The sequence below is a fragment of the Drosophila ananassae genome (genome assembly GCF_017639315.1).
Source record: "Drosophila ananassae strain 14024-0371.13 chromosome 4 unlocalized genomic scaffold, ASM1763931v2 tig00000061, whole genome shotgun sequence".
NCBI classification, from domain to species: domain Eukaryota; kingdom Metazoa; phylum Arthropoda; class Insecta; order Diptera; family Drosophilidae; genus Drosophila; species Drosophila ananassae.
The window spans coordinates 1,056,943-1,345,300 of record NW_025319038.1 but is presented as its reverse complement, the minus strand read 5'-3'; the positions used below and the strand labels follow the sequence as shown (position 1 = coordinate 1,345,300).

The 288,358-nt window shown below is 40.5% G+C and overlaps 2 protein-coding genes and 1 pseudogene across 6 annotated transcripts; all 3 read right to left on the bottom strand.

Moving 5' to 3' along the window:
- Positions 1-1,972: 1,972 nt before the first annotated feature.
- Positions 1,973-2,956, bottom strand: LOC6504353 (annotated as a pseudogene).
- A 109,245-nt stretch (positions 2,957-112,201) lies between these two features.
- On the bottom strand, positions 112,202-283,918 carry LOC6504350 (zwei Ig domain protein zig-8). Of its 5 annotated transcripts, XM_044717766.1 has the most exons (9): positions 283,827-283,897; positions 283,479-283,665; positions 283,281-283,396; positions 235,448-235,658; positions 203,582-203,635; positions 203,428-203,530; positions 203,169-203,356; positions 152,556-152,722; positions 112,202-112,324 (listed from the first exon to the last, which is right to left on the bottom strand). In XM_044717766.1, exons 2-8 carry the CDS (start codon positions 283,600-283,602, stop codon positions 152,589-152,591), a joined length of 930 nt encoding a protein of 309 aa, XP_044573701.1. In that variant the 5' UTR covers positions 283,603-283,665; positions 283,827-283,897; the 3' UTR covers positions 112,202-112,324; positions 152,556-152,588. The 5 variants fall into 5 exon arrangements, with proteins under 5 accessions (XP_044573701.1, XP_014759411.1, XP_014759414.1 ...); XM_014903925.3 differs by having other exon boundaries at positions 283,479-283,918; XM_014903928.3 differs by having other exon boundaries at positions 112,203-112,324; positions 203,428-203,527; positions 283,479-283,918.
- Positions 153,737-156,277, bottom strand: LOC116656340. The gene is made up of 2 exons (XM_032455762.2): positions 155,937-156,277; positions 153,737-155,837 (listed from the first exon to the last, which is right to left on the bottom strand). Exon 2 carries the CDS (start codon positions 155,611-155,613, stop codon positions 153,763-153,765), a length of 1,851 nt encoding a protein of 616 aa, XP_032311653.1. The 5' UTR covers positions 155,614-155,837; positions 155,937-156,277; the 3' UTR covers positions 153,737-153,762.
- Positions 283,919-288,358: the final 4,440 nt, after the last annotated feature.

Genomic DNA, 288,358 nt, shown 5'->3' with positions numbered 1-288,358 from the left:
GGTAATGATAATCATAACTGTACTTATTATATCCTATGTAAGAAAATTAAAGTCGAAAAAACAATTGTTGGCTATAGAATTGCCAACCCCAATGCCTAATGTTTAAAAAAAATGTTTATATGTGTAATGTATAATGTAATGGTTTTATACATATAATTAAGTAATTAATCAAATAAAAAAGAAAAGCTACATATATCTAAAAATAATAAGAAACAAATATATATAATATTACAGTCCACTACAATATCGAATGAAAAAAGTTTTATTAAAATATTTAAAAAAACGTAATAGAATGATATAATTAACAACATATTGTCGAATCGAATTATAATAATAACAATTTTCTGATACTGAAGGAAAGAAATTTATAAAAGCAAAAGTACATATATACATATACAGTCCGCTATCTCGTGTTATCAAAGGACAATATAATGAATCTAAAAAATATATAAAATGTACACCTTTTTTGTGGCCCTTTGCAGAATGTTCAAGCATTGAACACGATAAAAATTCCAAACATAGAATGAAAGAGATCGGAACCATTGGAATAAGTAGTCAACAGCATGGTTTGAAAGATGATCTCCTGCAGTCTAACCAAATATTTATGTGGTGCACATGAAGCACTTAAGAAGGGTCACATAGCATGTCAGCGTGCAGTCCGTTGATAAGTAGTTTTAAATAGATTTAAGATTTTCATGTATGTTTCTTGTAAGAAAATTGTAAGAAATAAAAACAGTTTTTAAACGGAACTCATTGGAGTAACACGATTGTTTACGGGGCTCCTCTTAACACTTCACGTTTTGTTTTACATTTTATGAATTAATGGAATTGAAATATTTTATTTTTCTTTGGGATGTATGTCAATAATATATACATCTTTTTAAAGTTACCTTTTTTAGAACACTCACTTAAAAAAATTTATAATTATTTTTGAAATTAAAAATCTTTCAACGTTGCTGGTCTAGAGCACCAAATCTTAGTAAACAGAAAAAGTAAAATTGGAAAAGGAGCCACGGCAGCCAACCACGTATCCATAGAGGAGATATGTACGGCACCACCACCACAAACCACTACCACAAACAGAACCCCGGCGTCCATCACCCAATGAGCGGCAACCAGTGCAGCCAGGTTTTAATTGTGTAAATATACTATATGTGGATAACAGTGATATATGTGGTCAAAAGTGTGCAACGCAGTGAAGGAGAAATCCACGATACTATAAATCTGGATTAGGATCACCTCCTGAGTCGATATAAGCATGTCCGTCTGTCTGTCGGTTTCTATGCAAACTAGTCTATCAGTTTTAAAGATATCGAGCTGAAACTTTGCTCACATCCTTTTTTGTTTGCAGGTAGTATATAAGTCGGAACGGCCGGGATTGGTCGACTATATCCTCTAGCTGTCATATAATTTTGTTACGGACTTTATTATGGGAAACCTAATTGGATCTGCCGACTATATCCTATAGCAGCTGTTAAGTTACCGAGCGTTTTCAGGTAGCTGCAATTAATGTTCAGAATTTCGGTATTTAATATAATACAAATTCTGGTCGATTTAAATATAAACTTTATTTATTTGATCAGATTTGATTATGATTTGGGCGATATTCAAATTTGGATACGTCTGTAGGATTGAAGGTCCAACAAAGAAGTCAGAACGCGGGGACGCTGCTCAACGCATGATGCTGCGGAGCGACCGAGAAATACCACGAGAGAGCGAGACAACGATAGCGTATGCAAGCAGAAGCAGGTTGCCGATCGAATGCACAAATGGCGAGCGCAAGATCGAGCGCAAGTGGACTGAGAGTGACGTCAAGGGTGTTTCTTTCATCAAAATGACCTGACATTTTCTCCCCGTTGGAAGATGAGCTTTTAACCGAATCTTGAAGGGGCAACAAGAAGAATTTGTTGACTGCCCGCCTTGTAGCTTCAGACGCCGTCCTTACCAGCGCAACCCGACACACTCCGTCATTTCATTTCTGTACTCTCGCCAGGGGCCAATTCATTGGCGGCCACTTTTCGCCCCTCATGTTTCGGAGCCGCAGAGAGACATGGATAAAAGTTACCGAGATGGGCAGCTGAAGGGTGAAGGTGGTCAGCAGCATAGCGTAGATCAGATGCAGTTATGTATTACTTCTGCTGGGAGTTCAGCTCCGCGGAGTTCGCATTTTCTCCGTTCAAACGTCTAGCAATAAAGTTTGACTTGAACTTTCCACTGAAGAACTGCCAAAACACGGCGATGATCGAGGCCTGGACAATCACACCACTGATGATCTGGACCGGATTGCGGATAACCAAAAGGACGTAGATGGTCAGGAAGAGCAGAATGTAGTTGCTTCAGTAGTAGAGCTAATTCTTCACCCCTCGGTTTCCCCACTTGTCGAAGTCCTTGAGATTGGGCAGCTGGAAGCGTGCCGATCCCAGAATGAAGTCAAGGACATCCACAGCATCGCCCACGGATGAAGTTGAGGGTGCTGACATAGTCTTTGATCTTCTCTTCAACTTCCTTTGATCCTTCAAAATCGGATCGGTCAGTTTTCTATTTCCCAGAACTGAAAAAAGTTTTCTGGATTGAGGGCAAACCAGAATATAGATGAATTTGACCCAACCAATGCAGCTCGTAAATTAATCCTACTTCAACTCAAAATTGGGCTGAAGGTCAGAGATCGCAGCTAAGTGCGCCGAGTAGTGGGATTGCAAGAAAACCCATCTATAGAGAACCCTGCGACACCTATACCGAATACAGATAACGGAGACCTTATCTTTTGCAGCTGCATCTGGTTTGCCAATCTTCAAGTGACTAGGTGTACCTGCGAGTATCGTTCGCCGAAGAAGAGCTTCAGAATGGTTCCGGATTAGAATATTGGCAGTGGCTAGTGGGTACAGCGTCGCTGGATGAGGAATCCTCGGGAGAGGGCCTTGAATACCAGCTGGCGAGTTTCCACACGCACGGCAGCTTGAAGCATTGCAATGCCGAGATAGGTCAAATCAAAGGTACATTCGGCATAAATCTAGCCGTCTAACATCGCTTAAACGATCCTCAGGCGACAAACTTAAAAATATTCGGCTGGAGTAAGCAGAAAGTAGGGCAATGGCCATAACAGATCATGCAGCTAGCAATCCACTTCGTTGTGCCCATGTCCAAATTAAATTTATCGGAAAGCTCGCGAAGCCTCGTCGCCGATGCGCATTCTACTATATTTTAACTAATTATTTTCCCGAGTACAATCATGTCGCACAGTGGTTGCTCCCATCGTCCAAAAAAAAAAAAAGATTTACCAACAAAAAATTACGAAAAGTAAACAAATCGTGTCCAAAATGTCCAAGCTTCTTCATGGCAAACTAGATTTTTCTGGAAATCTTACGGTTCTTTGTAAAAATAGAATTGAAGTTATGGGAAGGTGCTCATTTGCACAGCGCAGCTTGTGCGCATCGCGAATATTTCACAATAAAGAGGTCAGTTTGTTATTTATGTTGGCACCTAGTGCCAAGACCTATTACCCAATCAAGATGCATCAGCAGGTCACGATATACAAGCATCAGACCTACTAGCCTATTAATAATGTATCGATAAGCATAAGCCAATATCCAACCTACTAACCAGGCACTAGTCGATGGCACCGGAAGCAGAATCAGCATTATTAGCGGGAAGAATGACCGACTGACCGAAGCAAGCAAAAACCAGCTAGCTAAGCCGAAATGCATGTACAAGCAATACATGAACGAACAATCTGAGTCAGCAGACTCAGAGGTGGGTGACCCTGGCATTAACATTAGTTTTAGCACGTCCATAACATTGACCTTCCTTAGATTTAATTATGTATAATTTAGCATCTTATTTAAGAATTGTTCTTATGAAATAAAAAAAATAGCGAAATCAGAGTGAATCGTCTCGTTACTCAGTGTCTGAACCACGGCACTTAAAATCAACCTACTTCATGTGATCCTGTGTAAAACGATTCACAAAGTAGGACTCTCTAAAAACTATCTACTTCGCGTGGCTCCAGTGTAAACGGACCACAAGTAGAATCCGCGGCATACCAGTCTACTTCAAGTGTTGCTCCCGTGAAACGGACCACAAGTAGACCCCGCATTACTTAACCACTTCGAGTGTTGCTCCCGGGAAACGGACCACGAGGAGATCCCGCGGCATACCAGTCTATTTCGAGTGTTGCTCCCGTGAAACGGACCACTAGTAGACCCCGCGTTACCTAACCTACTTTGAGTGTTGCTCCCGTGAAACGGACCGCCAGTAGGACCGGCCGATAAGGAATCAGCCGAACCACCATACCACCGGTACTTGAGGAAAACCAGCCCAGGGCTTCAAGCACCCCACATCAACTCCAGCCTGATCACAGCAAGCGCCTGGTCAACCCGAGCAGTTCCTTGCAGAATCCAGGTAAATTTAGTCAGACTATTTACGGTCTTTGACTACTACTCCGGGACCTACCGCTACTCCCGCGAGTTCAAGTTTGACGTAGTTGCCGCATAACGCTCTACGGACGAACATATTACGTATCAAAATTTAAAATATTTTTATAGATTTTGAAGTTGAAGGTATTTTTTAAAATTTGAGATATTATAAAAAAAGTATTTGGGTACTTTTGTAAGTAAAAAGTAAATTTGGGTAAGTATTCCACATGGAATTCTTTGTAATTTTTGGCGAAAGTTTCTGGATGTATCGCAGATGAGCCTTTTCTGCCTGTTGCAATTTGGTCTGCCAAACACGACGCATACGCTTCTTTTCCCGCATATCCCGTTAAATTTATTGATTCGATTATAGTTTGTTTGCTTATACTTCCTTCTCTTGGGTAGATATTTGAATGTCCATCGTGGATTGGACACGATGCTGAATGCATCCAATAACTCTGACCACACCAGTGGTATTGTTATTCGAAAAATGGCGTGAGTATTAGTTGTACTGTCTTGCGCATAGAATCTTTTGTATAGCTGAAGCAGATTAGTGATGGCGACTGACAATATCTGATCGGGTCGTAAATGATCCCAAATCACTCTCTTCCGTCACTTCATAGCGAACGGTCGTGATTATTTTTTGCGCTTGCGATAAATTCTATTTTTGCCAAACGCGGGTTTGAAATATAATATTGTGTCTAAATATTAAAGTTATACCCGTATCGCTACGCGCTTGTGCAGTGCTATATTTGGGTGAGCATTTAATAAAATTAAAAAGTCGCAATCCAAATATAGCTCTGCTTCTTTTTTACTCTCTGCCTTTTTAATTTTTGCAGTTAATTCTGCTCTTATCTTTTTGCGCGCATTTCTTTACACTTGCGCTCTCCCGTAGCTCTCTCTTTACTAACACTCTCCACTACCTACTCTTTTATTAACCTTAGTTGGTACAGTGGTTGAAGGCTTATTTGTTTAAAATAAAAAAAAAAAATAATAGAATATTTAAAAATTATAAATTAATTTTTGCTAATTTGCTAATTAATATTTTAAAATGGAATACAATGTTGTCTGCTCTTAAAAATCGTGCAATAAGCCGATATCTGCGTCCCAGGCCAGCATCTATTGTTGGCTATGCGAAAGTGTCTCACATGCCAAATGTGCTGGCCTTACTGCATCTGTCTCGGATGCCATATCCCGCCGTGTTGGCCTCCATTATTGCTGCAGTGGGTGCCGAGCTGTCCAAGATGAAATGAGATCATTCATGCGACAGACCAAGAGTGGGTTTAAAGATTTGATCGTTGGTTTCCGAAAAATCAACGATCAACTCAGTGCACTGGATGTTCAATTCAATAGCCTTAAGCTGTTGAATGAATCTCCTAAGCGGAAAAAATCTGCTACTAGGGAAGTTGCAGCTCCAGTAATCGCGGAACAGCTGGATCCTCCCGCAATAATGCAGCCGCTCATTTCCCTTGCTACTCCAAGAGCAGGGACGGTAAATGAAAAGTCAGCACCCGAATTTACCGTAGCAGAGCATAACTTGTCTGCTTTGTCCTCCATGGCATCACTCCAAGTGATTCCCAGGAATACCCTAGAATTAACCCCCGTAGACAAATATTTGTCTAACAGGTGGTATTACCTGTAATGGTTTTGGTGCCACGGTCGGTAATACCGCATTTCTAGTGGAAGCTATGGGGGTTAATTCTAGGGTATTCCTGGGAATCACTTGGAGTGATGCCATGGAGGACAAAGCAGACAAGTTATGCTCTGCTACGGTAAATTCGGGTGCTGACTTTTCATTTACCGTCCCTGCTCTTGGAGTAGCAAGGGAAATGAGCGGCTGCATTATTGCGGGAGGATCCAGCTGTTCCGCGATTACTGGAGCTGCAACTTCCCTAGTAGCAGATTTTTTCCGCTTAGGAGATTCATTCAACAGCTTAAGGCTATTGAATTGAACATCCAGTGCACTGAGTTGATCGTTGATTTTTCGGAAACCAACGATCAAATCTTTAAACCCACTCTTGGTCTGTCGCATGAATGATCTCATTTCATCTTGGACAGCTCGGCACCCACTGCAGCAATAATGGAGGCCAACAAGGCGGGATATGGCATCCGAGACAGATGCAGTAAGGCCAGCACATTTGGCATGTGAGACACTTTCGCATAGCCAACAATAGATGCTGGCCTGGGACGCAGATATCGGCTTATTGCACGATTTTTAAGAGCAGACAACATTGTATTCCATTTTAAAATATTAATTAGCAAATTAGCAAAATTTAATTTATAATTTTTAAATATTCTATTATTTTTTTTTTTTTATTTTAAACAAATAAGCCTTCAACCACTGTACCAACTAAGGTTAATAAAAGAGTAGGTAGTGGAGAGTGTTAGTAAAGAGAGAGCTACGGGAGAGCGCAAGTGTAAAGAAATGCGCGCAAAAAGATAAGAGCAGAATTAACTGCAAAAATTAAAAAGGCAGAGAGTAAAAAAGAAGCAGAGCTATATTTGGATTGCGACTTTTTAATTTTATTAAATGCTCACCCAAATATAGCACTGCACAAGCGCGTAGCGATACGGGTATAACTTTAATATTTAGACACAATATTATATTTCAAACCCGCGTTTGGCAAAAATAGAATTTATCGCAAGCGCAAAAAATAATCACGACCGTTCGCTATGAAGTGAAGGAAGAGAGTGATTTGGGATCATTTACGACCCGATCAGATATTGTCAGTCGCCATCACTAATCTGCTTCAGCTATACAAAAAATTCTATGCGCAAGACAGTACAACTAATACTCACGCCATTTTTCGAATAACAATACCACTGGTGTGGTCAGAGTTATTGGATGCATTCAGCATCGTGTCCAATCCACGATGGACATTCAAATATCTACCCAAGAGAAGGAAGTATAAGCAAACAAACTATAATCGAATCAATAAATTTAACGGGATATGCGGGAAAAGAAGCGTATGCGTCGTGTTTGGCAGACCAAATTGCAACAGGCAGAAAAGGCTCATCTGCGATACATCCAGAAACTTTCGCCAAAAATTACAAAGAATTCCATGTGGAATACTTACCCAAATTTACTTTTTACTTACAAAAGTACCCAAATACTTTTTTTATAATATCTCAAATTTTAAAAAATACCTTCAACTTCAAAATCTATAAAAATATTTTAAATTTTGATACGTAATATGTTCGTCCGTAGAGCGTTATGCGGCAACTACGTCAAACTTGAACTCGCGGGAGTAGCGGTAGGTCCCGGAGTAGTAGTCAAAGACCGTAAATAGTCTGACTAAATTTACCTGGATTCTGCAAGGAACTGCTCGGGTTGACCAGGCGCTTGCTGTGATCAGGCTGGAGTTGATGTGGGATGCTTGAAGTCCTGGGCTGGTTTTCCTCAAGTACCGGTGGTATGGTGGTTCGGCTGATTCCTTATCGGCCGGTCCTACTGGCGGTCCGTTTCACGGGAGCAACACTCAAAGTAGGTTAGGTAACGCGGGGTCTACTGGTGGTCGGTTTCACGGGAGCAACACTCGAAATAGACTGGTATGCCGCGGGATCTCCTCGTGGTCCGTTTCCCGGGAGCAACACTCGAAGTGGTTAAGTAATGCGGGGTCTACTTGTGGTCCGTTTCACGGGAGCAACCGGGACCCCCGGAACGGACTGATGCCGCGGTATTACCGATCGTGGCACCAAAACCATTACAGGTAATACCACCTGTTAGACAAATATTTGTCTCACGGCTAGCCCCCGATACCTCGGAGATTGATATCTCGGCTTATATCAAAGCCAAAACTAAGGCCGTTATTAGAGTGGAAGACATTAGGAAATTTAAATACTCCTACTCGAGGCGCATGTCATCCTTCATGATACGTGTGCCAGTGCCTATGTTTGTGACAATATGTTCGCCTGGCTTCTGGCCAGAGGACATATTTGTACAAGAGCATCAGCTGAGTAAGGTAAAGAAAAAAAATTCGGAGCCTGCTGGAGTCAAGCTCCCAACATCTGTCCAATCCGACTCTTCAAAAAACTAACATCTTCTATCAATCTTACCTATCAGAATTGTCGGGGTCTACGTAGCAAGCTCCCTAGACTCTATTCTGATAGTCTTTCCTTTGCGTCCAATATTATAGTCTTTACTGAAACCTGGTTAAAGCCGGAGATCTTTTGTTCCGAAGTACACCACTTTTAGACGTGACCGACCTCTGCGAAGAGGAGGAGGAGTCCTAATTTCTATTGACTCCAATTTCGTTTCTGAAGGGGTAAAGTTACGAGAGTTTTGTGATTTCGAATTCATTTGCGTTAAAGTCATATTGTCTGCTTAATCTTTGTTTATTACATGTTCTTACATCCCACCATCTTCCGAGCCGCCTACATACTGGTATCACTTGTCGGCTATACAGTCAGTTTCCAATCTTATGTCAGATTTTGACCTTCTGGTAGTTCTTGGCGACTTTAATTTACCAGAACTCAATTGGTCAATTACTGAAAATGTAACTTTCTTATCACTTTCCACCCATCATGATTTCACGGCGGGCATCATTGACTTGTCCCTAGGCCAGATCAACCATGTTAGAAATTCGTTAGGTCGGCTTCTTGACTTATGTTTTGTATCTGATCCAGATAGTACCACACTTTCCAGAGCGTTGCCCCTCTCAACCCCTGAAGATCCATACCACCCAACGCTTGAAGTTTCAATTGAAACCAATTCTGGTGTCAATCAAAAGCCTTCCTGCGTATCAAAGAAGATTCGTTGTTTTCGTAAGGCTGATTTTCGTAAACTTAATTTATTAATTGATACTTTTGACTGGTCCGATATTCTGGCATGCATTGATATAAATATCATCCTAGATAAATTTTATTTGACATTAAATACATTCTTTGACTTAAGTGATTTGACTTAAGATACTTAATAGCTCGGCTAAATTTCACCGTGCATAACGCCGAATGTTATAAAAATTATATTCGCCGCTGTCGGATTCAGTTCACTCAGAATCCAAAGCAGCTTTATAACTTTGAAAACACGAAGCGTAAACATGTATCTTTTCCTTCCCTACTTACGTATACAAATTTATCAGCGACTTCAGATCAGGCCATTGCTGATTTATTCTCAAAATTTTTCCAAATAACGTATTCACCTCCTAAAACTTCAGATCAGCCATACGCTTACAACATTCAACCAACTAATCGTATATTTGTTCCATATATTATTTGATCTTCAAAAGGTAAAGCCAGTTTATTAGCCAGGCTGTGTGCTAAAATACTGTGCTAGAGCTCTGTACAAACCTTTTTAAAAACTATTTAACTTATCTTTGGAATCTTCGATTTTCCCCTTTAAATGGAAGGAATCTTTCATAATTCCTCTGCACAAAGAGGGGAAAAAATCCGATGCTGCCAACTACAGAGGCATCTCAAAATTGTCATCGATTCCAAAGTTATTCGAAAAATTAATAACTCCTCATTTGCAACACCTATGCTCATCAATAATTTCTCCATGTCAGCATGGTTTCATTAAGCGTCGCTCTACCACCACTAATTTATTGGAGTTGACATACTTTGTTTTAGATGGCTTCCAAAAGGGACTTCAAACTGATGTTATTTACACAGACTTTAGTAAAGCATTTGATTCAGTTAATCACTCACTCTTGTTGAGTAAACTAAATCTTTTGGGATTCTCAACCGACCTCATTACGTGGATCTCCAGCTATTTAAATGGAAGAACACAGAGAGTCTTATTTAAAAATCAATACTCCCGCTTAGTCCGTGCCACATCTGGAGTCCCTCAAGGAAGCCATCTTGGCCCATTACTATTCACTCTTTTTATAAATGACTTGCCCCCATCCATAACGAACGCGCTGGTACTAATGTACGCAGACGATGTTAAGCTTTGTCTGCAATATAAGTTCCCGTCTGCCCAAAACAGACTCCAGTCGGATCTTGACAATTTTCAAAAATGGTGTTTAGCTAATGACTTAGTACTTAACGGATCAAAATACAAACTTATGTCTTTTTATCGTACTAGTCCTCACCAGGCTTCGTACAATCTCTCTGGGATTGCCTTAGAAAAATTAACTCAGGTTAATGATCTTGGTGTCCTCTTAGACATAAAACTTAAATTTTCCGACCATATTTCTTCAATGGTTAATAAGGCTAAAGGTGTTGTCGGTTTTATTAAAAGATGGGCTAAGGAATTAAACGACCCTTACATTACTAAAAGCTTATTTATATCCTTGGTCCGCCCGATACTGGAGTACGGTTCATGTGTCTGGTGTCCCCAATACGGTGTTCATCAAGACCGCATAGAATCCGTACAAAAAAACTTCTTATTATTTGCTCTTAGGGGACTTAACTGGGACGCAAATCTTCACCTACCTTCGTATAATAGTAGACTCCTACTAATAAACTTACCCTCCTTAAAAAATCGTAGAACAATGCTGGGTGTCGTTTTCCTACACAACCTTATTAATGGTGATGTAGATAGCCAGCACTTACTAACACGCTTACAGTTTAACGTTCCGAATAGAAGGACCAGAAACTTTAGTCCTTTATTCTTAAGCCATTGTAGATCGACATATGCACAGCATGATCCCCTTAGGATTTTATGTTCGAACTACAATGGTCTGTATAATATTATTTCTCTTTCTTCCCTGTCAAATTTGAAAACCTCCATTTTAAATTACCTACAAGAACATACTAATTCTTCCTCGTTTTCTTTATAATCCTTCTATTTAAACTTATATACTATACTCATTATACTAACTCGAATTTATTCCCGCGATTCGAGCCGTACGTTATGCGGCAGGCGCCCCTCGGTCGGTTAGGCGGGAGGTGGGCTGTACGTATGCAGTGGGAACCGCGCGAAAATAAATTTGGTTCGTGGTTCCCAGACGTTCGTAGAATTTTCATCATTAAAATAGAATAACTACTCTTATCTTCATTTATTTTATCACTATTGTTGGTCGCAAGCTGACTCGTCTCGGCATCTCGGCCACGACTGCTTTAGCATTAAGCTAGCGAGTTTTCGCTCAGCCTATTTTTACTCTCGCCACTCATCTCATTGCGTACACATCATATATTGGATCTCCTGAGCATCTCAGTTATTTCAGTTATGCCCATTGTTTAAACACATGTGTGTGTGCAAATTTTTGAATAAACTGCATAAAGTGCATCCATAAATCAGTTATAAATCGGAGAAATGGCTATCCGACTGGCGAATCAAAGTTAACGAACAAAAATGCAAACACGTAACGTTCACACTTAACAGGCAAGACTGCCCCCCACTTATTCTAAACAACACAGTGGTTCCGGTAGCAAATGAAGTGACATATCTTGGCGTACACCTCGATAGACGTCTTACTTGGCGCAGCCACATTGAAGCCAAAAGAACTCATTTAAAGCTCAAAGCCAGCAACCTCCACTGGCTTATAAATAGCCGCTCGACCCTTAGCCTGGACTATAAGGTACTCTTATACAACACAGTTCTGTAACCAATCTGGATGTACGGCTCTCAGTTGTGGGGGAATGCCAGTAACAGCAGTGTGGATATATTGCAAAGAACACAGTCAAAAATTCTCAGAACCATTACCGGGTTACCGTGGTACGTTCGGAATACAAACATTCACAGGGACTTTGACATACCACTCGTCAGAGAAGAGATAGCACAAATTACAACAAAGTACTACAACAGGCTAACAGTACATCCAAATCATCTCGCGAGAGCCCTCACGCGAATTTCTAGCAGTTCCCGCCTACACCGCAACGACCTTCCAATCCAGCGCTAATTATTAGGACCATGTAGTCTCTCTTCAGTTAAATTAAACTGTTAGATAACGTATTATTTTACGATTTGCAACCTTATTGTTAGACTCATAAAGAGAAGATCCAATAAATAAAATCAAGCTTCAAAAAAAAAAATCGGTTTCTTTACTAATATAAATAAATACATTAATTAAACAAACAATACGACCGTCAATTGTTTTTCGGTCCGCTAATGCTAATATACATACGAAGACTTGCAAGTGTATTCTCTTTGTTAACGAATTACGTAGTGTCGTAAGCTATGCTACTACACTTATGTATGCTGAAGATGTCAAGCTCTGATTTTCTTTCTATGACCACTTCCTTCATAGACATCTACAATTTGACCTTGATGAAGCCTTCTTCTGACCTCTCACTAAACTACTCAATGTGCAAGGTTATGACGTTTAATCGTAGCACGCCTCTTGTCATCTCGTACTCACTTGGGAATTACTTTTTAAATCGGGTTTCCTTAATGAAGGAGTTCTCTTGGAGTTCTTTTCGCTAGCTGTCGTTTAATGGACATGTTTCTGTATCAGTTAATAAACCCAGAGGAGTGCTTGCTTTTATGAAGCGTTGGTCAAAAGATTTTGATGATCTCTTCACCACTAAAACATTGTATTTTCTACCGATCCTGGAATACTGTTCATGCGTTTGGAGTCCGCAGAATATGGTTCATCAAAGAAGTTTTGAATCAGTGCAAAAGCAGTTTCTTTAATTTGCTTTAAAATCAGATGGTCTCCTTCCATCATATTGTTGTCGGCTAAAGTTATTAGACCTACCACCATTGTAGGTACGTCGTACTTGTGCTGGGATCATGATCACTCGAAACTTTTATTGGAAAAGATACTTTTTTCTGTTCCAAACAAGACAACCAGGTCCTTCCGACCCCTTTGGTTACCAATTTGCAGATATAATTTTGCGGATCATGATTCTTTTCGTGTTATCTATTGTCACATTTAGATTCCCCTGATTTAACCCTAGATGTAATAAAATTATCTGGATCAGAGTTTCTGGCTCGGCTAATGTTGGAGGTAGCTCAGTTGAAGGTTTACGCTGGGAAGTATTTCGGCTGGTGCGATTCTACTGTGGCGTTGTCCTGGATTGGGGAGGAGCCCGGTCGGTTTAATGTTTTCGTCGCCAAGGGGGTGGCGATATGTCCCTACCTCTTTAAATCTGCAGACAATCCTGTCGCGTGGTGCTCTTCCCAAGAAGTTAATTGATGATAGCATGTGGTTTCATGGTCCATGATCAGTAGCCAGCAGCTGCTAATCCAATCTCCAAGTATGCTTATTCATTTTTACCAATGCAGCGGGTATTTGCTTATGTGCACAAGCTTTTTTATTTCGTCACAAGGGTGTCACTAACAGCGACATCAAGTCTGGAACCCAGCGTGTGACTTTTTGGAATGACATAGAGGAGCTTCAGAATGGAAGGGAGATCTCGCCATCCAGCACACTTGCCTCATCCTTTTCTTTTTTGGATAAGTTTGGTCTTTTGCGTGAGGACGGTCGTTAAAAAAATTCGACGATGGATTTTCATAGTCGTCATCCAATTATACTGTCTAGAAGCCTTCCAGTCATTTTGGCTATATAATTGTCAATTTCCAGGTGTGAAATATACATATCTGACGCTGACGAACGCAGTGAACATATGTACCCGGTGCTTCCACACCAAGCTTTGGTTGCTAGAGAAAATTATGGAGTCAGTGGTTGCCAGGTCTTTGGAGTCACTGGTGTGGATTTTTGAGTTCTATTTTATTATAAGCCAGATCTAAGGCACCTGTAAAAGGTTACGTGAGTGTAGTTCTCTCGGCCGCTTGGCCACGACTCTTTATTTTTAGCATTAAGCTTTTGCTCAGCCTATGTTCTAAGGCGGGCTTTTACTTTCGCCTCTCATCTTATTGCGTACACATCATAAATTGGATCTTCTGTGCCTCTCTCCATTTTTATATGCCCGAAAAATAAAGAACATTATAACGTTTTATAATGTAACTTGTGTGTTATTATTTAGAACGGCATTAAAAAATATCAATGACCAAACAGTTCATTTCTTTTTTGTTGCAATGTTGAACTATGGTGTCCTTGGCAATGTTGAACTATGGTGTTTTTGGTTGGTGGCTTCGAGCTTTAATTTTTGGCTGGTAGATTTCCCTTAATTTGGCTCGTTAATTTGGGCTTGACTCTGCTACAGTTGATCTAGTATTGTTATCGAATATAGCAATAGCTTGGGCGCCGCAATGCATGTTGGTCTCATGTAATTCTCTTAGGATCATTTCTACATTTGTAGCATTGTAGGGTAACAAAACTAGATGTTTTGCATCATAGAACAGGTTGGAATATTCCAGTCTACTCAAAATCAACCCATCAAATCCAAAGATGGGGGCCAACGATACAAGGGAATTTGTCCGCTGTTTTGTAAATCGTGAAATAATGGTGCGTGCCTAGCTCAGTACACCTAAACATGGTGCCATTGTTGGCGCTCTTTTAGCCTTATAAAGAGAACATGCTATACGCAACAATCCGTTGCAATTTGTAAAAGGAATTGCAGTGCCTACAGATGTATACTGAAATAAGTTTGGTTTTGTTTTGTATTGAAATATGTTTGGTTTTATTTTGTATTGAAATGTGTTTGGAGTTTATTTTATTGGAGCAGCAATGGTGCCGCTCCAACGACCGAAAGGTCTCTGCTTTTTACAATATTCTTTAAGTCTAACTAAGGCTAAGTCTCATAGCTGCGCTGCTCGCAGGCAGCGGCAGAGAGACGGCTACGTATCTATATACTTATGTATATTGCTATGCGCTCTCAAGTGTAGGCGCGAGGGGTATGCAAGTTAACTAAGTCAACCGGGCGACGGCAACGACCGATCGTCCGACAGCTCGCTCCGGCCAAATTGCTGACCCAGCGTCTGGCCGGAAGCTCGTGCATAGCCGGCAAGCACTGCCCATTGGAGTGGCCGCTATGAGTCTCACTTTTGTTAGTTCTTAAGTTCAGTTCTGTTTTGACAATTATGAAATAAAGAGCCATCGCTCTCATACTGAAACTCCGACGATCCGTCGTAAAGCATTTATTATTACAAATCTGACTGAGTCTCTAGGCCAGCAGATAAAGAGGGACAGTCATCCCTCCAACCTAATCTTCCTAATTGGATATTCTACGGCCAGCCGGCTAGAAGACATCAAAGGGCCTGTTGCCCCAACCTTACATCTCCAGGAACAATCCGTGGCGGAATAAAATTTGTCGACGGCGAATCATCACCGCACAACATCTTATTAATTGGCGCCCAACCTCTTAAAGTACCCACTGTAGCAAATTGGGGAAACATGTAAGTGAGCACCTCCAATTACATATACTTTCCTATATCTGCATTAGTTTAGCTTCAAAATAAATAAAATAAATCGCTGCCGGAATAATTTCTGCAGCTCCACTTTAATATTTTTGTGTTAACTTTGTATTAAGTAAAAACTAATTAACTCATTATTTGATTGACAATTTAATGGTGAATTATATGTGCGATGATAATATTTGTTTTATGCTGTCTGTGTATTGTTTGCATTTTACTGCCAAAAATAAATACGGATATTAAATATCTCTAAAGCACTAGGCCGCCGCTAACGAACAAATTTGTCGTGAATTTATTTAAAATTATTTTTCACTTAATATCGGCGTTTAATTCTGCAGTTTGGATATTCATAAATTGTGAATTTGTTTATATAATTCGTTGTGCCTCTTTGCTTAGACCCTAAATTCTTAGTATTTGCCTCGCAATACATTTTTTTTTATTACCCCCACTCGGCCACTGCTGGAAATCCGATCCCGCTGCATATACATTTGTATGGCAAATTCTTGCTATTCATTTCTTTGTTTCTCATAGCGGAGGCTCAGTCCCCGCATACCCTTGACCCTATCGCTGCTTGGCAGGGCACCGGCTCGATTTGACGAGCTCATTTACTTGTCGCTAGAGCGGCGGCTCCGACCCCGCACACCCCTTGCCATGCCAACTGCCTTCATGGGCAGAATAGCTTGAGCAAACATTCCCCTACCGGTGCAATTTAACTTGGCCACATATGAGCTCTCCATTCCAGCGGTACAGGGAGAATAAACAATACGCTAGTGACTCAGAATCTGATAGCGAAGGGCCCCCGCGTACTAACCCCACAGTAGGAATTATGGACCCAGAACAGCTTAAAGTTGTAATTCAGGCCGCGGTTAACCATGCCTTGGCAGAAAGGGTCAACAAAGAGCAGGAATTGCGCCAAGCCGCAGCAGTTGGCCGCTCAGGTGGCAGCGGTGCATGTCGCACCCGCACAAGCAGAGGCTCCAAAAATCAAGGTTTATGAGCCCATTGACATCAAAGACAATGTTCATTGCAATGAGCCTTTAGATGCCGTTAAATGCCTGCCCGAATTTACGGGGCACAAGAAACGTACGTCTCTTGGCGGCAAGCGGCGGTAGCTGCGTATTACATTTTTAGGAATTATGTTAATAGCTCACGCCATTATCAGGCGGTAGTCATAATTAGGATTAAGATTAGGGGCCCTGCCGATGCAGTGCTATCCTCGTTTGGCACAATATTGAATTTTGATGCGATTATAGACCGCCTAGATTTCACATATAGTGACAAACGACAGATTCACGTCATCGAGCAGGAAATGGGCACCCTCAGACAGGGAAGCCTCACGCTTCTGCAATACTATGACGAGGTCGAGAAGAAACTCACCTTCCTCACTAATAAGGCAACTATGTCGTACGAAACATCGGCGGCAAGAATTTTATGCGAAAAGTTCCGGGATGATGCGCTCCGTATTTTTATTTCGGGCCTCAAGCGCAGCCTCTCCGATGTCCTTTTCTCGGCAAAGCCGAAGGTCATGCCAACTGCGCTGGCATTGGCGCAAGAAGTTGAATCAAACCCCGAGAGGTACACCTTCGCAGCATCGTTCGCGAAGAGCCTGGAAGATAGGGACAGGAAACAAGTTCCAAAGGCGCAAGATCGCCAACCACGGTTGTCATTTTTGGTACAAATGTACCAAAACTGGTCCATTTTTTATGCGTTGGTACATTGGATCACTTTTTTTCATTTTGGTACATTTTCAATATGCCTGGTCTAGTTTTTTTTTCAAAAAATTTTATGTTCACACATATTATTTTAACAAATGGTCCATTTTTTATGCGTTGGTACATTGGATCACTTTTTTTCATTTTGGTACATTTTCAATATGCCTGGTCTATTTTTTTTTTTTTAATTTTATGTTCACACATATTACCACCAAGCACAAATTTTGTATCAGTTAGAAATAGAACCATTACTAACACTGAAAAATATCGCATGCAGTCGATTTGCGATGTTCCATCTCAAATTGAGAAAATATGTATGCGCCAACGTAAGGTCCATCACTACGTAAACAGTTATAAAAATATAAGTAATAAGTAAAAAAACGGTCTTGACGAACCGCTGTTCAAAAGCTTGATAGAATTCATATATAACTTGATGTCGTTGCCACACAGCTCTGCAGCTGCAGAGAGAAAATTTTTTGAAATTTCTTTAATAAAAACTAAATTACGAAATAAATTAGAATTTAAGACACTAAATAATATTATGTATTGTAAAGAATTGATTTATTGTAAAGACCTTCACTATGTTTGGTCTCCAAAAGACTGTTCATTTTTAAAAATGAACTAAGTTTAAATTTAATTTATTATTGTTTAAGGAAAGTTCTGTTTTTTTTATACGCTATATACTATACTACTACTATAATTTGAAGTAAAAAATGAAACGTGAAATAATAAAAGATCATTTTAAAAAAACGTTAAGAAATTTTAGTTTTAAAAAATACCGAGGAAAATTTGTGGTACATTTTTACTCAAATTGGTACATTTTTTCAAAATTTTGGTACAAAAAATTTTTTTGGAATGGCAACCGTGTCGCCAACAAACATCATATCAAGGGCACTCCCAAGGGGGTGCGGGTAAAAGCCCGCACTTCACCAAACAACACAAGGCTCAGGTGCACTCCGCTCTGAGCGGTGACAGGCGTCACGAAAACACGCCAGAGCCCATGGATGTTGACCCTTCAATGTCTAGGTTGCTCAAGCCATCTCAAGCGCCGGCCTACCAAAATAGGAAGCCGGCCGGATCCGATCGGTCCGGCCCGCCCAAAAGGCAGAGGGTAAACCACATCACCCAAAGCCCAAATGGAACCGAGGATTATACCGCCGCAGCTTCAAGCGCGCACAAGAAGTCAGTGACGATGCTATCCTCGAATATGACTCAGACGCAATTAATTTTTTAGGGGAAAATCCCTGCTACCTGTCATCAGACGAAGAGTAGCGAGGGTAAACATGAGACTTTTAATAGATACGGGCGCGGCAAAAAATTTCATCCGTCCATACGAGGGATTGAAAGGTGTCCGTTCAGTAGAATCGCCATTTACGATACATTCGATCCATGGCGTCACCACTATCACTAAAAAGTGTTATGTTTCCCTATTTAACTTGAAGGCCACGTTCTTCATATTACCAGATTTGTCCTCCTTTGATGCCATAATTGGTCTTGACCTGTTAAAACAGGCAGGGGCATCGCTTTGTCTAGCTTCCGGCCACCTCAAATGGGGCTCCGAAGTAGAAAATTTAGAGTTCCAATCGTGCCCCGACGTCAATTTTACCAACATTGATTGCTCGGGCGCGCCACCTCTAGTTAAAGATGCCTTTATCAAAATGCTTGGCAAACGAAAGAAAGCCTTCGCAAACCCCAACGAGGCCCTGCCTTACAACACGTCGGTGGTAGCTACCATCAGGACGGTAAGCGAGGAGCCCATTTATGCAAAGCTTTACCCATACCCAATGGGGGCTGCAGATTTTGTCAACAGCGAAATCCAAGAGTTGCTAAAGAATGGCATAATACAAAAATCAAAGTCCCCCTACAATAACCCAATATGGGTAGTAGACAAAAAGGGCACTGACGAAGCAGGCAACCGAAAAATGCGACTCGTGTTGGACTTTCGCAAATTGAACGAGAGGACGATACCCGATCGCTATCCCATGCCAAATATCTCTATGATACTAGGGAATTTAGGCAAAGCCAAATACTTCACGACACTTGATCTGAAGTCAGGCTACCACCAGATCACTCTGGCAGAGCGTGACCGCGAAAAGACTTCCTTTTCCGTTAACCGAGGAAAGTACGAGTTTCGCCGTCTTCCGTTTGGCTTGAAGAATGCTGCCAGCATCTTCCAGAGAACCATCGACGACATACTGCGAGAGCAGATTGGCAAATTTTGCTATGTCTACGTTGATGATGTCATCGTTTTTTCAGAAGACGAAAACGCCCACATACGGCATGTGGATTGGGTTCTTAAGAGCCTGCTCGACGCCAACATGAGGGTGTCGGCTCAAAAATCGCGTTTCTTTAAAAAGAGCGGTAGTTTCTTGGGCTTTATTGTCACTAATAAAGGTACCACAACAGACCCAGAAAAAATCAAGGCCATACAGGAATTCCCCGAACCCAAAAATGTATTCGAGGTGAGATCGTTCCTTGGCCTGGCCAGTTATTACCGATGCTTCATCAAAGATTTCGTATCAATAGCTAGGCCCATATATGAAATACTTAAAGGGGAGCATGGAAGTGTCAGTAGGCACAGATCCAGGAATATCCAGGTGCAATTTAGCGAGCAGCAACGGCTTGCTTTCCATAAGTTGCGTAACATTCTTGCTTCAGAGGATGTCATCCTCAGCTATTCGATTATAAAATGGCAATTGATCTAACGACAGATGCCTCGGCATACGGCATTGGCGCAGTGCTTTCCCAAAAGGGACGACCCATGACTATGATCTCCAGGACCTTAAAGGACAGAGAGGTTAACTACGCTACCAACGAAAGGGAGCTGTTAGCTATAGTTTGGGCACTAGGAAAGCTGCGTCACTACCTGTATGGGGTCAAAGACATAAATGTCTACACTGACCACCAACCTCTGACCTACGCGGTGTCGGATTCTAATCCGAATACGAAAATTAAAAGGTGGAAAGAACGCATCGACGAGTATGGTGCCAAGGTTCATTACATGCCTGGCAAAGACAACCTCGTTGCAGATGCCCTCTCAAAGCAACAACTCAACGTTGTAGAAGAAGAGGAGGCGTTTTCAAGCGCGGCCACAATCCACAGTGAGCTGTCGCTAACCCACACTATCCCATCAACGGACAAGCCTCTAAATTGCTTCCAAAACCAGATAACTCTGGAAGAAGCCCGCTGTTCGTCGAAACGCAGCTTCGTTCTCTTTGGAAATAAGAGACGGCATAACATTGACTTCTCTTGCGAGGAGTCATTGCTGGAGGAGCTCGCGGACGTAATAGTTCCTAAAGGCGTAAACGCCATCCATTGCGAATGGTACAGGACAAATTGGTTCAGCAGTTCCCTGCCACCAAATTTTGGCACTGCAAAAACCGAGTAACGGATATTTTTGCAATTGACGAAAGACAGGAAATTCTCACTGTCGAGCACAACAGAGCTCACAGGTCTGCCCAAGAAAACGTGAAGCAAGTACTCTCCGAGTACTACTTCCCGAAAATGGCTAAACTAGCAAGCGAAATAGTCGCTAATTGTAGGACATGCGCTAAGGCGAAGTATGACAGACACCCCAAAAAGCATGAGCTTGGCGAGACGCCACTCCCATCTCATGTAGGAGAAATGCTACACATAGACATTTTTTCCACGGACAAAAAACATTTCCTTACGTGCATTGACAAATTCTCGAAATTTGGCATAGTCCAACCAATTTCCTCTAGAACCATAGAGGACCTGAAACCGGCATTACTACTGCTGATGAATGTTTTCCCTAAAACCAAGGTCATATATTGCGACAACGAACCATCGTTAAAATCGCACACCATTTTGACCATGCTGGAAAACCATTTCGGCGTTAACGTTTCAAACGCACCGCCCCTCCACAGTACCTCATACGGACAAGTGGAGCGCTTCCACAGCACTCTGGTGGAGCTCGCCAGGTGCCTTAAAATTGATCAAGGCATCAGTGACACCGTCGAGCTAATCTTGCTGGCCACAGCCAGATACAATAATTCTATCCATTCGGTCATCGACAAGAGGCCGGCCGACGTGATACAAACACAATCGGAAGAACCATTGTATGAGATTCAGGATAAGATTTGGATTGCCCAAGATAAGCTCAGAAACAGGGAAAATGCTTCCCGACAAAACAGGGTGTTCGAAGTTGGCGAAAAAGTCCTGGTAAAATCCAACAGGCGACTAGGCAACAAACTCTCTCCATTGTGTGAAGAGAAAGTTGTGGAAGCGGACATGGGGACCACAGTCCTCATTAAGGGGAGGGTGGTCCACAAGGACAACCTTAGGTAGACGAGGCATGGTCATGTTGACTTGATTCGTCTGATAATTTTTACTACTTTTTTCACATTTTTTAATCCTAGCCAATTGGCATAAGTTTTCTTATTATACCCTTGCAGAGGGTATTATAATTTTGGTCAAAAGTGTGCAACGCAGTGAAGGAGACATCTCCGACCCTATAAAGTATATATATTCTTGATCAGGATCACCTCCTGAGTCGATATGAGCATGTCCGTCTGTCCGTCTGTCCGTTTCTACGCAAACTAGTCTCTCAGTTTTGGAGCTATCGAGTTGAAACTTTGCACACACCCTTCTTTCCTTTGCAGGCAGTATATAAGTCGGAACGGCCGGGATCGGTCGACTATATCCTATAGCTGCCATATAACTGATTGATCGGAAATGCCATAACTTTGGTGTTTTTTAAGTTAGAGGGTTGGGACTTTCCACACATGTTATATTTGACCAAAATATCTTGTGTACAAAATTTCATAAGGATCGGCCGACTATATCCTATAGCTGTCATAGAACGATCGAAATTGGCATAACTTTGGTGTTTTTTAAGTTAGAAAGATGGGATTTGGTACAGATTCTATTTTGGGAAAAATAATTCAATATGCCAAATTTCATAAGGATCGGCCGACTATATACGATCCGCTACATATCTTATAATATAAGATGCGTGGCGCCACCTAGCGGACTGCGACTGAACTGCAAGGGTATATAAACTTCGGCTCCGCCCGAAGTTAGCTTTCCTTTCTTGTTATACCCTTGCAGAGGGTATTATAATTTTGGTCAAAAGTGTGCAACGCAGTGAAAGAGACATCTCCGACCCTATAAAGTGTATATATTCTTGATCAGGATCACCTCCTGAGTCGATATGAGCATGTCCGTCTGTCCGTCTGTCCGTCGGTCCGTCTGTCCGTCTGCCATGCCAACTGCCTTCATGGGCAGAATAGCTTGAGCAAACATTCCCCTACCGGTGCAATTTAACTTGGCCACATATGAGCTCTCCATTCCAGCGGTACAGGGAGAATAAACAATACGCTAGTGACTCAGAATCTGATAGCGAAGGGCCCCCGCGTACTAACCCCACAGTAGGAATTATGGACCCAGAACAGCTTAAAGTTGTAATTCAGGCCGCGGTTAACCATGCCTTGGCAGAAAGGGTCAACAAAGAGCAGGAATTGCGCCAAGCCGCAGCAGTTGGCCGCTCAGGTGGCAGCGGTGCATGTCGCACCCGCACAAGCAGAGGCTCCAAAAATCAAGGTTTATGAGCCCATTGACATCAAAGACAATGTTCATTGCAATGAGCCTTTAGATGCCGTTAAATGCCTGCCCGAATTTACGGGGCACAAGAAACGTACGTCTCTTGGCGGCAAGCGGCGGTAGCTGCGTATTACATTTTTAGGAATTATGTTAATAGCTCACGCCATTATCAGGCGGTAGTCATAATTAGGATTAAGATTAGGGGCCCTGCCGATGCAGTGCTATCCTCGTTTGGCACAATATTGAATTTTGATGCGATTATAGACCGCCTAGATTTCACATATAGTGACAAACGACAGATTCACGTCATCGAGCAGGAAATGGGCACCCTCAGACAGGGAAGCCTCACGCTTCTGCAATACTATGACGAGGTCGAGAAGAAACTCACCTTCCTCACTAATAAGGCAACTATGTCGTACGAAACATCGGCGGCAAGAATTTTATGCGAAAAGTTCCGGGATGATGCGCTCCGTATTTTTATTTCGGGCCTCAAGCGCAGCCTCTCCGATGTCCTTTTCTCGGCAAAGCCGAAGGTCATGCCAACTGCGCTGGCATTGGCGCAAGAAGTTGAATCAAACCCCGAGAGGTACACCTTCGCAGCATCGTTCGCGAAGAGCCTGGAAGATAGGGACAGGAAACAAGTTCCAAAGGCGCAAGATCGCCAACCACGGTTGTCATTTTTGGTACAAATGTACCAAAACTGGTCCATTTTTTATGCGTTGGTACATTGGATCACTTTTTTTCATTTTGGTACATTTTCAATATGCCTGGTCTAGTTTTTTTTTCAAAAAATTTTATGTTCACACATATTATTTTAACAAATGGTCCATTTTTTATGCGTTGGTACATTGGATCACTTTTTTTCATTTTGGTACATTTTCAATATGCCTGGTCTATTTTTTTTTTTTTAATTTTATGTTCACACATATTACCACCAAGCACAAATTTTGTATCAGTTAGAAATAGAACCATTACTAACACTGAAAAATATCGCATGCAGTCGATTTGCGATGTTCCATCTCAAATTGAGAAAATATGTATGCGCCAACGTAAGGTCCATCACTACGTAAACAGTTATAAAAATATAAGTAATAAGTAAAAAAACGGTCTTGACGAACCGCTGTTCAAAAGCTTGATAGAATTCATATATAACTTGATGTCGTTGCCACACAGCTCTGCAGCTGCAGAGAGAAAATTTTTTGAAATTTCTTTAATAAAAACTAAATTACGAAATAAATTAGAATTTAAGACACTAAATAATATTATGTATTGTAAAGAATTGATTTATTGTAAAGACCTTCACTATGTTTGGTCTCCAAAAGACTGTTCATTTTTAAAAATGAACTAAGTTTAAATTTAATTTATTATTGTTTAAGGAAAGTTCTGTTTTTTTTATACGCTATATACTATACTACTACTATAATTTGAAGTAAAAAATGAAACGTGAAATAATAAAAGATCATTTTAAAAAAACGTTAAGAAATTTTAGTTTTAAAAAATACCGAGGAAAATTTGTGGTACATTTTTACTCAAATTGGTACATTTTTTCAAAATTTTGGTACAAAAAATTTTTTTGGAATGGCAACCGTGTCGCCAACAAACATCATATCAAGGGCACTCCCAAGGGGGTGCGGGTAAAAGCCCGCACTTCACCAAACAACACAAGGCTCAGGTGCACTCCGCTCTGAGCGGTGACAGGCGTCACGAAAACACGCCAGAGCCCATGGATGTTGACCCTTCAATGTCTAGGTTGCTCAAGCCATCTCAAGCGCCGGCCTACCAAAATAGGAAGCCGGCCGGATCCGATCGGTCCGGCCCGCCCAAAAGGCAGAGGGTAAACCACATCACCCAAAGCCCAAATGGAACCGAGGATTATACCGCCGCAGCTTCAAGCGCGCACAAGAAGTCAGTGACGATGCTATCCTCGAATATGACTCAGACGCAATTAATTTTTTAGGGGAAAATCCCTGCTACCTGTCATCAGACGAAGAGTAGCGAGGGTAAACATGAGACTTTTAATAGATACGGGCGCGGCAAAAAATTTCATCCGTCCATACGAGGGATTGAAAGGTGTCCGTTCAGTAGAATCGCCATTTACGATACATTCGATCCATGGCGTCACCACTATCACTAAAAAGTGTTATGTTTCCCTATTTAACTTGAAGGCCACGTTCTTCATATTACCAGATTTGTCCTCCTTTGATGCCATAATTGGTCTTGACCTGTTAAAACAGGCAGGGGCATCGCTTTGTCTAGCTTCCGGCCACCTCAAATGGGGCTCCGAAGTAGAAAATTTAGAGTTCCAATCGTGCCCCGACGTCAATTTTACCAACATTGATTGCTCGGGCGCGCCACCTCTAGTTAAAGATGCCTTTATCAAAATGCTTGGCAAACGAAAGAAAGCCTTCGCAAACCCCAACGAGGCCCTGCCTTACAACACGTCGGTGGTAGCTACCATCAGGACGGTAAGCGAGGAGCCCATTTATGCAAAGCTTTACCCATACCCAATGGGGGCTGCAGATTTTGTCAACAGCGAAATCCAAGAGTTGCTAAAGAATGGCATAATACAAAAATCAAAGTCCCCCTACAATAACCCAATATGGGTAGTAGACAAAAAGGGCACTGACGAAGCAGGCAACCGAAAAATGCGACTCGTGTTGGACTTTCGCAAATTGAACGAGAGGACGATACCCGATCGCTATCCCATGCCAAATATCTCTATGATACTAGGGAATTTAGGCAAAGCCAAATACTTCACGACACTTGATCTGAAGTCAGGCTACCACCAGATCACTCTGGCAGAGCGTGACCGCGAAAAGACTTCCTTTTCCGTTAACCGAGGAAAGTACGAGTTTCGCCGTCTTCCGTTTGGCTTGAAGAATGCTGCCAGCATCTTCCAGAGAACCATCGACGACATACTGCGAGAGCAGATTGGCAAATTTTGCTATGTCTACGTTGATGATGTCATCGTTTTTTCAGAAGACGAAAACGCCCACATATGGCATGTGGATTGGGTTCTTAAGAGCCTGCTCGACGCCAACATGAGGGTGTCGGCTCAAAAATCGCGTTTCTTTAAAAAGAGCGGTAGTTTCTTGGGCTTTATTGTCACTAATAAAGGTACCACAACAGACCCAGAAAAAATCAAGGCCATACAGGAATTCCCCGAACCCAAAAATGTATTCGAGGTGAGATCGTTCCTTGGCCTGGCCAGTTATTACCGATGCTTCATCAAAGATTTCGTATCAATAGCTAGGCCCATATATGAAATACTTAAAGGGGAGCATGGAAGTGTCAGTAGGCACAGATCCAGGAATATCCAGGTGCAATTTAGCGAGCAGCAACGGCTTGCTTTCCATAAGTTGCGTAACATTCTTGCTTCAGAGGATGTCATCCTCAGCTATCCCGATTATAAAATGGCAATTGATCTAACGACAGATGCCTCGGCATACGGCATTGGCGCAGTGCTTTCCCAAAAGGGACGACCCATGACTATGATCTCCAGGACCTTAAAGGACAGAGAGGTTAACTACGCTACCAACGAAAGGGAGCTGTTAGCCATAGTTTGGGCACTAGGAAAGCTGCGTCACTACCTGTATGGGGTCAAAGACATAAATGTCTACACTGACCACCAACCTCTGACCTACGCGGTGTCGGATTCTAATCCGAATACGAAAATTAAAAGGTGGAAAGAACGCATCGACGAGTATGGTGCCAAGGTTCATTACATGCCTGGCAAAGACAACCTCGTTGCAGATGCCCTCTCAAAGCAACAACTCAACGTTGTAGAAGAAGAGGAGGCGTTTTCAAGCGCGGCCACAATCCACAGTGAGCTGTCGCTAACCCACACTATCCCATCAACGGACAAGCCTCTAAATTGCTTCCAAAACCAGATAACTCTGGAAGAAGCCCGCTGTTCGTCGAAACGCAGCTTCGTTCTCTTTGGAAATAAGAGACGGCATAACATTGACTTCTCTTGCGAGGAGTCATTGCTGGAGGAGCTCGCGGACGTAATAGTTCCTAAAGGCGTAAACGCCATCCATTGCGAATGGTACAGGACAAATTGGTTCGGCAGTTCCCTGCCACCAAATTTTGGCACTGCAAAAACCGAGTAACGGATATTTTTGCAATTGACGAAAGACAGGAAATTCTCACTGTCGAGCTCAATAGAGCTCACAGGTCTGCCCAAGAAAACGTGAAGCAAGTACTCTCCGAGTACTACTTCCCGAAAATGGCTAAACTAGCAAGCGAAATAGTCGCTAATTGTAGGACATGCGCTAAGGCGAAGTATGACAGACACCCCAAAAAGCATGAGCTTGGCGAGACGCCACTCCCATCTCATGTAGGAGAAATGCTACACATAGACATTTTTTCCACGGACAAAAAACATTTCCTTACGTGCATTGACAAATTCTCGAAATTTGGCATAGTCCAACCAATTTCCTCTAGAACCATAGAGGACCTGAAACCGGCATTACTACTGCTGATGAATGTTTTCCCTAAAACCAAGGTCATATATTGCGACAACGAACCATCGTTAAAATCGCACACCATTTTGACCATGCTGGAAAACCATTTCGGCGTTAACGTTTCAAACGCACCGCCCCTCCACAGTACCTCATACGGACAAGTGGAGCGCTTCCACAGCACTCTGGTGGAGCTCGCCAGGTGCCTTAAAATTGATCAAGGCATCAGTGACACCGTCGAGCTAATCTTGCTGGCCACAGCCAGATACAATAATTCTATCCATTCGGTCATCGACAAGAGGCCGGCCGACGTGATACAAACACAATCGGAAGAACCATTGTATGAGATTCAGGATAAGATTTGGATTGCCCAAGATAAGCTCAGAAACAGGGAAAATGCTTCCCGACAAAACAGGGTGTTCGAAGTTGGCGAAAAAGTCCTGGTAAAATCCAACAGGCGACTAGGCAACAAACTCTCTCCATTGTGTGAAGAGAAAGTTGTGGAAGCGGACATGGGGACCACAGTCCTCATTAAGGGGAGGGTGGTCCACAAGGACAACCTTAGGTAGACGAGGCATGGTCATGTTGACTTGATTCGTCTGATAATTTTTACTACTTTTTTCACATTTTTTAATCCTAGCCAATTGGCATAAGTTTTCTTATTATACCCTTGCAGAGGGTATTATAATTTTGGTCAAAAGTGTGCAACGCAGTGATGGAGACATCTCCGACCCTATAAAGTATATATATTCTTGATCAGGATCACCTCCTGAGTCGATATGAGCATGTCCGTCTGTCCGTCTGTCCGTTTCTACGCAAACTAGTCTCTCAGTTTTGGAGCTATCGAGTTGAAACTTTGCACACACCCTTCTTTCCTTTGCAGGCAGTATATAAGTCGGAACGGCCGGGATCGGTCGACTATATCCTATAGCTGCCATATAACTGATTGATCGGAAATGCCATAACTTTGGTGTTTCTTAAGTTAGAGGGTTGGGAGTTTGTACACATGTTATATTTGACCAAAATATCTTATGTACAAAATTTCGCAAGGATCGGCCGACTATATCCTATAGCTGTCATAGAACGATCGAAATTGGCATAACTTTGGTGTTTTTTAAGTTAGAAAGATGGGATTTGGTACAGATTCTATTTTGGGAAAAATAATTCAATATGCCAAATTTCATAAGGATCGGCCGACTATATACGATCCGCTACATATCTTTTAATATAAGATGCGTGGCGCCACCTAGCAGACTGCGACTGAACTGCAAGGGTATATAAACTTCGGCTCCGCCCGAAGTTAGCTTTCCTTTCTTGTTATACCCTTGCAGAGGGTATTATAATTTTGGTCAAAAGTGTGCAACGCAGTGAAAGAGACATCTCCGACCCTATAAAGTATATATATTCTTGATCAGGATCACCTCCTGAGTCGATATGAGCATGTCCGTCTGTCCGTCTGTCCGTCGGTCCGTCTGTCCGTCTGTCTGTTTCTACGCAAACTAGTCTCTCAGTTTTAAAGCTATCGAGTTGAAACTTTGCACACACCCTTCTTTCCTTTGCAGGCAGTATATAAGTCGGAACGGCCGGGATCGGTCGACTATATCCTATAGCTGCCATATAACTGATTGATCGGAAATGCCATAACTTTGGTGTTTTTTAAGTTAGAGGGTTGGGAGTTACACATGTTATATTTGACCAAAATATCTTATGTACAAAATTTCGTAAGGATCGGCCAACTATATCCTATAGCTGTCATAGAACGATCAAAATTGGCATAACTTTGGTGTTTTTTAAGTTAGAAAGATGGGATTTGGTACAGATTCTATTTTGGGGAAAACAATCTGATCTGCCAATTTTCATACGGATCGGCCGACTATAAACGATCCGCTATATATCTAATAAAATAAGATGGGTGGCGCCACCTAGCGGACTGCGACTGAACTGCAAGGGTATATCAACTTCGGCTCCGCCCGAAGTTAGCTTTCCTTTCTTGTTTTTTATTTGTCATTACCATTGTTTTTACTTCGGCTATTCTACGCTTTATTTTATATGCTTGGTGGTGGGCTTCTTAAATTTTGCAAAACACTACAATAAATCCGAAAATTACAGGTTCACTACTATACCTCTGTTATTCCTTTTGACCCTAACATCGGCACACGTCACGGACTACTCGCAGGCCAAGTACATTCCCATCATTGATGGTCGAATATTAGTATGGGAAGAATTTGCATTCGTGAGACACACGGCAAATCTCTCAGAATACAGGCGCGTGGTGGAAGAGACTAATAACATGATTCACATGTTTCCCCAGTCACACATGCAGAAACTTTTGAGCGTAGATGTCGCTCACCTGCGTGACCTGCTCGGGTCACTGAGCATCCACCATAGAGTAGGTAGGAGTTTAGACTTCTTGGGAGCGGCGTTAAAGGTAGTGGCGGGAACGCCAGACGCGGAGGGTTTTGAAAAAGTTAGGCTTACCAAATTCCAGCTCATTAATGCAAACAATAGACAGGTCAATATTAACAGTAAAGTACAAGAACAGATAAATAACATTACCAACACAGTCAATCAAATTCTGAGGTCGGCTAAAGAATCCCAAATCGATTCGGGACACCTATACGAGATGTTATTATTTCGGAATAGGATGATTACAATGGAGCTGCAAAATTTATTGCTTACAATAGCGCTCGCCAAAATCAATATAGTTAGCCCTAGCATATTAGATCATGCAGACCTGGAAAGTATGTGGATAGAGGAGCCCACAGATACCCCAATCAAAGATATATTGTCCGTTGCGTCCGTTAAAGTTTTACAATCCGCTAACATTATTCATTTCATTATCAAGTTTCCTAAAATTAAGTCAGCTTGCGTCAAGATTACAATTTTTCCCGTGTCACATCACGACACAATGCTCAGACTGGAGGACAAGGTCATAGCGGACTGCGATGGAGAGATCCACACTGTAAAAAACTGCTCCATGTCATCTGGAGTAACTTTTTGCCAACTGGCGTTGAGAAGATCTTGCGCCCAGGAACCCCACGCGGGTGGGATTGCGCACTGCGACATCCAGCATAGCGACCTCCCATCACGTATGTGGACGAAGGAATCCTCATCATAAACGATCGCTCGTGTGAGTGTCGACAATGGCACTTACATCTACCTACAAGGAACACACCTTATCACCTTCATCGAGAGTGCCACGGTTAATGAAATCCGTTATATCAATCATGATACGGCCCAGAAGAGGGCACCAGGAGTAGCCAGCTCGCCTTCCCTGAACATTTCTCTGGAGCACAATATTCTCAGCCTCCCTTACCTTCACCGCTTGAGTGAACGTAACCTGGAGCATATCAAGAGATTTGGGGAAGATGTCAACAACTACCGCTCGCGCCAGATAGCGCTAGTCGCGGGAGCAGTTTGCTGCGCGTTGATTTGCATCGGCCTCACTTATTGGCGAGTCACCCAGGCCAAGAGATCTACGGCCCAACTAAGGAAGTGATTGCCCAAATAGGGTCGGCCGAGGGCGGCCTTAATCTGGAGGGGGGAGTAGTTAACTAAGTCAACCGGGGGACGGCAACGACCGATCGTCCGATAGCTCGCTCCGGCCAAATTGCTGACCCAGCGTCTGGCCGGAAGCTCGTGCATAGCCGGCAAGCACTGCCCATTGGAGTGGCCGCTATGAGTCTCACTTTTGTTAGTTCTTAAGTTCAGTTCTGTTTTGACAATTATGAAATAAAGAGCCATCGCTCTCATACTGAAACTCCGACGATCCGTCGTAAAGCATTTATTATTACAAATCTGACTGAGTCTCTAGGCCAGCAGATAAAGAGGGACAGTCATCCCTCCAACCTAATCTTCCTAACTGGATATTCTACGGCCAGCCGGCTAGAAGACATCAAAGGGACTGTTGCCCCAACCTTACATCTCCAGGAACAATCCGTGGCGGAATAGAATTTGTCGACGGCGAATCATCACCGCACAACATCTTATTAATTTGCATATGCTGTCCGTTCGTTGTAATTATGCCGACGCTAGCATTTACCGTGTGTGGGCTAAGCCATAACGATCGGATCATATTTCGGCCACTTAGGAGTTATGACCGGGATTTTGAAATATGTAAACACTGCAACAAAGTGTGTACCCTTTAAGAATTAAAGAAAATGAAATTATTAAAAAAAATATGTTTATTTATTTATTTATATATGTGTGTCTTTGTATGGCCATACTAAGTAAAATTTATGAAATAAAGATTTTTAATCTATCCTTATGAACTGTTTGTTTCCTATGTTTATTATCTGTTATTATAATGTTGTCTCTATCTCCTATTTCCGTTACTATATACGGACCTGTATATTTAGGATCTAACTTATGACCTGTCTCGTTTTTTAATAAAACTTGGTCACCTACTGATATATCTATATCCCTTACTTTATGATCATATAGTATTTTATTTCTATTCTTATTTGCTTCTAACATAACTCTAGCTCTTTTATAGGCTACTTCTAATCTATACTTACTCTTCTTAGCATAGTCATCTATATTATATAGTGCTTCTATACTATCTATGCTATTAAAATGTTTCGGTAAATTACTTGTTTTACTAAATACTAGCTCATATGGACAATAAGTGTGTGCCATAGAGGGGGTCGTGTTGAAACAAAAGACAAAATATTGAAGCCATACGTCCCAATCAGTTTTATCAACCGATATGTAAGATCGTATGTACTCATTGAAAGTTCTATGACTTCTTTCTATTATTCCAACTGTCTGGTGGTGGTGTGCTGTGGATGTAATATTTTCAATCTTTAAATATTTGCATAAATCGTCTATAATTGAATTCTTATATTCTGTTCCCATGTCCGTAATAAACGTCTTCATTGGACCGTACTTCAGGATAAAAGATTCAAATATTGCTTTGGCGACAGTATTAGCATTTTTATTTGGAACAGGTATTGCAACTAAATACTTAGTTAAATCACATATTAAAGTGACTGCATACTCATTGCCATTTTCTGATTTTGGCAATGGACCAATGGTGTCCACTATCACTCTGTCGAAAGCTGGTGTGTCTGTAATTGTTAAAGGAGTCTTTATGTGTTTAGTTATTTTGGCTTTCTGGCATTTTTTACATTTTCTTACGTACTCAGTTATATCTTTAGACATGCCTTTCCAGTAATAGTGTCTTTTTACTTTGGCCAAAGTTTTTGATATGCCAGTATGACCTCCTTGAATTGGATCATTATGAAATGTAGACAAAATTGCTTCTTTTTCATTTAAATTTGTTATTTGGGTCACCGGGTTGAGTAGCGCTACTCTTAATGTTTTCAAGATTTTATTGCCCATTTATTTAAAATTATCTATTGAAGTATGTTCAAAGATATTTTCCCACGGTGCCACTTTGAGTTGGCTGATTTTATGAATACCGGCTTGCATTTCAAGCCTTTGGAAAAATTGATCTAAGTCAATAACTCCATTAGTATATAAATCGCTAACATCATATCTTGCAGTAATTTTTCTGCCTTGTTTAAATAAACATAACGAATTTTTTATCTGCAATGTCACTACTTTACGTACTTCATTATTGTTTATGACGTTGTATACGTTGGCCTTAGAAGCTTTATTTAAAGATTGCATAGGCAATTCTTGTTTTTGATTTTCCGCGCGGAATTTTTGTCTACTTTGATATCTGGTAGTGATTTTCAATATATTTCTAGTTATATTTTGTAGATCTTTGATGGTTATCCTTGATAAAGCATCAGCTACATAATTATCTTTTCCCTTTAAATATTCGACTGTAAAATCGTATTCTTCTAGTTCGAGCCCCATACGTGTCAGTTTAGAACTGGGATTGATCATTGAGAAGAGGTATATTAAAGGTCTGTGGTCTGTTTTTATTAAGAAATGTTTTCTATATATATATGGTCTGAAATGTAATATCGCCCAATGAATTGCAGCTAATTCCTGCTCAGTAGTACATTTGTTACTTTCACCTTTTGTAAATGCTCTTGATGCGTATGCAATGGGAATTTGGAGACCATTATGGTTTTGAGTTAAAACCGCTCCACATGCTTGCTTACTTGCATCTGTTATTATACAGAATTCTTTAGTGAAATCTGGATATTGTAGCAAGGTAGGTTCCATAAGTTTTGTTTTTAAGTATTGAAATGCACTTTCGAAATTTTTTTATAAAACGTCTATAATAGTTACAAAATGCTACGAAACGTCGAGCACTGTCCGCGTCGTGCGGAACTGGGTAGTTCATAATGACATCGTATTTCTTGGCATCTGGAAGTATTCCTTTATCAGTGCATTTATGACCTAGAAAAGTCACTTCATGCATAAAAAATGAACATTTTCCTGAAAGTAACTTTAGGTTGCATTTTCTACACTTCTCAAAAACATCTGTTAAGTTCTTAAGCATATGCTTTTCGGAACAGCCAATTACTATTAAGTCATCCATATAAAGGAATGCTTGAGAAGGTTCTAGACCAGAGAACGCAATAGTCATCATTCTTTGAAACGAATTAGGGGCTATTTTTAATCCAAAGGGTAATCGCGTGAAACGATATGAGCCGTTGCTCGTTGAAAAGGACGTTATATCTCTTGAGCCTTTTTCGAGTTCAATTTGATGGAATCCTGACATTAAGTCAAGACATGAAAAGTATTTTGCTCGACCTAGTTGATCTAAAATGTCATCAATTCTAGGTAATGGGAATTTATCAGATAGTAATTTTTTATTTATCTGGCGGAAGTCAATTTCTAATCGCCATTTCTTAACATTTGACCCGGGGTCAAATGACGGTTCGACAATCCCGTCAGAGATTAATTTACCTACTTGCTTTTGGATTTCGTTCACCTGACTATGTGGGCTTCGATAGTTCTTTATATATACGGGTTCATCATCTTTTAATCTCAATTTCTGTTTATAAAAATTATTGGTGGTTATTGATTCGGTTTCCAATCCGAATATATCGCTATACTGGGTGCATAAGCTAGAAAGCTGTGACTTGAACTGTGAAGGGAAGTTTTTTGAAAGTTGTGATAGTACGGATTTTTTCCTATTGTCTGAATTTGTGTTGACTACATCGTAGTTCGTAAGTGATTCATATGTTAGGTTATCAGTACTGACTACTTGATCGGTATTTGTTGTGTTTAGTAGTCTTAAGAAGGCATTATTAGATGTTGCTATGGTATTTGCAATATAAATGCCATGCTGAATTGCCTAATTTGGAATAAATACACTGTCTTCTTTTGAGTTTTTTTTTTTTTTTTTTTTTTAAACTTTGCTTTTATTTATTGGATCTTCTATTAATTTTGAGACTAACAATCAGTTTTCAAATCTTAACATTAACATTTAACTAACAGCGCGTTCCTCAAGACGGTCGCTGGGTGGGTAGGTCATTCCGACGAAGTCGTGATTGGTTACTCAACCTTGTTAGACCTCTCGCCAGGTGGTTAGGGTGCGACAATAGCTTGCTAAAGTACTTTTCCTTCTGTTCTGCGATCACATCTTTGACTGGAAGAATGTTTAAGTCGCGATGTATGTTTTCGTTGCGAACGTACCACGGTGCCCCGGTGATTGTTCTCAAGATCTTCGACTGAGCTCGCTGGACTATGTCAATATTGCTATTGCTGGCATTCCCCCATAACTGGGAGCCGAGTTATACAGCAGGACTTTATATTCAAGGCAAAGGGGAGACCGAGCGTTGATAAGCCAATGAAGGCTGCTGGCTTTTAGGTTTAGGTGGGTTCTTTTAGCTTCTATGTGCCGACGCCATGTGAGTCTTCTATCGAGGTGTACTCCTAGATATGTTACCTCGTTTGCTTGCGGGAGTAGGGTGTTGTTTAGCGTAAGGGGCGGGCAGTTTTGCCTATTCAAGGTGAACGTAACGTGCTTGCATTTTTGTTCGTTTACTTTAATTCGCCAGTCTGATAGCCATTTTTCAACATCCACCAGATGAAGAGCTAGCTGCGCAGTTGCTTGCATCGGGCATTTTTAGCGGCTAAGAATAGCTGTATCATCAGCAAACGTCTCTGCTGTGTAGAGAACATATAATGTTGGTCCGAGTACACTTCCTTGAGGAACTCCGGCTCCAACAGTGAATTCGTCAGATATATCTGTGTTGCACCTCACAGCAAATTTTCTGTCGTAAAGGTAAGACTCTAAAAGCTTGTGGGTATTACAAGGGAGCATTGTCTTGATCTTGTACATTAGACCTTCTAGCCAGACTCTATCAAATGCTTGAGAGACATCTAGAAATATTGCGGTACAGTACTCGCGTTTTTCGAATGCATTCCGAATTTCTGCTGTTATCCGGTTGACCTGCTCAATTGTTCCGTGCTTTTCACGAAACCCAAACTGATGTGACGGGATTCCTTCCTGGATCCTTAGGTATGTGTTTATTCGAGTCAGAATGCATTTCTCAAAGAGTTTAGATAAGCATGAAAGTAGGCTTATAGGTCTTTACGACGTGGGAATTGTGTGGTCTTTTCCCGGCTTTGCTATCATTATTATAATTGACTTTTTCCATCTCGCTGGAAAGTGGCCAAGTTTTGCGATGGCATGGAAGAGCTGGGTGATAGTGCAGACGGCGTAATATGGAAGCTCAATGATCATTTTGGGAGTTATGAGGTCGCAGCCTGGTGATTTTTTCGGATTTAGTTGGTTTTTGATGATATTAGCGATTTCGTTTGGGCGAAACTCGATTGGTTCATGTTGAAGCTGAGGCTCATATGGTAAAGTCGGCAAAGTAAAGGCACTAGTGGCTCTGTCTGCATCGCTGCGCGCCCAGCCGCCTGTGGGATTTCTAATAGGTATCACGGTTTCTTTCGGTGAGCTTAGAGTTGGGTGAGCTCTCCATAGTGAGTGTTTTGTTCTAGAAGTTGACAATTTCTCTAGGGGCTTTCTCTGTAGGGCTTTAGTAAGTTGACAGATGGCGATCTGTGGAATTGCCACTCGCGACGTAAACGCCGCTTTTCGAGGACGAGCTGTTCGATTTGTAGATTTGTCTTTTTATTGCTTTGTGTATTTATAGTTTGCGATGTTGAGGCTCGAGCTGCAGAGACGAGTACAGACTCAAGTGAATTAACAAAGCTGTCTACGTTGGCTTTATCGTGGAGATGAGGACTTAGCTCAATGTGTGAGCTGATATATTTTCTGTACTTAACCCCATTGGTTTTCTGTGAGGTCAATTTTAATGGTTGTTCCAATGTTCCTGGATGTCGCAGTAGAATAAACAGGACAGGTGAGTGATCAGATGAGAGATCCGATAGGCAATTGGCGCTTATCAGATTTTTAGGGATGTTTTTGGTAATCGCAAAGTCTATTAAATCTGGTAGTTTCCTTGGGTCTGCCGGCCAGTATGTTGGTGTGCCAGAAGAAACATAGTCGAGCTTGTTCTTGGCTTTGATAATTGCATTATAGAGCTGCTTCCCTTTTGGAGTCACGAGACGGGATCCCCAGTGTGTGTGCTTGGCATTGTAGTCTCCTGCTGCTATGAAGTGGTCTCCAAGTGTGTTGAAAAACTGCATAAACTCATCTTCAGCTATATTGAAGCGAGGGGGGCAGTATACGGCGGCTAGTGTAAGTTGGTTGCCAGTATTTAGTTGTATATTTATAGATGTGGCCTGTAGGTAGTTTTTAGCAAATTTTTTTTGATAATGGTGCTTTATGCGGCTTCTGATTAGAATTCCAGTCCCACCATGTGCTTTACCATCTGGATGATTTGTTCCGTAGAATGAATATCCTCGTAGTTGAAAATTGTATTTGTTTGTAAGGTGTGTTTCCGAAAGCAGCATTACATCGATATGATTGTCGAGTAGGAATTGAGCTAACTCAAGTTTATGTTGCGAAACGCCGTTAGCGTTCCACGTAGATATCCGTAGGAAAGCCATTATTTGGATTGTTGTGAAACCAGCATTTGAGTCAATAGATTTTGGTTTCGCATTAAATCTTGCATAGTTGTGCGCATAAACGACATAAATTCCGTCAGGCTTTGTTGTAGGCTGCATATCATAGCTTCAAAGTTGCTTTTTGGCTGCTCTGTTGGTTGATGTTGCTGAGCCGTGTACGGTTCTTGAAATGCTGATTGCAGAAATGAGCTTCTTGAGGCAGGTGTCGCCGGTCCTGATTTTAAGGCACTTGCATATGTCACGTTTTTGTCAGAGTTAATGGGTCCTAGTGAGGATCTGGCTGCAGTCGAGAAGAAGACTTCAGGGTTTGATCTGGACGCCGTGAACTGTCCATTTTGGGTGCGGGCAGCTATTCCTTTCTGGTGGATGCGACTTTTCAGCTCCTTATAGACTGGGCATCCTCTATAATTAGCAGTGTGGTTGCCACCGCAGTTGCCGCACTTTTTCGAGTTGCTGTCATCTTTACTCGCTGGGCAGTGTGCGGAGTCATGAAGCTCTCCGCAAACTACACACACCGGGCGCAGTTTACAGTATGACCTTGTGTGGCCATATTCCTGGCAGTTCGCACATTGTACCGGGCCATTGCGTTTGTGCGGTTCCTCAACTGTAATTCTGCGGTGCAGCAGGTACTGAAGATTGTATATTGGGTGCACTTCGTATTTCTTCAGGAGCATGGTTTCTGGTTCGAGCGCAACCTTAAAGAGTGGCTGCGGCTTTCTATCCCTGTTAAGGATATTAAAGACTGTCTTGGCGCTAAAACCCTTGTCCTGTAGCGCCTTTTTTATCTCTGCAGGCGTTACTTCAGGCTCTATGCCCTTAAGTACGACTTGCAGGCCCTTGCTGCTTTTTAGCTGATATGTGTAAAAGTTCTTTTTATTCTCGGTTAGATATTTTGATAATACTCTGTAGTTATCTTCAGACTTCATTTGAACTTTTGTTTCTTGAATGTTGCCCTTTACAAGGGGTATTATGTGGAAGTTATCCTTACCAATAAGCTCAATAATTTTGTTGACAAGAACATTGGAACTTTTTTCGCGTATATAGATAGGCGGAGGTTTTGGCTTCCTTTTCTCAACTTCAGTGGATTCGCCCGCCTCAACCTCATCGGCGTCTGCCAAGATTTTAAATCGGTTTGAGTTAATGGGCGTTTCTTTTGCTGCTAGGCTAGCATTGCCACGGGTTATTTTGCGTTTGGAATTGAGGGGGCTCAGCTTCCTTTTGATTTGGATGTAGCGATCCATGCCAGTCTGCACAGCTGGCTTAATATAGTCATTGTTTTTGTTTTGGTTTTCGGGCAGCGCGGACGTACTACTATTTGCGCTGCTAGCTGATGACGTCGTTAAACGCGCTGTCGATACAGTTGCGGTTGTTGTTGTTGTTACTGTTGACGTTGTCAAAGAAATTGAGGTGCTAGTTACTGCACTCTTTGGCTGCAGAGACATCGATGGTATCGAGGGGGAGCAGGAACGCGCTCTCTCGCTCTCTACGTTTAAGAATTCGGTCAATTTGGGTGTAATTGACCGCGCTTGATCAGAGCTTGCATGGTTTTCGGTTGCTTTAAAAGAGAAGTACGCGTTGTTTCTTTGTACTGAGAGCCGTCTCTCGTCTTGCTCACATTAACGTTGTGTGCGAACGTCGTTTAAGCTCATTGCAGTCGAGATTGATTTAGTTTGAGTTTTGAGAGTTGTGTTTTATATTAATTAATTAATTAATTAATTAATTAATATAAACATTAGCGATTTCATCGCAAAAAGCGTCTTTTCGCGTTATCGTAGATTTCTTAGACCAGTCACTGCACTTTTATGATTTTATTGAATATTTTTTTCCCGGAGCACAATAAAAAACACGTCTGCATGCGACGACAGTCGGCCGATTCTTTTAACTGAGTTAACCGAATTCTTTTGAGTTAAGCTCAATTTTCCGAATAACTTGGGATCTTGCTGGCAGAAGTATTGAATTATTGCCAGAACTATGAGTTATTGGTACATTAATTGGAAAATTTAAGTTATTGGGTCTAATTATAAGCCAATCTTCAGATGACTTGAAGTCTAATTGACAGTTGAATTTTTGATAAAGTCGATGCCTATTATTCCATCGCATGGAATTGGGAAATGTGAATTTAGAATATGAAAATCGTGTGGAATTATGTATTTAGTTGTCTGTATCTCCAAAGAAACTAAACCTTTGGATTTGGTTATTTCTTGACTTATGCCTTTTATGTCTATGATGTGATCATCTTGGATGTTTTGGAAGGTATCCGAAGTTTCTTTTAAAATGGAAATGTCTGCACCTGTATCTATTAAAAAGATAAGCTCTTTGACTGAGATTAATGGTGCGAACTCAGACTTCTTTTACTATTTAAAGGGCTTTGGGAGTTTCCCGAAGTGTTTTGGTTAGTATTTTGTGCAATTCTGACATTGCTTTGATTATTGCCATTGGGACCTTGGTACGAGTTTCCACCGCCTCTATAGTTTCCTCTATACTGGCCTCGTCCTCCCCTGTTATTTTGGTTGTTGTAGTTATTGTTTTTATTTTGGTAATTATTGTTGTAGTTATTGTAATTACCACGAGAATTACCTCTATAATTTCCACGTCCGCGATATGAGCCGCGCTGTGGATAATTCTTGAAATATAGGACAGTATTTGACTGTCCAGTTGCTTCGGTTCAACTATTGACAAATTTGGAAACAGCATCGTTCATAGTACTAAAGGTGCCAGCTTGCATGATAAGTTTCACCTTATCGATTGTGCAATTTTTAGTCATTGCTTTGACTGCATGCTGCGTGGAATAACTTCTGGCTAGCTCTAAAGGTAAACCATCCGTTATATATGCACCTTCTAAGGCTTTCGTCATCTGCTCAATTTCTTGTGTATATTGGTTAGCAGTTTTATTGCGCTGCTGTAGGTTCATCAGCTTCGCTGAAAATACTTCTACAGTTTTGCCCTTGACGTTGCCTCTTAGTTTAGAAATCACTTCAGTAATTGTTGTCTCATTACCGATTAGATTTCTGGCGACACCTTTTAGCTTTGTTTTTATTATGGAGACAGCTAATTCTTCGTGCTCGCCTTTTATCGATTCTATTATTTGTAAAGCATCAATGAAACTCGTTAAATTTTCAGCCTTACCATCAAAAACTGGTATAAGCTTGGATGCTGTATTAATAAAATCAATATTTGATTGTGCCATTGTTACAAAGATAATTATTTTGTTTTCTATTACACTGGAGGTATCCGAATCTGTTGAATTGTCCAGATCAGTGTATACCGCTGGAATAGTACGATTATTCAAATCTTCATCCTCTATTTTGAGGTTTACTTTGAAAATCTCTTCTGACTCTGATTCATTCGCTTCTGTTGATTCTGAGTCAGGTGCAGTGTCAACTGCTATTGGGGTGTTTAGAACGGTTGGTACCGATATTTCTAAACTGTACTTTTGTTTAACAAATATTAAATTAGATCGTAGTCGAATCAAAAGTTTCGATACCTGTGACCAATGATCTTGATTTAACCTTTCCCTGTGTTTATGTATTAGCATTCGTGCTTCATTAAAGCATTCTACTAATATTTCAACATGCTTCCTAACCGTGTTCGTTTGGATAGGTCTATTCTGGGTTAGTGACTTATATGATCTGTCAAAATTAGTTTTAATGTTTGATAATTCTGTGTATAATTTGTTCCATTCCATGCCTTTAGTTTGGCCGTACTTTGTGAGAGGAATATATTGACATATTTTATATTTATTATTTTATTTTATTTTTTTTTTATTTCATTTTCTTAGATTTTTAGGTGTTAACATTTATGTGTAATCTGTTGTTTGTGCTATATATATTTTTTCTTATTTTTATTTATTTGCTGCTTATATTTTATCCAGGTCATTTCCCCGGCTCATATACCTTTTTTTCAGACAATTATTATGCAGCTTGTAAATCTTTTAAAAAACAGCGGCGCACATAATAACGACAATGATTACTAAAAGTACATGTACCCAATATAGATCAACGTTGGTAGATTCTACCTTGTTGATGACATTGGCAGTGGAATCCACTGTTTTTATGTCCAACGTCATTTTGGTGGGTTTTGCATATACTTTTATTTGTGTTTCATTAAAATTATAAAGATCTTCTGTTAAAAATTTACTTATCGCATTACTGCGCACTAACAAGCTTCCTACCTAGTTTTTTGCGTAGCTTTACAGGCTACACGTCTAATCGAGCAGAAAAGGTTCCGCTCAATTTTACAAAATATTATATTATGGATATAAAAAAAATATGCATCGCAGTGCAATCAAAAAAAATATGCAGCGCAGTGCATGGAAAAAAAAAAATTTTTACTCCCAGGCTTGGTTTCGTCTTCCTTCCACGTACCATTGTGCACACTCTACTCACTCAGACGTTTTTCTCGTATGATGTATTTTTCCTTTTGCATTTTCCATCCTTTGGTTCCTTTTAGCCTTGGTTCCGAATATCTTCCTAAGTCCTCCAGGACTCATGTCACGGTCGCCATGAAATAAGTTTGGTTTTGTTTTGTATTAAAATATGTTTGGTTTTATTTTGTATTGAAATGTGTTTGGAGTTTATTTTATTGGAGCAGCAATGGTGCCGCTCCAACGACCGAAAGGTCTCTGCTTTTTACAATATTCTTTAAGTCTAACTAAGGCTAAGTCTCATAGCTGCGCTGCTCGCAGGCAGCGGCAGAGAGACGGCTACGTATCAATATACTTATGTATATTGCTATGCGCTCTCAAGTGTAGGCGCGAGGGGTATGCATATGCTGTCCGTTCGTTGCAATTATGCCGACGCTAGCCTTTACCGTGTGTGGGCTAAGCCATAACGATCGGATCATATTTCGGCCACTTAGGAGTTATGACCGGGATTTGAAAATATGTAAACACTGCAACAAAGTCTTACAGTGTGTACCCTTTAAGTATTTTCGGTACAGTGGGTATTCAATATATGTGCATACTACAATACCACTTCTCCGTATGTGTCCTTAGAGGCCGCCATGCTGACGAATTTTGTTTAGTTTGTTTTTTTCAATTTGTCGAAAAATGGCTGGCATTTTTGTCCAGTTCTCCCTTGATCCATGTAAGAATAGGGATCCATAAAACCACTTACTCTTGCTCGAGAGCTTGCTAGCTGTTGTTCCTCTGGACAAGTCATTATTGGCGGATGATACGTGATGCCATTGATACTGACTTCTTGAATCTTCTCTATCCGATTTGCCACTAAACGTGGTAAGAGGAAGTATTGTTCCACACTAACACGACGGATGAATCAGTTCAAATGATCCCAGCAACCTTGTCTAAGGACATGCGATTCACGCATGACTCTATGCGTGAGTTCTACGCATAGGAGCGTACACACTTTCTGTGGCATCCACGTTCTTTCTATGTTGTTCTTTTGTATTAAAAGGGGTTAGTGCACCTTTAAGCATCTTGCTACCTCTTTCAAAGTGTGGTGGAACCGTTCTACTTGCCCGTTAGAGAGTAGCTACATGGTAATATAAGGGCGGTACATTGATTATATCTATGCCATATAGGTTTTTCAAATAGTGTTGGGAAAGGGACCATATAGGGCCACAAACGCCCACGATAGCCCCCGAATGTAACGGTTGCACAATCACAAACCATTGCGGGTTCTATAATTCCAAACGATTTCCTTGGCGAGTTGTCGCAACTAATACAACTAAGACTACACGACTACTAACTGAACTATACATTTTCTTGAGAAACTTGTTATTATTTCTTTAAGCTCGTTTGAAAAAATTTTTACAGTGCAAAAACTTGGTTGTTGGATATTCAAGCAACAAGGAATGTTGAAGGCGATCTAATTTTGTAAGATCGCTATTGAACCAAGCAGCCACCAACAAAACCATTTAAAAATAATCATAATATGTTTAGCTCAGCGGCTGTTATCAGCAATAATTCTCTGTTTGCTTTGTTTGCGCCTAAGCTCTTAGTTATGCACTTGTATATCCGGCATTGATTGGAGCGGCATACATATATGGTATTAGGGTTAAATTAAACCCGTAATAAACATTTGAAATTTAAATCGAAATTGTTTAAATCGTCCATTACCAAAAAGCTTATAGCGTTACACTCGCATTAACTGGTATTTACTAAGTTTGCGTGAATCTTCCTTACTTGTTCAAACAGATCGTCTTTGTTGTTAAAAAAAAGTATAAAGCGGGGCTTGTGACCGAATGTTATAAAAAATCGTAATTTTAAAGCCTTATCTGTGGGTTCGACTGCGTAGGTCAGTAAAAGTTCTCTTAGCAAAGCATCGGACTGGGGTTCTTTCTGATGTTCAGACGAGACAGGGAGTCTGTACAAGTCCCAACATCCTCCCCCCGTTAAAAATTAAACTTTCAACAAAAATCCCTAGCGGCATGGGACACTTTCATCACATAATATTGCTTATGATCCCAAGGTCCATAGTTCTCGGTTGCATGCTGTTGTGTCCATCCAGACCCAGAGTCACCCAGAGAGCGCTTATCGTCAGTACGGTTAAGAGAGATTGCAGGATCGGAAGCCATCACGGCTGGAATAGCAGCCACCTTGGCAGCTGCAGACGGCTGCAGTAGCGAAGCGGACGACCTCCTCCCATTGGAAGGGCGCAGGTTATGGTCCAGAATGAAGTCAAACCTGGGCCCTGACGTAGTCGTTACGCTCATCTTGGAACGTGGTGAATTTATTACGTAACAAACGCTGCAAAAGCCTTTGCCTGCTTGCTGGAACCGAGGCACTAGCTACGTGTCCAGACTGCATTATGCAAGTTATCGTGCAAGGTGTCAAGTAATGGAAACAACAGCAACAATCATTAAGTATGTACTTTAAATACTTTAATGATCACAAAATCAAACAAGTGCGCGATCACGTCGGGGTCAACAAATTGTAACACTATAGGCTTTTTGATAGTGGCCGAATTAAACAAATCCAATTTCGATTGCATTATTTATTATGGATCGATTTAACCAAAAAACAAACGCAGCAGCTGGTCCAATTAATGCCTAACATACAATAGTGCATAACTGGATGGCATAGATGGAACTGCTGATAACTGGGCAATTAGTCGAACCGCTGCGGCTAGTTACACTGAGAGAACTAATTAGCGATAATTACAATATTTGACAAGTTCCAACACCAACTAAATTCGTATTTTCTTACATTTATGAGATAGAAGTTTTTCCGCTGTTTTGTTCGGCTAGATAATCTGGAAGCTGCTTTTATATCTAGGGGAGTAAAGAATTTTGCCCCAAGTTCTCTATTTTGGGACACCGATTCGCAAGTGGTACTTTCTATCTTTATCGTAAAGCGAAAAATAAAGCGAATGCGTTTTTATATATGTTCAAAAATACTTATCGCTTCGCGTGTGCAGTCTAATATTTGGAGGTAAATCAATACATTTTTTATTATTATGGAAAGCATTGCTGGGCTCTTCTTCTTAATATTTTTGTGTTTCTTCTATTTTTGTCCAATAGAGATCTCTATTCCTTTAGATTCGTTACTCACCCTTTACCTTACCCTTTTCCATATTCGTATCGCTTCCTTTTTAGATTAATTGTTAAAGTGATTCAAGGTTAAACAAGAAATGAAAGCTAACTTCGGGCAATGTGATACCCTTGCTAACTACCCTTGCAGTTAGGTAGCAGCTTATATTATTATATTATTATATTATTATATTGTTATATTATTATATTATTATATTATTATATTATTATATTATTATATTATTATATTATTATATTATTATATTATTATATTATTATATATATACTCGAATATATTTGGAAAACTATTATCAAATAAGTTTTCAAATAAAAATGTTGGAAACAGTCCCAAGCATCTTTAAAAATGGCAAGATTGTGCCGATCATTCAGTTCAATGACACCTATAGGATATAGTCGAGCAATCCTTATGAAATTTGGCAAATCGGATAACTTTTCAAAATTGAATCTGAAGTCCCATTCTTCTAGTTTAAAAAACACCAAAGTTATGACATTTCCGATCAACCAGTTAAATGGCAGCTGTAATATATAATTGACCAATCCCAACCGACTTATGTATATAGTGCCTGCGAAGAAAATAAGGATGTGTGCAAAGTTTCAAGTCAATAGCTTTAAAACTAGTTTGCGTACAAATAGACAGACGGTCATGCTTATATCGACTCAGGAGGTGATCCTGATCAAGAATATATATGAAAAATTATTTTTCAGAAACCAAATATTGGATTGAGACAAAGCTTTCTTGGAAGTGCCACTGCTGGCTGGAATGCCTAAAATTCTCAACTAACTTTAAAAAGCAGAGAAAAATTGTCTATGTTGCCATTCCACTACTCCAAAACCTTAAATTCATCTGTTAGTAGATCGATCTGATTTTTGTATGATATTTTTATTGCATGAAGCAATAAGCCCTGCAAATATCTTAATTTTTTTATAAACATATTTTGGAACTTTTTTTTAGAATCCTTCTCTGTCCGGCATGCTTTCATGTAATTCTTCCAGGTAGCTCTATAATTTTTTGATTAGAGCAAGTAGCAATACGATTAGGAAATACTTTTTTATTTTGTGTACTTGGTTGCTTTGGTTCTTATTTTTTCGTGACCGATCGATATAAGTTGTGAGGAGATTAGATCTCTCACAGCGGGCAACAGCGGGGGGGGGGGGGGGCAGGCAAGCTAGCACGGCTGCGCGCACGGAAGAAGGCGAAAGAGGAATACGTAAACGTAACGGTCCCGTAAGGAATACGTAAACGTAACGGTCCCGGGCGGGCCACCTCGGCCGAGCTGAAATGTGATAGGAGAGAGCGGGGACGGCGGGGAACGAAGCGGCCAACGCAGTTTTAAATGCAGAAATGCATTTGGAATGCCCAAAGGGGGGCATTCAACACGCAGGTGTTGGAGGCGAGTGGCGAACGCAACCGGGGTCGTGTCCTGTGGGGTAGGTAGGCCCTTCGTGCCCTGATCCGGCCGCCAGGCACCAAGAAGCGTATCCTGCACGGCGTATGCCTGGGAGGTGAGCCTATTGGTCTGCTAATACGGAGAAGAGACAGGAGCAGCGACAGGGGCAGCGGCGGGAGCAGCGACAGGGGCCGTGGCGGGAGCAGCGACAGGATCAGCAACAGGAGCAGCTGCAACGACAGGAGAGCAGCGACGACAGGAGAGCAGCGACGACAAAACAGCGGAAGCGGCAGGAGAGGGCCAGCACAGACCCAACTGGAGCGCGTGAGTCCAAAAGGAGGGAATTCGGCGCCAGGCACCAAGACCACACGTCCTGCTGGGCGCAAGCTTTGGGGGTATTGGCACCAACGCGGAACGGTGATCGGGGAACGACGGGAGGACGAGCTGTCGATCGGCTGCAGCCGGTGAGATTCATCCTTTTGTATCAAAATAAAGGGGATTTTTATAAAACGAAGCACCCTGAGATATTTCTGGGCTCGGGAAATCACAGCGAATATATAAATTCGGTGGAACGATCCCTCAAACTCTGCGAGCTAGCCGCGACATTTGTTGCGAGGAAAAGTTAGCAAAAACAGTTCGTTACAAAGTTTTCGTTTGCTGATATTCGTTTTGACAAAACGAAAAAAATACATTTACATTACACACTTTATTTTTATTAACTGTGAAGATAAGTTTACAGTACCTACCAAAAACGGAAAGTAACTTGAAAGTAGAAAAATGATTGCTTTCGTGTATTTCGAAATTTTATAAGGATCGGCCAACAATATCCCATACCTACCATATATCTGAACGATCGGAAATGGCACAACCTTGCCATTTTTAAAGAATCTTGGGGCTGTTTCCAATATTTTTATTAGAAAATTTATTTGATGGTGAAATTCTCATAAGGATCGGACAACTATATACGATAACTGCAAGGCTATATCAACATAGGCTCCAACCGAAGTTAGCTTTTCTTTCTTTTTGAAAAATGTGACATTTTTCGCAGTATATAAGTCGGAACGACCGGAAGCGATCGACTATATATATCCTAAGCGGCCATATAACTGATTGATAGGAATGGGTAAAACTTTGGTGTTTTTTAGATAGATGCTAGATACATGGGACTTTCTACGGGTTCCATTTTCCTAAACCTAGCTTAATCCAGTCTACCAAATTTCATAAGAATCGACCTACTATATCCTAAAGCTGTCATGTAACTGAACGATCGGAAATGCCAAAACCTTGCTATTTTTATGAAAATGGATGGGAAGCTAAGGGAAAATAAGAGCTAGAAGTCGTTATCATTTGAATTTCCCAACTGATCCCCGACTCAGATATCCTGACTCTCCCACGTCCTCGTGTGTTTATGACTCATTAATCATATTCCTATTAATCTATTAATCCATATTATCCATTATCAAAAGTCTCCTAACTAATTTGCCATTAACTAACAAATCAAGCTAAATTTTTTATTCTGGTTCAAACTAATATACTAAAGATCTTTGTAATGTCACTATGAACTATATGGAACCTATGGTATGCAGTTCAGGTTGTAACTTGCCAGACGGAACTTGCCAGAGGTTGAATTGACTCTTTTTGGGAAAAGCGTTATAACTTCACCAATTTTCGTTATTTTTTTATGAAATTTGTCTCGTTTTATTCAGAATTTATGAGACAACATTGATATGTAGCATGGATGACAGAATTTTTGTAAGTTGTACCGAAAAATTTGCGTCAAAATCCGAAAAACACGAATAAAAGTCGAAAACTTTAGTTTCAGGTGTAAAAATGTTGTCCTTTTTGTTTAACAAAATCGAAGATATATTTTTTTTCAAAAGCTACAACATTTAACTAGAAAAACACCGAAAATTTTGAAATCGGTTAAGCAATAAGCAATTCCTACTATGTCACTTCGAAAGATCAAAATCACTGTTACACTGTGTAATTTTTTTCCAACAATTTTTCATTAGTCGGTTTGGAAGAAAATAGGGTGAAAGTAAAAAAATTTGAATCTAAAAACGTTTTTAATTAAATAAATCATATCATAAATAAGGTAGATATTTAAAGGTGATTTACACCGTTAAAAAGGATTTTTAAATATCTATTTCACTATCTTTAAGACCAAACGTGTAAATAGTAGACAAAACAATACACTAAAAATAATTTTTTTTAAAGAAAAAAAACAGTGTGTCTAAGGGTGAGGACGATGTTTCTTTGTGATGTTTTCGTTTAGATGGAGATGGACGAGATGGAGGTCAATGAAGGAAACACAGGAGTGAATCAAGGCGAAAAATTATTTACAACAATAATTTACAACATTTATACAAAATTGATTTTTACTTTTACTTATTTAATCTAGGTATACAAAACTAATCAGTACGTCAAAATATCACAGGAAATATATCACAAAATAAAAAAAACTCCGAAATAGTGCGAAAACAGATGAAATACAATTGAAAACTAAAATTGAACATTGAAATTGAATTTGAAAATTGAAATTGAAAATTGAAAATGGAAATTGGAAATTAAAATTGAATTTGAAAATTTAAATTGAAAATTGAAAATGAAAATTGAAATTTAAAATGTAAATTGAAAACTGAAATTGAAAATTTAAACTGAAAATTGAATATTGAAGAAATAGAGATTGACAATGAAAACTGAAGATATGAATTACAACTTCAAAATCATCTGTCTGTCGAATTTCTTCAAATAAGATATAGTTTGACGTGTGATACATTAGTTTTCTGATTTTTTGAAAAAAATATTTTTTTCTGATATATTGACGTGTGATCTTTTTGATATTTAGAATGCAACAAGTGTTAAATTCTCAGAAGCCGAATTTTAGCTTCTCTTGTTGTTAATCTGATAATATTTCGTAATTCGTTTTTTTTAATTGAATTTATAAATTTAAATTGAAAGTTCAAATGGTTATATCGTCTCACTCTACGAAGGAGAAGAAGACGGAGAGCCGCTTAACGTTACGTTACGGTTTTTCTCGTCTGGCCCTCCTCCGCCAAACTCATACCGCGCCATAAGAAACTTCGTTCCAATTATAAATAAAAATTAAAACAAATAATTTATTTTTTAAATAAATTATTTTTCACATTTGGCTTAAATGGAAGATTTGAGAGATGGAATCTTGTTTATATTACACGTGGATATATAGCCCTTGAGGCTAGGTCTATAAAATTGCATATACAATATATTCTTCTTCGGCACGCGCCTGATTTTTTGTTTGTTTTTCTTGCACGTGCCGAACAAGAATATTTTTTATAAGCAATTCTGTACACCTATATAATATATTTTCGTCACCAAAATTGATATCGGTTTCGCATGCAGGTTCGTCACCTATATTTTACCTCGTCAAGATGTTTTTTATATTATGTCAGTTGTTTTTTTTTTGTATACATAGATCTTCAATTAATTAAAATAGAACACATAATATATAAAATATTAAAGTAACCCTCCCATGGACAGATTATTCACACAGTTTGCAATACTTTAAATGTAAGGATAATCACCAAAACTCTTTTTATTTACTCCATAGATTTTGACATTAACGAAAGTGGAATAATTAAAAACCTTTCCAAAGATGTAAAGAATGTTTCGATAGCTTCAGTGGATCTGAAGTTTTAATTCACAAAGATTTCGAATTTTGTTAGTTTAAAAATTTTAAATAAAAATGTGCCAAAAATTCTATTAAAAATCCAAAATTGTTTCGTAGTTGTGGGAAACCGAATTGTTTAAACAAATAAACAAATGAGAGTTCGATGAGAGTTCGAGAGTTCGAGAAATGAGAGTTCGATCGAGAGTTGATATACTCTTGCAGTTAAGCAACCTCTTGTTTTATTATTATATATATCGGATCGTATATAGTTGTCCGATCCTTATGAGAATTTCACCATCAAATAATTTTTATTGGAGTATTATAAAAATATTGGAAACAACCCCAAACATCTTTAAAAATAACAAGGTTGTGTCATTTCCGATTGTTCAGTAATATGGCAAGTATAGGATATAGTCGGCCGATCCATATAAAAGATAGGATTAGATTGTCCAAAACAGAATCCGTAGAAATTCCCATCATTCTTGCTTCAAAAACAACAAAGTTAAGACAATTCCGATTGTTTAGTTATATAAGAGCTATAGGATATAGTCGGCCGATACTTATAAAATTTTGCAAATCAGAAAAGATTGACCAAAATGCAATCTGTACTTAGTCCCTTCTTTCTAACTTAAAAAACACCAAAGGTTTGCCAATTCCGATCGTTCTACGACAGCTATAGGATATGGTCGACAGATCGGTTTCAATTTTTTACATAAGATATTTTGACCAAATTACTGTGGACGGCAGTCCACGAGGTGACGACCTGCATGCCTTGGCGTGCTCGAGGAAACTCAATATATAGCCGAATTAAAAATTGTATTTATTTATTTATTTCTCTTTCGCCATTGATTATTTTAATCTTACATGGCTACTATACAATCTAACTTACATACTACTTAAGAAATGCCTAACCAATATGACCCTAAACGCTTGTTTATCTGAGCCCCACTTAGTTCGGAGACTAGGCGGCAATGTATTAAAAAATGATAATGCTCTATCAATAGGCTCGTTCAAAAGGTAATTGGCCCTAAGAAAAGCAATCCGAAAGGGAGCAAGCGAGCGAAGATCCCTCTGGGGCACATTGAAGTTTATAAGCCCCAATAACATGGGGCAATCAATGCTGCTAATTACTATGTTATTGATGAAAGTTAAAGCTGCCACAGTGCGCCGATCCTCAAGTGTACATATGTGGAGGAGAAGGCACCGGCTATGGTATGAGGGTAGAGGATGCACAAACCTTAAAGGAAGAAGTGCAAATTTTAAAAATTTTTTCTGCAACCGCTCAACTCTATTAGAACTTATTTTATTTGAGGGGCTCCAAATAATAGAGGCTTCCAGCTTCGACCGGACGAATGCGGCGTAAACACTAAGCTTCGCGTACGGGCTCTTGAATTGGTCTGTGTGCCGCTTCACAAAACCCAACATGGCATATGCCTTAGGCATTATAAAATCTAAATGGCTAGAAAATTTTAAATTTGAGTCAAAAAGGACGCCAAGATCAACCACCTCCTCCTTGAGCTGCAGGTCATGGTTGCCAATTGCATAGGAAGTACATAAGTCAAGCGCCCTCTTGCTGTAACGAATGAAATGACATTTAGCTAAATTTAGAGGACGAAGATTGAGGGCGCACCAAGAAGATACTCGGCGCAAATCATCCTGCAGTAGATAGCTATCCCTAATGTAGCTAATGGCCTTAAACACTTTAAGGTCATCCGCGTATAACAAAAAGTTCGAATAAAGAAAGAAAGAGGAGATGGCCTATAGTTAGTGACGTCTGCCCTGCTGCCACCTTTATAAATGGGCGTGATCGAGGTAATTTTCCATCGAAAAGCAAACTTACCCGATGATAATGATAAAGAGAACAGAAGTTGCAGAAGTGTGGTTAAGGATGCAATACACTTCTTAATGAAGAATGGGGAGATAAAATCTAAGTCAGGTGTATGCGACTCATTAAAATGACTAGAGGCCTCAACAATGTCACAATCTAGTGTGTCCAAGCTTCCAACCTCAAGAAGAGGCAAAATTTTTTGAACTACCTCCTGCTCATCCCAGGAGACCTTCGGCTCAAGGCATGAGGCAAAATATTTCGCAAAAAGTTCAGAAATGCCCTTATCGGAGTTAGCTGCCAAACCTCCATAAGGCATGGAAGAAGGTATATCAGGGGATGATTTTTTCCCGTTCACAAACCGCCAAAACGCTTTAGGGTTGGATATGAGGCTCGCTTCAACATTATATAATATATAATTATATAATTAATATATACAGTACTATATTGGTTGTATAGAAATTTATTGAAAAATCCAACTCCCGCTTATATTTCCGGTACAACTCACCAGCCATTTGTTCCCCTGTCTTTAAAAATCGCTTATAAAATTTGTCCCTTCTATTCTTTAAGTTTTTTAGACCCTCTGTGTACCAATGCAGCTTGTACGACCTTCGAACCCCAACGGAGGCATTATTGTCGATAATATTGAAAAGAGCAATCAAAAACTTAGCATAACACTCATCAATCGAGCCATCCGAAAAAAGGGAAACCCAATCAAAACTTACAATAGCGTTATTAAAAAGTGAAAGGTTAGACTCATTAAAGTGATAATAAGAAATAGGTGAGGGGGAAGGCAGAAAACAATAAAATTCAATGTGTATCAACAATGGCTTATGGTGCATATCACACGGACTTAATGGTACATTACAAATTTCTACTTTACTATGAACGACATTATTTAAAAATATCAGATCCAGAATTTTCGATAAATCATTATAAATATTATTTACTTGGGAGAGGCCCATGCTGAAAATATCATCAAAAACAACGATTTCATGCGATTGGTGAACATTGCTGGGTAACATGCCAAGGGACTCCGGGTCCCAAGTCCAAGCAATAGAGCTCAAGTTGAAGTCCCGTTAGAAGCCACAACGCTCTCCACTCTTCTAACCTCGAACTTCGTTGTTTGATGGCAAATTTTGATGTAATTCTGCTTTGTGTTTCAGTGTCTCATGTCTTAATGAGAAGACTTACAAATGCACATTTTTACGAGTAGAAAGATTTATATGCATATGCTCCACTGAGCATATAATGCATATAAATTAAACTCTGCTTTACTTAAATTACAGCCACCACCGTTTTTTGGCCAAATCATGGATTAAAAGCTAAAAAAAAACTAGGCAAACCAACTCCGCCAATACTTTTTAAAGTGTTACATTCAACAATTTGTTCAACTAGAAAAACTGGAAAAACCTTTTTTTTTTTAATTTTTAAATTTTAAAAATTTTCTGTAGCCAACCGATCTAACTGAATTATATACCAATCGAAAGGTATTGTTTCAATTAGATATTAAATTGTATTCCATTTAATTAGACAATAAAAAATTTTGAATATAACAGTTTATTTTAGAGACTGTGATATTAAAAAACAAGAAAGGAAAGTCAACTTCGGGCGGAGCCGAAGATGATACCCTTGTAGTTCAGTCGCAGTCCGCTAGGTGGCGCCACGCATCTTATATTATTAGATATATAGCGGAACGTATATAGTTGGCCGATCCTTATGAAATTTGGCATATTGAATTATTTTGCCCAAAGAGTAATCTGTACCAAGTCCCATCTTTCTAACTTAAAAAACACCAAAGTTATGCCAATTCCGATCGTTCTATGACAGCTATAGGATATAGTCGGCCGATCCTTATGAAATTTTGTACACAAGATATTTTGGTCAAATATAACATGTGTGGAAAGTCCCAACCCTCTAACTTAACTGATTTTATCGGAAATGCCATAACTTTGGTGTTTTTTAAGTTGGAGGGTTGGGACTTTCCACACATGTAATATTTAGTCAAAACATCTTATGGGCAAAATGCATAAGGATCGGCCGACTATATCCTGTAGCCAAAACGCTTTAGGGTTGGATATGAGGGTCGCTTCAACATCAGTAATATATTGGTTGTATAGAAATTTATTGTGAAATCCGACTCCCGCTTATATTTCCGATACAACTCACCAGCCATTTGTTCCCCTGTCTTTAAAAATCGCTTATAAAATTTTTCTCTTCTATTCTTTAAGTTTTTTAGACCCTCTGTGTACCAAGGCAGCTTGTACGACCTTCGAACCCCAACGGAGGCATTATTGTCGATAATATTGAAAAGAGCAATCAAAAACTTAGCATAACACTCATCAATCGAGCCATCCGAAAAAAGGGAAACCCAATCAAAACTTACAATAGCGTTATTAAAAAGTGAAAGGTTAGACTCATTAAAGTGATAATAAGAAATAGGTGAGGGGGAAGGCAGAAAACAATAAAATTCAATGTGTATCAACAATGGCTTATGGTGCATATCACACGGACTTAATGGTACATTACAAATTTCTACTTTACTATGAACGACATTATTTAAAAATATCAGATCCAGAATTTTCGATAAATCATTATAAATATTATTTACTTGGGAGAGGCCCATGCTGAAAATATCATCAAAAACAACGATTTCATGCGATTGGTGAACATTGCTGGGTAACATGCCAAGGGACTCCGGGTCCCAAGTCCAAGCAATAGAGCTCAAGTTGAAGTCGCCAGCAACCATTAGAGCCGTAGGGTCCTCCATGCTACCACAGACACTGGCGATATTTTCCATATGCGCTTGATAAGTACTGAATGCGCTGTTTGGTGGGATATACGATGCAATGATGATGAAAGGGCCCTGAATGCCCTGGATTGAGACGGCTAGCTGGTCCAGTATAGGGTCGCCAACGGTGGCTAACCACCAACATGGATCGGCGGATAGCGATAATCACACCACCTCCTCGCTCACAATGGGTGCTGGATGAATCACGGTCTTTTCTAAATACTTGAAACAATTTGGGTTCAAAGAACTCGGAGCAACTAAAGTTGCTATTGAGCCATGTTTCCACGAGAACGATTACATCAAAATCACAGACTGAAGAATTCAAAAGCACCATGCGGGATTTGGTCCGCATTCCAGATATATTTTGGAAGAAAACTTTTAAGCTCTTATTAGAGCCCAAGGCAACACGATCCATGCAGTCCACTGAAGGAATTGGGCGGGAGTGTGGTATATGTGAAGGCACTGGCAGGGTCCTGATGCTAGAGGCCACATATCCCAAACGCATAGCTTCCAAGATAGCCAACGTGGAAACACATAAATTTTCCTTAATCTCCAGATTGGACCTATGAATGTCCAGTCGCCCTGCGAATCCAGTGACAGGTAATGATATAGATGTAGAGCTAATAAAGTTTTGAGCATCCACGCGTAGCGATGCTCTGCACTCCAGAGCATGATGCAAACAAAAATTTCCTCCAGACGCCGAAAAGTGAGCACGAGTGGTCAATCTCACAGTGGACAACCCATCCAAGAAAGATAAGATAAACAGAGAGGGGCTCACAATAAGACGATAACGAACCATTTGTTGTGCTGGAGGTCCACAAGCGAAGATAATATGCAAACAGCCCACCTTGGGATCAGCTGCTGTTATTAGAGCAAATAGTGCCTTGACGGGAGCAGAATAACGTAGGAAGTGATATCAACAGTTTCCATAACTGCCAGCGCCGAATGTTGTTGGCGGCTCGGGAGAAAGAGAATGTGATGACCGGTCGAAGAATATGAAGAGGGAAAAATAACGGCTCAAGTGGCGCCGCTTACTGGGGGTTTTTTGACGCTCCAGGGTTTGATCGAAGGAGTCTCGCAGGGAGGTCAATAACCTTAGCAGGCTCTCTATGAAGAAAACGAGTGACTTTTACCGACATGGGCTAAAAATCAACCTTGAAGACAGCGGGGAAATGTTGCTCGGGAACTCCCAATTTAAAGTTGACGAATTTTACAGCGTTGATATCAGCATCTTTTTTAACCAATCTAGCACAGGCTATATCACTGGGGTCCAGGTGCAACTTAACAGCGACATATTTGCACAGTGGCTCCGGTTGGGTAGCCGTTGCAAATTTACCAATGTGCAGGTATTTTAGAGTGGGAAGAACTTGGAGCTGCGCACAGTTGGGTGCATGTCCAACAATGCGCCTGCTTGGGTTATTCCTCTTATTTCTTGGGACAGCCACTTTTGACCCAGTGGGGATCTGGGCCAATGAAGACTTTTTATTTTCAGCGTTAGTAGAATTAGTAGGGGGTGTCACTCTTTGAGACCCCTCTGAAGCAGCCATGGGCCCAGACGAACTTTCATGAGCAAGATCCAATTTTGCATTAATGCTCATGTAAAGGGATTCCAGGTCCAAAACCTTCATATTAAGCTCATCAATTTTTGAATGAGAGTCGTTTCCAATGAAGCAACTGGAATGTTTATTAGAAGTTTTATAGCCTCGGATGGTAAATCAACACAAGCGGTTTGATAGGCACGGCGGCAGATCGATGAGCACCGAACGGCCTCACACCCACGAAGCTGCGTAGCAGTAACTTCTCCACTGCACTCCGAACAAACGAGTGGCGACATAGCAGAAAATAAACGTCCGAACGCAAAGAAAGCTAGACTGAGACTGAGGGTAGTGTAGGCAACCGATCGAAATGAATTTTATACCAATCGAAAGGTGTTATTTCAATTATATAATTTTTGTCGAAACATATTCCAAAAGTTATTTGGTTTGGGAGAAATTAGGGTGAAAGTAAAAAAATTTTTAATCACTAAAGTGGGGCTGGTGGACACATTTTAGTCCCCAGATAGACTGGTACCTCAATCGACCCGATTCGACATTTCTTTCAGAAGTTATTCGAAATATTCGATTTTTTCTTCTTCTTCAAAATGAAGGCAGTGTGCGTCGGTTTGTCTGTTCTTAACAATCCTGGAAAAAATTGGAGATGTTTGTTATTATCATATGAGCAACTATTGTTCTACAACTTTTTGAAATACCTTAAGTCAAAAATTAAAGACCAAACCTTTGCGACCAAACGTCTATATAGTACAAAAAAAAAAAGAAAAAGAATAAAAAAAATTTTTAAGAAAAAAATTATTTTTTAAATTTTGCTCATTTGATCCTTTTTATATGGCACGTGGAGATAGCTTTTGAGATGACGCAACTTTTGATATATCGCTCATATCTGGCAAAATTCGTTAACTCAAGATATAGTCCTGTAAGTGCAGCTACCCATTTTGTGCAGCCTCCTTTGAAGCTTGCATTTACTTATACATGTGTGTGTATTTGATTGGCAACTTTGCTTTTTGGATACTGCATATATTTGGTCAATACCCTAAAAAATATGGAGTATATCTTTTCAGATTTTAGTTTATTTATTTAAAAATAAAATCCAAATAAAAAAACGGCTAAAAAAAAAGGAAAACATAATCATTGACTCAACTAGGACTAGAAGTCAGGCCCTTCCCGTTAGAAGCCACAACGCTCTCCACTCTTCTAACCTCGAACTTCGTTGTTTGATGGCAAATTTTGATGTAATTCTGCTTTGTGTTTCAGTGTCTCATGTCTTAATGAGAAGACTTACAAATGCACATTTTTACGAGTAGAAAGATTTATATGCATATGCTCCACTGAGTATATAATGCATATAAATTAAACTCTGCTTTACTTAAATTACAGCCACCACCGTTTTTTGGCCAAATCATGGATTAAAAGCTAAAAAAAACTAGGCAAACCAACTCCGCCAATACTTTTTAAAGTGTTACATTCAACAATTTGTTCAACTAGAAAAACTGGAAAAACCTTTTTTTTTTTAATTTTTAAATTTTAAAAATTTTCTGTAGCCAACCGATCTAACTGAATTATATACCAATCGAAAGGTATTGTTTCAATTAGATATTAAATTGTATTGCATTTAATTAGACAATAAAAAATTTTGAATATAACAGTTTATTTTAGAGACTGTGATATTAAAAAACAAGAAAGGAAAGCCAACTTCGGGCGGAGCCGAAGATGATACCCTTGTAGTTCAGTCGCAGTCCGCTAGGTGGCGCCACGCATCTTATATTATTAGATATATAGCGGAACGTATATAGTTGGCCGATCCTTATGAAATTTGGCATATTGAATTATTTTGCCCAAAGAGTAATCTGTACCAAGTCCCATCTTTCTAACTTAAAAAACACCAAAGTTATGCCAATTCCGATCGTTCTATGACAGCTATAGGATATAGTCGGCCGATCCTTATGAAATTTTGTACACAAGATATTTTGGTCAAATATAACATGTGTGGAAAGTCCCAACCCTCTAACTTAACTGATTTTATCGGAAATGCCATAACTTTGGTGTTTTTTAAGTTGGAGGGTTGGGACTTTCCACACATGTAATATTTAGTCAAAACATCTTATGGGCAAAATGCATAAGGATCGGCCGACTATATCCTGTAGCTATCATATGTTTATGCTGTGGCATGTTTTTTATGTTAGAAAGATGGGACTTAGTACAGATTGCATTTTTGGCAATCTTATCCGATTTGCAAAATTTTATTAGGATAATTGGCTTAACTTTGTTGTTTTTGAAGCTAGAATGATGGGACTATCTACGGTTTCCGTTTTGGGCAATCTAATCCTATGTTTCAAAAGAATCGGCCGACTATATTCTATACCTGTAATATAACTGATCGATCGGAAATGGCACAACCTTGCTATTTTTAAAGATACATGGGGCTGTTTCCAATATTTTTATATATATATTCAACATATATATTCAACAAGGATCGGACTTCGTCTCCGCTCAAAGTTAACTTTCCTTACTTATTTTTTTTCTGATAATTTATTATATAGAGAAACTCTCATAAGGATAGGCCTCTCATCTGATAATTTTTTAAAACAATTTGGTTTCTCACAACTACGAAACAATTTTGGGATTTAAATAGAATTTTGGACAAATTTTTAATTACAATTTTTAAACTAACCAAAACCTTTGTAAATTAAAAATACGTTTAACTTCAGAACCACTGAAGCTATCGAAAAATTCTTTACGTCTTTGGAAAGGTTTTTAATTATTCCACCTGTTGAGCCAAGCAGAAAAGGGCGAAGCTGCGTAAAATAAGCTACATATATTATAATCTGTGTAGCGGCGGCGTGTTATCGGCAGTTCTGGTTTTGTTTACTTCTCCCCCGTTCGCATGCGCTTTGCTGGTATTTGTAGCGCATGCGCTTTGGGGAGCTTTTTTGTAGAGCTGCTGCACACTAGCAAATCTTGCATTTGTGTGCGTTCATATTGATAATTCATATTACTAAGCTTTGTACTTGTGATTTTGTTATTGATTGGAGAGTTTGCAAGTTGGGGTTAGAGTTGAACCCTCGAAAAATAAATATTGAAATTGACTTGAAAATTGAACTGTGGAATTTAATTCGTTTGGCCGCTATTAAAAACCATTAATAGCTCAACTTTTGGTGATCCCGACGTGATTATCATCCCGTTCAATTATCGCGATCAGCATTAAAAGTGCCACTAAAACACAGTTGTTGGTTTTGTTGTCGCATTTTAATTTAATTGGCATCTTAATTGGAATAATCCAATGGAATCTGGAGCTGAAGCTACTGCATCTGCTGCGTCAAGCCGTGAAAGGATGCTGCGGAGACGCGCAGAGGTAACATGCCAGGAAATGGAGGTACTGCATCGGAAGGTCAAGGCTGCGATGCAAACTGAAGATTCAACCATTCTGACCCTCGAGTCTATGGAGAAGCGTCTGCGCGACCGTTTCACCACTCTGCAGGAGGAATTGGAGGAGCTAAATTACAGCGAGATCGGGAGCGATTTATATTGGCGATTCTCTCAGCTGGCTACAGACGTGCACGTTGACATCCAGGTGGAGGTGGCCAAGCATTCTATGCGGGTTGCTGCTCACTCTACTCTGTTATGTAGATGCTACCAATGGTGCTGGGATTTCAAACGCTCCATATAGGCCTGCTCCCTCATTGCCCCCGTTGCCAATGCCAACATTTAGCGGCGGCTATGCTGAGTGGCCGGATTTCTGCGCCCTATTTAGGACAACAATTGACAGCCACCCGCACTTGACCAACATGGAGAAGCTCAGGTGGCTCATTTCCTGCCTGCGGGACTCAGCCCTGGAGACTGTGAGGGCGCTTGAGATTACCGACGCTAACTATGATGTTGCCCTCGACCTTTTGCGCAACCGTTTCAGCAACCGTCGCTTAATCTTCCAGGCTCACATCAACGAGATCCTGCAGTTAAGGGCTGTTGAGCCGGGATTCGTTTCTACTCTTCGAGAATTATCCGACCGATTTAATGGACATTTGCGGGCCCTTATGAGTTCTGGGACGTCGGCCGAAATTCAAGGATGCCTCCTCATCCAGATCATCTTTCAAAAGCTGGACCCTGCCACGAAGGCCAAATGGGAAGACTCTCTGGCAGGAAGCACTGATGATAGCCTGCCAACTTGGGAATCTATGGCTCGGTTTCTGGAACAAAGGTGCCGTACCCTGGAGACGGTGGATTTGGCCTTAGCTCCGCATTTGTCAGCGAACCAAGCGGGCCGACGTAGGCCATTTAACAACCGATCCTGCATGCTCCTGAATGCTCCGCCTGCTTCGTGTGCCCTGTGCGGCATCCTGGCACACGCTGTGCCTTCTTGCCCAAGGTTTCTCGCCTTGTCAGTTGAGGAACGATACGATGAGGTCCGACGTCTTGCCCTCTGCTTTGTGTGCCTCAAGTCTGATCACTTGGCCCGCGGATGCTCATCCTCCCGCTGCCCAACTTGCAATCGCCGACATCATGCGCTATTGCAACCTTGCGAGCGTTTATCTAGCGCCACTTCCGTTCCTGCTTCTGGATCGAATCCGGCCAATGTAGCTGGGGTTGCGACCTCTCAGGCTCCTCCTGCTAATGCTCTTGTTGCACAGGATCGCAGCGCTGAAATAGTGTTCTTGCCCACCGCCCACATTCTCGTCCGTGGCAGATCAGGAGCCTTTCTTCCTTGTCGAGCGCTACTTGACTACGGCTCCCAAGTTCATCTCATCACATCACGGCTGGCCAGCCAACTTCAGCTTCATCGGTCCAAATGTTCTGTAGCAGTGACTGGCCTTGGAGACGCTGAGTTTACTACGGATGGAGCATCTGTTAACGTTTGCCTGAAGTCTCGCCTATCCACGTATTCCGTTTACATTGAGGCAATTGTGGCGTCTCACATCATAGAGCGTCAACCTGGCCTGAACTTAGATGTGTCCAATTGGAAGGTTCCCGCCAATGTGGTTCTAGCCGACCCGGACTTCCACCGAGCTCAGCGTGTGGATCTGCTGATTGGAGCAAGCCTGTTTTTTGATCTGCTCTCAGAATCCAGCTAGGAGACGGTCTGCCTCTGGTGCAGAAGACACGTTTTGAATGGGTAGTTTCTGGAGGAGGGGGCACCCCAGGAAAACCTCGTTTGGCCGCCGCGTGTAAGATGATTCCTGCTGATCGCCTCGATTTTCTTCTCCGCCAATTCTGGGAAGTGGATGCCTGCACTGCGCCTATCGTTCAGGCTACTAAGGAGGAGCTCGATTGCGAGGCCCACTTCGTCATGCACCACGTCCGTCTTGAATCTGGTGCCTATTCAGATCGCCTTCCAATCAAGCACAGTGTGGAGCTGTTAGGGGAATCCTACGCACAGGCTTTGCGTCGGTTCCATTCACTTGAGCGCAAGCTGGATCGTCATCCGAATTTAAGGACCAAATATTCGTCTTTCAACATGGAATACTTGGATCTGGGTCACATGTCTCTGGTGCCGCAGGAATTGCGAGGTAAGTGCCAGTATTTCCTTCCCCACCACTGCGTCCTGAAGGAAGAAAGTTCCACTACTAAGCTGAGAGTTGTGTTCGATGGTTCGGCTGCTACGACCTCTGGCTATTCCCTCAATGATGTCCTGATGTCCGGCCCCGTGATTCAGCCTAAGCTTTTTCACACATTGCTTCGGTTTCGGTCTCACCATGTAGCTTTGACTGGGAACATTTGCAAGATGTACCGCTGCGTAAGGGTCTTTCCGGATGATAGTTTTCTGCAGTGCATCCTCTGGAGAGATTCTAGCCACGATGACGTGAAGGTTTTTAAGCTCGACACCGTGACGTATGGCACAAAGCCAGCGTCTTTTCAATCTGTGCGCTCAATGCACCAGCTGGCTAAGGATGAAGGTGCCGGTTTTCCCGTTGGCTCTCGTGTTGTCCTCCAGGATTTTTATGTGGACGACCTTATATCTGGTGCCCCAACAAAGACTGAAGCGCTTGAGATAATAGCTCAAACATCGAGCCTGTTGAACAAGGGTCAGTTTCAATTAAGGAAATGGTGCTCCAACATCCCAGAGGTTTTGGAAGGCGTGCCCGAAAGTGATAGAGAGTCTTACTTGAAATTTGACGATGGCAGTCCGTTCACAAAGACTCTTGGATTAGCATGGGATCCTTCAGCTGACCTGCTGCTTTTTTCCTTTGAAGCTCTTCAGCCCACCGCCAAACCCACCAGGAGATCTATACTATCTTCCGTCGCTCGGTTTTATGACCCAATGGGCTTGGTAGGTCCTGTAGTCACCAGGGCAAAGATCCTGTTGCAGAAGCTGTGCCGAGAAAATTTGTCATGGGATGAAAGCCTTCCTCAATCCCTTCTCTCCGAGTGGTTACAGTTCTGTTCCAGTTTTGACCAAATTCAGCGAATTAAGTTTCCTCGGTTAGTCATTCCCTGTCAAGAAAGGCTGGAGGTCCACGGATTTTGCGACGCTAGTTTAGATGCGTATGGAGCGTGCGTGTATGTATTGTCAGGTTCTGATTGTCGGCTGTTATGCTCAAAGAGTCGAGTGGCACCCATTAAAACTCAGAAAATACCGAAGCTAGAGTTATGTGGAGCTGAGTTGCTAGCAAGACTAATGGCTAAAGTTGCTGATCTTGGGACATATAAAGGAGATCATTATTGTTGGTGTGACTCCTTGGTTGCCCTATCCTGGATTCAAGATGAACCTGCTCGATTTAACGTGTTTGTTTCTAATCGCGTTTCTTCCATTCAGGAGCTGACCAAGGCAATGAAATGGCTTTATGTTCCTACTGCCGTCAACCCAGCCGATCTACTGTCCAGAGGTTCTCTTCCCAATGAGCTATTAAACTCCCAGCTTTGGTCCCAAGGCCCTCCATTTCTTCGTGGTTCCAAGGATGATTGGCCCATTGCTGTTGTGGCCGAAAAGGCAGCCATCGAACTTCGCGCCAGGACTTTATTGGCTACGGCTCCACCCAGGGATATCGCCGCATTGTCAAAGTTTGCCAACTCGTTTCCCTCCCTACAGAGAGTGTTCGCCTACGTCTTCAAGTTTTGCCGCCGCATCCGTCACGAAGGGATTTCTGTTCAGGATCTCAAAGGAGGAACCCATCTACTGTTGCGCGCCGTCCAGCTTGCCGAGTTTAAGGAAGAGATAAGCTTACTAAAGTCACGCAGATTGGTTCCGCCCTCAAACCCTCTGGCCTCGCTTGCTCCCTTTGTGGATAATGATGGTTTGCTTCGTGTTGACGGGCGATTGCGGAACTCTGCGTTGGATTTTGACGGACGTCATCCGATCATCCTTCCCAGAGGCCATCCCGTCACTTCGGCCATAGTGACTCACTTTCACGAGAAGAACCTGCATTCTGGTCCTCGGGCACTAGTGGCGAAAATCCGTTCTCAACTACTGGCCCATTGGGGGGAGGAAGACCGTTTCAAGGGTTGTGAATAAATTCGTACGCTGTTTTCGCGCAAAGCCTCGTCTACTGGAGCATGTCATGGCCGATCTTCCTACCGAGAGGGTTGAAGGATTCCAATGTTTTGATGTCACCGGTGTGGATTTTTGCGGACCGTTTTTCTACAAGGCAGAGACTCGGAATAAGGGCCCTATTAAGTGTTATGTAAGCGTATTCATCTGCTTCAGCACGAAGGCACTTGGAGTTGGTTAAGGATCTTTCCACCGCTTCGTTTCTGAGCACCCTTCAACGTTTTATTTGTACGCGACGTAAACCCAGGCAGATATGGTCGGATAATGCCACCAATTTTGTGGGAGCCAAGAATGAGCTAATTGAGTTGAAGCGAAGATTCCTCAGCCAGGATCATCAGGCTTCTCTGCACGAGTTTTGCCTGTCTAAGTCTATCGAGTGGCGATTTATTCCTCCACGCTCTCCCCATTTTGGTGGTCTGTGGGAAGCAGCAGTGAAGACGGCTAAGCACCATCTTTATCGCGCAGTTGGTCCCTCAGTTCTTGGCTTCGAGGAATTAAGGACTTTGTTGTGTCGCATCGCCTCAATTATTAATTCTCGGCCCCTTGTGTCGATTTCAGAGAATCCTGCGGATCTAGATGTCCTGACGCCGGCTCATTTTTTAAATGGCGGACCGCCTTCAACATTCATCGAGCCGGACCTTACTGCGCTAAACTTTAATCGGCTGGATGGGTGGCAGAGAGTCTCCTTCCTGCAGCAGGTTTTCTGGGCTCGTTGGAAGGAGGAGTACCTCACGCTGTTGCAGCAGCGTTCCAAATGGCGCACCCCTGGCCCTGTAATTGCTGTTGGAGACATAGTCCTGGTGAAGGATGAAAATCTACCTCTGGTGGCCTCTGGCCAGGATACTGGAGCTGGTTCCTGGGCGTGACGGAGTGAACCGTGTAGCCGTTCTCAAAACAGCGGTTGGAATGACTAAGCGTGCGGTGTCACGGTTGTGTCTGCTGCCTGTCAAGGATTCGGTTGAAGACCCAGCCTTCAACGGGGGGAGGATGTTGAGCCAAGCAGAAAAGGGCGAAGCTGCGTAAAATAAGCTACATATATTATAATCTGTGTAGCGGCGGTGTTATCGGCAGTTCTGGTTTTGTTTACTTCTCCCCCGTTCGCATGCGCTTTGCTGGTATTTGTAGCGCATGCGCTTTGGGGAGCTTTTTTGTAGAGCTGCTGCACACTAGCAAATCTTGCATTTGTGTGCGTTCATATTGATAATTCATATTACTAAGCTTTGTACTTGTGATTTTGTTATTGATTGGAGCGTTTGCAAGTTGGGGTTAGAGTTGAACCCTCGAAAAATAAATATTGAAATTGACTTGAAAATTGAACTGTGGAATTTAATTCGTTTGGCCGCTATTAAAAACCATTAATAGCTCAACACCACCTTCTTGGAACCATGTCAAAATCTATGGAGTTTGAAAAGTGAATCTATGGAGGAGTGAGAAAATAGTTTTGGTGTTTATCCTTACAATAAAAGTATTGCTAACTGTGAATCGCCTGTCCAGAGGTGACTTTAATATTCTATATATTATGAGTTTTATTTTAAATAATTGAAGATCAATATATACAAAAAAACAACTGATATCATATAAAACAAGAAAGGAAAGCTAACTTCGGGCGGAGCCGAAGTTGATATACCCTTGCAGTTCAGTCGCAGTCCGCTAGGTGGCGCCACCCATCTTATGTTATTAGATATATAGCGGATCGTTTATAGTCGGCCGATCCTTATGAAAATTGGCAGATCAGATTGTTTTCCCCAAAATAGAATCTGTACCAAATCCCATCTTTCTATCTTAAAAAACACCAAAGTTATGCCAATTCCGATCGTTCTATGACAGCTATAGGATATAGTCGGCCGATCCTTATGAAATTTTGTACACAAGATATTTTGGTCAAATATAACATGTGTGGAAAGTCCCAACCCTCTAACTTAAAAAACACCAAAGTTATGGCATTTCCGATCAATCAGTTATATGGCAGCTATAGGATATAGTCGACCGATCCCGGCCGTTCCGACTTATATACTGCCTGCAAGGAAAAAAAGGATGTGTGCAAAGTTTCAACTCGATAGCTTTAAAACTGAGAGACTAGTTTGCGTAGAAACAGACAGACAGACAGACGGACAGACGGACAGACGGACATGCTCATATCGACTCAGGAGGTGATCCTGATCAAGAATATATATAATTTATAGGGTCGGAGATGTCTCCTTCACTGCGTTGCACACTTTTGACCAAAATTATAATACCCTCTGCAAGGGTATAACAAGAAAGGAAAGCTAACTTCGGGCGGAGCCGAAGTTTATATACCCTTGCAGTTCAGTCGCAGTCCGCTAGGTGGCGCCACGCATCTTATATTATTAAATATATAGCGGATCGTATATAGTCGGCCGATCCTTATGAAATTTGGCATATTGAATTATTTTGCCCAAAGAGTAATCTGTACCAAATCCCATCTTTCTAACTTAAAAAACACCAAAGTTATGCCAATTCCGATCGTTCTATGACAGCTATAGGATATAGTCGGCCGATCCTTATGAAATTTTGTACATACGATATTTTGGTCAAATATAACATGTGTGGAACCCTCTCCCAACCCAACCCAGTCCCAACCCTCTAACTTAAAAAACACCAAAGTTATGGCATTTCCGATCAATCAGTTATATGGCAGCTATAGGATATAGTCGACCGATCCCGGCCGTTCCGACTTATATACTGCCTGCAAGGAAAAAAAGGATGTGTGCAAAGTTTCAACTCGATAGCTTTAAAACTGAGAGACTAGTTTGCGTAGAAACAGACAGACAGACAGACGGACAGACGGACAGACGGACATGCTCATATCAACTCAGGAGGTGATCCTGATCAAGAATATATATACTTTATAGGGTCGGAGATGTCTCCTTCATTGCGTTGCACACTTTTGACCAAAATTATAATACCCTCTGCAAGGGTATAATAAAAACAAATAATTTTTTTTTTTAAATAAATTATTTTTCACAATTGGCTTAAATGGAAGATTTGAGAAATGGAATCTTGTTTATATTACACGTGGATATATAGCCCTTGAGGCTAGGTCTATAAAATTGCATATACAATATATTCTTCTTCGGCACGCGCCTGATTTTTTGTTTGTTTTTCTTGCACGTGCCGAACAAGAATATTTTTTATATGCAATTCTGTACACCTATATAATATATTTTCGTCACCAAAATTGATATCGGTTTCGCATGCAGGTTCGTCACCTGTATTTTACCTCGTCAAGAGGTTTTTTATATGATGTCAGTTGTTTTTTTTTGTATATATAGATCTTCAATTAATTAAAATAGAACACATAATATATAAAATATTAAAGTAACCCTCCCATGGGCAGGCTATTCACACAGTTTGCAATACTTTAAATGTAAGGATAATCACCAAAACTCTTTTTATTTACTCCATAGAGTTTGACATTAACGAAAGTGGAATAATTAAAAACCTTTCAAAAGATGTAAAGAATGTTTCGATAGCTTCAGTGGATCTGAAGTTAAACGTATTTTTAATTTACAAAGGTTTCGTATTTTGTTAGTTTAAAAATTTTAATTAAAAATGTGCCCAAAATTCTATTAAAAATCCAAAATTGTTTCGTAGTTGGAGTTTCACTATTAAAAAAATATTTAAAAAAAAATATAAAGGAAGTTGATATACTCTTGCAGTTAAGCAACCTCTTGTTTTATTATTATATATATCGGATCGTATATAGTTGTCCGATCCTCATGAGAATTGCACCATCAAATAATTTTTATTGGAGTATTATAAAAATATTGGAAACAACCCCAAACATCTTTAAAAATAACAAGGTTGTGTCATTTCCGATTGTCCAAAACGGAATCCGTAGAAATTCCCATCATTCTTGCTTCAAAAACAACAAAGTTAAGACAATTCCGATTGTTCAGTTATATAAGCTATATATAAGCTATATATTTTTAATTCGTTAATATAAGCTATATATAAGTATAATATGTTATATAAGCTATAGGATATAGTCGGCCGATCCTTATAAAATTTTGCAAATCAGAAAAGATTGACCAAAATGCAATCTGTACTTAGTCTCTTCTTTCTAACTTAAAAAACACCAAAAGTTTGCCAATTCCGATCGTTCTACAACAGCTATAGGATATGGTCGACAGATCCTTATCAATTTTTTACATAAGATATTTTGACCAAATCACTGTGGACGGCAGTCCACGAGGTGACGACCTGCATGCCTTGGCGTGCTCGAGGAGACTCTATCACTGTGGACGGAAGTCCACGAGGCCTGCATGCCTTGGCGTGCGCGAGGAAACTCAATATATAGCCGAATTAAAAATTGTATTTATTTATTATCTTTCGCCATTGATTATTTTAATCTTACATGGCTACTATACAATCTAACTTACATACTACTTAAGAAATGCCTAACCAATATGACCCTAAACGCTTGTTTATCTGAGCCCCACTTAGTTCGGAGGCTAGGCGGCAATGTATTAAAAATGATAATGCTCTATCAATAGGCTCGTTCAAAAGGTAATTGGCCCTACGAAAAGCAATCCGAAAGGGAGCAAGCGAGCGAAGATCCCTCTGGGGCACATTGAAGTTTATAAGCCCCAATAACATGGGGCAATCAATGCTGCTAATTACTATGTTATTGATGAAAGTTAAAGCTGCCACAGTGCGCCGATCCTCAAGTGTACATATGTGGAGGAGAAGGCACCGGCTATGGTATGAGGGTAGAGGATGCACAAACCTTAAAGGAAGAAGTGCAAATTTTAAAAATTTTTTCTGCAACCGCTCAACTCTATTAGAACTTATTTTATTTGAGGGGCTCCAAATAATAGAGGCTTCCAGCTTCGACCGGACGAATGCGGCGTAAACACTAAGCTTCGCGTACGGGCTCTTGAATTGGTCTGTGTGCCGCTTCACAAAACCCAACATGGCATATGCCTTAGGCATTATAAAATCTAAATGGCTAGAAAATTTTAAATTTGAGTCAAAAAGGACGCCAAGATCAACCACCTCCTCCTTGAGCTGCAGGTCATGGTTGCCAATTGCATAGGAAGTACATAAGTCAAGCGCCCTCTTGCTGTAACGAATGAAATGACATTTAGCTAAATTTAGAGGAAGAAGATTGAGGGCGCACCAAGAAGATACTCGGCGCAAATCATCCTGCAGTAGATAGCTATCCCTAATGTAGCTAATGGCCTTAAACACTTTAAGGTCATCCGCGTATAACAAAAAGTTCGAATAAAGAAAGAAAGAGGAGATGGCCTATAGTTAGTGACGTCTGCCCTGCTGCCACCTTTATAAATGGGCGTGATCGAGGTAATTTTCCATCGAAAAGCAAACTTACCCGATGATAATGATAAAGAGAACAGAAGTTGCAGAGGTGTGGTTAAGGATGCAATAAACTTCTTAATGAAGAATGGGGAGATACCATCTAAGTCAGGTGTATGCGACTCAAATGACTAGAGGCCTCAACAATGTCACAATCTAGTGTGTCCAAGCTTCCAACCTCAAGAAGAGGCAAAATTTTTTGAACTACCTCCTGCTCATCCCAGGAGACCTTCGGCTCAAGGTATGAGGCAAAATATTTCGCAAAAAGTTCAGAAATGCCCTTATCGGAGTTAGCTGCCAAACCTCCATAAGGCATGGAAGAAGGTATATCAGGGGATGATTTTTTCCCGTTCACAAACCGCCAAAACGCTTTAGGGTTGGATATGAGGGTCGCTTCAACATCAGTAATATATTGGTTGTATAGAAATTTATTGTGAAATCCGACTCCCGCTTATATTTCCGGTACAACTCACCAGCCATTTGTTCCCCTGTCTTTAAAAATCGCTTATAAAATTTTTCCCTTCTATTCTTTAAGTTTTTTAGACCCTCTGTGTATCAAGGCAGCTTGTACGACCTTCGAACCCCAACGGAGGCATTATTGTCGATAATATTGAAAATCGAACTCATCAATCGAGCCATCCGAAAAAAGGGAAACCCAATCAAAACTTACAATAGAGTTATTAATAAGTGAAAGGTTAGAATCATTAAAGTGATAATAAGAAATAGGTGAGGGGGAAGGCAGAAAACTATAAAATTCAATGTGTATCAACAATGGCTTATGGTGCATATCACACGGACTTAATGGTACATTACAAATTTCTACTTTACTATGAACGACATTATTTAAAAATATCAGATCCAGAATTTTCGATAAATCATTATAAATATTATTTACTTGGGAGAGGCCCATGCTGAAAATATCATCAAAAACAACGATTTCATGCGATTGGTGAACATTGCTGGGTAACATGCCAAGGGACTCCGGGTCCCAAGTCCAAGCAATAGAGCTCAAGTTGAAGTCGCCAGCAACCATTAGAGCCGTAGGGTCCTCCATGCTACCACAGACACTGGCGATATTTTCCATATGCGCTTGATAAGTACTGAATGCGCTGTTTGGTGGGATATACGATGCAATGATGATGAAAGGGCCCTGAATGCCCTGGATTGAGACGGCTAGCTGGTCCAGTATAGGGTCGCCAACGGTGGCTAACCACCGTGGCCAACATGGATCGGCGGATAGCGATAATCACACCACCTCCTCGCTCACAATGGGTGCTGGATGAATCACGGTCTTTCTAAATTCTTGAAACAATTTTGGTTCAAAGAACTCGGAGCAACTAAAGTTGCTATTGAGCCATGTTTCCACGAGAACGATTACATCAAAATCACAGACTGAAGAATTCAAAAGCACCATGCGGGATTTGGTCCGCATTCCAGATATATTTTGGAAGAAAACTTTTAAGCTCTTATTAGAGCCCAAGGCAACACGATCCATGCAGTCCACTGAAGGAATTGGGCGGGAGTGTGGTATATGTGAAGGCACTGGCAGGGTCCTGATGCTAGAAGCCACATATCCCAAACGCATAGCTTCCAAGATAGCCAACGTTGGCACACATAAATTTTCCTTAATCTCCAGATTGGACCTATGAATGTCCAGTCGCCCTGCGAATCCAGTGACAGGTAATGATATAGATGTAGAGCTAATAAAGTTTTGAGCATCCACGCGTAGCGATGCTCTGCACTCCAGAGCATGATGTAAACAAAAATTTCCTCCAGACGCCGAAAAGTGAGCACGAGTGGTCAATCTCACAGTGGACAACCCATCCAAGAAAGATAAGATAAACAGAGAGGGGCTCACAATAAGACGATAACGAACCATTTGTTGTGCTGGAGGTCCACAAGCGAAGATAATATGCAAACAGCCCACCTTGGGATCAGCTGCTGTTATTAGAGCAAATAGTGCCTTGAGGGGAGCAGAATAACGTAGGAAGTGATATCAACAGTTTCCATAACTGCCAGCGCCGAATGTTGTTGGCGGCTCGGGAGAAGGAGAATGTGATGACCGGTCGAAGAATATGAAGAGGGAAAAATAACGGCTCAAGTGGCGCCGCTTACTGGGGGTTTTTTGACGCTCCAGGGTTTGATCGAGGGAGTCTCGCAGGGAGGTCAATAACCTTAGCAGGCTCTCTATGAAGAAAACGAGTGACTTTTACCGACATGGGCTAAAAATCAACCTTGAAGACAGCGGGGAAATGTTTCTCGGGAACTCCCAATTTAAAGTTGACGAATTTTAGAGCGTTGATATCAGCATCTTTTTTAACCAATCTAGCACAGGCTATATCACTGGGGTCCAGGTGCAACTTATCAGCGACATATTTGCACAGTGCCTCCGGTTGGGTAGCCGTTGCAAATTTACCAATGTGCAGGTATTTTAGAGTGGGAACAATGCGCCTGCTTGGGTTATTCCTCTTATTTCTTGGGACAGCCACTTTTGACCCAGTGGGGATCTGGGCCAATGAAGACTTTTTATTTTCGGCGTTAGTAGAATTAGTAGGGGGTGTCACTCTTTGAGACCCCTCTGAAGCAGCCATGGGCCCAGACGAACTTTCATGAGCAAGATCCAATTTTGCATTAATGCTCATGTAAAGGGATTCCAGGTCCAAAACCTTCATATTAAGCTCATCAATTTTTGAATGAGAGTCGTTTCCAATGAAGCAACTATCACATTGCCACAGTAAGTTTGGAATGTTTATTAGAAGTTTTATAGCCTCGGATGGTAAATCAACACAAGCGGTTTGATAGGCACGGCGGCAGATCGATGAGCACCGAACGGCCTCACACCCACGAAGCTGCGTAGCAGTAACTTCTCCACTGCACTCCGAACAAACGAGTGGCGACATAGCAGAAAATAAACGTCCGAACGCAAAGAAAGCTAGACTGAGACTGAGGGTAGTGTAGGCAACCGATCGAAATGAATTATATACCAATGGAAAGGTGTTGTTTCAATTAGAGATTTTTTGTCGAAACATATTCCAAAAGTTATTTGGTTTGGGAGAAATTAGGGTGAAAGTAAAAAAATTTTTAATCACTAAAGTTTAATCACTTTTTAATCACTAATCCTAAGGGGCTGGTGGACACATTTTAGTCCCCAGATAGACTGGTACCTCAATCGACCCGATTCGACATTTCTTTCAGAAGTTATTCGAAATATTCGATTTTTTCTTCTTCTTCAAAATGAAGGCAGTGTGCGTCGGTTTGTCTGTTCTTAACAATCCTGGAAAAAATTGGAGATGTTTGTTATTATCATATGAGCAACTATTGTTCTACAACTTTTTGAAATACCTTAAGCTTACGTCAAAAATTAAAGACCAAACCTTTGCGACCAAACGTCTATATAGTACAAAAAAAAAAAAAAAAAGAATAAAAAAAATTTTTAAGAAAAAAACTATTTTTCAAAATTTGCTCATTTGATCCTTTTTATATGGCACGTGGAGATAGCTTTTGAGATGACGCAACTTTTGATATATCGCTCATATCTGGCAAAATTCGTTAACTCAAGATATAGTCCTGTAAGTGCAGCTACCCATTTTGTGCAGCCTCCTTTGAAGCTTTTCATTTACTTATACATGTGTGTGTATTTGATTGGCAACTTTGCTTTTTGGAATCTGCATATATTTGGTCAATACCCTAAAAAATATGGAGTATATCTTTTCAGATTTTAGTTTATTTATTTAAAAATAAAATCCAAATAAAAAAACGGCTAAAAAAAAAGTAAAACATAATCATTGACTCAACTAGGACTAGAAGTCAGGCCCTTCCCGTTAGAAGCCACAACGCTCTCCACTCTTCTAACCTCGAACTTCGTTGTTTGATGGCAAATTTTGATGTAATTCTGCTTTGTGTTTCAGTGTCTCATGTCTTAATGAGAAGACTTACAAATGCACATTTTTACGAGTAGAAAGATTTATATGCATATGCTCCACTGAGCATATAATGCATATAAATTAAACTCTGCTTTTTATTTACTCCATAGATTCTGACATTAAAGAAAGTGGAATAATTAAAAACCTTTCAAAAGATGTAAAGAATGTTTCGATGTTACAAAGGTTTCGTATTTTGTTAGTTTAAAAATTTTAATTAAAAATGTGCCCAAAATTCTATTAAAAATCCAAAATTGTTTCGTAGTTGTGGGAAACCGAATTGTTTAAACAAATAAACAGATGAGAGTTCGATCCTATTGGGAGTTTCACTATATAAAAAATTATTTAAAAAAAAATATAAAGGAAGTTGATATACTCTTGCAGTTAAGCAACCTCTTGTTTTATTATTATATATATCGGATCGTATATAGTTGTCCGATCCTTATGAGAATTTCACCATCGAATAATTTTTATTGGAGTATTATAAAAGTATTGGAAACAACCCCAAACATCTTTAAAAATAACAAGGTTGTGTCATTTCCGATTGTTCAGTAATATGGCAAGTATAGGATATAGTCGGCCGATCCATATAAAAGATAGGATTAGATTGTCCAAAACGGAATCCGTAGAAATTCCCATCATTCTTGCTTCAAAAACAACAAAGTTAAGACAATTCCGATTGTTCAGTTATATAAGCTATATATAAGCTATATATTTTTAATTCGTTAATATAAGCTATATATAAGTATAATATGTTATATAAGCTATAGGATATAGTCGGCCGATCCTTATAAAATTTTGCAAATCAGAAAAGATTGACCAAAATGCAATCTGTACTTAGTCTCTTCTTTCTAACTTAAAAAACACCAAAAGTTTGCCAATTCCGATCGTTCTACAACAGCTATAGGATATGGTCGACAGATCCTTATCAATTTTTTACATAAGATATTTTGACCAAATCACTGTGGACGGCAGTCCACGAGGTGACGACCTGCATGCCTTGGCGTGCTCGAGGAGACTCTATCACTGTGGACGGAAGTCCACGAGGCCTGCATGCCTTGGCGTGCGCGAGGAAACTCAATATATAGCCGAATTAAAAATTGTATTTATTTATTATCTTTCGCCATTGATTATTTTAATCTTACATGGCTACTATACAATCTAACTTACATACTACTTAAGAAATGCCTAACCAATATGACCCTAAACGCTTGTTTATCTGAGCCCCACTTAGTTCGGAGGCTAGGCGGCAATGTATTAAAAATGATAATGCTCTATCAATAGGCTCGTTCAAAAGGTAATTGGCCCTACGAAAAGCAATCCGAAAGGGAGCAAGCGAGCGAAGATCCCTCTGGGGCACATTGAAGTTTATAAGCCCCAATAACATGGGGCAATCAATGCTGCTAATTACTATGTTATTGATGAAAGTTAAAGCTGCCACAGTGCGCCGATCCTCAAGTGTACATATGTGGAGGAGAAGGCACCGGCTATGGTATGAGGGTAGAGGATGCACAAACCTTAAAGGAAGAAGTGCAAATTTTAAAAATTTTTTCTGCAACCGCTCAACTCTATTAGAACTTATTTTATTTGAGGGGCTCCAAATAATAGAGGCTTCCAGCTTCGACCGGACGAATGCGGCGTAAACACTAAGCTTCGCGTACGGGCTCTTGAATTGGTCTGTGTGCCGCTTCACAAAACCCAACATGGCATATGCCTTAGGCATTATAAAATCTAAATGGCTAGAAAATTTTAAATTTGAGTCAAAAAGGACGCCAAGATCAACCACCTCCTCCTTGAGCTGCAGGTCATGGTTGCCAATTGCATAGGAAGTACATAAGTCAAGCGCCCTCTTGCTGTAACGAATGAAATGACATTTAGCTAAATTTAGAGGAAGAAGATTGAGGGCGCACCAAGAAGATACTCGGCGCAAATCATCCTGCAGTAGATAGCTATCCCTAATGTAGCTAATGGCCTTAAACACTTTAAGGTCATCCGCGTATAACAAAAAGTTCGAATAAAGAAAGAAAGAGGAGATGGCCTATAGTTAGTGACGTCTGCCCTGCTGCCACCTTTATAAATGGGCGTGATCGAGGTAATTTTCCATCGAAAAGCAAACTTACCCGATGATAATGATAAAGAGAACAGAAGTTGCAGAGGTGTGGTTAAGGATGCAATAAACTTCTTAATGAAGAATGGGGAGATACCATCTAAGTCAGGTGTATGCGACTCAAATGACTAGAGGCCTCAACAATGTCACAATCTAGTGTGTCCAAGCTTCCAACCTCAAGAAGAGGCAAAATTTTTTGAACTACCTCCTGCTCATCCCAGGAGACCTTCGGCTCAAGGTATGAGGCAAAATATTTCGAAAAAAGTTCAGAAATGCCCTTATCGGAGTTAGCTGCCAAACCTCCATAAGGCATGGAAGAAGGTATATCAGGGGATGATTTTTTCCCGTTCACAAACCGCCAAAACGCTTTAGGGTTGGATATGAGGCTCGCTTCAACATCAGTAATATATTGGTTGTATAGAAATTTATTGAGAAATCCGACTCACCAGCCATTTGTTCCCCTGTCTTTAAAAATCGATTATAAAATTTTTCCCTTCTATTCTTTAAGTTTTTTAGACCCTCTGTGTACCAAGGCAGCTTGTACGACCTTCGAACCCCAACGGAGGCATTATTGTCGATAATATTGAAAAGAGCAATCAAAAACTTAGCATAACACTCATCAATCGAGCAATCCGAAAAAAGGGAAACCCAATCAAAACTTACAATAGAGTTATTAATAAGTGAAAGGTTAGACTCATTAAAGTGATAATAAGAAATAGGTGAGGGGGAAGGCAGAAAACTATAAAATTCAATGTGTATCAACAATGGCTTATGGTGCATATCACACGGACTTAATGGTACATTACAAATTTCTACTTTACTATGAACGACATTATTTAAAAATATCAGATCCAGAATTTTCGATAAATCATTATAAATATTATTTACTTGGGAGAGGCCCATTCTAAAAATATCATCAAAAACAACGATTTCATGCGATTGGTGAACATTGCTGGGTAACATGCCAAGGGACTCCGGGTCCCAAGTCCAAACAATAGAGCTCAAGTTGAAGTCGCCAGCAACCATTAGAGCCGTAGGGTCCTCCATGCTACCACAGACACTGGCGATATTTTCCATATGCGCTTGATAAGTACGGAATGCGCTGTTTGGTGGGATATACGATGCAATGATGATGAAAGGGCCCTGAATGCCCTGGATTGAGACGGCTAGCTGGTCCAGTATAGGGTCGCCAACGGTGGCTAACCACCGTGGCCAACATGGATCGGCGGATAGCGATAATCACACCACCTCCTCGCTCACAATGGGTGCTGGATGAATCACGGTCTTTTCTAAATACTTGAAACAATTTGGGTTCAAAGAACTCGGAGCAACTAAAGTTGCTATTGAGCCATGTTTCCACGAGAACGATTACATCAAAATCACAGACTGAAGAATTCAAAAGCACCATGCGGGATTTGGTCCGAATTCCAGATATATTTTGGAAGAAAACTTTTAAGCTCTTATTAGAGCCCAAGGCAACACGATCCATGCAGTCCACTGAAGGAATTGGGCGGGAGTGTGGTATATGTGAAGGCACTGGCAGGGTCCTGATGCTAGAGGCCACATATCCCAAACGCATAGCTTCCAAGATAGCCAACGTGGAAACACATAAATTTTCCTTAATCTCCAGATTGGACCTATGAATGTCCAGTCGCCCTGCGAATCCAGTGACAGGTAATGATATAGATATAGAGCTTGTATAATTAATGTAGATAATAAGTGGAATTTTATGAAGTCTAGTATAAGTTAGTTTAGGGCGGAGCGGGAGCGCAAGTGAAACTCTCACTTGCGCTCTCCCATGAATTCGCCCCGCTTCGCCGCATTAGATAAGCTAGGCTTAAGTTGTTGCTGATTGAATATAATCGAATTTATAACGTCGAAGAGTGCACGCATTTTCGTTTTCGTTCGTTTTTTTTCACAATTTAATTTAATTTCTACAGCCACCTATTTTTCCTTTCGTTTTCGCGACGAGATAAAATAATCTCAATAAACATTTTGGCGCCCCCGGGTGGACTCTAGTATAATTAAATAAAAAAAAAAAAGCAACAAAAAATAGTGACAGTGACACATAACATATATAAACAATATATATTACATATATATATTCAAAAGAGTTGCTCGCGACGGTTGTGCCAGTGAATTCACAAATACAAATTAAAGAATTCTCCGCGTCGCGAAACTTCTCCAATCAACTACATAGCTGCTACTGGAAGGATTCGTCGTCCCCATGCCCTGAACCTTCATCAATTGTGAAAGGAAAGTGGCCGCAGGATTAAAGGATCCGAAAGCAGAACCCCAGGTATTTGTGCAAAAAATTGAAAGTTGAGATAAGACAAATTAAAATCCGTCTTGTGCTGGAATATTGCACCCTCCTTTCAATTCTTGGCGCATACATATGTACGTAGAAAAAATAGTAGAGCAAAAATAAATACACATATACATATATAAAAATTCTAAAAATTTAATTATAAATATATGTGCTAACCTAAATGTACTGCCTGTGGATAAAATAAAAAAAAGAATATTTATATTATTTGCAATCACTGTCGCCCCCTACCCCTCGTTCTCGAATTTACAAATCTTCCAAATAAATACTAAAGTGCAGCCAAAAATTATTATATTTATCTATATATATAAAAGAACATCGTGTTTTATGTTACACCACTTATAAATCAAGAACGGAAGAACAGATTTGAGTGAAAATTGGTAGGGAGGTAGCTTAGAGCCAGGAGAAGGACATAGGATACTTTTTGTCCCGTTCGACAGCGTTCCTCCCTGGCCCATACTTTTTTATTTAGGCAGACAGCTAAGAAGAAAATGTCAAATGTCAAAATGTCAGTTACAAACGAAGTCAAATTCATAGTCAGGCTCTCAAATTTAACAACGAACCAAAAAGATTGTGTTGCGCTGAAATCAATATTAAAACTATTTCTATTAAATAAATAATTAACAAGTGGATTGAAGTGAAGTGAAGTTTAATTAATAATGCCGCGACCAAGACGGTCGAATCTTTCCCGACAAAATAAATATTGCATATGAAAGGACTGTTCATGTTCGGTTAAGTGCTTCTAATGCACGTTTATGCGCCATTGTGCATTCGTCCCAGATGATGATTTTCGATGTCGCTAAAACTTTGGCCATTGCTGAGTGTTTTGCAATATTACACGTTGGTTCTTCAATAGTTTGAAGATTTAACGGTAATTTGAATGCTGAATGAGCCGTACGGCATCCTTCTAACAATGTGGCTGCAATTCCAGAAGAAGCAACTGCAACCGCTATGTTGGATCTCGCCCGAACAGTTGCTAAAACTAATGACATAAGGAATGTCTTGCCAGTTCCACCAGGGCTGGAAATATAATGATAGGAAAATTCAAAGGTGAGGAAGTTCTCATTCCGAGGATCCCGATGATCCCAACCGATATGCCGTTTGAATTTAAAAGACTTCAATTTCCGATACGACTTGCATTTGCCATGAAGTTCTCATTCCGAGGATCCCGATGATCCCAACCGATATGCCGTTTGAATTTAAAAGACTTCAATTTCCGATACGTCTTGCATTTGCCATGACAATCAACAAATCACAAGGCCAATCCTTAAAAGTTTGTGGTTTAAATCTAGAACATTCATGTTTTTCCCATGGTCAATTATACGTGGCATGTTCACGGGTCGGAAGACCATCTGCGTTGTTTGTTTTTGCGCCTGATAATAAAACAAAAAATGTCGTGTATCACAAGGTGCTTAAGTGAAGAGCAACCTATGTACTAAAATACAGAAATAATAATGAATGATTAAGGAGGAGAAACAAAGAATATTGTATACCCACAAGTATTACAGAATTTACAGTTTGTCAATTAATTCTTTGCAAAATGAAAAAAGTCATTGAAATTCATTTTCAAGTGGAATTTTCACTAATAATAATTCAATTTATTCCATTTTTTCTTTCACATTATTGTTAAGGCACTTATATTCTACAATTATAATCTAAAAACAAAGCGAATTTCAAAATAAAACATAAACAAAATCCTTAAAAATAAAAAATAGGCACTTCATAAGCTGTCAAATAATTCTTTGCAAAATGCAAATAGAAGCAAAAGAGAGGCGCCAAGCAAAGCAACGGTAAAAGAAAATTCGAGAAAAATGAACACCTGCGTCTTTGCAATGTTTTGATACCCCATTTTCGTTGCAATTTTTGTTTGGTCAAGTTCAGAATTATTCTTATTCCGCTATTTAAGCAATGCCTGGGAAACGAATTGATGAAAACTTAATCCAATTAGTTTACTTTAACTACTATAAGGGTAAAACGGCAAAGGAATTATCCACTTTGTTTGATATTAAATTAAGGACAGTTTACAACATTATTAATCGAGCAGAAAAAGAAAACCGGCTGCATTTAAACAATTCTGCTGGTAGGCCACCAAAGCTTACCAGACGTGACGATTCAAAAATTTTGAAAAAAATTAACGATAATCCGCAAACCTCACTCAGGCAGTTGGCCTTGGATTTGAAAAATGACTCCAATAAAATAGTGAGCCACGAGACCGTCCGAAAAGTGCTCAACAAACACAAATACTCGTCACATGTAGCCAGAAAGAAACCTCTGCTTTCTGCTCTCAACATCGACAGGCGGCTAAAATTTTCTATTGCCAATGCTAATAGGCCGGCCGAGTATTGGGACGACGTTATTTTTTGTGATGAAACTAAAATAATGATGTATTATCATGATGGTCCCAGCAAGGTTTGGAGAAAGCCCAACACAGCCTTCAACCAGAAGAATGTTATACCAACAGTAAAGTTTGGCAAATTGTCTGTAATGGTTTGGGGATGTATTTCATCCAAGGGCGTTGGAGAGCTCCGAATATTTAATGACATAATGACCAAAGAATTTTATTTGGACATTTTAAAAAAGGAGTTGGTAAAAAGCGCTAAGGATTTTGGGTTTGTTGACCCTCAAAACCCAGATAAACTAAACTACAAACTTTATCAAGACAACGACCCCAAACACAAGTCGTTGCTTTGCAAGACCTGGCTGCTTTACAACTGCAGCAAAGTGATTGACACTCCTGCCCAGAGTCCTGACTTGAACCCCATCGAAAATTTGTGGGCTTTGTTAAAGAAAAAGGTGGCTAAACGGGGACCCACTAACAAAAAAGCGTTAATTTCAGCAATCCAAGAGGAGTGGAAGAGTATACCTAATAATTATGACCTAAAGGACCTTATTCATTCCATGCCTCGACGCCTGAATGCTGCATTAGATGCTAAGGGACAACACACCAAATATTAGAATAATTAAGGCTATAGTTTTTAAGTTTTCGTGATCATGTGTTCATTTTGCAAAGAATTACTTGACAGCTTATGAAGTGCCTATTTTTTATTTTTAAGGATTTTGTTTATGTTTTATTTTGAAATTCGCTTTGTTTTTAGATTATAATTGTAGAATATAAGTGCCTTAACAATAATGTGAAAGAAAAAATGGAATAAATTGAATTATTATTAGTGAAAATTCCACTTGAAAATGAATTTCAATGACTTTTTTCATTTTGCAAAGAATTAATTGACAAACTGTAATTAATTTGAAAATTATTCTTTTTTGTTTGACTTATTTTTTATGCGTGCAACAACAATATGCCACAGCGAAACGTGGCAGGGTACTGCTAGTTACAGATAAAATAAAGGTGCATATATATTTGGTTTACATACATACAAATAGATGCAGCGATAATATTCTCGTTTTCGTTTCCCACCGTTCCGCTGCTGTATGTATAAATGTATATGCACTTTTTGGCGCGTATAGTTTACCGGTCTGCCAAGTGACGCGCTCCCCTACAATTTGGTCGAGCATATTGGTTTCGGTGTCATTGGCGACCAACTAATTTTTTGGATACTCTGTGCCTCGACTATCAATAATTCGTTATCAATTAATTAATCAATTTAGATTTGGTTAAATTTAATAAATTATTTATTATATTTAAATAAGATTAATTAATTATTTTCGTTTTCGCATTTTCTTGTGGTTGAATTAAATTCAATAAATTTTTAAATAAATTTTAGAAAAATTTAATAAATAAAAATTTAATAAATTTTTAATATTATTATTTTAAAATTAATAAAAAATTTTAAATAAATTATTAAACCTTAAATTTGCATTGTTTTCGTTTTTGTATTGAAAAAACAAGTTTTTTTTAAAATGGAAAGTACTAAACAAAAACTTAATTCCACGACTCTTATTGACTTAAAAAGAAGATTAAATGTCAAAGTTAAAAGCATTCGCCGGTTGGAGGAACGTTTGGAAGATGGATCACTTCCTCTAAATAAAACCGAGCTAGAGTGCAGGCTTCAGGTTTCAGATGAGGCAATTTCTAAAGCAAATGAGTTGCAAGACCAGATCGAGCAAATAGATGAATTAGATGATTTCGGAGCCGAGTTGGAAGAATTAGGAATAACTACCAAGGCAAGGATCATGTCCTTATGTAATGCCTTTAATTCAGCTGAAGACTCCCGTTCAGCTACTGCAATTTCTGCAGCCCCAACTCGAGCTCGACTTCCTAGTTTGGCATTGCCAAAATTCAGTGGAAATTATTCGGATTTCAAAAATTTCATAAGTCTTTTCGAGACATTAGTTGACAAAGATGTGAACATTCCAGTTATCGAGAAATTTAATCATTTAATTTCTTGCCTCTCTGGTGAAGCCTAAGGAACTGTCAAGGCATTCCAGGTCACCGAGAGTAATTACGACAAAGCTATCGCTAGTCTAAAAAGAGTTTATGATAACGAATGTCTCATCTTTGCGAACCAAATACGTCAACTGTTCAGCCTTCCGAAAATTTCCCAGCCGTCTGCGTCGTCGTTGAGGGGTCTCATCGACACTGTATCATCAATTTATGGATCACTATTATCCATAGGAGATGATACTAAAATTGCAAACTCAATGATTATTCATTTAGTTTTGAGTAGAGTGGATCCAGTGACCAAGCAAAAATGGGAAGAGTCACTGGATTATGAGGAATTGCCGCTGTGGTCCGATTTCGAAAAAATACTAAATCGTAGATACCAGCATCTGTCCGCTGAAGAGACTGGCAAACCAAAACAAGAAAGAACTGGGTTCGGCAAGCAACTGAATAGAACTTCGTTGGCTTGTTCTTCTACTACTACGCCAAACCAGCTTGCAGTTATTGTAACGCGAACAACCATTTTTTGGCCCAGTGCAGTCCGTTCGCTCGCCATGCTGTAATGCAAAGGTTTGAGTTTGTTAAGTCAGCCTCCCTATGTTTGAATTGTCTGCGAAAAGGTCACACGGTAGCGAATTGTAAATCGACCAGGTGCCAAATCTGTTCACGATCGCACCATAAACTTCTGCACCGATTTACAGTGACCGAAAATAGCTTAGCATTACCACCACCCACACAAAATCCTCCTCCAGAGTTAACGAATGATGGCCCTTCTACTTCACATGCTTTGCATGCGTCGTCTGTAGAAAGGATTTTGTTAGCAACGTCGATCGTAAGCGTTCGCACAAAAAATGGTGAGCACATCTTTGCCCGAGCATTACTTGACTCAGGGTCACAAATGAATTTTATTACAGAAGATCTTGCTCAACGCTTACAGATCCGTAGGGAGGAATCGTGCATCAACTTGCTTGGAATTGGTCAAACTAATTCACAAGTCAAGAAAAAGATACACACCGTGGTGAAGTCGAGAGTCAATGGTAGCGAGTTTCCGTTCGACTTTTGGGTTTTGAAAACCATTTCAGGCTATCACCCTGACCAGTCGATGAACGTGAAAGATTGGACCCTACCAAAGAACTTGCCGTTAGCAGACCCATATTTTTACAAACCTCAGCGGATAGATATGCTAATTGGAGCTGAGTCATTTTTCGAACTGTTGTCCGTTGGCCAAATAAAACAAGGTCCGAACCATCCCATCCTTCAAAAAACTCTCCTTGGGTGGATAGTATCGGGAAAATATCTGGCAAATTCCTCAACTCCTCCACAGCCAGTCTCTAGTCTGAATTGCCAAGAGGAAGTATTAGAGTCAAAAGACAAAAACTTGAAAAAATTCTGGTCGTTGGAAGAAGTTCCTTCTTCTAAAAAGATGTTGTCGCCAGAACAAGAGCTATGTGAGGAACATTATCGGAAGACTACAAGAATACTGCCTTCAGGTCGATTTGAAGTTAAACTTCCATTTAAGTCGGATCCAAGCGTTTTGGGCAATTCATTCGAGATAGCCAAACGCCGATTCCTGTCGCTCGAGAGAAGATTATCTCGAGATCCGAACTTAAAGAAAATGTATTTGGAATTTATGGGAGAATACGAATCCCTAGGCCATATGTCCCCTGCAAGCAATGACGTTCTTGCTTCTCCACACTACGTCATACCCCACCAGTGTGTCTTGCGGCCGCAAAGTACAACGACCAAACTTCGAGTCGTTTTCGATGCGTCCTGCAAGACATCCACACAAAAGTGTTTAAATGAGTTGTTAATGAGATGGTGGGTCCAACAATTCAGGAAGAGCTTTACTCAACTCTTCTTAGATTTCGGCTAAACAAATTCGCTCTGGTAGCCGACATAAAAAAGATGTATTGTCAAGTGATGGTAAATGAAGCAGATCGACGATACCAGTTGATAGTGTGGAGAAAAGACCCGTCTGAGTCCTTGAAATTGTGCAAGCTCAACACCGTTACATATGGCACTGCACCAGCCCCATTCCTGGCCATAAGGTGTTTGAAGAGGTTGAGTGAATCCGCGAAAAATACATTCCCTCGAGCTGCTAAAGTTATTGGGTCTGACTTTTACGTCGACGACATGTTAACGGGTGCTGGTTGCGTGGAGGAGCTAAAGACAATTAAGTCTGAAGTAACTCAGGTTCTTCAAAACGCTGGGTTTGAATTGAGCTAGTGGTTTTCAAACTCGGTTTTCAAACTGAAGTTACTGCATCCGAGAGCACGGTTAAGCCAATAACACTTTCGGACTCAGAGCTGACAAAAACATTAGGAATCGTTTGGGTTCCTAAAGATGATGTATTTAAATTCGAAATTGATATGTCAGTCATGGGTCAAAGGGCGACTAAGCGGAATATGCTTTCGGTGACGTCAAAGCTTTTCGACCCTCTTGGCTTATTAAGCCCGATCCTTATTAAAGGAAAGATCCTGGTACAGGAACTTTGGCTCAATAAGCTAGATTGGGATGAGTCCATTCCACTGCACTTGGAAACCGCATGGAACAAGATTCAGCTTGCCTTGTCACAGTTAGAAGAGATCTCAATACCGAGATTTGTGATGAGTGAGCCAATGTCACCAATTGAAATTCATGCCTTTTCTGACGCATCGATGAGAGCCTATGGAGCCTGCGTCTCATTGTTGACAGCAAAGTCGAAAGTAGCGCCGCTCAAGACAAAGACGCTCCCCCGTCTTGAGTTATGTGCCCCTCACCTTCTCGCGGACCTCTGTCGCAAAATAAAACCTCTTATCAAAGCACCGATCGAACGAAGTGTATATTGGTCAGATTCGGAAGTTTGTCTTCATTGGATTCGTTCCCATCCATCGTCGTTGTCAACGTTCGTATCAAATAGAGTTGCTGAGATTCAAGAGTGGTCAGAGGATAGCACGTGGCGGCATGTACCAACTAAACAGAACCCGGCAGATATTGTGTCAAGAGGTGGAGACGTAAAGAAAACGATAGAATCAATTTGGTTCACAGGTCCATCGTTTTTAACGGAGCCGGAAGATAAGTGGCCAACGAGCCCTCGGTTTGATCCGTCACCAGAGATTTTGCAGATGGAAGCAAAGAAGAGTGCGGTCGGACTGACTGCAATGGTCTCTACCTCATATTTGTTGGAAGTGATAGAAGGATTTTCCTCTCACTTAAAACTGCTGCGAGTGTTCGTTTACATGGTCCGCTTTATAAAGAAGTGTAAAAAAGTAGTAGTTCCTTCTGATAATGTACCTTCCCCTGTCGAATATCGAGACGCGTTTAATAAAATTGTCCAGATAGTCCAAGAGCACGAGTATCAAGAGGAAATTAAAAATGTTAGATAAAATCTTGTTGTTAGCCCAAGCCTACAGAAGCTAAGTCCGTCTGTCCATGAAACCTCTCAGGCTGGGCTTACCTTTTCGTTGTTGCGGGTCGGGGGGCGACTAGCTAATGCTCCTATTTCGTACGATGCCAAGTTTCCAGTATTGTTGACGAAGCGCTCTCAATTTGTTCAGAGCTACGTCCGATACTTGCACGAGTCGAATTTTCATGTGGGTCCACGAGCACTAGTGAGTCTCTTGCGACAGCGCGTTTGGATAGTAAACGCGCAGGAAGTCTGCAGTCAGATAGTCATAGTAGTCATGCATACGCTGTTTTAAATGCAAGCCTCATCTGATGACTCAAATCATGGGAGATTTGCCCTTAGATCGAGTTCGTGCTCTCCGCCCATTTTCCATATGTGGCGTGGATTTCTGTGGCCCTATTGAGACGACCTTGAAAATTCGTGGTAGGCCACCATACAAGTCCTACATTGCCCTGTTTGTTTGTTTTTCGTCTAAAGCAGTACATTTAAAAGTAGTTTCCGATCTTTCAACTGATTCCTTTCTATTGGCTTTTCAAAGGTTCGTTGGGCGCCGAGGATGTCCGCAGACCGTGCACTGCGACAACGCGACGAACTTCGTCGGAGCGAGTCGCCACTTCGCGGCACTGCGGCACCAGATCGAGAGCGAAGCGGACGAGCTGCGGCAATACGCATAAAAAAAAGGATGCGTATTTGCGTTCATACCGCCGCGGGCTCCGCACATGGGCGGACTATGGGAGGCAGGTGTGAAGTCTGCAAACCACCTACTCCTACGAGCGGTGGGCAGCGCAAAGTTGACCGCAGAGGAGCTGCAGACCGTCCTTGTTGGAGTCGATGCCGTCCTGAACTCGAGGCCCCTGGGCGCCCTCAGTCAGGACCCAAGCGACGGCGAGGCGTTGACTCCCGGGCACCTGTTGACAGGCGGGCCGCTCATCGCCCCACCAGCACCGCGGACCCCGGACCAGCAGGGTCTAACGTGCTTGCGGCGATGGCGGCTTGTCTCGTCAATCAAGCAAATGTTTTGGCAGCGTTGGTCCCGGGAGTACGTCTTGGGCCTACAGGCTCGGTCGCAGTGGCAGCGGGAGCAGGAGGACGCCAGGAAGGGCGATCTAGTGCTGGTCGCCGAGGACAACCAGCCGCCGAAGCAGTGGATCACCGCCAGGGTCGTCGAGACTCACGCCGGCGCGGACGGAAGGGTCAGGGTCGCCGACGTCAGGACGAGTAGAGGAGCAGTATTTCGGAGAGCAGTCCACAAGCTGGCAAGGTTGCCAATAGTTGAAGCCTAAGGAAGGCCTTCAACGGGGCCGGTGTATAATTAGATGTAGATAATTAAGTGGAATTGTATGAAGTCTAGTATAAGTTAGTTTAGGGCGGAGCGGGAGCGCAAGTGAAGCTCTCACGACGAGAAGCTTTCGCGACGAGATAAAATAATCTCAATAAACAATCTCGGTTTCGAGATAATCGAGAGTCCGATTTGTCCTCAGGGGCATCGCTCCAAGTGAAGTCACCAAACCTATTAAATCAAACCCCCCTAAAAATCACCCAACAGGGTAATCAACCGTCCGGATCACCGGTACAACTTGATGCTGCAGTTTTACTAACTGCGACATCAAAATTCTTACAGGTGATCCCACCATCGAAACATATATCTGAACTTAATTACCAAACTTGTGGAAGTGAAGCTCCCACTTGTTAGAGCCACTGACCAACCTTCCACCTCGTTTTCCTCAGTTGCAAAAAACCAACTTCCCAAACTGTATTCTGATAGTTCTTTACACAACAGTACAGTTAGTTCTCACATTACAGTCTTCACAGAATCTTAATTAAAGCTGAAGATCTTAAGCTCCGAAGTTTTTCAACGTAAGTACACCACTTTTAGACGTGACAGAACATTGCGACGGGGAGGAGGAGTATTAATTTCTGTTGACTTAAAATTCGCTTCTGACGAGGTAAAATAACAAGGGCTTGGTGACATAAAATTCCTTTGCATTAATCTCACTTATTTCAGTCAATCTTTATATGTTACCTGTTCTTACATACCACCTTTGTCCGAACCTACATACTGGCAACATTCGATCCGTTCGATCCGTTTCTAATCTTCTGTCTGGTTGCGACCAGCTGATAGCTCTGGGTGACTTTAATATCCCAGAACTCATGTGATAAAATGTTGAAAATTCACCGTCTGTACAGCTTAACTCCCACCATGACATGTTCGTCATGTTACTCGGGCAAATTAACTAAGTTAGAAATTCTTTGAGCAGGCTGTTGGACTTATGTTTCGTTTCTGATCCTGATGGAATTACTCTTTTCAGAACTTTGCCCCTTTCTAACCCTGAGGATCCATATCATCCCACTCTTCAGGTTTTAATCGAAAACAATAGCTTAATTGACCTTAAGTCTACACTTAAATCTTATAAAGTTCATTTCTTCCGTAAGGCTGACTGATTAAATAAGTTAATTTCGGAATTTGAGTGGTCCGATCTACTGGCATGCGCTTAAAAAAATTTGCTTTGGTATACAAGGCACCTTATAAATTAAAGGAACAGTATGAGTAGACTTTTAAATAAACATATTTTTTGGTTATATGGCTTTACATTTATTCAAGATATTTATTAGCTCGGCCCAATTAACTAAACACTAAGCGCAAACCTGTAACTTTTCCTCCACTGCTTACGTTTGGGAACTCTTATGCGAATGGCCGACCAGGAAATGGCCGATCTTTTTGCACAGTTTTTTCAAACAACATATCAACCTAGCAGCAGTTCAGCTTAGCCTTATACCTATAATATCCAATCAGCCAATAAAATCAAATCAAATCAGCCTTATATTTTGCCCATCTTTGGTAAAAGTGTTGTATTATCGGATCTTCTTAAGGTCAAGCCCATGTATTCGCCAGGCCCCGATGGACTGTGTTCTGAAGAACTGCGTCGAGGCACTGTGCAAACCGCACCTCAAACTCATTAATCTATCGCTGAAGACTTTGATTTATGTGAAAGGAATCTTATATTATTCCTCTGCATAAAAAAGGAAAAAATCCGATGCTGCCATTTATAGAAGCATTTTAAATTGCCAGCAATTCCAAAGCTTTTTGAAAAATCAATTAGCCTATATTTGCAACACCTATGTAGTTCATTAATAGCACCGTACCAGCATGGCTTCATGATGCGCCGCTCCATCACTACTAACTTTTTGGAGCTAACATCTTTCGTCACGGATGGGTTCCAGAATGGCTTACAAACTGAAGTCATTTTCACTGACTTCAGTAAAGCATTTGATTCTGTTAACCATTCGCTTCTTATAAGTAAACTCAGTCTTTTGGGATTCCCAACTATTCTTTTTATCTGGATTTCGAGCTACTTATCTGAAAGAACACGTGTCTTCTTTAAAGATGTTACCCCGTATTTGGTCCGCGTCAAAAATCTTTTTGACCAAGCCCTCACTAGGCTACGTATTTTCTCTATGGAAACGCCTTGAAACAATTAACACATGTTAACAAACTGGGTGTCCTATTAGATTTGAAAGCTAAATTTCCGACCATGGTTAATAAAGTAATGACCCGTACATAAAAAAAACATTATATACATCATTGGTCTGTCCGATTCTTGAGTTTGAATCCTGTGTCTGGAGTTCTCAATGCACAGTACATTGAGATCTTATAGAATCTGTACAAAAATATTCCTTTTTAAAATTTTCACAATAGATGCGACACAGCGAAAGATGAAGAAGCTATGCTTCAAAGAATATTAATAAATATATTTTACTTCGAAATTTACCACTTCACACGGAAAGCGATACGGATATTTGAAATACAAATTTTTTTTATAAATATAAATAAACATAAAAAGAACCGTATCGTTTAAAGTTATTAAATAAAAGATTTAATAAAAACGCAGAGGAAATGATACCATTGAGGACAAGGCGGATGATTTTTGCTCATTAATGACAAATTAGGATGCCAATTTGTTTTTACCGTTCCTGCTCTTGGGGTGGCATTGTTGCGGGTGCATCAACGCGATCTCTGGCGCTGCAACATCTTTAGTAGCGGGTTTTTTACGCTAAGGAGATTTATTCAAATGCTAAAGGCTGTTGAAAAGGGCTATGGAAATGCTATCACCAATAAGTTTATTTTAGATAATTGCAAAAACTATAAAGAACAAGAAAGGAAAGCTAACTTCGGGCGGAGCCGAAGTTGATATACCCTTGCAGTTGAGTCGCAGTCCGCTAGGTGGCGCCACGCATCTTATATTATTAGATATATAGCGGATCGTATATAGTCGGCCGATCCTTATGAAATTTGGCATATCGAATTATTTTGCCAAAAGAGGAATCCATTGAAACTCCCATGCTTCTAACTTGAAAAACAACGAAGTTATAGCATTTCCGATCAATCAGTTATATGACAGCTATAGGATATAGTTGGCCGATCCTTATGAAATTCGACAAATCAGATTTTGTTTCCCAAAATTGAATCTGTACCAAATCCCATCTTTCTAACTTAAAAAACCAACAAAGTTATGCCAATTTCGATCGTTCTATGACATCTAAAGGATATAGTCGGCCGATCCTTATGAAATTTTGTACACAAGATATTTTGGTCAAATATAACATGTGTGGAAAGTCTCAACCCTCCAACTTAAAAAACACCAAAGTTATGGCATTTCCGATCAATCAGTTATATGGCAGCTATAAGATATAGTCGACCGATCCCGGCCGTTCCGACTTATATACTGCCTGCAACAGAAAGAAGGGTGTGTGCAAAGTTTCAACTCGATAGCTCTAAAACTGAGAGACTAGTTTGCGTAGAAACAGACAGACGGACAGACGGACCGACGGACAGACGGACAGACGGGCAGACGGACATGCTCATATCGACTCAGGAGGTGATCCTGATCAAGAATATATATACTTTATAGGGTCGGAGATGTCTCCTTCACTGCGTTGCACCAAAATTTGACCAAAATTATAATACCCTCTGCAAGGGTATAAAAATAACTATTTAGAACTATATTTGAATTGCAATATTTTTCTAAATCAATTAAATACTCACCAAAATATAGCACTGAACAAACGCGATATGGGTATGAGTTTAATATTTAATCACAATGTGATTGCAAAAACATATCGTTCGTACATACCACATTCGTCCGAACCGCCAACATACTGGCAACATCTGTCCGCTATTCGTTTGGTTTTCGATCGTCTGTCTGATGGTGACCAGCTGATAGCTCTGGGGGACTTTACTATCCCAGAACTTATATGGTCAAATGTTGAAAATTCACCGTCTTTACAGCTTAACTCCCACCACGACTTCCCTGCAGGCATGTTCGACAGTTCCGATGTTAGAAATTCTTTAGGTCGGCTGTTGGACTTATGTTTTGTTTCTGATCCTGATGGAATTACTCTTTTCAGAACTTTGCCCCTTTCTAACCCTGAGGATCCATATCACCCCACTCTTGAGGTTTCAATCGAAAACAATTGCTTACTCAGGATCAGTTTTATAACTTTGTAAACACTAAGCGTAAACATGTATATTTTACCCCACTGCTTACGTTTGAGAACTCTTATGCGAACACTGATCAGGCAATGGCCGATCTCTTTGAACAGTTTTTTCAAAAAAGGGAAAAAATCCAACGCTGCAAATTATAGAGGCATCTCTAAATTGTCAGCAATTCCTAAGCTTTTTGAAAAACTTTTTACTCCACATTTGCTACACCTATATAGTTCAATAATAACTCCGTGCCATCATAGCTTCATGAAGCGCCGCTCCACCACTACCAACTTATTCTAGCTAACATCTTTGATCACGGATGGGTTCCGGAATGGCTTACAAACAGACGTCACTTAAACTGACTTCAGTAAAGCATTTGCCTCTGTTAACCATTCGCTTCTTATAAGTAATCTCAGTCTTTTGGGATTGCCAACTAACCTTCTTATTTCGAGCTACTTATCTAGGAGAACCCAACGTGTCTTCTTAAAAGATGTAACCTCGCGTTTAGTCCGCGCCACATCTGACGTGCCCCATGGAAGCCATCTTGGACCCCTACTTTTTTCACTGTTTATTAATGACTTGCCCCTTGCCTTATCTAATTCACTTGTACTTATGTACGCTGATGACGTTAAGCTATGCCTTCAGTATAAATGCACTAGCTCCCAGTCTAGACTTCAATCCGATTTGGATAAACTTCAAAATTGGTGTTTAGCAAATAACCTAAAGCTTAATGGATCGAAATGTAAACTTCTTTTAAATGTCTTTTTACCGATATAGTCCTCACCAGGCTATGTACTTTCTCTATGGGAACGCCTTAGATCGATTAACGATCTAGGTGTCCTATTAGATTTGAAACTTAAATTTACCGACCATATATCTACCATGGTTAAAAAAGCTATGGGTGCGCTTGGTTTTATTAAAAGATGGTCAAACAAATTTAATGACCCGTACATAACTAAAACGTTATATACATCATTATTCCGTCCGATTCTTGAGTATGGATCGTGTGTCTGGAGTCCTCAATACGGAGTACACCAAGATCACATTGAATCTGTATAAAAAAACTCCCTTACTTTTGCTCTTAGGGGACTTAATTGGGATGCAAATCTTTACCTCCCCTCTTATCGTAGTAGACTTTTACTAATCAACTTACCATTATTAACAAACCGTAGAACGATGCTGGGTGTCATGTTTCTATATAATCTTATTTATGGAAATGTGGACAGCCAGCATTTACTAACACGCGTTAATTTTAACGTTCCTAGAAGAAAGACTAGAAACTTTCGCCGTCTACTCCTCAGCCATTGTAGTTCGACATATGCCCAACACGATTCGTTCAGGGTATTATGTTCGGACTACAATGGTCTCTACCACATCTTGTCACTTTGCTCCACTAACAATCTTAAATCGCTTTTATTAAACGCCTTATCTGTGCATCCTTATCCTACTCCTCGCTTAAACTGTCTCGGATCTATTCCGGTTTATAATTAGAATAAGAAAACCCAATTAATAAGACAAAACGAAGCTGCAAGACATGAGTCGCACGAAGACATTGAGGGTGCATTGCGCCCCGGTGAACTTGGAAAGGGTCCGAAGGGGCGTACACCAAGCCCGGAAGTGAATATATCAGGAGAAGGGTAGGAGACGATGGAGCCAGACTCGCTGGCCTGCGAGAAATACACGGTGCTATCATGACAAGGGATCCGGCCGTTAGCGGAATGGTTGCAATGCACCTAAGAAGATACGACATGGGAAACGCGTGCGGAGAGCCATACTTACGTCATGAAGAACGCCATTCTGTTTCGGAGCCAGGTGTCAAGTCGGACGGTTGAGCCTCGAGGGCATGGATTTCCAGGTTCCGGTACCTCCGATGTCACAGCATGCATCCTAGACAACCGGATCTTAACAAAGAAGATGGGAGCTCGGACCGGTGGCAGAAAAGTAGTTGGGAAAACAACGGTCCATCGAAGGGAAGGTGGCGACGCTATATCGCGGTGGCGTGTCAAATTTAAGAATCGGAATAGAAGCAGTAGAAAACAAGAAAGGAAAGCTAACTTCGGGCGGAGCCGAAGTTGATATACCCTTGCAGTTCAGTCGCAGTCCGCTAGGTGGCGCCACCCATCTTATTTTATTAGATATATAGCGGATCGTTTATAGTCGGCCGATCCTTATGAAAATTGGCAGATCAGATTGTTTTCCCCAAAATAGAATCTGTACCAAATCCCATCTTTCTAACTTAAAAAACACCAAAGTTATGCCAATTTCGATCGTTCTATGACAGCTATAGGATATAGTCGGCCGATCCTTACGAAATTTTGTACATAAGATATTTTGGTCAAATATAACATGTGTAGAAACTCCCAACCCTCTAACTTAAAAAACACCAAAGTTATGGCATTTCCGATCAATCAGTTATATGGCAGCTATAGGATATAGTCGACCGATCCCGGCCGTTCCGACTTATATACTGCCTGCAAAGGAAAGAAGGGTGTGTGCAAAGTTTCAACTTGATAGCTTTAAAACTGAGAGACTAGTTTGCGTAGAAACAGACAGACGGACAGACGGACAGACGGACCGACGGACAGATGGACAGACGGACATGCTCATATCGACTCAGGAGGTGATCCTGATCAAGAATATATATACTTTATAGGGTCGGAGATGTCTCCTTCACTGCGTTGCACACTTTTGACCAAAATTATAATACCCTCTGCAAGGGTATAAAAAGTCGAACTCACTAAGTCACTAAGCGGTAGTTTTGTTTTTCATTTTCTTATTATATGGTTTTGTATTGTTTCATTTAGTATGGTATTTAGAATTGTTTCATGCTTATTTTGTCGTTAAATATATTTTAAAATTTATTGCTTTAATCGTTTCTTCGAAGTGCATGAATTGTCCTTCCGAAATTGTGATACAAGGCGAGCAGTACACAGTAGAAATAAGTTTGAGGCGCTCTGTGATTAGGACTCCGGTTCCGGTATTTGCTTGTAAGGTGCATTTCCAGCACTAGCATGACATCTATATGATTTTCAAAGAGGAATTAACTCAATTCTATCTTATGCCGAGAGACACTATTGGCATTCCCCATTTGGCCTGTGAATGTCCTTGGGCCTGCTGAGCGCATCGTAATAGGAGAGGCCGTTGGTGATGATAAGAAGATCAAATCAGGATCACGCAGCTTTGATATTGTGTACTCATTTCCAATGTTTTGTTAACGCGATGCTGTCGCTTGTCGCATGCGACTCTTCCGCTTCTTGTCTTTTGCTTTGCACCACACAGACCCTATGGTTGGCCGTTTCCACATTTTTCAGATAGGGGTCTTGTTTGCTGATAGTGCATTGCCATTGCTGCTTTTCAGCTTATACAAAATAATTTTTCTTAGCACCGTCCAGATATTTAGACCCGGCTTAGAAGTGTTCTTCGGTCTTTGTTAGCAGCTTAGGTTTCTAGATGTTCTCTTTAATAAGCGTTTCAACATGAAAGTTCCGTACCGACCAGGACTGGACTTTATTTTTTGTTGCCGGATTATTCTGTGGAATAAGCTTAAGCTTGAACTGAATGCAGTGATCCATTTCAGCTTGTGGGGTCAGGGTTACCCAGCTTTCTTTGCTTTTTAGTGACGATTTTTTCACTTCAGTGTTTCGGGCTACGAAGTAACATTTCTTTGGTTTCCTGAGCTTTTTCGCTCATTCTTTTCTTCATAATTCATTTGATCTACTTTGCTTTTCAATTATTTATTTAAAACAATTGTGCACTAGTTTTAAAAATATCAAAATAGTTTTTGATAAGGTTTGTCTGTTGATTTTTTGCTTTTTTGGGATTAAGTGTCTCTTTATGTATATTGGGTTACCCCAGATATTTTTATACCCTTGCAGAGGGTATTATAATTTTGGTCAAAAGTGTGCAACGCAGTGAAGGAGACATCTCCGACCCTATAAAGTATATATATTCTTGATCAGGATCACCTCCTGAGTCGATATGAGCATGTCTGTCTGTCCGTCTGTTTGTCGTTTGTCTGTCGGTTTCTACGCAAACTAGACTCTCAGATTAAAAGCTATCGAGTTGAAACTTCGCACACATCCTTTTTTTCTTGCAGGTAGTATATAAGTCGGAACGGCCGGGATCGGTCGACTATATCCTATAGCTGCCATATAACAGATTGATCGGAAATGCTATAACTTTGGTGTTTTTTAAGTTAGAGGGTTGGGACTTTTCACACATGTTATATTTGAAAGTATCTTATGTTCAAAATTTCAAAAGGATCAGCCAACTATATCCTATAGCTGTCATAGAACGATCGGAATTGGCATTGACCTTGGTGTTTTTTAAGTTAGAAAGATGGGACTTGGTACAGATTGCTCTTTGGGCAAAATAATTCAATATACAAAATTTCATAAGAATCGACCGACTATATACGATCCGCTATATATCTAATAATATAAGATGCGTGTCGCCACCTAGCGGACCGCGACTCAACTGCAAGGGTATATCAACTTCGGCTCCGCCCGAAGTTAGTTTTCCTTTCTTGTTTTTGTTTGAGTAATTATTATTTTTTTACACTTTATTCAATATTTCCCGGAATTGTCGCAAAATACGTTGGCTCAGTTTCATACTCGCGAATAGTTTTGTTTCGTGACCAGTATAGTGCCGTTTGCCCGCCGCACATAGATGGCTGGCGGGTTCTTGATCATAGATGGTTCTACTAATTTACTGATAATGGCAAATCATTTTTTTATATGGGTATAGTTTTGTCCAGATTTTTCCGAAGTTTTGTCCATTAGCTTTAGTATTGTTAGGTTGTAATGGGCTTAGTAAAGGGTTTTATATAATTTGCATATAGCGATCTAGACCAGTCAGTATCAATGGTCCGATAGTTTTCGAAAGCGCAGGCCATGCCTGGCTTTAAAAACTGCATTTATTGTTATTATTACCATTAAAGATGTCAAAATCACACTGGAGAAAGCTACCCAGCCCTCTTTGTCTTAGGTTGAAGTGCTGTAAGTGTTGTTGGTTATGTTACATCGGGAGCGCGAATTGTGAAGCAAGTGTTTTTTTTTTTATGCAACAAGTGATCGTTGCTGGCCGGATACGGAATGCTGACACTGCAACTGGGCAACTGCGCCGCAGCCCAACGAAGGCTTCGAAGTACAGCCCGGGTAGTATTCTAATTTAGTCTTAAGCAGAACTCCGCAGCCTTAGCTCGCGTTATATCTTATATTTGTCAGTAGCCATAACCCTACCGGGCTTGTGCGACACAAATTAATCAATAAATAAATAATAAATAAATAATATTTAAAACCACACCACAACCACTTATTACTAACTGGCGCCCAAGCGTAAAAAAAAACCCGCACCCTAATTCGGAAAATTACTACATAAAAACAAAGTGTAAGTGTACTCGCCCCCCTCCGTGGGAGTAAACAAACTGAAGCGGAGGAAAGCCGACGGCAGCTTTGCAGAAAACTTTGAAAAATAAATATAAGAAAATGTAAGTAGGCTGTTTGTGACGTGCAAAATAAATAATATAGAAAAGAAAATGTTTTAAAAAAAAAAGAAAGAAAAAAATCAATAAAAAAGATTTGCTAGGTCTGTAGTGACTACATAAAAAAAAAAAAAGAGAAAATATTTAAATTTCTTTTTTTCTCCGTTTCCAAAAAAATTTTAAACTTGTTAAACATATCGTTCAAGAGAAATAAAAAATAAAAAAGTAATACAATAAAGAAATACAAGATTTAAAAAAAAACCTATCTCCCTTTTTTATGAAACCTGAGTGTGAAAAAATAAATTTTTCTCCGAAATTCGAGTACGAATAAAAACATTTGCGCAGCCAACTCATTTTTACGATTCATAAAAAGTACACTGGGAGTTATTTTTCTTAGCAAAATACTACATAATAGATAAATGCATTAAATTTTTTTTATTTTTATGAAACAAAATATTACAAATTATATAAAAACCCGCAGCAGTTTTTATTGTTGGCTTTGACCCATGTCCACGTGTCGTCAGACGAAGAAATTTTGGAAGAGTATAGGAAATCTCGGGGGTCAGGAGCTCCCCAAGAGGACTAGTATCAATCGACCAGTAGGGCCAACACCCTTGTTCGAAAGAGTGCCTTTGAAACTGGAACCTCTGAATTTTCCAGTCAGAAAATAGAAATGTCTCAAGAGCAGCTTCTAGCCATCGAGAACGCCATGAAAGGCGCACTCGAAAGGCAACAGCGCGAATTTGATGAGAAGGTAGCCGCATTTTTTAGGGTAAAGTCCCAGCTCCCGCACATTACACGTACGCTGGCAGGAAGGGAAATAAAGCTTTTAATCGATACAGGTAATCCCGAGGCTGAAAGGCGTCATGGCTGTGGACACCCCTTTTAACGTAAAGTCAATCCACGGCTATACAAAAATCGAGAAGAAATGTTTTGCTTCCATATTTAATGTTAAATCACCATTTTTTATTCTCAAAGTCCTAAAGGATTTCGACGGTATTATCGGTCTCGACTTGCTTAAACAAGTGAATGCGAAACTCGATTTTACTGCAAATACTTTCCATACTAATAATGGATCCGAAAAGATCCAGTTCGCTAAGGCAGAAAATGCCAACTTTATCAAAATAGATGACGAGGACGTTCCCCTCGCAGTAAAAACCGCCTTTGACAAAATGATAAGGGAAAATTACAAAGCCTTCGCTGATCCAGACGAATCACTTCCTTTCAATATAAATACTGTTGCTACAATCAAAACAGACGGGGAACCGGTGTACTCAAAGTCGTACCCGCACCCCATGGGTGTAACTGAGTTCGTCAACACAGAGGTTAAACAACTTCTAGCGGACGGCGTAATAAGGCCATCCAAGTCTCCTTATAATAATCCAACGTGGGTTGTTGACAAAAAAGGAACCGACCAGAACGGGGCCAAGAAGAAGAGACTCGTTATCGATTTTAGGAAACTAAATGAAAAAACCGTAGACGATAGATACCCTTTCCCTGCGATTACGACAATATTGTCGAACCTGGGCGAGTCAAAGTTTTTTACAACACTCGACCTTAAATTCGGCTTCCACCAAATAGAGCTGGCAGAGAAAGACCGACAAAAAAGGCTTGGTAAATTGTCAAAAAAGACAATGGTAAATTCGAATTCTGTAGATTGCCATTCGGACTAAAGAATGCTCCGAGTATCTTCCAAAGAGCTATCGATGATGTCCTACGAGATGGAATTTCAAAGATATGCTATGTTTATGTAGACGATGTCATAATATACTCAAAGACGAAAGAGGACCATCTTAATGACATAAGATGGGTTCTAGGAAAACTTTCCGAAGCAGGTATGAGAGTATCACAAGAAAAATCAAAGTTCTTCAAAAAGAGCGTTGAATACTTGGGATTCATAGTGACACAAGGGGGCTTGCGGACATCACCCGAAAAGGTCAAGGCCATCAAGCAATTTCCCCAACCAAAGACCCTTTTCGAGCTGAGATCTTTTATTGGGTTAGCAAGCTACTATAGATGTTTTATTAAGTAGCTTGCTAACCCAATAAAAGATCTCTTACTAACATTCTTAAGGGCGAAAACGGTAAGACAAGTAAATACCAATCTAGAAAAATAAACATTGAATTGAACAAGGAACAGATGGAAACATTCTGCAGACTAAGAGAAATCTTAGCATCAGAAGATGTTTTACTTTCCTACCCAGACTATAAGAAACCGTTCGATCTAACAACGGACGCATCAGGTTTTGGTCCAGGGGCGGTTCTATCGCAGGCTGGTCGCCCAATTACAATGATATCACGCACTCTGCGTGATAACGAAAAGAACTATGCAACCAACGAACGAGAACTCCTCGCCATAGTCTGGGCACTACAAAAGCTCCGCAATTATTTGTATGGAGTAAAAAACTTTCAGATCTTTACCGACCACCAGCCATTCACTTACGGCGTCTCTGATAAAAATCCTAACGCTAAACTAAAGCGCTGGAAAGAAATTATTGACGACCACGGGGCAAAGGTGATTTATACACCCGGCAAAGAAAACTTTGTCGCTGACGCGTTGTCCCGTTGCCAAAACATTAACGCTTTAGAGGAAGTACAGGACTCCGATATGGCTACTATACATAGCGAGGAATCGCTAACGTACACCATAGCCACAACGGACACCCCGCTTAACTGTTTCAGGAATCAAATAATAATTGAAGAGAGTAACAGCTCATCCGTAGACACGTTCATTCTGTTTAAAAGCAAAGTTAGACACATAGTTAAAATAAATGACCGCGGTAACCTGCTAAATACCTTGCAAGAGGTGGTTAACGCCGAAGTGGTAAACGCAATATATTGCTCCCTACTAATCCTGGCATTTATTCAACACGAACTCGTGGGGCTATTCCCGAACACTACGTTCAGACATTCAAAATGCTTTGTACAGGACATAACGGACGGAACAGAGAGAGATCATGGTAACCGAACACAATAGAGCGCATCGAGCAGCCCAGGAAAATGTGAAACAAGTCCTAAGGGACTATTTTTTTCCAAAAATGTTCCGGCTGGCAACAGATGTGGCATCAAACTGCAAAATCTGTTCCATGGCTAAGTACAAACGCCACCCATCCAAACCGGCAATAGCACAAACACCTATACCTACTTCTATAGGGGAAATCCTCCACATTGACATTTTTTCCACAGACGGAATTCTTTTCCTTACGTGTGTGGACAAATTCTCGAAATTCGCCACAGTACAGGTGATCGCGTCAAGAGCTATTGTGGACGTAAAAACTCCAATAATGCAAATATCGAATTTTTTTCCAAAAGCGAAAACGATCTACTGCGATAACGAGAAATCTTTAAATTCCGAGACCATAAAATCCATTCTCCCGAACAACTATAACATTACCATTTCTAACGCCCCACCTCTACACAGCACCTCAAACGGCCAGGTAGAGAGATTCCATAGCACCCTAGCAGAAATAGCACGATGTTTGAAGCTAGAAAAAAATCTAATTGACACCACTGAGATAATTCTTCTTGCAACCAATAAATATAATAAATCCATTCACTCGGTGACTAACGAAAAACCCATAGACGTTTTACACCCAAAACCCGCAGAATTCGAGGCAGAAATTAGCAAAAAAATTCAACAAGCTCAGGAGAAAACCTTCGAACACATAAACAAAGATAGGACCCATAAAACTTACCAAGTGGGCGATAAGGTTTTCCTGAAAGCAAACAAACGCCTGGGGAATAAGCTTACACCACTGTGCTCAGAAGAGGTTATTGATGCAGACCTGGGGACCACGGTCCTTATTAAAGGGAGGGTGGTCCACAAGGACAATCTACGTTAATCGTCCTCACAAAATTTTGACCTAACCCCTTGTTCTTTCTTTATTCTTTCTATGTTACAGAAATATTTCTTAATTTTCATACTAACGGCTGTTAAGACGGACGCGACATTAAACCTAAACGATTACACGAACGCGGACTATATCCCGATAGAAGACAATGACATTGTAATCTGGGAGAATTACGGATACCTACAGCACGCAACGAACATGACGACCTACGAGGACTACGCAGACCAGACAGAAGCAATGACGAAGACATTCACAGATGACCACAGAACACCGGTTATAGCAACGGACCTTAGACATATTCGCAAGTTGGTGACCACCCTTAAGTTCCACCATAGGGCTTCTAGAAGTATCAATCTAATTGGTACAGCTCTCAAGGTTATTGCAGGTACGCCTGACTTTAATGATTGGGAGCAGGTAAGATTTAATCAGGACAGGCTAATGAGGGCAGATGAAGGTCAGACAGAATTAAATATAAAATTTCAAGAACGTCTAAATGAGCTCGCAAACGCAATGAATCAGATTCAGAAATACGAAACAAATAAAGAAACACACTTGTTGGAAATCATTTTAGCCAAGAATAGAATCATCATTACAGACCTAGAAAACATCCTTATGGGCCTAACCCTAGCAAAATTAAATATTGTAAGCCCAGCTATTCTAGATGGTGCCGATGTAAGCGAATTCAGAGACAAACAGCCTATTAATATTAATATTAGTTTGGTAGAAATATTAGAAGTATCTAGCATAAGTGTTTTTCAAAATTTTGACATTCTGCACTTTCTCATTAAATTTCCTAATCCTAAGCTCGTATGTAAGAAAATAACAATCTACCCGGTTCAACGCCATAATAGAATCCTGAACTTCGAGAGCGGGAATTTAGTTGCCGAATGCCCAACACGAAACCTCAATATCGGCGACTGCAAGACAACGGTAGGTGCCGCCTTCTGCAAGGAACTAAAGAACGGCATATGTGCCCAACAGATAGTCTCTGGGGCCACCGCGCACTGCTCCACGCTCCCAGGTCATCTAGATCCAATCACCATTGTGGACCACGGAACCCTCATCATCAACGATGCGAACGTAACGGTGACCGATGACCAAGGCCGGGAACAAAAGGTGTCCGGAACCTACCTGTTAGCGTACTCCAACAAGGTGGCGCTCAACGGAACCTGGTTCATAAACCAGCTGGGCAGCTCACTGAAAAAACCTGCCGTATTGGCTATGACAATAGTAAACGTCACTGCTCACTACAACCGGCTCAGCATCCCGTTTCTTCATGAGCTTAGCCTAAGTAACCAACACAACGTTGCTGGCCGGATACGGAATGCTGACACTGCAACTGGGCAACTGCGCCGCAGCCCAACGAAGGCTTCGAAGTACAGCCCGGGTAGTATTCTAATTTAGTCTTAAGCAGAACTCCGCAGCCTTAGCTCGCGTTATATCTTATATTTGTCAGTAGCCATAACCCTACCGGGCTTGTGCGACACAAATTAATCAATAAATAAATAATAAATAAATAATATTTAAAACCACACCACAACCACTTATTACTAACTGGCGCCCAAGCGTAAAAAAAAACCCGCACCCTAATTCGGAAAATTACTACATAAAAACAAAGTGTAAGTGTACTCGCCCCCCTCCGTGGGAGTAAACAAACTGAAGCGGAGGAAAGCCGACGGCAGCTTTGCAGAAAACTTTGAAAAATAAATATAAGAAAATGTAAGTAGGCTGTTTGTGTCGTGCAAAATAAATAATATAGAAAAGAAAATGTTTTAAAAAAAAAAGAAAGAAAAAAATCAATAAAAAAGATTTGCTAGGTCTGTAGTGACTACATAAAAAAAAAAAAAGAGAAAATATTTAAATTTCTTTTTTTCTCCGTTTCCAAAAAAATTTTAAACTTGTTAAACATATCGTTCAAGAGAAATAAAAAATAAAAAAGTAATACAATAAAGAAATACAAGATTTAAAAAAACCTATCTCCCTTTTTTATGAAACCTGAGTGTGAAAAAATAAATTTTTCTCCGAAATTCGAGTACGAATAAAAACATTTGCGCAGCCAACTCATTTTTACGATTCATAAAAAGTACACTGGGAGTTATTTTTCTTAGCAAAATACTACATAATAGATAAATGCATTAAATTTTTTTTATTTTTATGAAACAAAATATTACAAATTATATAAAAACCCGCAGCAGTTTTTATTGTTGGCTTTGACCCATGTCCACGTGTCGTCAGACGAAGAAATTTTGGAAGAGTATAGGAAATCTCGGGGGTCAGGAGCTCCCCAAGAGGACTAGTATCAATCGACCAGTAGGGCCAACACCCTTGTTCGAAAGAGTGCCTTTGAAACTGGAACCTCTGAATTTTCCAGTCAGAAAATAGAAATGTCTCAAGAGCAGCTTCTAGCCATCGAGAACGCCATGAAAGGCGCACTCGAAAGGCAACAGCGCGAATTTGATGAGAAGGTAGCCGCATTTTTTAGGGTAAAGTCCCAGCTCCCGTACATTACACGTACGCTGGCAGGAAGGGAAATAAAGCTTTTAATCGATACAGGTAATCCCGGGGCTGAAAGGCGTCATGGCTGTGGACACCCCTTTTAACGTAAAGTCAATCCACGGCTATACAAAAATCGAGAAGAAATGTTTTGCTTCCATATTTAATGTTAAATCACCATTTTTTATTCTCAAAGTCCTAAAGGATTTCGACGGTATTATCGGTCTCGACTTGCTTAAACAAGTGAATGCGAAACTCGATTTTACTGCAAATACTTTCCATACTAATAATGGATCCGAAAAGATCCAGTTCGCTAAGGCAGAAAATGCCAACTTTATCAAAATAGATGACGAGGACGTTCCCCTCGCAGTAAAAACCGCCTTTGACAAAATGATAAGGGAAAATTACAAAGCCTTCGCTGATCCAGACGAATCACTTCCTTTCAATATAAATACTGTTGCTACAATCAAAACAGACGGGGAACCGGTGTACTCAAAGTCGTACCCGCACCCCATGGGTGTAACTGAGTTCGTCAACACAGAGGTTAAACAACTTCTAGCGGACGGCGTAATAAGGCCATCCAAGTCTCCTTATAATAATCCAACGTGGGTTGTTGACAAAAAAGGAACCGACCAGAACGGGGCCAAGAAGAAGAGACTCGTTATCGATTTTAGGAAACTAAATGAAAAAACCGTAGACGATAGATACCCTTTCCCTGCGATTACGACAATATTGTCGAACCTGGGCGAGTCAAAGTTTTTTACAACACTCGACCTTAAATTCGGCTTCCACCAAATAGAGCTGGCAGAGAAAGACCGACAAAAAAGGCTTGGTAAATTGTCAAAAAAGACAATGGTAAATTCGAATTCTGTAGATTGCCATTCGGACTAAAGAATGCTCCGAGTATCTTCCAAAGAGCTATCGATGATGTCCTACGAGATGGAATTTCAAAGATATGCTATGTTTATGTAGACGATGTCATAATATACTCAAAGACGAAAGAGGACCATCTTAATGACATAAGATGGGTTCTAGGAAAACTTTCCGAAGCAGGTATGAGAGTATCACAAGAAAAATCAAAGTTCTTCAAAAAGAGCGTTGAATACTTGGGATTCATAGTGACACAAGGGGGCTTGCGGACATCACCCGAAAAGGTCAAGGCCATCAAGCAATTTCCCCAACCAAAGACCCTTTTCGAGCTGAGATCTTTTATTGGGTTAGCAAGCTACTATAGATGTTTTATTAAGTAGCTTGCTAACCCAATAAAAGATCTCTTACTAACATTCTTAAGGGCGAAAACGGTAAGACAAGTAAATACCAATCTAGAAAAATAAACATTGAATTGAACAAGGAACAGATGGAAACATTCTGCAGACTAAGAGAAATCTTAGCATCAGAAGATGTTTTACTTTCCTACCCAGACTATAAGAAACCGTTCGATCTAACAACGGACGCATCAGGTTTTGGTCCAGGGGCGGTTCTATCGCAGGCTGGTCGCCCAATTACAATGATATCACGCACTCTGCGTGATAACGAAAAGAACTATGCAACCAACGAACGAGAACTCCTCGCCATAGTCTGGGCACTACAAAAGCTCCGCAATTATTTGTATGGAGTAAAAAACTTTCAGATCTTTACCGACCACCAGCCATTCACTTACGGCGTCTCTGATAAAAATCCTAACGCTAAACTAAAGCGCTGGAAAGAAATTATTGACGACCACGGGGCAAAGGTGATTTATACACCCGGCAAAGAAAACTTTGTCGCTGACGCGTTGTCCCGTTGCCAAAACATTAACGCTTTAGAGGAAGTACAGGACTCCGATATGGCTACTATACATAGCGAGGAATCGCTAACGTACACCATAGCCACAACGGACACCCCGCTTAACTGTTTCAGGAATCAAATAATAATTGAAGAGAGTAACAGCTCATCCGTAGACACGTTCATTCTGTTTAAAAGCAAAGTTAGACACATAGTTAAAATAAATGACCGCGGTAACCTGCTAAATACCTTGCAAGAGGTGGTTAACGCCGAAGTGGTAAACGCAATATATTGCTCCCTACTAATCCTGGCATTTATTCAACACGAACTCGTGGGGCTATTCCCGAACACTACGTTCAGACATTCAAAATGCTTTGTACAGGACATAACGGACGGAACAGAGAGAGATCATGGTAACCGAACACAATAGAGCGCATCGAGCAGCCCAGGAAAATGTGAAACAAGTCCTAAGGGACTATTTTTTTCCAAAAATGTTCCGGCTGGCAACAGATGTGGCATCAAACTGCAAAATCTGTTCCATGGCTAAGTACAAACGCCACCCATCCAAACCGGCAATAGCACAAACACCTATACCTACTTCTATAGGGGAAATCCTCCACATTGACATTTTTTCCACAGACGGAATTCTTTTCCTTACGTGTGTGGACAAATTCTCGAAATTCGCCACAGTACAGGTGATCGCGTCAAGAGCTATTGTGGACGTAAAAACTCCAATAATGCAAATATCGAATTTTTTTCCAAAAGCGAAAACGATCTACTGCGATAACGAGAAATCTTTAAATTCCGAGACCATAAAATCCATTCTCCCGAACAACTATAACATTACCATTTCTAACGCCCCACCTCTACACAGCACCTCAAACGGCCAGGTAGAGAGATTCCATAGCACCCTAGCAGAAATAGCACGATGTTTGAAGCTAGAAAAAAATCTAATTGACACCACTGAGATAATTCTTCTTGCAACCAATAAATATAATAAATCCATTCACTCGGTGACTAACGAAAAACCCATAGACGTTTTACACCCAAAACCCGCAGAATTCGAGGCAGAAATTAGCAAAAAAATTCAACAAGCTCAGGAGAAAACCTTCGAACACATAAACAAAGATAGGACCCATAAAACTTACCAAGTGGGCGATAAGGTTTTCCTGAAAGCAAACAAACGCCTGGGGAATAAGCTTACACCACTGTGCTCAGAAGAGGTTATTGATGCAGACCTGGGGACCACGGTCCTTATTAAAGGGAGGGTGGTCCACAAGGACAATCTACGTTAATCGTCCTCACAAAATTTTGACCTAACCCCTTGTTCTTTCTTTATTCTTTCTATGTTACAGAAATATTTCTTAATTTTCATACTAACGGCTGTTAAGACGGACGCGACATTAAACCTAAACGATTACACGAACGCGGACTATATCCCGATAGAAGACAATGACATTGTAATCTGGGAGAATTACGGATACCTACAGCACGCAACGAACATGACGACCTACGAGGACTACGCAGACCAGACAGAAGCAATGACGAAGACATTCACAGATGACCACAGAACACCGGTTATAGCAACGGACCTTAGACATATTCGCAAGTTGGTGACCACCCTTAAGTTCCACCATAGGGCTTCTAGAAGTATCAATCTAATTGGTACAGCTCTCAAGGTTATTGCAGGTACGCCTGACTTTAATGATTGGGAGCAGGTAAGATTTAATCAGGACAGGCTAATGAGGGCAGATGAAGGTCAGACAGAATTAAATATAAAATTTCAAGAACGTCTAAATGAGCTCGCAAACGCAATGAATCAGATTCAGAAATACGAAACAAATAAAGAAACACACTTGTTGGAAATCATTTTAGCCAAGAATAGAATCATCATTACAGACCTAGAAAACATCCTTATGGGCCTAACCCTAGCAAAATTAAATATTGTAAGCCCAGCTATTCTAGATGGTGCCGATGTAAGCGAATTCAGAGACAAACAGCCTATTAATATTAATATTAGTTTGGTAGAAATATTAGAAGTATCTAGCATAAGTGTTTTTCAAAATTTTGACATTCTGCACTTTCTCATTAAATTTCCTAATCCTAAGCTCGTATGTAAGAAAATAACAATCTACCCGGTTCAACGCCATAATAGAATCCTGAACTTCGAGAGCGGGAATTTAGTTGCCGAATGCCCAACACGAAACCTCAATATCGGCGACTGCAAGACAACGGTAGGTGCCGCCTTCTGCAAGGAACTAAAGAACGGCATATGTGCCCAACAGATAGTCTCTGGGGCCACCGCGCACTGCTCCACGCTCCCAGGTCATCTAGATCCAATCACCATTGTGGACCACGGAACCCTCATCATCAACGATGCGAACGTAACGGTGACCGATGACCAAGGCCGGGAACAAAAGGTGTCCGGAACCTACCTGTTAGCGTACTCCAACAAGGTGGCGCTCAACGGAACCTGGTTCATAAACCAGCTGGGCAGCTCACTGAAAAAACCTGCCGTATTGGCTATGACAATAGTAAACGTCACTGCTCACTACAACCGGCTCAGCATCCCGTTTCTTCATGAGCTTAGCCTAAGTAACCAACACAACGTTGCTGGCCGGATACGGAATGCTGACACTGCAACTGGGCAACTGCGCCGCAGCCCAACGAAGGCTTCGAAGTACAGCCCGGGTAGTATTCTAATTTAGTCTTAAGCAGAACTCCGCAGCCTTAGCTCGCGTTATATCTTATATTTGTCAGTAGCCATAACCCTAACGGGCTTGTGCGAAACAAATTGATCAATAAATAAATAATAAATAAATAATATTAAAAACCACACCACAACCACTTATTACTAACTTGTACATATGTGACTGAGTAGGGTTGACGACCGAATTAGAATAATGACGCGGGAGCGCGGCTCACCGCTTGATGCTGCGGAGCGACCGAGAGATCCCACGAGACAGCGAGACAAAGGCAGCGCATGACGGCAGATGCAGGTGGCCGATCGAATGCACGAAAGCGGGCGACGCGAAAATATTTATAAAAGAAAGTGACGTCACGAATTCAATAAATTATTGCCGGCCAAACTTTTTTCGGCGGCTGCTTGACCCGACATACTCCCCCCGTTGGAAGATGGGCTTTCAACAGCATCATAAAGGGGCAGCAGGCACAATTTGTTGACTGCCCCCCTTGTAGCTTCGGACACCGTCCTCAGCAGCGCACCCGTAACACTCCGTCATCGTCGTCTTCAACCTCGCTGTCACTGCAGCTGAGCGATGGCATCTGGGTAGCCATTTCGTTGTCATCAAAAAGCGGCTCCACATCCACACTGGGTAATATATGACCTATCACAATAGCCACCACTGTTCAAATCCCGGCCAGACGCATCTACAAGCGCTGCTCGAAGTGACTACGGTGCCTATAATATTTCTCCTTTTCGCTGAGCACTTTGCGGAGGCGCTTCTTCTTTGGCTTATACGCTAAACTGCGATGAGACTCCACCTTCACCGGCTCCGACTGAGGGTGGACGAGCAACTCTGACTACTCACTTGCCATTAGGACCTTACCATCGTCAGGGCCTCCGCCTCCACAAACAATCCAACCGAGCCGAGTTTTTTGGATGGAGGGCAAACCAGGAGACAGATAAATGTGCCCCACACAAAGCAGCTCGTAAAATAATTCAGCTCCAATTAGAAAATCAACTGGCTGAGGCTGGTGAAAATGAGGATCCGCTAGCTCTACATTGGCGAGAATTTTCCAAGAGCAGAATGCAAAATTGGGCTGAAGGTCAGTGATGTTGGAGGCTATGATCGCAGTTAGTTGCGCAGAGTAGTCAGAGCATTGGGATTGCAAGCTGACTTGCACAGAAAACCCATCTGTAGAAGACCCTGCGCCTCCTATACCGGATACAGACACCGGAGTCCTTATCTTCCGTAGCTGCAGCTGGTCCGCCAGCCTTGAAGTGACTAGATGCACCTGCGAGCCAGAATCGAGCAGCGCTCGGCAAGGCAGTAGATCTCCGGAGCGGTTCCTAACCAGAATATTGGCAGTGGCTAGCAATACCACATCACCAAAACGATCCTTGGCGATGAGAGAATTGACGGCGGCGGACGCTGAACCAGAAACAGCATCGCTAGATGCTAAAACCTCGGGAGAGGGGTGTTGGCCTTGAGCTGGTGAATTGCCGCCAAAATGCAGCAGACTATGAAGTCTGCGACCACACGCACGGCAGCTTGACTCATGGCATTGCCGAGATAAATAAATTCAATCGCCCAATAAATCCAATGCACGAGAGCGGGCGACGAGAATAGAACGGGAGACGCGAACTAAAATATAAAAGAATGTGACGTCACGAATTCAATAATTATTGCCGGCCAAACTTCTTTTCGGCGGCTGCTTGACCCAGCATACTCCCCCCGTTGGAAGATGGGCTTTCAACAGCATCATAAAGGGGCAGCAGGCACAATTTGTTGACTGCCCGCTTTGTAGCTCCGGACGCCGTCCTCAGCAGTGCCACCCGACACACTCCGTCATCTCCGACGAACATTTCCGTCACCCTCACCAGGGACCACTTCATTAGAGATGACGCGTTGCCAAGCATCTAGCCGATTTATGTTGAGTTTTGTCAGGTCTGGCTCACTGAAACTAAAAGGAGGCCCTCCGTGCAGAAAATTATTAAGAGTCAGGACATCCAGATCAGCGGGGTTTTCAGAGAGAGGGACTAATGACCTTGAATTAATCACTGCAGCAATATTGTACACCGGCGTCTGCAAATCGTCGGCCTTTAGTACAGCCGAACCCACGACCCTGAAAAAATTATACTTGGCGCTCTTAACAGCAGCTTCTTGTCTTGTCTAGTGCTCGATGCTAAGAAATAACCCCTTTAATATGCTGAATTGATTTTGGGTTCCAACGAAATTGGCGTTGTCGGGCCAGATCTATAGAGGCTTCTTCCTGATTGAAATTAATCTTCTATCTTAGTGCTTATATAATCTTATATAATCTATAATCTTAGTGCTTGCAGAAAGGCGGCGGTGTTCAAATCCCTCACCAGCTCTATATGGATGGCATTCGACCGCAAAAATCCATGCCGGTTATATCGAAGACACCATAAGAAAGGGCTCCACGAGACAAGATATCAGCTGGATTTTCCAACGTGGGCACACACCATTAGATAGTTGAGACGCGGTTAGTGACAAAAACGTTAAACCTGGCAGGCTCATCTCGAATCTACGATAACACAGCTGAAGAGTCTCACCAACAAAAATACTTCCCTTTGTAAGCGCTTAGACTGTGAACCTCTGCCATCATTCTCGCCAACAACTTAGCTCCAGCCAGCTCTAACTTGGGCACAGTTAACGTCTTATGAGGCGATACTCGAGACCTCGCACATAGAAGACGGCTCTCAGACACATGCTCCGTAGGCTTCAATGCTGGCGTCACAAAATCCATGAATCTCCACGAGTGCTCCAGAAGTAAGCGCCAGCCGAGGAAATTTAGCACGTTGGGTGTGACTGAAGCTCCGGCAGATCTCCTGCCACTCGGTGTAAAAACCCTAAAGGTAAGCTTTCATCCCAAGAAAGATGCTCTTGGCACAGCTTCGGCAAAAATATTTTTGCTTTATTATCAACTGGACCAACAAGGCCCAGAGGATCGTATAACCGCGCTAACAAGATCATCGACGTAAAAATCTCGAAGCCAGATTTCGGATCCCACTGGAAAGTCTTCAACCTCGTCCTTAGCCAATTGGTGCATCGCTCGCACAAATAGATAGGACGCCGGCTTTGTTCAATATGTAACAGTGTCTAATTTATATGTTTGTAGCTCCTCCAGAGGGGAATCTTGCCACAGAATGCACTGCAAGTAGCCGTCAGACGACGTCATTCTCACCCAACGATACATCTTACAAATGTCGCCAGTCAGTGCTACCGGATGCGAACGACACCTCAGCAGGATGTGAAAAAGCTTAGGTTGGATGACCGGCCCAGCCATTAAGATATCATTCAGAGAATAACCGGAGGTGGTAACAGAAGAACCGTCGAACACCATTCTAAGTTTCGTCGTGGTGCTGTCCTTCTTTAGCACGCAGTGATGTGGCAGAAAATATTTGCAATCTCGATGCAACTCCGGAGGAACCAGGGACATATGACCAAGGTTAAGATACTCCTTTATAAAGGCCGAATACTGAGCGCGCAGTTCGGGCTGATGGAGTTTCCTCTCCAACAACTGGAAACGACGTAGAGCCAGTGAGGTCGAAGAAGTTGATCGAGCCGCTCATCTAAAGGCCCCTTTTGGCAGATCAGTCCCGTCCGCTCAGCTGCCATGAGGACCATACCATTAATAGGAATCCGTTTTTTAGATTGAGGGCAAACCAGGAGACAAATGAATTTGCACCACACTAAGCAGCTCGTAAAATAATTCAGCTCCAATTAGCAAATCAACTCGCTGCGGCTGGTAAAAATGAGGATCTGCTATCTTTACATAGGGAATTTTCATTCCATTTTACATTGGGTGGGAATTTTCCAAGAGCTGACGTCCAATGCAAAAATGGACTGAAGGTCAATGATGTTGGAGGCTGCGATCGCAGTTACTTGCACCGAGTAGTCGGAGCATTGGGATTGCAACGGCTCCTGTCCAGAATATTGGCAGTGGCTAGCAATACCACATCACCAAAACGATCCTTAACGACGTGAGAATTGTCGGAGCGGACGCTGACCGAGAAACAGTTTCGCTAGATGCGGAAACCAAGGCACTTACGGCATAAATCCAATCGCCTAACTTAGCCTAAACGATCCTCAGGCGACAAGAACCTTGGGCAGGAGCTTATTAGGTGAGAATTGCCATCACAAATCATGCATGCGGAAGAGTTGGTAATCACAAATGCAGAGTTACCTGGATGAAAAGTTACCTTTCCTTCCACTTAGACTGCGTGGCATCATCGACCTTCTGCAACAGCACTTGGATTATGATGCAGCTAGCAATCTGTGCAATCGTTGTGCCCATGCTTGACAGGGCTCGCACATGCGAATTAAATTTATCCGAAAGTTCGCGAAGCCTCGTCGCCGATGCGGATTCTACGGCCCTCAGATTCATTATCTCGTTAACATAAGCTTGAAAAATATGCCTGCGATTACTAAACCTTTTGTTTAGTACCTCCAATACGACGTCATAATTTTTGTCCGTGAGCTCCAACGATCGAACAGTCTCCAAGGCAGATTCACGAAGGCAGGACCGCAACCGTTGAAGCTTCTCGACCCGACTGATGAATGGATATTATTGTATTAATGTATATTATTATTTTCGTTTATTTATTGTCACCTCACGACCCACTGTGCAACTTTTATATAACGGGGTAAAACATGTATGAATGATTTTAGCACTCTGCAAACAGCGTATTTATGTATGTCAACAGATGCTAATATTTCGCGCACAAATCGCAAAACGCATAATGTTTTTTAATTTGTTTATTTGTTTATGTTTATATATTTTAAGCCGCGCAACTCATTTTAACAAATTATTTTCCTAAGCAAAAACACGTCGAGGTCACCAAATGTTTAGTTACCGAGCGTATTCGGGAGCTTTAGTTTTGTGTTCTAAATATTGGCTTTAATAAAAACAAGCACAGTTCGATTTGTAGATAATAATAAAAATTATTTAATTGTTTTGGGGTTTCTACAAATGGTATATGTACATATGTGACTGAGTAGGGTTGACGACCGAATTAGAATAATGACGCGGGAGCGCGGCTCAACGCTTGATGCTGCGGAGCGACCGAGAGATCCCGCGAGAGAGCGAGACAAACGGTAGCGCATGACGGCAGATGCTGGTGGCCGATCAAATATTTAAATATATTTAAATATTCGACGTGATTGTCGACTAACTGTCAGCCTTTTCAGTAGTGCAACCGCTCACTATGTTTGGGATTTGCGCTATCTTGTACGTCTTCTTCGTTTTAGTCCGATGGCGCCTCCTTATTTTACTTGACTTTAATCAATTTAATTTGACCTCTACTTGGCTTCACTTAGTGTACGGACTGTTTCAGAGACTAATTTTTCTAGACTCCTATCTCGCCGATATTCCTATTTGGCGACCATGTTATATACGACCTTATGGTTTTTTATGCCTGTCCCATCAAAACGGAAAAACCGATGCTGCAATTTTCCGGCCATTTTTTCGAAGTCCATTTCCACCAAAGCTGCCTATTTTATTCATGATTTTGGGGTTTACCTATCTTATTTTACAATGCTACATAGTTAAGCCTACATAAGGCTTTAGGATCTCGATCCCCGAGTAAATAAGTCATAAAAAACTAAAACCATAAATTAATACAATATTTTATTTTATTTCTATAGGAATTACATATTCTATTATACTTATATATTGAATACTGGTATAAATACGTTCTTTTAGAATTTTTCCCAGTGAAATATTTGGTAATCTGTAATTAAAAAGGATACATTTAGTTCATATAATATATATATTATTCCTTAACTTATAAAAAACTTAAGTATAAAAACTTTCAAGTTAGTTACCCTTCCCCCGATACTACTACGATAAAAAACTTCGCACATAAATACTTTTTCACAATATAAAAGGACATTAAATCATGTGATAGCATAACCCGAAGCATTCAAAGAAACTCGGCACCTTAGCTGAGGTAAATATTATATTATTTTACTCCTTCTCTAAGCTACGCATCACGACTAACAAATCTTCCTTGTCTTTTTCATTGAATCCATGCTATCTACACTACAAAAAAGTACAACCGATTTTATGCCGCTCATATGGATAATTATGCAAAACATAATGCTTAACGAGAACCTAAAAAGATAAGAAGAAAAAAACTAAAAAGGCGCATCGTCCCGCTAAAATCTGGCAAGAAAAAACGGGACGGTTCTAAAAAACGCTCCTTAGGCGTCGCCACTAAGACAGGCCGACAATTTAAAATTTTTTTTTCCTCCATGTAAAATTTCAACTTCTTCACAACCTTTATACTCCCCTGAACCAAAGTCCAGAACAAATATAGGTTCCATCACCCACAGTTTCCGCGGTACACCTAAGAGAAGAAATTGATCAAATTTTATCATATATTGAATTATATAGGCCGTGTAATGGCGATGACCATCATTGTTTTTAGTAAATATAATTTTTGAAATGTAGTAATGTATGCTAGATACCAACCAAAATTAAAAATTAATTTTTTATTTAAGGGAAAACTCGAAATAATTTTATTCAATTTATTATAGGTGGTTAAACAATATTTTCGTCAATTAAATTGGAGTTTTTAATCTTATATTCAGCGTTGGATTTACACTATGTGCGGTCGGTGCTCGCGCACAGGGCGGCAAATTTCGGGGGGCGGAAAAATTTGAGGCATAAATAGAAAATTTATACTTGGATAATTTTTGGACAATTTTTGCGTATAGCCGTCGGTAATACAGAGCGGCTACTGACCGATTTTAAGAGGTTGGGTTGTCTTTCGAGCAGAAATGTTTTCAAAACAATTTGATTCGATGTTTATCTATTCATTTGAGTTGATTATGTAAATTCTGTGAGTCATGAGTGACAGGCGAAAAAATTAAGCGGCGCTGCTTTTAGAAAGCGCGCGCGAAAAACATATTGATGAGAGTTGCCTCGTCTCAGAGCAAAGTGGTATGTCATAACAATTATTGAAAAATCGGAGCATTGTTGAAAATAAAGTATCAACAATAAATGAATTCAACCAACGATATACATTTATTTAATCTGTTAATAATTATGTATATAGTTCACGGTTTCCCCGACATTTGATTTAGGAAGTTTTCAATTTCAATTAATAATAAGGGCGGCATTTTCTATAATGCACAGGGCGGCACTTTACATAAATCCGGCCCTGCTTATATTTTCAAAAAGTCATGGCTATCAACAAAATCTGTAATGTTTTACTGAACCTGCTCAACATAGAAACAGTTCAAGATAGCCATGACTTTTTGGCTCGGAACTCTACACCTCATAAGTGAGTATTAAAGAAAATCATAATGTAGACGGAGAGGCAGATTTCGCGAAAAGCTGTAAATTTATCAAATCACCCAACAGCACGCTGGTTGTTCCCCCCCAGTATCAGGATTCCATATGGAGCAGAGCAGGAGCAGAACCCATGGGAAGGGTAGCACAACACTGCAAGACCTTAAGAAGCAGATTGCGTAGCTAGTTGAGACGCTGGAGAATGAAAAATGAAGGTTCATCCACCTGCCAATGAGTGACGTAAAAGAGACCAACGTAAAGAGACCAATGTACTCTTTACGAGCGACTGACCGCCCAGAAGGACGAACAGGGAGGCAAGGAAGTGCTTAAAGCCCACCATGAATCTCAAACCTCACCTCTATTTCGACCGGCAGCGGAACCCAAGAGGAAGGGTACAGGACCAGACCCATAGGACATGAAGGGTACAGGATCAGAAAAATCATGAGAGGACACAGCTGGATTCAGAGCACTGGTACCTGAATCGATCGGCGACCAGGTGAAAGGGCGCTCTCTGTCTTATAAGATAGATATCGAATGTAGGAGAAGAGGTAGAAGTAGCCATCGGGAAGCTGATGGAAATTTCTGGAGTGCCAGCGACCGTCATCCTCTAATAGAAGGCGTTTGGGCAAACTCTGTGGTCGACGGAGTCAGTCCCTCAGGACATTAGAACATTTTGCGAAGGCTTCGTCGGGGCAAACATGAATAGTGTTAACTTTTACAACTGCCGACATGGCACACTTCACAATTCCAAAGATATCTCCAAGATATCTGCAATGGGTAATATCCAGCTCTGTGCCAGACAAAACACTGATCTACGATTGATGAAGGAGCAAAAAGATACGAGGTGGCCGCGGGTGTTCCACAAGGATCAGTACTCGCACATCTGGAATATCATGTACGACGAAGAGCTCAGAACCAAGTTACCCGAAGGATGCCAACTCATCGGCATTGCGGACGACCTTGCATTGGTAGCGGTGATCAGTTAAACTAAAGACGTGGAAACCAAGGCAAATGAGGTAATAAGGAACGAGGTAATGACTCGTGACTGAATTTGGTGGCACTTAAGGCGGTTTGGAACGGAGGCGAACAGGAAGTCAGGAAAATAGTCACATAAATCAGGGTCAATGTACAAACGCTCACTAATATAATTTCATCTAATTTAAATGGTTTGACTCTAAGTACACCCCAACACTCATAGCTGCTTGCCCTTGGAGCTAAAATGTGTAAATCCATTCAAAACTCGCCATGATCAGCAAAGCGACTCTACCCCGTTTCTATCTCTGGGTAAATGGCTGGTTCTATACAGATTCCGAAATGTCAATCGTTCACCGCATGGTACTTCTAAATCAGAGCACAGAGTAGTAATCTTTTCCCTAGAAGCCTTGAAAAACAAGCAATTCACAGTGAATGCCTTAGGAAAGAGTTTTTTCATCTGTATTCCATTTTTGCAAGAACATGCCAACTCAACACATCTATAACCGAAGTTAAATAGATAAAATTATATAGAAGACCACTAAAAGTGGGCCCTACAATACCCTACAATTTGGTTCGGTATATTGTTTTCGGTATCACTGGCGAACAAATATTTAAATACTCAGATTATATTTTATTCGATTATCAATTAATTAATTAATTATTGTTTTCTTTGGTTAAAAATTAATCATTAATTTTTTATTATAAAAAATAAAAAATTACAATCCACAGAATTACTCTAAAATAAACATTTTAAATAAAAGTAATTCCATAAATTAATTAATTATTATTGTTTTCGTTGTTTGTACCAAAATTAAAATTAAAATTTATTTAATTTATATACATATTAAACATACATTATTTTATTTATTTATTAAATTTAAAAAAATTTTTAAATATTTAAATTGCAACGAATTCGCTTAAAAAAAAAAAAATTATTGTAGAATGGAGTGTAATAAACCCAAAATTAATTCCACGACCCTTCATGATTTGAAAAGAATATTAAATGTTAAAGTAAAAAACATTCGCCGGTTAGAGGAACGTTTGGAAGCTGGATCACTTCCTCTCGAAAAGACTCCAATGTTAATTGGAGCTGAGTCATTTTTCGAACTTTTGTCCGTTGGCCAAATAAAGCAAGGTCCAAACCATCCCATACTGCAAAAACGATTCTTGGATGGATGGTATCGGGAAAATATATGGCGAATTCCTCAACTCCTTAAAAACCGGTCTCTAGCCTGAATTTTCAGGAAGAAAAATTAGAATCGATAGATCACAATTTGAAAAAATTCTGGTCATTGGAAGAAGTTCCATCTTATAAAAAGATTTTGTCGCCAGAACAGGAGCTGTGTGAGGAACATTATTAAAAGACTACTAGAATACTGCCTTCAGGTCGATTCGAAGTCAGACTTCCATTTAAGTCGGATCAAAGCGTTTTGGGCATTTGAGATAGCCAAACGCCGTTTTTTGTCGCTCGAGAGAAGATTATCTCGTGATCCGAACTTAAAAAAATTTATTTGGAATTTATGAAAGAATACGAATCCCTAGGTCATATGTCCCCTGGTAGCAATGATGCTCTTGCTACTTCACACGACGTAATACCCCACCAGTGTGTCTTACGGCCTCAAAACACAACGCCCAAACTACGAGTCGGTCTTTGAAGAGTCCTGTACATCCACAGAAAACTGTTTAAATGATTTTTTAATGGTAGGTCCAACAATTCAGGAAGAGCTGAACTCAACTTTTCTTCGGATTCGGCTAAACAAATTCGCTTTGATAGCGGACATAAAAAAGATGTATCGCCAAGTAATGATGAATGAAGCAGATAGGAGCTTTGGCTTAATAAGCTAGATTGGGATGATTCGATTCCACTGCATTTGGAATCAGCGTGGAAAAAACTTCAGCTTGCCTTGTCATAATTAGAAGATATCTCAATACCGAGATTTTTGATGAGTGACCCGATGTCACCAATTCAAATTCATGCCTTTTCTGACGCATCGATGCGTCTATATTCGTTGCTAATCTACGGAAGGTATTAAAGTTTAGTTGTTGACTGCAAAGTCCAAAGTAGCGCTGCTCAAGACAAAGACGCTCCCCCGTCTTGAGTTATGTGCCGCTCACCTTCTCACAGACCTCTGCCGTAAAATCAAGCCTCTTATATAAGTACCGATCGAACGCAGTATATATTGGTCATATTCAGAAGTTTGTCTTCATTGGATAAGTTCCCATCCATCATCGTTGTCAACGTTCGTATCAAATAGAGTTGCTCAGATTCAAGAGTGGTCAGAGGATAGCACGTGGCGGAATGTACCAACTAAACAGAACCCGGCAGATATCGTGTCAAGAGGTGGAGACGTAAAGGAGACGGTGGTATTGATCTGGTTTTCAGGTCCATCGTTTTTAACGGGGCCGGAAGATAAGTGACCAACGAGTCCCTGATTGGATCCGTCACCAGAGATTTTGCCGTCACCGGTCGGATTAACCGCAGTGGTCTCCACTTCATATTTATTAGAAGTGATAGAAGGATTTTCCTCTCACTTAAAACTGCTGAGAGTGTTTGTTTACATGTTCCGCTTTATGAAGAAAAGTAAAATATTATTAGTTCCTTTTGATAGTGTACCTTCACCTATCGAATATCAAGAAGCTTTTAATAAAATTGTCCAGATAGTTCAAGAGCACGAGTATCAAGAGGAAATAAAAAGTATTCGAAAAACCTTGATGTTAGTCAAAGTCTACAGAAGCTAAATCCATCTGTCCATGAAGCTTCTCAGGCTGGGCTTGCCTTTTCGTTGTTGCGGGTCGGGGGGCGACAAGCTAATGCTCCTATATCGTACGATGCCAAGTTTCCATTATTGTTGACGAAGCGCTCTCAATTTGTCCAGAGCTATGTCCGATACTTGCACGAGTCGAATTTTCTTGTGGGTCCTCGAGCACTGGTGAGTCTCTTGCGACAGCGTGTTTGGATAGTAAACGCGCAGGAAGTCTGCAGTCAGATAGTACGGTCATGCATACGCTGTTTTAAATGCAAGCCTCATCTGATGACTCAAATCATGGGAGATTTACCCTTAGATCGAACCCGTGCTCTCCGCCCATTCTCCATATGTGGCGTGGATTTCTGTGGCCCTATTGAAACGACGTTGAAAATTCGTGGTAGACCACCCTACAAGTCCTACATTGCCCTTTTTGTTTATTTTGCGTCCAAGGCAGTTCATTTAGAAGTGGTATCTGACTTATCAACTGATTAGTTTTTATTGGCATTTCAAAGGTTCGTTGGGCGCCGAGGATGTCCACAGATCGTGCACTGCGACAACGCGACGAACTTCGTCGGAGCGAGTCGCCACTTCGCGGCACTGCGGCAGCGAATCGAGGATGAGGCGGACGAACTGCGACAATACGCATCAAAAAAAGGATGCGTGTTTGCGTTCCTACCGCCGCGGGCTCCGCACATGGGCGGACTATGGGAGGCAGGTGTCAAATCTGCAAAGCACCTACTCCTACGAGCGGTGGGCAACGCGAGATTGACCGAAGAGGAGTTGCAGACCGTCCTCGTTGGAATCGAAGCCGTGATGAATTCGCGGCCCCAAGCGACGGCGAGGCGTTGACTCCCGGGCACTTGTTGACAGGCGGGCCGCTTATCGCCCCAGCAGCCCCGCGGACCCCGGACCCCGGACCAGCAGGGCCTAACGTGCTTGCGGCGATGGCGGCTTGTCCGTCAATCGAGCCAACGTTTGGGCAGCGATGGTCCCGGGTGTACGTCTTGGGCCTACTGGTGCGATCGAAGTGGCAACGGGAGCAGGAAGACATCAGAAAGGGCGATCTGGTCCTGGTCGCAGAAGACCACCAGCCGCCCCAACAGTGGATTACAGCCAGTGTCATCGAAACACACGCCGGCGCGGACGGAAGGGTCAGGGTCGCCGTCAGACTAGCGCTGGAACGATCTTCAAGAGAGCGATCCATAAACTGGCTAGGCTGCCGGTTAGTTGAAGCCGGATGGAGGCCTTCAACGGGGCCGGTGTAGAATAATTAGATTAGATTAGTCGAGAAAAAATTTAAGTCTAGTCTCAGTTAGCATAGGGCGGAGCGGGAGCGAAATAAAAGCTCAGTTGCGCTCTCTGGCGAATTGGCCCCGCTTCGCCGCAATAGATAAGCTAGGCTTAAGTTTTTTTGGTTAAAATATAGCAAATTATAACGTAGAGTCGAATGCTTGTGAATTATTTTTCGTCGTCTTTTAAAATTATAGTAAACAGCCACCTATAGTTTTTTCGAAAGTGTGAGGTAAACTTATCTCAATAAACATTATTCTTTTTGCATAATCTAGGTGCCGCAAATAGTCGTCGAAGTTTTCGATAAATCTTCTCGTTTGGCACTGTTTGCATCCTGTGGAACTGGATAATTTTCAATTAAGTTATATTTTTTGTCATCTGGCAAGATTTCTTTATCTGTGTATTTGTATCCCAAAAATGTGACTTCATGTATAAAAATGAACATTTTTCTGGATATAGCATAAGATTATATTTCCTACATGTGTTAAAAACATTGGTTATGTTTTTAAGCATATCATTTTTGGAAAAAACCAATAACTATTAAATCATCCATATGCTTGTTCTCTGGAAAGAGTTGGGAGAAATTTTTAGACCAAATGGTAACCGCGTGAAGCGGTAGGCGCCTTCGTTTGTTGAAAAGGGCGTTATATTTCTTAAATTTTCGTCATGGCATGAAAAATATTTAGCTCTGCCTAGTTGATCCAATATGTCATCAATTCTTGGAAGGGAAATTTGTCGGATAATAACTTTTTATTAATTTGGCGATAGCCCATAACTAATCCAATCCTTTTTTCTTTTCGCTGTTTAGAAGTCCTTTTTTTGGTACTAAAAGAAGGGGCTATTATATTCTGAGACGGACGGCTCAACTATTCCATAATTTATTAATTTTTGCACTTGGTCTTGAATTTCTTCTACTTGACTATGAGGGTTTATATAGACTGGTGTTTCATTATTTAATCTCAGTTTTTGTTTGTAGAAATTATTTGTAGATATTTTCACACATAGACTTTTAAGTTGAGTTTGGAATTCTGGTGGAATATTTTTGGATAATTTAGGTAAGACTATTTTCTTTCTGGACTATTGATTTGTTTAAATAATATTATAGTTCGAAAGTGCTTCATGTCTGAATTTATTTATTTGGACTAACTGATCAGTGTCAGTAGTAATTAAAAATCGGACGACGGTGTTTTTAGAGGTTGCAATGGTATTTGCGACATGAATTCAATTTTGGATTTCCCCGGGGATGAGTACACTTTCTTCATCAGAATGTCGAGCTAAACAGCATCAAAATCATCTTTCGTCTCATGCTACAAACAGTAGTGGCAGGAGTTTTGGATTTGAAGAATGACATTATTATTGGTCGAAAAGAAAAGTGATTCGAAATTATTAGATCAAAAACTGTAAACTATTTTTCAAATGATAAGAAATTTTGTGAAATTAATACTGATCTTGTTATAATAAAGATAAATTACAAGATTTATTGGAAAAATATTAAAAATCTTTTATTAATGGAATTCCCTCGACTAGAGTTAGTTCGGGTGAAATGAAAATTAAACTAGTAGACCCAAGATCTTTTTCTCTTTATCTCAAAGCGGACGGACGTGTTTTTTTTGTGCGCACTGCGTTGTCATAAAATTTGCTTATTCAATTTGCATAAACAATCGGTGTTTATTTCTATTCACTTAAAAAAAAGAAAAATAATCAAATATTGCAATTCATAGATCCGTATCGCTTCGCGTGAGCAGTGATATATTTGGAGCTAAAATAATAATTTTAAAAATTTTTCTTCCAAACATAGCCCTGCTCTTCTTTTTCATCTCTTACGATGTTGCTTCTATTCTATTGCTCCTATTTCTCGCTCAATAGAGATTCTTATCTCTATTCTTTGCATTTTACTAACTCGCACTAACTGCTCTCTTCAATCTCCCCCCTTCGTTTCCTTGGTACAGTGGTACAAGGTTCATCAATATTATTAATAAATTAATTATTGAAATTTTAATAATTTTTAATAAATTAATTATTAAAAATCTTAATAATTATGGAATTTAAATTGATCTGTGCATTGAAGTCTTGTAATAAGACAATCTCGTCTTCCCAGCCTACCATCCACTGCTGGCTTTGTGAAAACGTTTTACACGCTAAGTGTGCCGGGTTCACGGCCTCAGTTTCGGATGCAATCTCGCGTAGGTCTGGTCTCTACTTTTGCTGTGACGGTTGTCGTGCTGTTCATGACGAAATGAGATCGTTCATGAGGCAGACTAAAAGCGGATTCAAGGAGTTGATTAGTGGTTTTTGTAAAATCAATGACCAACTCTGTGCGCTCGATACACAGTTCAGTAGTCTTCAACTACTAAATGAGTCTCCAAAGCGTAAGAAATCCGCTTTTAGTGATGTGCTCGGGTCGAATAATCTTCAGCCTGCTCAGCCGACAACTATGCAGCCGCTTATATCTCTGGCCTCCCCAAGGGCCGGAACTGAGAAAAATTCGGCTTCCGAATGTCTCGGAATCAATGAGCAATTGTCCGATATGTCCTCTGTGGCATCGCTTCAAGTGATCCCAAACCCAATAATTCAAACCCCTGTAACAGTCACCAAACAGGGCAATCAACCGCCCGGATCCCCGGTACGTACTGATGCCACTGTACCAGTTGCGGCGGCACCAAAACCCTTGCTGGTGATCCCACCATCGAAACATATATTTGTTTCCCGGCTTGCCCCTGATACTTCTGAGATTGATATCTCGGCTTACATCAAAGCCAAAACAAAAGTCGACATAAAAGTGGTGGACATTACAAAATTTAAATATTCATACACCAGGCACACGTCATCTTTCAAAATACGTGTGCCCTTGCAGATGTTCAAGACGATTTGTTCCGCCAGCTTTTGGCCAGAGAATATTTTCGTCCAAGAACATCAGCCAAGTACAGTGAAAAAAAAAATAACCAAACCTGTGGGTGTAAAACTCCCACATGTTACGGCCACTGACCAACCTTCCACTTTATCTTCCTCAGTTTTAAAAAATTAATGTCTTCTTTAACACTTACCCTCCCTGTGGGCATGTTTGACATATCAATCGGGCAAATTAACCACGTTAGAAATTCTTTGCCCCTTTCCAGAACTTTGCCTCTTTCTGACCCTGAGGATCCATATCATCCCACTTTTGAACTTTTAATTGTAAACAACTCCTGAATTGACCTTAAGTCTACACTTAAATCTCACAAAGTTCGTTTCTTTCGTAAGGCTGGCTTTTTGAAATTAAATAAGTTTATTTTGGAATTTGATTGGTCTGATTTACTGGCATGCGATAATATAAACTTAGCATTACAAAAATTTTATTTCACTTTAAACTCATTTTTTGATGCTTGTGTGCCGTGGAAATATCCGTCCGCTTCAACGAATCCGCCTTGGTATACAAGGCATCTTAACAACTTAAAGAATAGTATGAGTAGACTTTTAAATATACATAGATTATCTGGCTGTACAGTTAGTTATTCAAGATACTTAGTAGCTCACCGTGCTTACCGCAGAATGTTATAGGAGTTATATTCGCCGCTGCAGGATTCAGTTTACTCAGGATCCGAAGCAGTTTTATAACTTTGTAATCACTAAGCGTAAACATTTATATTTTACCCCACTGCTTACGTTTGAGAACTCTTATGCGAACACTGATCAGGCAATGGCCGATCTCTATGCACAGTTTTTTCAAACTACGTATTCACCTAGCAGCAGCTCAGCTCAGCCTTACACTTATAATATCCAATCAGCTAATCTTATATTTCGCCCATCTTTCGATCAAAGTGGTGTGTTATAGGATCTTCTTAAGGTTAAGCCCGTGTATTCGCCATCCCCTGATGGAGTACCAGGCTGTGTTCTGAAGAACTGCGCCGAGGCTCTGTGCAAACCGCTTGTTAAACTCTTTTATCTATCGCTGGAAACTTCGATCTTTCCCCTTATGTGGAAGGAATCCTTCATTATTCCGCTCCACAAAAAAGGGAAAAAATCCGACGCTGCGAATTATAGAGGCATCTCTAAATTGTCAGCAATTCCAAAGCTTTTTGAAAAACGTATCACTCCACATTTGCAACACCTATGGGGTTCAATAATTACTCCGTGCCAGCATGGCTTCATGAAGCGCCGCTCCACCACTACCAACTTATAACATCTTTTATCACGGATGGTGTTGGCGCCTAGTGCCAAGACCTACTACCTAATCAAGATGCATTAGCAGCATCACAAGCATCAGACCTACTAGCCTATTAATAATGTAACGATAAGCATAAGCCAATATCCAACCTACTAACCCGGCACTAGTCGATAGCACCGGAAGCAGAATCGGCATTATCAGCGGGAAGAATGACCGACTGACCGAAGCAAGCGAAAACCAGCCAGCTAAGCCGAAATGCGTGTGGAAAGCAGTACATGAACAAACAATTTGGGTCAGCAGATTCAGAGGTGGGTGACCCTGGCATTAACCTTAGTTTTGGCACGTCCATAACATTGACCTTTCTTAGATTTAATGATGTATAATTTAGCATCTTATATAAGAGATGTTCTTCTGAAATAAAGACAGTTCCGAAATCAGAGTCAATCGTCTCGTTACTCAGTGTCTGAACCACGGCACTTAAAATCAACCTACTTCGAGTGATCCTGTGTAAAACGGTTCACAAGTAGGACTCTCTGAAAGCTATCTACTTCGCGTGGCTCCAGTGGAAACGGACCACCAGTAGAACTTTCATCATCGAATCTACTTCAAGTGGCTCCTGTGTAAACGGACTACAAGTAGAATCCGCGGCATACCAGTCTACTTCAAGTGTTGCTCCCGTGAAACGGACCACCAGTAGACCCCGCATTACCTAACCACTTCGAGTGTTGCTCCCGTGAAACGGACCGCCAGTAGGACCGGCCGATAAGGAATCAGCCGAACCACCATACCACCGGTACTTGAGGAAAACCAGCCCAGGACTTCAAGCACCCCACATCAACTCCAGCCTGATTACAGCAGAATCCAGGTAAACTTAGTCAGACTATTTACGTTCTTTGACTACGACTCCGGGACCTACCGCTACTCCCGCGAGTTCAAGTTTGACGTAGTTGCCGCATAACGCTCTACGGACGAACAGATGGCTTCCGGAATGGCTTACAAACAGACGTCATATACACTGACTTCAATAAAGCATTTGACTCTGTTTACCATTTGCTTCTTATAAGTAAACTCAGACTTTTGGGATTCCCAACTAATCTTCTTATCTGGATTTCGAGCTACTTATCTGGGAGAACCCAACGTGTCTTCTTTAAAGATGTAACCTCGCGTTTAGTCCTCGCCACATCTGACGTGCCCCAAGGAAGCCATCTTGGACCCCTACTTTTTTCACTGTTTATTAATGACTTGCCCCTTGCCTTATCTAATTCACTTGTACTTATGTACGCTGATGACGTTAAGCTATGCCTTCAGTATAAATGCACTAGCTCCCAGTCTAGACTTCAATCCGATTTGGATAAACTTCAAAATTGGTGTTTAGCAAATAACCTAAAGCTTAATGGATCGAAATGTAAACTTCTTTTAAATGTCTTTTTACCGATATAGTCCTCACCAGGCTATGTACTTTCTCTATGGGAACGCCTTAGATCGATTAACGATCTAGGTGTCCTATTAGATTTGAAACTTAAATTTACCGACCATATATCTACCATGGTTAAAAAAGCTATGGGTGCGCTTGGTTTTATTAAAAGATGGTCAAACAAATTTAATGACCCGTACATAACTAAAACGTTATATACATTACTGGTTCGTCCGGTTCTTGAGTATGGATCGTGTGTCTGGAGTCCTCAATATGGAGTACACCAAGATCACATTGAATCTGTATAAAAAAACTCCCTTACTTTTGCTCTTAGGGGACTTAATTGGGATGCAAATCTTTACCTCCCTTCTTTTCGTAGTAGACTTTTACTAATCAACTTACCATTATTAACAAACCGTAGAACGATGCTGGGTGTCATGTTTCTATACAATCTTATTTATGGAAATTTAGGCAGGCTTAACGTTCCTAGTAGAAGGACTAGAAACTTTAGTCCTCTACTCCTCTGCCATTGTAGTTCGACCTGTGCCCAACACGATCCGTTCAGGGTATTATGTTCGGACTACAATGGTCTCTACCACATCTTGTCACCTTGCTCTACTAATAATCTTAAATCGCTTATATTAACCGCCTGTGCAACACTCTTCCTCGTGATATCTTTCTCCTACTTTTCGCTTAACTATCTCGGATCTATTCCCGCGATTCGAGCCGTAGGTCACGCGGCAGCGTCCCTCGGTCGGTTGGACGGGAGGTGGGCTGTACGTATGCAGTGGGAACCGCGCAAACAAAAAAAATTTTGGTTTTCGTTATGCATTACTCGCGCTGGAAATTTACGGGATGGACTCTGGATGTGAAACTATTGGATCTGCTACCGCAAACCGGGAAAGGATGCTGCGTAGAAGAGCAGAGGTGACCCGCCAGGAGATGGGGGAGCTGCATCTTAAGGTGAAGGCTGCGGCGCGGAATGACGATTCCCTCATTATGGCCACCAATGTAGAAGCGTTAGATGTAGATGTAGAAACGGTTTGCCGCGCTTCAAGAAGAGTTGGAGGAACTTTATTTCAGCGAGATCGGCATTGAGTTGTATTGAAGATTCTCGCAGCTGGCGAGACACTTCTCGACGGTGCCACTGTCTCACCCATGCCATACAAGCCAGTCTTTGCCACCGTTGCTGGTGCCAACATTCAGTGGCGGCTATGCCGACTGGCCGGATTTCTTCGCCTTTTTTAAGACAATGTGGGTACCCATCCTCACCTGAAAAATATGGAAAAGATGCGGTGGCTCATTTCATGCCTGCGGGAGTCAGCCTTGGAGACAGTGAGAGCTCTGGAAATTACTGACGCGAACTACGATGTGGCCCTTGATCTATTATGCAATCTTTCCAGTCGCACATTAATGAGAACCTGAAGCTTCTTGTGGTCGAGCCAGGGTCTGATGCTACTGACTGATGAGTTGAATTTTCTTTGGCTGCGAATTCGCCACCTGCAGGAGACTTGGTTTTCACCGATGGTGTTGCCGTTGCTACCCCACCTTTCCTTGTTGGTATTGGCGGTTGGTAGAATCACTTCTGCAGAGTGTTTTTGGATTCCGGTTCACAAGTTCATCTTATCTCATCGTGGCCGGCAAGTCAACATCAGCTTCGTCGCTCCAAATGCTGTATAGCGATCGCCGGCGCCGGCGGCACTGAGTTTGCTACGCATAGAGCGTCACTGAATATATATGTGATTAATCACATATTCTGCGAACCAAGAGGCTGTTATGGTTTCTCATATTGCGGACTGTCAGCCCATCCTAAAATACTAATATTAGTATTTTTATTTAAATAATGACTTCAATAAGAATTTTTAACCCTTTCGACCCCAACTTTTTCCCTGTCGAAAAAATTTTTTTTTTTTTTGTTGTATTCTGTTTGTATTGGGCCAAGCAGTATTTGAGTAAAGTTTGAACTCCCCACCCCCACTAGTTTGGGCGCTACCGGATGTTGCTTGTGGGCAACGTTGGGCCATAGTGTATATTAAAGAATACATTTTTATTTGATGGTTATTTTTGTTTATTTTCAATTTTTAAGTATGGTAAGACATACAACAGTTTTTATTGTTGTTACAGCATAGGTGTACTTTACATTTAAAACATTTTGACATTGGGGTTCCTGTTATAGCTGTCGTAGAAGTCCGGCGGTACGACCTCCTCGTCGTCCACCTCCTCGATGTTCTGCCGGATCTGGGACGCCTTCGGAAGGATCTCGTCCGACGGCGGCGCCACTGACCCTCCGCTAGTCTCCAGAGTGGAGCAGAGGCTGTACTCCGTGGCCAGGGACTGGGACTGGGACTGAGAGAGGCTGCTGAGGGGATCGCTGCCGGGCAGGACCAGGGCCAGGCCGCCCTCACCGCTGCCGTCCCTGGCCACGCCCCCTTTGCAGCCCCCCTTGGGCGACCGCTGGGCATATAGCTTCTCGATGTCCGGCAGCTGCCGCCCACGACCCCCCTTCTCCCGTTCCCGTTCCCGCTCCCTCTCCCGATCCTGCTGCAACATCTCCTGGATGTCCATGCTCCGTTCCCGCTCCAGCTGGTCCATGATCTCCAGGTCCCGTTCCAAAGTGCTGGAGGAGAATGTGCTGCTGCTGCACTCGCTGAACGAGACGTCCTTGTGGCGCAGGAGGTCGACGCCGCCCGGAGGCCACCGCTGCGGCGGCACCATCATGCTGCTCACCACGAAGCTCTCCTCCCCGTCCCCGTAGTTGCTGGTGCTGCTGTCGTCCGGGATGGCGATGCTGGTTCCGTTGAACTTTGAAAATTCCTCAGCTGTTTTTTAATAGAAATCAATTAGATTGAACTACAACATGCATTAAAGAATTCATTTATTAACAAATTTCACTCACATTCTTCAACTTTTAATGCGTAATTTAAAAGTAAATCACTTTTTTTTCAATATACCTCACAATACAACAAACGCTTTTTACGCGAGGCACGTCCAGCACATTCCAAATAATTTCGTCAAATGATGCGCAAACTAGAATTTTTTTGCTTACATTATAAGTATACACATCAAAGCACCGTTATCTCGAAGAATAAGCAGACAAAAACAAAAGCACCGACTACCAATAGCCGTTAAACTTTTGAAATTGCTCACAGGTAACTTCGGGGTCGAATGGGTTAAATAGATTAAAGTAACCCTTCCCCTATCAGCAAATTCATAAAGTCTGGAAAAACACTTCAAATGTAAGCCCAAACTTCAAATTTTCTATGGAATTTTGTTGGAAATACCGACATTCAGTGCGAAATGGGGCATAATCTGTAAAGGACCCATTAACCATTGCCTGAGCCCAGAAATGACACAGGGTCCTCCGTTTTATAAATATCCCCTTTATTTTGATAAAGTTACAAAAGGGCTCGTCTCAGCCGACCGACCGCTCGTCCTCCCATCGATCCCCGATCACCGTTCCGGGTTGGTGCCAATACACACGCACTCCCAATGCTTGCGCCCAGCAGGCCGTGTGATCTTGGTGCCTGGCGCCGAGTCGGCACACGGTTGCGCGGCCTGTGCTGTCGCTGTTGGTTTCGTCGCTGCTCTCTTGTCGTCGCCGCAGCTCCTGTCGTTGGAACCACTCCTGTTTGCTGCTCCCGTTGGCGCCGCTGCTTCTGACGCTGATCCTGTCGCTGCTCCCGTCGCTGATCTGACGCTAATCCGGTCGCAGCTTCTCCTTTCGCTGGTCCTGTCGCTAATCCTGTCGCTGCTGCTCCTTTGCGGGCGCCGTGGATCTTCGGTATCCTTGGCTCACTGGGAAAGCCCTTTCGCGGTGGCCGGCACCTAATCCGTGTTAGCAGACCGATAGGCTTACCTCCCAGGCATACGCCGGGCAGGATGCGCTTCTCGGTGCCTGGCGGCCGGATCAGGGCACGAAGGGCCTACCTAACCCACAGGACACGCCCCCGGTTGCCTACGCCACGCAGGATCTATGGCAGACCAGAGGTTTTGGCGTCGGGTCTCCATTAACTCCAGGTGATACGCTGTGCGTACGCCCCAGCGTCTGGATCAGGATTCTATTGACTTCACCGGGGTGTCCCTGATTGGTTTCACTGTTGGGCTTGAGTTCCCGAGCTGGCTACCCTTCGCTTTACAGGGTCACACCTGGTCTTAACGGTCAGGAATAGACACGGCGTAGGTCAGGCCGATCCGTCGCTATCGCTATGACACTAGGATACCTGTCGTGTCCGGGAATAACCCAAGCCGACTCGATTTACCCTTGGACTTCAGTTCCGCCGCGGATCCTTGATCCCTTTCCCACTTGCTCCTTGATTTTTACTCCTTGGCTGATTCGCGTACTGCCGCCGAACATACCCACAGCCTATACTCCTAATTCCTCCAAGGAAACTTTCCCGCTTGAATTTTAGACTTACCCACGGGGGGTCTTTCCCTCAACTTTTCCAGCTTCCCCAAAAGACTCGGTCTCGATTTGCTCCAAAGGCCCTCCTTATATAGTGTCTGAGGCGCCCGTTAATCCTTGCAAATCTCGCTTCCTGCCGTTATTCCTTCGCTCCTCTGCTCTCACCGTTAACTTTCTCCAATTTTCGCCGCATTTCTATTGGCGGGCTTTCTTTGTTGCCCCCGCCCCCCGTTTGCCCCGCTTGGCCGTCCGATTCGTATTGTTATTGTGCAGGTCATCGAACTTCGTCCAGATACCCCCGCCCGGTCATTCCAAATGCCTTTCTGTGTTTTATGCATTCTTCTAAGCACAGCTGCGCAGTCGCGAGCCACTTCGTTCCCCGCCGTCCCCGCTCTCTCCTATAACCGCTATAACCGAGACCGTTACGTTCCCCGGGAATAACCTCCTCTTTCACCTTCTTCTGTGCGCGTCGCCGTGTTGGTTCCTCTGCCCCCGCTGCTGCCCCCGCATGCCGCCTGCACTCGACGCATTTCTTTTTTTTCATACTTTCTAAACACAGCCGCGCTGGCCCGTCCGACACCGCCGTGCCAGCTTGCCTGTTCCTTTTTGACTCGGTTTTGCGTTTTTTCTAATTCGGGGAAATCCAAAAATAAGTTCGTTGCGTTTTCAATACATACTAGAGCTGGCGTCAGCTGCTGTAGTCATATGCAACAGAAAATTTTTGGATAAAAAAAAACTTGGATAAAATAATTGTTTTATAAGAAGTGCAATATAATCATAATAAATTATGAATTATAATTATATTTATTTTATTATCATAATAATATAAATATTTTAACATCCTTACAGAGGGTATTATAATTTTGGTATATATATTTATATATATATATTTTGGTATATACTTTAGTATATATATAAAGTATATATATTCTTGATCAGGATCACCTCCTGGGTCGATATGAGCATGTCCGTCTGTCTGTCGGTTTCTACACAAACTAGTCTCTCAGTTTTAAAGCGAGTTGAAACTTTGCACACATACTTTTTTTTGTTGCAGGTAAGTAAGGTAAATAAGTCGGAACGGCCGGCTTCGGTCGATTCTATAATATAGCTGCAATATAACTGATTGATCATGTTATAATTAACATGTTATAATTGGCCAAAGTATCTAAATTTCATAAGGATCAGCCGACTATATGCTATAGCTGCCATTGCCATTGTACAAGTTAACTGAAGTTAACCGCGCAACGGCAATGTCCGATTACTTAAGAGCTCGCTCTGGCCAAACTGCTGACACAGCGTCTGGCCGGATGCTCGTGCATAGCCGGCGAACACTGCATATTTGCGTGGCCGCTATGAAATACATTTTGTTAGCTTTAAGTTTCAGTTTGTATTTGAGCCTCACACAATAAAGAACTCATTTACCAAAACTCCGGCACAAGACGTAAAATTCAATTCACTTGTACTTGATTGGTTACTCAAGGGCGGTAGCAACGGAGTTAGTAACTCCCAACATAACCTCCTGTCAGAAGGAAGAACCCTAGGCAACCGCCAGGGATATTAAATCACCCTCCACTGAAGACATCCTCTCCAGCGAAGAACATATAACTATCCCCACCTTAATTTAATTAATTGGCGCCCATCGTAAAATCATGTAAGTGAGCACTTTCATTCATAATTCCTTCAAGTCTGCATTGGTTTTATGTTTAATAAAAAATAAAAAAGTTGTGAAATTGTGTTACACTGGCAGCTAAAAAACTGCAGCCCTTTAACCTTTATTTTTACATTAAATAATTTCCTTTAATTGGCTGACGGTTTAGCATTGTATTTTTATACAAATTTTTTATAACAATACAAATTTTATACAAATTTTTTAGTTTGCATTTCTTTTTCTGTATGAATAAATAAATAAACATTTTTATACAACAACGCAAAGTTGCAGAATAGAAAATTCTTAACCAAGACAAAAAAGTCACTAGCTCAAAATTAAATTTTTAATCAAAAATAATTCATATAATTGGGTGCATTTAATTCAGCTTTTATATGTCTCTTTTGTTACACAAATATTCTTGGTATTAGCTATATATATTAGCCACTATACAGGCGGCCGTTCAACATGCCGTCCAAGAAGCCAATATTGAGAGCCAACGTGGGGAAAATGAACTTCGCCTGGCTATATAGCGGCTGACCGAACAAGCCAACGCAGTACAAATCGCTCCCGCGCAAGCGGAAGCTCCCATAATCAAAGCGTATGAACCCATAGAAATTAGGGACAACGTAAAATGTGACGAGCCCCTAGATGCCGCTAGAAGCATACGTTTCCTGGCGGCAAGCGGCGGTAGCCGCATATTATATTTTTAGGAACTATGTAAATAGCTCTCGCCATTACCAGGCAGTTATAATTATTAGGAGTAAAATAAGAGGCCCTGCCGATGCCGTGCTATCCTCGTTTGGCACTGTGCTGAATTTCGACGCGATTATAAATCGACTCGACTTCACGTGCAGTGATAAACGCCAGATTCACGTTATCGAGCAGGAAATGGGTACCCTCAGACAGGGAAGCCTCACGCTTCTGCAATACTATGACGAGGTCGAGAAAAAACTCACCTTGCTTACTAATAAGGCAACTATGTCGTACGAAGCATCGGCGGCAAGAATTTTATGCGAAAAGTTCCGAGATGATGCGCTCCGCATTTTTATTTCGGGCCTCAAGCGCAGCCTCTCCGATGTCCTTTTCTCGGCAAAGCCGAAGGACATGCCAACTGCGTTGGCATTGCACTATGGGGCATTTGACCACTTTTTGTGGCATTAATTAATAACTTAAAAAGTGACCAACATTTTTAAATTCTGTTTTTGGAATTAAGTTTATGATAATAAAAGGAAGATATTTAAAAAAAAGAGGAGTGGTCTCGCCTTTTTTTAACAAATTAAAAATTTTTTATTTTTTATTTTTTATAAAATAAAATATTTTTTTTTTAAATTATAAAGTTTATTGAAAAATAATATAATTTTAAAGAAATGGGCGTGCTTTTTCTCGCTTTTTTATTAGGAGAAACAGCTGATTGTTAATTAGTGGCGCCATCTATTACATTTATATTTATGAAACATTAAAGATTGGTCATTTTTTTATACATTCCAATTAAAAAAAAGGAATATTTTTAACTTTTAACAAATGGGTTTTGGCCCAAGAAGTTTGGCTCAAGAAGTGGAATCAAACCACGAGAGGTACACATTCGCAGCATCGTTCGCGAAGAGCCTGGAAGATAGGGACAGGGAGCAAGTTCCAAAGGCGCAGGATCGCCAACAAACGTCCTATCAAGGGCACTCCCAAGTTCACTGAACAACACAAGGCTCAGGTGCACTCCGCTCCGAGCAGCGACAGGCGTCGCGAAAACACGCCAGAGCCCATGGATGTTGACCCTTCAATGTCTAGGTTACTCAAGCCGTCTCTAGCCCCGGCATACCAAAACAGGAAGCCGGCAGAGTCCGATCGATCGGGCCCACACAAAACGCAGAGGGTTAACCACGTCGTGCAGGGCGCAGGTGAATCCGGGGTGAAATATACCGCCGCAGCTTCTGGCGCGGCTCAAGAAATTTTCGACGACGCCATTAAGGAATATGATTCGGACGTCATTAATTTTTTAGGGGAAAGTCACTACTACCCGTCATCAGGCGACGAGTGTCGTGCCAAGATTCATTACATGCCTGGCAAAGACAACCTCGTTGCAGATGCCCTTTCGAGGCAACAACTCAACGTTGTAGAAAAGGAAGAGGCATTCTCAAGCGCGGCCACAATCCACAGTGAGCTGTCGCTAACTCACACCATCCCATCCACGGACAAGCCTCTCAATTGCTTCCAAAACCAGATAACTCTGGAGGAAGCTCGCTTTTCGTCTAAACGCAGCTTTTTTCCCTTTGGAAACAAGAGACGGCATAACATTGACTTCACTTGCGAGGAGTCATTGCTGGAGGAGCTCGCGGACGTTATAGTTCCTAAAGGCGTAAACGCCATCCATTGCGATTTGCACACGCTAGCAATGGTACAGGAAAAATTGGTCGGCAATTCCCTGCCACCAAATTTTGGCACTGCAAAAACCGAGTAACGGATATTTTTGCAATTGACGAGAGACGGGAGATTCTCACTGTCGAGCACAACAGAGCTCACAAGTCTGCCCAAGAAAACGTGAAGCAGGTACTCTCCGAGTACTACTTCCCAAAAATGACCAAAATGGCGAACGAAATAGTCGATTCCTGCAGGACTTGCGCCAAGGCTAAATACGACAGACATCCAAAGAAACAGGAGCTTGGGGAAACAACAATCCCATCTCATGTAGGAGAAATGCTACACATAGACATCTTCTCCACGGATAAAAAGTATTTCCTTACGTGCATCGACAAATTCTCGAAATTTGCCGTCGTCCAACCGGTCCCCTCTAGATCCATAGAGGACCTCAAACCAGCGCTACTACAGCTGATGAACATTTTCCCTAAGGCAAAGGTCATATATTGCGACAACGAACTATCGTTGAACTCGCACACCATCGTGGCTATGCTGGAAAACCATTTCAGCGTTAGCATTTCAAATGCTCCGCCCCTCCACAGTGTCTCAAACGGACAGGTGGAACGCTTCCACAGCACTCTGGTAGATCTTGCTAGATGCCTTAAAATCGACAAAGGCATCAGCGATACCGTAGAGCTGATCCTACTGGTTACACCAAATACAACAAATCTATCCATTCGGTCATCGACAAGAGGCCGGCTGACGTGGTTCAGACTCAATCAAATGGGCCACAATACGAAATACAGGATAAGATTAAAATAGCCCAGGACAAGCTCCGAAACACGGAAAACGCTTCGCGACAAAATAGAGTGTTCGAGGTTGGCGAAAAAGTCCTAGTGAAGTCCAACAAACGCCTGGGCAACAAACTCTCACCTTTGTGTGAAGAAAAAACCGTTGAAGCGGACATGGGGACCACAGTCCTCATTAAGGGGAGGGTGGTCCACAAAGACAACCTTAGGTAGGCCGAGCGTGACTATATTATCCCTCGCCTGATAATTTTTATATTTTTTATTATCCATTTTTTGTAGCCACTTGGCATAAGTTTTGCTTCCATTATTTTAACCACGCTTTGGTGGTGGGCTACCCAATTTCAACAAAACTTACAGCACATCCAGATTAAATTTAGATAATTCGAATTAACAAATGCAAACAATAGACAGGCCAATATTTACAACAAGGTACAAATTCAAATTAATAACATTTCGGCTACCGTCAACCAACTTCTGGGGTCAGCTAAAAAACCCAAATTGATACAGGGCACCTATTCGAGATGCTTTTAACTCGAAATAGCATGATAACAATGGAGCTGCAGGGTTTAATACTAGCAGTAGCTCTTGCCAAAGTTAATGTCGTTAGCCCTAGCATCTTAGATCATGCAGACCTGGAAGGTGTGTGGATGGAAGAGCCCACCGAGACCGCGATTAGGGATGTTTTGTCCGTATCGTCCGTTAAGATATTACAATCCAATAACATCTTAAACTTTATTATTAAGTTTCCAAAGATTAATTCGGCCTGCAACAAGATCACCGTTTTCCCGGTGTCACATCACGACACCATACTCAGGCTGGAGGACAATATTATTGCTGAATGCGACGGCAATATCCACACGGTAGAAAACTGCTCTTTGACAGCAGGGGCTACATTTTGTCGGCTGGCGCGAAGAAGATCATGCGCTCAAGAGCTCCACGCTGGAGGTACAGCACATTGCGAGATCCAGCAAAGCGATTTACACCCCATCACCTATGTTGATGAGGAGATTGTAATCATAAATTATAGCCCGGCTCGAGTGTGTGTGGATAATGGCACCTGTGCCCAAATAAGGGGCACATACCTCGTCACCTTTAAAGAAGGTGCCACCGTCAACGAAACCCGATTGGTCAACCTTGACACAGCCCAGAAGAGGGCTCCAGGAGTGGCCAGCTCGCCTTCCCTAAACGTCACTATGGAACGCAACGTTCTCAGTCCTCCTTACCTTCACCGGCTGAGTGAACGTAACTTGGAACACATCAAGGAGTTCGGGGAGAGGATCAACCATCATCAAATATATCAGATGGTGTTCATAGCGGGAGCAATATGCTGCGCTTTGATTTTCATCGGCTTGGCCTATCGGCGGGTCACTTAGGCCCGAAGAACCGCGGCCCAACTAAAGGAGATGATCGCCCAAATAGGGTGGGCCGAGGGCCCGCGCAACGGCAATGTCCGATAGCCGGCGAACACTGCATATTTGCATGGCCGCTATTTTTTTTGCGCGGTTCCCACTGCATACGTACAGCCCACCTCCCGTCCAACCGACCGAGGGACGCTGCCGCGTAACGTACGGCTCGAATCGCGGGAATGGATCCGAGATAGATAAGCGAGGATTAGGAGAAAGATATTACGAGGAAGAGTGTTGCACAGATAAGGCGGTTAATATAAGCGATTTAAGATTATAAGTAGAGCAAAGTGACAAGATGTGGTAGAGACCATTTTAGTCCGAACATAATACCCTGAACGGATCGTGTTGGGCATATGTCGAACTACAATGGCTGAGGAATAGAGGACGAAAGTTTCTGTTCCTTCTACTAGGAATGTTAAAATTTAAGCGTGTTAGTAAATGCTGGCTGTCTATATTTCCATAAATAAGATTATATAGAAACATGACAGCCAGCATCGTTCTACGATTTGTTAATGATGGTAAGTTGATTAGTAAAAGTCTACTATGATAAGAGGGGAGGTAAAGATTTGCATCCCAATTAAGTCCCCTAAGCGCAAAAGTAAGGAACTTTTTTTTGTACAGATTCAATGTGATCTTGGTGTACTCCATATTGAGGACTCCAGACACACGATCCATACTCAAGAATCGGACGGACCAGTGATGTAGATAACGTTTTAGTTATGTACGGGTCATTAAATTCTTTTGACCATCGTTTAATAAAACCAAGCACACCCATAGCTTTATTAACCATGGTAGATACATGGTCGGTAAATTTAAGTTTAAAATCTAATAGGACACCTAGATCGTTAACCTGAGTTAATCGTTTTAAGGCGTTCCCATAGAGAAAGTACATAACCTGGTGAGGACTATATCGGTAAAAAGACATTTAAAAGAAGTTTACATTTCGATCCATTAAGCTTTAGGTTATTTGCTAAACACCAATTTTGAAGTTTATCCAAATCGGATTGAAGTCTAGACTGGGCGCTAGTGAATTTATACTGAAGGCATAGCTTAACGTCATCGGCGTACATAAGTACAAGTGAATTAGTTAAAGCAAGGGGCAAGTCGTTAATAAACAGAGTAAAAAGTAGGGGTCCAAGATGGCTTCCTTGGGGCACCCCCGATGTGGCGCGGACTAAACGCGAGGTAACATCTTTAAAGAAAACACGTTGGGTTCTCCCTGATAAGTAGCTCGAAATCCACATAAGAAGATCAATTAAGAATCCCAAAAGACTGAGTTTATTTATAAGAAGCAAATGGTAAACAGAGTTAAATGCTTTACTGAAGTCAGTGTATATGACGTCTGTTTGTAAGCCATTCCGGAAGCCATCCGGGATAAAAGATGTTAGCTCCAATAAGTTGGTAGTGGTGGAGCGGCGCTTCATGAAGCCATGCTGGCACGGAGTTATTATTGAACTACATAGGTGTTGCAAATGTGGAGTGATACGTTTTTCAAAAAGCTTTGGAATTGCTGACAATTTAGAGATGCCTCTATAATTAGCAGCGTCGGATTTTCTCCCTTTTTTATGCAGCGGAATAATGAAGGATTCCTTCCACATAAGGGGAAAGATCGAAGTTTCCAGCGATAGATTAAAGAGTTTAACAAGCGGTTTGCACAGTGCCTCGGCGCAGTACTTCAGAACACAGCCTGGTACTCAGGGCCTGGAGAATACACGGGCTTAACCTTAAGAAGATCCGATAACACACCACTTTGATCGAAAGATGGGAAAAATATGAGGTTGGCTGATTGGATATTATAAGTGTAAGGCTGAGCTAAACTGCTGCTAGGTGAATAGGTAGTTTGAAAAAACTGTGCAAAGAGATCGGCCATTGCCTGATCGGTGTTCGCATAAGAGTTCTCACACGTAAGCAGTGGGGGAAAAGAAACATGTTTACGCTTAGTGTTTACAAAGTTATAAAACTGCTTCGGATCCTGCCAGACAATCTATGTTAATCTATGATTGTTTAAAAGTCTACTCATACTATTCTTTAAATTTATAAGGTGCCTTGTATACCAAGGCGGATTCGTTGAAGCGGACGGATATTTCCACGGCACGCAAGCGTCGAAAAATATGTTCAAAGTGTAATAAAATTTTTGTAATGCGATGTTTATATCCTCGCATGCCAGTAAATCAGACCAATCAAATTCCTTACGAAAGAAACAAACTTTCTGAGATTTAACTGTAGACTTAAGGTCAAAAAAGTAATTATTTTCGATTGAAACCTCAAGAGTGGGATGATATGGATCCTCAGGGTTAGAAAGGGGCAAAGTTCTGGAAAGAGTAATTCCATCAGGATCAGAAACGAAACATAAGTCCAACAGCCGACCTAAAGAATTTCTAACGTGGTTAATTTGCCCGAGTGACATGTCGAACATGCCCTCAGGGAAGTCATGGTGGGAGTTAAGCTGTAAAGACGGTGAATTATCAACATTTGACCACATAAGTTCTGGGATATTAAAGTCACTCAGAGCTATCAGCTAGTCACCATCAGACAGACGATCGAAAACCAAACGAATGGCGGACAAATGTTGCCAGTATGTTGGCGGTTCGGACGAAGGTGGTATGTAAGAACAGGTAACATACAAAGATTAATCGGACAAAGTGATTTTGATGCAAAGGAATTCAATGTCACCAAACTCTTGTGATTTTACCTCTTCAGAAGCGAATTAGCACTCCTCCTCCCCTGCGCAAAGTTCCATCACATCTAAAAGTGGTGTACCTACTAGGAAAAACTTCGGAGCTTAAGATCTCCGGCTTTAACCAAGTTTCTGTAAATACAATAATGTGGGATGCAAAAAAAGAACTATCAGAATACAGTTTGGGAAGTTTACTACGTAACCCTCTTGTATTTTGATAGGTAAGTGTTAATGAAGACATTAGTTTTTTGAGATTGAGGAAGATGAGGTGGAAGGTTGATCAGTGGCCTTAACATGTGGGAGTTTTATCCCCACTAGTTTGGTTTTTTTTTTTCCCGTACTTGGCTGATGTTCTTGGACGAAAATATTCTCTGGCCAAAAGCTGGTGGAACAAATCGTCTTGAACATCTGCAAGGGCGCACGTATTTTGAAAGATAACGTGTGCCTGGTGTAAGAATATTTGAATTTTGTAATATCCACCACTTTTATGTCGACTTTTGTTTTGGCTTTGATGTAAGCCGAGATATCAATCTCAGAAGTATCAGGGGCAAGCCGGGAAACAAATATATGTTTCGATGGTGGGATCACCTGCAAGGGTTTTGGTGCCGCCGCAAATGGTACAGGGGCATCAGTACGTACCGGGGATCCGGGCGGTTGATTGCCCTGTTTGGTGACTGTTACAGGGGTTTGAATTATTGGGTTTGGGATCACTTGAAGCGATGCCACAGAGGACATATCGGACAATTGCTCATTGATTCCGAGACATTCGGAAGCCGAATTTTTCTCAGTTCCGGCCCTTGGGGAGGCCAGAGATATAAGCGGCTGCATAGTTGTCGGCTGAGCAGGCTGAAGATTATTCGACCCGAGCACATCACTAAAAGCGGATTTCTTACGCTCTGGAGACTCATTTAGTAGTTGAAGACTACTAAACTGTGTATTAAGCGCACAGAGTTGGTCATTGATTTTTCGAAAACCACTAATCAACTCCGCTTTTAGTCTGCCTCATGAACGACCTTATTTCGTCCTGAACAGCACGACAACCGTCACAGCAAAAGTGGAGACCAGACCTACGCGAGATTGCATCCGAAACTGAGGCCGTGAACCCGGCACACTTAGCGTGTAAAACGCTTTCACAGAGCCAGCAATGGATGGTAGGCTGGGAAGACGAGATTGTCTTATTGCAAGACTTTAATGCACAGACCAATTTAAAATCCATAATTATTAAAAATTTAAATAATTAATTTATTAAAAATTATTAAAAATTAAATAATTAATTTAAAAATATTATTTGATTTTATTAATGAGGAACCTTGAACCACTGTACCAAGGGAACGAAAGGGGGAGATTAAAGAGAGCAGTTAGTGCAAGTTAGTAAGATTTAAAGAAATAGAGATAAGAATCTCTATTGAGCGAGAGTAGAAGCAAAAGAATAGCAACAACACCGTGGGAGATGAAGAAGCAGAGCAAGGCTATGTTTGGAAGGTAAATTAAACAAATTATTATTTTACCTCCAAATATATCACTGCACACGCGAAGCGATACGGATCTAAGAAATTGCAATTTGTTTTTATATATGTAAAGAAATAAACACCGATTTTTTATAGAAAGCTTATTGCAAATTTTACAAAAACGTAGTGCGCACAAAAAAAATACGTCCGTCCGCTTTAAGATAAAGAGAAGAAGTTGAAATACATTTTTGTTTGCTTTAAGTTTCAGTTTGTATTTGAGTCTCACACAATAAAGAACTCCTTTACCAAAACTCCGGCACAAGCCGTAAAATTCAATTCACTTGTACTTGATTGGTTACTCAGTCTCAAGGGCGGTAACAACGGAGTTAGTAACTCCCAACATAACCTCCTGTCAGAAGGAAGAACCCTAGGCAACCGCCTAGGGTTCTTCCCTAGGGTTAAAGACATCCTCTCCAGCGAAGAACATACAACTATCCTCATCACTGAAGACATCTTCTCCAGCGAAGAACATACAACTATCCCCACCTTAATTTAATTAATTTACATCCGAACTGAACGATCAGAAATGGCAAAACCTTGCTATTTTTAAAGATGCTTGGGGTTGTTTCTAACATTTTTATTAGAAAATTGATTCGATGATGAAATTCTCATAAGGATCGGTCAGCTATATAAGATCCGATATATACATATAATAATTTAAGCTGATCACTAACTGCACGGTTATAGCCAATTCGTCTCCGCCCGAAGTAAGCTTTCCTTTCTTTCTTTTTTGAGTATTTTAAATAGTTTGTTGGTAGAAAATATTTTTACCGTGTTACTGATAGGCACATGGATGCAACTTTGTATTGCTTTTATAAGCTCTCCCATCTAAAAGCGGTCTTGGGGAAAAAAATCAGAAGGTAAATATTGATCACGTTATTATTTAAAAATAATTGCTTCAGAAGACATGGAGCGACGCCAAGTGACCGAATTCACCTCAAGCAGAAACACAAAGCGCATGCTGAGCATCATATTGCTCATGTTAAAGAAACCACGATAGCTGTGTATGTGTAGGATAATGATAATTACACAGGCCGTCAATTTCCAACTTTTTTTCGTCTACGCATAATTTTACCTGCTCCATAACCTTTGGGCTCCCCTGAATCAAAGTCCAGAACAAACATAGGTTCTATCACCCACAGTTTCCGCGGTACACCTAAGAGAAGAAAATGATCAAATTTTACCATATATTGAATTATGAAGGCCGTGTAATGAAGATGACCATCATTTTTTCTAGTACTTATCATTTTTGAAATGTATGTGTACCAAATAAAATTAAACAAGAAAGGAAAGATAACTTCGGGCGGAGCCGAAGTTGATATACCCTTGCAGTTCAGTCGCAGTCCGCTAGGTGGCGCCACGCATCTTATATTATTAGATATGTAGCGGATCGTATATAGTCGGCCGATCCTTATGAAATTTGGCATATTGAATTATTTTTCCCAAAATAGAATCTGTACCAAATCCCATCTTTCTAACTTAAAAAACACCAAAGTTATGCCAATTTCGATCGTTCTATGACAGCTATAGGATATAGTCGGCCGATCCTTATGAAATTTTGTACATAAGATATTTTGGTCAAATATAACATGTGTGGAAAGTCCCAACCCTCTAACTTAAAAAACACCAAAGTTATGGCATTTCCGATCAATCAGTTATATGGCAGCTATAGGATATAGTCGACCGATCCCGGCCGTTCCGACTTATATACTGCCTGCAAAGGAAAGAAGGATGTGTGCAAAGTTTTAACTCGATAGCTTTAAAACTGAGAGACTAGTTTGCGTAGAAACAGACAGACAGACAGACGGACAGACGGACAGACGGACAGACGGACATGCTCATATCGACTCAGGAGGTGATCCTGATCAAGAATATATATACTTTATAGGGTCGGAGATGTCTCCTTCACTGCGTTGCACACTTTTGACCAAAATTATAATACCCTCTGCAAGGGTATAAAAATGCTATCTAGCAGTGACCAGCAGTGATCTAGCATCTTTGAAATACTCATCCAAAGCTGAAATCTCAGATTTTCTACATTAATTTTTGGTCTTCTATGATTTTTCCTAAACATTTTTCTATGGCTATCTACAATTTCTGTAGACAATTTTTCTGTCTACAATTTTTTTGCTGTTAGCCTGTGTTATTTGTAATGTGTTGGGATATCAACCCAAAATAACCGGATTTCAAAAAAAAAAAGGTGAGGCGCCAAAACAATTTAGTCATGGATAAGTTGGACCACGGAGTTCTTAAAAATTTCGATATGCCATTCAAATGTTTGCAATTCTTTTTGAATGATACTATCATTGACCATATTACCCAGCAAACAAAATTTGTGTGCTTCTCAAAAAGATCCCAATATTTCGTTTTCTACAACTCATTTAGAAACTCAACAAATTATTGGCATTTTATTTTTTGGCAGTTTTTCGCTACAAAATATCCGTTCATATTAGAGGGAGCATTCGTTTGGAACAATTCACAATGTCAAAAAAATAGTTTGAAAAAAAATTGGTAATTTGCATTTTAATGATAACAGGATCCACAATCCATCGATTCTTTCGACCACAAGCAAATATACAAAATACGCCCGTTCGCGAATCAATTCAATGAGAAGTGTCAGTCAGTTCCGATGCGCAAAACGCTTATCTGTGAATCAACTTAAGAACAAATGTGTGCAACGGACAATTTTCGACAACATTTACCAGACAAACCACACAAATAGAGAGTGAAATTCTTCGATTTGTGTGACCCTTAGGTTTTTGAAATAATTTCGAGATATATTGTGAATTAGGTGTTCAAACTGGCTCATTAAATCTTGATTGTCACGGAATATTCCGGATTTCAAAAACCACATTATCTACTTTGACAATTATTATATCTTCCTTCTTGAATATCTCAAGTCTCGGAAAATATATTCTTTGTGAACTTTTCGTTCGAATCGTATTCCAAATTTTATGCGACCTCAATTCTATGTGGATGTGTGGATATTCTATAGAATTTATGGATCTGCTTCAGGAGTCGAATTGGCTTTGACGATTTGGAAGGAGAATAAGGCAGTAGAATTTGCTTCAACTTACTCGGGCACAAAGCCATTGTTGACGTGATGCGTGCACGACCTCACGGACTGCGAAGGTCAAACATAGTCTCCCCTAAACGTGTAACTCCAGGATCGCTTAGGGTCCTCCGTGGGTATTATAGAGGAGAAGTATTTAGTTGGTGGAGCCCCTAAGGCCGAAGTATAAAAATCTCCACTATTTCATCATGCGGCACCTCTAGGCCACCAGTTAGCCAGACACCTCGACCCCTATGCACGGCGAAGCACCTATTAACGGCGAAGCGCCGTGTCTTCTGAATGCTCCACAATTTCCTACTATGGTGTATGCACACATGAGTTCTTATTACACAACATAAGTGTTGAGCGGCAATACTTTGTTAGCCGAAGTCGCAACACTTCATTGTTATACCAATAACAATGTACTCAGCGACAGCGTGCCAAGTGCCCAAACACATTTCAAGTGCATATGTAATATGATATGCAATTGCATTCACCATTTAGAGCCGAATCAGCATGGTTCCCACGCTGACCACTCATATACGCATGCATAACTCTCTGCCCGTTTCTACATATTATAACTTTACTTATATATAAAATATATAAAACGGCTAGCTAGCCTTAGTGTAAGAAAACAATAAATCATTCGAATAAAGACACTGAACTGGATAATCCTTATGTCCTTTTTAATTCTACATAAGCGTGTAGAGCCCGAATCAATCAACTGGATAAGATACATCCTTTTCAATTCTACATGGCGACCGTGACTTCGGTTCAAAAGAAGAAGAAAAAGTCAAACAATCATTCAAACAATCGCATAATCAAACAACAAAATCAATGAAGAACAATAACAGCAGCAGGAAGCACAATCGTAGTCCAATAAGAAAACCTGTCCTGCGCAGGATGACCGATAAGATGATGTTCCAGCAAAACCAGCAACAGCCAAACAAACATGCGGGGAAAACGGGGAATAGAAATAACTAAGTGAGTTGAGTGCAATCAATGGGAAGACGCGGAGGTGTTAAAAATAAGGTGAACAAAAGAATAGCACACATTAAGTGGCTGTTATCACAAAAACACCACCCAGCCGACTGCCCCGAACCACTCTACTCTGCGGCCTGCAATTGCGCATGCCTGAAGCCCAAGACTAGTGGGAAGACCGGCACCGGCCCGCCTGAGCCACTAGGCCCCGGACATCTGCAGCAGATCAACAGCGAGAGGGGCAAACCGCCATTTTCGCCTACAAAGGACCGTCAGTGAAGCCAACCGGCGACGACCAGCTGACGTAGAAGATACGGGTCACTAGATAACCGGAGCATGCCTGTACTCATATATATAATATAAAATATAAGACCAAATTCTAGTAAAAGCGTGCGGAACCATTTCCGCTCGTTTAGAAGTATAGCCCGTAAAGCTATGCGAAAGAAAAGGTAGGATAAATGTAAAAGAAACAAAAAAAAATATATAAGAAAGAATAGATGAGAAGTAATTCGATAAGTAAATTCAGTGAGGAAATAGTTGATAATTATAACTATAATTATAATTGTACAGTGTATTGTATTGTATTGGTCAGTGGATTCCACTGCTAAAGTAATAAAAAAAGTTGAGCCAAATAACATTAATTTGGAATTTGTAAATATTATTCTATTAATAACACAGGCCGACAATTTCCAACTTTTTTTTTCCTCCACGCATAATTTTACCTGCTCCATAATCTTTAGGCTCCCCTGAACCAAAGTCCAGAACAAACATAGATTCTATCACCCACCGTTTCCGCGGTACACCTAAGAGAAGAAATTTATCAAATTTTACCATATATTGAATTATGTAGGCCGTGTAATGGCTACGACCATCATTGTTTCCAGTACATTTCATTTTTGAAATGTATGTGTACCAACTAAAATTAAAAAATGGTATCTAGCAGTTACCATATCTTTGGAATACTCATCCAAAGTTGAAATCTCAGATTTTCTACGTTAAGTTTTGGTCTTCTATGATTTTTCCCCAAACATTTTTCTATGGAAGATTTTTATTTTCTTATTGAAATCAGTAGATCATACCATGTTTTAATTTTGGATTTAAGGAAAAACTCGAAATAATTTTATTGAATTTAATATAGGTGGTTCAACAATATTTTCTTCAATTAAATTGGAGTTTTTAATCTCATATTTTCAAAAAGTCATGGCTATCTACAACTTCTGTAAAGCTACTAAACAAGCTGAACCTGCAATAGATACGTTTTGAATATAGAAACAGTTGTAGATAGCCATGACTTTTTGAAAATATGAGATTAAAAACTCCAATTTAATTGAAGAAAATATTGTTGAACCACCTATATTAAATTCAATAAAATTATTTCGAGTTTTTCCTTAAATCCAAAATTAAAACATGGTATGATCTACTGATTTCAATAAGAAAATAAAAATCTTCCATAGAAAAATGTTTGGGGAAAAATCATAGAAGACCAAAACTTAACGTAGAAAATCTGAGATTTCAACTTTGGATGAGTATTCCAAAGATATGGTAACTGCTAGATACCATTTTTTAATTTTAGTTGGTACACATACATTTCAAAAATGAAATGTACTGGAAACAATGATGGTCGTAGCCATTTCACGGCCTACCTAATTCAATATATGGTAATATTTGATCAATTTCTTCTCTTAGGTGTACCGCGGAAACGGTGGGTGATAGAACCTATGTTTGTTCTGGACTTTGGTTCAGGGGAGCCTAAAGGTTATGGAGCAGGTAAAATTATGCGTGGAGATTTTTTGCTGTTGGCCTGTGTAATTGTTGTCATAATGTGTGCCAATCGTTTTTATAAATTAAACAAATTTTACAATAAATGTTTGAAAAAAAGATATATGAGCCAAGCAAACGACTTTGACAAAATTTAAAAAAAACAAGAACGGAAAGCTAACTTCGGGCGGAGCGGAAGTTTATATACCCTTGCAGTTGAGTCACAGTCCGCTAGGTGGCGCCACGCATCTTATATTATTGGATATATAGCAGATCGTATATAGTCGGCCGATCCTTATGAAATTTGGCAAATCAGATTATTTTGTCCAAAATAGAATCTGTACCGAGTCCCATCTTTCTAACTTAAAAAACACCAAAGTTATGCCAATTTCGATCGTTCTATGACAGCTATAGGATATAGTCGGCCGATCCTTATGAAATTTTGTACATAAGATATTTTGGTCAAATATAACATGTGTGGAAAGTCCCAACCCTCTAACTTAAAAAACACCAAAGTTATGGCATTTCCGATCAATCAGTTATATGGCAGCTATAGGATATAGTCGACCGATCCCGGCCGTTCCGACTTATATACTGCCTGCAAAGGAAAGAAGGATGTGTGCAAAGTTTTAACTCGATAGCTTTAAAACTGAGAGACTAGTTTGCGTAGAAACAGACAGACAGACAGACGGACAGACGGACAGACGGACAGACGGACATGCTCATATCGACTCAGGAGGTGATCCTGATCAAGAATATATATACTTTATAGGGTCGGAGATGTCTCCTTCACTGCGTTGCACACTTTTGACCAAAATTATAATACCCTCTGCAAGGGTATAAAAATATATATATATATATGCATGTGTATCCAAGTATGAATACACAAAGAGCCATAAACAAAACATATTTCAATACCTAATATTCTTAATACTTCAATAATAATTGCAAATAGTGACGAGCCAGAATCAAAAGAAGTTATTGTTCAATAAGATTTGGAAAAAGGAGAAGTAAATAATCTCACTATCCCATCTATACTAATGTCTGAATTGGACAATTTTCCAGATTCAGATAATAGCTCGAGCATAGTTGAAGAAAAATGTATTACAATGGCACAATCAAATACTGATTTTATCAACACTGCAACAAAGCTTATACCAGTATTTGATGGTGAAGCAGAAAATTTAGCAAGTTTTCTCGATGCACTGGAGATTATAGAATCAATAAAAGAACAATTAGCTATTTCAATAATAAAGACAAAGCTACACTATGATGATGCCATATCCAAATTCGTAAACAGTTTCACGGAAGCAACTGGACAACCTAATACTGTCCTTTATTTTAAAAATTATTCACCGCGTGGTGGAAACCGCGGACGTGGAAATTTCAGAGGAAACTCTCGTGGTCGTAATAATAATTACAACAATTCCAATTATAACAATAATGAGCAAGGCCAATATAGAGGGAACTCAAAAGGCCGTGGCAACTCGGATCGAGGCCACAATAACAGTAACACAAATAATAATGTGAGAGTTGCACAGAATAATTCGGAAGAAATTCAATTGCCAATTAGATTTCAAACCAAATGAAGATTGGTTCATAATGAGACCAAACAATTTGAATTTCCCAATTTATGTTCCAATAACAAGGTTTTCAAAAAAAAAACATCGAACCATCGAGCAAGTCAACCACATAACTTCTGAAATCAGAAATGCATTCGAACAAAGGGAGTACTGCACTGCGATGTTTCTGGACGTATCACAAGCTTTCGACTGAGTATGGCTACAAGGTTTAATGCACAAAATAACAGAAATGCTCCCAACAAACACTCATAAACTTCTGAAGTCATACCTTTACAACAGGAAATTCTCAGTAAGATGTAATGATGCCATGTCCGATGATTACATCATCAGTGCCGGAGTTCCTCAAGGCAGCGTGTTATGACCAACACTCTACCTTATCGACACTGCGGACACCCCAACGAGCATGCAACTCACCACATCCACTTTTGCTGATGACACAGCGATCCTAAGCCGCTCGAGATGCCCCAAGCAAGCAACGGCGCAACTTGCTAAACGTTAACGAAATTAACGAACAAAAATGCAAACACGTAACGTTCACACTTAACAGGCAAGACTGCCCCCCACTTATTCTAAACAACACAGTGGTTCCGGTAGCAAATGAAGTGATATATCTTGGCGCAGCCACATTGAAGCCAAAAGAACTCATTTAAAGCTCAAAGCCAGCAACCTCCACTGGCTTATCAATAGCCGCTCGCCCCTTAGCGAGCTCCTATACAACACAGTTCTGAACCATCACCGGAGCACCGTGGTACGTTCGGAATGCAAACATTCACAGGGACCTTGACATACTACTCGTCAGAAAAGAGATCACAAAAAAGTACTACAACGGGCTATCAGTACATCCAAATCATCTCGCGGGGGCATCTCTCGAAATTAAACTGTTAGTTAACGTATTATTTTAAGATTTGCAACCTTATTGTTAGACTCATAAAGAGAAGATTCAATAAATAAAATCAAGCTTAAACAAAAAAAAAATGTTCCAATAACATACAGTTCTGGTAATAATTCCATTATTCTACCACCAAGATCCCAAGATATGAGCCACCTTCGAACTATGACATAGTTCACAAAAATCCAGAAAATAGAGAAAAAACTGTCTTATCTCAATTAGCTAAAAATTTCCCACTGTTATTAGTTCCGAAGAAATCACTTCCCGGATCTGATAATAAAAAATGGCGATTAGTAATTAGTAGTCATTTCAGAGGATGATGCCTATTGCATTCTCTGGATTAGAACCTTCACAAGCATTCCTTTATATGGATGACTTAATAGTTATAGGTTGTTCCGAAAAGCATATGCTTCAAAACTTAACTGACGTTTTTGAGAAATGTAGGGAATACAACCTTAAGTTACATCCTGAAAAATGCTCATTTCATAAAAAAAAAATGCTCATAATAACGGATGCAAGTAAGCTCCAAGCATGTGGAGCGGTTTTAACTAAAAAAAAAATGGACTCCAACTTCTTATGCATCAAGATCGTTTACTAAGGGTGAAAGTAATAAAAGTACAATAGATCAAGAATTGACAGCAATTCATTGGGCAATAACTTATTTCAGACCATATGTTTATGGTAGGCTTGAACTGCAAGCCGGTATAAATAAAATCAGCCAACTCAAGGTGGCACCGTGGGAAACTATCTTTGAATATACTTCAATAGATAATTTCAAATTTATGGGCAATAAAATATTATAACATTAAGAGTAGCGCTCAACCCGGTGACCATAATAAAAAAACAAAATGATAAAGAAGCAATTCTGTGTAATTTCGATCCCATACAAGGAGGTCATACTGGTATTTCAAAAACTTTAGTAAAAATTAAAAGATATTATTTTTGGTATATGACTATAATTTGGTATATTTGGTCCGCTACCCAAATCAGAAAATGGTAACGAGTATGCAGTAATTTTAATATGTGACCTAACCAAGTATTTAGTTGCCATACCTGTACCAAACAAGAACGCTCCATTATAGAAAATTTGTGCAAGTATTTAAATATTAAAAATATTACGTCTACAGCACACCACCACCAGACAGCTGGAACAATAGAGAGAAGTCATAGAACTTTTAATGAATACATACGATCTTATATATCGGTTGATAAAACTGATTGGGACGTATGGATTCAATATTTTGTCTTTTGTTTCAACACGGCCTCTTCTTTGGCACATAATTATTGTCCATATGAGCTAGTATTTGGTAAAACAAGTAATTTACCAATACAATTTAATAGCATAGAAACAATATATAATGTATTATGCTAAAGCTGATTATGCTAAAGAAAGTAAATAAAGATTAGAAGTAGCATATAAAGGAGCTAGGATAATGATAGAAGAGCATAAGAATAAAAATAAGGTACTATATGATCAGAAAGTAAACAATATAGATATATCAGTAGGAGATAAAGTTTTATTGAGAAATGAAACCGGTCATTAGTTAGATTATAAAAATACGGGTCCGTATAAAGTAACGGAAATAGGAGATAGAAATAATATTATAATAATTAACGGCAAAAACAAAAAACAGACCGTTCATAAGGGTAGACTTATACATTTTATTTCATAACCACATTTAGTATGGCCACACATAGATAATAAAATATATATACAGTAGGGAGCAAAATTGAGTACATGTTGAAAATTTGATGTTTAGGTGCTCATAACACATAAACGAGAAAGTAAATGGTAATACCTTTTTTTTCTAAGATTATATATCTTATTCATAACAAAATGGCATATTTATTTTAACCATTAAAAAAACCGTTTACTAGATATAAATTAAAATCAGTAGCAACATGCATATACTCAGTTTAGAACCTAACGTGATTCGAACTGTATTGTTGCTTTTATTAAAGAAACCCCTGTAATAATAAGTCACCTTTCACCATCATAACTCAGAGAGCGACACGTCAAAGAAAGTTTCTTCATTGATCTAAAATTTTCTTTTTGTTTTGGTGATAAAATGAAAAAAACATCGTCAGATCAAGAGAACAGCATTGTTTCTTTAACAAATCAAGGTTTCTCAACGCGTGCCATTGGAAAAAAACTTAACATAAGCCAATCAGTGGTGGTTAGAGTCCAAAAAAGGAAAAATGTGAAGTCAAAAAATTTAAGTGGTCGCCCTCGCCTTTTAAAGGACTCTGATGCTAGGCTCATGATGCAAAGAATGAGGAAAAATAGAAATTTAACCCCGAAAGAGGTTCGACGGAAATCAAAAAAAATGTTAGTCAATGGAAAGCCAGAAGGGCTTTAAAAAAAATAGGGTATAAGGCAGCCGTGAAAAAAAATAAACCATCTATTTCCAAAAAGAATGCTAGGGCTCGCCTCAAATTTGCACGAGATCATAAAAATTGGACCACAGAACAGTGGAAACGTGTGATATGGTCCGACGAATCAAAATTTAATCGAATGCAATCGGATGGAAAGCAGTATTGCTGGCGCAGACCTGGGGAAAAGCTAAATAGAACCCATATCAGGGAAAGTGTGAAGCATGGTGGGGGAAATGTTATGGTTTGGGGGTGTTTTACATAAATAAATATAAATATCTTTAGTACACAAATATTTTTAATTAATTTCATTTTCTTTGTCGTTTTCTTTGTGGACATGCTTATATCCACTCAGGAGGTGATCCTGATCAAGAATATATATACTTTATAGGGTCCTTCACTGCGTTGCACACTCTTGACCAAAATTATAATACCCTCTGCAAGGGTATAAAAATACATAAAAAAAAACACATGAGTTCTATTACACAACATAAATGTTGAGCGGCAACACTTTGTTAGCCGAAGTCGCAACACTTCATTGTTATACCAATAACAATGTACTCAGCGACAGCGTGCCAAGTGCCCAAACACATTTCAAGTGCATATGTAATATGATATGCAATTGCATTCACCATTTAGAGCCGAATCAGCATGGTTCCCACGCTGACCACTTATATACATATGTGCATGCATAACTTCTTGCCTGTTTCTACATATTGTATCTTTACTTATATATAAAATATATAAAACGGTTGGTCTGCCGCTGCGTCGACAGCTAGCAAGCCTTAGTGTAAAAAAGCATTAAATCATTCGAATAAAGACACTTAACTGGATAAGACATATCCTTTTTAATTCTACATAAGCGTGTGGAGCCCGAATCAATCAACTGGATAAGACACATCCTTTTCAATTCTACACTACGTAAGGTTAGGACCGACTCCAACTCACTGCGGAGCTCGCCTTAAAAGCGCCGCGAACGCTCCGTCGTAATTTGTCACTGCTTCTCGTGCTTTCGTCAGTCCCGCAACAACTCCTCACAGTGCAATGAGCCCTGAGTGGGTGACCTTTCTCTAGAGTTTCTTGATTTATTTGCCGCCTTATTTTGTCCGAACGATCTTCTTCACTTCGTGTTAGAAACGCAAAAGAAAGCTACTTCTTCGCGGTTTTCTCAGCTTTATGCCTATTGCCAGACCGCCAAAACCCGCCCTGAAATATGGAAATAGGGTTCTTCTATAAAGTAGGGCTGCCACGTAGGCCCCCGCCCGATGTTACACCATGCCAGAGGGAGCAACAGCGGGGGGCAGGCAAGCTAGCACGACTGCGCACACGGACAAAGAAGAAAGAGGAGACGGCGTGTAACGGAACGGTTCCGGAAGGGCCAGCTGTGTTTAGAAAGTGCGGAAGGAAAGAAATGCGTTTGAAATATAGACGGCATGAGGGGGTAGCAGCGGGGGCCGTCGAACCAGCACGGCTTGGCGCACGGAAGAAGCAGAAAGAGGAAACTGCGTTGAACGTAACAGTGACGTGGGCGCCAGCGCGGCCGCGCTCGAAAGACGTAGGAGAGAGCGGAAACAGCGGGGAACGTAGCGGCCCACGACAGCGCTGTTGTGTTTAGAAAATGCAAAAAAAGAATAAATTCATTTGGAAGAGCCAAAGGGAGACCGCCTGGGTATCTGGAGACGGGCGGTGACCTGCATTATAACAAAATTTCTGAATTGATGATGAATTAATTGAATTGAAATTCTCATAAGTATCGGCCAACTATATACGATCCGATATATATATAAAAATATAAGCTGCTACCTATCTGGGGTATATCAACAAAAGGCTTCATTCCAATCCCATATCTCCTAGTGGTTGCAATTCTTTTCCAGTTTTGACCAAACTCAGCGAATTAAGTTTCCTCGTTTAGTCATTCCCTGCCAAGAAAGGTTGGAGGTCCACGGATTTAGCGACGCTAGTTTGGATGCGTATGAAGCTTGCGTATATGTATTGTCAGTGTCTGATATGCTCAAAGAGTCGAGTGGCACCAATAAAGACTCATACATTACCGAAGCTGAAACTATCTGGAGCTGAGTTACTAGCAAGACTGATGGCTGAAGTTGCTGTTGTTGGAACTTATAAAGGAGATTATTGTTATTGTTGGTGTGACTCCTCGGTTGCCCTATCCTGGACTCATAACGAACCAGCTCGATTTAACTTGTTTTAATCGCGTCCCTTCCACACAGGAGCTCACCAAAGCAATGAAATGGCGTTATGTTTTTACTGCCTTTAACCCAGCCGATGTTGACCAGCTGGATTTTGATGGACGTTATCCGATCATTCTTGCCAGAGCCCTGGTATACATACATTTGAAAAATACTATGTACTAAAAAAATTATGGTCAACGCAATTACACGTTCTACATAATTCAATACATGGTAAAATTTGATCAATTCCCTCTCTTAGGTGTACCTCGGAAACTGTGAGTAATGGAATTTATGTTTGTTCTGGACTTTGATTCAGGGGAGCCCAAAGGTTATGGAGCAGTTGAAACTATGCATGGAGATTTTTTGCTATGTGCGTGTGTTGTTGAATATCTATTCGAATATTTTAGGCTTAATTTTAATTATAGTAATTTAATATGCCAAATCGTAGTTAATAAATAAGTATTATTCTTACCTTAACGTAATTTTGTTTTTATGGAACAATTAGTCATCTCCCTTTTGGATTTACATCTATGTAAAGACGTGAAATATATAAAATTTTTATTGATATGAATATAATCGTTGCAGTGTCGCCACGTGACCTTCTCGCACCACTAGTTTGCATGGCTGCGGGTTGTTCACCTAAAAACAAAATTTTTTTAATATATATCATAGAAAATATGGTCCCGCGGGTCCCGTGGAAATAAATTGAACTAATTTTACTAGATAAGGAATTTTTATGGCGTAATATACCGAATTAGTAATTTAAAGAATTAAAATTTTTGACTTATGACCTAATAAGATAATAAACTGGCAACCCCTACCAACGATATCTTTGGAACTCTTCTCGAAAGTAGAAATTTAAATCTTTATAAATTTTAAACATATAAACATTTTTATATATATACATATATATATATATATTTATATATATATATTTATTATAACATATATATATTTATATATATATATTTATTATAACATATATATATTTATATATATATATGTATTATACATTATTTATATGTCGTAGATGAGTTAGATTTAATTTAAAATATTATTTACTGATTGATTATAAGTTAAGTGTATAGGCTAAGACGAAATAAAAGAGCATTGCAAATGAGGAAAGAATGAAGAGAGAGAAGCTTATTTGAATAAGAGCTCGGTAGGGAAGGAGAGTAAAGCCCTGCTGAGTGTGGCGCAATGATGGAAAGAAGGAAGAGGAAAGGGAAGGCAATTAAGAACAGCCATCCGAAGTGAACGGACATAAAAGAATATCGTTGCGACTCGCTGCGCGTGGTGAAATAGAAAATGAGTGAGAAAAACGACCAATATTTCCCGACATCACACTGTGGGCAAAAATCCCGTTTTTGGTGCATAAACTCTAGTTTATAAGATATTGACTTGAAACTTTTTTTGTTGTATTATTTTAACTAAAACAAAATTTTGGTTTTTGTTTTTTTTTTAATTTGCGTACCGCTCAGTGGTTAAAAATTCACTTTTATTTAAGAAATTGTTACAAATTATAATTTGAATCACATTTGGTATTACATTATAGAAAAATAAAATTAAAATCTGTTACGTATTTAGAATCTATTGTTAAATTTTACAAACACTGAAAAAAAATTGGATAACATTTTTTTAATAACTTAAAAATTTTAACTTACTCTTTTCCTTGTGTTTTAGTTTTCAATATCGTCTGGTACCTCTTCCTCTAATTCGATTTCAAAAGTGTCACTTACATCATCGTTGCCATTTTCTTCATCTGTGTCTTCTGCGCACGAGTTTTGGGATGTACTTCCGTTTTTGTGGCCAACACCTGGGGATATGATTGGCGAATCCAAAAGATCGACAACCTCTGCTGGCAGAGGCATCCTGTTGGTTTTTGTGAACCAAGAACTAGACAGTAAAGGATCAGACGAATCCATAGCTCTGTGAAAGACATCTGACATATTGTCAATCCGGCTACATTTTCTGGCATGATTTTGCCGGTCAGCCTTGAAAAGCTTGTGTCTTGCTTCTGATGCACTTTCTGCTAAGGAGCCAACAGGAACAATTGATTTTTCAATGATAATGTATCCATGTACTAAAATTTTGTGTACTGTTGGCGACATGGGGTACCAAAAATAATTGCTCCTATATATAGTAAAAGTTTCAAAACAGAATAATTTGAACTTTTCTGAATTTATAGGGTAATGACAATTTATGGCTATCAAAATTATATGTAGGCGCTGAATCAAATTGTGATCTATTCCTAGTATAGAGGACAATAATTTTGGGTTGGAGAATGCCCGCCTCGCCGTATTTCCGTCATTTGTATTGCCACTGCCATTTTGTCTCGGCTTGTCCACATGAAGCCCCATATCTTTCCAAAACGCTGCTTGAACTTTATATTTTCGTGCCTCCAATTCGATTTTGTCATTTCCCTTAACATGCCACTTTCTAAGCTCAATTCTGTATGATATTTTAAGCAAGAATTCAAAAAAGCGAATCCATGCATGAAGGGAACTTAATCCATACTGATCCGTATGTGGCTTCATAACAAATATTTTGGAATAAAAATCACTTGTAGTAAGAAGCTGGGTGGGCTTTGCCCCACACATTGGACACGACTGGCAGGAATTTGTTCCTGTTAATATATTTAAGACCTTGCCGTCTATAAGTGTTAGGTGCCCATCGAATTTTACAAAAATTGCATTCGATTGAAAAGCATGCACGTATAAATCCAGGTTTTTAATCTGATTGTCCAAGTTTTCTTTTTCTTCTAATATAAGAGACGTTGTTTCCTTTAAGTATGCTATTTTTAGAGGACGGCAAAATCGTATGGACTGAGGCGATTTATTTAACCAAATGACTCTTTGTTTTTGATCTATCATTTTTATGGGAATAATTGATGTAACAAATAGAGAATCATCTAAAGATTGAGACTCTGCGATGCTTAATTTTTGTTTGTATAAACTGTGACCAGTAGACCCATCAAACCCATAGCTAAAAATAAGAGTACACTGAGTAACATCTGAAAGTATTTCACAAACTTCCTTTTGCATCAGTAATATTCTTGAAGCGGTATGGTTCAATAAGTTTTGCATGGAAACTTTTGCTTCATTTTCGGTGCATTCTATTCCAGCAGGTCTACATTTTAATTTCTCCTCGGCTATTTTCGAATAAGAGGGGTAAATGTCGCAGCCATGTTGTTTACTAAGTTGTTTTACATTTATGTATTGCTGCTTAGTAAACCCATTTTCCATAAAAAAAGCGAATGCCTTTTCAGGAGTAATTGGACTCGGAGCCAGCAATCCAGTTCTATCAGATTTTTTTATAACTTCATTTTCAGTTGATTTTCTGGCAGAAATGTTAGCAGCGTGTAGTAACAAAGGGGTTGAATTTTGATTTTCTATCGCAAGTTCAGATGCCAGCTTTATTTTGAGTCGTTTACCAGCAGCTTCATATGTCAATTTCGGACGACCACCTTTCTTCTGTGGGGATTCATTTATATCAAAAAGTCGTATAGTCATATTGCCGGCTAGCCACATGGCGTGTTTTTGTCTAAATCGCTTTATGTTTCGGCAGCATCGTGGCAAATGTTTATTAATGTAATTAATAAAGTTAGTAATTTTATTTAATATTTTTTGGTTTATTGTTTCGATTTGATGATCGTCATTCAATTTGTCGAATATGTAAGTCTCCAAGGCTTCTCGCGAGCGTTTGTTGCTTTCCCAAATTGCAAGAAGAGCCCCGTGACCAAACACATATGTGCCTGGATAAACGCAAGTTTACCAAAAAGGAGCAAAAAGGAGCAAAAATGGTTAATTGTATGACAACAAGGACACTTTTGTAGTTAATTTCTCGTTCTTACTCTTTTGCAAGGCTGTGCCATTAATAAGTTATTCTCCACAAAACACAAACACAATTGTTAGTTCAAATCTAAAAAGATACACATATGAAACAGTTCACAGTTGGACAACAAGACATATAACAACAAATGTTTAAGCTAATTTGCATTAATAATTACCTTCGCAAGGAATTTCCATTTTTAGATTTTTAAAACTTTTTTTTCACACAAAGCAGCAAGCACTCAAAGTTTACCAGTTTTTCGCGCCAATTTAACAACATTGCAGGGTCTCTCAAGCAGCTAAATTTGTTTGAGTGGCAACACTACAGGGTTGCCACCAAAAATGTTTTGAAAGCGGGTTTTTTCAAATGAAGATATCTAGATTCGATTAGTATGGGTCATTCATAAAAATTAATTAGGAAAAAAAATAGGTTTATGCACCAAAATCGGATTTTTTACCCATTGTGCATCAGAAGCGAGATCACCGCCCCTACAAGATAACTCGGAAAATAGCTGGCGCAGACTATTAGAATCGCAAAATAGAGTGTTAACCGAACTACTAAAAGGCACACCGCAACCTAACACGCGCGCCGCATCCGCGATGTTACCGACATTCAACTCCGAAGTTGCAGAAGTGACGCGGCAGCATGGTGCAAAACGGCGGACATGATTCTAAGTGAACATCCACATGAAGGTGCATCCTTGGTGATGACGCTCAGCAAATCGCTGCTCGGTGGTGCATCGCAGTGGCTGTCGCAAATTTGTTTTCCTGGAATGAGCTGGTCGCTATTCCGAGAATTATTTATGGAACGCTACGAAGGCAACGAGACGCCGGCAGCAGTGTTGCTCTATATGCTCAAGGGACGTCCTAATGCAAATGAATGCCTCTAAGTGTATTCCAGTCGCCTAATTACATCATTATTGACCAAGTGGAAATCAATGACCCATGAGGAGATCGCCATATCCCTAGTCTTGGCTCATGCATCCCAAATTGACCCCACACTCCAGCGTGTAGCGTTCACTACAAGAAACAGTCGGCGCCAAGCTCGCCGGTAAAAGAATCCATAACATGGTTGTTTTGAGAGGCATAGGCGACAATATTGCAAGAGCAATATGCAAATTCTGTCCACCATACAAATTTCTGAGTTTAATTTTGAATCGTCATTTCACGTAGTCCAATATGATAATTGGACAAGACATTTTTGAGCTTGGTTTTGGAGTAACTTTAGAAAGAGATAGATTCGATATTTACAGAACTCAAACCGTGTTGTCTTTAAACAATGATTAAAATGTAAATGCAATAGATCATAAAAGTAATGTTAGTAATAGAGTTAAGTAATAGCGATAAGTTAAAATTAAACGACATACTGGCCAAATATTCCAAATTTCTCATTGATGACATTCCAAATAGATGTGTTACTACAGGTTCTTTAGAAATCCGTTTAGTGGACGTAAACAAAATAGTACAGAGACGACCATATCGTCTTAGCGAGAGTGAGAAAGAAATAGTAAGAGAAAAGATTCAGCAAATGCTAGAATCCAACGTAATTAGACCAAGTAGCTCCCCTTTCTCTAGTCCAATGTTACTTGTAAACAAGAAAGAAAAGCTAACTTCGGGCGGAGCCGAAGTTGATATACCCTTGCAGTTCAGTCGCAGTCCGCTAGGTGGCGTCACGCATCTTATATTATTAGATATATAGCGGATCGTATATAGTCGGCCGATCCTGAAATGAAATTTGGCATATCGAATTATTTTGCCCAAAAAGTAATCTGTACCAAGTTCCATCTTTCATACTTAAAAAACACCAAAGTTATGCCAATTCCGATCGTTCTATGACAGCTATAGGATATAGTCGGCCGATCCTAATGAAATTTTGTACATAAGATATTTTCAAATATAACATGTGCATAAATTCCCAACCCTCTAACTTAAAAAACACCAAAGTTATGGCATTTCCTATCAATCAGTTATATGGCAGCTATAGGATATAGTCGACCGATCCCGGCCGTTCCGACTTATATACTACCTGCAAGGAAAAAAAGGATGTGTGCAAAGTTTCAACTCGATAGCTCCAAAACTGAGAGACTAGTTTGCGTAGAAACCGACAGACAGACAGACGGACAGACGGACAGACGGACATGCTCATATCGACTCAGGAGGTGATTCTGATCAAGAATATATATACTTTATAGGGTCGGAGATGTCTCCTTCACTGCGTTGCACACTTTTGACCAAAATTATAATACCCTCTGAAAGGGTATAAAAAGAAGGACGGCAGTGACAGACTATGCATAGATTATCGAGAATTCAACGCAAATACTGTGTCAGATAGATACCCCTTGCCATTAATATCAGACCAAATAGATCGCCTGCAAGGCGGTAAATATCGCTCTAGCCTAGACATGGCCAGTGGCTTCTATCAGGTGCCAATTCACTCCGATTCGGTTGAGCGAACTGCATTCATTACCCCAGAGGGTCAATATGAAATTTTAGCCATGCCCTTTGGCCTCAAAAACGCTTCGTCAGTCTTTCAACGTGCCATAGTTCGAGCCTTAGGGGATATGGTTAATAAATACGCAGTAGTCTACATCGATGACGTATTAATTGTTTCTAGTACTATAGAGGAAGCATTTGAGAGATTGGAAACAGTTCTAAGCGTGTTATCAAAGTCAGGATTTTCCTTTAACATTAAAAAGTGCCAATTTCGGCAAACGGAGATGGAGTACTTAGGTTTTCTTATAAGAGATGGCGAGCTAAACCCCAATCCTCGAAAAATACAATCACTAACCCAACTGCCCAAACCAGAATCAGTCACACAAACTATTCATAGGTTTAGAGTCTTACTTTAGGAAATTTGCCACACTTCTCAGAAGTAATGAAGCCTCTTTATCTGCTAACATAAAAAATGAACGAATTTGAGTAGAGCGAAAAGCATGAGGAAATTCGAAAAAAAATTATTAACGTGCTAACAAGTGACCCCGTGTTGATCATATTTGATCCCAATTTACCAATAGAGCTGCATACGGATGCTAGCGCCAATGCTATTACACATGGTAGATGGTCAGCGCCGTGTAGTTCAGTACTACAGTAAATGCACCACAATACCCGAGTCAAAATATCACTCGTATGAACTCGAGACATTGGCGGTGTACAACGCGGTCAGAAATTTCCGACATTATTTAAGCGGCAGAAAGTTCACAGTATATATGGATTGTAATTCTGTTAGTGCAAGTCAAAAGAAAGCGGCATTGACACCACGGGTTCATCTTTGGTGGTCATTCCTGCAGTCATACGAATTCCAGGTGGAATACAAGAAAGGGAGCTAAATGGCTCACGCTGATTGCTTTTCTAGGAATCCCGTCACTATAGTAGAGCAGAAAGGTTTGAGTAAGGTAGTGGAGGTACGAGTTGACTTGGCAACTATAACCCACAACTGGCTTATATCAGAACAGAAGCGTGATCAAGACATATCGTAAATCATGACCGAGTTAAATAGTAATGAAATGCAGAAAGAAATAGCTAATTCTTATGAAATCAGGAATAGTTTGCTGCATCGTAAAATTCAAAGAAATGGGAAGACATGATGCTTGCCAGTCGTACCCAGGGCATTTAGGTGATCGGTGGTTAATCATGTTCACGAGGCTGTAATGCACTTGGGGTGGCAAAAAACCCTAGATAAGATTTACGAGCAATATTGCTTTGATGGAATGATAAAATACGTGCGAAGATTTGTAAAAGAAAAAAAGTAGTGCGTTCAAGCAAGAGATCTGTGACCTAAGAGGGGCGCAGAGGAAAGATTTTATGCAGAAGAGAGCGTAGGACTCTGATTTGTATGAGAGAAGCCTGCTAAAATTATGATTTGAGGATGAGTGAATTGGTAACCAGATGATTGAGCTTAAGCGGAAAAGAGCGTGTACTCTAAAATGTGTGAAAAAGAAGAAAGTTATCCTGCTAAGCTAATCTCTGATGGATATCCAAGTGGTTGAGTTTGTACGAAAGAGAGCTTGTACTCTAGAGAATTTGAGAAGTGTTATCCGGTCAAACTAACGCTTGAAGGCACAAGAAGTGCAATTGAATTTGTTTTGAAGTATAAGCAAACTTTGTAATCATAGGGTTAAGATAAGTAATATAAGATGATGACAATGATGTGTTCGGATGAATCTTGTACTAGGCAAGGCAACACGAGGACGTGTTATAGTCAGGAAGGCCGTGTCGGAGATGAGTTAGATTTAATTTAAAATATTATTTACTGATTGATTATAAGTTAAGTGTTTAGTCTAAGACGAAATAAAAGAGCATTGCAAATGAAGAGAGAATGAAGAGAGAGAAGCTTAAATAAGAGCGCGGTAGGGAAGGAGAGTAAAGCCCTGCTGAGCGTGGCGCAATGATGGAAAGAAGGATGAGGAAAGGGAAGGCAATCAAGAACAGCCATCCGAAGTGAAAGGACATAAAAGAATATCCTTGCGACTTGCTGCGCGTGGTGAAATAGAAAATGGCTGAGAAAAACGACCACCATTTCCCGACATATATAAGGTTTTGGAAATTTGCAAAATAACCGATTTGGTGTCAACGCTCACTGCCTATTGAAAATAAACAGCGATTCTACTGTGAACTATCAAAGCCAAGGATATAATGATTGATTAAGATGAGTTTACATTAAGCTTTAAGTAATTTGCGGATTGAAGTATAGACTGGGTACTTGTGAATTTATGCAGTTGAATATCTTTAAAAAAGACACGTTCGATTCTTCTACATATGTAGCTAGAAATCAAAATCACATCAGTTGGAAAAGACAAAGTTTACTTAAAGAGAGTGAATGGTTAACTCAAGTCAGTGTAAATGACGCCTGTTTGTAAGCCATTCTAGAACCCATCCGTGACGAAAGGTGTTAGCTCCAAAATGTTGGCAGAGCGGCGCTTCATGAAGCCATGCTGGCAGGGTGATATTAATGAACTAAATAGGTGTTGCTTTGGAACTGTTGACAATTTAGAAATACCTCTATAATTGGCAGCATCGGATTTTTTTCCTTATTTATGCAGAAGAATAATAAAAGATTCTTTCCAAATGAGAGAAAAGTTCGAAGCCTCCAGCAATAGATTAAACAGTTTGCACAGTGCGACGGCGCAGTTCTTCAAAACACAGTCTGTTTCTTCATCGGGGCCTGGCGAATACACGGGCTTAACCTTAAGAAGATCCTATAACACACCACTTTTATCAAAAGATGGACCAAATATACGGTTGGTTGATTGGATATTATTTATTTATTTATTTCTCTTTCGCCATTGATTATTTTAATCTTACATGGCTACTATACAATCTAACTTACATACTACTTAAGAAATGCCTAACCAATAAGACCCTAAACGCTTGTTTATCTGAGCCCCACTTAGTTCGGAGGCTAGGCGGCAATGTATTAAAAAATGATAATGCTCTATCAATAGACTCGTTCAAAAGGTAATTAGCCCTACGACAAGCAATCCGAAAGGGAGCAAACGAGCGAAGATCCCTCTGGGACACATTGACGTTTATAAGCCCCAATAACATGGGGCAATCAATGCTGCCAGATACAATGTTATTGATGAATGTTAATGCTGCCACAGTGCGCCGATCCTCAAGTGTACATATGTGAAGGAGAAGGCACCGGCTATAGTATGAGGGTAGAGGATCCACAAACTTTAAAGGGAGAAGTGCAAATTTTAAAAATTTTCTCTGCAACCGCTCAACTCTATTGGAACCCATTTTATTTGCTGGGCTCCAAATAATAGAGGCATATTCCAGCCTCGACCGGACGAATGCTGCGTAAACACTGAGCTTCGCCTACGGGCTCTTGAATTGGTCTGTGTGCTTCTTCACAAAGCCCAACATGGCATACGCCTTAGGCATTATAAAATCTAAATGGCTGGAAAATTTTAAATTTTTGTCAAAAAGGACGCCAAGATCAACCACCTCCTCCTTGAGCTGCAGGTCATGGTTGCCAATTGCATAGGAAGTACATAAGTCCATCGCCCTCTTACTGTAACGAATGAAATGACATTTAGCTAAATTTAAAGGAAGAAGATTGAGGGCGCACCAAGAAGAGACTCGGCGCAAATCATCCTGCAGTAGATAGCTATCTCTAGTGCAGCTAATGTCCTTAAACACTTTAAGGTCATCCGCATATAACAAAAAGTTCGAATAAAGAAAGCAAGAGGAGATGTCATTAATGAATATGACGAATAGGAGCGGCCCCAAAGAACTACCTTGCTGTAGGCCAGATGAGGCAATAAAGGGACTCGAGGTGGCATCACCAATGGGAACGTGGCATGGTCGGTCTGCCAATTAAGACTTCAACCAACTAAACATCAAGGAATGAACACCTAATCTGAACAATTTAGCAAGTAGGGCTGCATGGCAAACTTTATCAAAGGCTTTAGAGAAGTCCGTATAAATGGCATCGACCTGACATCGGCGTTCAAAGGCTTCCAGGCAGTGCTTAGAGAAAACCACTAAGTTGGTTGTGGTGGATCGCCCAGGCAAAAATCCATGTTGATTGTGAGAAATAAAGTTACGAATAAAAAATATTAGCTTTTTGGTGACTATACGCTCAAGTAACTTGGCAATATTACATATCTTGGCGATAGGCCGATAGTTAGTGACTTCTGCCCTGCTGTCAGGTAATTGTCGAGGTAATTTTTCATCGAAAAGCAAACTTACCCGATGATAGTGATAAAGAGAACAGAAGTTGCAGAGGTGTGGTTAAGGATGCAATACACTTCTTAATGAAAAATGGGGAGATACCATCTAAGTCAGGTGTATGCAACTCATTAAAATGACTAGAGGCCTCAACAATGTCACAATCTAGTGTGTCCAAGCTTCCAACCTCAAGAAGAGGCAAAATTTTTTGAAGTACCTCCTGCTCATCCCAGGAGACCTTCGGCTCAAGGTTTGAGGCAAAATATTTCGCAAAAAGTTCAGAAATGCCCTTATCGGAGTTAGCTGCCAAACCTCCATAAGGCATGGAAGAAGGTATATCAGGGGATGATTTTTTCCCGTTCACAAACCGCCAAAACGCTTTAGGGTTGGATATGAGGCTCGCTTCAACATTATATAATATATAATTATATAATTAATATATACAGTACTATATTGGTTGTATAGAAATTTATTGAAAAATCCAACTCCCGCTTATATTTCCGGTACAACTCACCAGCCATTTGTTCCCCTGTCTTTAAAAATCGCTTATAAAATTTGTCCCTTCTATTCTTTAAGTTTTTTAGACCCTCTGTGTACCAATGCAGCTTGTACGACCTTCGAACCCCAACGGAGGCATTATTGTCGATAATATTGAAAAGAGCAATCAAAAACTTAGTATAACACTCATCAATCGAGCAATCCGAAAAATGGAAACCCAATCAAAACTTACAAAAGCGTTATTAATAAGTGAAAGGTTAGACTCATTAAAGTGATAATAAGAAATAGGTGAGGGGGAAGGCAGAAAACTATAAAATTCAATGTGTATCAACAATGGCTTATGGTGCATATCACGCGGACTTAATGGTACATTACAAATTTCTACTTTACTATGAACGACATTATTTAAAAATATCAGATCCAGAATTTTCGATAAATCATTATAAATATTATTTACTTGGGAGAGGCCCATGCTGAAAATATCATCAAAAACAACGATTTCATGCGATTGGTGAACATTGCTGGGTATCATGCCAAGGGACTCCGGGTCCCAAGTCCAAGCAATAGAGCTCAAGTTGAAGTCGCCAGCAACCATTAGAGCCGTAGGGTCCTCCATGCTACCACAGACACTGGCGATATTTTCCATATGCGCTTGATAAGTACTGAATGCGCTGTTTGGTGGGATATACGATGCAATGATGATGAAAGGGCCCTGAATGCCCTGGATTGAGACGGCTAGCTGGTCCAGTATAGGGTCGCCAACGGTGGCTAACCACCGTGGCCAACATGGATCGGCGGATAGCGATAATCACACCACCTCCTCGCTCACAATGGGTGCTGGATGAATCACGGTCTTTCTAAATTCTTGAAACAATTTGGGTTCAAAGAACTCGGAGCAACTAAAGTTGCTATTGAGCCATGTTTCCACGATAACGATTACATCAAAATCACAGACTGAAGAATTCAAAAGCACCATGCGGGATTTGGTCCGCATTCCAGATATATTTTGGAAGAAAACTTTTAAGCTCTTATTAGAGCCCAAGGCAACACGATCCATGCAGTCTGAAGGAATTGGGCGGGAGTGTGGTATATGTGAAGGCACTGGCAGGGTCCTGATGCTAGAAGCCACATATCCCAAACGCATAGCTTCCAAGATAGCCAACGTGGACACACATAAATTTTCCTTAATCTCCAGATTGGACCTATGAATGTCCAGTCGCCCTGCGAATCCAGTGACAGGTAATGATATAGATATAGAGCTAATAAAGTTTTGAGCATCCACGCGTAGCGTTGCTCTGCACTCCAGAGCATGATGTAAACAAAAATTTCCTCCAGACGCCGAAATGTGAGCAACCCATCCAAGAAAGATAAGATAATCAGAGAGGGGCTCACAATAAGACGATAACGAACCATTTGTTGTTGCTGGAGGTCCACAAGCGAAGATAATATGCAAACAGCCCACCTTGGGATCAGCTGCTGTTATTAGAGCAAATAGTGCATTGACGGGAGCAGAATAACGTAGGAAGTGATATCAACAGTTTCCATAACTGCCAGCGCCGAATGTTTTTGGCGGCTCGGGAGAAGGAGAATGTGATGACCGGTTGAAGAATATAAAGAGGGAAAAATAACGGCTCAAGTGACGCCGCTTACTGGGGGTTTTTTGACGCTCCAGGGTTTGATCGAGGGAGTCTCTCAGGAAGGTCAATAACCTCAGCATGAAGAAAACGAGTGACTTTTACCGACATGGACCAAAAATCATCATTGAAGACAGCGGGGAAATGTTGCTCAGGAACTCCTAATTTAAAATTGACGAATTTTAGAGCGTTCATATCCGCATCTTTTTTGACCAATTTCGCACAGGCTATATCACTGGGGTCCAGGTGCAACTTATCAGCATCAAATTTGAACAGTGCCTCTGGTTGTAGCCTTTGCAAATTAACCAATGTGCAAGTATTTTAAGGTGGACTTGGAGATGCACACAATTGGGTGCATGTCCAACAATGCGCCTGTTTGGGTTATTCCTCTTATTTCTTTGGACAGCCACTTTTGACCCAGGTGGGATCTGGGCCAATGAAGACTTTTTATTTTTAGCATTAGTAGAATTAGTAGCGGGTGTCACAATTTGAGACCCCCTGAAGCAGCCATGGGTCCAGACGAACTTTCAAGAGCAAGATCCAATTTTGCATTAATGCTCATGTAAAGGGATTCCAAATCCAAAACCTTCATATTAAGCTCATCAATTTTTGAATGAGAGTCATTTCCAATGACGCAATTATCACATTGCCACAGTAAGTTTGGAATGTTTATTAGAAGTTTTATAGCCTCAGAGGGTAAGTCAACGCAAGCGGTATGATAGGCACGACGGCAAATCGATGAGCACCGAACGGCCTCACACCCACGAAGCTGCGTAGCAGTAACTTCCCCACTGCACTTCGAACAAACAAGCGGCAACATTAGCAGAAAATAAACGTCCGAACGCAAAGAAAGCTAGATTCAGACTGGATAGCCTTATAGGTGTAATGCTGAGATAGAATGGTGCTAGGTGAATACTTTGTTTGAACAAACTATGCAAAGAGATCACCATTGCCACCAAAGACAATGTAATTCACTAAACTCAGAAGTGCCAAGTTTCTGTAAAGACAATAATGTGGGATGCAAAGAAAGGGAAAGGGAGTTTGCTTCCTGTGGATAGGTAAGTGATAATAAAAAAAAATATTTTTTGTAGCTGGGAAAGATGAGGTGAAAGGCCAGTGGTTTTAGCAAGTGAGAGTTTCACCCAAAACTTGGCAATGCAAATGAAAATATTTAGGTTACAAAAATATTTATGTGATACAAATTGGTTTTTTGTTGTTTTTTACTAATAATATTACTAAACAATAATGACAAAAAAACGCAAACTAACATTTTCTCTAAATGTATTTTATTGGAATATAATTTAATTCTTAGAAGATGTGAGTCATTATAACTTTCAAGGTAATGCTCAGTGCGTTTAATTTCGAATTGTAAGCTTTGTTAGTTGTGGTGGATGTTGTGCTGCTCAGGACGAAATTAAGTCATGAGGCTGACTTTGAGTGGAATTAGCGTGCTTGTAGCAAATAATTCTGTTAGCTTAAAATTATGCAGCCGGTAACGCAGCCCACCCCAACCTGGGAACTGGGAAAAATTAGGCTTTCAAATATCTCAGTATGAATAAAAAAATAATAAGGGTGGCGTACATAACAAAATTTAAATGCCCTTATACGAGGCACACGTCACCTATCAAGATATAATATGATCTGTTCCGTCAGTTTTTGGCCACATTTGCGTAAAACAGCCAAGTACGGATAAACAAAAATTTGTTAATTGGGAATGAAACTGACACATTTTAGAGCCACTGACCAACCTTCCACCTCATCTTCTTCAGATCTTTAGCTCCGAATTTTTTTTAAATAAGAAAACTACTTTTAGACGTGATCGATCTCTGTGAAGGGAAGGAGTGTTTATTTTTGTAGACTCAAAATTCGCTTTTGAAGAGGTAAAATCACAAAAGTTTGGTGACATAGAATTTCTTTACATAAAAATCATTTTGTCCGGTCAATCTTGGGCCGAACCGCAACTCGATTTTAATCTGCGGTCTGATCATGACCAGCTGGTAGCTCTGGGTGACTTTAGTATTCTAGAACTTAAGTAGTATTCTTTGGGACGGTTGGACAGGATTTCTATATTATTCCATTATTCCATAAGTCTCCACTTAAATCTCATAAAATTCGTTTCTACCGTAAGGCTGACTTTATAAAACTACACAAGCACATTTTGGAATTTGATTGGTTGGATCTAGAGGCATGTGAAGATATAAGCATAAATGTCCGCTTCAACAAGGCCGCCTTGGTCACCTATTAAATTTAAAGAACATCAAGAATAAACATAAAATAATTAGTTATAGGATGTAAAATTAGTTATCCAAGATATTTAGTAGCTTGGTCTAATTTTACCGAGCATATCGCAGATATGCTATATAATAATAGGAGCTATAACAATAAGAAGCAATAACAATAGGAGCTATATTCGGCGCTGCCGGATTTAGTTTAATCAGTATCCGAAGCAGTTTTATATCAGTTAACTGAAGTTATCCGCGCAACGGCAATGTCCGATTACTTAAGAGCTCGCTCTGGCCAAACTGCTGACACAGCGTCTGGCCGGATGCTCGTGCATAGCCGGCGAACACTGCATATTTGCGTGGCCGCTATGAAATACATTTTGTTAGCTATAAGTTTCAGTTTGTATTTGAGTCTCACACAATAAAGAACTCATTTACCAAAACTCCGGCACAAGCCGTAAAATTCAATTCACTTGTACTTAATTGGTTACTCAGCCTCAAGGGCGGTAACAACGGAGTTAGTAACTCCCAACATAACCTCCTGTCAGAAGGAAGAACCCTAGGCAACCGCCAGGGATATTAAATCACCCTCCACTGAAGACATCCTCTCCAGCGAAGAACATACAACTATCCTCATCACTGAAGACATCCTCTCCAGCAAAGAACATACAACTATCCCCACCTTAATTTAATTAATTGGCGCCCATCGTAAAATCATGTAAGTGAGCACTTTCACCCATAATTTCTTCAAGTCTGCATTGGTTTTAGGTTAAATAAAAAATAAAAAAGTAGTGAAACTGTGTTACACTGACAGCAAAGAAAAACTGCAGCTCCTTTAATTTTTTTTACATTAATTAACTTCCATTAATTGGCTAACGGTTTAGCATTGTATTTTTATACAAATTTTTTATAAACAATTCAAATTTTATACAAATTTTTTATATAAACCATTTTTGGGATATCTACCTCCCAATATTGTTTTCATTTCTTTTTCTGTATGAATAAATAAATAAACATTTTATACAACAACGCAAAGTTGCAGAATAGAAAATTCTTAACCAAGACAAAAAAGTCACTAGCTCAAAATTTAATTTTCAATCAAAAATAATTTATATAATTGTGTGCATTTAATTCAGATTTTATATGTTTCTTTTGGTACACAATAAATTCTTGGTATTAGCTGCACAGTCTTGGTTATTTATTTTCCCTTTCCGTTTTGTTTCCCCACTCCATTTTTGGGAATACGATACGGCCGCGCATGCAGTGTGTGGCACTTTGTTATTCTTATTTTTTTATCTTTGTGTCATAGCGGAGGCTCAGTCCCCGCATACCCCTCACCTTGCCTCTACTTGGCAAAACAATAGTGCAGTTCGACGAGCCCGCACACATATGTAACTAAAACGACGGCTCAGCCCTCGCGAGCCCCCTCACCCTACCAATCGCCTCTGTGGGCATGCAATTCGAGCATGAATTTGTTTTTTTTTTCTCGGGTTTTATACATAACTACAGCTCCACATGAGCAATTCCTTCCGACGATATAGAAGCGTAAGACAATTCTCCTGTGATTCTGAGTCCGAGCCCGAAAGACCGGCCAGAGCTTCCACCCCAAAAAGGGCAAACGCTAGAGCACTCAAATACGCGAAAATGGCTTTCAGCATGGAACAAATGACAGCCACTATACAGGCGGCCGTTCAACATGCCGCCCAAGAAGCCAATATTGAGAGCCAACGTAGGGAAAATGAACTTCGCCTGGCTATACAGCGGCTGACCGAACAATTCAACGCAGTACAAATCGCTCCCGCGCAAGCGGAAGCTGCCATAATCAAAGCGTATGAACCAATAGAAATTAGGGACAACGTAAAATGTGACGAGCCCCTAGATGCCGTCAAGTGCCTGCCCGAATTTACGGGAGCGCAGGAAGCATACTTTTCCTGGCGGCAAGCGGCGGTAGCCGCATATTATATTTTTAGGAACTATGTAAACAGCTCTCGCCATTATCAGGCCGTTATAATTATTAGGAGTAAAATAAGAGGCCCTGCTATCCTCTTTTGGCACTGTGCTGAATTTCGACGCGATTATAAATCGACTCGACTTTACGTACAGTGATAAGCGCCAGATTCACGTTATCGAGCAGGAGATACTCCTTCGCGGCTTCGTTTGCCAGAAGCCAGGAGGACAAGGATAAAAAGCAATATCCAAAAACACAAGAACACCGTCAGGCTCCTGCGCCGGCGAATGCCCAGACAAATACTGGCAAAAATCCGTACTACGCCAAGCAACACAACGCACAAGTGCACTCTGCCCCACACAGCGGAAGCACCCTTGAACCCATGGACATTGACCCATCACTTTCCAGGATGCTCCAGCTGTCTCTAGCCCCGGCATACCAAAACAGGAAGCCGGCAGAGTCCGATCGATCGGGCCCACACAAAAGGCAGAGGGTTAACCACATCGTGCAGGGCGCAGGTGAATCCGGGGTGAAATACCCTGCCGCAGCTTCAGACGCGGCTCAAGAAATTGACGACGACGCCATTAGGGAATACGATTCGGACGTCATTAATTTTTTAGGGGAAAGTCCCTGCTACCCGTCATCAGACGAAGAGTAGCGGGGCTAGAAATTAAGCTTCTAATAGACACGGGCGCGTCAAAAAATTTCATCCGTCCATACGAGGGGTTGAAAGGCGTTCGCCCCGTGGATTCACCATTTTCGATACATTCTATCCATGGCGTTACCACGATCATAAAAAAATGCTTCATATCCCTATTCAACTTGAAGGCCACGTTCTTCATTTTACCAGATTTATCCTCCTTTGATGCCATCATCGGCCTTGACCTGTTAAAACAGGCAGGGGCATCGCTTTGCCTAGCTTCCGGACACCTCAAATGGGGTTCCGAAATAGAAAAGCTAGAATTCCAAGCATGCCCCAACGCAAATTTTACTGAAATGGACTGCTCCAGTGCACCACCTTCAGTCAGAAAAGCATTTTCAAAAATGCTAAGCGACAGGAAAAATGCCTTCGCGAACCCAAATGAGGCGTTACCTTACAACACTTCAGTGGTTGCCACCATTAGAACAGTTGATGAGGAGCCCGTACCCGATGGGGGCAGCCGATTTCGTCAATGGCGAAATTCAAGACCTCCTAAAAAACGGCATAATCCAGAAGTCGAGATCCCCCTACAATAACCCAATATGGGTAGTAGACAAAGAGGGCACCGACGAGTCTGGCAACCGTAAAATGCGGCTGGTATTAGACTTTCGAAAGTTAAATGAGAGGACAATACCGGATCGCTACCGCATGCCAATTATCTCTATGATACTAGGGAATCTAGGCAAGGCCAAGTACTTCACAACGCTCGATTTGAAGTCTGGCTACCACCAAATTACACTGGCGGAACGTGACCGTGAAAAAACTTCCTTTGATAATTGGCATGAGAGTGTCGGCGCAGAAATCGGTCTTTTTCAAAAAAAGCGTTAATTTTTTGGGGTTTATAGTCACCAGCGAAGGGACTAGAACAGATCCAGAAAAAGTCCGGTCCATCGAAGAATTCCCGGAGCCTAAAAACGTATTTGAAGTAAGGTCATTCATGGGCTTGGCTAGCTACTACAGGTGCTTTATCAAAGATTTTGCATCAATAGCTAAGCCAATTTCGAGCATCCTAAAAGGGGAACATGGAAATGTCAGCAGATACAGATCCAGAAACATCCAGGTACAGTTTACCGAGCCACAACGGCTGCCTTTCGAAAAGCTTCGAAACATCCTGGCCTCTGAGGATACCCCGATTATAAATTGGCATTTGATCTAACGACAGATGCCTCAGCATACGGCATTGGCGCTGTGCTTTCCCAAAAGGGACGACCCATTACTATGATCTCTTAGGTTCCTCCTTAGGTTATCCTGTCCTTAAAGGACAGACAGGTTAACTACGCTACCAACGAAAGGGAGCTGTTAGCCATAGTTTGGGCTCTAGAAAAGCTTCGTCACTACCTATATGGGGTCAAAGACATAAATGTCTACACTGACCACCAACCACTGATCTACGCGGTGTCGGATTTTTATCCAAACACGAAAATTAAAAGGTCGAAAGAACGCATCGACGAGTGTGGTGCCAAGGTTCATGCCTGGCAAAGACAACCTCGTTGCAGATGCCCTCTCGAGGCAACAACTCAACTTTGTAGAAGAGGAAGAGGCATTTTCAAGCGCGGCCACAATCCACAGTGAGCTAACTCACACCATCCCATCCACGGACAAGCCTCTCAATTGCTTCCAAAACCAGATAACTCCAGGTCGCTAACTCACACCATCCCATCCACGGACAAGCCTCTCAATTGCTTCCAAAACCAGATAACTCTGGAGGAAGCTCGCTTTTCGTCTAAACGCAGCTTTTTTCCCTTTGGAAACAAGAGACGGCATAACATTGACTTCACTTGCGAGGAGTCATTGCTGGAGGAGCTCGCGGACGTTATAGTTCCTAAAGGCGTAAACGCCATCCATTGCGATTTGCACACGCTAGCAATGGTACAGGAAAAATTGGTCGGCAATTCCCTGCCACCAAATTTTGGCACTGCAAAAACCGAGTAACGGATATTTTTGCAATTGACGAGAGACGGGAGATTCTCACTGTCGAGCACAACAGAGCTCACAAGTCTGCCCAAGAAAACGTGAAGCAGGTACTCTCCGATTACTACTTCCCGAAAATGACCAAAATGGCGAACGAAATAGTCGATTCCTGCAGGACTTGCGCCAAGGCTAAATACGACAGACATCCAAAGAAACAGGAGCTTGGGGAAACACCAATCCCATCTCATGTAGGAGAAATGCTACACATAGACATCTTCTCCACGGATAAAAAGTATTTCCTTACGTGCATCGACAAATTCTCGAAATTTGCCGTCGTCCAACCGGTCCCCTCTAGATCCATAGAGGACCTCAAACCAGCGCTACTACAGCTGATGAACATTTTCCCTAAGGCAAAGGTCATATATTGCGACAACGAACTATCATTGAACTCGCACACCATCGTGGCCATGCTGGAAAACCATTTCAGCGTTAGCATTTCAAATGCTCCGCCCCTCCACAGTGTCTCAAACGGACAGGTGGAACGCTTCCACAGCACTCTGGTAGATCTTGCTAGATGCCTTAAAATCGACAAAGGCATCAGCGATACCGTAGAGCTGATCCTACTGGCTACACCAAATACAACAAATCTATCCATTCGGTCATCGACAAGAGGCCGGCTGACGTGGTTCAGACTCAATCAAATGGGCCACAATACGAAATACAGGATAAGATTAAAATAGCCCAGGACAAGCTCCGAAACACGGAAAACGCTTCGCGACAAAATAGAGTGTTCGAGGTTGGCGAAAAAGTCCTAGTGAAGTCCAACAAACGCCTGGGCAACAAACTCTCACCTTTGTGTGAAGAAAAAACCGTTGAAGCGGACATGGGGACCACAGTCCTCATTAAGGGGAGGGTGGTCCACAAAGACAACCTTAGGTAGGCCGAGCGTGACTATATTATCCCTCGCCTGATAATTTTTATATTTTTTATTATCCATTTTTTGTAGCCACTTGGCATAAGTTTTGCTTCCATTATTTTAACCACGCTTTGGTGGTGGGCTACCCAATTTCAACAAAACTTACAGCACATCCAGATTAAATTTAGATAATTCGAATTAACAAATGCAAACAATAGACAGGCCAATATTTACAACAAGGTACAAATTCAAATTAATAACATTTCGGCTACCGTCAACCAACTTCTGGGGTCAGCTAAAAAACCCAAATTGATACAGGGCACCTATTCGAGATGCTTTTAACTCGAAATAGAATGATAACAATGGAGCTGCAGGGTTTAATACTAGCAGTAGCTCTTGCCAAAGTTAATGTCGTTAGCCCTAGCATCTTAGATCATGCAGACCTGGAAGGTGAGTGGATGGAAGAGCCCACCGAGACCGCGATTAGGGATGTTTTGTCCGTATCGTCCGTTAAGATATTACAATCCAATAACATCTTAAACTTTATTATTAAGTTTCCAAAGATTAATTCGGCCTGCAACAAGATCACCGTTTTCCCGGTGTCACATCACGACACCATACTCAGGCTGGAGGACAATATTATTGCTGAATGCGACGGCAATATCCACACGGTAGAAAACTGCTCTTTTACAGCAGGGGCTACATTTTGTCGGCTGGCGCGAAGAAGATCATGCGCTCAAGAGCTCCACGCTGGAGGCATGGCACATTGCGAGATCCAGCAAAGCGATTTACACCTATTTTGATGAGGGGATTGTAATCATAAATGATAGCCCGGCTCGAGTGTGTGTGGATAATGGCACCTGTGCCCAAATAAGGGGCACATACCTCGTCACCTTTAAAGCAGGTGCCACCGTCAACGAAACCCGATTGGTCAACCTTGACACAGCCCAGAAGAGGGCTCCAGGAGTGGCCAGCTCGCCTTCCCTAAACGTCACTATGGAACGCAACGTTCTCAGTCTTCCTTACCTTCACCGGCTGAGTGAACGTAACTTGGAACACATCAAGGAGTTCGGGGAGAGGATCAACCATCATCAAATATATCAGATGGTGTTCATAGCGGGAGCAATATTCTGCGCGTTGATTTGCATCGGCTTGGCCTATCGGTTAGGCCCGAAGAACCGCGGCCCAACTAAAGGGCATAAGATACATAAGATGATTGCCCAAATAGGATCGGCCGAGGGCGGCCTCATTCTTGAAGGGGGAGTAGTTAACTGAAGTTAACCGCGCAACGGCAATGTCCGATAGCCGGCGAACACTGCATATTTTCGTGGCCGCTATGAAATACATTTTTGTTAGCTTTAAGTTTCAGTTTGTATTTGAGTCTCACACAATTCATTCCTTGGACAATTCCTCTTTATATAAGATTCACCTCTACTGTTATAGCATTTCCTAGCCTTCTTGAGCTTTTTTTGCATATAAGTTATCACCCGGCACATTCGAGCCCCTCCCTTTGCTTAGCATTATTCGCCCCTACCACTACGCCCTGAACTCGACCCAGACTCTTAAACCCGAATCCACAACTTAAGCACAATTCCCAATATTCAAGTGCTGTGGGTTCAAGTACATCCGGCTATGTCGCAAGAGTGCAACTAAGTCACAAGTGTGCAACTATGTACGCTGACTAAAATGTTGCGGGAGAGCTGACACAAAACTATAAGTGTTACGCTGACTCTTGACACCGGATAGCTGACTCCACATCCGCCGACCCCACACACGCCGACACCACACACGCTGACGCCGCGTATAGAATTGGAGTGGGAGATCAGCCAATTCCGAACCGACGACCGGAGGGCCTCAACTCTGCGGAGTCAGTCTTCTCCGGACCTCTGAGCATCGAAGCTGAACCTGAACATCCTGAACCTAATCTACAAATTGTACCCTTAACATCCTACTCTCGATCTACTATCAACCAAATTGTTAAACTAAGAAGCGAATAATAAATTGTAACTACACATCGAACCATGAACGGAGTACTCATTATCAGGTGACCAACCATTGGACACCTTAACTGGCGCCCGAGCGGGTAAGTAGAGTGAGTGTATTGCGAGTGCTGAAAAGTGTTTTCCCAAGAAAAAATCAATCGAAATGTACAAACATAGAAATCCTTCTCGGAAAAAAAAAAAAGAAAAATATTCTTCGTTTTGTCCCCAAACAAATTCTTTCCCCAAAATAAAATAAAATGAAGAATAAATAGGGAAAAAATTTTCCCAAAATAAAGCAAAAAAAGGGGAAAATGAAATGAGTGAAAAATTTAAAAGTGTAGGAATTTTTCCAAAAAAAGGGGAAAAATGAATAGTGAAAAATTTAAAAGTGTAGAAATTTTTTCCAAAATAAAATAAAAAAAAGGGAAAAATGAATGGTAAAAAATTTAGAAGTGTAGTAATCTTTCCCAGAATGAAATAAAAAAAAGGGGAATAGTGAAAAATTTTAAAGGGTAGAAATCTTTCCCAAAATAAAATAAAAAAAAAAGGGGAAAAATGAATAGTGAAAAATTTAAAGGTGTAGAAATCTTTCCCAAAATGAAATAAAAAAAGGGAAAATGAATAGTGAAAAGTTTAAAAGTGTAGAATTTTTTCCCAAAATAAAATAAAAAAGGAAAAGGGAAAGTGAATAGGAAAAAGTTTTAAAGTGTAGAAATCTTTCCGAAAATTAAAGGAAAAAAAAGAAGGAAAAGTATAGAAGTGAAGTAACGAGGGGTTTTTTGTTTTTTCTTTCAAAAAATAAAAGAATAAAATCAAGAATAAAAAATAACGTAAAGTTTTTCAGAGTAGAACAAAAGTGAGGAAAATGGTTGGGAAAAACGTAGTTTTTTTTTAAAAAAAAAAAGAGGAAAAAAATAATAAAGGAAAAATGAAAATTTAGATAGGGGAAGACGAGAATAAAAAGCATTTCCTCTAAATAAAAAAATATAAAAGAATAAAATTTTTTTTAGATAGGGGAATTTTTAGAGAGGTAGAGGATTTTTTCCTTAAGGTATAAAGAAGTAAAAGAAAGTAAAAGTAAAACATTAAGGTATGGGAAAAGAGCGGGTAATTTAAGAACGAAAATAAGAATGAAATTTAAAAATGAAATCAAAGAATTACGAAATATGAAACAAAATTAAAAAGAAAAAGAAGAAAAATATGTGTTGTAATAAAATAATGAAGTAATTACCCACCGCGGCGGTTTGCTACCATAGCATATTCGCGGGTGCTAAAATATTGCTTCATATAAAGAAATAAGAGAACCACCGCGAAGACATTCGCGAGTGGCAAGAATTATAATAAAAAAAATATAAAAAAGGGTTGTGTTGTGTTACAAAATAAAAGAAACGGAATTACCCACTGCGGCGGTTTGCCACTGGCATATCCGCGAGTGCTAAAATATTGCCGTGTATAAAAAAATAAGAGAACCACCGTGAGCACATTCGCGTGTGGCAAGAAAAATAAACTAACAAATAAAGATAAAATGGTGTGTGGCAACCTGCTGGAAACGCTAAGAGGTGTGGAATGCACCCAAAAAAAGCTGCCCAGTGGGTTGTGTGAGCAACCGTACCTGAGTAGGCCTGCGGGCTAAAACGGAACAATACGGACCACCGCGCCCAGTGCCAAAAAAATACAAAACACAAGACAAACCCGAAACCAGAATTTACAACACACAAAATAAAAGAAAACCTAAAAGCACGAAACAAAAAGAAAAACTAAAATGAAACAAAAAAGAAAAACTAAAACGAAACAAAAAGAAAAAACTGAAAGTATGCAACAAAAAATAAAATTAAGGTATGCAACAAAAAAGGAAAACTAAAAGTATGCAATATACGCAATAAAACAGCACCCGTAATACACACTCACTCTACACCCTATTACAATTAGATAATATTATATTCTGATATTCCTCATATTTAAAAAAATTTCCTTTTCTAATTATCAGAAGAATTTGAAGACGAACATGAGTACTCCAATATCAACACACAAACACTTGTAAAGGGTGAGTAAAGCGCTTCCTCCCTTCCTCCTCAAAAGATAAAAAATTCAAACACCATTTACGAATACCAAAAATTATATTCCAAATAAAAAACAAATATTAAAAATTATATTGTAAGAAGAAAAACAAAAATTCAAACACCATTTACGGATACCAAAAATTATATTCCAATTAAAAAACAAATATTAAAAATTATATTGTAAGAAGAAAAACAAAAAATTGCAACCACCATTTACGAGTACCAAAAATTATAAAAACAAATATTAAAAATTATATTATAAGAAACAAGAACAAAAACAAAAATTACAACCATCATTTACGAATACTAAGAATTATATTTCAAAAATTTTCAAAATTAAATTGCTTACTTACGTACTATTTTTTTATACGACTTACACGTCATTCTCTTGGGACCCCTTGGCATAGGTCTATAGTATTTTTTCCTAAATAAAACATTTTCCCCTTCCTCTTGAAATGGAAGAAATCAAGGCCACCCTGCAGAAATTCGACGAGAGCCTTAAGACCCTCTTAGATCAGGTTGTAGCAGTTAAGGAAGATATTAGGAAAGTCGGAACGAGGGTAGCTACACTCGAGCAAGACCATGAAAGACGTAATCCCGCGGTGATCCAACCCGTTCCCCTGGTCCGTCCGCGCACCGAATATGAACTGAAGGAAACTTCTACCTTGCCAGATTGCGTTAAGGAACTCCAGACTTTCGAAGGGGAGCCCGGGAAATTCGTGTCCTGGATTAACAGGGCGCAACCTTTAATGATGGTTCATCCGGTAATTCACGGGGCTTGAATAGATTCCAGGGACCACGACCAGCCATTAAGATGGAATCAAATCGGTCTGGTCAGTCGTATCAGTCCGGCTTTGGCATACGCCGTGGAAACGACTCCGTGTATGGGTCCCAAAATACTTCATCCGGCCCGAATCCCTTCAAGAAGGCACAAAGATTGTACCACATGACGGCGGTTCCGTCTAGCGTGGTGACAATGCCTGAGGACGACACGCAAAATTCCGCTTGTCAAACTACTTACGTAGACGAAGCGGTGAGCGCCCACGACACGAGCCTTGAGTATGATGCCCCATACCATAAGGCCGACAACGAAAACGTTAGCGATGAGGTAAATTTTATGACGGACGCCTATCCAGCGTGCCATTCATAGAATACGTCGCGAAGAATGGCAACAAGTTAAAGTTACTTATCGATACCGGCTCACTCACTACCGGAGTACTCATTATCAGGTGACCAACCATTGGACACCTTAACTTATATAATATGATTCGTTTTCACCTTTGTTGAGTGTTGAGCTATCAGAGTTTTGATAGCGGCCGAATTAATAAGATGAGGTTAAATTTTTATATTCAATTTATTATGGGTCAATTTAACCCCAAAACAAATTCCGCGGCCGATCAAAAACAATACCGAATAACAAGTGAATAAAAACCTAAGAGCTGGCGTAGGAGCTCCACCAAAGCTCACAAAGTGAATGCGCTACAAAAGAACAACAAAGCGCATGCGAATCTGGGAGAATCAAAGAAAATGGAACAGCTGATAACGGGCAATTAGTGGACCACTGCGGGTAGTTGCACTGAGATAATTAAATAGAAATAATAATGATATTTGATGCTGGCACAAGTCTGCCTCCTCATCAAAATGTTCTAAACTTTCTTATTCGTTTCGTAGAAAGGAAAGCTAACTTCGGGTGGAACCGAAGTTGATACACCCTTGCAGTTGAGTCGCTGAAATTTTATCCTTATGAAATTTTGTACATAAGATATTTTGGTAAAATATAACATGTATGGAAAGTAACTTTGCTGTTTTTGAAGTTAGAAAGTTTACACTTGGTATAGATTTCATTTTGGGCAAAATAATACACAGGTAAAACAAAATTTCCAAAAAAAAAAAACTAATAAAATCGTTTTCCAATAATGTGATAAACAATGACCATCAATTTTTTAAATGACCACCTACCGTTTTGAAATTATTTAAAATTGAACATAGTTAAAAAATTTTTTAAATCGACTTTTTGATTTTTTTTTTCAATATCGAAATAAACGCAATTGACCACAAATGGTCATCTTTCAGAATTTTGAAAAAAACTTTTCGTTTTTAAAACATTTATGTTTTTAGTTTTGGTCATTTTTTGGACAGGTTAAGAAAAATTAAAAAAAAAAAAACTACTGAATTTGTTTTCCATTAGTGTGATAAACAATGACCATCTCTTAAAATTTTAAGATAACATTTACTTTTCGAGATACTTGATTCTCAAAGTCTTAAAAATACAAAAATTAAAAAACCAAAAGATGACCATCATGGCCCATAGCCTAAAACATATAAATTTAAAAACAAAATTGATTTCCATCATTGCCCATCCCTTAAAACTTAAAAATTCAACAAATAAATATATACCCATCATTGCCTATATCTTAAAACTTACAAATTTAACAAAAAATTCTATGCTCATCATGGCCCACATCTTAAAATTTAAAAATTAAAAAAAAATCTATGCCCATCGCTTAAAACCTAAAAATTTTAATAATTTTTAGGTTCTTGCAATTTGAACATTTGAAGTATAATATTAAGAAGGTTTATGTTAAGCAGAATACATCATCTAATTTTTATTGCTTAAAAGGTGTAACATTTTTGGAAATTTTACTTATACCTGTCATGGGGAAATCCAGAAAATTTTTACACACAGGTCGTAAAAGAAACAGTTACGGTAGTTGGGGAAAACACTTATAACAAAAAAGTAAAAAATCATTCGAAATATGTATGTACTACCTATGGTACAGTGAACCATTACACCATAAAGTTCCAATTGCATAATTATGCGGTTTTGAAAAAATGGATTTCTGGAATACGGATAAAAAAATGTATATTACTGCAAGCCTTTTGGGGTTTCCTAACTGGAAAGGGCTCAAAACTCAAAGAGGTAACCAATCAAGATGTCCCAGATGAGGATATGTCCCAGATTTTCCATGTTATGGTGGTCATCTTTTGGTTTTTAAATTTTTTTATTTTTAAGACTTTGATAGGTATCTCGAAAAGTAAATGTAATTTTAAAATTGCAAAAGATGGTCATTGTTTACCTGTCCAAAAAATGACCGAAACTAAAAACTTAAATATTTTAAAACGAAAAGTTTTTTCAAAATTCTGAAAGAAGACCATTTTTGGTCAATTGCGTTTATTTCGATATTGAAAACAATTTCAAAAAATCGATTTGGAAAACAATTTCAAAAAAATCGATTTTGAAATTTTTGAAAAATTTTTAACTATGTTCAATTTTAAATAATAATTAATTTAAATTTAAATAATTTCAAAACGGTAGGTGGTCATTTGAAAATATTGATGGTCATTGTTTATCACACTATTGGAAAACGATTTCAGTATTTTTTTTTTTTAATTTTGTTTTACCTGTGAAAAAAATGAGCTAAACTGAAAACTTAAATATTTCAAAAACAAAAAGTTTTTTCTAAAAGATGACCATTGGTAGTCATTTTGGTTTATTTCGATTAAAAAAAAAATTCAAAAAGTCAAATTTTAAAATTTTTGAAAATTTTCATTTTTGAATATTTTCCAAACGGGAGGTGGTTATTTCAAAATATGATGCACATAACTTCACATGCTACTTCGTTAGAACTTAAATATCTTTCTCACTTTCTTTAAGACCAATTGTCTAAATCGTATGAAAAAAGAATTACACTGAAAAGGATTTTTTTTTTAAACATTTTGTAAACATAAACATTGGCTCTAACGATCCTTTTTATATTTTGATATATCTTTCATATCTGGGATATGAATAATAATACAGGGCGACAATTTCCAATTTTTGTTTTCCTCTACGAAAAATATGAACTGCGCAGTAACCTTTAGGATGACCTGAACCAAAGTCCAGAACAAAAATAGTTTCCATCACTCACAGTTTCCTCGGTATACATAACAGAAGAAATTGATCAAATTTTACCATATATTGAATTATGTTTTCTGTGTAATTGCGTTGATCATCATTGTTTGTAGTGAATATAATTTATGAAATGTATGTATTCTGTGGGTGATGGAACCCATGTGTAACGGATAACCTGGAGCTGATGCTAGTCCCGACTGAGCGTTGCACGCATTTGTAATCCGGCTCTGTCTCGTCGGCAAGTGGTGTGGTGTTCGATGAGCTGCAGTCTTGGGGTGCTCTTAGAATCCTAATTATTCGAAATATGCGTGCGAAATAAGTTTGCCATTCTGGCCGGAAAAAGAGAGATAAGCTCAACACGGCAAAATAGAGAGGGTTAAGAGACAGATGAAGAACCAAAATAACAAACAATCTTACACCCCCAGGATGCATTGGGGCGTTTTTGACCCACCATACCATGGCCTATACTTCCGTCTTTCATATTTGCTAGGCCCCTTTTTCTTGCAAGCTTCTACGACGGCTTCTCGACCAGCATGGAGAACAGGGTTAATTATTCATACATTATAAAATATGGTTTATTAATAATTAAAAATACAAACTATCTTAGGATATATGTGTATATGTGTGTGCATTTTGTTATTTATAAATGTAAATTTTATAAATCAGTGGAAGATCGAGAATTCGTTTTAATAAATTTGAACTGACCATTTCGTTACATATAGCAAATTAATAGATTTTATCCATAATAGATTTACGAGAATTTTTCAAACTGAATTTTAGAAGGGAACAAAGAAGATTTATATATAAATAGAATTTTAACTTTGACTGTGTTTACTTTTAAATTTTAAACTTTACTTTACGTTAATAAAGTAAATGATAAAGAATATCATTCTGTTATTTTTTTCTAAGATATAAATGGTATTAAGACAAGAGAGTCTGCAGAGCAACTGATGCATATAAACATAGTTTTGTTGTTGTGCCAACACTCACCAAAACATTATTTAGCGTAATCGCTCACCTGCTGCTTCCATGAAAGCGCTTCCATGAGTGTTGCAGCTGAAAACTTGGGCAGAATAGCACAAAAACAAACCTTAAGCTTATCTTGCTTATACAATATGCACTCGCCGCTTACATTATTTTTAGCAGCCGTTCATCTACTAATTCTCTTCTACGATAACACAGTGTTACAAAAATGACAAAAGTGAATGAACTTTTGAAGTGGCATAGTAGGAATTGTTCATTGGGTCGGGTATATCACAAAACCATTTTTGAAATATTTCTAACACCCTCAAAATCTTGATTTATGGTTAAAAAACCGTTTTGCGGGACTTGTTCACTGTTGTAAACTTCTGTTCACTTCTGTAAAGCTTTACTAAACAAGCTGAACCTGCAATAGATACGTTTTGAATATAGAAACAGTTGTAGATAGCCATGACTTTTTGAAAATATGAGATTAAAAACTCCAATTTAATTGAAGAAAATATTGTTGAACCACCTATATTAAATTCAATAAAATTATTTCGAGTTTTACCTTAAATCCAAAATTAAAACATGGTATGATCTACTGATTTCAATAAGAAAATAAAAATCTTCCATAGAAAAATGTTTGGGGAAAAATCATAGAAGACCAAAACTTAACGTAGAAAATCTGAGATTTCAACTTTGGATGAGTATTCCAAAGATATGGTAACTGCTAGATACCATTTTTTAATTTTAGTTGGTACACATACATTTAAAAAATGAAATGTACTGGAAACAATGATGGTCGTAGCCATTTCACGGCCTACATAATTCAATATATGGTAAAATTTGTTCAATTTCTTCTCTTAGGTGTACCGCGGAAACGGTGGGTGATAGAACCTATGTTTGTTCTGGACTTTGGTTCAGGGGAGCCTAAAGGTTATGGAGCAGGTAAAATTATGCGTGGAGATTTCAAAGTATTATATTACATATAACTATATTACTTTCCTCCTTGTTTGTTAAGTTTGAAAGCTACATATTTGTTTTAGCTCTTAATTAATTCCTAATAAACTTAGAATCTCCGAATTTACGTTTTATTATTTTAAAAGTACAAAAAAACTTAACAAATATAAGAGAAGAAACTGTCGCGTGCGACATGTCGCATGAAGTGATCCTGATCAAGAATATGTATTGACCAAAATCATAATTCCCTTTGCAAGGGTATAAAAAAAATTTGTGTGTTTTATTTTGCAACAAAATTGTGTTTATAAGCCTAAGCAATAGGAAAAAAAATAAATAAGACAAAAAAATTAACGAATGATTAAAACAGTGATTTTAAGCTGATGCCAGTTAAGAAGTTGAGTGCGACTCAAATAGTACAAAAGAGTTAGCAGCAGCTAAGATTCACACTAAATCTGATGTACGAAAAAAAAATACAAGAGTATAAATACAAATAAATTAATTAAAATTAATTTAAAAAAACATTTACACCAACTTAAAAGCAGACAGGATTTGTTTTTTCCGTCACATATTTAATTTATTTTGTTGTAACCCCGCTAATTTTGTTGTAATATAAAACCCGCGGTCGAATATTTTTTTTTTTTATCCTGTAGCTGACCCTACAGTTTTTCGTGGGAAAAATCCGGCCACTTATTCGCTGGCTGACTTTGTCTTTGTTTCCTATTGTCGCTGTCCATACGAATATTTTCCGCGTGTGTAATCTAAGCTACCTATGTAGCTGAATTTCCTGGTAGCGGAGCGTTTTGTCATTGCTGCTGATACGGTTACGTTTCTAGGAACATCAATCTAGAAGCAGGAAAATTACTCTAGCGGCTTGGAATCTGAGGGCGAAGGGGGAGTTCTAGCATCATTCAGCACCTCGCGAAGAATTAATCATGACCCCCCAAATAGCTTAGCGCTATCATAGACACTGCTTTCAACAATGCTTTGGCAAAGAAAGCCATTCAAATCCAGAAAAAAGGGCGGAAATTACGCCAAACAATTGATACGCTTGTTGCCAAAGTGGCTACGATGAGTGTGTCACAAGCCTCGGCACAAACCCCGGAAATAAAGGTGTATGAGGACTCAAGAATCGTACGTCTCTTGGAGACAAGCGAAAGTTACCGCCTATCGTATATTCCGTCGGTTCGATGGCAGCTCACGCCACCACCAGGCCGTCATCATAATTAGAAGTAAAATCAGGGGTCCGCCAATGCAGTGCTATCCTCCTTTGGCACGGTATTGAATTTCGACGCGATAATAAGTCGCCTCGATTTCACATACAGTGACAAACGGTCGATGCACGTCATCGAGCACGAATTAGGAACCTTTAGACAAGGGGGCCTAAACTTATTGCAGTATTATGAATAGGTGAAAAAGCTCATCATGTTAACCAATAAAGTAAACATGTCCTAAGATAAAGAAATGGCGAAAAACATGTGTGGAAAATTCCACGACGATGCGTTGAGTGTGTTCTTATCAGGCGAAATCTGACTGATGTGCTCTTTGCGGCAAACCCGAAAAACTTGCCATCGGCCTTGGCGGTAGCACAAGATGTGGATTCCAATCACGAGAGATACGCCTTTGCGGCTACCTTCGCAAAAAATCAAGAAGATGTGGAGCGTAGACCGAGCGAAAAAACGCAAGGTCGCCAACAGGAAAAGACGGCAAAAAAAAAGGCGGCAAATGCTCTAGTTCCTGGCGAAAAAAATCCACACTTCAACAAACAGCACAAAGTTTAGGTTCATGCTGATCTGCAAGGTTACAAATATGAAAACACCCCTACCAGAGGGAGTAATAAATGTCCGCCCAGTGGATTCCCCTTTTTCCATTCACTCAATTCACGGCGAAACTACCATCACAAACAAATCCTCTTTAAGTGATGTGCTTGTGGCGAATAATCTTCAGCCTGCTCAGCCAACAACTAAGCAGCCGCTTATATCTGTGACCACGCTAAGGGCCGGTCCTGAGAAAAATTCGGCTTCCGAATATCTCAGAATTAATGAGCCATTGTCCGATATGTCCTCTGTGCCATCGCTTCATGTGATCCCAGACCCAATAATTCAAATCCCCTTAACAGTCACCAAACAGGGTAATCAACCGTCTGGACCCCCAGTACGAACTGATGCAGCAGTATTAGTTACGGCGGCACCAAAACCCTTGCAGGTGATCCCACCATTGAAACACATTTGACCATTGAAACAGCGGCTTGCCCCTGATACTTCTGAGATTGATATCTCGGCTTACATCAAAGCCAAAACAAAAGTCGACATAAAGGTGGTCGATATTACAAAATTTAAATATTCATACACCAGGCATACGTCATCTTTCCAAATGCATGTGCCCATTTCATCTTCCTCAGTTTCAAAAAACTTTGTCTTTACTAACACTTACCTATCAGAATACTAGTAGTAAACTAAAGTAGTTTTCTTACAAGGTGTGTCAAAAGTTTCCGAACTTTTCTGCCAGGGCATTTTCTGGTGCCGCCATCTTTGTGTGAGTATATGCGTTTGAAAGATACATTATTCACCGATTTTCCCTCCCAATTTCAAGACATTTGGAACAGTGGAATTGGAATTATTGCGTTTTAAGTGACAGTACCTTGTGTTAGTTGGTCGACGAAAAATCATCCTAATTTTGTGACTTTTTCCGTGTGACTTTTTCCTATTCGGAAAATTAAAATTGGCAATGAAAGGAAGATATTTTGATGACATAAAGTCCATTGAAATGGCGACGACCGACATACTCTAGGCCATCCCGGTTGACGAACTAAAACACTCATTCGAATCACTTTTAAATCGTGCAAATCGTTGTATTGAGTCGGAGGGAGACTATTTTGAATAAATGCAAAGTTTCATTCCAAACTATTTTGTAGTTTTTTTTCTTTTTGAAAAGTTTGGAAACTTTTGACACACACCTTGAATAGTTCTTCCTTTGCATCTCACATCATTGTATTTACAGAAACTTGGTTAAAGCCGGAGATCTTAAGCTCCGAAGTTTTTCCTAGTAGGTACACCACTTTTAGATATTAAAGAACTCTGCAAAGGGGAGGAGGAGGTGTTAATTTCTGTAGACTCCAAATGATGTTATACAAGAGTTTGGTGACATAGAATTTCTTTGCATTAAAATCACTGTTCCCGATCAGTCTTTGTATGTTACATGTTCTTACATACCACCTTCGTCCGACCCGCCAATATAATGGCAACATTTGCCCGCTATTCGTTTGGTTTTCGATCGCCTGTTTGATGGTGACCAGCTGATAGCTCTGGGTGATTTTAATATCCCAGAGCTCATGTGGTAAAATGTTGAAAATTCACCGTCTTTACAGCTTAACTCCCAACACGACATGTTTGACATGGCCCTCGGGCAAATTAACCACGTTAGAAATTCTTTTCGCCGGGCATTACTCCGGGCATAATAATGGCATTACTCTTTCCTGAACTTTGCCCCTTTCTAACCCTGAGGATCCATATTATCCCACTCTTGATTTTTCAATCGAAAAGAATTGTTTAATTGACCTTAAGTCTACACTTAAATCTCACAAAGTTCGTTTCTTTCGTAAGGCTGACTTTATGAACTTAAATAAAATAATTTCGGAATTTGATTGGTCCGATTTACTGGTATGCGAGGATATAAACATCGCATTACAAAAATTTCATTACACTTTAAACATATTTTTCGAAGTTTGCGTGCCGTGGAAATATCCGTCCACTTCAACGAATCCGCCTTGGTATACAAGGCACCTTCTAAATTTGAGGAATAGTATGAGTAGACTTTTAAATAAAGATAGATTATGTGGCTGTACAGTTAGTTATTCAAGATACTTAGTAGCTCGGTCTAATTGGGCATAACGGAGAATGTTATAGGAGTTATATTCGCCGCTGGCCGTCAGCCAATGGGTACAACAGGGGGAGAAACGCATGAGCTCATGTGCCGTAACTGTGTACACCGATGGTAGTGCGACTATACTCTCCACGTGAGGGCGACTGGTAACAGGTCCCGGTAAGGTCATGTCTCTGCCGAGGACGCTGGCGAATTGTAGTCGGGCGGGGAGAAGCAAACTCCCTTCCTCAAATCACCCCAATCCAAGGTGGAACAGCATATGACGAGGGATGCATGTCCGGGGGATGCACGGACGTTAATATGCGGACTCTGGGGGACCGGCCGACCCCTCAGTTTTAATCAGGCTTATGCATGACAAGCGGGCTATGTCATGATGGACGAACCCCTTCCCGCCTACTCGTGGGTCCAAAAATGAACTACAATATAAAAACAAAAACAAATAGTGGAGAACGGAACTCCCTAAGAAAGTCCGAAAATGGGATCACGGATCCGTCTGCTGGGATGGCGAAGCTCCCCACTGAGGGACAACATCCGGAGGCGAGCGGCGCCGGTGTAGGGGGAGATGCCAAGGCACCGACCCCCAAAAAGGGGCCCACTTTGGGACCACCGAACGGTGTAGGGGGCAAGATCCCTGGATCGAGCTCCTCTCGCACCGGCGGCGCCCCTAAGGAAGGCCCCGGTCCGACGGAAGGGCTCCTATAAGGATAGGAGGAGAGCGGCCTTCATCCTGATGAGGGCAGACCCATCGGCGGAATCCAATCCCGATCAGGCTGAAATAATAAAGTGGGCGAGGGAGATCCTGCCTGACTTTCAGCCAGCAAGAGCGGGGGCCAGATTGGACCCAAAGAAGCCTACAGGAGTAGGCGACTCTGCCAAAGAGAGTGCACAAAGTGCGAAAAGGCAGAGGTCGACCGACGGTGGAGCGCCCCTAGCTAAGAAGAAGAAGGTGCAGACACAGCAAAGTAACAGATCCTTCGCCGAAGTTACTAAGGGCAGGACCATCATTGGGGTCGTTGATAATGGCTCCAAGGATGGCCTGATCCCCAAAGAGCTTTGGCGGAAGGTGGTGAACGAGCTGCATGGGCGCTTCATGGAGGAGATGCTCAAGAGCGGAGGACCTCCACCGGACTGCGAAGACGCAGGGTGGTACCAGGGTAGCATCAAGGTGATAGCGTGCCAAGATGCGAGGTCTGTAAGCCTCTACTAGCGAATGATAGCGTAGCTTGGGGAGGTTTACCCAGGAGCCAGCCTGGAGGCGGTGGACTGGGACAAGATCCCCAGCAAACCGAGGGCCCGCGTATGGCTGACAGAGAAGCCGGCGGACCCTGCCACCATTCTGGCCATGCTCAAAATGTGTAATCCCACACTCCCTACGGCGGACTGGAGAGTCGCCAAGGTGGAGGAAGCAGTGGAACTGAGAAGGCAGGTTGTCCTCACTCTAAATGAGGAGACTGCGAAGATCCTGGAGGGTGCTGGTAGCCGTATCAAATACGGGTTCGAGCACGTTGCGGTGAGGATCTATAAGTCGGATGCGAAGAGTAAGCCTGGAGGCATCGACTTGGAGATAGACGCACAAGAGTTAGACTCGGGGGAACCAACCGAAGAGGTCCGCCCAGAAGGAATGTCAGATGTGGAGGAGGACATTCTGCAAGGGTACACCTCAGAGGAGAGTGACCTGGCGAGGGCTCTTGGTGGCGTCGGCATGGAGGAGGACTCTTTGCTAGGCTCCGACACCGCGGCGGAGGTTGTGGTGGAGAATCTAAAGGATGTCCCTGACATTCCTGCAGATAAACCTCCATCACAGTAAGGTGGCTTCCGCCGCCCTCCTGCTCCATCTTGCAGAGAGTGGAGCTGACGTGGCCCTCATCCAAGAACCCTGGATCCACAAAGACAGGATTCTCGGTTTGGGGGCGTCGGACTTCAGGCTGTACACAGCCGATGTAACAGATAAACAGCGAGCATGCATACTCGCAAAGAAAAGCCTTAATACCTTCTTGCTACCAAATTTCAGCAATGAAGATCACGTAGCCGCATCGATAGAGGGCCCAGGCGGCCATCTAAGAATATGCTCGGCATATATGGGTCATGACCACTTAGGACCTCCTTCGCACTCGCTACTCAGCCGGCTTGTGGAGGACAGCGAAAGGAAGGAAATCGACCTAATAATAGGATGCGATGCCAACGCTCATCACAATCAGTGGGGAAGCACTGACACAAACGAGAGGGGTGAGTCAATCTTCGATTTTATCCTCAACTCTAAGCTTCTAGTGGGTAACAGAGGTTCAGAACCCACCTTCGTCGTCAAGAACAGAAGGGAGGTCCTTGATGTCACATTATTCTCGCACTCCCTGGCTGATGCAATCACCAGCTGGAGAGTCCTTGACAAACACTCATTTTCACACCATCGCTATATTGAGATTGTAGTAAATTTTGAAAACTTCACCAAGCAAGCAGTTCGAAGTCCTAGAAAGGCAAACTGGGAGCTTTATAAAAAGTTACTAGATAGATCCTTAGGCGAACCGCCTTCAGAGACCATCGAGACCTATGAGGGGCTTAACGCCATGGTAGATAAGCTTACTGCGACTAGCGCAAAAGCTTACCACAAGGCCTGCCCCAAGAAAAGAATAGGTAGCAACAGATCGAAGAAGCCTCCGTGGTGGACCTCGTCGTTAGCCCCCTACAAAAGAAATGCTCGTAGGGCCTTCAACCACGCGCACCGTACCAACACAGACGAGGCGTGGGAAGCCTATAAAGCTGAACTTAGGCAATATAACAAAGAATTGCGCAAGGCAAAGAGGGTTGCCTGGGCGAATTTCTGCACCAACATCCAGGAGACATCAGAGGCCGCCCGCCTAAGAAAGATTCTCTCTACTACAGCCCCCATCGCAGGCTACATTAAGAACACGGAGGGGCGCTGGACAACCTCAAGCCTGGAATCCCTGGAGACCCTTATCAACGCACACTTCCCGGGTTGCTCATCGGAAGGAACAACCCAGGTGATGCGTAGCCAGGGTCACCAGGGCCAACTCAACTACCTACTTAGTGACAGAAATCTTAAATGGGCAATAGACAGTTTTAAACCCTTCAAATCTCCGGGACCGGACGGTATTCTACCGGCTCAGTTATCCAGAGCCGGTATTAACCTAAGGAAATGGATTAAGAAAATCTTCAGCACAGTCTTCACTACTGGTATGATACCAAAGGCGTGGCTGTGCACGAAGGTTGTATTCATACCCAAGGCGGGGAAACCATCCCACTGCACCCCCAAGGACTTCAGACCTATAAGTCTGTCTTCCTTCCTCCTTAAGACTATGGAAAGACTCTTAAGTCTCCATCTACAACTAAACATTAACCCGAATGACATCTCATGCTCTCAGCATGCTTACAAAAGGGGCCGATCAAGAGAAACAGCCCTGCACGATATCACTATGATCGCCGAACGAGCGATCAACTTTAAGTAATACGCACTTGTGGCTTTTCTAGACATAGAGGGGGCCTTCAACGACATCTTGCCGTGCTCAATAATCGACGCACTGACGGGACTAGGAATAGACAACCGATCAACTCACCTAATACGGCAGATCCTGGTTAACAGGAGTGTCAAGGCTACTCTTGGAGGTTCGACTATTCGGAGATACGTCAAGAGGGGCACCCCGCAAGGAGGTGTACTCTCACCACTACTCTGGAACGTGGCGGTTAACAGCCTACTGCGATCCTTAGAGGGTGGCGGCTGTAAGATCATTTCGTACGCGGACGATGTTGCTATTGCCTTCGTAGGGAAATTCCCACAGACGCTATGCGACCTAATGACAGGGAAGCTCGAAGTTCTGTCGGCCTGGGCGCAAAGGAACGGGCTGGGAGTCAATCCGTCCAAGACAGAGCTCGTGCTGTTTACCAGGAAGTACAAAATACCTAACCTAAGACTTCCGAAGCTCCTAGGAGAAACACTAGTTCTTAGTGATAGTGCGAAGTACCTAGGCATCACACTAGACAGGACTAAGAAAGCGGCAATAGCACTCTATACCTGCCGCAAGGCGGTAGGCCTGAAATGGGGAATGTCCCCCAAGATGGTCAGATGGTTATACACAGCGATCATCAGACCAATCTTATTCTATGGTGTTGTGGTCTGGTGGCCCGCTCAACTCCACATGCAGGGAAAAGTTCAGGAAGTCGCAGCGCATGGCGGAAGTCTGTATAACAGGCAGTCTACGCACTACGCCTAGTGATTCCCTAGACACTATCCTCGACCCTAGACCCTAGACACTATCCTTCACTTCGATTGCAGTCGTCGCATGCAGACGTGTTTTTTATTGTGCTCCGGGAAAAAAAAATTCAATAAAATCATAAAAGTGCAGTGACTGCTCTAAGAAATCTACAATAACGCGAAAAGACGCTTTTTGCGATGAAATCGCTAATGTTTATATTGATTAATTAATTAATTAATTAATATAAAACACAACACTTAAAACTCAAACTAAATCAACCTCGACTGCAATGAGTTCAAACGACGTTCGCACACAACGTCAACGTGAGCTAGACGAGAGACGGCTCTCAGTACAAAGAAACAACGCGTACTTCTCTTTTAAAGCAACCGAAAACCATGCAAGCTCCGATCAAGCTCGGTCAATTACCCCCAACTTGACCGAATTCTTAAACGTAGAGAGCGAGAGAGCGCGTTCCTGCTCCCCCTCGATACCATCGATGTCTCTGCAGCCAAAGAGTGCAGTAACTAGCACCTCAATTTCTTTGACAACGTCAACAGTAACAACAACAACAACCGCAACTGTATCGACAGCGCGTTTAACGACGTCATCAGCTAGCAGCGCAAATAGTAATACGTCCGCGCTGCCCGAAAACCAAAACAAAAACAAAAACAATGACTATATTAAGCCGGCTGTGCAGACTGGCATGGATCGCTACATCCAAATCAAAAGGAAGCTGAGCCCCCTGAATTCCAAACGCAAAATAACCCGTGGCAATGCTAGCCTAGTAGCAAAAGAAACGCCCATTAACTCAAACCGATTTAAAATCTTGGCAGACGCCGATGAGGTTGAGGCGGTCGAATCCACTGAAGTTGGGAAAAGGAAGCCAAAACCTCCGCCTATCTATATACGCGAAAAAAGTTCCAATGTTCTTGTCAACAAAATTATTGAGCTTATTGGTAAGGATAACTTCCACATAATACCCCTTGTAAAGGGCAACATTCAAGAAACAAAAGTTCAAATGAAGTCTGAAGATAACTATAGAGTATTATCAAAATATCTTACCGAGAATAAAAAGAACTTTTACACGTACCAGCTAAAAAGCAGCAAGGGCCTGCAAGTCGTACTTAAGGGCATAGAGCCCGAAGTAACGCCTGCAGAGATAAAAAAGGCGCTACAGGAGAAGGGTTTTAGCGCCAAGACAGTCTTTAATATCCTTAACAGGGATAGAAAGCCGCAGCCACTCTTTAAGGTTGAGCTTGAACCAGAAACCAAGCTCCTGAAGAAATACGAAGTGCACCCAATATACAATCTTCAGTACCTGCTGCACCGCAGAATTACAGTTGAGGAACCGCACAAACGCAATGGCCCGGTACAATGTGCGAACTGCCAGGAATATGGCCATACAAGGTCATACTGTAAACTGCGCCCGGTGTGTGTAGTTTGCGGAGAACTTCATGACTCCGCACACTGCCCAGCGAGCAAAGATGACAGCAACTCGAAAAAGTGCGGCAACTGCGGTGGCAATCACACTGCTAATTATAGAGGATGCCCAGTCTATAAGGAGCTGAAAAGTCGCATCCACCAGAAAGGAATAGCTGCCCGCACCCAAAATGGACAGTTCACGGCGTCCAGATCAAACCCTGAAGTCTTCTTCTCGACTGCAGCCAGATCCTCACTAGGACCCATTAACGTTGACAAAAATGTGACATACGCAAGCGCCTTAAAATCAGGACCGGCGACACCTGCCTCAAGAAGCTCATTTCTGCAATCAGCATATCAAGAACCGAACACGGCTCAGCAACATCAACCAACAGAGCAGCCAAAAAGCAACTTTGAAGCTATGATATGCAGCCTACAACAAAGCCTGACGGAATTTATGTCGTTTATGCGCACAACTATGCAAGATTTAATGCGAAACCAAAATCTATTGATTCAAATGCTGGTTTCACAACAATCCAAATAATGGCTTTCCTACGGATATCTACGTGGAACGCTAATGACGTTTCGCAACATAAACTTGAGTTAGCTCAATTCCTACTCGACAATCACATCGATGTAATGCTGCTTTCGGAAACACACCTCACAAACAAATACAATTTTGCAATTCAAGCACACACACTGGGGATCCCGTCTCGTGACTCCAAAAGGGAAGCAGCTCTATAATGCAATTATCAAAGCCAAGAACAAGCTCGACTATGTTTCTTCTGGCACACCAACATACTGGCCGGCAGACCCAAGGAAACTACCAGATTTAAAAGACTTTGCGATTACCAAAAACATCCCTAAAAATCTGATAAGCGCCAATTGCCTATCGGATCTTTCATCTGATCACTCGCCTGTCCTGTTCATTCTACTGCGACATCCAGGAACATTGGAACAACCATTAAAATTGACCTCACAGAAAACCAATTGGGTTAAGTACAGAAAATATATCAGCTCACACATTGAGCTAAGTCCTCATCTCCACGATGAAGCCAACGTAGACAGCTTTGTTAATTCACTTGAGTCTGTACTCGTCTCTGCAGCTCGAGCCTCAACATCGCAAACTATAAATACACAAAGTAATAAAAAGACAAATCTACAAATCGAACAGCTCGTCCTCGAAAAGCGGCGTTCACGTCGCGAGTGGCAATTCCACAGATCGCCATCTACTAAGCAAAGCTTTAGACATGCCTCACGTCAACTTACTAAAGCCCTACAGCAAGAAGAAGCTTATGTCCACCGCCGCTATATAGAGCAATTGTCAACTTCTAGTACAAAACACTCACTATGGAGAGCTCACCCAACTCTAAGCTCACCGAAAGAAACAGTGATGCCTATTAGAAATCCCACAGGCGGCTGGGCGCGCAGCGATGCAGACAGAGCCAGCACGTTTGCCAATCACCTCAAAAATATCTTCCAACCAAATCCGGCCACTAGTGCCTTTACTCTGCCGACTTTACCATATGAGCCTCAGCTTCAACATGAACCAATCGAGTTTCGCCCAAACGAAATCGCTAATATCATCAAAAACCAACTAAATCCGAAAAAATCACCAGGCTGCGACCTCATAACTCCCAAAATGATCATTGAGCTTCCATATTGCGCCGTCTGCACTATCACCCAGCTCTTCAATGCCATCGCAAAACTTGGCCACTTTCCAGCGAGATGGAAAAAGTCAATTATAATAATGATAGCAAAGCCGGGAAAAGACCACACAATTCCCACGTCGTATAGACCTATAAGCCTACTTTCATGCTTATCTAAACTCTTTGAGAAATGCATTCTGACTCGAATAAACACATACCTAAGGATCCAGGAAGGAATCCCGTCGCATCAGTTTGGGTTTCGTGAAAAGCACGGTACAATTGAGCAGGTCAACCGGATAACAGCAGAAATTCGGAATGCATTCGAAAAACGCGAGTACTGTACCGCAATATTTCTAGATGTCTCTCAAGCATTTGATAGAGTCTGGCTAGAAGGTCTAATGTACAAAATCAAGACAATGCTCCCTTGTAATACCCACAAGCTTTTAGAGTCTTACCTCTACGACAGAAAATTTGCTGTGAGGTGCAACACTGATATATCTGACGAATTCACTGTTGGAGCTGGAGTTCCTCAAGGAAGCGTACTCGGACCAACATTATATGTTCTCTACACAGCAGACATCCCGACAAGCACACGATTAACAACATGCTACGTTTACAGCTATTCTTAGCCGCTCAAAATGCCCGATGCAAGCAACTGCGCAGCTAGCTCTTCATCTGGTGGATGTTGAAAAATGGCTATCAGACTGGCGAATTAAAGTAAACGAACAAAAATGCAAGCACGTTACGTTCACCTTGAATAGGCAAAACTGCCCGCCCCTTACGCTAAACAACACCCTACTCCCGCAAGCAAACGAGGTAACATATCTAGGAGTACACCTCGATAGAAGACTCACATGGCGTCGGCACATAGAAGCTAAAAGAACCCACCTAAAGCTAAAAGCCAGCAGCCTTCATTGGCTTATCAACGCTCGGTCTCCCCTTTGCCTTGAATATAAAGTCCTGCTGTATAACTCGGTACTTAAACCTATATGGATGTACGGCTCCCAGTTATGGGGGAATGCCAGCAATAGCAATATTGACATAGTCCAGCGAGCTCAGTCGAAGATCTTGAGAACAATCACCGGGGCACCTTGGTACGTTCGCAACGAAAACATACATCGCGACTTAAACATTCTTCCAGTCAAAGATGTGATCGCAGAACAGAAGGAAAAGTACTTTAGCAAGCTATTGTCGCACCCTAACCACCTGGCGAGAGGTCTAACAAGGTTGAGTAACCAATCACGACTTCGTCGGAATGACCTACCCACCCAGCGACCGTCTTGAGGAACGTGCAACCAGAATGCAGTCTTAGTCTACTGTTAGTTAAATGTTAATGTTAAGATTTGAAAACTTATTGTTAGTCTCAAAATTAAGAGAAGATCCAATAAATAAAAGCAAAGTTTAATAAAAAAAAAAAAAACTATCCTCGACCTACTACCAGTGGAACTGATGGGGGTAAAGACAGCCACTCTGGCCGCAATAAGACTGCGAGAGGCAAATCTATGGAGCAAGAATAGTTTCGGTCATACCAGACTGGACCTACATCATTTCATGCCTAAGGGGGGTACGGATTACTGTGTGCCCGTCGACCAACCCACCACTAACTACAAAATCTTAATCCCCTCGAGGGAGGAATGGGATCCCCGGATACCGGGACCGGAGGGCTCCATTCATATCTACACAGATGGATCAAAACTTAACGGCCAGGTGGGAGGCGGTTACTTTTGTGAGCATCTGAGCCTAAAGGAGTCCTTCAGACTCCCCGACCACTGTAGTGTCTTTCAGGCTGAGGTAGTAGCCATTAAAGAAGCACTGGAATCACCAGCCCTAAGGGGCAATCGGGGTACAATATGTATCTTTTCAGATAGTCAGGCAGCGCTCAAGGCACTTGACGGATTCTCATCCAACTCCAGGACAGTCAATGACTGTCGCAGATCTCTCAACGAGATGGCTGAACAGCATGACATCTACCTCATTTGGGTTCCCGGTCACAGGGACCACGAGGGAAACTGTGCTGCAGATGAACTAGCTAGGGCAGGGACTACCAACCCTCTCCTACCGGAGAAAGAACTTGTGGGCATACCCTTGGCTACTTGCAGGCTAAAGTGCAGGGAGTTTTTCGACCTGGCAGCCAATAGTAATCACCAGACCTGAAGAACATCACGTCTGATCTGGCCGACACGCTCTCAAAAAAGATCGGCGAGACTTATTGCTCTCACCAGACCAGAATGCAGCCTAGCGATTGGGGCAATTACTGGGCACTGGCTGATAGGCGAACACGCGGCCAGGCTTGCAGTCCCCCACAAAGATTTCTGCAGGAGCAGCAGGGATGAAGAGGAGGTAGAATCGGTGACGCACCTCTTATGCTACTGCCCGGCACTCCGACGCAGCAGACTCAAACACTTCGGGTCCGAAGAACTCTCGGACCTTAACGATCTCTCAGAGATTTCTCCGCGCGGACTGGTTGCCTTCATAAAAAAAGCAGGCTGGGACCATGGGCCGCCACAGATAGTATAGGCGTATAACAGGTTGGCTGATAAGTCCCCGGTCTAACAAAGAAAAACACATTTTTTTGTTAAAATTCTTTTTTATTATTCAACATAGTTCCCTTCAAGAGCGATACAACGATTATAACGACCTTCCAATTTTTTGATACCATTTTGGTAGTACTCCTTCGGTTTTGCCTCAAATTAGGCCTCCGTTTCGGCGATTACCTCTTCATCAATCATCAATTTTTTCCCTGCGAGCATCCTTTTGAGGTCTGAGAACAAGAAAAGTCGCTGGGGGCCAGATCTGGAGAATACGGTGGGTGGGGAAGCAATTCGAAGCCCAATTCATGAATTTTTGCCATCGTTCTCAATGACTTGTGGCACGGAGCGTTATCTTGGAGGAACAACACTTTTTTCTTCCTCATATGGGGCCGTTTTGCCGCGATTTCGACCTTCAAACGCTCCAATAATGCCATATAATAGTCACTGTTGATGGTTTTTCCCTTCTCAAGATAATCGATAAAAATTATTCCACGAGCATCCCAAAAACAGAGGCCATTCCTTTGCCAGGGGACTTTTGAGTCCTTCCACGCTGCGGAGTCGGTTCACCGGTTGCTGTCCACTCAGCCGACTATCGATTGGACTCAGGATTGTAGTGATGGAGAAATGTTTCATCCATTGTCACATATCGACGAAAAAACTCGGATGTATTACGAGTTAACAGCTGCAAACACCGCTCAGAATCATCAACACGTTGTTGTTTTTGGTCAAATGTGAGCTCGCGCGGCACCCATTTTGCACAGAGCTTCCGCATATCCAAATGTTGATGAATGATATGGCCAACACGTTCCTTTGGTATCTTTAAGGCCTCTGCTATCTCGATCAACTTTATTTTATGGTCATTCAAAATCATTTTGTGGATTTTTTTGATGTTTTTGACGGTAACCACCTCTTTCGGGCGACCACTGCGATCACCGTCCTCCGTGCTCATTTCACCACGATTGAATTTTGCATACCAATCAATTATAGTTGATTTCCCTGGGGCAGACTCCGGAAACTCATATTCAAGCCAAGTTTTCCCTTCCACTGTATTTTTTCCCTTCAGAAAACAGTATTTTACCAAAACACGAAAATCCTTTTTTTTCCATTTTTTTCCCAATAACAAAAGTTGCTTCACAAAAGACGCTCTATCTCACAAACTAATTGACTGACAGACGTCATATTTAGACACGAATCATTTGAAGGTTAGTACTATATAAAAAAAATATGCATTCAATACTAGCGATAGTAGCATCTCGGTGAAACCCTTGCTCCAGTGGCAGCACAAAAAAATTTTATCAATGCAAAAAAGGGCGGCAAAAGCGCCCCGAGCGCCAACGAGAAAGCCAAAAAATTTTAGCAAAAAAAAAAAAAAAGCAAAAAAAATTTAACAATGCCAAAAAAACGCCGAGCCCGCTCTTGAATATTCAAACTTGCTTTTGTTTTGCCGCGCTTTTGCATACTCTGTAACCGGGCATCTTTTGGCATAGTGTGAACAGATTTTTGTTTCGCACTGCGCATATATATGGTCGTGTTTTATTTTTTTGTTGCCAGTTGTGTACATTACGTATTACGTGCATCTCAAGAATGACACAATGAACTAAATGAATGTTTGAATTGTAACTGTCAATTTAAATCAAACCAAACGAAAACGCATCAAAATATTACCCGAGTAAGTATCTGTCTTAACATATTCTTTTTTCAAAGTTGTGTGATCAAATATCAAAAATACTCTACCGAACGCGCCGTAATCCGTACGCGACCTGACATGCCAAAACATTTTTGTCACCCTAACCTAAAAAACAACTTTCACGCTCTTCCGCAATCTTCTGCAAACGATAAACGACTCATTATTATTGTCAACTATATAATTGTTTTCCACTCAAATTAATAAATCTGAAAGCAGCGTGTCAATACTTTACCTAGATAAAAAATATTACGAGAGATATTTTTAAAAAACCAACTTTTCTAACATGTACACAATTGTGGAAGAAAAAAGTATACATGATAAGTTCGACAATATAAATATATAATATGCAATTGTCATAAAATTTTTAGGCGAAAAAAAATCGAAAATGTCGAAAAGAATCAAACCAAGTGGGGCTGAATTCAAGAAAATGAGAATCAAAAGACAAAAGGTTACAAATCATTTAAAAGCGTTTATGGAAAACTACATGAAGGGTAGTCAATCACAATCTGTGGAACGTGATGGGAATCATGCGTCAGTTTCTGGATTAAATGATGTACATCAAAATTCTAAGGCTGTCGGGGAGAACATAACCGACAAAAACAGCGAGGTACTTATAACAACTTAGTAAAAACAAAAAACTTTGTCCATTTTTGTATATTTTATTAAAATAATATGTTTTTTCAGAAAATAGGTGAAGTTGAATTATCGAGTGCGTTGGAAACGAGCGAGACACAAGCTATATCAGATGATGTGGAGGTGGAAGATAATATGGTAAATAACATTGAGAAAATCATAATGTATTTTGCATAACTAGGCCGTTAAAAAGAACTTAACGGCTGTTTCGCGGCTATAAATCGCTTATTTCACATTAGCGGATTACAATCGCTTATTTCGATTGTAATCCTTGGCCTCGCCTCGGTCTACAAACTCGCATTCTTCAAATAAAAACTTTTCTAGCCTAGTTACATAATCTACTATTCATTTCTGATGTAAATTTTATATTGTACATTTTTTTAGGAAAATATTATGCCGCACAATATGGCTGAAAAAATGACTATCAATCAACAGAGCACTAATAGTGACAACGTTCAGGATGTCATGAGTGACATGGGTGCTTGGCCTGAATATAAGTCCCAATCATTTCGCGATTTGATGGTTAAAGCTAGCACCGAATGTTTACGAAACACGAATGGTCCTTTTTCTCCTGATGAATCAGGGAGATCACTCACTAAAATTTGGTTTCAACGAATACATACGAATGGTGAAAAAACTGAAAGAACCTGGATGTGCTATTCTGTAATAAAAAAATCATTGTTCTGCTTTTACTGTCCACTGTTCCCACAAAAAAATTACCAGAGCAGTTTTAGCAGTACAACTGGATTTTCAACCTGGAAGAAACTATATCATCGTATAGAAGAACGTGAAATCAGCCCTGCCCATCGTTCATCATTTATAGAATGGAAAGATATGGAACGATCTATGAAGAATGGAGGACTTATCGATGATCGTCTCCAGCAACAAATTCGTGATAAAGTAAGAGCGTGGAGAAATATTCTCGAGCGTATCATTGCTACAATTCAGACTCTTGCACAACAAAATTTGGCGCTGAGAGGGCATCGAGAATCCATCACTAAAAATTCAAATCCAGGAAATTTTATTGCTTTCATAAAATATTTGAGTAAATTCGATCCTGTAATGAAAGAACATGTAGAAACTGTTACCACTAACCCACGACGCGTATCATACTTTTCTCATGACATACAGAACGAAATTGTTTCACTTCTGGGAAACAAAGTGAGGAAAACGATTACATCATCAATCAAAGATGCGATTTACTTTAGCATGTCTTTTGACACAACGCCAGATTCAATTCATGAGGAGCAAATGTCAGAGATTATCAGATACGTAGAAGTTAAGAGGAATTCCGTTGAAATAAAGGAGTCATTCATTGACTTTATCCCCATAAAAACTAAAAATGCAGAAGGAATGGCAAATGTAATCTTGCAGAAGCTTGAGAAGGATGGCTTAGATTTACGTAATTGCAGGGGTCAATCGTACGACAATCAAGCAACCATGGCTGGCGTGCATTCAGGCGTTCAGCAGAGAATTTTGGATAAAAATTCTTTAGCAAAATTCGCAGCAACGGCCACTGAAACAGTCGATACTAGACAAGACGCGGCTCTTATTATCGGCGCTATTGAAAATTTTAATTTTATTGTCTTTCTTTTATTTTGGGCGGAAATTCTTCGAGCGATTAACAGAATGCAGAAAATGTTTCAAACTAAAGAGATTAGCTTCAATGAATCATTGACACTTCTGGAAACGTTACAAGATCATTTGAAGGACTGGAGACTAAATCTTTGCGATTCGGCCATATCGAAAGCTAAGAAAATGTGCGAAGACATGGAGGTAACAATTGAAAAATGAAGAAGGAAGATTCCAAAGATGCCAGATGAACTCGCCAATGATGCAGCTCTAGATACATATCAAGATACAAAGCGCTTTTTAATTGAGATTTTGGATAAGCTTACAGTTGAAGTTTCCAACCGGTTTTCAAGCTTGAGAGAACTGGAAAAGCGCTTTGGATTTCTTTGCACTTTTGAAGAATATCTTGTCGCCGATAAGAAAGCATATGAAAAAAAACTTTCAACAATAAAAGAAAAGTGCGTTAATTTAGCCGATGTTTACTCGAATGATTTGGATGGAACGGAATTGTACAATGATATCAAAGATTTGGTTTTTTTACTCAAAAGAGCCAAAAGTAAGGGAGAAAAATTGAATCTTGATCCTAAAGGAATATTGCTATACATTTCATCTTTGGGATTAGAAGCGTACAAAAGTCTTGTAACGGTTTTGAAAATCTTTCTCACTTTACCTTTGTCTGTGGCATCATGTGAGCGTTCATTTAGTAAACTAAAATTGATAAAAACTTATCTCAGATCAAGTATGGACCAAGACAGACTCTCCGATTTGGCCATACTTTCAATTGAGAATCAAACAGCTGCATCAATAGATTACAATGATATAATCACTGCTTTTGCAGAGGCGAAGGCAAGAAAAGGTATTTTTTACCTTTTCAAAAGCCGTCTCTCGCCCCGAGCGCCAACGAAGCTCGCGCCGCACCACATCTTGTCAATTTGCTCCACTAACAATGTTAAATCGCTTATATTAAACGCTTTATCTATGCAACACTCTTCCTCGTGATATCTTTCCTACTCTTCGCTTAAACTATTTCGGATCTATTCCCGCGATTCGAGTTACGCGGCAGAGTTCATCGGTCAGTTGGACGGGAGCCACGTACAGCCACAGCCACTACCTACAGCCACGTATGCAGTTGAAGCCGCGCGAAAAATTGCGGAACTTATTAGCGTCTGATATCCGGATTCAAGAAGGCATTTGATCTAACGACAGATGCCTCAGCCTATGGCATTGGGGCAGTGTTGTCCCCAGAAGGTCGTCCTATTACAATGATCTTGATGACATTGAAGGACAGGGAGGCTAACTACGCCACCAATGACAGAGAACGTTTGGCGATTATATGGGCATTAGCGAAATTGAGGAATAACCTATATGCCGTGAAGAATATAAACATCTAAACATTCAGTGTCGGATTCGAATCGAAACGCAAAGATTAAAAGATGGAAAGAGCGAACCGAAGAAAGCGGCACGCGAATTTTTTATAAACCCGGATTTAGTTTCTGATGCTGGTTTGTTACTTAGCGTTTTCGGTAGCTTTATTTTTGTGTTCTAAATATTGCCTTTAATAAAAACAAGCACAGTTTGATTTATAGATATTGATACAATTTATTTATTTGTTTGGCGTTTCTTCAAATGATATATTTACATATGCGACTTAGTAGGGTTGACGACCGAATTAGAATAATGACGCGGGAGAGCGGCTCAACGCTTGATGCTGCGGAGCGACCAAGAGATCTCGGGAGAGAGCGAAACAAACGCTAGCACTTGACGGCGGCTGATTGACCCGACATCCTCCCCCCGTTGGAAGATGAGCTTTCAACAGCATCATGAAGGGGCAGCAGGCACAATTTGTTGACTGCCCCCCTTGTAGCTTCGGACACCGTCCTCAGCAGCGCACCCGACACACTCCGTCATCGTCGTCTTCAACCTCGCTGTCACTGCAGCTGAGCGATGGCATCTGGGTAGCCATTTCGTTGTCATCAAAAAGCGGCTCCACATCCACACTGGGTAATATATGACCTATCACAATAGCCACCACTGTTCAAATCCCGGCCAGACGCATCTACAAGCGCTGCTCGAAGTGACTACGGTGCCTATAATATTTCTCCTTTTCGCTGAGCACTTTGCGGAGGCGCTTCTTCTTTGGCTTGTACGCTAAACTGCGATGAGACTCCACCTTCAACAGCTCCGTCTGAGGGTGGACGAGCATCTCTGACTACGCAGCTGCCATGAGGACCTTGCCATCGTCAGGGCCTCCGCCTCCACAAACAATCCAACCGAGCCGAGTTTTTTGGATGGAGGGCAAACCAGGAGACAGATGAATTTGCCCCACACAAAGCAACTCGTAAAATAATCCAGCTCCAATTAGCAAATTAACTGGCTGAGGCTGGTGAAAATGAGGATCCGCTAGCTCTACATTAGCGGGAATTTTCCAAGAGCAGAATGCAAAATTGGGCTGAAGATCAGTGATGTTGGAGGCTACGATCGCAGTTAATTGCGCAGAGTAGTCAGAGCATTGGGATTGCAAGCTGTCTTGCACAGAAAACCCATCTGTAGAGAACCCTGCGCCTCCTATACCGGATACAGTCACCGGAGTCCTTATCTTCCGTAGCTGCAGCTGGTCCGCCAGCCTTGAAGTGACTAGATGCACCTGCGAGCCAGAATCGAGCAGCGCTCGGCGGGGCAGTAGATCTCCGGAGCGGTTCCTAACCAGAATATTGGCAGTGACTAGCAACACCACATCACCAAACCGATCCTTAGCGACGAGAGAATTGACGACGGCGGACGCTGAACCAGAAACAGCGTTGCTAGATGCAGAAACCTCGGGAGAGGGGTGTTGGCCTTGAGCTGGTGAATTGCCGCCAAAATGCAGCTGACTATGAAGTCTGCGTCCACACGCACGGCAGCTTGACTCATGGCATTGCCGAGATAAATAAATTCAATCGCCTAATAAATCCAATACACGAGAGCGGGCGACGAGAATAGAGCGGGAGACGCGAACAAAACTATAAAAGAAAGTGACGTCACGAATTCAATAATTATTGCCGGCCAAACTTCTTTTCGGCGGCTGCTTGACCCGACAGTGGGTATAAAAAGCCCCATATTTTGATGATAATAATTTTTACCTATCTTTATACCCATTTCTGGTAAAATTTTAAGGGGTCCCAAGATTATAGAGTAGGTTAAATGTTGGGTAAATTTAATAAAAGTTCGATGTTATCGACCTTTGTTATTTTTATTGGCAATTGGCAATTTATAACCTCGATTAAAGACAATTTTTACTGATATATGCATGTCATTCATCTAGTTAGTATACCCTAATATTTACCCGTTAAAACATGAACTCTGACAGATGCTGGAATAGCTCCATTGGGAACACAAGTGTAGTTTCCTGAGTCCCTGAATGAAGCTCGTGTTAGCATTAATCGGCTAGTAGTTCCCATATCCGTTTTTTCGGTTTCCAAACTAATGCCACCGCGTAAAGAATCAAAATCCACTATGGATGATCCATGATACCTAATATTGAATTTCCATTATTTATATATATATAAGATTTCCTTATAAAAATTATTTTTTTTAAGACTTACCACATAACAGATGAAGCATGAGTATTTACTGAACAGGTTAAAGCAATTGTACTCTCACGCTTAACATGGATTTCTGCCGATCCGAGTATCTTTGCTCGAGCTGCTAAAAAAAGCAAAAGTTACCGACGCTGTTTTTTGGTCAAAGAATATTTACCTTTTGAATCATAGTGTCGTCTATTAGAATTGATGATTTCTAAATCATTATTAGCTAAAAAAAATAGCCCAATAATAAAATTATTTCCATATTCAGAAACCATAATCAATTATAATAAAAATACTAATAATTACCATATAATATAATTTTTTATCGTTTTTCTCAAAAATGATGATAGTTAGTTATTTAGTAGAAATTAGCAGTGATCATTATGTTTTAGCAAAATAAATAAAAATCATGCATTATGATTACGGGGTTTCTTTTTCTATCAAAATACAAGAGAATTGAAGTCGTAAGACTAAGAATTAAGAGTTTTACTAATCTCTAAGCCCTTATATACGTTCGGTATGTTTCTTCTGTGGTTACCGAGCCTTAAAGCCGGTAATAAATAAAGGAAATCTAACTTCGGGCAGAGCCGCAGTTAGATAGCAGCTTATTTTATTATATATATCGGATCGTGTATAGTTGGCCAATCCTTATAAGAATTTCACCTTCGAATCAATTTTCTTCTGACAATGTTGGAAACAGCCCCAAGTATCTTTAAAAATCGCAAGGATGTGCCATTTTCAATCGCTCTGATCGATCCGATATGGCAGATATAGGATACAGTCGGCCGGATTAGATTGTCAAAAATTAAATGTGTACCTAGTCCCATCCTTCTAACTTAAAAAACCCAAAAGTTATGCCAATTCCGATCATTCAGTTATATAACAGCTATAGGATATAGTCAACCGATCCCGGCCGTTCTGACTTATATACTGCAAAAAAAGAAGAATTTGTGCAAAGTTTCAACTCAATAGCTCTAAAACTAAGAGACTTATTTTGCGTAGAAACAGACAGACGGACATACTTATATCGACTCGGGAGGTGATCCTGTTCAAGAATATGTATATGTCGGAGAAGTTAAACCTTCTCCTCGCGGGGCCTCGGGATTTCTTTGTTCGTTCCCCTGGTGGTGTTCCATACCATGTTCTGGCTGATGCAGCGAGTCCTCGTTGCCTTTGTTGCTCATCTTTTGTCAAATTATGTTAGCAGTGAAGTCCCCACGTCTAGCTCGATACCAAGCAGAGATGAAAAAGGAATAGCAGGACCAGATCTAGCAACACAACGAAGCCACACACGGCCTTAGTTCGCAAACTAAGTCCTCATCATACCAGGACTGATATATTCCCGCACGACCAATGGTCACACCTTAAAGTCTAATGTCTAACAAGAGACTTAATTACCTCCTCTCCGACACGGCCATCCTGACATATACACGTCCTCGTGTCTATAATCAACATCTGAATTTCATTCCACTTTATAATTTCATTAAATGCTTTCAAAGAACTGAATCACATAATCTTAACTTCATATAATGTTCATCAACATAACTAAACTTCTATTTTTAACATAACTCTAATGATCTCTCATAAACCATTTCCATACAAAAGATCAATAAATCGTTTTCAAGCTATACATTAATCAGTTAAAATAGTTACTTCGTAATCCAAAATACATAACTAAACTTTTAAAAGCCGATTTTTAAATTCTTCGCCAAACACATTGGCTTCACACATTTTCAAACAATTTAAATTGTCCATCGTCCACGAACACAGCTTCAAAAATTCATTAATCTCATTACTCGTCCATCGCCCAACAGTTGGCTTCACGAATTCATCAATCTCATTTCTCGTCCATCGCCCAACAGTTGGCTTCACGAATTCATCAAACAAATCTCTCGTCCATCGCCCAACACTTGGCTTCACGAATTCATCAAACAAATCTTTCGTCCATCGCCCAACACTTGGCTTCACGAATTCATCAAACATATTTCTAATGCAACTCTCGTCCATCACCAATCACATGGCTTCACGAATTCATCAAACATATTTCTAAAGCAACTCTCGTTCATCACCAATCACATGGCTTCACGAATACTTTCTTTTTCATCAGACTTTTCCAACTGATATTGTTCTTTGTAATTTTACATCAAGCTCTTCTGGAATTTGTACTACCGGCAACTTTCGCAAACTTTCGTGTGGATACTTGTAACGCCTATTGTTCAGTGTAGACTTTAAAACGTATCGGTCTCCGTCCAATACCTCGACCACCAAAAAGGGTCCTCTGAACTTAGGATCTAATTTAGTTTGCTGTCTCTCGCTGTTTTTAAGCAGCACAAAGTCCCCAACACAGAACCTTGTTACTTTAGCCTTATTTTTATCAAATTTTATCTTCTCATATCTAGCGGCGTCCTCCATGTTCTTAGTGGCCAACTCCCTTGATTTAATCTTGTCAATTTAATCTTCGGTATCACTAATAGGTATCAACCCTAGTGATCGCCCAACTTTACCAATTAAAAGTTCTAAAGGACTACACTTAGTGCTACGATTAACTGTACAATTAAGAGCTAACTGTACATCCCCTAATGCATCCTGCCACGATCTAGAGCTTGTCTCAACAGCCGTCAAAAAAATTCTTTAGTGTACTCATGACCCTTTCAACTAGACCGTTGGCTCGACTTGCGCCCGTTCCAATTAGATGTAATTGAATTTTTGTTTTGTTTTTTTTTTTTTTTACACACCGGGTTCCTAGATAAAAAGTCAACGTGTGCCATACGTTTACCTTCCTTGTATTCAATTTCGAATTCAAATGTTTGTAGGAACTCCCACCAACGATAAATCCTAGGTGACAACTTGACTTCATTTTGATAAGACGCTAGCCCAATAAACTGACTTAAAGAAGTAACTGACTTTGGTGGAGGCAACGCCACTAGTGATTCTATTTTGTTAGAATTTGGACGTATCTCTCCCGCTTGTATCTCATAGCCCAGGTAGCGCACTGAAGTTCTCAAAAAAAAATGCAATTTGAAATGTTAAAAGTTAATCCTGCCTTCACTAAAACGTCTAATACAAGTTTCAAACGTTCATACGCTTCTTCCTTCGTTTCTGAAACAATTAATATGTCATCCATATAAACAATTACAAACGAATGAGCAAGACTGCCGAGTGCCTTTAATAAAAGATAGGAATGTTGGTTTAGCAATGATATTAAAATTTCTTTTTCATTTTCGACCATTTTCGTTTCAATATTAACAAAATTAGTGGGTTGAGTGGTGTCACAAATGTCTACAACTTTAGATTGAACAATTTTAAAATTATCATAGGAGACTTCTACTGTAAACCCTTGAGACAATATTTTCCGCCGATTACAATATTATTTTTCATACATTCGTCTGATCATGATGTTTGATTCAACTTGTGAGGTACTATACGTATTGGCATTACCTATCCCCTTTAAAGAATTAACGTTATGAATTCTCTTACCAGCTTACTTATTAGAAACGCTTTTCTTAATTAATGAGCACTCAGCTCCCGAATCAAATGTAATTGGAAATCTCTCACCATTGACCAGCATACTCGATTGAGGCTCCACTATAGCGCATAGCTCCACTCTTTTTTCTGTCCTGACTCCCAATCCAGCGTTCTGCACTTTTTTTTGACAATTAGTGGCTATGTGTCCCGGCTCCTGACATCTGTAGCACGTTACGTTAGTCCTTCCATGACAGGGCTGCGCTGACCGCCACTCCTTTCCAGTTGTCGAAACCTGGGACCCGGATATACAGTCTTGCTTTTTATGACCTAATTTTCCACACTGGTAACATTTGATTTCCGCAGTTTTAGCTCGCTTCGTCTCTGGTTCCCAGTTCGTTGCATTCGGGCGCTCTCTTAGGGCTGAGAATACTTGCAACTCCGCTTGCAGTTCTCGTCGATTGCTAACATGCGTTGTGTGTATCATTCGCTGCAAACGCCGGTCGAAATTAGCCATGTGCCCAAGAACCAACGCGATGGAAATTTGTTCTGAACTCAAATTGCGAAGTTTTGTGCACAGTGACGTCACACAGCGACTTGCAAAAACAGGCAGGCTTTCGCCATTGCTTGGACGGCTATTAAGAAGGTTTAAAATGACGGCGGCCGGCGTCTCTGAAGTCTCGTATCGCTGCTCAAACAATTGCCGAAACTGTTGCCAAGTTATTCCCGGGTAACATATTTGGGATAACCATTGCGCCGCTGTGCCTTCCAAAGCTTTACTTAACGCTAATATAAGAGCGCTGTCACTTAATGGTTTTTCTCGTAAGATGATGTCGACCGTAGCGCACCACTGCGTGGCATCCACACCAGCAACGTCCGGATTATATTTCGGCAGGCAAATCTCGCTAGTCGGTTGCAACTCACTCGCCGGCATCTGTAGCCTCTTAACCAGTTCCAGAAAGTTCCGATTTTGTTGTTCTAACAGAGCGAATACGTCTCTAGAAGTAGTTTGGTTAGGGCCGTATCCCACTTCTGATGTCGGAGAAGTTAAACCTTCTCCTCGCGGGGCCTCGGGATTTCTTTGTTCGTTCCCCTGGTGGTGTTCCATACCATGTTCTGGCTGATGCAGCGAGTCCTCGTTGCCTTTGTTGCTCATCTTTTGTCAAATTATGTTAGCAGTGAAGTCCCCACGTCTAGCTCGATACCAAGCAGAGATGAAAAAGGAATAGCAGGACCAGATCTAGCAACACAACGAAGCCACACACGGCCTTAGTTCGCAAACTAAGTCCTCATCATACCAGGACTGATATATTCCCGCACGACCAATGGTCACACCTTAAAGTCTAATGTCTAACAAGAGACTTAATTACCTCCTCTCCGACATATACTTTATAGGGTTGGAGATGTCTCCTTCCCTGCATTGCACACTTTAAAAATATAATACCCTCTGCAAGGGTATAGAAATAAATAATAACGGCAGCTATAATTACAATTGAAAGAAAAAGTGTTCATACTAAAAGGAATTGGTTGACATAAACGAAAACATGCATGAATATTATTATGATAATGAAAAAAGGTGTAAGTTATATGTGTGTGGCTCATAAGTTGGGAGTACAGTCAGTTAAAAATAGTAATACGATAGTGACAATAGACAAGATATCGGATAGCAGCTCCCAGCCCCCGCTCATAGCGAATCCATTAGGATCCCGAGTTACTGAAGGCACTTGTAAAGGGCGCAGTTAATAGTTCCATAGTTGAGCATGAAATTCCAAGATAAAAACAATTCCAATATTCCTTCCATACGTCCCATAGTACAGTGATAAATTTTCACGCAATCATAGCCCGTATTGACTGCACTTACTCCGACAACATATCCACACTTGTGCTCCGCCAATAAATTATAAATGGATTGATTAAAAGTCATACTACGACATGGTAGATCAAAAGTTAACACACAACAAGATAGTTTCACCTATAACGATTAAACAGTAACGCTTCTGAACGAAGGACTAAAGAATGGACCACTTACGCTTTTTTTCGGCTTCAGAAGGCCAGTAAAGTAAATGGTCTTTCCAGCCCGATACAAGAACCTGTCATCCGTTTTAACACTCCGTAGGTGTGCCAAAAAATTCAATCGAGAGAAGTGCATTTGCCGCAAAAGCAATGAGGGAAAATACATTTACAGGGAGAATTCCGAACAAAAGAATAATCCTCATTTTAAGTTTAATATGAATGGGGACTGTTCTTAGCGGCTTGTTGGACTTTTTTCTCCCTTTTTTTTTGGGGAATTGGGAATTTTTCATTTATTCTTGTTCATTGATGACACATGTGAGTCTATTCTTTAAATTTTAAGTTATGTGGTAATTTTTGAGAGATGATGGGGGAAAGCTTGTAAAACACAGCTATGAGAAAAATGTATAAGAGAATAAGAAAAGAATAAGAACAAGAAAGGAAAGTTAACTTCGGGCGGAGCCGAAGTTTATATACCCTTGCAGTTGAGTCCCAGTCCGCTAGGAGGCGCCACGCATCTTATCTTATTAGTTATATAGCGGATCGTATATAGTTCACCGATCCTTATGAAATTTGGCATATCAAATTATTTTGCCCAAAGAGGAACCCCCATTGAAACTCCCATCCTTCTAACTTGAAAAACAACCAAGTTATGGCATTTCCGATCAATCAGTTATATGGCAGCTATAGGATATAGTCGGCCGATCCTTATGAAATTCGACAAATCATTGTTTTTCCCAAAATAGAATCTGTACAAAATCCCATCTTTCTAACTTAAAAACACCAAAGTTATGCCAATTTCGATCGTTCTATGACAGCTATAGGATATAGTCGGCCGATCCTTATAAAATTTTGTACATAAGATATTTTGGTCAAATTTAACATGTGTGGAAAGCCCCAACCCTCTTACTTAAAAAACACCAAAGTTATGGCATTTCCGATCAATCAGTTATATGGCAGCTATAGGATATAATCGACCGATCCCGGCCGTTCCGACTTATATACTGCCTGCAAAGTCTTCAGTCTTCTGCCTGCAAAGTTTCAAGTCTTTAAGTCTTTTATTGGAAATAAGTAATAGAAAATTAACTTTTAGTCTGGTTACAATGCAACTCTTGCGGTTCGTTTTGTTCTTCTCTTATGTACTACTTCTTATGATAAAAGTTTGGATTATAGAAGTTTGGATTGTTATAGAAGTTTGGAAGTATTAAGCTTTAGTTAGAAACGTCGCCCCTAAGTGTAATTAATTCAATATTCTAAAAAGGCTATTCTATAAAGTCAATCCGCGTGACTTACTTTGAATGTCTAGTAGGTTGGGGGTCCAAAGTAGCGAACAATTTAATCACTGTGTGTGATTCAACTGTGTGTGACTCATAGACATGAGCATTCAAGGGCTGTGTGCCATTGATAAATTGCCATTGGTCCAGATGAGGAGTGGTGAGTGGTGAGCGGAAAGAGTGCAAAGCTAGGAGGCCTATTAAAACGTTGGCCGGAATTTATCAACAACGTGGTCCCTCTAGCAAGTTCACTCTGTTAAAAAATTTACTCTGGTTAAGCTTAATGGAAACGTCGGGCCTACAAGAGTTTATAAATGAGCTTACGGAGATGCTAGAAAAGTTAAAGGAGGAAATTTATATCCCGGAAGATATATTGACAATTACATATGCAGCTATCGGGTTTGGTTCAAAAGTCTGAAAAATAGAACCAGAGAAAGCACTGGGAAATAATATTACACGCGGATGAACATTTATTTTTCTGATTGTATTGGTACAGTACGTATCAAGACTAAAACCGGTGCAGTGAATTTAAGAGACGTGTCGTATTAAAAACACATAAAAATCAACTTTACAGAATATGACAACAGAACCAGAGAAAAATCTATTATCTATGACTATAATATGAGAGTGCTCCAAAAGCTAGAAAGGAATGACACCTTTTTTCAATAGACAGATAGGGTCAATAAGTGTATGAAGTCTAGTGTGGCTAAAAATTAATTGTTTAAATGGCTCAAGATAACGGGGTATGACCGTTATGGCCATTTCAATATATCAAGCCTCACGAAAATAGCTAGTTTTGAGCCAAGAAGCCAAAGGTGAATATTGAAATAATTTATAAATTCTGAAACGGAGGCGTAGCGGCGTGTTTATCACCAGTTTCAATTTTTTTTTTGTTTCTCCCCCGTTCGCATATGCTTCTATGGTATTTGTAGCGCAATGCTCATCTTGCATTTGTGTCATCTTGCACCCCGCCTCGCCTCTTGCCAACGAAATGATAAATAAAAAATGAATTGTTCAGAATTTCTATTGTTAAGTTTTCATTTACTTGTATTTTTGGCATTAATTCGAGCGGCTGCGGCTTTAGGGTTGAACCCTAAAATAAAATATTGGGAATTTTTTTTTTTTTTTCATACTTTTATCTTTTACTTGTTGGATATTCTCTTATTAAGAGACTAACAACAATTATTAATCTAATCTTAATCTAATACATAATTAGTTTATCTTTGTAAACATCTATACTATGGGGCCTCCGATATCAACAGGCTGGAAGGTCATTTCTTCTTAATCGGGATTGTTGACTATCTTGGTTTAGCGATCTGGCTAGAGGATTTTGGTGCGTGGAGAGTTTCCTTTTGTATTTTTCCTGGAGTTAAGAAATTTCGACTTTGACGAGAGGTATACCTAGGTCTCTATGGATATCTTCATTGCGAATATACCATGGAGCTCCTGTGATGGTTCTGAGCACTTTAGACTGTGCCCTTTGGATAACGTCTATATTGCTACTGCTTGCATTGCCCCAAAGTTCGGAGCCATACTTCCAGATAGGCTTCATGACTGAATTGTAGAGTAGTACTTTATATTCCAGTCGAAGTGGGGAACGAGGATTGATAAGCCAGTGCAGTCCTCTGCATTTATGTCTTAATTGGTCCCGTTTCGCCTCAATATGTTTTTTCCACGTAAGACGCCTGTCCAGGTGGACGCCGAGATATGTGACTTCATTCACAGAGGGGACTATGGTATTGTTTAGAGTTGGAGCGGGGCAGTTTTGTCTATTGAGAGTAAAGGTAATGTGTTTAGATTTTTCACCGTTTATCTTTATACGCCAGTCCGCCATCCACTTTTCTATTAGTGCAAGGTGAGAGGAGAGGCTTCTTGATGCCTCCAGCGGGCATTTAGATCTTTTTAGTATGGCTGTATCACCGGCAAATGTTGACATAGTTAGACGCTGGTCTGTTGGGATATCTGCTGTATATAGAAGATATAGGGTGGGGCCGAGGACGCTTCCTTGGGGTACGCCCGCCTTAATTTCGAACTCTTCTGTTGTAAAGTTTTTTTGGTTACATTGAACACTCGATTAAGCAGGTATGTTTTGCGCAGCTCATGACAGTTTTGTGGGAGTAATAGTTTTATTTTATACATAAGTCCTTGCAGCCAGACTCGGTCAAATGCCTGGGATATGTCCAGAAATATAGCAGAACAGTATTCTCGCTGTTCATAGGCGGTTTGAATTTCAGATGTGATACGGTTCACCTGCTCTATGGTGCCATGCTTTTCTCGGAAGACAAATTGATGTTCAGGGATTATATTATTCGAAGTCATATGAGGCGTGATTCGGAGCAGTAGAAGTTTCTCAAAAAGCTTTGATAAGCATGAAAGTAGACTTATTGTTCTATATGAAGAGGCCAAAGCTTTGTCTTTCCCTGGTTTCGGTATCATTATTATAATGGATTTTTTCCATTGTTGGGGGAAGTGGCCAAGCTTTGTAATAGAGTTAATTCGAATTTTTATATAATTGATTATATAATTGCACGCAGGGAGCTCCATTATCATTTTCGGCGCAATGAGGTCATACCCTGGAGACTTATTTGGCTTGAGGTGCTCTTTGATGACCTTAGTGATTTCAGTTGTTTGAAATTCTATAGCTGGAATTGGATCTGGAATTGGTAGCTCTGGAAGAATGAAAGGAGAGGCTGCTTGATTTGGAGTAAAAACTTTACAAAGGTGACTAGCGAAGACGCTTGCTTTTTCTTCATCGCTGCGCGCCCAAAATCCATCTGGTTTTCGAAGGGGCATATCTGCTTCTATGGGCGGCTTTAAGTTAGGATGGGCTTTCCTGAGAGGACACCTGGTTCTTTTTGGGGAAAGCTGTTCTATGTATGATTTTTGAGCAAGTTCTTATCTGCTTCGTAGGACCTTTATGAGCCTTCGTGTCGCTGTTTTTAGCCTTTCCTTTGAAGAAGGGGATCTGTGTGCCTGCCATTCACCGCGGAGCTGCCGCTTTTCTCGGACTAGATTTTCTATATAGGAATTTGTGGCGGAGTATGGAGGTTTTTCTGTGATCGCAGGAGTCGAGAGCTTTGCTGCTGAGGTCATCATGTCTTCCAAGTGGTTGACTGCATCTTGAATATCCTTGCTGCAGTTAATTGACGGTCTTATGTTTATGTGAGAGCTTATGTACTTTTTGTACCTAAGCCAGGTGTCCTTTTTGATGTGAGATAAATTTGATTATTTTGTAATTCGGCATGTTGAAATAGATGAAGAAGGACAACAGAATGGTCAGACGATAGGTCATCCAAAGGTTCGGCTCGTGGAATTTTTCTAGTGATCGCAAAGTCAATTAAGTCTGGCTTCTTCCGTGGGTCCGCTGGCCAGTATGTAGACTTCCCCGGTGATAGAAAGTCTAGTTTATTTCCTGGCTGTATCAAAGCGTTGTATAGTTGTCTACCCTTTGGGTTGGTTAGGCGAGAACCCTAGTGAGGGTGCTTGGCATTGTAGTCGCCGCCTGCTATAAAGCAATCGCCTAGTGTATCAAAGAATTGCATAAACTCCATATCAGATATGCAGAAACGTGGTTGGCAGTATATTGCAGCTAAGTTTAGATGACCTCCTACGGTCTGAATTCGTATTGAAGTTGACTGCAAGGAATTTGTAGCAACTCGTTGGAGGGAACGGTGTTTTATGCGCTGCTTTATGAGGATCCCAGTTCCTCCGTGAGCCTTCCCATCTGGATGATTTGTTGCATGAAATATATATCCCGTCGGATAGAAGTTGTTTTTGTTCGTTAGATGGGTTTTGGAGAGGAGCATAATATCGATATTCTCCTCTCCATTAAGAAATTAAGAAATCCTATCATTATCATTAAGAAATGTCTTAAGTTCAATTTTGCGCTTTGAAATGCCGTTAGCATTCCATAGAAAGATTCTCAAATAAGCCATCTAATTGGATTTTTGTTTGACTAAAAGCTCCATTAGTCGATTTTGGTTTCGCATGAGCTCCTGCATATTATTTTGCATTGTGACCATTAGACTTATAAGTGTGGACAACATTCCTTCGATACCCTTTATTTCGGGGGTTGCAGATTCTTGGCCTACTCTTTCCCTCGTAGTACCCGTAGGCGGAGGTGGATATCCTATAGTTTCAGGTTCCAGTGGTACTGAACCTACACTATTTAATAGTCCTGTCCATTGTAGAGCGCTAGAGAAAGAAACTCCAGGTGTAGTCAAAGATGCCGTGGTGGTTTGATCGTTAGTGTGAGTGGCAAACGGAAGTTGTTGTAAGGGTTTTTTTGTATTCATGCGATTTTTTAGCTCTTTATAAACTGGGCACCCCCTGTAATTGGCAGTATGATTTCCACCGCAGTTGCCACATTTCTTAGAGTTATGGTCGGTTTTATTTATGGTACAGAAGGCAGTGTTATGGAGGCCGCCACAAGCCACACAGATTACACGCAAGGTGCAGTAAGACTTTGAGTGTCCATATTCTTGGCAGTTTGAACACTGTAGAGATTAGTTGCGCTTATGAGGTACCTCTATCGTGATTCTTCTATGCAGAAGATACTGTAGTTTGTATATGGGATGAATCATATTTTTAGGAGTTGTTTTCGTTTCAGGTTGCAGCCTAACTTTGAACATAGGCATAGGGACTTTTTGTCTGTTAATATTAATGGCTCCCTTAACTTTAAAACCTGCGCTTGAAAGGGCTTTGATGATTTCTTTTATTGGTACCTACGATTCAATACCCTTTATGACCACTTGAAGGCCCTTGCTGCTCTTCAATTGGTAGGTGTAATATTTTTTCTGGTAGTTGTATAGGTATTTCGTGGCTAAGCGATGATTTTCCTCCGTGTAGACTTGGAGCTTTTTCTCCCGTATATTGCCTTGGTCAGTGGCATTATGTGAAATTGTTATTTCCAATTAGCTTAACGAGACAGTTTACCATATCGCTGCAGTTTTGATCACGTATGTAAATGGGTGGGGGCTTTTGCTTGGCTTTGGGAACTTCCGTATTCTCTTCATTATTACTGTCTTCGCTTAATATCGAAAATCTGTTTTCAGACAGAGAATTAATCGGTTCGTCTTGATTGTTGACTTTCAGTGCCTTTGCAGCGTTAGCATTTTTTTTCGGCTGAGGACTGAGCTTTCGTTTTACTTGGATATATCGGCCAATGCCCGTTTGTATTGTTGCTCGGGGGGGCTGAGAGGCAGCTACCGATGTTGCTGTTGTGGTTGATGTACACGATGTGGTAATCGATGTAGTAGTGCTCGTTGTAGGCAAATATAACGGAGTTGATAGACCAGAAGGTGATAGTGCTGGGGAGGTGCACTGCGCACTCCAGGTTAATGCACTGCTTGTGCCTGGGAGAGCGGGAGAGCATGATCTTGCACGATCTTCGTTTGCGACGAATGAGAAATAGGCATTGGAAGATCGTCTACGCTCTGTTTCTGGGACAGAGAGCTTACTTTCGTTCATGTTGTTGTTGCTTATGTTAGATACTGCAGGCAGGGGGGCCGCTCTTATTTCTTTAAATGAATGTGCACAAGCTGTTGGTTTAGTTTGTCGTGATGGGATTTCAATTTTTGAATTTAATAAATTTTGATTTTCTGTTAGTTATTGGACACTATAGTTCGAGACTTATGTGTGTCCAAAAGCGTCCTTTCGCGATTTCTAGAGCACACCACTTCTTTTGCTTTTTCACTGAGTTTTCTTGTATTTGCATAGCTGCTGGCGGAGCAGCACAGAAACACGTCCACTCTTTCTCGCGACTGAAATATTGGAAATTGAATTTAAATTGAACCTTGTCTATTTATTCGGCCGCTATTAAAAAATATTAATAGCTTAACAAGGCTGCGATGCAGACCGACGACTTTACCATTCTGACCTTCGAAGCCAGCCTTTACAATTCTGACCCACAAAGTCAGCGTCTTTTCTATCTGTTCGCTCAATGCACCAGCTGGTTAAGGATGAAGGTGCCGGTTTTCCCGTTGGCTCTCGTGTGGACGACCAGGACTTTTATGTGGACGACCTCATATCTGGTGCCCCAATGAAGACCGAATCGATCGAAATAATAGCTCAGACATCAAGCTTGTTGAACATGGGTCAGTTTCAATTAGGGAAATGTTGCTCCAACATCCCAAAGGTTTTGAAAGGAGTAGCCAAAGGGGATAGGGAGTCATACTTAAAACTTGACTATGACAGTCCGTTCACAAAGACTCTTGGATTAGCATGGGATCCTTCTGCTGACCTTTTGCTATCCTTTGAAGCTCTTCAGACCACCGCCAAACTGACCAGGAGATCTATACTATCTTTCGTTGCTCAGTTTATGACCCGATGGGCTTGGTAGGTCCTGTCGTCACCCAGGGACATTGCATCATTGTTGAAGTTTGCCAACTCGTTTCACGCCCTACAGAGAGTGTTCGCCTACATTTACAAATGTTGCCACCGCATCCGTAACGAACGCATTTCTGTCCAGGATCTCTATGGAGGAACCCATCTGCTATTGCGCGCCGTCCAGTTTACCGAGTTTAAGAAAGAGATCAGCTTGTTAATATCGCGCAGATTGGCTCCACCCTCAAGAAAGCTTGCCTCGCTTGCTATTTTTATACCCTTGCAGAGGGTATTATAATTTTGGTCAAAAGTGTGCAACGCAGTGAAGGAGACGTATCCGACCCTATAAAGTATATATATTCTTGATCAGGATCACCTCCTGAGTCGATATGAGCATGTCCGTCTGTCCGTTTCTACGGAAACTAGTCTCTCAGTTTTAAAGCTATCAAGTTGAAACTTTGCACACACCCTTCTTTCCTTTGCAGGCAGTATATAAGTCGGAACGGCCGGGATCGGTCGACTATATCCTATAGCTGCCATATAACTAATTGATCGGAAATGCCATAACTTTGGTGTTTTTTAAATTGGAGGGTTGGGACTTTCCACATATGTTATATTTGACCAAAATATACAAATATATTATATACAAAATTTCATAAGGATCGGCCGACTATATACTATAGCTGTCATAGACCGATCGAAATTGGCACAACTTTGGTGTTTTCTAAGTTAGAAAGATGGGATTTCGTACAGATTCTATTTTGGGAAAAACAATCTGATTTATCTAATTTTATAAGGATCGGCTGTATCCTATAGCTGCCATATAACTGATTGATCGGAAATGCTATAACTTCGTTGTTTTTCAAGTTAGAAGAATGGGAGTTTCAATGGATTCCTCTTTTGGCAAAATAATTCGATTTGCCAAATTTCATAAGGATCGGCCAACTATATACGTACCGCTATATATCGATCCGCTATGTATCTAATAATATAAGATTCGTGGCGCCACCTAGCGGACTGCGACTCAACTTTATCAGTCTTTAGTCTGACTTTGCCGTATCTCGACGTGTTTTTGCGATTGCTCTCATCTGCTCTCATCTGATTACCTATATCTTTGATAAGAGTTTCCCCTTTTCGCGTATCATCGTCGGAGCGTATTTGACTTACATAGTTCATTGAACCATTCACTTCTTAAAAAAAATATTATTATTCAATATTGCTTCTGCCGCGCTTTCGAATATTCATATATATACTCCCTTCCTGAGTTCTATTCTCAGGTTGAGTAATCCCGTTACATCATTGTTACTCTCAACCGGTTATTCGTCACGGCGCATCTCTTTTGTGAAGCCTTCACTTTGACGTGCCTGATTCGAACGTGCCTCTCTACCACAAATTTCTAATTGATCTCTTCTCGCTCTCACTACAGTGGACAAATCTCAGTCAATAATGAGTCTAATTTGCACTGCTAAGAAATGCGAGTTTGGAGGATGCATCACTGGTGACTCGTATCTGTCCTGCTGGCTTTGTAACAACTGCTCACATATTAAATGTGCTGGTGGTGGGCACAATGGACGGATAAGCGATCTTATCACAAAGAATATTGGTCTTACATTGTCTTGTATTGCCTGTAGAGAGATTGAGTCTGAGATGCGGACTTTAAGATGTCCGTAAGCAATTTTCTGCACTTAATGAGCAATTCCTTACACTTGAGACCCAATTCCTTGGTCTCAAGTTATTAAGTGAATCTCCAAGGAAAAAAATTCCAAACCTCCAAAGGCCTCTCACTGGTGTGGCGCCTGTGTTAAGATCCTCTGGGCTTTCGCTTAAAGCTGTTGCACCTCGTAAAGCTTTATTTGTATCCCGCCTCATGCCGGATGCCACTGTGGATGATGTCAGGAGTCACCTCTCAAACCATCTTAAGGTAGCTCCTAATGAATTAGCGGTCTTTAAGTTTAATTTTAAAAATAAGCGTAGTATAGAGGATCTTTGGCTAAAAATTCATGAATAATACTGTGCTCAGGCCAGGCTGATGAATCAAGTGCTTTTTCAAAGTAGGATTCAGGAATTATATCCTCTTTTAAAATTGTAATTCCTGAATCCTACTTTGAAAAAGCACTTGATTCATCAGCCTGGCCTAAGCACTATTATTCATGAATTTTTAGCCAAAGATCCTCTAAATCCCAACCATGTCGATTCAGCTCCAAAAAAATGAGTAATAACGTATTTTCTTGCTGCTACCAAAACGTTCGAAGTATTCTGGGTAAATTGAGCCAATTTTTTACTAAGAGTGCTTCTTTTGATTTTGATGCTATTGCACTTACTGAAACCTGGCTTAATTCCTCTGTCTCTGATTATGAAATTTTTGTTCCAAAGTACACTGTGTTTCGAATGGATAGACCATCTTTCGGTGGTGATGTCCTCATTGCTATTAATAATAAATTCTCAGGTGAACTAATCTCTTTCCCGAATCAGTTTGGAATCGAGTTTATCGCTTTAAAAATAGCTGTTGGACCGACATATTTTCATGACCTGTTCCTATATACCTCCATCGGTTGAGGATACTGTATATCTACACCACCTCGAGGCTATTAAGTTCGTTCTATCATTAGTCAGTGACTCTGATTTTGTCCTAATTATGGGTGATTTCAACCTTCCCAAAATCTCCTGGATCCCGTGCGAAGATGACAATTACTTGCATGCCAGTTGTCAAAATGACTTTATTGATGCATTAATTGAAATTGCTTTTTTCCAAATTAACCCCATCCTTAACACACTTAGCAGATCTCTTGAACTTATTTTCTGTAATAGGATATCCTCTGTGACTGTAAATCGGTCCTCACCACTATCGCTTCCTGAGGACGTTCACCATCCTACACTATTGGTTTAGGTATTAATTGATGTCCCTAATATACATGCTAACTATAAGACTCAGTATCGTAAATGTTTCCGAAAAACGGATTATAATGCTCTTCGCAATCATTTAGCTGGATTTGACTGGGAATATCTTTCATTTTATAACTCTATTGATGCTGCTACTGATTCTTTTTATGATGTAATCCACGATGTCTTGGACAAATTTGTTCCAGTAGTTTCATTGTCTTCATCAACCCAACCGCCATGGTTTAATAAACACCTACATATCTCGTTTTAAGAACAGGAAATCTAGAGCTTACAAAATGTTTCTTAAGTCTGGATCTTTGTTTCATCAGACAAACTTTCTTTACATTCGGATTACCAGTTTAGTATTCTTAATAATCAACTTTATAAGCGTTACATCGTGAATTGTAAGCAAACTTTCGAAATGATCCGAGCTCCTTCTATTCGTTTGTCAATATGAAACGTAAATCCAGTCTTTTTCCTCCTTCCCTAACTTATAAAAATATTTCTGCTTCTTCAGAACAAGGTATTGCTAATCTCTTTGCTTCATTTTTTCAATCAACTTATTCGTCCGATTCTTATAATTTAAATTCTACATACCCTTATAAAATTCCGTATATAAACAATATTTACTTGTCTAAAGTTAATCATCTTGATGTTTTTAATGCACTTTCAACCTTGGATATCTCATTTTCTGCTGGTCCCGATAATGTCCCGAGCTGTATTCTCAGGCACTGCTCTGATATCCTATGCTACCCTCTTACCATCCTATTCAATTTATCTCTGGACCTTTCACGCCTTCCTAAGAGATGGAATGAATCTTTTATTATTCCACTTCATAAGAAAGGTTCTAAAATACTTATAGATAACTACCGCGGTATTGCTAAGCTTTCTGCTATTCCCAAGCTGCTGGAGAAATTGGTTACATTGCAACTGCAACATCATTGCAAAAGCATAATTTCCTCCTCCAGCATGGTTTTGTCAAATATCGTTCTACAACAACCAATCTGCTAGAATTCACTTAGATCGTCCACAAGGGTTATCTAAAACGAATGCAAACCGATGTAGTTTACACCGATTTTAGCAAAGCTTTCGATTCTGTTAATCATCGTCTCCTTCTCTGGAAACTTTATCTTATGGGTTTTTCTCCTAATATCATACAGTGGATGACTTCATATCTATCGAATCGTACGCAGCGGGTTTTGTTCAAGAACATCACATCGCATGTTATAAAAGTAACATCTGGTGTTCCACAAGGCAGTCACTTAGGACCTCTTCTATTTATTCTCTTTGTTACCAACTTACCTAGTGTCGTGAGCTATGCTTCTACACTTATGTATGCTGATGATGTCAAGCTTTGCTTTTCTTTCTCTGACCACTTCCTTCATAGACATCTGCAATTCGACCTTGATGAAGTTTTCTTGTGGTGCTCTAATAATCTTCTCTCACTAAATTGCTCAAAGTGCAAGGTTATGACTTTTAATCGAAGCATGCCTCATGTCATCTCGTACTCACTTGGGAATCACTTTTTAGATGGTGTTTCCTTAATGAATGATCTTGGAGTTCTTTTCGATCACAAGCTGTCGTTTAATGAACATATTTCTGTAACTGCAAATAAAGCCAGAGGAGTACTTGCTTCGGTGCAAAATCGGTGCAAAAGCAGTTTCTTTTATTTGCCTATAAAATATTTAAACTGGGACTCAGATGATCTTCTTCCACCATATCTTTGTTGGCTAAAATTATTAGACCTACCACCATTGCAGGTACGTCGTACTTGTGCTGGGGCCATGCTCCTTCATAAAATTATTCTTGGTCAAGTTGATTCGAAACTTTTACTCGAAAAGATAGTTTTCTCTGTTCCAAACAGGTCAACCAGGTCCTTCCGACCCCTTTGGTTGCCAATTTGTAGATCAAATTTTGCGGATCATGATCCTTTTCGCGTTATTTGTAAAAACTATAACAATTTGTCACATATATTTTCGCCAGAATTATCCCTAGATGTAATAATTTATATTCAATAAATAAATAAATAAACTGCAAGGGTATATAAACTTCGGCGCCGCCCGAAGTTAGTTTTCCTTTCTTGTTTAAGATGATGCTGATTTGTTTCGTGTTGAAGGACGACAGCGGAACTCTGCGCTGGATTTTGAAGATCGCCATCCGATTATTCTTCCAAGAGGGGATGCCCTCACATGGCCAATAGTCGTGGCTGAACTTCCGCTCGATATAGTTAAAGGATTCCACCGGACCATTTTGGCAGTCTGTGGGAAACAGCAGTAAATACGGCAAAACACCATCTATATCGGGCAGTTGGTCCCGCAATGCTTGGCTTCGTAGAATTAAGGACTTTGTTAGCCTCAATCTCTTAGCCTTAATTATTAATTCTAGACCCCCTTTTTTCGACTTCAGCAAATCCTGCGGACCTAGATGTGCTAACTTCGGCTCATTTTTAAAATACCGGCCCGCCCTCAACGTTCATCGAGCCAGACCTTACTGACCTAAGCTTCAACCGTATGGATGGGTGGCTGAAGACAGTGGTTGGAATTACTAAACGTGCGGTGTCAAGGTTGTTTCTGCTGCCCCTCAAGGATTTTTCCCTGTCCCTGCCTCTTATCCTATGACCGACGGCTAGTCCACGGCTACTCCTTCGAATAACGGAGCGCTCCGGTTTCGCTCCTGCTCCTATAGGATAGCGCCTATTTTACGGCGACTCCTTCGAACGACGGGGTGCTCCTTGAAAGCACCGCCAGCACTCCGTCCTTGGTTTCACTCCTTCAGGATGACGCCTACTGCACGGCGGCTCCTGCCAGGTTAGGGCCGAACCCTACCTTAGTCTCCAGCGGAGCGCCCCTTAAAGCGTCGCGAACGCTCTAGCTGCTTCAGCTACGGTCGAGCTCACTGTACTCCTCGCTCCGAACTTGGATTCGATGTCCCTCCTCCGCCCCGTCTCACGGGCAGCCGGATGGCGAGATTCGCGTCGCTTCTGAAACTCGCTCTGCTTCTTCTGGCCGAACGTTGCTCGCACCACGCCTCGCTGCTTCGAGGGATCTAGCCTGTACGCTTGTACCCTTGACCTAACGAAACGAAAACACCTACGTCAGGCTCACACGAAAAGACCTAACCTCAAGACTCACCTCGCTCCTGCGATCCGCGACCTGCCTCAACTCAACTCCGCGTACACCGGCAAATGGTCGCTTGTGGCCTTTTTTTCTATAACTGCCGGCCCTGTGCCGCTCCTCCAGCGCGATGATCCCTCAGCGGGTAAATCTTCGCTACAGCCCTTCTTGAACTTCTCGATGCTTTTTCTTGCTCGGCCGATCTTTCGCTTACTTTTATTTTTAGCATTAATTTGAGTGGCTGCGGTTTTAGGGTTAGATTGAACCCAAAATTAAATATTGGAAATTTAATTAAACCTCGTCTACTTTTTAAAAAATATTAAAAGCGTGTGACAGCTACTGAAAATGTATTTGGTGGATTGAAGCCAATCAAAAATATTGACAGTGCGTCAGAAAGTCTTTGCAAAAAGTAAAATCTGTCTAAAACAAGAAAGGAAAGCTAACTTCGGGCGGAGCCGAGGTTTATATACCCTTGCAGTTGAGTCGTAGTCCGCTAGGTGGCGCCACGCATCTTATATTATAAGATATATAGCGGATCGTATATAGTCGAATTATTTGTGAATTATTTTTCCCAAAGAGTAATCTGTACCAAGTCCCATCTTTCCAACTAAAAAAACATCAAAGTTATGCCAATTTCGATCGTTCTATGACAGCTGTAGGATATAGTCGGCCGATCCTTATGAAATTTTGTACACAAGATATTTTGGTCAAATATAACATGTGTGGAAAGTCTCAACTCTCTAACTTACTCTAAAAACACCAAAGTTATGGCATTTCCGATCAATCAGTTATATGGCAGCTATAGGATATAGTCGACCGATCCCGGCCGTTCCGACTTATATACTACCTGCAAGGAAAAAAAGGATGCGTGAAAGTGAACTCGATAGCTCTAAAACTGAGAGACTAGTTTGGGTAGAAACCGACAGACAGACGGACAGACGGACATGCTTATATCGACTCAGGAGGTGATTCTGATCAAGAATATATATACTTTATAGGGTCGGAGATGTCTCCTTCACTAAAAAGTGCGAACAAAATACTCGGACTCGTTCACTTGGACATTGGCGGACCAATGAAAACAGCGTCTACCGGTGGCGTCAAATATTTTGTAACATTCATTGACGATCATACGCGATACGTATTTTTTGAAATCGCGAAATGAACGTTTGCTGAAATTTAATAGGGAAAGTTCTAAAAGCTAAAAAACGGAACGACCGATCCCGCAGAACGCACCCTAGTAGAAATGGTTGTAGAGCAGAGTTATCCATTCAGGGGTTGGCGAGACACTTTAGGTAGAAGCGAGTCGATCTGAAGCATATTTGCGCAACAGATCCGAAAGCGGGACATTCAAAAGCGTACTCCCATGGGGGGAAAGTATTTTAAGATAAACTGGTGGCAAACTGATCGCCATCACTGATCGGTATTTAGCACCCCAAAAAAGAATCAATAGAGGAATCTTATTTCAGTATATGTTGATGACCTCCTGGTCGCCAGCTCGAGCCAGAGCGAATTGATCAACATATAAGAGTCAATATCTAAGCAGTTTAAGGTACTTTATCGAAAGAGCATAAGAAGTATATAAAAAACATGCTACATTCCTGAGTAAGGGATAGCTGTAGCAACGTCATAGCTTCGTCGAAGCGGATAGACAAAGGCAAATGACTCCACGGATCCAGTGGATACGTCTTCATCAACGTTCCCTGTATCGCAGCTTAGAGGCAGAATATGTCGCCTTATCAGTTGTAGCAAGTCAAGCATCATCTTAAACTTCCGCCCAAACACACGCAGCAACGCCAAAATGCTAGAGTTGAAAGTATCAATCCAGATTCAACTAGAAATCCACTGTTCAGCGGCACTCTTAACCTTCCAATCTCTATTATAGCACTCTTTAACGTGAACTCAAACCCAGAGGCCAAAGAACTACAACGTGCTATACGTCGAGACCAAATCATTTGACAATCACCCAGACTGAGACGAATGTTGTGCGGTTTAAAACCGCATTTAAAAAAAACAGGATTCATAAAAGGCATTTCTCACCTTTATGATCATACGTAAAAACTGCAATGCATCAAATCATAATATTACCCAATGCAAACTATTCTCAACCTTGCATCCACGCATGGGATTCGTAATCACGGTAGCACTGTGATTCAACAGCTTAGGTAGAACCCATAAGTTCAGGAAGTTCGGGTTTATGTCCAGATCACGATGAACGATTTACCAAACGGCTCATAATACTCTTCTTCACGTGCATGATGTCCGCACAAGTCGTACAGCAACAACGTCAAAACTTACGCTCTCGTAAACATCCTGGATGGATCTAGACGATTCAAGGTAGTCTGAGAATTACTTGATTACTTAGTAATAACGGAAGAATTTTCAATGCGGCTACAGCTATAACCCAAATATGTAGCCTGTAGTTAGGTAGGTAGTGCCTGGCGGTAGTACATTCAACGTTCATGCTTTCATCCGAATTCGTCGTGATCAAATAAATATGCACAATTCAGACTCGCCATCACACTTGCGATTCCCTTATTTTATGAGTCCAGTAAAATCGTCATTTTGATTGGTAATCAAGGGTTCTATAAAGACATTCTGACTCTAAGAGAGAATATATCTTTGGTATATATCTTGTAGTGTCTGGATTTCCAACAGGGCATGTATGCAAAGAGCAGGTCATAAGATAGGCAGAGAAAAGTTTAAAAGTTTACCATTTTATTTAATTGATCTACCGGTTATCTTGAATAAGCGAACGAAACATCACGCGATTCTTATCTATGATTTTGCATATCGAGATAAGAGTGCAGTTATGAAAAAGCTTCTTCTTTAGCATAGTTAGGGCTAGATTTGCATTGGCTTTGACATTAATTGACGATTCTGAAAGGTCGACTATATCCTATAGCTGCCATATAACTGATTGATCGGAAATGCCATAACTTTGGTCTTTTTTAAGTTGGAGGGTTGGGACTTTCCACACATGTTATATTTGGCCAAATAATATCTTGTGTACAAAATTTCATAAGGATCGGCCGACTATATTCTATAGCTGTCATAGAACGATCGAAATTGGCATAACTTTGGTGTTTTTTAAGTTAGAAAGATGGGATTTGGTACAGATTCTATTTTGTGATTCAATATGCCAAATTTCATAAGGATCGGCCAACTATATACGATCCGCTACATATCTAATAATATAAGATGCGTTGCGCCACCTAGCGGACTGCGACTGAACTGCAAGGGTATATAAACTTCGGCTCCGCCCGAAGTTAGCTTTCCTATCTTGTTTATATCAAAATATAAATATATATATAATTAATATGAATTCTAATGAAATTATATGAAGTAGCTGTTAAGTAGATTTTTATATAATGAAATAGAAATACCCAATAGGGAAAAATGAATCAAGTGCACTCCAAAGTATATTTGAGTATTTGGAACTCCATGAAGGCTTAAGGCCATTACAGATCCACCACCGAAACTTCAAATAGCCATGCTGGAACCACAATAAGTATCGCATAGGATTGTGATATGGGGCGAATCAAACGTAGTAGATCTCGCCAAGGTCGGGTGGGTCGTGGGTGATTTGTTTCTCTAGTTTTCTTTTGGATTTGATTCGGTAGGACAATCATCCGGGTTTTTCTTTATTAATTTGCATCTAGCTAGTGCACTTAAATTTATTTTGATGATGTGTTGTATGGATACGTGAAAAGAACCACCCCCATCCGTCGAGCTTATTCTAAGATCACAAGAAGTGCACCCCCTTCACTCCCATCCATACGTCCCCAAGGTATATCGTCTGGACCTTGCAGTAGATCTTGCAATTTGGTTCTGTTTAACTAACAATATTGGGAGCTCGAGCCACACCGACACATTACAATCTCCATTAAAAACCATTGATCTGTCAACTCCACACTATTACATACCACACCTATGCCTGTCATAATCGCAAAGCTTGACTACAAAACTGAGGGTTTGTAGATACTTTTAAACCTGGCTATGGATGCTGTCGATATGTCCGAAGCAGCATAATAAAAATATTCAAGCAAGTCTTTCCAGCCAAATCACGAGTTGCAACTATTATCTCGTCAATACCTCTTTTGGCACTCTGTGCACTAGTTCTGCTTACGCGAACATATGAGAAATTCACGCAAAAGCTCCATTTTGAGGATGTATTTTTGGACAGACGCAAAAACGATACTACAGTGGCTCAATTTGAAATTGATCCTGGATTTGGGAGATTAGTAATCCGGAGATCTTGGAAGTGATCCCTTGCTCATCCTTTAGACTTTTAGTAGTTACCTGGAGCAGATTCCGCGTTTGTGGTGGTTCGCGAGAGAACAGACTGGCTAATGAGGTCGTTATTGGCCGCGTTTGGACTAAACTGCTCGCCAAGTGTGGATACTAATGAGGTTCCGCTTAGGAGATGCACTGGCGTTGGCAGCGGGGTTGGTCCATCACAGCTAGCAGTTCTGCATATGAAAAACAGTAAGAAGTTTTATTTAAAGCATAAGTTCTATATGGCAACTTTCTGGGACTTCGGGAAGTTGTTGGCAAGGTGCACATAAGTCGACACCAGAGATTAGGAAACGTTTAACGCAATCAAATGGCCAGATTCCCAATACTTGACACATTATTCGTTGTTTGTAATGAAAACAGTGCGCAATTTTAAAAAAAAACGTTGTTACTACTTTTTTTTACTACTTGCGCGTTGATGACCGAAATGTTCACTCGACGGGTTTCGAAGGTTTTTTAAGGATCCCCCCACTACTAATAGAAGATCATTAAAAGTATTCGACCATTCAATAGGCGAAGTATGTTTGAAAATATTAGTAGCAGTTAATTCTATTTTTGTAATTTAAACTAACTATAGCGTTATTGGATTAAAAATATATATATAAATGGTTCAGCGCTACCGAAGCCGTTTTGATAGCGGCCGAATAAAAACAATTTCAATTCCGGTTTATAATTTATTGAGAGTTAATTCCGCGCAATATAACAAAATAGCGGCTCTTCCAAAGCTCCCAAAAGCGCATGCATGGAGCGCATGACAACCTCCACCCGAATGTCCACCTGCTCATCAGTCGCCAGCTGCGAGAATCTCCAATACAGCTCACTCTCGCAAATGCCTTTCCACTGTCTCCAGCGCCATAATGGTGCAATCCTCATTCCACGCCTTAGCCTTTACCTTATGATGCAGCGTCTCTATCTCCTGGCAGGTCACCTCTGCTCTTCTCCGCAGCATCAGACTCCATCCCATAAATTTCCAGCGCGAGTAATGCAAAACGAAAACCAAAAAATGGTGTATTTGTTTTTTAGTATCACGCAGTTTTTTCAGTTTCTGGGGCAATTAAACTGATTGAACTTCGGGCGCGATCACGTCGGGATCCCCAAATGGTAGCGCTATCAGCTTTTTGATAGCGGCCGAATAAAAAAAATTTTAATTCCAGTTTATAATTTATTGAGAGCTTATTCCGCGCAATAAAACAAAATAGTGGCCCGTCAATAACACCTCCAAAAGATGCAAAAAGAACAAGAGGTTTCGGGCAGAAGCTCTTCCAAAGCTCCCAAAAGCGCATGTGCTACAAATGACAAAAAAGTGCATGCGAAACTGGGAGACAGACAGGGGAGATAAAATGCCGCTGCTGCTAAACAAATTAGCAATATTCTAATCGGCTTATTTGGTGGCAGCGTAGCCTAAAAATTAGTATATGCATGTTGCTACTTTATCTAAATTCTATCTATTAAACGGCTTCGTTTATGATTAAAATAATTATGCCTTTTTTTTATGTACATAATTTTAAAAATAAAAGGATTTACCATTTACTTTTACTTTTTACTTATCCTTTTACTTTCGCGTTTATGTGTCGTAGCCTTTTAAACGTCGAGTTATGAACATGTACTCAATTTTGCTCCTCACTGTATGTATATTCGATCCAATCTAAGCCTCAATTTAAATTTCACTATTTATTATGGGTCAATTTAACCCCAAAACAAATGCAGCGGCCGATCAAAAACAAAACCGAATGTACAAGTAAGAACAATAGCTTTGGCTCCGAAGCTCTCCCAAAGCTCCCAAAAGCGCATGCGCTGCAAATGACAACAAAGTGCATGCGAAACTGGGAGACAAAAGAGAATATTAAATGCCGCTGCAGCTAAATAAATTATCAATATTCTAATCGGCTTATCATCCTGGCTATGGATGCTGTCGATATGTCCGAAGCAGCATAGTAAAAATATTCAAGCAAGTCTTTCCAGCCAAATCACGAGTTGCAACTATTATCTCGTCAATACCTCTTTTGGCACTCTGTGCACTAGTTCTGCTTACGCGAACATATGAGAAATTCACGCAAAAGCTCCATTTTGAGGATGTATTTTTGGACAAACGCAAAAACGATACTACAGTGGCTCAATTTGAAATTGATCCTGGATTTGGGAGATTAGTAATCCGGAGATCTTGGAAGTGATCCCTTGCTCATCCTTTAGACTTTTAGTAGTTACCTGGAGCAGATTCCGCGTTTGTGGTGGTTCGCGAGAGAACAGACTGGCTAATGAGGTCGTTATTGGCCGCGTTTGGACTAAACTGCTCGCCAAGTGTGGATACTAATGAGGTTCCGCTTAGGAGATGCACTGGCGTTGGCAGCGGGGTTGGTCCATCACAGCTAGCAGTTCTGCATATGAAAAACAGTAAGAAGTTTTATTTAAAGCATAAGTTCTATATGGCAACTTTCTGGGACTTCGGGAAGTTGTTGGCAAGGTGCACATAAGTCGACACCAGAGATTAGGAAACGTTTAACGCAATCAAATGGCCAGATTCCCAATACTTGACACATTATTCGTTGTTTGTAATGAAAACAGTGCGCAAATTTAAAAAAAAACGTTGTTACTACTTTTTTTTACTACTTGCGCATTGATGACCGAAATGTTCAATCGACGGGTTTCGAAGGTTTTTTAAGGATCCCCCCACTACTAATAGAAGATCATTAAAAGTATTCGTCCATTCAATAGGCGAAGTATGTTTGAAAATATTAGTAGCAGTTAATTCTATTTTTGTAATTTAAACTAACTATAGCGTTATTGGATTAAAAATATATATATAAATGGTTCAGCGCTACCGAAGCCGTTTTGATAGCGGCCGAATAAAAACAATTTCAATTCCGGTTTATAATTTATTGAGAGTTAATTCCGCGCAATATAACAAAATAGCGGCTCTTCCAAAGCTCCCAAAAGCGCATGCATGGAGCGCATGACAACCTCCACCCGAATGTCCACCTGCTCATCAGTCGCCAGCTGCGAGAATCTCCAATACAGCTCACTCTCGCAAATGCCTTTCCACTGTCTCCAGCGCCATAATGGTGCAATCCTCATTCCACGCCTTAGCCTTTACCTTATGATGCAGCGTCTCTATCTCCTGGCAGGTCACCTCTGCTCTTCTCCGCAGCATCAGACTCCATCCCATAAATTTCCAGCGCGAGTAATGCAAAACGAAAACCAAAAAATGGTGTATTTGTTTTTTAGTATCACGCAGTTTTTTCAGTTTCTGGGGCAATTAAACTGATTGAACTTCGGGCGCGATCACGTCGGGATCCCCAAATGGTAGCGCTATCAGCTTTTTGATAGCGGCCGAATAAAAAAAATTTTAATTCCAGTTTATAATTTATTGAGAGCTTATTCCGCGCAATAAAACAAAATAGTGGCCCGTCAATAACACCTCCAAAAGATGCAAAAAGAACAAGAGGTTTCGGGCAGAAGCTCTTCCAAAGCTCCCAAAAGCGCATGTGCTACAAATGACAAAAAAGTGCATGCGAAACTGGGAGACAGACAGAGGAGATAAAATGCCGCTGCTGCTAAACAAATTAGCAATATTCTAATCGGCTTATTTGGTGGCAGCGAAGCCTAAAAATTAGTATATGCATGTTGCTACTTTATCTAAATTCTATCTATTAAACGGCTTCGTTTATGATTAAAATAATTATGCCTTTTTGTTATGTACATAATTTTAAAAATAAAAGTATTTACCATTTACTTTTACTTTTTACTTATCCTTTTACTTTCGCGTTTATGTTTCGTAGCCTTTTAAACGTCGAGTTATGAACATGTACTCAATTTTGCTCCTCACTGTATGTATATTCGATCCAATCTAAGCCTCAATTTAAATTTCACAATTTATTATGGGTCAATTTAACCCCAAAACAAATGCAGCGGCCGATCAAAAACAAAACCGAATGTACAAGTAAGAACAATAGCTTTGGCTCCGAAGCTCTCCCAAAGCTCCCAAAAGCGCATGCGCTGCAAATGACAACAAAGTGCATGCGAAACTGGGAGACAAAAGAGAATATTAAATGCCGCTGCAGCTAAATAAATTATCAATATTCTAATCGGCTTATCAGGTGGCAGCTTAGCCCAACAAAGGGAAAATTAAAAATATTGAAGTCTAGTATAAGTTAGCGGGAGCGAAAGAAAAGCTCAGTTGCGCTCTCTTGTGAATTTGCTCCGCTTCGCCGCAATAGATAAGCTAGGCTTAAGTTTATTATTGAATATAGATCGAATTATAACGTTCAGCCGAGTGCACGCATCTTGTTATTTCTTTGTCGTTTTCGAAAGTTATAATTTATGCAGCCACCTCTTTAGTTTTTGAAGTGAAACTTCTTTAGGCGCGTAATGGATTTTCGGGGACGGAGTAAAACCGAGTCAGGATCGACACGAAAATGCGAGTACCCCCACCACCGCTCACCGTTCACTGTCCCTCTCTCACCATATGCGCTTGTTGAGGTGGGGGAGCCGCTCACGAACGCTAATGGGAAAACAATTATTATGGTGTCGATTTATATCTCACCAGGTAAATCGATTACTGATATCAAAGATTTTATCCACCATGTGCTTCTGCCATATACAGAGGGTGGTTCGAGGCTATTGAATAAGAATTATCACGAAATTCCTATGATCATTTCGGGAGATTTTAATGTTAATTTCGCGAGGGAAGAATCTGTAGAGTTATTGAACTTTTTCAAAAACACACTCAATTTGGATATTGTTAATGATAGGAACACTACATTAGGATAGGATAGGAACATCTCATTAAACATTTTGGCGCACCCGCAGTGTTGGATTTACACTAGGTACCTTCGGTGCTCAGGCACAGGGCGGCAGATTTTAAGGAGAGGCAACATTTTAATCTTAAGAAAATAATATTTTTTTTAATCACAGTTATCTATTTGAATGCGTAAGTAACGTAAGATACTGGCGTATGGCTGTCGTCAGTATGTGGTAGCGAAAACACGAATGGAATTTGAATTCTACGAGAATAAAGCGTTGGAAATTAATAGAGCGTTGGGAGTCAACAATATCAAACAACGGTTTCCAGAAAAAACTTATAGGCTGACGAATCACGATATGGAGAAGTTCAATTGTCAGGTAAAGATTATTTCCGAGAGAACAATAACATTCTTGACAACCTCGATTCTGAGTTTCGGAAAAGATGCCAAGCATATGAAAAGACAAACAAATAGTTCTCAGTTATCACTGAATTTGCTGATCTGAGTTCCAGTGAAATTCGCTAAAGGTCAGCAGATTTGTGGAAAATCTATAACTTGGACCTCGAGTTTTCATTGGATTACGAACTAGTGCTCTTTCACGCGTATTGCTCTGAAAAAAAGTTAGAACGTAATTCACCATCTGAACTTTTGAAACTATTACGGACAATCGAGTTATACATTGAGTTCCAAAACGTGGAGATTGCATGTCGTGTATTCATTACATTAGCTGTTACAAATTGTAGCGCAGAAGTTCTTTTTCATGTTTAACAAAAAAGGAAAGCTAACTTCGGGCGGAGCCGGAAGGGTATATAAACATATACCCTTGCAGTTGAGTAGCAGTCCTCTAGGTGGCACCACGCATCTTATATTATTAGATATATAGCGGATCGCATATAGTCGGCCGATCCTTATGAAATTTGGCAAATCGAATTATTTTGCCCAAAGAGGAACCCATTGAAACTCCCATCCTTCTAACTTGAAAAACAACGAAGTTATGGCATTTCCGATCAATTAGTTATATGGCAGCTATAGGATATAGTCGACCGATCCCGGCCGTTCCGACTTATATACTGCCTGCAAAGGAAAGAAGGGTGTGTGAAAAGTTTCAACTTGATAGCTTTAAAACTGAGAGACAAGTTTGCGTAGAAACAGACAGACGGACATGCTCATATCGACTCAGGAGGTGATCCTGATCAAGAATATATATACTTTATAGGATCGGAGATGTCTCCTTCACTGCGTTGCACACTTTTGACCAAAATTATAATACCCTCTGCAAGTGTATAAAAAGAATCAAAAACTATTTAAGTTCAACTATGAGTGGAAATCGGCTAAATAGTCTAGCAATTCTGTGCATTGAGTCCGATTTACTCGAACGCTTGGAATGTGAAGATCGAATTAATCAGTTTGCCGAAAAAAAAGTCAGACGTGTTTGCATTTGAAAAGACGTGTCGTAACATGCAGTTCGTTGGCAATCATCCTGTTTGTTTCTTGAAGTTTTCCGATACCGATTTTAATGTTACTTTTTCCAATGATTTAATTGATTCATTGATTATAATCACTTTTTTAAATTCATTTGTCCAAAACTTATATTTTTCATAAAAGGCAAGCCTGGCCTTTTTATGTCTTGGTAAGAGCTTTGGTTTGTGCACCTTAGCATCAAACTGCAGGTTTAAATCCTTTTTGGCAAATCTGTTTCACTCTTTGCCTGCTTATTGGCAATTGCAATTCTGCTTTTATTTGTGCACAACTCATTGTCTTAGCTGTTGCCAGGGCTCGAATGTGTCGTTTAGTGCGCGCGTCTATTTTCGAAACGGCTCCCTTGCGGTTCAATTGCGCATATATCTCTGGGTTTTTTAATAAATTTTTAATTGTATTGCGATGCCTATTAATTCTTTTAGCAATTTCGCCAACTTTAACTCCACACTTAGCCATTGTTTCAATTTGAGTCTTCAACTTTTCACTTAATTCGAGTGCACGCGTCATTTTTAATCAAAAATGTTATAAATCTCAGAAAATAAATAATAAATGGCAACAATATAAACTTTTTGTATTAAGAAATAAACGATTTCTTAAAATCGTTTTTTGCGATTTTTATTTAAGGGGTTAAGTGGGTCTGGCGGCAAAAAAAAAATCGTTTTTTTTTGTATTTTTTTATAAAATTCTCCAGAATCTTGAAAAGGTCCTGAAAAGGTGGACGCTCGAGGTCAGCTATAGGCAGAGCGCAAACATTAAACGCGTTTTTCTCAAAACTGTGTTTTTGAAATCGATTGTCAAGATTTCTCGGAAACTACTCAACCGATCTTGATAAAATTTTGCACAGGCCTTCGAGATACGATTTTTCGTTGATTACAACTATTTAAAAAAAAAAAAAGTTCGAAAATTTTCACCAAAATTTGAATTTTTTTGCAAAAAGGTGTCCCAAAAATCCAATTTTTGCTTGATTTTGTTTTCCTTTGTTCAGTTTCTAGTTTTAGGTCTGTACTAAAGGAAAATATTTGGTTTTTTCATTTTAGATGATTCTGTTAGGAATTGTGCTGTCAACGCGAAAGCACCTTTTTTGCCAGGAGTCATGGCAAATGACGTCTCAATGGCTAACTGTAAAATATTTTTTTCTCAAAATTTCAGAAATTCATCTTGAAATATGTATATTTAATAATCCTAAAAGTTCCAATAAAATATTTCATTCTTTATATAAAAAAAAAATTTTTGAACATTTTTTGGCCTCCCAGACCCACCTAACCCCTTAAAAATTCCTGAACGCGTTTTTTTAAACCGATTTCAAAATTGCCGGTGTTTTTCAATAATTAAACTTACGAGGGTTGCTATATATATTTCCGGCTTAATAATGAAAATGCAAATATTTACGATTAAAAATGGTTTTATTGTTTTACAAAGTATTCTCCAGCAAGACTTATACACTTTTGCATGCGCTCAAACCAATTGTCGAAGCACTTTGTCCACTCCGATTGAGACACCTCCAAAACATGGTTTTTGAAGGCTTCAACAGCATCTTCTGGCGTCGAAAATCGTTGACCACGCATTTTTCTCTTGATGTGCGGGAATAAAAAGAAGTCATTGGGTGCCAAGTCGGGGCTGTATGGCCGATGACCCATCAATTGCCGGAATGATCCGGCTTCTCTTGTTCGTTTTTCGAATTTCGATGGCGTCAATGTTCTCTGGAACAACGACTGTTTTTGGACGACCTTCACGATCTTCATCTTCGAGTGATCGTCAGCCACGATTGAATTCATTAAATCACGTCGAAAGCCGTGAAAAATGATTGCGCGAAAATGCTCACGAGTTAATTCCATTTTCTGCCAAATTTTTTTAAATTAAATAACACAAATTATGATCGTACTTCAAAACGTTCTGAGCACGTTTCTGCTAAAACATGTCAATCTTCCCAATGAAAAAGTCAGATGGCGCCAGGCAACACTTAGTATGGCCTAGGCTAGAAATATATATAGCAACCCTAGTACGCTTCCGTTCCGCACAGTGCGAATTTATACTGGACTTCAATAAATAACAACTTCTTACTTATAATAAGCTTTAAAGGTAACAACTTCAATAAATAAACAAATACGAAATATAAACAAATTAGACCATTTAAAAGTTAATAGTTTTACACGGCTTTTACACAGAAGGGTAATAAAATTTATGCCAAAAGAGTAAAACTCAGTGAACAATAAATCTTCCACCCTTTAGAGTATATGCTTATATTCTTGATCAATACTTGTGTTTTTTAAGTTAGAAATCTGGGACTTTCAATTTATATCAAACTGATCCGTCAAAATTAAAAAAGCTGCCAACTTTTGTGTCTTTGAAGATAGAAGTTAAAAACTTTTTTAAACTTCATATTTATAAGATTATAAGAAATTTTTTCAATAATGATGAAGATCGGTCAACTAAATTGTATCCATACATAATTTAATATACGCACCTGTTATTTGAAGATTAATTGCCAAGTTTATTTTTGGTTCTGTATTAACTTGACATTCATAGACACCGCTGTCTCGTGCTTGCGCATATTGAACTTTTAAATCCCAGTCCTCACTACTTGGAGGATGGATTACTGAAAACCGTTGATCACCGGTATAGGTATAAATATTTGTTGTTAGAATGTGTAAGTCCCTCTTTCGCATCCACGAAACCTAAAAAAATGATTAAATAATTATGATAAATGGACGGCTAGAGTCGATTTTTCGGATAAGGAATAGAAAATAAATTATACCCATTTATTTTTATTTCAAATATTTTTAGTATAACTTTTAAAGAATATGTTCTAAAAAGAATTGCTGTTGCATACTATTTTATATTAAACAAGAAAGGAAAGCTAACTTCGGGCGGAGCCGAAGTTGATATACCCTTGCAGTTAAGGTTGTGCCATTTCCGATCGTTTCGTCATATGGCCGCTATCGGATATAGTCGGCCGATCCTGATGAAATTTGGCAGAACAAATAAGATTGCCCTACATGGAATCCGTAGAAAGTCCCAAAAGAAAGTTCTAGCTTAAAAGACACCTAAGTTATGCCAATTCCGATCGTTCAGTTATATGGCAGCTATAGTCGGCCGATCCTTATGAAATTTTGTACGTAAGATATTTTGGCCAAATATAACATGTGTGGATAACTATATCCTATAGCTGCCATATAACTGATTGATCGGAACTCGCTATAACTTCGTTGTTTTTCAAGTTAAAAGGATGGGAGTTTCAATGGATTCCTCTTTTGGCAAAATAATTCGATATGCCAAATTTCATAAGGATCGGCCAACTATATACGATCCGCTATGTATCTAATAATATAAGATGCGTGGCGCCACCTAGCGGACTGCGCTTCAACTGCAAGGGTATACAAACTTCGGCTCCGCCCGAAGTTAGCTTTCCTTTCTTGTTATAGCTACCCTTGCTGAAGCTTTTTGCAGATCAAAGCTCGAAAGAAGCTTTTCTCTCTGAGAGGCTTTGTTTTCTGATGGGAATAAATTGAGTCGGAACCTTTTACTCGGGATTCTGTTTACCAAAATATGGTTTTGGTTTCCAATCTGAAGTGACTCTTAGAAATTGGAAATCTGAAATGAGGCTGTTTTCAGCGGAATTGGAATAATTAAATGTGTATGTTTTTTACAAAAATTGGAATGAGGCTATTTGCAGCTGGATTACGAATTTCAATACAAATTTACTGATATACACTTAAAGAAATTTATGTACTACCTGCAAGAAAAAGAAGGATATGTGCAAAGCTTCAACTCGATAGCTCTAAAACTGAGAGACTAGTTTGCGTAGAAACCGACAGACAGACGGATAGACAGACAGACGGACAGACGGACATGCTTATATCGACTCAGGAGGTGATCCTGATCAAGAATATATATACTTTATAGGGTCAGAGATGTCTCCTTCACTGCGTTGCACACTTTTGACCAAAATTATAATACCCTCTGCAAGGGTATAAAAACAACAAAGTTATGGGAATTCCGATCGTTCAGTTATACGACAGCTATAGAATATAGTGGGTCGATCCTTATAAAATTTGGCAAATGAGATTACTTTACGAATAAATCTTTAATTAATCTTTTTTACGTTTTGTTTATTTGAGTATCGGATTGGAACTGACAATTATGATTCTTATAATTAATAATTACACCTATGCGTTGCTCCATCGCTGCCGCGATCTCGGTCGCGGTTGCTGCTGCTGCTGGCGTCCCTCGATGTCATTGGTAGCTGATGTTGTTGCTGTAGCTTAAGTCCATATCTTCATTGCTAATTGGTCAATGCAAGTGCATTGTGTTGTTGGTGGATGCACTTGCCGTTAAGTTCAGTGAGCTTTGCCAAATATTTGGGTGTTTTCTTTCTTTTGGCTTTCCCACGATCGCAAGCATAATCAATGCTTACTCAGCGCACGTGTCTTTCGATCCGTGTGACCCTTATTGGTGCCACGGCATCATTTTGCATCCGGTGCACGGTGCACTCAATGCGGTTATGTAAGCTCTTTTTCAGTTGTTATTAAGAACTTATGCGCTTGGACTTAGCGTTTTATTAGTATTATCTAGTATTTGACATTTTAGGTGTTAACTCTTCCTCCCTTAAACGCGGGCGTCCTCGTTCGCAACGTAGAAGAGAACAGGGTTAGGTGGGGTTGGATCCGCCTTCTAACTAGCATTATGATCAGACTTACGATCATTATGAGCAGGATAGTGGCTGACGTATAATTTATGGAAGCCTCGATTGTCTTCTCTTCTTTAATTTTTTTTCGGAATCTTAGTGTTATTTATGCTTAATTCTTTGATTAATTGAAGGGAGAGGACTTTGTTAATTTTATGGATTACCGCTGACAGTTGGAAAAGCGGAGGTTCGGGGTCTATCACAGTGACCTCTTCCGTTCTATAGATGTTTTCGCCGATCTGTACCCTGAAGTTCCTGTGTTGGATGATGAAGGATCCTTGAAGATTAAGGTTCTTTCCGTCCAAAGACACCATTCCGTTAAAGTCGTTCAGCACCAGTGTTCCTGGTAGTAATTTGGCACATGTTGACGGTTGATTGCCTTGCATTCCGGTGGTCTTAGGTTTAATAGAGCGCTCACGCAAGTGTCGTTGCTTAAGTCTAACAGTTTATCCTTAACACAAATGGTTCTATCATTATGCGATTCACATGGTTTTGATATCGCGAATAGTTCCTTTTTACATTCTAACAAGTTTTCATATTTTATGTCATATATTATATGGGCCGTTTTTTCTGCTTTGACTAATAGGGTTCTATAGATTTCATTACTTATTATTGGGATACTTTTGATATACAAAAGAGCTTTATTATTCGATGCAAGTTTGACTTTTGAAAATTCTAGTAATTCTTCCAGTCTCGATCATGCTTTCGTGGAGTGCAGACGCGTTTTTGCATCGCTGCGAATCTCACTGTGAAGAGTCTACGGACAAGTCCACCTCAGTGGCAAGAATTGTTACTTTTGTGAATCCCACCTCCGTTAGCTCTGCTTAACGCGATAACAAGTGATTCGAAAAGACAAAACAAGTGAAGGTTTTGTGAAGACTTGAATCAAATTCAAGGTCAAACTGAAGGTCAAACTGAATTTGAGAATAATTACATCCCAATAAAAGAAAAAAAAAAATAAATAAATTTCAATTGCTCTGACACTTGGTGGGTTCGAGCCGGGTGCTGCCCGACTGCGGGGCTTGTGCCTTGCCCACTGAGCCACGGTCACCTCATCGGTAACCGTACAAGTGGCCCATACATACAAGAAGTCGGTAAAGCAGTGCACATCTGTGCCCTATACTTAAACCATGTCTAGCCTTTCGGACTCCGATGATGAATTTGTCATAAGTAAGATTGCGGCGCGACAACAACAAAAAATCCAGGCCTTAAGGTCAGCTAAGCCAAGCCGACCAATTGCCTCCCCCGTCAACATCTCACCTTCAAGCCATGATCCGGAACCGGAACTAGCAGTCATAAATGGAGACGAAGAGGTCTGGTGGTCCCCAAGACCGGCAAACAAACGCCGTCTTAACTCCAGATCCCCAAATTCAGTCACCAAAATCCTTAGAAACTCCAACAGCCCTAAAACCAATGTCTCTGCCAACCGATTCTCAGATCTGTCGGACATGGACACAGACACCGAACCCGTCGAAGTCCCTCAAACGGTGGGCCCCAATGTCTCTGAAGAAGCCAGTACTTCTTCCAGCTTAAGACAAGTTAGCAACAACAACAAAATCACCCCAAATAACGCATCAATAATAAACAAGGACAACACAAAAGCCGTTAACAATACCGCAGGCAGCAACAAAAATGTCAGCCGACCGTCTGGTAGCCAGGAGCAACTACCCTCCCACAAACCACCCCCAATTGTGGTTGATCACTGTGAGAATCTAAACGGACTCATAAGGTCCACAGACAAGATTGTTGACCCGTCCAAATACTCCCTAAAATGCCATCCCAACAATTCTGTTTCCATTCTCGCAACAGATTCAGACACATACAGAGCCATAACCAAATCGCTGACCCTTAAAAAGGTACCGTACCATTCCTGGCAGTTAAAAGAAGACAGATCCTATCGTGTTGTTATCCGTGGTGTCCATCATTCCGTCCCGGACGTAGACATTAAGGAAAGCCTGACCTCGGCGGGTCACTTGGTTCGATTTGTCAATAGACCAAGAAGCCGCTTCGACAAAACTAAGCTGGTCAACTTAGTTTTTGTTGAACTTGAACCGGCTGCAAACAACAAAGAAATCCACGGGATCAAGACACTCTGTCGGCAACGGGTCCAAGTTGAACTCCCCTACAAAAAGAATGATGTTGTCCAGTGCCACCGTTGTCAAGCTTTCGGACACACCAAAAATCATTGCCAAAAGCTATCTAACTGCGTTAGATGTGGCCTACAACACGGCTTGGAGGCCTGCTTAAAGGATGTCAATCCAGTCAAATGTGCAAACTGTGGCGGTGGACATACAGCTAGCTATAAAGGCTGCGTCATATACCAGCAAGTTGCTCAACGAAAAAGTGCCACATCCCAACGCAGAACCGTCCCCCAGCAGTTTACTGATCCTTATGTTTGGTCAAACTCAGCGGTGCCCAACTCCTACGCTAATGCAGTCCGTGGTATTGCTAGTCATCCCCAGCAGCAACAAGTCCCTGTGACCTTCTCGCAGAGCGAAAAATTTCCTCCACCAGGCAGTGACAACAGGAAACAAAGTCAGCTACGTCACCAAAAAATACCGCATCGACAGCAGCAGCAGCCATCACAGCAACAACAAAGGCCTCAACAACATCAACAACAGCAACAGCAACAGCCAGATCTTCAGAGGACTCTCCCACAACAACAGCGACGCAACTCACAGCAATTGATCAACGACCAGCAATGGCAGCGCCAAGAGCAAATGTTCTTACAATCAAACGAAAGCCTGTCGGTCCTTGTTGCCCAGATTGACAAGTTATTCCAAATGATGGTGTCGATGATGGGTCTCGTCTCTAGATTATTACCCCAAAATACTCCAGGAACAGCTCAAGCGTTCCCTGGATCTTTCCCAGTTAATGCGACACAACCATGAGCCAAATCGGCCTGAGCATTGGTGTGTGGAACGCCGACGGACTGGCCAACAAAGCCATTGAACTGGAGCTCTTTGTGCAAAGTCATAATATTGACATTATGCTGGTTAGTGAAACACACTTTTGCTCGAGGTCGTACTACAACTTGCATGGGTACGATATCCATCAAGCAACTCATCCTGCCGATCGTATGCGCGGTGGGTCTGCAATAATAATAAAACGTGGTATTAAATGCTACCAGTCCTACAGTCTACAAAGCACGAATGTACAATGTGTCTCTGTCAAAGTTAAAACCGACCTTGGGGAAATAGGTATTGCATCTATATATTGTCCACCAAACTTTCAGTCTTCTGCTGACGACTTTGAAAAGCTCTTTGACGATCTTGGAACAAATTTCATAATCGCAGGCGATTGGAATGCTCACCACCGCCTCTGGGGATCCCGAAACTCAACCAGCCGAGGAAGAGCACTCGCAGATGTTGTTCAAAGATCAAACGTCCAGGTCCTTGCAACTGGAGGACCTACGCATTATCCATACAGCCAAAGAACGCCAACAGCTATTGACTTTGCCGTTTATAGAGGGATACGGTCCGAGTGTCTCTCCATCACAGAAAGCCTTGAGCTTAGCTCCGATCACATCCCGCTGATTATAAAGTTAAGAGTAGCTGCGCAAATAATTCGGGATAGGCCTCGTATCCTCCCTCGAAACGCGAGTATCCCGCGCTTCCAAGCAGCAGTCAACCGGCTTGTAAACCTCAATCTGGTGTTAAACTCTCCCGAGGACATAAACGACGCTGTAGAGATATTTGCCCGGAGCATTCATATCGCTGCCGAGTCCTCAACCTGTGGACAAGTCTCAAGCCACCCCAATCCACCTCAGGCTCTTTTAAAACCTGAAGTTATGGACTTGGTAAGGCGGAAAAAATCCTTACGTCGCAGATATATGAGATCCCAAGGCTTAGTCGACAAAAGGGCTTACCGTCGTGCCGAGGACGAGCTTAAAAAACTTCTGCATCGAACCAAGCGCGAATATTTTGATGAGATGCTCCTCAAGGCGGACCCCACCAAACCGTACGGCTTCAACCTCTGGAAATCGACACGAAACATCAAACGACAGCCTCTCCGAAAGATCCCCATAAAGAAAACTGACAATACATGGTGCAGGTCTGACTCAGAGATTTCTTTAGCTTTCGCGGACGAACTAGAGAAACGCTTTCAGCCATTCGACCTTGCGACCCCAGAGGATCTTGAAGAAACAATGGCCTTCATAAATGCTCCTTCACCGAATGCTCTACCGATCCGACATGTCAGCCCAGAAGAAGTTTGTCTCCATATTCGAAAGCTACATGTCAATAAAGCGCCGGGATTCGATGGCATAGACAATAGAATTGCCAAGGCTCTGCCTAAGAAGGGTATCCTGTTCCTCGTTCTCCTCTTTAATGCAATGCTACGTATCCACCACTTTCCCTCCCAATGGAAGTGTGCAGTGATAACGATGATACCAAAGCCAGGAAAACCGGAGAACCTTGTAGAGTCATACCGACCTATAAGCTTGCTTCCTACATTCTCTAAAATATTCGAGAGAATATTTTTAAGTAGAATTATGGGAGTAAGAAGCGTGCAGGTCGCCATTCCCGACCATCAGTTTGGTTTTAGGCATCGTCATGGGACCCCAGAGCAAGCACATCGAGTAGTGAATCACATTTTAAAGGCCTTTGAAAACAAGCAATACTGCTCTGCAATTTTCCTCGACGTCAAGGAAGCTTTTGACCGCGTATGGCATCTCGGACTACTTCATAAGTTGAAGTCATTACTCCCGACTGGCCAATTTCTGCTGCTAAAATCATACCTGCTTGATCGAAGTTTTATGGTCGAGGTGAGAGGGGAAAGGTCAAGCATTAGACTTGCTCGTGCTGGCGTTCCGCAGGGAAGCGTTCTGGGTCCCGTTCTCTACACGCTGTTCACATCGGACCTCCCAAGTTTAGTGGAACCGGGCACACTTTTGGCCACATACGCTGACGATACTGCCGTCCTTGTGAACTCTTCCTGCCGAGTCGAGGCATCAAGGATCACCCAGGAATTTCTGGACTCATATGGCAAGTGGGCTAACAGGTGGAATATTGCCATTAATAGCAGGAAGTCGCAACATTGCAGTTTCACTTTGAGAGCAAAGACATTACCCAGAGTCAAACTCCACGACGTCACCATCCCACAGTCACCCCAGGCCCAGTACCTGGGTCTGATCTTAGACAAACGGCTCAACTGGAAGGAACAAACCAAGAAAATAACAGCTACATGTCGGAGTAAACTCAGGAAGCTAAACTGGTTACTTAAGCCAACAAGCAAGCTCAACCTTGGCAACAAAGTGTTGCTGTACAAATCTATCGTGCTGCCCTCGATCATATACTGCATTCAGATATGGGGCATGGCTTCTGACACAAATGTCATGAAAGTGCAGAGAACTTAAAACCGAGCGCTTCGCATGATGGCAAACGAGCCTTGGTATGTTCGAAACGACGCCCTAGCAAATGATCTCCACATTCCCTCCATTAGAGAGCAGATCAACCGTCACTCGAGTCGCTACAGCGATCGCCTCTTAGCGCACCCCAACCACCTGGCAGCGTCTCTAGCTAATCAAAATAACCGAAGAAGACTGAAACGAAGACACCCCAGCGATCTCTGGACAAGAGGACGTAATGTTTCCCGAGTCCTGAAGCAGTAATTTTACTGTAATCTCCTGTTATTGTATTTATGTTATCTGTTCATTGTTATACTCTACGTATTATAGCCATTAAGTTGGCTGATCGACGTAAATAAAACTTATATGTTAAATCAAAAAAAAAAAGTAATTCTTCCATATTAATAAACAGATTATTTCCTTTCTTAAAAATTTGTTCTAAAATATTGGTTTCTATTGTTGAGAATATAAAAGAGTTTATAATATTTGTTTTGGCCCAAGTTATTGCATGTAGTATATTAGATATTTCTTCTTTTACTATATGAATTCTATATCTGAGGATATTTGCTTCTTCATTAATTATTTCGTTTGAATTTTTAGTTATTTTTAAAATGGCATTTGTTACGTTACTTATTTGATTAATTTTCTCACTTAATTTTTTATTTATTATAACCTGCTTATTATTATTTTCTAATTGTCCGTTTATTTTGTTCTTTAGTATTTCATGATCATGGCGGTCCGGTGTTCCTGCCAACCATTTCCATGCCGTTCCTAGGATTTCTATTGCTCTTTTTTTTGTTTGTTTTATCTGATTTAATTCGTAAGACAGGTAGGGGTATAGATGGTGTGAGGCTGTTTAGTCCTTTGCTAAGTTCGTCAAATGTATTGTCGTATTCTTTTAGGTTGAATGTATGGATGATTTTGAATGTTCCCTCTTGTTTGGCCGCAAGTCCAGTCTCAAGTGAGATCACTTATGAATTTGAATAATCAAGGACTGTAGACAGGCTGAGGCAGGTTGGTATGAATAGTCTGAAAGTTAGTTTCTGATGTTATTCTTGTGTATTATTTTCCCAGATTGAGTTTTTATTGTAGTGTTATTATTTTCTTTCACTGTTTCTTTTTTATAGCGTGGGGTAAGTTTGGTACCTAGTCTTTTGTCGATTTTTAAATGAATTGTATCTCCTGTCTCATATTGTTTTGGCTGTACTTTATCCTGATTAAGGTATTTTAAGTCGGCTACTTGTTTTTTTTTTTTATTTTTTCCCTGATTTCGGTTCGCTGTTTCTTTATGTCCTCTGTGGTGTTCGGAGTGGACCTTCTGAAGGTCCTCAACTGGTTTTTCCTTTATTACTGAATGGATGGACCTATTATATTCTTCGACTGATTTGAAAATTAGGTCTTCGAATGTCATACACCCGTTGTCTTTTTTAGTGCATCTCATGATTTCCGAAAGTGCTGAATGAAATCGTTCTACCTGACCATTACTGGTTGAAGCGTATGGGGCTGTTGTATGGACTGATATTTTAAGTTGATCTTCTAAAAGGAATCGAATCGCCGCAGAGTTTAAGGCGCGTTCGTTATCCATTACTACCCACTTGGACATGCCGCATGCTATCAGCATTTCAAAGGCGCTTTAATGTCCTCGGAGGCCCTTGAGTTTAATATCTTGATTTGAGCGTATCTTGAGAACTTGACGAGACCAGTTAGAATATTATTTTTTTCTGTAATATAAATGTCTATGTGGATGATTTCTCCTGGGTACTTAGGGATGGGAGTTGGTTGGATTGCCCCTTCGGTGGGTATCTATCGTATTTGGATTCTTTACATGTTTGACAGGATTGGACTATTGCTTGAATTTTCTTTTGAACTTGAGGGTATTTTTTAAGAATTTGTATTTTGTTTTCTTTTGCGACTCTGTGTGCCCTTTTGTGCTCTAATGTTATGATCTGGGTTGTTTCTGATGGTACATCTTCAACTTGATTACTAGTAAACCTAACTTTGTAAGACTTGAAGTGCGTAGGATAAATAGCTTGAATTTTTCCCATTATTTCTTCTGAAGTGTAGATACCATTGATAATTCTGGGGTCTAATCGGGCTCGGAGTATATTAATGATTTCCTGTTCTGTGTAAGAAATCTTTTTTATTATATGGCGATGAAAAGTTGGAAATGGAATTTAAAAGTTATACGCATCAGTGTTTTCTTTTAATAAAAAAATTTGGTTTTTAAATGCGTTGATCGGGGCTTCTACTGAGAATATTAGATTATGTGAGGAACTTTCGTCGATGTGGATTGTAGAGTCTGAATGGATTGAATTAATTTCTGGTCGGGCTCTGGATAGGGCGTCTGATACTACGTTAGCTACACCGGGCTTGTATTTAATTTCTGGGCTGTATTCGCCGATAATGTCCCTCCAGCATTTTAGCTTGGCATTGTGGTTATTTGCACTATTTGAAAAGGTCAGGGGTTGGTGGTCTGTATAAATTATCATTTTCGAATATCCGTACAGATAATGTCTTAAGCTTTGGAGAGCCCATACGATGGCTAACATTTCCCTTTCGTTCGTTGCGTAATTTTCCTCGGTTTTCGAGAGGGATATGAATGTTATTGGTCTATGGTTCTGTTCTAAAACGGCTCCTATGGCAAAATTTTATGCGTCTTTGGTCAGTTGGAATTCCTTCGTGAAGTCTGGGTACGCTAATGTTACATCCCTAGATATAAGTGTTTTTTTAAGTTTTTCGAATGCACCCGTTGCTTCTTTGTCTAGGTTAATAGCTATTCTGCTTGACTTGTATTTGGATACGCGTCCTTCTTCTCCCCTTAGGAGGGCAGTTAAAGGTTTGGCTATCTTCGCATAATCTTTAATAAATCTCCTATAATAGCTTGTCATTCCTAAAAATGATCGAAGTTCCTTTAGTGTTTTAGGTATTGGGAAGTTTTTAATTGTCTTGATTTTTTCGATGTTGGTTTTAACTCCCTCTTCTGAAATCGTGTATCCCAAAAAATCGACTTCTTTTTTGAAAAAGTGGCATTTGTCGATTTGTATCCTCATATTGGCTTTTTGTTATGTTAGAAACACTTTGTTCAAGTTTTCAGCATGAGCGTTTTCTGTTTTGCTGAAAACGATGATGTCGTCAACGTACACATAACAGATTTTCCCTATGTGTTCTCGCAAAATGTCATCTAAAGCTCTTTGAAATATGGCTGGTGAATTTTTTAATCCAAATGGTAATTTGGTAAATTCGTTTTTGCCTCCATTCACTGCGAATGCAGTTTTTTCCATGTCTGACTCTTTAAGTGGTATTTGATGAAATCCACTTTTTAAGTCTAGTACTGAGAAGAATCTGTTGTTTCCTAATTGTGCGATTATTTGGCCTATTTCAGGAATGGGTTACCGATCGGATATTGTTACCTCATTGAGCTTTCTATAATCAATAACTAGCCTGTATTTTTGTTTTTCATTAGTATGGGTTTTTTTCGGGACTACCCAAACTGGTGCATTATAGGGTGACCGTGAGGGTCTAATGATGCCATCCTGCAGCATTTCTTGAATTTGTTGTTCTACTTCTTGTCTTAGTGATGCCAGATATGGGTAGTGCTTTCCGTAGACAGGGGTATCGGAGGAAGTTTTAATTTCACCTACAACTCTGGTAGTGTAAGTTAGTTTAGTTTCAGGATCGGCGAAAAGGTTTTTAAGGGTGTCGGTAAGTTTTTTAATTATTTCTCTTTGACTTTCTGTCATATGTTCGTCTGTTGGTCTGATCTTGTTTACGGCTTGTGCCTCTAATTGATGGATTTTAATTTTCCTATTATTTTCCAACAGCAGAATCTGATATCTGAATCTGGGGTATCTGATATGTTGGGAAGTTTAACTATTGTATGTTGTTTTATTTCATTATTTCCTCCTACTGAATTTACTGTAAAGTTGTTACTATTGGGTTTAGGGCTTGGTCCTAGTTTCGCTTGAATGAAATTGTGATTTGAGCCGGTGTCAATTAAGAATTTCAGAGTTTTGTCGTTCCCGATAGTTACATTAAAATAGGGTAAGGAGTAGCGGTTTATTCTAAAAAATATAATTCTGACATACCAATGGATTCCTGTTGTTCGGATTCCGCTTGCCATGAAGCTTTTTCATCCAGCTCGTTTATTCCATTCTCTTCCGATGACTGAAAATATTCTTGTTCCTCATCTACCTCTGGTTGTATATTGAACTGGCGTTGCATTTTATTAGTATTTTGAACATTTGTGTTGCTCAGGGGTCGTTTCCCTACAAAATTGTTGTCCTGAGGTCTATTCATATAGTTAACGTGGCGTGAAGTTGGGAAAGATTGCCGTTCAGGCCTCTTACAAATGTATCCAGTGCTTTCTCTCTATACAGTGCTGTTAGTTCCTGTATAGTTTCCTGAGATGCTTCGAGATTCCCAATTTGGTTTAAAATCAGAGAAAGTTGTTGGTATATGGCTTGATAGAACTCAACTATCGAGTTGCTGCCTTGGTTAAGTGCATACAACTGATATTCTAGTGTCTTTAGGTCTCTCCTATCAGCAAAGTGTGCAGTCAGACACTTCGATATTGCCTCCCAGTCCAAGGGTGTGTTATAGGACTCGAGGACAGCATCTGCTTGACCGACGATTTTGTTCCTAATTGCTAATATTATGCCGTAATATTTTGGGGACCCCTTTTTACTGTCATAGATTTTTAAAACCCTTTCTACACTTTTCTTCCAAGACGAATATTCAGTCTTATTTCCGGAAAAGTCTCTAAGTGTCCGCACTATGTCCGATAATTTATCTAACTCGCCAATATTGTGGGCTAGTTCCCTTTTTATTTTTTGGTCTGAAAAGTTTGAAAAGTCCTTGTTTGAATTAATGATTTCCTTTACCAACCCAGCTAGGTTCCCTTGAAGTATGTCCCTAATTTTCTCTTCAATGTCTTTTTCCGTCAGTAGTTTCGAACTCGTCCTCACAGAGGACGAAGGTCCTGCAAGATTTCCCATCCTATCTACCAAGTCCTGTTCAGTCATTTTAATGAGGTTTTTAATGGATGATCGTTAATGGTCTTATGAGGGTTAGTTGATCGGATGTCCAACGAATGATAATTAATTTTTTTCTGAAAATTCTAGTTTAAATCTTCGTAAGGTTTCAATTGGAACATATGTTATTAATTTGTGTGATTTGATTGGGATTTCCTTAAACTTATTTTTTATATCCTTTTAATATTATACTTTTAAATTTTATTTTTTTTTTTAATTTCTTGATGAGGTTTTCCTCTTATTTTCGATGTGAACTATTAATTTTTCGTTTTGTTCGCGTATTTTACTCAAGGTTTCTTATGAATTTTTCTGGTGCTAACGGTGTGCTATCGTGACGATAGGTTCGGCTGATTCCTTTTTGTCCCACGCAGCAACGATTCCTCCTGTGTGGGGGTCTAATACGGAGCCTCCTCTATACCTGGATCACGTTCCTTCTGAACGGGTACTGAAGGGATCATGGCGATAAAAATTGGAGCCTGGTTTTTCCGCTAGGTACAATTCCTTTAGAAGTGCGTTGTAGCGTTTCTTTTTTTACGGCACTTTTGTAATTCCGAATCGCGGTGTTTGGCGTTTTCTTAGTTAATTGAAGATATAGCCCAACGTCGGGATTTTTTGACCGATCTGAACGAGATTCGGAACTTGTATCCTTTCGCGCCAGTTAAAAAGATTTTTTTAATATTCTTTTAAAAAAAGAAATTAATCTTTTTTACGTTTTGTTTATTTGAGTATCGGATTGGAACTGACAATTATGATTCTTATAATTAATAATTACACCTATGCGTTGCTCCATCGCTGCCGCGATCTCGGTCGCGGTTGCTGCTGCTGCTGGCGTCCCTCGATGTCATTGGTAGCTGATGTTGTTGCTGTAGCTTAAGTCCATATCTTTATTGCTAATTGGTCAATGCAAGTGCATTGTGTTTTTGGTGGATGCACTTGCCGTTAAGTTCAGTGAGCTTTTCCAAATATTTGGGTGTTTTCTTTTTTTTGGCTTTCCCACGATCGCAAGCATAATTAATGCTTACTCAGCGCACGTGTCTTTCGATCCGTGTGACCCTTATTGGTGCCACGGCATCATTTTGCATCCGGTGCACGGTGTGTAAGCTCTTTTGCAGTTGTTATTAAGAACTTATGCGCTTGGACTTAGCGTTTTATTAGTATTATCTAGTATTTGACATTTTAGGTGTTAGCTTATATAATGTATTTATATTTAGTATGTAATTTTTATACTTATAGTGCTTTTTTTTGTCACCAAAATTGATATTTTGGTCGTGGCTGCGGGTTCATCACAGTTATAATACCTTATCAACACGTTTTTATACCCTTGCAGAGGGTATTATAATTTTTGTCAAAAGTGTGCAACGCAGTGAAGGAGACATCTCCGACCCTATAAAGTATGTATATTCTTGATCAGGATCACCTCCTGCGTCGATATGAGCATGTCCGTCTGTCTGTCGGTTTCTACGCAAACTAGTCTCTCAGTTTTGGAGCTAAGAGTTGAAATTTTGTACACATCCTTTTTTTCCTTGCAGGTAGTATATAAGTCGGAACGAGATCGGTCGACTATATCCTATAGCTGCCATATAACTGATTGATCGGAAATGCCATAACTTTGGATCTTATGTACAAAATTTTATAAGAATCGGCCGACTATATCCTATAGCTGTCATAGAACGATCGGAATCGGCATAACTTTGGTGTTTTTTAAGTTAGAAAGATGGGACTTGGTACAGATTACTCATTGGGCAAAATAATTCAATATGCCAAATTTCAGGGATCGGCCGACTATATACGATCCGCTATATATCTAATAATATAAGATGCGTGGCGCCACCTAGCGGACTGCGGCTCAACCTCAAGGGTATATAAACTTCGGCTCCGCCCGAAGTTAGCTTTCCTTTCTTGTTTTTATGTGATTTATTATTTGGGGCGTTGCATAAATGTTTGTCAACGGTATTTTACATCTTCAAGAGGTATTTTATTTGATCCATATGTAAACTGTACTATCATATCCAATAAATAAATAAAATAAATAAATATTTGATCCATATATGTTTGAACACATAAAAGTAAAAAAAAATTCGTTTTACTTCTTATTTCATCTGATCGCAGCTTGATATTGTACAAGCTCAGCGAAAGAAAGAGAGGTATTCAATTATCCCCTGACCATTTCGAATTTGAAATAGCTTCCAAGTTTATTTTTCTCCTATTATGGAGAAAAATATCGAATGGTCAAAATTTTTAATCGATATTTATTTTGCGTTACTTAAACAGAGTAACATAAACAAATAGTGGAAAACATAAATTTCGGCACTTTGGGCGTAATAATTCAAGCGAGGATGATCCAATGATTAAACATATGTATATATGTATACCAGTTAGAAACTAGGACATGCGTGCCGCCACCTAGCGCTCGTGTCGCCTGAAAAGCCCCGAAGGAAAAAAGAAACTTCAAATTTCTTGGGATATTTTTTTGATGTGCCAACAATTCACAAAGAGCAAAGCGCTAGTGCAAAGTGCCATCAGCATTTTAAAATTCTTCGGCTATATATAGTGTCTTCACGCTCAAGCTACAAGGAGGGGCATGAGTGTCGTCACCTACAGGACAGCCGTTCGCTGTGATTTTGGACATAATTCAGTAGTGAGGCAAAATTGAGAACCATCAATAAACTTTTCGCGCAGTTCCCACTGCATAGGTAAATCCCACCTCCCGTCTTACCGACCGAGGGACGCTGCCGCATAACATACGGCTCGAATCGCGGGGATAGATCCGAGATAGTTTAAGAGAAGAGTAGGAGTACGATATCACGAGAAAGAGTGTTGCACAGATAACGCGGTTAATATAAGCAATTTAAAATTGTTAGTAGAGCAAACCATTGTAGTCCGAACATAATACCCTGAACGTATCATGTTGGGCATATGTCGAACTACAATAGCTAAGGATTAGAGGACGAAAGTTTCTAGTCCTTCTTAACGTTAAAATTTACGGAACGTTAAAATTTACGCATTAAATAGAAACATGACACCTAGGTTTGTTAATGATGGTAAGTTGATTAGTAAAAGTCTACTACGATAAGAGGGGAGGTAAAGATTTGCATCCCAATTAAGTCCTCTAAGAGCAAAAGTAAGGGAGTTTTTTTATACAGATTCAATGTGATCTTGGTGTACTCCGTATTGAGGACTCCAGACACACGATCCATACTCAAGAATCGGACGGACCAATGATGTATATAACGTTTTAGTTATGTACGGGTCATTAAATTCTTTTGACTATCTTTTAATAAAACAAAGCACACCCATAGGACACCTAGATCGTTAACCTGAGTTAATCGTTCTAAGGCGTTCCCATAAAAAAAGTACATAGCCTGGTGAGGACTAGAACGGTAAAAAGACATGAGTTTACATTTCGATCCATTAAGCTTTAGGCTATTTCCTAAACACCAATTTTGAAGTTTATCCAAATCGGATTGAACTCTAGACTCGTCGCTAGTGAATTTTTACTGAAGGCATAGCTTAACGTCATCAGCGTACATAAGTACAAGTGAATTAGTTAAGGTAAGAGGAAAGGGGGAAAGTCGTTAATATACAGTGTAAAAAGTAGGGATCAAGAATGGCTTCCTTGGGGCACCCCAGATGTTGTCTCGGACTAAACGCGAGGTAACATCTTTAAAGAAAACACGTTGGGTTCTCCCAGATAAGTAGCTCGAAATCCAGATAAGAAGATCAGTTGGGAATCCCAAAAGACTGAGTTTACTCATAAGAAGCGAATGGTTAACAGAGTCAAATGCTTTACTGAAGTAAGTGTAAATGACGTCTGTTTGTAAGCCATTCCAGAAGCCATCCGTGATAAAAGATGTTAGCTCCAATAAGTTGGTAGTGGAGGAGCGGCGCTTCATGAAGCCATGCTGGCACGGAGTTATTATTGAACTACATAGGTGTTGAAAATGTGGAGTGATAAGTTTTCCAAAAAGCTTTGCAATTGCTGACAATTTAGAGATGCCTTTATAATTCAGAACACAGCCTGATACTCCATCAGGGCCTGGCGAATACACAGGCTTGACCTTAAGAAGATCCGATAACACACCACTTTGATCGAAAGATGGGCGAAATATAAGATTGGCTGATTAGATGTCATAAGTGTAAGGCTGAGCTGAGCTGCTGCTAGGTGAATACGTAGTTTGAAAAAACTGTGCAAAGAGATCGGCCATTGCCTGATCAGTGTTCGCATAAGAGTTCTCAAACGTAAGCAGTGGGGGAAAAGATGTTTACGCTTAGTGTTTACAAAGTTATATAACTGCTTCAGATCCTGAGTAAACTGAATCCGGCAGCGGCGAATATAACTCCTATAACATTCTGCGTTATGCACGGTGAAATTGGACCGAGCTACTAAGTATCTTGAATAACTAACTGTACAGCCAGATAACACAGTGTTACAAAAATGACAAAAGTGAATAAACTTTTGAAGTGACATAGTAGGAATTGTTCATGGGGTCGAGTATATCACAAAACCATTTTTGAAATATTTCTAACACCCTCAAAATCTTGATTTATGGTTAAAAAACCGTTTTTCGGGACTTGTTTGAGCTTAAAAATTCCTGAACGCGTTTTTTTCAACCGATTTCAAAATTTTTGGTGTTTTTTAATAGTGAAATGTTGTAGCTTTTAAAAAAAATATACATCTTCGATTTTGTTAAACAAAAAGAACAAAATTTTTACATCTGAAACTGAAGTTTTCGACTTTTATTCGTGTTTTTCGGATTTTGATGCCAGTTTTTCGGTACAACTTACAAAAATTCTGTCATTTTTGCCACATATCAAGGTTGTCTTATTAATTCTGAATAAAATGAGACAAATTTCATCAAAAAATAATGAAAATTGGTAAAGTTATATCGCTTTTCCCAAAAAAAGTCAATTCAACCTTGCGTGCGCTTCGGAGTACCTGTGTGTATAAGACAGGAATATGCTCTTCTTCTTATAGTGCTCCCATGGTTTTAGTGACTTTTTTTGGGAAAAGCGTTATAACTTCAACAATTTGTATTACCGACCGAGGGACGCTGCCGCATAACATACGGCTCGAATCGCGGGGATAGATCCGAGATAGTTTAAGAGAAGAGTAGGAGTACGATATCACGAGAAAGAGTGTTGCACAGATAACGCGGTTAATATAAGCAATTTAAAATTGTTAGTAGAGCAAACCATTGTAGTCCGAACATAATACCCTGAACGTATCATGTTGGGCATATGTCGAACTACAATAGCTAAGGATTAGAGGACGAAAGTTTCTAGTCCTTCTTAACGTTAAAATTTACGGAACGTTAAAATTTACGCATTAAATAGAAACATGACACCTAGGTTTGTTAATGATGGTAAGTTGATTAGTAAAAGTCTACTACGATAAGAGGGGAGGTAAAGATTTGCATCCCAATTAAGTCCTCTAAGAGCAAAAGTAAGGGAGTTTTTTTATACAGATTCAATGTGATCTTGGTGTACTCCGTATTGAGGACTCCAGACACACGATCCATACTCAAGAATCGGACGGACCAATGATGTATATAACGTTTTAGTTATGTACGGGTCATTAAATTCTTTTGACTATCTTTTAATAAAACAAAGCACACCCATAGGACACCTAGATCGTTAACCTGAGTTAATCGTTCTAAGGCGTTCCCATAAAAAAAGTACATAGCCTGGTGAGGACTAGAACGGTAAAAAGACATGAGTTTACATTTCGATCCATTAAGCTTTAGGCTATTTCCTAAACACCAATTTTGAAGTTTATCCAAATCGGATTGAACTCTAGACTCGTCGCTAGTGAATTTTTACTGAAGGCATAGCTTAACGTCATCAGCGTACATAAGTACAAGTGAATTAGTTAAGGTAAGAGGAAAGGGGGAAAGTCGTTAATATACAGTGTAAAAAGTAGGGATCAAGAATGGCTTCCTTGGGGCACCCCAGATGTTGTCTCGGACTAAACGCGAGGTAACATCTTTAAAGAAAACACGTTGGGTTCTCCCAGATAAGTAGCTCGAAATCCAGATAAGAAGATCAGTTGGGAATCCCAAAAGACTGAGTTTACTCATAAGAAGCGAATGGTTAACAGAGTTAACCGTTCCAGAGTTAATGGTTAACCGTTTTTCGGGACTTGTTTGAGCTTAAAAATTCCTGAACGCGTTTTTTTCAACCGATTTCAAAATTTTTGGTGTTTTTTAATAGTGAAATGTTGTAGCTTTTAAAAAAAATATACATCTTCGATTTTGTTAAACAAAAAGAACAAAATTTTTACATCTGAAACTGAAGTTTTCGACTTTTATTCGTGTTTTTCGGATTTTGATGCCAGTTTTTCGGTACAACTTACAAAAATTCTGTCATTTTTGCCACATATCAAGGTTGTCTTATTAATTCTGAATAAAATGAGACAAATTTCATCAAAAAATAATGAAAATTGGTAAAGTTATATCGCTTTTCCCAAAAAAAGTCAATTCAACCTTGCGTGCGCTTCGGAGTACCTGTGTGTATAAGACAGGAATATGCTCTTCTTCTTATAGTGCTCCCATGGTTTTAGTGACTTTTTTTGGGAAAAGCGTTATAACTTCAACAATTTGTATTATTTTTTAATGAAATTTGTCTCGTTTTATTCAGTATTAATGAGACAATATTAATATGTGGCATAAATGACAGAATTTTTGTAAGTTGCACCGAAAAACTGGCATCAAAATCCGAAAAACACGAACAAAAGTCGAAAACTTCAGTTTCAGATGTAAAAATTTTGTTCTTTTTGTTTAACAAAATCAAGGATATTTTTTTTTTTCAAAAGCTACAACATTTCACTATTAAAAAACACCAAAAATTTTGAAATCGGATGAAAAAAACACGTTCAGGAATTTTTAACCGCAAACAAGTCCCGAAAAACAGTTTTTTAACCATAAATCAAGATTTTGAGGGTGTTAGAAATATTTCAAAAATGGTTTTGGGATATACTCGACCCAATGAACAATTCCTACTATGTCACTTCAAAAGTTCAGAATCACTGTTACACTGTGTAATCTATGTTCATTTAAAAGTCTACTCATACTATTCCTTAAATTTATAAGGTGCCTTGTATACCGAGGCGGATTCGTTGAAGCGGACGGATATTTCCACGGCATGCAAACGTCGAAAAATATGTTCAAAGTGTAATAAAATTTTTGTAATGCGATGTTTATATTTTCTCATGCAAGTAAATCAGAACAATCAAATTCCGAAATTAATTATTTAATTTCATAAAGTCATCCTTACGAAAGAAACAAACTTTCTGAAATTTAAGTGTAGAATTAAGCAATTGTTTCCGATTGAAACCTCAAGAGTGAGATGATATGGATCCTCAGGGGCAGAAAGAGGCAAAGTTCTGGAAAGAGTAATTCCATCAGGATCAGAAACGAAATACACGAGGGTCGTTCAATTAATCTTTCTTTAATCAATCTTTTTAGAAAAATATATAAAAGCACTGTTTTTTTTGCAGACATTTTTTTTTATTTTCCAACATAGTCCCATTTTAGCTCCATACACTTTGCCAATCGTTTTTCGAACATTTTTATTCCCTCCAAAAAATAGGATTTCGGAAGCTCTTCAAAATACTCATTTGTTTGAGCAATTACGTCTTCGTTGGAAGCGAACCGTCTTCCTCCAAGCCATTTCTTCAGATTGGGGAAAAGAAAATAGTCACCAGGGGCCAAATCTGGTGAATAGGGGGATACTGCAACAATTCCATTTTCAATTCCTTGATTTTGGCCATGGAAAAAGCGCAGGTGTGCACACGCGCATTGTCCTGATAGAAGAAGACTTTTTTCACCTTGCCGGCCGATGGCACAGTTTTTGCCTTCTTCGGAGCCCGTTCACCCTTGAAAATCCACTGTGAGGACTGTCTCTTTGTTTCTGGAGTTGTTGCGCCACAAATGTGTTGGCTCAACCGACCAATAAGTATTGACAAATTCTTTAGTAATTCGACTTTATTATTTATTATTTAACTACAAGTTGGAAAAGAAAAACTTTAAAAAACTTTGTCTTTTTTCTCCGGTCGATAGTATCGCAATTTAACGGTAGATCAGTTGTGTGGCCGTTCACCCATATAAGCCAAAATCCCTTCTTTTTTTTCTAATAGGACCATATTGAAGGGATCGAAGCAGAATTTAAATATCGGCGGCAACATTCTCCCCCCCGTGAACGTCCTTCGGATCTTCACTTTCTTTTAAGCCGACGTCCAGGACTGCTATTTTGGCTACTGGGCGGATCATAATTCCATTCCGCGTCCATACTGTTGCCCTGCGTACTTGTCCATCCTTGGCAATCACTACGTCAGTTATGCGTCCTTTGGGCCACGAGTTTCTGGGAAGTTGATCGTCGACGACAACTACGATGTCTCCAATGGCTAACGGTGGGCGTTTGGTAAACTACTTGCATCGTCTGGTTAGTGTAGGCGTGTATTCCCTTATCCAACGCTTCCAAAATTTATCGGCGAAAAGCTGCGTTTGGTGCCATCGTAGCCTCAGGTCAGTGTTGTCTTCTAACATTGGCTTGTAACCGCTCGGTGATCCCAGGAGTAGATGGTTTGGGGTTAAAGCCTCTTCGTCTTCGGAATCTAGAGAAACAAAGGTTAATGGTCTGGAATTTAAGATAGTTTCAGCTTCCATTAAGGCAGTTCGTAAAGTCTCGTCGTTAAAGTTATTTGTTGGGCAGATCGATTTTAGGACTGATTTAACAGATCGAACAAGCCTTTCCCACGCTCCTCCCATATGAGGCAATGCCGGAGGGTTGAATTTCCATATAATTGCGTCATAGAGTATGGTTATATTGTCGAAGTTAATCCTTTTTAGTTCCTCCTTCACTACCTTTTCTGTGGCTTTAAAATTAGTGCCGTTATCTGAGTAGATTTCTTTCGGTACTCCTCGAAGTGCCATGAAGTTTTTTAAACACATTATGCAGGAACTAACGTCAAGTTTGTGGGCTACTTCTAAGTGCACGGCTCTCAAAGTTAAGCACGTGAACAGAACTCCCCAACGCTTTTCCTTGTGCCTTCCAACGTTGACAAGGATCGGGCCGAAGTAGTCTATTCCGGTATACGAAAGGGTCTCTCAAAGGAAGCGAGTCTGACAGCTGGTAGAGGGGCCATTTGTGGGTGTTTAGGTAAGGCGGTTATGATTTTGCATTTTTGGCAACTCATTCTGACTTCCTTAAAAAGAACTCGCAGACGTGGAATGTAGAAGTCGGTACGTATCAAATTTACTGTTGTCTCATGGAGCATGTGATGAGATCTTTCGTGATAATCCTTGGCGATTAAGAAGGTAATCCGTGATTTTTTGGGCAGTACGATGGCGTCACCTGCTGGGTTCAATTTGTTCATTCTGCCTTGCACACGTATGACACCTGATGCATCCAAATAGACGTTTAGGGCGATAAGCGGGCTGGCTTTATTGATGCATGATCTGTATTTTAAAGAGGTGATCTCGGCAGCATACAATTCAAACTGCGCCTGTTTATATAGCCATGTCTTGGCTGAGCGAACGATGTCAGGGTTTAGACGTTTAGGCAAAGGTTTGCCACAGCATTTGGCACGTAGCTTCTCGATATATAGGAGGAAATTAGCCACAGCCCTGTATAAGCGTTTCCAGTCCGAAAAGTAGTAAACTGCAAATTCCAACAATTCGAAATTCTTTAGATTGGTTTTTATGAGTACATGCTTACGTAATTCAATCTTGCTTGTTTCTTCATTGAAGGACACGTCCGGTTCTGGCCATTCACCCTCCGGCTGGATAAGAAAGTGGGGCCCTTTAATCCATCGAGAAGCCTCTGGAGCCTTTACGATTTTTGTGGCTAAATCTGCTATGTTTTCTTTTGTTGGAACCCAGCGCCACTGATTAATGGTAGTATTATCAATGATCTCGCCAACTCGGTGCATGACGAAGGGTTGAAAGTTGCGTGGGTCGATTTTTAGCCACTGAAGAACAGTCTTAGAATCTGACCAGTAAGTGCAGTTATCGATTCGTAAACCTCGCGTGTTTTTGATTTTTTTTGCTAGTCCGACTCCCATAACGGCTGCCAGGAGTTCCATACGTGGAATGGAGACGGGTTTCAGCGGTGCAACCTTGCATTTTGCGGCTACTATGACTGTATCGACATTGTTTTCCTTTTTTATACGAAGATATGAAACAGCTGCATAAGCGTATTCGCTGGCGTCTACGAAGGTATGTAGATCGATTTGCTCTGCTTCTGGTAGCAATCCGGAGTAGTGACGGGGAAATTCCAACTTAGTAGCTTGTAGAAGGACGATTTTCCATTGCATCCAAAACTGAAGTAGCTCTTCGGGAAGTTCCTCATCCCAGTCTATGCCTGACCGCCACACTTTTTGAAGTAGCATCTTTAGGCCGATTGTGTAGCAAGAGATTAAGCCCAGTGGATCAAAGACGGACATGAGTACCTGCAGGATTTCTCGCTTGGTTGGTGTAGCGTCTCCGTTCAGGACATCTCTTTGAAGTCTTGCGAACCTAAATATATACTTAAAAACGTCGTGTTTTGGATCCCAATACATACCGAGAACCTTTTCAGGTCCACCAAGTTCCTTTGGATTGTGGGTGTTTAATTGGCGCTCTCCAAAATGATGCATAACCGCGGCGGAGTTTGAGATCCAGTTTCTTATTGTGAATCCTGCATTCGCATGAATATCCTTGACTGTTGATGCCACTGATACCGCCTCGGAATCATTATTGTAGGTGTCGATGAGATCGTCCATATAGTGTGCCTTGGTTATGGACTCGTATGCTCGAGGATTTGTATCTTTGAATGCCTCTGCGTTTTTGTCGCGTACATAATGGGCGATACAAGGTGCGCAGCAAATTCCGAATGTCATCGAACGCATGACGAAGGTCCTTGGGGTTTTTTTTGTCGTTATGGAACCATAAGAACCTTTGAACTTGCATATCGCTTTCTTGTATGGTAATTTGATGGAACATCTCTGCAATGTCGGCGCACACGGCGATACGGCCAACTCTAAATGCCATAAGAACCTCTGCGAGTGGATTTAGATAATCGGGTCCATTTAAAATAAAATCGTTAAGAGATTTCCCGTGACTTTTCGCAGCTGCGTCCCAAACCAATCGTACTTTATTAGGTTTATTAGGATTTAAGGCGATGAAAATTGGGAGATACCATACCCGATGTTCTTTCTTATTTATGTCTGCAGGTTCTAGTTCGATTGCATATCCTTTAGACATATCCAAGATTGTTGATTTGGTCTTGAACTCGCTCGAAAAATTCTGGATCTCTCTTGATTTTTGACCGCAGGCATTCCAGGCGTCTTAAAGCAGTTGAAAGGCTTTCTGGGAGCGTAGCACGGTCATCTCGCCAAAGAAGACCAACATGGTAGCGGCCATTTACCTTTTTGCATGTGTCTTCAAGAATGCGTATGGCCTTTTTGTCATCTTCCGATTGAAGCTTTCGTGGAGCTATAGGGTCTACATTAAAACTATCCTTGATGGCTTTGTCGAGTTCGCCCCAGTTGCATTCGCAGTGATGTAGAGAAACATGTTTGCTTGAGTTTCCTGTTCCTTGGATGCTCCATCCTAGAGCACATTTTGAGGCGATGGGTTCGTTGCGTCTTCCTTCACGGATTTTTCTGGGAACTGCTAATGCCCAGTTGTTAGTACCGATAAGAATCATAGGCTCTGCGTTATAATATGATTTCAGAAGCAATCCATGTAAATATTTATACCTTTTGCATAGTTTGTCTGCATCAACGGTCTGCTTTGGTAATGACAGCTTTTTAACAGAGTGCACTTTGTTAAGCCACATCTTTTTCGAATTTCCAGTCTCTGATATTTGAAGTTGCGCTCTCTCTGAAGTATCCTCCATTCTGGTGGTGCCGCCGGTCCACTGTAGGCATAGCGGTTCATTTGTTGTGGCAATTTTTAGATCCTTCAGGAGTACGCTTTCGATGAGAGTTACTGATGAGCCTTCGTCCAGAAAGGCAAATGTATTAATGGAAGTTCCTTTTCCATACAGAGTGACTGGCAGAATTCGGAAGTATTGTTCTTCCATAATGCCTTCTTCATGATGAGCACTAACTAGCTCTGATTGAGGTGGATCTCTATGAAGTAACGGGTGATGCTTGGATTGGCAGTTGTCGACTCCGCAGTCGCGCCTGGAAAAACATTTACGGCGATGGGCCTTCAAACATCTGTAGCAAGCCCGAGAGTCGTTTATAATTCTTGTCTTTCTGGAACAGTTAGCAGCTTAAATTTTTCGCATTGGGCGGCGGTGTGTTCAGTAGAATTACACATAATGCACGTTTGGCTCGCTCTCGTTTCTTCCTGGAGATCGACCTCCGTATCGAAAGTTGCTTCGTTCGACGATCCTCGTCGAGTTTGAGAATGGGTGTTTACACTGTTGGTCTTTGCGCTTGATCCGGGTAGTACGGTAGAGGCTGCTTCCGCTAGTTTATATAGCCAGTCGCTGAAAAATTGTATTATGGGAATCGAATCGCAGCGTTGATGCATAGCCAAGCTTAATTTGTGATGAGTAGGTAACTTGTCAACGAGTTCCCGTAGCTGCATTGGATTGTCCATGTGTCTATGTAACCGGCAAGCTTCCATTGTGGCGCAGGCGTTGCGGACTGCCATGGCGAACTCTATTAGTGTCTCCAGCTTATCTTTGTGCACGTTGATTTTACGGATCCTGTCTATCAGTCGATCGAGGATTTGCTCAGGTCGTCCAAAAAATGTTTTCAGCGTACTGATGACTTCTGGAACCAGTGTTGGTATCAGCAGCTTATCACGGACCAACTCGTACGCTTTTCCCTTCAAGCATTTTTGAAGCCGCAGCATGTTTTCTGCGTTCGAAAAGCCTGCTACAGCGCAACCGTTTTCGTACATACTTATGAACATGGGCCATTCCTCTGGATTACCGCTAAATGGGGGAAGATCCGCTGGCAAGACTTGTCTTGCGGCTAGTTGTGCAGTAGTTGGTCCAATCTCTGGGAAGGGGATTGTGTTTACTCCCTGTTGCTGGGCAAGATATACTTTTGATGAATGTACTTTCTTTCAGCTTCACGCGTCTCTTCAAGCATTGCCAGCATTAGATTACTGTTGCTCGGGGCGCTTGTCGGCTCAGCTAACTTGAAGGCTTGTTGCTTGTTGGGTTGAATTTGTGGTTGATAGGCATCCAGCTGTTCCTGGGCAGACTTAGCGCTATTAATGGATTGAACTTCCTGTGGATGCGGTGGTACTGGATAGTCGCTGCAAGTTGAAATTACGTCGTCTTCCTCTTCCTTACAGAATGTGCATTTCCACGGACGCTCTCTTATGTTGGCATCGACTCCAGCGCAGGCAAAGTGAAACCATAGCTTGCATATGTCGCATTGGACCCAATTTTGGACACCGCTATTTAGGCGACTTTTTTTGCATATGTTACACACCGTTGTATCTTGCTCCGTAGGCATTTTGGAATGTCAAGATATTTATGTATAATTGTGTATTTGATGTTGACGATTTTATTATGGTGCTGTTTTTGCGTTTGCCTGTTAGGACCTGTTCACTTTTTGTGATGTACTACACGAGGTTGCATTCAGATTGCCTTTTTTACATGTATGTATTGTAGCAGTATGCTAAGTCACACTCATGTACATATATCATATCATATCATTGTATTCAGTAGTTCCTAGTATTTAACTGTTAGTTCTTAAGTATGTATAAGCAGTTTGTGAAGTAAGGAGGAATGAGCAAAAACCGAAAATAAAAGAGTCAGTCTTGTGTTAGCTCTGGAACTGTGCGGGTGTTTTCTCTGCTACAGCGTCAGAAGTGGTTGTGAGACCTTCGTGCCATTTGAAAAAAAAAAGAAGAAATAAAATAAAATAATAACAATAAGTTTGTGAAATAGTCAAATTGATTCATTATGGACACAATAAACATAAACGATTACACAGCAATTGAACTACGCGAGTGGTGTAAATGTTTGCTTTTGCCGTCTCACGGCAATAAAAATGAACTTGCAGCCCGTTTAAACAAATTAAGTGCTGATCATCGTGGAGAGTGTCCGAAGACAAAACATATTGATTTGATTGAAAATCCAAAAATTTTATGTGACATTCCACAAAATTCTAATGAACACGAAATCGAAAAGCAACAAGACAATTTAAGTGAAGACAAACCCGAAAAGCAAAAACAAAGTTCAAAAGAAGCAGCAGAAATGTTACAGGGCACAGACGAAATGCAAAACCAAAAACAGTTAGGCGACACAAATGATGAGACAAAAGATCAGCTACAAAAACACAACACAAATGAAGAGACAAAAGATCGGCAACTAACACGCAATACAAATGAAGAAGCAATGGATCAGAATGAGACACAAAAGACAAAGGAAACGGTAGAAAATGAACAGAAAAAATTATTGGGTGCAGAAGAAGCATCGAATGAAGACCAACAAAACGAAAACGGTGGCGCCACTAAGGAGGGCAAATACTGCGAATTAACGAATGAACGTCAGCAAATAGCAAGCGAAACTGTTGCGATGGGAAGACAACTAAACGAAATAAGAGAAGCCGAAATAATACGCAGAGAGTTGGAACTCTTACGCTTGGAGAAGGAAATACTTCAAAAAGAGAACAATTTTTTGAAGGCAAATGAGAGAGCGTCATCTAAACAAGAACAAATGGGGGATGAAATCCCATTCCAAAGCTTAAGAGAATTGTTACCGGATTATGATGGCGAAACGAGTGTCAATGCTTGGCGTAAACACATAAATTTCTTGAGAGAATCATATCGCCTCTCAGAAAATAAGTTGCGTGTTTTGATCTTCAGCAAGCTAAAAGGAAAAGCACAAAATTGGTTACATTCGAAGCCAGAAATGGTCAGTGAATCAATTGATGGTTTACTTTCCGCCATGGATAATGCATTTGTATTTGAGGAGAGCACAATCATCCTACGTCCGAAGTTTGAGACCCGTATATGGAAAAGTGGTGAATCGTTTTCAATGTACTTCAACAGCAAGGTGGAATTGGCTAAGAGTATCCTGTTAACAGAAAGAGAATTTATTCAATATGTAATCTATGGGATACCAGATCGTCAAATTCGCACAACAGCCAATATGATGCGTTTTAAAACAAAGGAGGATTTGCTATCATCATTATTGCTTGCCGAGTTACCACCAGTTCGTCCAGCGGGATCATTGAATGTTAACTCAAAGCCAAATGAGGAGGCCAAGGGAAATCTGAACGAGAAGCAGAAACTTCGGTGTTACAACTGCAACTGTGTGGGTCATATGGCAGCAAACTGCCGAAAGCCGAAACGAGAAGAGGGTGCTTGCTATGGCTGCGGTAAGATGGATCATAAGGTTGCAGATTGTACCGAAAACAAGAAAAAGAAGGATCCAACTAATCGTTATGGAAGTTCTGATTATGTAAGTTACTTTAATGTTGAAATCGAGGGTAGCTCTAATTCCCCTTTTTTCATAGAGTGTCTCATAGATTCTGGAAGTCCTGTCAGTCTTATTAAAAAGTCATTTGTTCCGGCTGATGTCAAAATGAAATCTGCGTCAGAAGCCGTGTATTTTGGTTTAAATAACAGTAAATTAATTACAAATGGAAGAATTTTTGCGTTAATTAAAATTTTCAATAAAGTAACACGACTTGAAATGTTGGTTGTTCCTAATGAATCCATGAGAAATTCTATTTTATTGGGCAGAGATTTTCTAAACTTAAGTGGAGCCAAATTGATATGGAAGAAAAGTGACGAAAGCGATGAGATAGATAATCCTGTGGAAAATATTGATAATGAACTGCAGGAAAAAGAATTTGCTATGTGTACCGATGATTTTGAAAAGAAAATTTTTACAATTGAATACGAAACAAATGATATTGATATAAACATTGGAGAAAATTTATCGAATATAGAAAAAACTCAATTCAATGACTTGTTTGAGAAATATTATACCACCCCTGTACGACCAAATGAGCCAGAAACAAAATGCGAAATGAAAATAATTACAAATGAACTCAAACCTTTCAGTTGTAATCCAAGACGTTTGTCTTATGCTGAGAAAAAAGAATTACAGAAGATTTTAGATGAATTTGTTGAAAAGGGATACATCAGACCCAGTGATTCTGAATTCGTGTCACCGATAGTTCTGGTAAAAAAAGCGTCAGGCGAACTTAGAATGTGCATCGATTTTAGGAAATTGAATAAAATGACAGCAAAGGATAGTTACCCCATACCGCTTATTGATGACTTGTTAGACCAATTGTCAGGGAAAAAATGGTTTACCAAACTAGATTTGAAAAACGGGTTTTACCATGTTTTTATGCATGAAGATTCGATACGATACACATCTTTTACGACACCTTTAGGGCAATTCGAATATTTAAGAATGCCATTTGGGCTTAGAAATGCACCTTCAACATTCCAAAGGTTTGTCAACAAAATTTTCAATGATTTAATTAAAGAAGGAAAGGTGATTGTATACTTAGACGACATAATGATCGCGACCGAAGATTTAGAAACACATTTTGAGATTTTAAAAGAAGTTTTTAAAAGGCTGGTTAGGAATAAACTCGAGCTCAGACTCAGTAAATGTGAATTTTTACAAATGAAAGTGAAATATTTAGGTTATACGATTACAGGGAGTGGAATTAAAGCTGATGAGAAAGGTATAGAAGCTGTTAGAAAATTTCCAGTCCCAACCAAAGTCAGCGAAGTACAGAGTTTTCTGGGACTTTGTTCATATTTTAGAAGGTTCATACAAAACTTCTCCACAATTGCAAAGCCTTTGTATGACATAACAAGGAAAAATAAAGAATTTCAATTCGGAAAAGTAGAGTTAGACACTTTTGAAACTTTGAAAGAAAAATTAATTGATTCCCCCATTCTTGCATTATACAGTCCAAACGATGAGACGGAACTACACTGTGATGCAAGCTCAATGGGCTTTGGGGCTATACTTATGCAAAGAAAAAGTGATAAGAAGTTTCACCCAGTCCTATACTTTTCAAAACGAACGTCTGATACTGAATCGCGATATCATAGCTTCGAATTGGAGACGTTAGCTATAATATATGCGTTAAAACGTTTTAGGGTATATTTATATGGGATAAGTTTTAAGATTGTCACGGATTGCAATTCACTCACATTGACATTAAGTAAAAAGGAAATAAACCCGAGAATTGCTAGGTGGGCATTGGAATTAGAAAATTATGATTACAAGCTGGAACATAGATCAGGCTTGAGAATGCAACATGTAGATGCATTGAGCAGATGTACGAACGTAATGGTGATAGATACAAACTCATTCGAGGAAAATCTCATAATATGTCAAAGTAAAGATGATCGTATAGTAGAGATAAAAGCAATGTTAGAAAAGATCGAACACAAGTTCTATGAGATGCGAAATGGAATTGTCTATAGGAAAAACAATAATGATAGTATTTTATTTTATGTACCCAAAGATATGGAAACGCACGTGTTGTACAAATATCATAATGAGCTTGGACATATGGGTACAGACAAAGTAGTGAATGTTATTATGAAATCATATTGGTTTCCAAAGTTAAGAGAAAAAGTAGGGCAGCATATACAGAATTGTTTAGAGTGTATAGCATTTTCTTCAAAGCAAGGCAAATCGGAAGGATACTTGCATAATATTCCAAAAGCTGATAAGCCATTTGAGATGATCCATATCGACCATTTCGGTCCAGTTACTACAAAAGACGGTAAGGTTCGACATGTTTTGGTAATTGTTGATGGTTGCACAAAGTTCGTTAGGTTATATTCAGCAAGAACGACTAAGTCAAAGGAAGCGATAACAGCATTGGAAGATTATTGTAGATCGTACAGCAGACCCAAGTATATGGTGTCTGATCGTGGCTCGTGCTTTACATCCTCTGAATTTTCCGATTATTTAGAAACTTGCAAAATAAGTCATATTAAGATCGCCACCGGTTCACCTCAGGCAAATGGGCAAGTAGAAAGAATCAATCGGAGTCTAGGTCCTATGTTGGCAAAACTATTGAGTTCAAATAATAAACACAGTTTTGACAAAGTTTTAGAAATGATAGAGTTTACATTAAATAATACTGTACATAGAAGCATAGGCCAACACCCCAGTATTATGTTATTTGGAACAGAACAAAAAGGCGCTCTAATTGATAGTCTTAAAGAAACCTTACAAGGACACTGCGAAAACGAAAGAATTGAAATTATAAGAGAAGAAGCGAGAAAAAGGGAAAAACAATTACAGAGCTATAACGAAAGAACAAAAAATGAAAAGAGGAAAAAATCGATTGTATACAAATTAGGAGATTACGTAGTTGTAAAAAACTTTGACTCTCACACAGGTATTTCAAAAAAACTGGTCCCAAGGTTTAGAGGTCCGTTTAAAGTAATAAAAGTATTAGGCAACGATCGCTATATTGTCGAGGACGTAGACGGATTTCAACAATCTAGGGTCCCATATTCAGGAGTTTGGGCTTCGGCCAATATGAAACCATGGCTCGGTTGGTTGGAAAATGAAAGGGATGATCAAGACAATGATGAATTCGAGTTAGATGAAAAAGAAGAGGAGCGAACAAATGAAACGTCAAATGAAAATGGAAAAGAACAGTCAAATGAAATGTTAAAAGAAAATGAAAAAGTAAACGAACAATCAAACAGAATGTCAAAAGAAAACATAGAAATAAGCTTAAAAAATAAACCCACTGTAAGGATAAAAAGAAATGAAATTATAACGACCAATGAATCAAATAAAAACATGAATGTAAATAATAATAAAAGTATTGATATCACAACAAAAAATGTAACAAATAGAGTGAGTCGAACTTATAATACTAGAAGTAAGTCTAAGAAAAGTTGATTTGTATTTAAAAAGAATCAGGAGATCCTTGACGGTCAGAATGGCCGAATTGTAGCAGTATGCTAAGTCACACTCATGTACATATATCATATCATATCATTGTATTCAGTAGTTCCTAGTATTTAACTGTTAGTTCTTAAGTATGTATAAGCAGTTTGTGAAGTAAGGAGGAATGAGCAAAAACCGAAAATAAAAGAGTCAGTCTTGTGTTAGCTCTGGAACTGTGCGGGTGTTTTCTCTGCTACAGTATGTGCATGTGTGGGCGTCTGTGCAGATGTCTTCGGGTATTTCACAATTTCTGATGAAATTCAGGCGTCTGTTGGCTTTCGCTTTTTTGGCGTTTGTTGAAGTAAAGTTTTTTAAAGAAATGTTGCGGCACAAATGTGTTGGCTCGACCGACCAATAAGTATTGACAAATTCTTTAGTAATTCGACTTTATTATTTATTATTTAACTACAAGTTGGAAAAGAAAAACTTTAAAAAACTTTGTCTTTTTTCTCCGGTCGATAGTATCGCAATGTAACGGTAGATCAGTTGTGTGGCCGTTCACCCATATAAGCCAAAATCCCTTCTTTTTTTTCTAATAGGACCATATTGAAGAGATCGAAGCAGAATTTAAATATCGGCGGCAACAGGAGTGTAGTAATGTATCCAGGTTTCGTCTACAGTATCGACGAAGAAATTCGGCCTGATTGCGATAAAAGAGCGCCAACATAACCTTAGAGTCCACTGCACGATTTCGCTTATTCTCATCTGTGAGAAAACGCAGCACCCATCTTGCCGAAATTTTTTTCACATTCAATTTTTCATTCAAAATTTAAGCGACTGTCCCTTGTGATATGCCTGTGGCCTCAACTAATTCGAGCACTTTGATTCGCAAATCGCCCAAAATCAAATCGTGGATTTTGTCGATGATTTCAGGAGTAGCCACCTCAACTGGACGTTCAGAACGATGTTCATCTTTTGTGGATAAACGGCCACGTTTAAATTCGTTCACCCAGTTGTAAGCCGTCGCAAACACAGGTGCATATGTGCCACAAACTGCATCCAATTCGGTTTTGATATCTTTCAGACTTAAGCCGTTCAAATGCAGATGTTTGATGACAGCCCTGAACTCGCTTTTGTCCATTGTTACAAACACGTGTATTTTATAAACTTTGATCGACGATAAAAATTGACCCAAGTTATCGATCAAGCTGAAATTTGGACAGCTTTCCAATCGATAGTGGATAGGGGATATTAAAGTCGCCCAGAGCTATCAGCTGGTCACCATCAAAGCGGACAAATGTTGCCATTATGTTGGCGGTTCGGACGAAGGTGGTATGTACGAACAGGTTACATACAAAGATTGATCGGATACAGTGATTTTAATGCAAAGGAATTCAATATCACCAAACTCTTCTGATTTTACCTCTTCAGAAGCGAGTTTGGAGTCTACAGAGATTAACACCCCTTTCCCCTTCGCAGAGTTCTATCACATCTAAAAGTTGTGTACCTACTAGGAAAAACTTCGAGCTTAAGATCTCCGGCTTCAACCAAGTTTCTGTAAATACAATAATGTGAGATGCAAAGAAAGAACTATCAGAATACAGTTCCTGAAGTTTACTACGTAACCCTCTAGTATTCTGATAGGTAAGAGTTAGTGAAGACATTAGTGTTTTGAAACTGAGGAAGATGAAGTGGAAGGTTGGTCAGTGGCCGTAACATATGGGAGTTTTACACCCACAGGTTTGGTTTTTTTTTTTCACCGTACTTGGCTGATGTTCTTTGACGAAAATATTCTCTGGCCAAAAGCTGGTGGAACAAATCATCTTGAACATCTGCAAGGGCACGCGTATTTTGAAAGATGACGTGTGCTTGGTGTATGAATATTTAAATTTTGTAATATCCACCACCTTTATGTCGACTTTTGTTTTGGCTTTGATGTAAGCCGAGATATCAATCTCAGGGGCAAGCCGGGAAACAAAAATATGTTTCGATGGTGGGATCACCTGCAAGGGTTTTGGTGCCGCCGTAACTAATACTGTGGCATCAGTACGTACCGGGAGTCCGGACGGTTGGTTGCTCTGTTTGGCGACTGTTACAGGGGTTTGAATTATTGGGTCTGGGATCACTTGAAGCGATGCCACAGAGGACATATAGGACAATTGCTCATTAATTCTTAGATATTCGGAAGCCGAATTTTTCTCAGGTCCGGCCCTTGGGGTGGCCAATAAGCGGCTGCATAGTTGTCGGTTGAGCCGGCTGAAGATTTTTCGCCACAAGCACTTCACTAAAAGAGGATTTCTTACGCTTTGGAGACTCATTTAGTAGTTGAAGACTACAAAACTCTGTATCGAGCGCACTGAGTTGGTCATTGATTTTACGAAAACCACTAATCAAATCCTCCCTTGAATCCACTTTTAGTCTGCCTCATGAATGATCTCATTTCGTCCTGAACAGCACGACAACCGTCACAGCAAAAGTGGAGACCAGACCTACGTGAGATTGCATCCGAAACTGAGGCCGTGAACCCGGCACACTTAGCGTGTAAGACGTTTTCACAAAGCCAGCAGTGGATGGTAGGCTGGGAAGAGGAGATTGTCTTATTATAAGACTTCAGCGCACAGATCAGTTAAAATTCCATGTTTATTAAAAATTAAATAATTATTATATATAAAAATTATTAATTTATATAATTAATAAATTAATTAATAAATTAATTATATAAATAATTTATTTATTAATATTATTAATTAACTTTAAAAATAATTTATTTATTAATATTATTAATTAACCTTGTACCACTGTACCAGGGAAACGAGTTAGTAAAATGCAAAGAATAGAGATAAGAATCTCTATTGAGCAAGAGTAGAAGCAATAGGATAGAAGCAACACCGTAAGAGATAAAGAAGCAGAGCAGGGCTATGTTTAGAAGAAAAATTTATAAAATTATTATTTTACCTCCAAATATATAACTGCACACGCGAAGCGATACGGATCTATGAATTGCAATATTTTACTATTATTATTTTTTATTAGTGAATAGAAATAAACACCGATTGTTTATGCAAATCTAATAAGCAAATTTTATGACAACGCAGTGCGCACAAAAAAAAACACGTCCGTCCGCTTTGAGGTAAAGAGAAAAAGAAGTTCACACGGTTTCTAACTTCTTTCGGTTCGGAAGTTCACACGGATCTAAAGACACGTACGCTGAGTAAGCATTGATTATGCTTGCAATCGTGGGAAAGCCAAAAGAAAGAAAAAACCAAAATATTTGGTAAGCTCAATAAAACACATTGATAAGTGCATCTACCAATAATACAGTGCAGTTTTATATGCCAATTAGGAGCAAAGACATGGACTTCAGTTTCAGCAACAACATAAGCGACAGCGATCGCGGCAGCGATGGTGTAAGTCATTTAGTTATTAATCATAAGAATCATAATTGTCAGTTTAAACTGTAAATTCAAATTTGGTTGAAAAATAAATTAAAATAAAACGTAAAAAGATTTATATATTTTTTAATAAGAATATTAATTCTTAATAATTAATATTATTAAGAATATTAAGACCTGGTCAACACCGGGAAAGGATTCAAGTTCCGAATCTCGTACAGATCGGTAAAAAAAATCGTCACGTCAGTACGCCGAAATGATTTTAGTGTAAGCAAGTTAAATATAAATTTAAAACTAATATCTTATAAGAAAAAAAAAAGAAAATGTATAAGAAACTTCTATCCTAAAACGCCACCTAACAGTTCATAATTCGAACTCATATTAAGATAAAAGGAAAACCTTATTAGGAAACTTTTTAATTTTAAAAAAACCTCAAGCAACACTCACAAATGAATAACATAATTTCCAATTTAAAGAAAATCTTTACAAAGATTTGAAGCTAGATTTTTAAGAAAAAAAATTAAGAAAAAATCATCTGACATCCAACATATAAACTCTCATTAGACCCATTACCAATCATTCATTAAAAACCCCTTAAAAATGACACAACAACACTTGATAAATAGGATGCCGGGAAACCTTGCCGGGCTCCTATCTTCTGCTAGGACGAGTGCGAAACTACTAACGAAGAATGACTTGGAAGAGAAAATTAGGGACATAGGGACATTAGAGAGCTCAGCTGAGTGATTTCCTGATCGATGTTCGCATATGAGTTCTCAAACGTAAGCAGAGGTGGAAATGATACATGTTTGCGCTTGCCAGTAGATCGGACCAATCAAAATCCAACATTAACTTATTTAATTTCTTAAAGTAAGCCTTACGGAAACAACGAACTTTATGAGATTTAAGTGTAGACTTTAGGTCAATTAAGCAATTGTTTTCGATTAAAACCTAAAGAGTGGGATGATACGGATCCTCAGGGTTAAAAAGAGGCAAACTTCTGGAAAGTGTAATTTCATAGAGTAAGAGTATAGAGTAAGAGCAAAGAGTAATTCCATCAGGATCAGAAACGAAACATAAGTACAACAGCCGAACTAAAGAATGTCTAACGTGGTTAATTTGCCCGAGTGACATGCCAAACATGCCCGCAGGGAAGTCGTGCTGGGAGTTAAGCTGTAAAGACGGTGAATTTTCAACATTTGACCACATAAGTTCTGGGATATTAAAGTCACCCATAGCTATCAGCTGGCCACCATCAGACAGACGATCAAAAACCAAACGAATAGCGGACAAATTTTGCCAGTATGTTGGCGGGTCGGACGAAGGTGGTATGTAAGAACAAGTAACATACAACGATTTTATTAGATGCTTTATAGTTATTTTTTTTTAACTAAGTAAAAATGCATGTTCCTGAACTTTCACCCATAAAACTCAAAATTCAAGATGTATTTAAAGGTAGTCATGTTTAAGAGGGTGCTTAAAATATTTTATAAGAATAAAACCTTTTATAAGAATACAACCTTTGGCCGTCAGCCAACGGGTACAACAGGGGGAGAAACGCATGAGCTCATGTGCCGTAACTGTGTACACCGATGGTAGTGCGACTATACTCTCCACGTGAGGGCGACTGGTAACAGGTCCCGGTAAGGTCATGTCTCTGCCGAGGACGCTGGCGAATTGTAGTCGGGCGGGGAGAAGCAAACTCCCTTCCTCAAATCACCCCAATCCAAGGTGGAACAGCATATGCCGAGGGATGCATGTCCGGGGGATGCAAGGACGTTGTTGAGCTATCAGCGTTTTGATAGCTACCGAATTAATAAAGAATCCACAATTCAATTTCAATAATTTTATTGGGTCAATTTAACCCCAAAACAACGGCAGCGGCCGATCCCAACAAAACCGAATATACAAGTGCCAAAACCTAAGAGCTTGCGCAGAAGCTCCACCAAAGCTCCCAAACTGCATGCGCTACAAAAGAACAACAAAGCGCATGCGAATCTGGGAGAAACAAAGAATATGGAGCAGCTGATAACGGGCAATTAGTGAACCGCTGCGGCTGTTTACACTGAGAGAATAGAAATAGAAATAATTATGATTTTTGATGCTGGCACAAGTCCCAACATCCTCCCCCCGTTGAATTCCATCTTTCAACAAAAAATCCTTAGGGGCATGGGACAGCTTCATCACATAATATTGCTGATGATCTCAAGGTCCATAATTCTCAGTTGCAGGCTGCCGTGTCCATCCAGATCCAGAGAGCGCTCGAGCCAAGCGTCAACAGAGTGGCGAAAGTGGAAGGAAACTTCTTTCCGAAATTGCGCGTAGGCGCACCTTTCGATTGCAGGATCGGGAGCCTTCACGGCTGGAGCAGCAGCCACCTTGGCAGCTGCAGACGGCGGCAGCAGCGATGCGGACGACCTCCCCCCATTGGAAGGGTGCAGGCTAGAGTCCAGACTGGAGTCAGACCTGGGCGCTGACTTAATCGGCAACGGTGGCAATAAACCAAATCCCGGGCCAGATGCGGGATTAAGAACAGCAGCTTTAGAAAATCCATCGCAGACAACTGCCAGATGCGATGTGGAAATAGCGACCACGGGGGGAGCGGTGGATAGCAGGGGCACTGATGAGACGCAATTGGACCCGTCCTGGCTATCATGATCGTTGCTCAGGTTTCGCTCCAATTTCAAATCCTGAAAACCCGATTGGATGTCGCGGTCCAGCGAAGATTCCTGACTGCATGAGCGACGATTTACCAAGAGACCACCATGCACTTTCGTAGCCTCGATGGTTGGTTTTGTCAACGACGGAGCAATGGGACCAGTGGTGCCGTCGAGACGAGTGGAGTGTTCAGGCACCCTCATGGAGTACCTTGCCATTCCCACCTGAATATCAACGCGCACATCAGCGGCAAGCTGGGAGAACTTCCAGAATAATTCGCTCCCAATTTCGCTAGAGCTCAATCGCTCTAACTCATCCTGGAGTGTGGTGAATTTCTTCCGCAACGCAATTTCCAACGGCTCCAGTACCATGATGGTCAAATCTCCCTTCTGCACTGCAGCCTTGACCTTATTATGCAGGGCTTCCATCTCCTGGTAGGTAACTTCTGCTCTTCGCCGCAACAGCCTTTCCCTGCTTGCAGGAACCGAGGCACTAAATAAGTCTCCAGACTCCATTATGTAATTTGTTTTTGTGCAAGGTGCAATGTAATGGAAACAATAGCAACAAGTTTTCCTTTACAAGGTTTCCTTTAAGCACTTTAATGATCACAAATCAATTAGAGCGCGATCACGTCGGGGTCACCAAATGTTGAGCTATCAGCGTTTTGATAGCTACCGAATTAATAAAGAATCCACAATTCAATTTCAATAATTTTATTGGGTCAATTTAACCCCAAAACAACGGCAGCGGCCGATCCCAACAAAACCGAATATACAAGTGCCAAAACCTAAGAGCTTGCGCAGAAGCTCCACCAAAGCTCCCAAACTGCATGCGCTACAAAAGAACAACAAAGCGCATGCGAATCTGGGAGAAACAAAGAATATGGAGCAGCTGATAACGGGCAATTAGTGAACCGCTGCGGCTGTTTACACTGAGAGAATAGAAATAGAAATAATTATGATTTTTGATGCTGGCACAAGTCCCAACAGACGTCAATATGCGGACTCTGGGGGACCGGCAGACCCCTCAGTTTTAATCAGGCTTATCATGACAAGCGGACTATGTCATGATGGACGAACCCCTTCCCGCCTACTTGTGGGTCCGAAAATGGGATCACGCATCCGTCAATCTCCAAGGCAGATAGAGGCCAAAGAGATGCTGGGATGGCGAAGCTCCCCACTGAGGGACAACATCCGGAGGCGTGCGGCGCCGGTTTAGGGGGAGATGCCAAGGCACCGACCCCCAAAACGGGGCCCACTATGGGACCCCCGAACGGTGTGGGGGGCCAGATCCCGGGATCGAGCTCCTCTCGCACCGGCGGCACCCCTAAGGAAGGCCCCGGTCCGACGACTGCTGGCCCCCTGCAGCGGAAGGGCTTCTATAAGGATAGGAGGAGAGCGGCCTTCATCCTGATGAGGGCAGACCCATCGGCGGAATCCAATCCCGATCAGGCTGAAATAATAAAGTGGGCGAGGGAAATCCTGCCTGACTTTCAGCCAGCAAGAGCGGGGGCCAGATTGGACCCAAAGAAGCCGACAGGAGTAGGCGACTCTGCCAAGGAGAGTGCACAAAGTGCGAAAAGGCAGAGGTCGACCGACGGTGGAGCGCCCCTAGCTAAGAAGAAGAAGGTGCAGACACAGCAAAGTAACAGATCCTTCGCCGAAGTTACTAAGGGCAGGACCATCATTGGGGTCGTTGATAATGGCTCCAAGGATGGCCTGATCCCCAAAGAGCTTTGGCGGAAGGTGGTGAACGAGCTGCATGGGCGCTTCATGGAGGAGATGCTCAAGAGCGGAGGACCTCCACCGGACTGCGAGGACGCAGGGTGGTACCAGGGTAGCATCAAGGTGATAGCGTGCCATGATGCGAGGTCTGTAAGCCTCTACAAGCGAATGATTGCGTCGCTTAGGGAGGTTTACCCAGGAACCAGTCTGGAGGCGGTGGACTGGGACAAGATCCCCAGCAAACCGAGGGCCCGCGTATGGCTGACAGAGAAGCCGGTGGACCCTGCCACCATTCTGGCCATGCTCAAAATGTGCAATCCCACACTCCCTACGGCGGACTGGAGAGTCGCCAAGGTGGAGGAAGCAGTGGGACTGAGAAGGCAGGTTGTCCTCACTCTAAATGAGGAGACTGCGAAGGTCCTGGAGGGTGCTGGTAGCCGTATCAAATACGGGTTCGAGAACGTTGCGGTGAGGATCTACAAGTCGGATGCGAAGAGTAAGCCTGGAGGCATCGACTTGGAGATGGACGCACAAGAGTTAGACTCGGGGGAACCGACCGAAGAGGTCCGCCCAGAAGGAATGTCAGATGTGGAGGAGGACATTCTGCAAGGGTACACCTCAGAGGAGAGTGACCTGGCGAGGGCTCTTGGTGGCGTCGGCATGGAGGAGGACTCTTTGCTAGGCTCCGACACCGCGGCGGAGGTTGTGGTGGAGAATCTAAAGGATGTCCCTGACATTCCTGCAGATAAACCTCCATCACAGTAAGGTGGCTTCCGCCGCCCTCCTGCTCCATCTTGCAGAGAGTGGAGCTGACGTGGCCCTCATCCAAGAACCCTGGATCCACAAAGACAGGATTCTCGGTTTGGGGGCGTCGGACTTCAGGCTGTACACAGCCGATGTAACAGATAAACAGCGAGCATGCATACTCGCAAAGAAAAGCCTTAATACCTTCTTGCTACCAAATTTCAGCAATGAAGATCACGTAGCCGCATCGATAGAGGGCCCAGGCGGCCATCTAAGAATATGCTCGGCATATATGGGTCATGACCACTTAGGACCTCCTTCGCACTCGCTACTCAGCCGGCTTGTGGAGGACAGCGAAAGGAAGGAAATCGACCTAATAATAGGATGCGATGCCAACGCTCATCACAATCAGTGGGGAAGCACTGACACAAACGAGAGGGGTGAGTCAATCTTCGATTTTATCCTCAACTCTAAGCTTCTAGTGGGTAACAGAGGTTCAGAACCCACCTTCGTCGTCAAGAACAGAAGGGAGGTCCTTGATGTCACATTATTCTCGCACTCCCTGGCTGATGCAATCACCAGCTGGAGAGTCCTTGACAAACACTCATTTTCACACCATCGCTATATTGAGATAGTAGTAAATTTTAAAAACTTCACCAAGCAAGCAGTTCGAAGTCCTAGAAAGGCAAACTGGGAGCTCTATAAAAAGTTACTAGATAGATCCTTAGGCGAACCGCCTTCAGAGACCATCGAAACCTATGAGGGGCTTAACGCCATGGTAGATAAGCTTACTGCGACTAGCGCAAAAGCTTACCACAAGGCCTGCCCCAAGAAAAGAATAGGTAGCAACAGATCGAAGAAGCCTCCGTGGTGGACCTCGTCGTTAGCCCCCTACAAAAGAAATGCTCGTAGGGCCTTCAACCACGCGCACCGTACCAACACAGACGAGGCGTGGGAAGCCTATAAAGCTGAACTTAGGCAATATAACAAAGAATTGCGCAAGGCAAAGAGGGTTGCCTGGGCGAATTTCTGCACCAACATCCAGGAGACATCAGAGGCCGCCCGCCTAAGAAAGATTCTCTCTACTACCGCCCCCATCGCAGGCTACGTTAAGAACACGGAGGGGCGCTGGACAACCTCAAGCCTGGAAACCCTGGAGACCCTTATCAACGCACACTTCCCGGGTTGCTCATCGGAAGGAACAACCCAGGTGATGCGTAGCCAGGGTCAACAGGGCCAACTCAACTACCTACTTAGTGACAGAAATCTTAAATGGGCAATAGACAGTTTTAAACCCTTCAAATCTCCGGGACCGGACGGTATTCTACCGGCTCAGTTATCCAGAGCCGGTATTAACCTTAAGCCGGATTAAGAAAATCTTCAGCACAGTCTTCACTACTGGTATGATACCAAAGGCGTGGCTGTGCACGAAGGTTGCATTCATACCCAAGGCGGGGAAACCATCCCACTGCACCCCCAAGGACTTCAGACCTATAAGTCTGTCTTCCTTCCTACTTAAGACTATGGAAAGACTCTTAAGTCTCCATCTACAACTAAACATTAACCCGAATGACATCTCATGCTCTCAGCATGCTTACAAAAGGGGCCGATCAACAGAAACAGTCCTGCACGATATCACTATGATCGCCGAATGAGCGATCAACTTTAAGGAATACGCACTTGTGGCTTTTCTAGACATAGAAGGGGCCTTCAACAGCATCTTGCCGTGCTCAATAATCGACGCACTGACGGGACTAGGAATAGACAATCAATCAACTCACCTAACTCACCTAATACGGCAGATCCTGGTTAACAGGAGTGTCGAGGCTACTCTTGGAGGTTCGACTATTCGAAGATACGTCAAGAGGGGCACCCCGCAAGGAGGTGTACTCTCACCACTACTCTGGAACGTGGCGGTTAACAGCCTACTGCGATCCTTAGAGGGTGGCGGCTGTAAGATCATTTCGTACGCGGACGATGTTGCTATTGCCTTCGTAGGGAAATTCCCACAGACGCTATGCGACCTAATGACAGGGAAGCTCAAAGTTCTGTCGGCCTGGGCGCAAAGGAACGGGCTGGGAGTCAATCCGTCCAAGACAGAGCTCGTGCTGTTTACCAGGAAGTACAAAATACCTAACCTAAGACTTCCGAAGCTCCTAGGAGAAACACTAGTTCTTAGTGATAGTGCGAAGTACCTAGGCATCACACTAGACAGGACTAAGAAAGCGGCAATAGCACTCTATACCTGCCGCAAGGCGGTAGGCCTGAAATGGGGAATGTCCCCCAAGATGGTCAGATGGTTATACACAGCGATCATCAGACCAATCTTATTCTATGGTGTTGTGGTCTGGTGGCCCGCTCAACTCCACATGCAGGGAAAAGTTCAGGAAGTCGCAGCGCATGGCGGAAGTCTGTATAACAGGCAGTCTACGCACTACGCCTAGTGATTCCCTAGACACTATCCTCGACCTACTACCAGTGGAACTGATGGGGGTAAAGACAGCCACTCTGGCCGCAATAAGACTGCGAGAGGCAAATCTATGGAGCAAGAATAGTTTCGGTCATACCAGACTGGACCTACATCATTTCATGCCTAAGGGGGGTACGGATTACTGTGTGCCCGTCGACCAACCCACCACTAACTACAAAATCTTAATCCCCTCGAGGGAGGAATGGGATCCCCGGATACCGGGACCGGAGGGCTCCATTCATATCTACACAGATGGATCAAAACTTAACGGCCAGGTGGGAGGCGGTTACTTTTGTGAGCATCTGAGCCTAAAGGAGTCCTTCAGACTCCCCGACCACTGTAGTGTTTTCCAGGCTGAGGTAGTAGCCATTAAGGAAGCACTGGAATCCCCAGCTCTTAGGGGCAATCGGGGTACAATATGTATCTTCTCAGATAGTCAGGCAGCGCTCAAGGCACTTGACGGATTCTCATCCAACTCCAGGACAGTCAATGACTGTCGCAGATCTCTCAACGAGATGGCTGAACAGCATGACATCTACCTCATTTGGGTTCCCGGTCACAGGGACCACGAGGAAAACTGTACTGCAGATGAACTAGCTAGGGCAGGGACTACCAACCCTCTCCTACCGGAGAAAGAACTTGTAGGCATACCCTTGGCTACTTGCAGGCTAAAGTGCAGGGAGTTTTCTCGGTGAAACCCTTGCTCCAGCGGCAGCACAAGGAGCCCTAGCGGCTCAAGTGGAAGCGAGGGGGTCTTCTATGTCCCCCTTGCATCACCGCCCTAACCTAACCTAACCTAACCTTCACTATTTTATCTAAGAGGAACGCAGGAAAAGTGCAGACGGTAGCTAGTGCATAGCTGCAGTGAGTGAAGTATACAAATATATAAACAGAATAAAATTTATAGTGAGAAAAGCTTGGAGCAATAATTTTTTGGTCAAATTTATTTTTTATTTTGATACCGATTTATTGTAATTGTAAAATATGTAATTGTAAGATTGTTTGCATTACAAACACAATTAATTGTAATTGTGTAATTGTTTATTTATGCATCGACTGCCCCATCTCAGCGTCTAGCGTAAACAACAATGCAAAGGCAAATACAATCTTCCGTACAGTCAGGAATGGAAAGATGTATTGACGGTTGGGCCAAGCAGTCAGAAGCAAAACGACTTAAAATAGTAATAATTTAGTTATCAACATTTGTCTGTTTTTCTTAAAGTTTCGACAGTGCTTTATTCTAAGTATGCATGCACTTTTGGGCTGCGAAAGAAAAATTTGAAGAACTATTTGACATTCGATTTTCCATTCTTGTGGACTATGAGCCGAAGTCATCTTCAAAACTGTGAAGCAACCTTCGTTTATATACGAAAGCAAAATAGTAATATCTTGTCAAAATATTACATTAAGATTATCATTTCATTCAGTTTTAAAGAAAATCTTAGTTCACTTACAAATTAAAATGCTTGGTACACTACAGAATTACTCTTGACGAACCACACGAGTACCCGTCTAATGCGCAAACTGTCAAATTGCGCAAACTTTTTTCAACAAAAGCAATCCATCAAGAAGCAACTGTAGTGGAACCCATAATTCTAATTGTACCGATTTTCCCGATCTAACGACCTCAAAATGGGCCTATCTAATAAAAGGCCAGAGAGCGCACCAACAAAATTACAAGTTGAAATAAGGAAATGTTTATAATTTTGTGGATGGCAGTCCACGAGAGGACGAACCGAATGCTTTAGCGTACGCAAGACACTATATATAGCCGAAAAATTTTAAATTTTGCTTGAACGTTCGATCTGAATTGGTGATATAATGGTGGGATTTAATGAAAGTATTCTTTTAATTAACTGCCAATCTGCCAAAAGTTATTTAGTGTCTGAGAAAAATTCGGATTGCCAGTCCGTTTAATGCAAGTTTTCACTCAGGCCTGCAAAAATGCCCTCAGAAGGGCATGCCCAAGAACAAAACCAAATAAAAGAAAAAGACCACAATGGAGGATATCGGATATCGAAAATACAACCCAAGCTGCGAGGCTTAGGAAAATCCTATCCCAATCAGCCACATCTCTAGGCTACTAGACCAGTACAAGTAAGGTATCTATAGCTACTCTGCTAGGCACTCACTTTTCTGGTTGCACCCCTGAAGGACGGAGCCAATACAAGTGCTCTTTCCACAAACTTTAAGCTGGATTCTATCCATAAAACCCTACATTGGGCTATACACTATGACACTGGGCAATACACAGTTCAAACCTTACAAATAGACTTTCAATTATTTTTAAGAGATCCCTTACATTAAGCAAACTTCCATAACAGTGGCTCCAATTGCGGATGTCTTCATACCCAAGGTGGGCAAGTTATCACATCTCCAAAAGATTTCAAACCAATCAGTCTATTATCCTTCCTGCTTAAGACGCTAGAAAGAGTCATAGGCCTCCACCTAAGATCCACACTGAGCCCCACCCAAATTTCTAACGCACACCATGTCTACAAAAGTGTAAATCCACCGAGACTGCCCTCCATGCGATCATTTCCAAAATAATGAGAGCCATTTCTTAAAAGGAATATACCCTGGTAGCCTTTCTATGTATTTCTGGATATAGAAGGGGCGTTCCATAACCAGAGCCGTTATGACTTAATTTAGATGACCACCTGGTTCATTGATCAGCTGCTAACCTGCATAACAGTGACGTCCTTACTAGGCACATCTTCTCTAACAAGGGCCGTCAGCAGAGGTACACCACAGGGGGAGTCCTCTCTCCTCTCCTACGAAAAATAGCTGTCGACTCGATTCTATATAAGATGACAGAGCAACGCTGTAAGATAGTTTCATATGCGGATAACATCGCAGTTTGGTTCACAGGCAAATACCCCCAGACGGTCTATGATCTTATGAGCGCGAAATTACAAACCCTAGTCAAATGGAAAAATGGCCTAAATGCGAATAAAACGTAGTTAGTCTTTTTTAGCAGGAAATAAAAAATCCCGCCCCTCGTCCCCCCAAGACTAAACAACCAAAGGCTCTACTTCGACAACAGTGCCAAGTACATAGGTGTAATACTGCACATGAAGCTGAATTGGAATGCTGCTATAGCCCTTTTTATAGAGCTATTTTTATAGCCCTGCAAAAAAGCAATAGGACTCAAGTGGAGTATGTCTCCCTATATTGTAAGCTGGATCTAAACCACCATAGTCAGACTACTGTATGGACTACTGACATAGTGACCAGCTTAAAAAGAAGAACGTCCTTAAGAAGCTAGAAAAAATCCAGCCAGCAGCATCACTATTCATAAGCACTACGATCCACCCCGAAAGAAATTTTAAATGCCATACTTAGCATACCTACCCCAGGACTAGCTGGAATAGAGCAAGCGAAGGAAGCGGCAATCAGGATAAGGGAAAGCCATCAATGGAGCCTCTTTAATATGTACCACTCCTTCATTGCACTAAACGACCCACTTATTCCCAACAGTACAGACTACTGCTCTCCCAGGGAATATCCCCAAACACCCTTCCAGACACTTGTTCCTAATAGTGAGGAATGGAAAACCAAGGCCCAGGCCCAGAGAACCTACTAAGCTTCTACACTGATGGCTTTAAAGTAAACAGTAGAGTAGAATGAGGAGTATACTCCGAATAACTTGGCGGCTTCTTTCACGCCGAGGTGATAACCATAAGAAAAGTACTAAAATACCTAAACATATACAACTTCACAACTGTGGAAATACATATATACAACTGTGGAAAATGCTAGACCATTAGTTCTTTCTGCGAATAAGGGGAATTAGATCCGGTCTACGGTATCACAAGGGACCAAATACAGTCTCAGTGTGGTGGTTGCCTCTCTAGGAGATAACTGCCAGCCGTCTAACCTAACTTAGGATTTTTTTCCTACCGCCAGGAAAAAGATAATGTATTCCAATTTTTATAATATATTAAAATATAATTAAAATAAATAAATGTAAATTTTTAACTAAAAATATTGCGTGAAGCCCGGTTTGCACCATTATAAAAACCCCCACATAAAAAAAAGGTAAAATTTTCAACACGATTCTGAGTGATTAGATTATTTAAGACAAACAAAATAAGCGGAGTTTTAATCTAGGTACCTAAATGCATTAAAATAACTAGAATAAAAATTGACATACACTAAAAATTTGACAAATTGTAGAAATTTGAAGAAAATGTTGCGAATTTTGGTTTTATAAGACACGATGGAGTAAAGTTTGTAAAACACGGGTTTGAGAACAACGCCTTAAAACAAAAAGTTTAACGACTGCATGCGCAGCGCACAAACAAAACTACTTAAAATTACTTGAAAATTACTTTGTATTTTCAATTTATCACCTTATTGTGAATAAAATAAAAAAAAAAACAATTTTTAATATAAAAAAAAATTGATTTTTTAAGCTCGCCCCACTGACTTAAATATCCCCGAAATTTGACCCGAAATATATATTACAGCGCCCCTCTCGGTTGAACGAAAGGTTGCTGTACGTAAGCTCCAAAAGTCCAAAAATTGCATATTTTTCAAGTAGCTCCTATTCAGGAATCTTTTTTAAAAAGCCCAAATTATTCTATGGCCAATTTACATATATCTGGAAAACAAATTTAAGACAAATCGGCCAATTTTTAAAGAAGTCCGTCGATCCGTCAGTCTGTCTGCCGGTTTCTAGGCAAACTAGTCTCTTAGTTTTGAAACTATATAGTTGAAACTTTGCACACATCCTTCTTTTCTTTGCAGGTAGCATATAAGTCGAAACGGGATCTGGCGACTATATCCTATAGCTGCCATATAACTGATTGATCGGAAATGACATAACTATGATGTTTATCATGTTGGGACTTTCCAAGATATCTTATGTATACAATTTCATAAGGATCGGCGGACTATATCCTATAGCTGCCATACAACTGATCGATCGGAATTTAGAAGCTTGGGGCTGTTTCCAACATTTTTATTAGAAAATTGATTTAATGGTGCAATTCTCATAAGGATCGGCCAACTATACAAAATCCGATATATATATAATTATATTAACTGCTACATAACTGCCAGGGTATATCACCTTCGGCTCCGCCCGAAGTTAGCTTTCCTTTCTTGTTTCATAATACATTTCCATGAATAGTATTTAAGCAACTTTCATTATTCATTATAAGAAAGCCCGACATAAAGGCTAATTTCGGAGTCTGAGGTGATGATTACTAACTTATCTGTGTAATTTTTGTTTAAGCTTTAAATAAGTCTAGCTTTAGATATGTTTTGCTTATGTTAAGTATTTTTGTCATACTTATCCAAAGTGTACGAGGAAACAATTTTTTTTGCACTTGGTCATGCACAAATTTTCATTGAAAAGTGTATATAAATTTTATTTTATGTAGTTTTCTTACAGTTCGATTCCCTTTGTTTTTAACACGGCATCTTAGTATCGCAATTTCGTCGACCACAACTGAAACATTTCTTGGGCTTATATCGTCAAAAAAGGGTCGATCTATGTTGGACAATTCTAAAAATCAAAATGAATATTTAAAAATTTAATCATTTGATGTTGTAGTATAAAATAATATAATATAATAAAAAGTTCTTACCACTTGGAATAAGATATGAAGTTGCACTAATTTGTTCAATGCATATGTTTAAATTTAATAATAAAAGTATTAGTGGTTTAATTCTACAAATAGAGTTATCCGATAGAGTCAAACAACAGGCCATAGTTATTCGTTTAGATTATGGCCATTAAACTTAAATATTTTCGTAAAACCTGAGCCGATAAATCTAATATGTAAAGACTTTTTTTTATAAGATGGTAATAAAGTTTTCTTACAGAAAGAAAATTCTTTCAATATTTATATTCATTTATATATTTTTTAGCCGAAAGGTTAGAATTATTTAGTAAAATATATTTTTTTAATTTCATTATGTTTAAATAAAAATACTTTCTACACAATATTTTTTCGATAAACACGCTTTCTGCAACCCCGTGCATTCCGAAGATAAGAGAGAGAGCTTTTAGAAGGAAATATTTCTGTATTACTAAGAAATTTCTCGCGCATGTCCTTGGCATTAAGGAGTAATAAACACTTGTGGCTCTAATGCCGTTTTTACACTTTTAACTACGAGAACAAAAAAGGAACGCTAAGCATGTTAGTCAGCAGCTTATTTTATAATACATATATCGGATCGTATATAGTTGGCCGATCCTTTTCGTTTCATCATCGAGCGAATTTTACCATCAAATAAATTTTCTAAATAAAATGTTTAAAGAGACTTAAGCATCTTTAAAATTAGAAAGGTGCCATTTCCGATTGTTCATTTATATGACAGCTATAGGATATAGTCGGCCGATCCTTATAAAATCTTGGAGATAAGATTTTAGCCAAAGTCCCAAACCTATTAATCACACTGTGCGACAAAAAAAAAAAAACGAAATACACTTGGGAAACGAGATAGTGTAGGTTGTTAATCTGGTCGAAGAGAACTCAAAAATATTTTTTTTATATTTTTGGAACCCTCCAATTTTTATTTATTTAAAAAAAACCGTTTTTCGGGACTTTTTTGCGCTTAAAAATTCCTGAACGAGTTTTTTTTCAACCGATTTCAAAATTTTCGGTATTTTTCAATAGTTAAATGTTGTAGCTATTGAAAAAAAAATATATCTTCGATTTTGTTGAACAAAAAGGACAACATTTTTACACCTGAAACTGAAGTTTTCGACTTTTATTCGTGTTTTTCGGATTTTGATGCCAGTTTTTCGGTACAACTTACAAAAATTCGGCCATTTTTGATACATATCAATGTTGCCTCATTCATTCTGAATGAAACGAGACAAATTTCATAAAAAAATTATGAAAATTGGTGAAGTTTTAATGCTTTTCCCAAAAAAAGTCAACTCAACCTAGCGAGCGCTCCGGAGTAACAATGTGTATAAAAATAAGAGTATATTGCTTTCTTCTGACAAAAATTCTGTCATTTATGTCAATATTGTCTCATTAATACTGAATAAAACGAGATGAATTTCATTAAAAGATAATAAAAATTGTTGAAGTTATAACGCTTTTCCCAAAAAAAGTCAATAAAACCATGGGAGCACTATAAGAAGAAGAGCATATTCCTGTCTTATACACACAGGTACTCCGGAGCGCACGCTAGGTTGAATTAACTCTTTTTAGGAAAAGCGTTATAACTTCACCAATTTTCATAATTTTTTGATGAAATTTGTCTCTTTTTATTCATAATGAATGGACAACATTGATATGTATCAAAAATGGCCGAATTTTTGTAAGTTGTACCGAAAAAGTGGCATTAAAATCCGAAAAACACGAATAAAAGTCGAAAACTTTAGTTTCAGGTGTAAAAATTTTGACCTTTTTGTTCAACAAAATCGAAGATATATTTTTTTTTTCAAAAGCTACAACATTTAACTATTGAAAAACAGCAAAAATTTTGAAATCGCTTGAAAAAAACGCCATCAGGAATTTTTAAGCGCAAAAAAGTCCCGAAAAACGGTTTTTTTTAAATAAATAAAAATTGGAGGGTTCCAAAAATATAAAAAAAAATATTTTTGAGTTCTCTTCGACCAGATTAACAACCTACACTATCTCGTTTCACAAGTGTTTTTTCACTGTCGCACCGTGTCATTAATCCTGAGATATTCGGAAGCCGAATTTTTCTCAGGTCCGGCCCTTGGGGTGGCCAGAGATATAAGCGGCTGCATAGTTGTCGGCTGAGCAGGCTGAAGATTATTCGCCATAAGCACATCACTAAAAGAGGATTTTTTACGCTTTAGAGACTCGAGCGCACAGAGTTGGTCATTGATTTTTCGAAAACCACTAATAAACTCCATGAAACCGCTTTTAGTCTGCCTCATGAACGATCTCATTTCGTCCTGAACAGCACGACAACCGTCACAGCAAAAGTGGAGACCAGACCTACGCGAGATTGCATCCGAAACTGAGGCCGTGAACCCGGCACACTTAGCGTGTAAAACGGTTTTACAGAGCCAGCAATGGATGGTAGGCTGGGAAGACGAGATTGTCTTATTACAAGACTTCAATGCACAGACCAATTTAAATTCTATAATTACACAGGCCAACAGCAAAAAATCTCCACGCATAATTTCACCTGCTCCATAACCTTTAAGCTCCCCTTAATCAAAGTCCAGAACAAACATAGGTTCTATCACCCACAGTTTCCGCGGTACACCTAAGAGAAGAAATCGATCAAATTTTACCATATATTGAATTATGTAGGCCGTGTAATGGCGATGACCATCATTGTTTCTAGTACATATCATTTTTGAAATGTATGTGTACCAACTAAAATTAAAAACTGGTATCTAGCAGTTACCATATCTTTGGAATACTCATCCAAAGTTGAAATCTCGGATTTTCTACATTAATTTTTGGTCTTCTTTGATTTTTCCCCAAAAATTTTTCTATGGAAGCTTTTTATTTTATTATTGAAATCAGTAGATCATACTATGTTTTAATTTTGGGTTTCAGGAAAAACGCGAAATAATTTTATTGAATTTATTATAGGTGGTTAAACAATATTTTCTTCAATTAAATTGGAGTTTTTAATCTCATATTTTCAAAAAGTCATGGCTATATACGTTTCTTTGTTCAAAACGTATCTATTGAAGGTTCAGCTTGTTTCATAAAGCTTTACAGAAGTTGTAGATAGCCTGATTTCAATAATAAAATAAAAAGCTTCCATAGAAAAATTTTTGGGGAAAAATCAAAGAAGACCAAAAATTAATGTAGAAAATCTGAGATTTCAACTTTGCATAAGTATTCCAAAGATATGGTAACTGCTAGATACCATTTATTCTTTTTCGTCGGTACACATACATTTCAAAAATTATATGTACTAGAAACAATGATGGTCATCGCCATTACACGGCCTACATAATTAAATATATGGTAAAATTTTATCGATTTCTTCTCTTAGGTGTACCGCGGAAACTGTGGGTGATAGAACCTATATTTGTTCTGGACTTTGGTTCAGAAGAGCCTAAAGGTTACGGAGCAGGTAAAATTATGCGTGGAGGAAAAAAAAAAGTTGGAAATTGTCGGCCTGTGTTATTAAGATTTTAAATAATTAATTTATTAAAAATTATTAAAATTTCAATAATTAATTTATTAATAATATTGATGAATCTTGTACCACTGTACCAGGCAAACGAAAGGGGGAGATTGAAGAGAGCAGTTAGTGCGAGTTAGTAAAATGCAAAGAATAGAGATAAGAATCTCCATTGAGTGAGAAATAGGAGCAATAGAATAGAAGCAACACCGTAAGAGATGCAGAAGAAGAGCAGGGCTATGTTTAGAAGAAAAATTTATAAAATTATTATTTTACCTCCAAATATATAACTGCACACGCGAAGCGATACGGATCTATGAATTGCAATATTTTACTATTATTATTTTTTATTAGTGAATAGAAATAAACACCGATTGTTTATGCAAATCTAATAAGCAAATTTTATGACAACGCAGTGCGCACAAAAAAAAACACGTCCGTCCGCTTTGAGGTAAAGAGAAAAAGAAGTTCACACGGTTTCTAACTTCTTTCGGTTCGGAAGTTCACACGGATCTAAAGACACGTACGCTGAGTAAGCATTGATTATGCTTGCGATCGTGGGAAAGCCAAAAGAAAGAAAAAACCAAAATATTTGGTAAGCTCAATAAAACACATTGATAAGTGCATCTACCAATAATACAGTGCAGTTTTATATGCCAATTAGGAGCAAAGACATGGACTTCAGTTTCAGCAACAACATAAGCGACAGCGATCGCGGCAGCGATGGTGTAAGTCATTTAGTTATTAATCATAAGAATCATAATTGTCAGTTTAAACTGTAAATTCAAATTTGGTTGAAAAATAAATTAAAATAAAATAAAATAAATAAATTTTATTTTTTTTTAATAAATTAAAATAAAATAAATTCTTAATAATTAATATTATTAAGAATATTAAGACCTGGTCAACACCGGGAAAGGATTCAAGTTCCGAATCTCGTACAGATCGGTAAAAAAAATCGTCACGTCAGTACGTCGAAATGATTTTGGTGTAAGCAAGTTAAATATAAATTTAAAACTAATATCTTATAAGAGAAGCAAAACTCACAAATGAATAACATAATTTCCAATTTAAAGAAAATCTTTACAAAGATTTGAAGCTAGATTTTTAAGAAAAAAAATTAAGAAAAAATCATCTGACATCCAACTTATAAACTCTCATTAGACCCATTAACAATCATTCATTAAAAACCCCTTAAAAATGACACAACAACACTTGATAAATAGGATGCCGGAAACCTTGCCGGGCTCCTATCTTCTGCTAGGACGAGTGCGAAACTACTAACGAAGAATGACTTGGAAGAGAAAATTAGGGACATAGGGAAATTAGAGAGCTCAGCTGAGTTGGTTAAGGAAATCTTAATACAAAAAAAGACTTTTCAAACTTT

What these genes read in the sequence shown, in the direction of transcription:
- LOC116656340 (XM_032455762.2), bottom strand. Translation starts at nt 155,613, where the DNA reads ATGTGGCTAGCCGGCAATATGACTATACGACTTTTTGATATAAATGAA.
- LOC6504350 (XM_014903925.3), bottom strand. Translation starts at nt 283,602, where the DNA reads ATGGCCTGTTGTTTGACTCTATCGGATAACTCTATTTGTAGAATTAAA. An exon ending in ACGACACTATGATTCAAAAG is followed by an intron (nt 203,531 to 203,581) that starts GTAAATATTCTT and finishes TGCTTTTTTTAG; the next exon opens with CAGCTCGAGCAAAGATACTC. An exon ending in CATGCTTCATCTGTTATGTG is followed by an intron (nt 203,357 to 203,427) that starts GTAAGTCTTAAA and finishes ATTCAATATTAG; the next exon opens with GTATCATGGATCATCCATAG.